Source organism: Prionailurus bengalensis, chromosome B2 (genome assembly GCF_016509475.1).
Source record: "Prionailurus bengalensis isolate Pbe53 chromosome B2, Fcat_Pben_1.1_paternal_pri, whole genome shotgun sequence".
Classification (NCBI taxonomy): domain Eukaryota; kingdom Metazoa; phylum Chordata; class Mammalia; order Carnivora; family Felidae; genus Prionailurus; species Prionailurus bengalensis.
In genome coordinates this window covers 104,265,728-104,524,425 of record NC_057349.1, presented here as the reverse complement: position 1 = coordinate 104,524,425, position 258,698 = coordinate 104,265,728, and the positions used below count along the sequence as shown (strand labels likewise).

At 38.7% G+C, this 258,698-nt stretch overlaps 1 protein-coding gene across 1 annotated transcript; it reads left to right on the top strand.

Moving 5' to 3' along the window:
• Positions 1–15,368: 15,368 nt before the first annotated feature.
• FRK (fyn related Src family tyrosine kinase) lies at positions 15,369–126,974 on the top strand. Its single transcript, XM_043592156.1, has 8 exons — positions 15,369–16,614; positions 67,760–67,881; positions 105,654–105,817; positions 107,500–107,668; positions 112,208–112,366; positions 121,859–122,040; positions 123,148–123,313; positions 123,702–126,974. Exons 1-8 carry the CDS (start codon positions 16,244–16,246, stop codon positions 123,911–123,913), a joined length of 1,545 nt encoding a protein of 514 aa, XP_043448091.1. The 5' UTR covers positions 15,369–16,243; the 3' UTR covers positions 123,914–126,974.
• The last annotated feature ends 131,724 nt before the right edge of the window (positions 126,975–258,698 follow it).

Genomic DNA, 258,698 nt, shown 5'->3' with positions numbered 1-258,698 from the left:
TTATCATTTATTTTTTTAAAGTCTGTATCATGTCTAAGTTTAAACTCAAGATTAGTATTGTAAATGTTTCTTGTTTCTCATAACTTTAGCCTATATAGCTCTTTCCAGTCATGCTTGCTATTTAAGACAATGACAGTGTTGTCTTTCAGCACTAAATGTTGTGTCACATAAGGCTGACAGCCATTTTAGACTGAGTGTTTTGGAGCATCAATGCCTTAGTGGAATCAACACTGATGCAGGGCCTGGTTCTCAATAATGCATATTTAGAAACTTAAAAAAAAACAGGTTATTCCCAAATGGCTAATTTTATTAAAAATATTCTAGTTATATTCACAGGAGAATGATTTATTAAATATATGCCAAATTGTTAATTCCTAATAACAGGTATATTTGGCAGAGATAATAAGATATATTCAGGAATCCCAAACAGAGAAAGTTGCTTAGTGAATACAGAATCTGGACAAGGAAAGTGAGTGCTCCCAAGCTGATGATAACTTCATCTAATATGTTCTAGAGTGGGAGCCTTTTTCATGCTAACAAAAATTCTGTGACAATAAGTGGTGATTAGTGGAGAAGGAGGATCTCTTTTGCACTGTTGGTGGGAATGCAAGCTGGTGCAGCCACTCTGGAAAACAGTTTGGAGGTTCCTCAAAAAATTAAAAACAGAGCTACCCTACGACCCAGCAATTGCATTGCTAGGTTTTATCCAAGGGAAACAGGTGTGCTGTTTCAAAGGGGCACGTACACCCCAATGTTTATAGCAGTGCTATAGACAATAGCCAAAGAATGGAAAGAGCCCAAACGTCCATTGACAGAGGAGTGGATAAAGAAGATGTGGTATATATACACGGTGGAGTATTATTTGGCAATCAAAAAGAATAAAATCTTGCCATTTGCAACTACATGGATGGGACTAGAGGGTATTATGCTAAGCAAAATTAGTCAGAGAAAGACAAATATCGTATGACTTCACTCATATGTGGAATTTAAAACACAAAACAGATGAGCATAAGAGAAGGGAACCAAAAGTAATATAAAAACAAGGAGGGGGACAAAATATAAGAGACTTAAATACAGAGAACAAACTGAAGGTTGCTGGTGGGGTTGTGGGTGGGTGGATGGGCTGAATGGGTAAGGGGCATTAAGGAAGACACTTGTTGGGATGAGCACTGGGTGTAATACATAGGGGATGAATCACTGGAATCTACTCCTGAAATCATTATTGCATTATATGCTAACAAACTTGGATGTAAATTTAAAAATAAATAAGTACATTAAAAAAAGTGATTAAAATCAGAGTATGGTAGAGATACATTCTTTTTATCCACTCTTCTCTTTCAATACTTATCAGTCATATACACACAAATCCTTCTATATTACATAATAAACTTTCTCATGATAAACATATTTTCTAGGATCCATCTGAAAGGAATACTTCCTTTTTCAAGGAGCCCTGTAAGTGTTTTGCTGAGATTTGGGAAACAATCTAATCTTACCAGCGGTTTATTTTGTATTCTTCTAGATGTGTCTCCTCCCTCCTCTCCCTCCCATTACACTTTCCATAGATGTCTAACTTTATCTAGGTTATCAGTCACTTAGGGTTAAGTGCTGTGATCCTTAACAGTCCTTAAAATCTCTGAGGTCTAAAACAACAAAGGTTATTTCTCAATTAGCTTATATGTACCTGTCTTGTTCATTAGGCTCTGCTCCCAGTTTTGTTCAGCCAGAGAAGTAGGCTAATAGATCACCCCTCATCTGGAACACTATTGTCATGGTAAGGGAAGGAAATGCATTTAATTGCACACTTCCTCTTAAAGGCTTTCATTTGAAAGTGATATGCATCAATTCTAATAACATTTCATTGGTTAAAGCAAGTCATATGGTCATGCTTATCCTCAAAGGAATAGGAAAGCACAATTCTACCATGTGCTTGAAAGAGGAGAACTGGAAATATCCTTGAACAACAATAATAAATACCACATCTAGTCATTTTGATTAATATTTTAACTTCTCAAGAGTGATATTTTCTGACCTAGTTCTCAAATTCAGGGCTCAATCACTCAACAAATATTCATTTAAGTGTCAAGTTTTTCAATATGCTTTTCTAAGCTCTGTGGGTGATACAAAGATGAAACAAGTATAGATCTAAAGACTCTTTTCTATAATAGAGTATAATAGCCCTCTTATAGCACTTGGTATTTTTTTTTAAGTTTTTATTTATTTATTTACTTTGAAAGAGAGAGGGAGAGAGAGAGTCCCAGGCAGGCTCCATGCTGTCAGTGCAGAGCCCGATGAGGGGCTCATACTCACGAACTGTGAGATCATGATCTGAGCCAAAACCAAGAGTTGGGACACTTAACCAACTGAGCTACCAGGCGCCCTTAGCACTTGATATTTCTGCTTCATAGCTCTTAGGAAGTGGTTATTAATTATTTCTGTAAGTATTTATCTAATACTGTTTCCTCTGCTAGTTTATAAATTCTATATAGGATACAAGCTGTATCTATTTTCATGTCAACATTCTCAACAGCAACCACCACGCCTGTAGGCAATGTTCGATGATCATGTGTTGAATAAATTATAGAAGAAGAAAACTATAGTGGAAGTCAAAGATGGAGACACTCCTTCCAAACAAATTTATATCTTATTTAGATCTGTAACTCCCTCAGCACTGACAGTATTTATGTGGTCACAGTTTCGATTTGCAATAATGTCCTTACACAGGAGAGACTATGCTTATTTTATTTAATTTTACATCCCCAAGCACTAGCCCAGTGCCTGACACACGGTAGGAGCTCGGTAAATACTTGACTCAGTGAAGCAAAAGAGGTAAGCTCCAAGGACCACTAAAATAAATAACTGCTAAAAGACCACTGTTTTGTAAGTCACTAAAGTGTGCTTCCATCAACAGGTACATTAATAACATATGGTTTAATCTTCTAAAACGTGAGTGTTCTACACAGTTGTTTTTGATAGACTAGCGGATGAGTGATTTTATAATTGGACAAAATTCTGATTGCATCTGACACGAACTGGGCAATAGAGTTTTAGCTGATGACCTACAGTAGCTGGAAACAGACCTTATGCCGGGAGCCCAAGCAGAGAATAAAAAGAGGGAAGTTTGTCTCACATTCTGTACATTTGGGGCTAGGCTTGTAGAATGGATTTGTAAGTCCATTCATATACACTCTTTATATATGAGCATATAATATTCTGACATTTCCATTAACCAAGGAGATGTAAAAATATGTACAGTTAACCATATTGTAATGAATGCTCTTTTCTGAAGATGAGTATAGCACACAGATTATAGGCTTTTGGTGTTACAGTAAACCAAATACCTATATATCATTCTGTATGTGAGGGACAGGGTGTCACTTGGTTTAACCTCAACTGAGGAAGTGAAAACCACCTTCTAATGGGCTTTTATTATATTCTAAACATATTTACTTTGATGGTTCTCCAAGGAACATCAAGCCCCTGAGACTTGCTTACATTTCTGAAATTATATTTCAAGGCCCCAGACACCAATGACACCAATTACACGTCTGTAAATTGCCGTGCCATATACAGCTATACATATAAATGATTTAACAGGGGATTTTCAATATAAACATTGCTAAAACATAATTATTATGAGCTTAGTTGTTAAAATGCCAAGTATTTGGAAAAAAATAGCTAACTTTCCTAAAGAGTCTTTCATTATTTTTGAAAATTTGTTGGAGGGTTTTGTTTGAAGTTAACCAAAATATTTCTTTAACCTTGACTTTAAACAGTAGGAATTTATGGGGATAGTAGATTTTTTTAAATTAAGAAACAAGTGAAAAGAAATGCTTAAAAACATGAGGACAATTAAACAATAACCATTAATGTGAATAGTAGAAACCTGATTGTGGTTATTTAGGGATAGTCCCATATATATATATAAAAAAAGCAAAGTATACCACTTATGTATCAAGAGACAAAAAAAAAAAAAAAAGAAAGAAAAGAAAAAAAGAAAAAAAAAAGCCCAGATGAACAGGAAATTCTTGAAGTTCTGCCCAATTACTTGGCATGAACATTGGAAAATTCTAAATCTGGGAAGTTTATTATAAGAATCTTTTTGTTTCTATATAAAATCATGTACATATAAGTCAGAAGTCAGAGCCAGTACATTTGTTGTTTTTGGTAATGATTAAAATTTTTACAGCCTTGGGGGCGCCTGGGTGGCTCTCAGTTGAGCATCCAACTTTTGATTTCAGCTCAAGTCATGATCCTAGGGTCGTGGGATCAAGCCCTATGTCGGGCTTTGTGCTGAGCATGAAGCCTGCTTAGGATTCTCAGATTCTCTCTCTCTCTCTCTCTCTCTCTCTCTCTCTCTCTCTCTCTCTCTCTCTCTTTCTCTCTCCCCTCCCTTCCCCTGCTGCTGTTCCTCTACCCTGCTCAAGCTGTCTGTCTCTCTAAAGTAAAATTAAAAACAAAAATTACAACCTTGAGTAACAGAAATAAACCTCTTGCATATCTTTTTTATTTGGAAAATGCTGATTGGACATATGACAATATTCTCCCCCCCACCCCGGGTTAGGATTTTATTAATGCTATTGGAATTTTGCAGATACAGGCATTTTATTATGCTTCGCTTTATTGTGCTTTGCAGATATAGCACCTTTTTTAAAAATAGAAGGTCTGTGACACCTTTGCATGAACCGAGTCTAACAGCATTTGCTCATTTTGTGTCTCTGTATCACATCTTGGTAACTCTCACACTATTTTTCTAACAGCATTTGCTCATTTTGTGTCTCTGTATCACATCTTGGTAACTCTCACACTATTTCAAACTTTTCATTATTATTATATTTGTTATGGTGATCTGTGATCAGTGATTATGATTTGCTGAAAGCTAAGATAATGGTTAGCATTTTTTAGCAATAAAGTTTTCAAATTAAGTTTTTTGTTTTAGAGATAATGTTCTTGCACACTTAATAGAGTTCAGTATAGTGTAAATGCAACTTTTATATACATTGAGAAATCAAAAAAAATAATTTGACTTGCTTTATTGTAATATTTGCTTTATTGTGGTGCAGTATCTTGAAGCTGTGCCTGTGCTACAATAATTTTGCTGCTGGATAGATGAGAACTTTGATAATGAAGTATCAGGCAAGGACAAACCGCCTGGGTGAACCATGGATACCTATCTCCATTTTAGAAAAGGCTTATCAGCTGTTCCTAGGAGATTGTGTATATAAGAATATTCAGTTCTTTTGGAAAGCAAGTTCTTTATCTAATCCCCTTTGCAGATCTCTTTAGAATATTTTTTCCATATCTTATGAAATCTGGATGTACTATGCCCATTTCATGTCTTTTATAGTGCCAAAGAATGAAACAAAGAGCTTTAAAGAGTTTTTTTTTTTCTTTTCCAAAGCTGAGTTAATTTTCTTGCAAGCAAGGGAACTCATATCAGTAAAGAAATTCACGCGAGTAGTTCACTGAAGGAAAAAGGCATGGTTTCTGAACTGTGAGAAATAGGGTTTCCTGGTTATGCTCTTTAAAATTGAAAACACACTTTCTAGAAAGAACAGAATGAGTCCAGTGTTCAGTGCTGGCTGATGCCTAAAGTAGTCCATTGTCATTGGTCAGGAAAGATGCTTCAGTTATGGCATGCTGGGCTGCTCACAGTTCATGTCCTTTAATAGTTTTAGCGGGTTACCACCACTTGCAATAAAATAAGATACAGCGTTTGCTTTGATATCTCCTAAATGCTGCTGCATGTGAAAGATTTCCCCTTATAATAGCAGTTCTATATGAAGAAAGAAATTGAAGTTTTGGCATCCATTCTTTTTTTTTTTTTTTAGTCCATTTTAGCTTCTAATGATAATCATAGCTTTCTCTTAGATTTCAAGGCAAATATGTCTGATCCTCTTTTTCTAATCTGAACATTTCTACTCTTTGGCTGAGAAAACTGGGATAAATTTACAATTAAGTTGTCACCATGTGCTTCAAATATTAATGTTGTCCCTTCTCCTCATCATCATTTTCTTCATATATAAACTGAGCTCTCCATAATCTATTTCATATTCTTTAGTTCATTCTAACAGATTCTTGTTGTTTTGCCCTGTGTCGGGCCAGTGTCTGGTCCCACTGAAGATAACTAAATGAGAGACTGATGGAGACTAAGATCAAACATATCAAGGATCCCAGGGCACCAGGCTATATTTGAGCCAAAGGAAGAACCTGAGTTTTGCCAAGAAGATCCTATTTCCAAATGAGGTCATACTCTGACATATTGGGAGGTAGGACTTCAATATACCTCTCTGGAGAGACACAATTCAACCAATAGCACACTCAAAAAGAGAAGCTGGGTTCAGTGGTTAGGGGTACCTAAGAGGGGTACCTAAGAGGGTGAGAGGGGTTACCCTTCTTTGAGGCTGTATTATCTAGGCTAAGAACTAAAAGGTAGATTTGCATGAAGGGTCTGAACAAGAGTGTTCTTGGCTGGGAGAATGGCGCATAAAAAAGGTCACTGGTCAGAAAAAGGCCTTGGCTGTTTCCTCAGAGAACAAAAATATGGCCACTGTGGATGGACCACAAAGAGCCAAGGAAGGAGAAAGGAGAGATGACATTGGAAGGTATAGGCAGGAGATAGGCCGGCAGGGCATTTTCCTAAAGTTATGGAGTTAAGAATTTATTTCCAGTGAATAGGAAGCTATTGAAAAACACAGATCTGACATATATATATATATATATATATATATATATATATATATATATATATATATTTAAGTTTATTTATTTATGTAAGTAATCTCTACACCCAACATGGGGCTCAAACTCACAACCCCGAGATCAAGGGTTGCATGCTCTTCTGGCTGAACTAGCCAGGCACCCCTGAGTTATACTTTAAAGATTATTTTGGCTGCCATTTGGAGAGTAGATTGTGGCAGAGCAAGAGTGGAAGTCGGGAGGTCCTCTGTATAGCATGGCTTTCTAGATTGAGATGCAAAGAAATGCGAGACACACACTTATCTTCAAGGTCAGAGCAATGTGCTTGGGGGAAACAACACAATTACACATAAACAGATATCAAATGACTTAAGATATTATAGTCTGTGTTTTAGATGAATGATGCTCACTCTCAGCATGCGTTATTGAGTACCTATTAGATGTTAGGCACTGTGTTGGTTATTGGAAACTAATGAAGGCTACAATAAGTGTGTTAGAATCTATTGGGTGAGACAAGTATGAGCTAAATGTAGAAATGGTTATCGCATCTGGTGGGGAACATGAACGAGGAAGTGGTCAATTCTGTTTAATAAACAGGTCAGAAAAGAATGAAGGAGGGAGACACTTTCTCTGACTCTTATACAAGTACCTATATTTATCTGGCCAATAAGTTGGAAGACACTAGGGTACAAAAAGAGAGAGGAAGGGGGGAAGCCATACCAGGCAAAAAGGGAGGATTGGACAAAGGTTAATGTGTGTGATGAAGCAAGGCACATTTGGGGACTATGAGCCCACAGCAAGAGTTTGGAAGAAAACTATATGGGTTGAAGATTTTGATTTTAATTTTGTATGGCTTTCTAGGATGTCTCTTTTCTATGTGTGGAGAGTCTTCCACTCTATGAGTTGAGAAGGCAAAGTCCCATCTTCCATTTTGAAAGGTCTCTCTGAACCCTAACAATTGGAGTTGGGGTGAGATGCTTTGGAGGGGACAGTGCCATCTAATATCCAGTGGTAGTGGAGCTGACAGTGTGGAGCCAGTGGCAGTGCCCAGTATCCTTAATGGCAGTAGTCCCTCACTGACCTGATGTCCTTGTAGCCAGAGGCTGGGCATGGCCACACAGCTTTATTTCTGCTGGCTTCCAGAAGCCTTGTCCTTCAAATTTACTGTTGACTCAGATCCACTTGAATTATTTCAGTAGGTTCTTTTTCAGCAAAACTTAGCTAGAGTTGGTTTGCTAAGAACTCTGAGTGATATAGAGTGGAATAGAATGAGTTGGGCAGGAATGAGGTGATGTTGGGCTTTGCATGCCTTATAAAATATAGCCTTTATCCTCAAGGTAATGAGAGGCCTTTTAAAAATTAAGTACTTTTTAAATTAAGCTTTTATTTATTTTTATTTTTTTAAGTTTATTTATTTATTTTGAGAGGGACAGAAACAGCATGAATGGGGGAGGGACAGAGAGAGAGGATGAGAGAGAGAATCCCAAGCAGGCTCCACACAGAGCCTGATGCAGGGCTGGAACCCATGAAACCATGAGATCATGACCTGAGCCGAAACCAAGAGTTGGATATTTAACAGACCAAGCCACCCAGGTGCCCCTAAATTAAGCTTTTAATTTTGACATAATTGTGGATTTGTATTTGATAGAAATAATAGAGATCTTGTGGATCCTTTGCCTTGCTTCCCTCAATAATGACATCTTACAAAACCACGGTACTGTATCTCAACTCTGATATTGCATAGATACTACCAAGATACAGAATATTTCCATCATGATGAAAATCCTCCTGTTGTCCTTTTATAGTCCTATCCACTCCCTTCTCACCTCCACCTGCTCCTTCACCCCTGGCAACTACTAATGGAATCTCCATTTTTATAATTTTGCCATTTCAAGGTGTCTTATGTTGTTACATAAATGGAATCATACAATAAGTAACCTGTTGAGATCAGCTTTTTTTCACTTAACATAATTTCCTGCAGATGATCCAGGTTGCTGTGTATATCAGTAGTTGGCCCATTTAATTGTTGTACAGTATTCCACAGTATGTACATAGCCCTGTTTGTTTAACCTTTCACCCACTGAAAGACGGTTGGGTTGTTTTCAGTTTGGAGCTGTTATGTAAAGCTGCTAGAAACATTTGTGTACAAGGTTTTGTATGAACATGAATTTTCATTTCTCAGGGATAAATGTCTAATTGTATAACAGCTATTTCATACAGTGGTTACATGTTTAGTTTTCTAAGAAACTGACAAACTGTTATCCAGAGTGACTGTACCATTTTACATTTCCACCAGTAGTATGTGAGTGATCTAGTTTCTCCATATCCTTACCATCCTCATTTCGTTGTCTTTTTTTTTTATTTCAGCCATTCTGATAGGTGTGTAGTGATAATCTCATCATGGTTTTAATTTGCCTTTCCTGAGGGCTGATGATGCTGAACATCTTTTAATATGCTTATTTTCCATCTGTATATTTTCTTTGGTTAAATGTCTGTTCATATCTTGTATCCATTTTCAAATTGGAGTGTTTGTTTTATTACTGTTGAATTTGAGGAGCTCTTTGTAGACTAGATATTAGTCTTCTGTCAGATACATGATTTGCAAATATTTTATATATCTTCTCTCAGTCTGTAGCTTATATTTTCCTCCCCTTAACAGGGTCCTTTGAGAACAAAAATTTTACTTTTGGTAAATACAATTTATGAATTTTCCTTTTATGGATAGTACTTCAGGTGTTAAGTCTAAGAACGTTTTGTGTAACCCTAGATCCTGAAGATTTTCTTTTAAATGTTTTTTCTAAAAGTTTTATCATTGTACAATTTATATTCAAGTTCATTATATATTTTGAGTTAATTTTTATGTAAGATATAAGACTTAGGTTGAAGTTCATTTGTTTTTGTCTGTGCATGCCCAATTGGTGAAGCGCCATCTTGAAAAAATTACCTTTTCTCAATTGAATTACTTTTCCACCTTGGTCCAAAATCAGTTGGGCATATTTGTGTGGGTCTCTTTCTGGGTTCTCTATTCTATTTCACTGGTCTATTTGGCTGTTCGTCTGACGATTCTGATTGCCATCCTGATTGCCGTAGCTATGTAATATCTTGGATACCAGGTAGACTGATTACTCCTACTTTATTCTTCTCTTCATCAAAGCATTTTTAAAAGGGTGCAACACTCTGCCTACAGAGTGAAGGATGGTTGGAGAAGCACAGGATTGGAAAGAGGAAGATTATTAGAGAGTCAGAAAGAACCAAACATGTGTTAAGTTCAGGTAGTATCAGCAGGGAAGAGAGGAAGTAGATAATGAGAGCAGATGCTAAACAGTTTTAATTCTTAGGATTTGTTCATTGATCAGTTAAGGGGGTAAGGAAAAAAGAGGAGTTTAGGGTGCTTCTTAAGATTCTAATTTGACATGATTTTGACTGAGGCAGAGAAAATATAAAAATGGAAGGTTTTGAGAGAATCATAATGAATATTATTTTGTATCTGTTTAATTTGGAATCGAAATGCCTTTGCACTCTGTATCGACCATAATTATACAGTTTAGTATCTCAACAGATCAAATTGGGGTGGAGGTGGAGGTTTGAGAGTTATCAGCAATTAGAACCATAATGCAGAGGGCAAGGCCACACAGTGGTATGCATACCCAGTGAAGGTTTCTAGCCAAGGCTCCCACTTAACATTCATTCTGAGGGATAGGTGGAGGAAGACCAACCAGCAAGGTACTGAAAAGAATTGTCAAATAAAGGAGAAAATCAATAAAACAGTGTTGTAAGAGGCTTAAAACAACAATCTTTGTTAGTGAAGAGTGGTCAAATGGAATGAGGATGGAAAAGGAGTTATTTGATTTGGCAAACGCAAGATGTTGGTGACATCAAGTGGACCAAGTTCATTGATGTGGCATGAGGTGAAGCCAGATTGCAGCCCAAGGGGGAAAGGAAGAGAAAAGTGGGAAAGAGGGAACATTCACTATTCTCTGAGAAATGTGGCTGAAGAAAGAAGGAGAGAGGCAGGGTGGTACCTACAGTGGGAGAAAGGATTTAACAATTGTTTTCTTTTTTCTCCTTTTCCCCCCTTTCTTTTGTTTTCTTTTTCTTTTATTCTTTTCTTTTTAATGCTTGAGAGGCTTAAGCTTGATTATAGGCTTTGAGGAAGGCACCAACTAAGAAAGGCAAGAAGAGAGCTAATTGATGGATCAGATACTACAAAGAAATAATACCAAGAGCACAGGACAGGAGATTTAACTATCTTTTCTGTCACTGAAAGCATATTGATTAGAATCAGTCTTAGGTACATATAATAAAGAGTCAAAAGAATTATCTCCTACGTAGATAACAGATAATTTGTCTACCATATTGCAAACAAGTCTGAAGGTAAGTACTCCAAAGATACACTTTTTATCTTTTTGCTCTTTACATTTTTAAGGTCACCTTATGGTCCAAGATGTCTGCTGGAGGCCCAGCCATCTCATCTGAGTTCCAGGCAAGCAGAAAGAGAAAAGAGGAAAGGCGAAAAGAATTGACCTCCCAGCTAAGTCCAGCTCCTTTAAGGCACTTTCCTGAAACCCCACTTGAGGACTTCTGCTTACTTTTTTACTGGCCACTCCTAGCTGTGAGGAGGGCTGAGAAATGTAGTCTCTAGCTTTTGCTTCTGTAAAAGTAAGGTTCTATTAGTAAGGAAAAATAAACTGGAATTGGGTAGGGCTGTAGAAGCTTTTGTCTGAGGAGGAAAGAAAGTGCAAGGATTTACAGATGTAGATACATTTTTTTGATGCAAGAAAAGGAAATTGAATTGGTTAATGCTGAATATATTGGGGATTTCTGTGAATGTCTGAAGCAAGGTCATCATCAGAGAAAGAGGGTATCCACAGAGACCCTGAGAAGAATGGTGGACAATTTACAGTAGTTTTAGAGGAAAATGAAGGGAACAGCAGCTGACCAGACTAGCATATAAAAGAATGTTGAGCAGCGTTAAGGGCTTAGCAGGAGTTGGAGATCATTAATTTCTCCTGGCATAAAATTGAATAGCTGTGGGATTTTCTGTTGCAGTGTTCAGCAAATAGGATACAGGAGCATGGTGAAATTCATTTCATGTTGTATGGGTGCTGGGTATGGGGGTTGCATAAGCTAGAAAAACTTGAGGGAAGGGAAAATTCTGTTGGCAGAAGTGGACGCAGAAGGGCTAGAGGAGGTGTGGGACTTTTATTAAGATCTCAAAATGCAGGCAGGAGTCTATTGGGAGGGAAAGGAATATTAAGCAGAAGAATGACACAGGAGGTAGGAAGAGGTGGGAATGGACAAGACATGTTAGGAGACACAGTAAAGCAATGTGGTTGAGTGGGAGGGCTACAGGAAGGCCGTCATGGAAGGAGGGTATGGAAAGGGCACATCTGATAAAAATCAGGTAAAATACAAATTCTTTAGCCTCAAATTCCAAGCCATATCCTCCAGGCAGTGGAGATCTGATGAAGGTTATTGTGCAGGAGAGTAATTTAAGAAGATAATCGTGGTAGCAGTTTGTTCCAAGGATGGGAGGGAGATTGGCTGAAGGAAAGAAAACTGGTCTAGGAGGCTAGCAAAGGAAATTGACATTCAGGAAACTATAAGAGAGGAAAGAGGGATAGAGTCAAAGGACAGAAAGTCACACTCTCCTCTGGGCTCCCAGCCCTTCTCACACTAAGGAATTTTTGCTCTTAGTTGTGAATACTTGCATAATGTCGCTCTCACCCCAGTGGGACTCCAATGGGGTGTCTCGTTTTTCTTTTCTTTCTTTCTCTTTCTTCTTTCCTCCCACCCTCCCTTCTTTTCTTCCTTCCTTTTGTTTTCTTCTTTCTTTCCCTCCCTTCTTCCTTCCCTTTCTCCCTTCTGTGTTCCTTTGTCCTTCCTCTTTCTTCTTTCTTTCTTTCTTTCTTTCTTTCTTTCTTTCTTTCTTTCTTTCTCAAATACTTGCATAGTATTTACTGCTTACATACTGGATGCTGTACAAGGCACTGAAGATTCAGAGAAGGAAACATGATTCTCATGGGGGAAAAGCACACAAGTAAGAGAACCAAGTGGAATTCAACAGTTCAACCAAGTAGAAGTGTGTGTCAGGTTTTGGGGGTACACAGAGTAGGAGACTCTATTCTATTGTGGGAGAGAGGTATCAATGGAATCCAGCCTGGGAAAATCACAAGGAAATCATGATGGGGGGAGGGAGTAGGGAAAGGGGGAAATAAAAGTGCAGGAAAGAGGGTTTCAGGAGCTAGCTGCTTGGGGAACCTGCATCACAGGGTTTGAGTGCAACAGTGAAGGGCCATGAAGTTGGAGAAGTAAACAAGAATTGTCCCATTTGTGTGTGTCCTGCTAAAGAATTTAGGCTTTATTCCAAACACATTGGAGGGTCCAGAAGGATTTTACACAGAAGAATGACATTAGCTTCTTTTTGGAGTCATCAAAAGTGAGAAGTTACAATCTCAGGGTTTGGAAACAGATGGAGACCAGGATGTTATTAATGGTGCAGTCACTTGGTGGCTATGTGAGCTTGGGAAAGTTACCTAATCTCCCTAAGCCTCAGTTTCTTCTTTGAAATTGAAAAACAACCATCACCACTCCCACAGCAACAACAAAACTACCTTTCTCATAGGTATTATTGTTTTATTTTCTGAGAATTAAATGAATACCATTTGTCACATTCTTAGCACAGTGCGTGGTACATAGAAAGCCCTCTAAACCTGATAGCTGCTTTTTACTAGCACACATATCACCTCCAGCATTATTACTATTGTAAAAATGGCTCTGGGAGTTCTTTGCAGGTGAGTCAGAGGTAGGGGACAAGCTGGAGTAAGGGACACTGCTTAGGATACCTTTGGAATAATCTAAGGAAGAATATTCTATTTTTATTATTTGTTTTTGGTCCAGTACCCAGCTGTCATTCAGAAGGAATAAAAAAACGTTTATGGAATAAATGAAAAGGAAGACTGAGCAGAATTTAGTGATTGATTAGCTTAGAGAAACCAGGGGGACAGTAAAAGATGACTTCAAGGCTTCATGCTTGGGGGGCTGCAGAGTTCTGGTTCTGTTGACACAAGGAAAACACCCCTGGCTCTGCTTTCTCAGACCATTGCTCACCTGACATCTTTGGATGATCAGCCGCTCTTCCAATTTCATTCATTAGCTCAGTGACTGTGTGTGCACATCTGCCACTTTGTCTTTTTCCAGAATGCCTTGTCATAACCATAATGGAGGCATATTCAAATTTAAAAACTTCAAATTTTTGAAGTCTCAAATGCCACTTACAAATTGGTTCTAAATACCTCTCTCTGGTTGTTTCCAAATCTCATTTTATTTGTGGGTCATGTAGATGTCTCTGGAAAGACTATAGCATCCTATGCCTCTGTTTAGGGGCATTGATAGAATCCTTCACTTTTACCATTAATGTTGTGTTTGAAACCAAACATTCTTATGGCTTCTCAATATTATGTAATTGCCACTTTCTCTTCTTTTTATATACAGAATAATATTTTGGGTCTCATATCACAAACAGACAACCAAAACTGGCTCAGCTTTTGGCTCTTCTTTTCCTGCTAAAGTGGTACTTCTACTTTAACTCTGAAGACAGAGAAACCTGGGAATGTGACCTGAGATCTTGTTCTTAACCAAGTGATCTGTCCACCATGAATGCCTGATTTTAGTACAAGCCTAGAGCAGATGGAGCTGAAACCATGGTTCGCTGTTGTTGTTTTCCTTTTTTCTTGAGTTTGATTATTCTGATTACTAAAAATGCCTTGCTGTTTGACAAAGAACAGGAATTTTGAGATTGCTCTGGGGCTAGGTTAGCCAGGCTCAAGGCTCTGCCAACATTTAGAGAGATTGTTTTTTAGAATGGAACTTTTAAAAAAAATGTTTATTTATTTTTGAGAGAGAGAGAGAGAGAGAGAGAGAACAAGCAGAGGAGGGGCAGAGAGAGAGAGGGAGACACAGAATCTGAAGCAGGCTCCAGGCTCTGAGCTGTCAGGTCAGAGCCTGATGCAGAACTCAAACCCACAAATTGTGAGATCATGACCTGAGCCCAAGTCGGACGCTTATCCCACTGAGCCACCCAGGCACCCCTAGAGTGTACCTTTTTAATAAGGTACCTTATATGAAAACAAGTGACACATCATAAATGAGTTGAGAGTGCTCTCTACTAGTGAAAATGGCGGAGGGTTGATCCATTCAAACTCTTTGCCCAGTTGTACTTGGGATCCACGGCACACATCTGTGAGACGGCTCTCCCAGATAAGGGGAAGTAGAGCAAACCCCACTGCCTGTCAGGATGGCTGTCCTGATCTCAGCTTCACTAGCTCCTGAGGTCCTGCCAAAGAATTTAGTAAGAACTCATGTAGACCTGGAGGCCAAAGTTGAACAGAAAGAGCCCCTGCAGTAGCACACATGTGGCCCTTCTTCTCCTTCTCTCTTCTTGTCCCCTAGTCTGTGTGTGTGTGCGTGTGTGTGCGTGTGTGTGTGTTTCAGAAATAGTACATAAGAGATGGGAAATTAAATGTCTCTGTGGGAAAAAGCAGTGCTTCAGGTTCTCAGCATTTTAGTCAGCTGCTGTCATATTTTTCCAGACTGTAAATGTATTTTGAAGCTATTAAAATCTATTCATAGTGATGAAAAAAGGTAGGAACTCAATGGTTCTTTCCCAATTGCTATTTGTCCAATAACAAATACCTAAACACTTTAATTAGCCTTTTTATTTCCCCTATGGTGACAAAATAATCCTCCTCATCTATGTGGGGGAAACAAATCTGTGCTGGGAACATAGCAAGACAAAAACCTCCCTGGGCTAGTCTGTTTGTCCAAGAGTATGGATTTTGGCAGCTGCTTTAAGAGTTGGGCTCCCTGATGAGGGCGCTGGTCTCTTTTGGGTGTGGGAAAGGAGAGGTAGAGAGGCCGGGAAGCTCTTTTAAATCACAGACGAAAGGAAACCAGGAAGTAAGGAGAGATTATTTCAGTCTGCTCATAGCTCAGGATGTTAAAGGCAGTAACCTCAGCTGGTTGGTTAATCATTAGCAAAAAGGAAAGAGCAGCGGAGGTCAGGACTGGCCAAACCACAGAGACGGACTTGAAGCAGGGAGAGAGCTCCTGGAAGAGGCAAGATGTGATCTTACCTGGTGTTAACCTCTTTCTCATATTAACTTTTCCTTGGGACGTAAAGCAAGATGACTCTTTTCTGTTCCCAGACATTTGTCTAAATAAAGCCCTCTTAATTTTGTTTTTGCTGTGGGATTCCTAAGCAGACCAGAAGAAAAGGCATCTTCCCTGAGCGGCTGCCCAGCTCCTGCTCAGTTTTGCTGTAGGGCAGCCGCTCTGGCCACAAAAAGCAAGCAGGTGAGTGTCCCCAACCGGGGCTCGCCGCAGGCAGATCTGCCCCATTGTTGTGAAACAGGGCTTTGCACGCTCTCCGAAGCCAGGGGAATTGGTGCTGACTTCCAAGTTGCCCGGTGGAAGAAGAGAGTGGATCTGCAGAGACTGAAAGGAGAGGGAGAAGCCCCTCTCCTCTCCTCCCTCCCAGGGCACCATGGGCAACATTTGTGTGAGGTTCTTGACGTACTTGAAGCCCTGTCTCCCATGCCTGTTCCAGGAGGCCGACAAGCCGGTGGTAATTGAGAACCCAGTGGCCCGCTGCTCCCCTGATGCTTGCAGGTCACAGAGTCAGGAGCTCAGGAGAAGCCGTGGTCACCACTTTGTGGCTCTGTTTGATTACCAGGCTCGGACTGCAGAGGACCTGAGCTTCCTCGCGGGCGACAAGCTCCAAGTCCTGGACACTTCCCAGGAGGGCTGGTGGTTCGCCAGGCACTTGGAGAAAAGGGTAGATAGCTCTGGGCAGCTGCTGCAGGGCTATATTCCTTCTAACTATGTGGCTGAGGACAGGAGCCTGCAGGCAGAGCTGTGAGTAGTACAAACCCATACTTTATTTCTCAACTCTCTGAGGGCGGGTAATGAGTTTTCCTTCTTATCTGCAACCCCCTAATTTCCAAAGAGCTACCCAGAAAGTATGAGGAAGTACTGGCAAGAACCTTTTAATTGAAACACACCTCTACTGTTAAGAGTGAAACTGGCAGGTAATTGTTGTTGAAATGACTTCTATTACCATATGTATACCCGTGGGCCCTGGGTGTTCATCAACATTAACAAATGGTGCATCTAATACTCTACCTTTTCTTTGGCTGTAAAATATGTCTCACTTTAAAAAGAGAACTGCATTTCATTTGCAGGTATATCATATATATAAATCACACCTTCAAATCTAAAGTTCAGCTCTCTCTCTTTTAAAACTTTTGAAACATCAACGCCCAACCCTAACTCTAATTTTAATCCCTTTTCATCCTGTCAGACACACACAGAGCCAATTAACATCAGGGTAGCATTTAGAAGATGCTAATTTTTCACTGCATTTTCCCAGTGAAATAATGACTAGACATTTTTCTTTGAGTTCCAGATATGGACTTAGGCTACACAAATTGTGATAGTTTGGGGTTTTATTATGATTAGAAACTGACCAGCTATAGATATTTAGTAAGTTTTAACAACAACAACAAAAATATAATGGCTGTATTTCCCCAGAGGAGGAGATAATGACTTATCTGATATTTGGAAAAAAAATTCTATGATTATGGTGGACCCACAGAGGAAAATTTTATATACACCCATCCATCCATCCATCCATGCAAGTGCCAGGCACAGCAGAGGCATGGTACGTGGAGGAGGGGTAGGTTATGCTAGTGGTGGTTGAACATAAAGTAGATAAAGCACAGTCTTGACAATGGATACTTGAGGTTTGGTGGGTTGAGAAGCAACTGGGGACTATTACTGGCCCTAACTTTGTTACTGCCTGGTTCCAGTGAAACCCAAGACTGGGAATGTCTTCCAGGACTTATTTTATGGAATGTATCTTGGTAGAGGAACCACTGAGGATTCACTTATTTTCTCATATGTTTCTCTTTTTTATGAGAATTGCAGCATCCTTTACTGGCCTAAGGAATAAAATGGCAAGGAAGTGCCAATCAGGCAGTATTGCTGCATTCCAAACTCAAATACAAATACAAAAGGAAGGTTGGTAATTTTTGAGATTCTTTCCAACAGTAGGAACCTATATGTGTTAAAAAAAAAAAAAGGGGGGGGGTCTTATTTTATGCCTAAATAGAAATGAACTGAAATCTAGACTTTTGATGAATGGAATTGATCAATTCTCAAATGAGAAAATCATCTGTTTGAACATGTATTTTCTGTGATAATCTATAGGAAATATCTTTATTCATTCACCAAATGCTTGCTTATGTGCATTTATGTTTTCACTACTATATGATTTATGGATATGGTATGATAATGTATGGTATTATGTATGTTTTAAATTCAGCAAAACATATGCATGCTAGACAAATAAATACTAGAATATTAATACTAGAGCCTTGAATTCATAATCTAATATTTTTATCATTCTATTTATTTATTTTTTTCATCATGATAGGCGGACTCTTTAATTCCCATCTCCTATTTCCCCCATCTTCCCATCCACCTCCCCTCTGGTAACAACCAGTTTGTTCTCTATAGTTAAGAGTCTGTTTCTTGGTTTGTCTCTCTCTTTTTTTCTTTGCTTTTCTCTTCTGTTTCATAAATTTCATATGAATGAGATCATATGGTACCTGTCTTCCTCTGACTGATTGCACTTACATTATACTCTCTAGCTCTATCCATGCCATGTTGCAAATGGCAAGATTTCATTCTTTTCATGGGTGAATAATATTCCATTATATAAATGTATGAGATATATGTATATATATACATATGTACATGTATATACATGTATATGTATATATATGCATATTCATGTATATGTATATATATGTGTATATATACATATATCTCAGATACATATATCGTATCTTTATCCATTCATTTATTGATGGATACTTGGGCTGCTTCCATAGTTTGGCTATTATAAATAATGCTGCATAAATAAAGGAGTGCATGTATCCCTTTGAATTAGTGTTTTTGTATTTTTTGGGTAAGTACACAGTAGTATGATTACTACATTTTAGGATAGTTTTATTTTTAGTTATTTGAGGAAGCTCCATACTGTTTTCCACAGTGGCTTCACCAGTTTGCATTCCCACCAGCTCTGCAAGAGGGTTCCTTTTTCTCTACAACTAGGCCAACATTTGTTGTTTCTTGAGTTTTTGGTTTTATCCATTCTGACAGGTATGAGGTAATATCTCATTGTAGTTTTGATTTGCATTTTCCTGATGATGAGTGATGTTGAGCATCTTTTCATGTGTCTGTGGGCCATCTGTGTGTCTTTTTTGGAGAAATGTCGTTCATGTTTTCTACCCATTTTTAACTGAATGATTTTTTTTTGGGGGGGGGGGTACTGAGTTGTATCAATTCTTTGTATATTTTGGATACTAACCTTTTATCAGATATGTCATTTGCAAATATCTTCTCCCATTCACTAAGTTGCCTTTTAGTTTTGTTGATTTTTTCCTTTGCTGTGCAGAAACTTTTATTTGATGTAGTCCTAATAGGTTATTTTTGCTTTTATTTCCCTTGCTTCAGGACACATATCTAGAAAAATGTTGCTAGGGCCAGTGTCAGAGAGATAACTACCTGTGGTCTTTTCTAGGATTTTTATGGTTTCAGGTCTCACATTTTGGTCTTTAATCCATTTTGAATTTATTTTTGTGTATGGTGAAAGAAAGTGGTCCAGTTTCATTCTTTTGCATGTGGCTGTCTAGTTTTTCCAACAATATTTGTTGAAGAGACTGTCTTTTTCCCATTGTATCTTCATTTCTCCTTTGTCAAAGATTAATTGACCATATAAATGTGGGTTTATTTTTGGGTTTTCTATTTGATTCCAATGATTTATGTATCTGCTTTTTGCCAGTACCATATTGTTTTAATTTTTGTTTTTCTTTTTCAAGACTGCTTTGGCTATTCGAGGTCTTTTTGGTTCCATACAAATTTGAGGGTTGCTTGTTCTAGTTCTGTGAAAAATGCTGTTGGTATTTTGATAGGGGTTGCATTGAATGTGTAGACTGCTTTGGGTAGTAGAGATATTTTAACAACATTTGTTCTTCCAACCCATGAGCTTGGAATGCCTTTTCATTTCTTCATGTCATCTTGAATTTCTTTTATCAGTGTTTTATAGTTTTATATTTGCAAATGACATGATACTATATATAAAAAGCTCTAAAGACTCCACCAAAAAAAACCCCACTAGAACTGATAAATGAATTCAGTAAAGTCGCAGGATACAAAATCAATGCATAGAAATCTGTTGCATTCCTATACACTAATAATGAAGCAGCAGAAAGTGAAATTAAGAAGACAATCCCATTTACAATTGCACCAAAAACAATAATATATCTAGGAATAAACTTAACCAAAGAGGTGAGAGACCCGTTCTCTGAAAACCATAATGTACTAATTTTACATACATTCAATTCATATTACTGCTTAGGATCTCTGTTTGCTCCTCTGTAAGGTCCCTGATTTCACACAGATCTCTGGATTCTCTGATTGTCTGGAAACATGAGCTTTTTTTTTTTTTTTTTTTTTTTTTGTGGAACATGAGCTCTTAATGTTCCATATGTAGTGGTTTAGCTACATACTTGACAGACAATGCTGAGGAAAGCAAGTAAACTGAAATAAAATAAGCAATTCAAAAGTGATAACTTTCTGGGTAACAGGCTCAAGCACAGTGTCCTTGCTTATTTGGATTCTATTTGTCTAACAAACACAAAATAAGACAACTAAAATTTTGTGACTATTTTTTATTCTTATGGGCTATCTGTAACCAAGAATACTTTTCTTTGATGCACATAATTCCTGACCTCATTCCTCTTGGAATTTGTTCTCAGCAGTGTTCCAGTGTCACTACCAACCTATATCTTGGGATCTTCATCCACTGGAATAAAAACTTGTTGCCCAGATGTTGCCACTGGGCATCCTGGTTAGTTCAGGCCATTTCTTTTCTTTCAAGTGTACACCATGGCCTTCATCTATGATCCTAGGTTGTTAATGAGGGTGCTTGCCACCAAAAGGCTAAATTCCTTCAATACTTAGCGCAGGGAGCTGTCACCTCTAGAATTCTAGTCCATTTCAGGTAGTGGTGATTTTAACTTAACAATTAAGCAGTTAACAGTCTTATGGGTGAAAGTGTCCGAGTGGCCCACACAGTGCCTTAATACTTGGGGAGTTACACAAAGATGTCTTTTAATGTCTTTTTTCATTGAGTTTTTCAAAGTTATACTTCATTTTTTACTTTCAAATACTGTGGAAGTTAATGTAGGTTTTTTTGTTTTTTGTTTTTTGTTTTTACGATGAGCTCAGAATATAGTATTAAGATTATTATTTACATTTACATATGTGAGATTAGAGGCAATGGGAAACCAGTGAGAATTAAGTCATCTAATTTCTAATTAGATTAGTTAAACACAATGCCTATTAGTATTCATTTGTTTGTGTCTTTATTCTTGAGTTGTCATAATAAGAAAACAATGCAAATACTTTTGGAGTTATTAGTGTCAGGGCAAACCAGTTGAAAGTTTTAGCATTTGGCTTTTTTTTTTTTTTAATACTAAGAAGTAGAGATGTTAAAAAAAAGAACTATAGTATTGTTAAAAGATAAACCAATTTAATACTTGGTTGTTATTCAACTTTGAAGTGCTTTACCTTTTCTGAATATCTTACGTTAAGTGATATAATAAACCCTTTCTTAATGACTTATTTTGTCTCTAGGAAGAATCATTGTATTACCTCATCTTCAATTTGAATTCCTAGATTCTTTCATAGATGAGTGTTTTTCTTCAACATTTCAACATGGAATTTCTCAAAACCCTTACTCTTAGTGTCTGATTACTCAGAACTCCCTTTATATTTTTTATTCGCAGCGTTTTTAGAGATATAAAGTTCATCCAGAAAATAATGGTATGGAAATTACACATAAATCTTCAAGCCAAGAACAATGGCTTTAAGTTCTATGAGTTTATTGTAAAAAAGTTTAACTAATGCAATATAGTGATGAAAAGCAAAATAATCAGCAATTGTGTAATTTACACGTAGCATCATTTATCTACAGGGGGTTTAAAAAGTTGTTTGCCTGATTGTTAAGTGTGTATAAAAATGTGGGAAAGCATTTAGTGAAAAGTTTCTTCTTCTATTATTGCCATGTAAAGGCAGATTATTTCCAGTTCCTCTCCTATTCATCATGTTATGAACTGCTTTGAAAAAAAATATTTGTAATTTATAATTTTGTTGGTAGTTTATGCTATGAAATAAAAGTGTTAGAATTTTATGAAGTATAAAGGTAAGAGAACTTCTTTCTATCCATTTAGGACATATTTTCCTAATTGTGCTCCTTTTTAATGTGTCAACTAGAGTTATGTCAAAATTTCATCTAACTTACGGTCATTGTCATTGTTTGGCTTGAAGAAAATACTAAGAAATAAAATGGTATGTTCTTAGGAAGAGAATTCTTTTACCCCACCATTTAAAAATAGAATTGGAGCCTCATTATTTGGTTATTTGAATACTGCTAAATTTAATAACTATCCAATACAAGTTGTACATAGTGTTCCTAGTTATTTTCAAACTAGGTATCCGTTGACTTCTTTCTCAGCTGAGAAATGAAGCCACCTTTTGATCTTGTTAGTTAAAGGTAGAGTAACAATGTGGTTTAAAAATTAAAATTATTATAAATACATACATACATACATACATACATACAGGCATCAGAATATATAGATTTTGAGTATAATTTGGCATACAATGTAACATTAGTTGCAGGTGTACAAGATAGTGATTGGACAAGTTTATATATTACGTTCTGTTGACTACAAGTGTAGCTACCATCTGTCCCCATATGTCCCCATTTTAATACCATTTACTATATTTTTATGCTGTGTCTTTTATCCTCATTATTTATTCATTTCATAACCAGAAACCTGTATCTCCCACTCCCCTGCACCCATTTTGCCCAACCCCTATCTTCCTCCCCTCTGGCAGCCATCAGTGTGTTTTCTGTACTTATAGGTCTGATTCTGTTTTTTTATTTTTTCATTTGTTTTTCATTTTGTTTTGTTTAGATTTCACTTATGAGTGAAATCATGTGGTATTTGTCTGCTTAGTCTGACTTATTTCACTTAGCATAATACCTTCTGGGTCCATCCATGTTGTCTCAGATGGCAGGATCTCATCTTTTTATGACTGCATAATATTTCATTATACACACACACACACACACACACACACACACACCATCATTCTTCTCTGTTCATCTATTGATGGACACTTAGATTGCTTCCATATCTTGGTTATTATAAATAATACTGCAATAAACATAGGCGTGCATATCTTTTCAAATTAGTGTTTTCATTTTCTTTGGGTAAATACCCATTAGTGGAATTTTTTGATAATACAATATTTATATTTTAATTTTTTGAGGAACTTCCATACTATTTTCCACAGTGACTATACCAAAGGCATCGTAATATTCACAAACCAATCTGACATATCTACTTTGAGTAGTTTAAATCACTAGAAAATCACCGACAGGCAATTCATCCTATAATTGTTCTTTTTTCCAGATCATTTATTTCTTTCCCTTTGTGATAGTTTTCAGGGAAGACTAAATGGATATATGTGGAAAATGAAAATTATTCATTTTCAGTTTCTCCCCACTAAGACAAAATATATTTAAATACCATCCTTTTAGAAGCTAAGTGAAAAAGAGGTTTCCATATAAAAGTAAAATGTATTATAAGAATACACATAGCTGTTTATCAAAGTAAATGTTTCAGATAAATCCAAAATAAGAATTTTAGGACAAATAATTTAAGTTAATTAGAAAAATGTATTACTAAGTGACTGTATTACCAATAGAATTATGATGTTTTCTCTCCTAATCCTTTATTGTGAAATAACAATATGGTGCCAAAATAATTAATTTATAAAACATTACATCTCAGATATAATATGGTTTTTCATGTTAGTATAACTATTATGTTTATGTTAACATAACTGTGTTTCTCATAATTTGTTATATAACGAATTTTTATGTACATTGTCACCGTTTTGGGGACAAATGATAGGTAACTGCTAAATTAAAATAAATTTTATAAGAATAATGGCAAAGTTATAGAAGTGAGGAAAAGAGGATCCAACTAAACTGCATTAAAATCACAAAATTTAAGTGTAATTAATAGTTTAAAGTAATTGATAGATAGTAATATTTGATTACAGTATTTCAAGTTATCTTTGAGAAGTAATCAAGTGACATGGTATGGAATCATTAAAGTTAATAGGAATAATTCTTAATCTTTTAGTTTCTTTTAATTTATTTTATTTATTATTATTATTATTTTTTTTTCAAGTAGGCTTTTTGCCCAGCCTGGAGCCCAGTGTGGGGCTTAGACTCATGACCCTGAGATCAAGACCTGAACTAAGATTGAGTTGGAGGCTTAACTAACTGAGCCACCTAGGCACCCAATTCTTAATCTTTTCTTTTATATAATATATATATTAAAATTTTTTTAAATGTTTATTCATTTTTGAGAGACAGAGAGACAGAGTGCAAGCAGGGGAGGGGCAGAGAGAGAGGGAGACACAGAGTCCAAAGCAGGCTCCAGGCTCTGAGCTGTTAGCACAGAGCCCCATGTGAGGCTTGAACCCACAAACCATGAGATCTTTACCAGAACTGAAGTCGGACCCTTAACCTACTGAGCCACCCAGGCACTTCTTAATCTTTTCTAAGAAAATTGATAATACTTTGAAAGTTTCAATTGCAATATGCCATTCAAACTCTTTTCTAGTAACAGTATAGATTTTTCTTTTCAGGTTTTCAACAAGTTAATAATGATGGAAAAAATTTTATGTGAGTGAAATAACGCATAAGCTGCTATGCTTCAATCCTAAAGATTAGAACCTAGATTTCAACTTAATCAAATTCATTTTTTGAAAGAAAAATATTCTGTTGGTTTTTCAAATTGGTTTTTGTTCAAGAGAATTTCTTCAAATGTATAGTTTGTCTCTGTAGATACATCCTGATGTTGTTTTTATTTTATTTATTTATTTATTTAATTTTTTTTTCAACGTTTATTTATTTTTGGGACAGAGAGAGACAGAGCATGAACGGGGGAGGGGCAGAGAGAGAGGGAGACACAGAATTGGAAACAGGCTTCAGGCTCTGAGCCATCAGCCCAGAGCCCGACGCGGGGCTCGAACTCACGGACCGCGAGATCGTGACCTGGCTGAAGTTGGACGCTTAACCGACTGCGCCACCCAGGCGCCCTATTTTATTTTATTTTTAATGTTTATTTACTTTTGAGAGAGGGAGAGAGAGAGAGAGGCAGAGAGAGAAGGAGACACAGAATCCAAAGCAGGCTCTGAGTTGTCATCACAGAGCCTGATGTGGGGCTCAAACCCACGAACCAGGAGATCATGACCTGAGCTGAAGTAGGGTGTTTAACCAACTGAGCCACTTAGGCGCCCTTCCTGGTATTATTTTTTTGATAAGTGAAGGTCAAGCTTCTCACCAAATTGACATTGTCAAGGTAGATACAAACTTCTATATAGTAAAGTAGGGCTAACTTTTGTTAAGCTGCTATTATGTCTTGTCCTCTAGGTCTTGAAGCTCCCAAGAGAAAACAAACAAACAAACAAATAAACAAACAACGTTTTACTTCAACTAACTGCCTGATTATCAGCTCAGAAAATTCCCTTTGGGTTTTCCAACTCTCAGTACCACAATGAGATACCACTATGTCACAAATAAAAATCAGAGCAATCTTTGGACTTTTCTGCTGGATATTTTAACTAGGTCCAAATGTTAGTGGCACAGAGTTTCAACTGAAATATAATGTTAATTGCCCTTTTTATGTGCTTAAGAACACAGGCTGTGCAACCAGTTGATCTAGATTGGAGTTTGGCTCTGTCATGACTTGAGCAAATTATTTGACCCCTCTGCCTCAGATTTGTAAAATAGGAATGAAAATGACATTTATCTTGTAAGGTCATTATGTAACATAAATGAGATTATTTGTGCAAAAAGCATACACCACAGAGAACCTGACATATAATAAGGGCTTCATAAATGTTACCTATTATCGAATTGCATGGCTCCCCATTTACTTCTGTCTAAATAGATCATACTTTGTGCATCTCCACTCTAGCCTCAGCTCACAATATTCTTTCTCTAGAACAGGTTTCATACGCTGAACATCTTTTAGTCTTTTTTCCATACTTTCTGTCACCTGCAGTCTTGGGCTTCATCCACATGGTCAGACTTGTCCTGCCTGCAAACCTCTCCCTCCTCTTGTCCTGAGCAACTTTCACGCATCTTCAGTCTCACTCTGTTTGTTCTCTCCTTGAAGCCTTTCTTGACGTGTTGAACTAGGTTTGGTGTTCCTGCTTAGAGCCTTTAACATTTATCATCATTGCTTATCCATTTTCTGCGAGACTATGCACTTTGGGTGTGGGAGGTGGAGGAAGGAGCCATTGCCCTGGGTCCCAGAGCTTAGTGTGGTACCTGTGCACAATAAGCACTCATGAACATTGGCTGGGTAAATGAATAATTAAATGAATGTTTGCTTATCTATAAATCTCAGATCTTTTAAAGAGCAGCTGACAAAGCCAACTTTTTTTCTTGACAGTTGCTCTCTGAGTTGTTTTTTTACCTACCAGAAATATCTAATGAGTTTCCTCACTCATGCATTGGGCATTTTGCATTCTTCTCAATGAATTGTTCATGTCTCAATTTTTGGTTAGACTCATAGTCATAAGAGTAAAATTTCCAGGTCCCAGAAATTAATGACTCTAATCTACTTCTGGGGGAAAAATACTTAGGGGTCACAAATTGATTTGAATATTGTCCATAGTGTAGAATGACCATCAAACCAGAAACAGATTATGAATCTCATTGAAATGGTATTTCAAAATCACAGACATGCATATTAAACTATACTGTGGTTATATTTAGAGTAAAGGAATTATTGGCCTGAGCTCTTAAATGGATAGAAAACCAAAACCCAATTTACAAAATTAATGTTGTAGGGCCAGACTTATAATTTCAGTTTTTATGCTTAACATACATAATTTCAAATTATTATGTATATGAAATATTTTTCAGTTTGTGCATGCTGAAAGTTTGATGCTTTTACTGAATATTAATAGATTTTCTCTGTCACATTCTAAAACATTATCAAACGCAATAATTATATGTTCTTTTTACTGGTTTTCTTACTAATTAACTGCTGATTTCTCTGCAGCATTTTCTGATTCCGTTTTTAATGGGAGTTCTTAACACTTGTTAGTACTGGAAAGATTGGACCAATTTTTCTGGGGGAAGATAGTTATGCAGATTGACAGTAGCTTGAATGCTATTTTAGACCTCCTTATGGAGCTATTTTCCTGAAGCCCATAACTTTAGTATTAGTTTATGTGGACTTTTTTTGAAGATCAACCTAACAAGAATTTTGCTAAACTTATAGATATAAATGTAGATCATGTGATCTGTATTATGCCCCTCCTTGCTTTTTTGACTAATTTCAGATTCCATATGGACTGTCTCTTGTGTGTGATCTTGTTGTCATGATTTCATTTTTTTCTCCAAAGGTTCTCAATTAGATTTATTTGCTATTTAAAAATTGAATTAATTTTAGTGTTAGATTATTTAGTGTTTTTAAAAAATATTTATTTATTTTAAGACACAGAGAGAGTCAAACGAGGGAGGGGCAGAGAGAAAGGGGGAGAGAAAATCCCAAGCAGGCTCCATGTTGTCAGCACAGAGCCCCTTGTGGGGCTTGATCTCACAAACCGTGAGATTATGACCTGAGCGGAAGTCAAGAGTTTGACACTTAACTGACTGAGCCACCCAGATGCCCCAAATTCTTTAATGTTTTTACTTATGTCTCCTTTTTTATTTATATGGAATATTTTGTAGTACCTTTAAATTCAAACTAAATTTCTCAGTTGGAGATTTTTTAATGAATTATTTGCTTTTTGAAGGGTAAAATGAGAATGCAATTCAAGAAGTGCTATAACTAAAAACTTTTGTAATTCAAGAAATGCTAATACTAAGAGCTTTTAAACTTTATGTTAGGTATCTATTTGGAAAGGCATTTAAAATCTTATATCAAAATAAATATGTCCATTAACACAAATGTTGCATACCACATTGGCAGCATGATTTGGGCGATTCAGAAGAATCCCATATGGTTCCTATGGAAAGCCAGTATTGTTGGTAGATTTAAAGTCACTTTAATGCTCTTCTAATCTCACATATATCTTTTTTCTATTTATGAATATTAATCAATTATGACATACCATGATTCTCATTGCAAGAGGGACATCATCTTGCAAGCTCCAGAATTGTCCTGCTTGCAAAGTCGCTTCCAGGAAGTCATCTCTGGGGGATGCCTGTGTCATTTCTGTGAAGTAGGACTCAGAACATTTTCTCCAAAATCTTCTCAGCATTTCTAGTGATTGAGAAAGATGGAGTCTATGGGAGTCATGTATCCATTCACAAAATATAAACATTTTGTGTATATTTATTTTATTAAAGGCATTCTTTTTATACAGTGGGAGATACCAAAATGGATAAGACAGTGCTCATTCTCCACAGAATTTTAACAGTCTCTGGAGGTAAGACAAATAAATCAAGAATGTATAGTGCCCGTCGGCCAAAGACCACCAGGAATACACCTATACTGGTTTATTACTCATTGCAGGGAAGGAGAACACAGCATGGACACCAGTGGAGCATCTCAGTAAGAGCATGTTAGGAAGGATACATTATAGAGTTTGGGGGGTAATTTTGGAGAGAGTTTAAAGAAGCAGGGCTTTGCTGTGGATTGACTGCTGTCAGGAGGTAAGGATAACTATATGATTGGGTATTTTAATAAATTTTGTTGAGAAGGAGGGAGACTAGTTCAAGATTAAGGCTACAATTGGTAAAGAAACAATAGTCATTTGTATTAGCCAAGATAGGTAGATATTTGGTCATTTTTGTGGTTGGACAATGTCCATGCTTTTGTGGGTATTCAGATGTGATTAACAGTGATCTGATCTTGTTTTTGACTTGATCCATCATGGTCACAGGGTGGCCTCGTCTGATGTTGATGTTCTGTGAGACTGTTTATGTTCAACAGAAGAACACCAAGGCCTAGTTATAAGTGCCAGGCCGGCTCTTGGATGTCAGGGGGCTTTTATTTCTCTTTCTCAGCTAGTATAAGACAGATGCTGATACATGCCATAAGGGCAGCACAGACTGTCATGTAGCTTGCACTTCAAAAAATAATTGTTTAATGGAATGAAGAAGCAAATATGTGGATCAGTACTGCTTTGGGAAAAAAAATCACACCATTCTTTTAGGGTTTAGCTGATAAGACCCTTTCCTAATATTTCCTACCTTCATAGGAAGAATTCATAATTTGTTCTTCCTATAATTTTGTATTTCTTGTTAGTAGAATAATGGATGTAAAGATGGAATTTTGCAGGCATTATAAGAGGTGTTATAGATGTGACAGGAATAAGAATCGCAGAGTATTATAGACTTCACAAGGGTTATAAGAACCATACAGTGAGAATCTAACTAACAGGAGAAGGGGCTGAAGATCAATTCTTTAGAAATGGTCATGGTTTTGGTAAGAGCAGTGAGTGTATAGATTACAGTAATGGTTCCATTTGTTCACACCCTCTTGCATCCACATTCTTGGGAAGTCTCCTCCCACACAAACTCTCAATTTGGCCAATTAACTTGTTTTGGTCAATAGAACAATAGGAAATGTGACAAAAACAGAGTTTGAAAAGTGCTTGCATGTTGGGACTTGCTTTCTTATTGCCCTTGGAGTTCTGCAGCTACCTTGAGAAAATCCCAGGCAAAAACCCTGGAGGGTGAGAGACCAGGTGAAGAGAGGCCTTATTTGTCCCACCTGACTTTCTAGCTGACTGGAGACTCATGGTCAAGCCTAGCTAAGATCAGCCGAGCCTGTTCCAAATCACTCCCAAATTAGATTTGTGAGTTAACTATATAGTTGTTTTGAAGCAAAACCTAACTAATCTAAGGAAGAAGAGCCCCTGAAAGAAGCAGTCAAGAATTCTTGAAAGTAGAAAAAAAACAAAGGGCATATTTTTCAAAACAGGGAGATAGAATGTCAAGAAAGAGATTTGCGGCCAAATGCTAAAGAAAGATCAGAGTAACAAGAAAGGGGTAAAAACTATTAGAATTGCTTGGAGATTACAGATAACACTAACACAAAGTTTTATAAAGTAATTATGGATGATGTCAGGAGATAAAGAGAGTTTAATGAGGAACTTCATGTTCTGTCTAGGACTCTGCTCTGGGAGGGTTAAGCTGGGTTGAGCCATAGGAAAGAGTATTATATTATATGGCTCTACACACGTGACTTGGGTACATCCTGAAATTCAGCGAAGGGAAAGCAAAATCAAGAGAGGCAGTGGAACCCAGCTGCCTACATCTCTGAACAGAGCATGTATGGTCCTAAGGACTGTGTCTGTTTGGCTGGGACTTACCAAAAGTTTCACCCTCCATAGGGCATCAAAGTTAGTGGTAGCTTTTCAACATCCTCTGGTGGGTTTGGATATTTGGCATTTGGAGGGTGGGGTAGAGTGGGCATAGGCTGAGGGTTCATCTTTAGTGTGGTCGGTTTGGCCTTCTCAAAATTGTTGGAAAAATTAATGAATTTTTCTCTTTGGTGCCACACACCTAAAATTTTGGGTCATGTGGGAAGATTGAACTAATTCTAGGTCTTAAAGTAGAGGCAGCAGGGCGCCTGGGTGGCTCAGTCGGTTAAGCAGCCGACTTCAGCTCAGGTCACGATCTCGCGGTTTATGAATTCGAGCCCCGCGTCAGGCTCTGGGCTGATGGCTCAGAGCCTGGAGCCTGCTTCCGATTCTGTGTCTCCCTCTCTCTCTGCCCCTCCCCCGTTCATGCTCTGTCTCTCTCTGTCTCAAAAATAAATAAAACCTTAAAAAAAAAATTAAAAAAAAATAAAGTAGAGGCAGCAAATATATGTAACTTTTAAAGAAGTTTGTGAAGGAAAGGAGAGATACAGAATAGTGTGTTAAGGAGGCCTAATGAGAAGAACCTACTTGGAAATACTGAGTCGATTTAACAGCTCCTTAAAAATGCTTCAGTACTTAATTATATACCTTACATCTACATTTTTATTTAATTTTTGCATCTACATTTTTAATACTTTCTATGGCATAGTAGTAGTACTATTTTACAAAATAAAAAGAATGCACTCAGATCCATTTATTCCAGTAATGTTTTATATACAAAAAGCAATACGTGGTCCTCTTTGCATTTTTCTAGAAGACAGATGGGGACTGTGTTAGGTAAGCCCTGACTGTCTTCTATTGTATATTACAGTTGTAGGATAGTCCTCTGTTTAGCTTCAGGCTATTATAGTACAGTGAATACAGTGATGTTTCAGATAAAAGCAATACAAAAGTGACTCAATGTCTTTTATCTGTATTATGCAATGGTTTATAGGAAAACAGGTAGATACTGGGTTTGCTGCTGAATCACTTTGAACTCTGTGCTCTCTCTCATCACAATCCTAACTTAAAGGGTGCCTGGGTGGTCAGTTGGTTGAGCGGCCGACTTGGGCTCAGATCATGATCTCATAGTCCGTGAGTTTGAGCCCCGCGTTGGGTTCTGTGCTGGCAGCTCAGAGCCTGGAGGCTGCTTTGGATTCTGTGTCTTCTTCTCTCTCTGACCCTCCCCCATTTGTGCTCTGTCTCTATTTTGAGAGAGACAGAGAGACAGAGCACAACTAGAGGGGCAAATAGAGAGGGAAACACAGAATCCAAAGCAGGTTCCAGGCTCTGAGCTGTCAGCACAGAGCCTGATGCAGGGCTTGAACCCACCAACCTTGAGATCATGACCTGAGCTGAAGTTGGACGCTTTACCTACTGACTGAGCCACCAATGTGCCCCTAAATGCCTATTAATAAGAGGGGATAATTTGTGGTTTATTTATTCAGTAGAGTATTAGACAATAGTGAAAATAATGAATTAAGTGGCATCTAACAGCATGGATGAATTTTGGAAGCATAATGTTGAGTGAAAAGAAAATTTCAAGAGATTGCATATAATAAGATTCTATTTTATAAAGTCTACAAATAAGGAAAAACAAATAATATATTGTTTGGGTAGGCATGCAGGTTAGTAAAGTATAAAATAAAGTAAGGGAATGATAAACAGTAGCTATCGGATTTTCTCATCTGAGTATTATAAATTCCATACTTCTGCAAAACACTTAAATGCTTAGAAGTCACTTAGGTCATGAGACATAAAGGGTAGCAAATATGCTGGCCAAAAGGCCACATACAAATATTATGATTGAACATATATAGTTCATGATTTACCTTCCTCATAAAACTACTTTCACTGAATTATCCTTTAATATTACCCACCTAACATAAATAAGAAAGATATAAAAACATATAGCTTTTGCAATTTCTGTTGTCATTATACACTATGATTTTGAAGATACTCTTCCCTCAAATTTCAATGACAAGAATCCTTAACTTGTAGACCATAGACTCTTAGAGATAGGCTTAAGACAATCATGAATCCTCTGAAATGCTGTGTAATATTTGTGTGATGTAGGAGCACCTGGATGGCTCAGTTGGTTAAGCATCCAACTCTTGATTTTGGCTTAGGTCATGATCTCAGTGTCATGAGATCAATCCTTCATTGGGCTCCACATTGGTCATGGAGACTCCTTAAGATTCTTTCTCTCCCTCTCCCTTTGGCCCTCCCCCTGTTCACGATCTCTCTCTGTCTTAAAAAGAAAAGAAATTTATGTGATGTATATTTGTACATTTTTTAGGATAAGGGGTTATAGGTTTTATAATGTTCTAATGGGGACCATGTTAAAAAAGCATACAAATCTGTATTATAAAGTTAGCAAAGGCACAGTTTTTTTGTTTCTCTTGAAAAATTGATTTACTTCCTTATAGCAGATAAGAATTTTATTACATATCACATTTTTTTAAATTAAGTACCATGAAGCTCAGAGTCCAGTTAAATGCTTGTTCACAATAACTGTATTTGACCTTAAGTCTGGTTTATTTTCTTCCTTCTTTTTCTCTCTCTCCTTTTTTTTAGAATCCTTTTGGTTCTTAAACTATAGAACAAGTACTGAGTTTTGTAGGGGTCTGTTATTATAACCTACTTTATTACATAAATAATAATTATTCTAGACATGTTTTATATTTTAAAACCTTAACTTATAAAGAAAAAGTAATTTTGTATCTTTATATACTAATTAAGAATACATTTTTAGGGGCGCCTGGGTGGCGCAGTCGGTTAAGCGTCCGACTTCAGCCAGGTCACGATCTCGCAGTCCGTGAGTTCGAGCCCCGCGTCAGGCTCTGGGATGATGGCTCGGAGCCTGGAGCCTGTTTCCGATTCTGTGTCTCCCTCTCTCTCTGCCCCTCCCCCATTCATGCTCTGTCTCTCTCTGTCCCAAAAATAAATAAAAACGTTGAAAAAAAAAATTAAAAAAAAAAAAGAATACATTTTTAAATGGTCTTTCTGAGTTTAGTTGAGAGACTAATTCTAAAGCAGCATGACAGGTTGTTGGGTAGATTACAATGAACAACTATTGGGCGAAACTCTACCTAACCACTCCTTTATCTTGCTCCCAATTTTTTCCCCCTCATTCTAACACTAGTTGGTGGTGTCTCTCCTGCCTCTTACCTTGTTTGTTTCCTTCTCTGTTTCAACCAGGCATACATCTTTGTTTGCTGGAGAATTTCACACAATTTCCCCGCCCTTTCTACTTGTTTCCAGAATTGTAGTCAGTGTGTGTTTGTGCACGTGTAATTCAATCTGGTTATCTCTTGATCTGCAGAGTGAGGCAGGAAATTGCCCTCAGTAGGGGCTTCAAACCTGTGTGAGACCCACATGCATTTGAGGAGAAACACACAAAGAACAAAGAGAAGAATTGAAACAAAGGGAAGGAGGGGACTCAGTGGTTTAAAATGTGGGTAAAAAGAACAGATGAATTTTTAATAAACATCGCAAAAGAAGATGTAAGGAACAAACAGAAGATCCCATGAGCAAAAATGAGCAAAGATAAACACCAGTATAAAGCTGGTGTTTAAGGAAATTAAATGAAGTGAGACTGTGAGAAAGTAGGAGAAAGGAAATTGGTGAGCAGGTCGATGATAGCATGGCCTGGTTTGTAGTTGAAGGAAGACTAGATACAGATACCTTGCTGAGAATGGAAATAAGTTGGGCAAATGTGGGCACGTAGGAAAGTTCATGATTCTAGGCTTATGTTATTTTATTTTATTTTTTTTTTCAATGTTTATTTTATTTTTGGGACAGAGAGAGACAGAGCATGAACAGGGGAGGGGCAGAGAGAGAGGGAGACACAGAATCGGAAACAGGCTCCAGGCTCTGAGCCATCAGCCCAGAGCCCGACGCGGGGCTCGAACTCACGGACTGCGAGATCGTGACCTGGCTGAAGTCGGACGCTTAACCGACTGCGCCACCCAGGCGCCCCGGCTTATGTTATTTTAACTGTGTTTAAAAAATTATCCCTGTGCTTTTACATTTGCGTTACATAAACATTTATACTGAGGAGGCTATATAACAAGATGAGGTTTTTCAACTCAGGCTTTACTTTTGGGTCCACAGTGAGAAAAATAAAATGCCAATTACTGTCAACCAAAGTGACTTAAACCCTTTTCTTCATTCTACCCTCTTTTTGCCATCCAGTGATATAGTACACTTCAGTGTTGATTATCTTTCACGGGGCAAAAAGAAAACAACTGACAAAAATGCGTACATTTATTGTACAAAAAATAAAACCAAGTGCATGACTACTGGGACCTAAAAATGAATTGACCTCCTGTACTGTGGACAAATTGGGTTAAAGCAACTTCACAGTGATACAAGAAGGCTTTAACATTCAGTAATGGAAAATTGACTGTATAGGCAAGGTGGTAAAACAAGGCTTTTGTAGGGAGTTAAAAGAAGTTAATAGCCTTCCTTGGCCCCCAGTGATTTAGAAAGTCTCACAAAGAAAAGTACTGACACATTTGGGTGTGTCTGACATTCCCCCTTAGGGAAACCTGAAGGCTTGCTTTGTTATTTGCTGATTTAGTAGTTTTTAAAAAATGCTGTGTTCACAATAATAAAAACAACTTTTTTTTTTCTGATGACGTGTTCACAGGCAGAATATGAAATTGCTTTTGAGGAGCTAAAAAAAATAAATAGGTGAACACATACTGAGAAGGCTTACATAAACTCCTGCAGAGTTCCCGTGATGACTTTTCCTAGGACAGAGCTCACTTTATTTTGTTCACCTTATCTATACATTTACATTTACAGTTAAGTAGACTGGTATTTATCTAGTGAAACTATTTCATTTATTTAATGGACAAAGTACCATTTAAAAAAATCTTTTTCAAAGGAATATTTTCAGTTTGTTTGATTTTTGAAAGTAATTTGACAAAAATTAATCTTCAAATGCAAAGAAGGAGTATCTCCCAGGAATCTTTGCTCAATGGTTCTGGGAATATAAAATATGTCAATAAGCATTTTGGTTTAACATTTTAAACACATTGTCATACCTGACAGAGATCAGTCAGCACACTTCACGATTCAGTTTAGTGCAGTGGGTATTATGAGAAAAATGATCTCAACCTGTTTTTGAAACCTATGTTTTTATCCATTTGACATTAATTTTAGCAACTTTTGGTTGCTATAATTTTGTGCCATTGTAGAGAAGTACGAGTGTAAGTAATGAATGGTTTAGTTTGATCCAGCAGAAAGTAAGTATATTTGCAGAGGGCAACCCAAGGAATTGGCAAGGTTCACTGCATTCCTGGAGCTTACCTTATCTAATGGGATCTCAGCCACTGCTGAAAGAGGGAAGAAAACGATCCCTCTTCCTCGAGGATTTGTCATGGAAAGAGGCTTTGTCCCAGCAAAAAAGGAAACTTTGTTATTTCTTCTTAAATTGCTGATCTATTTTCAGAAACTCAGTATTTGTTCAGACAAACTTATTAAAAAAGAGCAGATAGATCTCCTGCATGTTCCTTTTCTATCCAGACACTTCCTGGAATGGAAAACTGAAATGGAATCATGTGTAATGAAACTTAGAGGTAATGATCCTTGAGAAAGAAAGCCAGAAAAAAGGAAAGAGAATAGTTCAATTGAGGACAAGATGGAGAAAACTAAGGATATGAATAAGGGAGGAGAAGACAATATTTAAATTTCTATTACAAAGCAAAGTAACAAGTGTCAAAGATCAATGTGAATGTTCTCTACTGTAAACAGAAACCATAGAAACAGATATTCACCTGCTCACTATTTATTCACTAGTTGTTGCAACACAAAAACTCAGTACCTGTTAGCTTAACCACCAATATTGGAAAAAAAATAATCAGTAGAGTGGAGAATTAAGGAAAACATTTAACAATAATTCTATTTAAAGGTCGGTGAGTCAGAAAATTTGGTTTTAAGGAGTAGCTACATGAATTATATGACAGTTTTCCTTGTTTCTTCCTTTTTTTTGATTTAGACATTTGTTACATTTAATTCAAGTTTATTCACTATTATGCACAATAGTTTGCTAATAAAATGTTATCAGATTATAACTTTGAAGCAGAATTTTCAATCAATATTATTAGGTAGAAGTTTTTTGTAAGTTCTTTTGATGGGTGTGTAGGACTGAGTAATGACTGTGGTCATATTAGAAAAGAATGAAAACATTAGCAAGTGTAGAACATGCCTGATTCTCCTTTTTTGTTTTGTTTTTGTTTTTTATTTTTATTTATTTTTATTTCAAAAGACTCATTTTTGTTAAAGTTGTAACTTTTTTTTGTTAATTTAATTTTTTAAAATTTACATCTGAATTAGCATATAATGCAACAATGATTTCAGGAATAGATTCCTTAATGCCCCTTACCCATTTAGCCCATCCCCCCTCCCACACCCCCTCCAGTAGCCCTCTGTTTGTTTTCCATATTTATGAGTCTCTTATGCTTTGTCCCCCTCCCCCTTTTTATATTCTTATTGTTTCCCTTCCCTTATGTTCATCTGTTTTGTCTCTTAAAGTCCTCATATGAGTGAAGTCATACGATTTTTGTCTTTCTCTGACTAATTTCACTTAGCAGAATACCCTCCAGTTCCACCCACGTAGTTGCAAATGGCAAAATTTCATTCCTTTTGATTGCCGAGGAATACCCCATTGTATATATATATACCACATCTTCTTTATCCATTCATCCATCGATGGACATTTGGGCTCTTTCCTTACTTTGGCTATTGTCGATAGTGTTGCTATAAACGTGGGGGTGCATGTGTCCCTTTGAAACAGCACACCTGTATCTCTTGGATAAATACCTAGTAGTGCAATTGCTGGGTCATAGGGTAGTTCTATTTTATTTTTTTGAGGACCCTCCATACTGTTTTCCAGAGTGGCTGCACCAGCTTGCATTCCCAAGAACGTGCCTGATTCTTTTTTTTTTCCTAGGTTTTTTTTTATTTTTTTATTTTTATTTTTTATTTTTTTTTCAATATATGAAATTTATTGTCAAATTGGTTTCCATACAACACCCAGTGCTCATCCCAAAAGGTGCCTTCCTCAATACCCATCATCCACCCTCCCCTCCCTCCCACCCCCCATCAACCCTCAGTTTGTTCTCAGTTTTTAAGAGTCTCTTATGCTTTGGCTCTCTCCCACTCTAACCTCTTTTTTTTTTTTTCCTTCCCCTCCCACATGGGTTTCTGTTAAGTTTCTCAGGATCCACATAAGAGTGAAACCATATGGTATCTGTCTTTCTCTGTATGGCTTATTTCACTTAGCATCACACTCTCCAGTTCTATCCGCGTTGCTACAAAGGGCCATATTTCATTCATTCTCATTGCCATGTAGTACTCCATTGTGTATATAAACCACAATTTCTTTATCCATTCATCAGTTGATGGACATTTAGACTCTTTCCATAATTTGGCTATTGTTGAGAGTGCTGCTATAAACATTGGGGTACAAGTGCCCCTGTGCATCAGTACTCCTGTATCCCTTGGGTAAATTCCTAGCAGTGCTACTGCTGGGTCATAGGGTAGGTCTATTTTTAATTTTTTGAGGAACCTCCACACTGTTTCCAGAGTGGCTGCACCAGTTTTCATTCCCACCAACAGTGCAAGAGGGTTCCTGTTTCTCCACATCCTCTCCAGCATCTATAGTCTCCTGATTTGTTCATTTTGGCCACTCTGACTGGCGTGAGGTCATATCTGAGTGTGGTTTTGATTTGCATTTCCCTGATGAGGAGCGATGTTGAGCATCTTTTCATGTGCCTGTTGGCCATCCAGATGTCTTCTTTAGAGAAGTGTCTATTCATGTTTTCTGCCCATTTCTTCACTGGGTTATTTGTTTTTCGGGTGTGGAGTTTGGTGAGGTCTTTATAGATTTTGGATACTAGCCCTTTGTCCGATATGTCATTTGCGAATATCTTTTCCCATTCCGTTGGTTGCCTTTTAGTTTTGTTGGTTGTTTCCTTTGCTGTGCAGAAGCTTTTTATCTTCATAAGGTCCCAGTAAGAACGTGCCTGATTCTTAAGCATGCTGTGGGTTCAACTGAAATTGAATAATGGGTATTGATTTCTTATAAAAATTATTGACCTCTCTTAAATTCACCAATATAATTTAAATTCTAGTTAGTAAAGAATTAAATGATTTTTTCTTGGAAAGCTATGTAGCAGCAAACAAAATTAACATTCTTAACTCCTGAAAACAACTTAAAATTTTTTTTTTAACTTTTTAAAAACTTTTTAATGTTATTTTTGAGAGAGAGAGAGAGAGAGAGAGAGGCGGAGAGAGAGGGAGACACAGAATCCAAAGCAGGCTCCAGGCTCTGAGCTGTTAGCACAGAGGCCTACACAGGGCTTGAACCCACAAATTGCGAGATCATGACCTGAGCCAAAGTCAGACGCTTAACTGACTGAGCCATCCAGGTGCCCCAAAACAATGCTTAACTCCTCTTCCACTCTGGCTGTTGTACTTTAATCTCTTCTGTACACCTGACCTTTGAAAAAGTTGCCTGTACTTAGGTCTCTTTTTTTCTTTTCTCTATCTCCCATTTTTAATTTTTTTTAAATTAAAAAATAATTTTAATGTTTATTCATTTTTGAGAGATGGAGAGAGACAGAGTGGTGGAGGGGCAGAGAGAGAGGGAGACACAGAATCAGAAGCAGGCTCCAGGCTCTGAGCTATCAACACAGAGCCCAAATCGGGGCTGGAACTCATGAACCATGAGATCATGACCTGAGCCGAAGTCAGACACCTAAGCAACTGAACCACCCAGGTGCCCCTTTAATGTTTTTACTATGAAAATTTTCAAACATTTACAGAAGTATAAAAAAACAGTATCCCCTTTCCCTCTTCCCACCCATGTCTCATCACTCAGCTTCAGCAATTACCAACACATGGCAGTTTTATCTCATCCTTATATTCCTTTTTCCTACCCCTACTCCCACCCCACCACTGGGTCGTTTTGAAGCAAATCCTAAACATCATATAGTTCTTTCTATAAATTCTTCTTGTAGATACCTGTAAATGACATGAAAAACTCTTAACAAATGAACTTAATTACAATATAATGATCACTCCTAAAAAAAAATCCTAATATCATCAAATATTCAGTCACTGTGAAATTTCCCTTACTCTTATAAACCTTTTTTGATCCTTTGTTTGAATCTAAATTTTTGTGGATTTATTTTATGGTTTGTTTATGAATCCAAACAACATCCATCCATTACAGTTGGTTAATTTGTCTTACTTAATCTCTTTTAAGATGGATCCCTCCTCTGTGTTTATTTCCTTGAAATTTATTTCCTCTACAGAGTTCCCCACAATCTGAATTTTGCTGATCATCTCTTGAACTGACTGCAATTAGACTTTTACTCTTTCCAGTCTGGGAAGCTGCTCTTATCAAAGAGCTCGACTGAAACATTTCTGCTGGTTCCTTCTCTTCTCCCTGAACACTAAGAGTGCCAAGTCCTCTAACCTTTACTCCTCTTCCCTGTCTGTCCTGACTTTCTTGGTCATCTCATTCAATTTGAGAGACATGCATTCAATGGTCTCGTTGATATCACTGTATCTAAATGTAACTCTCCAAATTCTAGCCATTTCTAACACCTCCAAGACTGAGCTCCTGCATTCCATTGATGAACCTGCCCCATAAAGCCTTCCTCTGCTCTGTCAATTGCCTCCATTTGCTCAGGCCAAATATCTTGGATTTACCCTGACTCCCATTTTCCCTTCATACTTCACTTCTAGTCAATCAGCACATCATTTTGTCTCTACTTTTAATATATATCCATGAGTCAACCATCTGTCACCAACTCTTGCCACCACCTAGTCCAACCCACCTTAATCTTTCAATCTGGGTTAGTGTGAGAGTCTTCTAACTGGCCTTTCTGATTTGACTATTGCTCTAAATATAGTCTGTGCTCAACCCAGCAGGCAAATGCTGCATTTTGTTTAAATGCCAAAATATTAAAATTACTTGTCTGCTCAAAATTCTCCAGCAGCTTCCTATCTCATTGAGAGGGATCCCCTATTTCCATTATTACTTTAATGACTTCATTCCTCAATTGTCTCTCCTTGGCTTCTACTTCGGCCACAGAACTTTTTTAAAATATTTTTTCACTTAGACTTTGGAATCGAAAAGTAGCCTTTTAATTGGCTTGTGTTGATGTTTCATCTGTGTTTGGCATTTCAAATGCATTGTCATTAGTAAGTGGTAGCCTGTGTTCCATTGCATGGTCTTGAGAACATAGTCTTTCTTGCTCAAGGATGTTGAGTGCAAGAAGGGAAAATCTGGGAGTTGAACAAAATAGCCTCTGGTACTTCTAATAACATCAACAAAAGTCTGTATTATTAATAGACAGGTATCTAGATTTCAGTTCTAGACATTTCAAAATCCTTGACATTGCATTTATGTTTCTTTTATTTATATTTTTAAAGAATATTTTTCTTAACGAATTCAATGAAGTATATGCACATCTAAAAATAGCTCTAAACACACACACACGCACAAATGAGTTAACTCTGTATTGTCATCGTGTAAAATTACCCTCTGCACCTCAAATGTTTCCCCCTCCCCTAAGAAATTAAACACAGGCGTGAAATATAAATGAATATGTGTTCGCTGTAAGGCTACTTGACATTTTAGTTGTGATTAACAGGATTTCTAATATTAACCAACATTAATTAACAATGTAAAGTGCTTAAACATGGGATGTAATAACAATGCTGAGTAGGTTCGGCATATTCATCAATACACCTCATGCCTATTAAAGATTTCTTTTTGAATGCCGCTTGTACTTTCTACTGTACTTGTTCTGTAGATACTAGTTCTTCCTTAAAATGTGGTGGTATTGAGAATTGGCTCCATGGTCTGAGTCAGCAGGATTGAGACAGTACCACCCTAGGGAGAGAGGTTGATTGGAGATGTAGTTCTGGGAGAAGCAAAACTGCCTTCTGGTTTTGGGGATTTTGTTTTGTTTTGTTTTTGTTTTGTTTTTTGCCTTCTGGTTTTTGTTTGGTTATGTTAGTATTGTTTTTTTTTTTCAAAATGGACATAGGTTTACTTTTTTTCTGATTGTGGGATTTTTTTCTCCTATGGAAACTAATAAATGCTCACTGCAAAATATTTCAGACAATAATGAAAAATGTGAAGAAAAATTTCCTCTCATCTAAACATCCAGAGATAGTAACTCTCCCCATTTTTGATGTGGATCTTCTTTTAGAAATTTTTCCTTTGTTCCATATCAGTCTTTTAGGAATTCTCTCTCTTCTTTCTCTCTCTCTCTAGCTATATTCTATGTCTGTATATATCTATACAAATCCACTTGCTACATTACATCTCCTCTTAACCAGTACAGCTAGATGTGATTTTTCTCTTCTTGGAAATTCTCCTAAGGATTTTTGGCACTTAATCATATTTTGTCTTATGCTGGTAATCTTGAATATTATTAAAAACATTTGCCAAGTGATATACATATATAAAAAATATCAAAATATCTTTTAAGTTTTCATATGCACAGGTCTTTTGTTTTTAAAAGTAATCAGTGTATATATTCTGCTTTTTTAGTACTATGCATTTTAAGGTGCTATTTAGTCTTCATATTAATTTTTCAAATTTCTGTAATATTCTTGTCAATGAATGTACCATAATTTATTTAACTCTTCTCTTTTTAAAAAGATTTTATTTAATGTTTATTTATTTTTTTAGAGAGAGGCAGAGTGTGAAGCAGGGGAGGGGCAGAGAGAGAAGTGAGACACAGAATCTGAAGCAGGCTCTGAGCTCTGAGCTGTCAGCAGGGAGCCGGATGCAGGGCTCAAACTCACAAAACATGGGCTCATGACCTGAGCCAAAGTCAGATGCCCAACTGACTGAGCCACCCAGGCACCCCAATTTAACTCTTCTCTTAATAGCACTTAGGTTTTGTTCCATTTTAAATTTTTATAGTGTTTTGAATAGCATAGCAATAAGTATTTTTCTATATAAAGGTTTTTCCAGATTTTGTGTCATTTCTTTTGGATAGATTCCCAGAATCAAATCATGGAGCCAAAGGTAATGAACAGTTTTAAGACTGTTCATGTTTACTACCAAATTTCTTTCAAAAGGGTTCAAAGGATTCCACGGACACAACACAGAATGCTTATACTCTCTTAAAACCATAGTCACTACTTAGTATCATCTTTTCTAGTAACCAGAAATCACAATTTAAAAAAATTGTTTTCTACAGTAACAAATTTTTATTTTATTTTTATGAATTATATTTTCCTCATGCATTTTCAGTCCTTTGACCATTTAAAAATTGGATCTCTTTTGTTTTCCTTGACATAGTGTACGGGCTCTGTCAGAAAAAAACGTTAATTCAGTGTATTCGCTTGCTAGGGCTGCTGTGACCAAGTACCTCCAAGTGGTTGGTTTAACCAGCAGAAATGTAGTATTGTCTCACAGTTCTCAAGACTGAGATGGATATCTTGGCAGGTTGGTTCCTTCTGACAGTTATCAGGGAGAGTATGTTTTATGCCCCTCTCCTAGCTTTTGGGGGCTTGCTGGCGATCTTTGGTTTGACTTGTAAAATCATCACCCCCATCTCTATCTTCATATTCACATGGTATTCTCCCTGTGTGTGTGTCTGAGTCTCCACATTTTCATTTTTTATAAAAACAATAGTCTTATCAGATTGGGGTTAACAGGATTTCTAATATTAACCAACATCATCCTGCTCCATATGACATTTTAATTATATCAGAAATGACCCTGTTTGCAAATAAAGTCACATTCTGAGGTACAGGCAATTAGGACTTCAACATATGAAAGTTAGGGGGATAGAATTCAACTCATAACATTCAGTAATTCACTTATCAATATATTTATTGATAGTATTTATTGATAATTTAGGCAAGTGCGTTTATGTAGTGATTCCTGCTATGTTAAGCCTTAGGCTAATCATTGCAAGTAGAGATGAAAGATATAGTTCCTGCCCTCATGGAGCTGAAAGTTTAGATGTGGACCCTACTACTCTCTGTTTCACCGACTTTGCCATGGTCTCCTGCATGTTTTGGGGCACACTGGGCATGTTCCTTCCTTAGGGACTTTGCATTTTCTTTTTCCTCTGCCTGGAATATTCTTTGACTGGATGTCTGTTGAGCTTGCTCCTTCCCTTCCTTCAATTCTCTGCTCAAATGTCACCAGCTCTGTGGGGTCTTCTCTGACTATCCTATTTAAAGTGGTGACACCATGCATTTCACATGACTTATTGTCATGAGACTTATTGCCTCTCATCTTCTCTTTCTTTTTTTACTTTGCCAATATATGTTATTTTTGCTTGCTATTCAGATTATGTTCCTTGAGATTAGGAGGAGCTCAGTTACAACTAATAATTTGATTACTTTTAATTTCTTGTTTTTAAATGTTTATTTATTAAAAAAATTTTTTTAATGTTTATTTTTGAGAGAGAGAGAGAGGCAGAATGTGAGCAGGGGAGGGGCAGAGAGAGAGGGAGACACAGAATCGGAAACAGGCTCCAGGCTCTGAGCTGTCAGCACAGAGCCTGACACAGGTCTCAAACTCATGGACGGTGAGATCATGACCTGAGCTGAAGTCAGAAGCTCAACCCACTGAGTCACACAGGTGTCCCTGATTACTTTTAAATAAGCCACAATTGACATTTTGGCATCTGGTGCCATACTAATTTGTAATCGCTACAACCATTAATGCTTGCAGCATAGATAAAATAAACCTAATTTCTTCTTTCTTCCTCTTTTATTTCTCAAACAAAAAAGCACATTGAAATATAATCAAGTGGGATAACTGATTCCACTCTGAGTTTTAAGAGAGTGAGCAATTTGTAAACATTAGTGCCTTTTTAAAAATTAAACTTTTAATTATGAGATAATGGTAGATTCACATGCAGTTGATAGAAATAATACAGAAAGTTTTGGTATACCCTTTACCCTTTTGCCTTATGCTAACATATTTTAAAACTATCCTGCAATATCAGAACCAGTATGTTATTCTTTTTTTTTTTAATTTTTTTTTAACGTTTATTTATTTTTGAGACAGAGAGAGACAGAGAATGAACAGGGGAGGGTCGGAGAGAGAGGAAGACACAGAATCCAAAGCAGGCTCCAGGCTCTGAGCTGTCAGCACAGAGCCCGATGCGGGGCTCGAACTCACGGACTGTGAGATCATGACCTGAGTTGAAGTCGGATGCTTAACTGACCGAGCCACCCAGGTGCCCCCAAGTATGTTATTCTTAATAGTAAAGATACTGTAGGCAGTCTATTACCACAAGGATCTCTCTTTTTACTTTTTTTCCCTTTTACTCTTTCATAGTTAACCACCACCCTGCTTCTCACCACCCCATTACCCCAACCCCTCCAGTCCTGGCCCTGACCCCTGACAATTACTAATTGCTACTTTAATTTTTTTTTTTAATTTTTTTTTTCAACGTTTATTTATTTTTGGGACAGAGAGAGACAGAGCATGAACGGGGGAGGGGCAGAGAGAGAGGGAGACACAGAATCGGAAACAGGCTCCAGGCTCTGAGCCATCAGCCCAGAGCCTGACGCGGGGCTCGAACTCACGGACCGCGAGATCGTGACCTGGCTGAAGTCGGACGCTTAACCAACTGCGCCACCGAGGCGCCCCTAATTTTTTTTTTTTTACAAGAACCTTATATAGAACGTTCTATACAGAAACGTTCTAAATAGAATCAGACATTTTGGGATTGTTTTTTCCCCCCCACTCAGTATAATTAATTTCCTGGCAATTCATTAAAATTGTGCATGTATCAATATGTTCCTTTTTATTGTTATTGCTGTTTATTTATTGCATGGAGTAGTATTCCATGATATGGATTACACAATTTTTTGACCATTTTCCCCTTGAAGAGCCTCTGAGTCATTTCCATATTTTTGGCTATTACAAATAAAGCTTCAGTGAACATTCTTATACAGGTTTTTGTGTCAATCTAAGTTTTCATTTCTCTGAGATGAATGCCCAAGAGTGCAACTGCTGAGCATATGGTAGCTGCACGTTTAGTTTTATAAATCTGCCAAACTGTTCTCCAGAGTGGCTACACCATTTTATATTCCTACCAGCAATGTATGAGCAATCCAGCTTCTCTGCATCCTCACCAACATTTGGTTTTGACCTTCTTCTTTATTTTAGCCATTCTGATAAGTGGTAATAATATCTCATGATTTTCATTTGCATTTCCCTAAATGGCTCATGATGTTGAACATCTTTTCATGTGTTTCTTTATCCTTTGCATATCCTCTGCCCTGAAATTTCTTTATGTATTTTGCCCATTTTATTTCTTTTTTAAGTTGATTTATTTTGAGAGAGAGCATGAGCAGGAGAAGGGCTGAGAGAGAGGGAGAGAGAGAATCTCACGCAGTTTCCACACTGTCAGCACAGAGCCCAATGCAGGGCTCGATCTCGCGATTCATGAGATCATGACCTGGGCAGAAATCAAGAATCAAAAGCTTAATCGGGTTCTTTGCTGCTAGCCTGGAGCCTGCTTTAGATTTTGTTTCTCCCTCTCTCTCTACCCCTCCCCCACTCACACTTTGTCTCTCTCAAAAATAATTAAAAACATTAAAAAAAAAAAAAAAGAATCAGATGCTTAACCAACTGAGCCACCCAGGCACCCTTGCCCATTTCCTTAATGGATTTGTTTTTCTACTGTTGGCTTTTGAAAATTCTTTATTTATTTAGACAACAGCCCTACATATGTGGTTTCCAGATAGTTGATGTATTTTTCTCTGTCTGTAGATTCCTTTTGTGTCCTCTTATTGTGTCCTCTTAATAGGATTTTTCACAGAGCACAAGTTTTGAATTTTGCTGATGTTCAGTTTATCATGTTTTCCTATTATGAATCGTACTTTTGGTAAAAAGTTTAGATTTCTTTGCCTAGCTCTAGATCCTGAAGATTTTCTCCTTGTTTTTTTTTTTTTTTTACAATAGTGCATTTTACTTAGGAATTGCTTGCTGCACACTTCTCAACTGAAATCAGTTGTCTTCATTCCAAAGTTAAAAACTATGTAAATGAATACATGGATGAATTAGCCATAGTCTCAATAGCTGGGATCTTTAAAAAGTATTTTTGATGGCTCTAGCATTATAGAAAAGCACAAAGTGCCTCTTCTGTAGGTACTTTCACGAAGGAAGGAAGAGCATGGAAAGATAGGACTCCTGTTCTCCATGCCTTGGAGAGTTATTGGTAGATTACTAGAATGAGGGGCATCCAACAGAAATGTCAAGGAGGAAATGGAGGCCAGAGGCCATGTGAAACATACTCATGTACAGTGAATAATTGGCATACTTTGGAGTCAAGTATAAACAGAACTGTAGCTTATCTCATAAAGAGTGTTTACCATCCTGGATGGAACCAATGGTAGATGACTCATATTAACAAAGGATTATAACACATGAAAGGTTAGTAATAAGTGAGGACACTTTTGAGAAATAGACAATAATAAGGAAAGATGTAACCACATACCTTGGATATTGGGGTCTTCTAATTGGGGTCTTCTAAGTCTGGTCTTTTTAAAGGTCAAACTTATAAGTTAAAGTTAATTATAAGTTAAATTTACGTAATGTATTGCAGATTAGATGTTTACATTCTCTACTCCAGGCTTTGAGCTTTAGCTAGTCATCTGAAAATTATGTCAGTCTATATCTTTTTAAAAAAAATGAAGCAAGGGGCGCCTGGGTGGCGCAGTCGGTTAAGCGTCCGACTTCAGCCAGGTCACGATCTCGCGGTCCGTGAGTTCGAGCCCCGCGTCGGGCTCTGGGCTGATGGCTCGGAGCCTGGAGCCTGTTTCCGATTCTGTGTCTCCCTCTCTCTCTGCCCCTCCCCCGTTCATGCTCTGTCTCTCTCTGTCCCAAAAATAAATAAACGTTGAAAAAAAATTAAAAAAAAAAATGAAGCAAAAAATAAATAAATAAAAATAAAAAAATAAAAAAATAAAAAAAATGAAGCAGTGGCAGTCTGTGTGGTATCATTTGACAGATGTTCCGGGGCCTCACTAACTTCAATTTCTCCTGTAAAATTTTTGCTGTCCTTCGAGTGAAAGTCTTCTCTTCAGAAGATGTTTCTAAAGAGGTAAATATCTTACTGGGAAGCAAATATTCATATCCTCAGGTGACTCACATTTCCACACCCACTCCTTAAGTGAGAATAGGACCTAAAGGAAGCAGTTATGTTCAAATGCAGCAGTCTAATAACGGGGGAATGGACTGGAGGACATTTTCAGGTGCCCCCTGACAGCACAGACACAAACTTTATGAAAGGAAGATTTCTGAGGTTAGATCTTCCAATTGAATGTTTTTTGCAAATGCCAACCTAGTTATTTTCAAGTCTAACTAAGGAGATAGTGGGGCTATAAAAGCCACATAGTATAGTTTTTTAAAAATTAATTTTATGAAGTACAGTTTACATACTGTAAAATACACAGATCTTAAGCTTACGTTTTGATGAAATTTGATAAATATTTATGCCCATATATTGAACACAGCAATTAAGATGTAGAACGTTCCATCACCTCAGAAAGTTCCCTCATAGTCCCTTTCCAGACACTCCCCCTTTTCCTGCCCCTGGCCTGTAGCTTTGCCTATCCTGACACTTAATATAAATGCAGTCTTACAACATTTACTTTTCTGTCTTGCTGCTTTTGCTCAATGTAATGGTTTTGAGATTTAGCTTTGTTGTTGAGTGTTATCATTAGTTTGCCCTTTAGCGCTGAGTACCAGTTTATTTTATGACCATACCAAAATTTGTTTTTGCATCTTCTTGATAGGCATTTGGGCTGTTTGATGTTTTTGCCCATTATGAGTAAAGCTGCTATCAACATTTTTGTGCGAGTCTATTTGTGGACATATGTTTTCATTTTTCTTAAGTAAATACCCGAGAGTGGAATTATTTTGTCATAGGGTTGATGTGTGTTTAACTGTGTAAAATATTGCCACATAGTTCTCCAAAGGGTTTGTACTATCTTGCACTCTTACAACAACATACGAGAGAAGCTTTACAACTTGTCAATGCCTAATGTTCTCAGTCTTTTATTTTAGTTATTCTCTTAGGAATGATATATCTCACTGTAATTTTAATTTGTACTTCCTTAATGACTGATGATGTTCAGCCCCTTTTCCTGTGCATATTGGCCAATCCTAGGTCTCTTTTTGTGAACTGTTTGCTCAAGTCTTCTGCCCATTTTAAAAATCCAACATCTGGGCCTATTTGGAGTTACTTTCTATTGACTGTATTTTTTCTTGGGTTTGGGCCATACCTCCCTGTTTCTTTGCAATACTGCTAATTTTTGGTTGTGTGCAGGGCATTGTTGTAGCTATCCTCAATTCTATTACATTCTTCTGAGAATTACTGGCTTTCTGTTTTTGTAGATAGTTTAGTAGATAGCAGTCTAAAAGCAAACTTTGTCTCCTTTAGGATATATAACTGCTAGTTATCTTTGTTCTATTTTTATTTTGCCTCTGAGTGTGACTTTAGGTGAAGGTTTTTCATTGCTGCGCTTTTTCAGATTGAGGAAGTTTTTCTTCTACTGCAAACTTGCTAAGTGTTTTTGTTTTTTTTTTAATTTTTTTTTTCAACATTTATTTATTTTTGGGACAGAGAGAGACAGAGCATGAACGGGGGAGGGGCAGAGAGAGAGGGAGACACAGAATCGGAAACAGGCTCCAGGCTCTGAGCCATCAGCCCAGAGCCCGACGTGGGGCTCGAACTCACGGACCTCGAGATCGTGACCTGGCTGAAGTCGGACGCTTAACCGACTGCGCCACCCAGGCGCCCCGTGTTTTTGTTTTTAATAGCAAATAGATGTTGATTTTTTCAAGAGCATTTTTTGCATCTATTGATTTGATTATGTAGTTTTTATTTTTTATCTATTAACATGGTTAATTACATTCATTTTAAAATATAAATCAACTTTCTTCCTAGGATAAACATCATTTGGTTAGGATATATTTTTTTATTTTATGGATCCTTAGATTTGATTTACAATACATTTTAAGGATTTGTATCAGTGTTCATGAGAGATATTCATCTGTAGTTTTCTTGAAATGTCTTTGCTTTTGATACCAGAGTAACTCTGGCCTAATATAAATTAGAACATATTCTTTTTCTTGAATTTTCTGGGAAAGCTTGGGTATAAGATTGATTTTTTTTTTCCTTAAAAGTTGGTAGAATTCATCTATGAAGCACAGAGATGTGAGGTTTTCTTTCTGGGAAGGTTTTAAATAGTGGATACAATTTCTTCAACAACCTTCTTTAAGGTTATTAAGATTTCCTATTTCTCCTTGTGTTAGTTTGTGTAAGACGTATTTATCAAGGGACATGTCTATTTCATCCAAGTTGTCAAAATTATTGGCATATAGTTTTTAACAACATTCCTTTATTGTTACTTTAATGTCTATGAGAATCTGTGATGGTCCCCTCTTTAATTGAAGATATTGATCACTTTTTTTTTCCTTAAATAATGTTGCTAGAGGCTTATACCTTTTATTAATCTTTTCAAAAAATCAATTTTTTGTCCTTGTGGAATTTTTCTATTTTTTGTTTTTTATTTGAGCGATTTCCACTGTTGTTTTTATTGTTTGTTTTCTTCATGTCTTTTAGGTTTAATTTGTTCTTTTTTTTTTTTTTTTCTATCCTCTTAAAGGGAATTGCTTTGGAAAGCAATAGGAAGATTTGCATTATTGTATACAGATTCTGCAATCTTAGTTTTATTATGAAGGGAGTTTTTTTAAAAAAAAGTTAAATGACAATTGTTGTAAATTTATCTCAATTAATTACACATAAGGGGCATGAAGATTGAGTCAGCATAGAGAAATCATGAGGCAGAAAATCCTTTAGCACTTTAATGTGGAGCATAGTTAAATATTTCAGGTAATTACACTGCATAGGCCTTTTTTTCATAGTTTCTGCCTTATCAGACATATGTGAAAGTTTGCACCATTGACATATTGATCATAATGTCAATTATAAAACATTTCCTCACGTTTCTTTTAAAATATGTTTCTTCAGTTGTCTGACATCAAAATGATGTATGGTAGGGATAGGTAGCTTATATTTTTTGACTTTTGGCTTTTTTTCTTTTTGTATTAGCCTATATGTGTGTTTTTCCAATTTTAATATAAACTTTAATCAAATAGTCTTTTTTTGTTATTATTCCTAAAGCTTATTGTAGACTTCAATAAATGTTTATTTTAATGTTTTCCCTTTTAGGTGTGATGTTTGTCAACATTTGAAACATTTTAAAATCCATCCTTTTAATTTCTAAAGAATGAGGATCTGAGGTTAAAAATTAATTGAACAAAAAAACTGAGCGTAAAGTATTTTAAAAAGCGAACATGAAACTATTTAGTCGTTATTTTTTTTTTCACTCCACCTTTCCAACTAAATTTTGGAAATCATTTGAATTCTGACCAGTTAAATATATACTAAGAAATAAGATCAGAAAAATGTGGATAATTACTGAAGTTGAGTGTGTGTTGCACACAAGTTGGTCATTATGCTATTCTCTCCACTTTGGAATATGAATGGAAAGTTTCAACATGTCTATTGCGAGTGCACATATTGAAACTCAAGGAGATGGAAAAATTGTGTCTGATTGAGATTTTCTAAGAAAATATTTCTAAACATGGATGGATCTAGGTTTCATGAGTCTACAGCTAATGTGGTTTGGAGGAGAAGGTTCTCTTTAAGAAAATAAGTACAAAACTATATGGACAGAATTGGTAAGAAAGGGGATACTTAGAAAAGAAGAAGAAATCAGTAACAATTATTTAAGCAAGGTGACAAAAAATAGACACAATTGTGAAATATTGAAGAACTACCTTTTATAATTTGTCCCCTATATTTCTGACTCATTTTCTTTGATTGGCTCCCCATGTGACACTGATTTAGTAACACCATTGTCTGTAGAAAGAATAAATGATAATTTGATCTACTTTTTTTTTTTTTTTAAATTTTTTTTTCAACGTTTATTTATTTTTGGGACAGAGAGAGACAGAGCATGAACGGGGGAGGGGCAGAGAGAGAGGGAGACACAGAATCGGAAACAGGCTCCAGGCTCTGAGCCATCAGCCCAGAGCCCGACGCGGGGCTCGAACTCACGGACCGCGAGATCGTGACCTGGCTGAAGTCGGACGCTTAACCGACTGCGCCACCCAGGCGCCCCTTGATCTACTTTTGAAATGTCTGATCACATTTTTTTGTTGCAGTTTAGAAAAACTACTTTAAGCTTCATAATTCATTATTTGTAATATCATCTACAACTCTAGGATTGTTTTACTTATTTAAATATTTATTTGAATCTTATTTTGCTTTTAATTTTCAAATTTTGATCCTTATGCAACTAAGCCTATATCTAAATAACAAACAGTAACTAGTGTTTAACTTCATAAAAGTATATTTTGTTTTTCTATGGGAACAGCTTTAGAAACAAATTAGGCTCTTACTATGTATTGAAAGCGATCCATCCTTTGTGTTTTACATAAAATCTTTGCAGACAAAATGCTAAAAAGAATAAAGGCAAATCTTCTGTGTGATTTTCTTTTTTTTTTCATGAAAATCAATGAAGTTGAAGAGAAATTTAAAAATGAGAAATGAAAATATATGACTTGTTACACTAGTGCAAACCAATGGTTTACTCTGTTTAGCATTCTCTCTGAGAGATATTATAAAAGAGAGCTTATCTACTCACAGTGAAAGGGGTATGCCCCCCAAATCCTATTTTTTTTATTATGGTCACATTGTGGGGTGGTTTCTATGAAGTTAGGTGAAACTATTTTTGATACCTGTTTATAATGTTTTCACCCTGGTGTTCCTTTTTCTGCAATGGTTTCTTTATATTTCTGACCCACTCTGTGGAGTGGAATTACAATGTGAGGACAAGTCCATACTTCCCACTGCATATTCTGCACAATTTTAGAGATGTCACACGTAACTGCTTTGCACATTTGCACACTGGCACTGCTTATTCTGTTCTCTCAGCTCTAGTTTCTAACTCCACAGAATGGAGATATTGAAGCACCTGCTCTGATTGCCTTAAGATTTGCCATGAGAATGAGTGCCGTAATGTAGATGATGACCCTGTGAATTATCAAGTGGAATCCAAATGTTATTCTCACTGTGATTGTTATTGTCACTTTCCTTATAGGACTGTGATCGTTTGATTGGCTATGAGTATATTCATGACTGATAAAATCTGACTTATTCTTTTGCTCTGTTTCAAACCTTCAGATGATTCTCTTTACATTCTTGTCCTATTTTTTGAAGTTATTTGGTCAGCCTTAATGTTTAAGACTCACATCCCCAAGCAATCATTTGTTCATTTATTCATGCATTCATTCAAGGGTATTTGTTGAGAGCATATTAATACCAGGTACCGTACTAGACTCTGAGAATTACGGTAATGAGCAAAAAGATAGGGTTTTGCTCTCTTGGAGCTTGCAAATATAGTGGGAAAGTAGGAATTAATCAAATAATACCAAAAATAAGAAACCAAGGAAAGAGATGTGAAGGAAACGAATGGGGTGTTCATCTCACCTGTTATGCAGACCAGGATTTCCTGGCACAAGACTTTTTATTTAATGTTTATTTTTATTTTTGAGAGAAAGAGAGAGAGAGAGAGACAGACAGAAAGCTAGTGGGGGAGGGGCCGAGAGAGGGAGACACAGAATTGGAAGCAGGCTCCAGGCCCTGCGCTGACAGCACAGAACCCAACGATGGGCTCGAACCCACAAACCGTGAGATCATGATGTGAGCTGAAGTCGGACACTCAAAAGACTGAGCCACCCAGGTGACACTAAGGGAAGGGAAAGGGAGCTCTGTTATGTAATGAATCTATCATCACTCATCTTAGGAAAACCTGCTTCTCAGGCCTGCTTGGGGGTCCCAATTCCAAGGCTCTAGGGTGTTCCTGTCCTGGGCTTTCATTCCAAAAGCAGTCTTTTCAAATCTATAAGATTTAAAAAAATCTCTGAGTCACAACTTGACAAGTCAGAATTTACTATACTCTATGTATTTCATTGAGTTCTTTCTTCAGAAAATCCCAGGCTTTTGTGCTTTCGTAACTGGATAATTTTTTGTATCACCAAAATTATGGAACAAAACCTTACTTAATTGCAATTTGCTAATTAGTAAGGTGGCCATCTGGGCAGGACTTACTTCAGTTTCTTTGAACACAAATTTGCATACAAATAGTTTATGTGCTATTTACAAATGATATTTACCTTGTATATCATTAGAGTTTATCCTCTTACGAAGACACTTTGAGAGAGCAAATATTTCAACCTAGTTCAAGAAATTCATAATTTTAATAAAACTTCATTCTTTTTTTAATTTTTTTTAAATGTTTCTTATTTATTTTTGAGAGAGAGAGAGAGACAGAGCATGAGCAGGGGAGGGGAAGAGAGAGAGGGGGACACAGAATCCGAAGCAGGCTCCAGGCTCTACACTGTCAGCACATAGCCCGACGCGGGGCTCCAACTCATGGACCGTGAGATCATGACCTGAGCCAAAGTCGGACGCTTAACCGACTGAGCCAGCCAGGTGCCCCAAAACTGCATTCTTTAAAACATAAATATAACTGAAAAAAAGAAAAAAAACTCTGCCCCTTCACCCTTATCCTCAGATGTGTACTTGTTCTTGACAGCAAGAATATGCGTAATTTCTTTTGCTACCCTCTGCTGTGGGGAGTGGTTTGAGAGGTGCTCTGCCTAAGGATTTAATTTGCTAGAGAAAATTTTATTTTCAAAGCTCTGGTTGTTTGTGCTGTTGAGAATCAGGACTTGGACTGGATGGGCCTTTATGGAGCAGAACAATTTAATGTCTGTTAGAGTATATACACAGAAGGATGCTGAGAATGCTAGTTTGGAGTCTGAGTGGGATAAGGAACTCAATTGCTTTGCATATAAAACCAGGGATGTTTTGTTGTAAAAGCCTGGTCCAGAGGAGAGAGGAACGGAAAGTAGACTTGGCAACAACACAGGGAGCTCTGGACCTGAGGGAAAAGAAGATTTGGGGAAATTCCCTCTTCAGGGTAAGTGATACTAAATTTCTAGGAAGAGAGATTTTTGATGTTTTTGAACTTGTTTTCCACTCTAAACTGTACTGAGAGCTTTACACTTCACAAATTTTACACAAAGCGTGGACTGAATTTATAATATTTTGGTCAGGTTGAAAATTAGAGAGTGGGGTCCAGTGTGGGGCAGAAGGGACCAGAGAGAACAAAGGTTTTGGGTGGGAGACATGGCAGACATGAGAGAATGTCTTTCCTTTCAAAGAAGAGCTGTGCTTTTCAAACGCAGTACCAGGTTCCCAGAGAATTGTGAGGCACTTGAAAAGCTACAGCACCCAGAGCTCCACCTCAGACCTGAGAGCATTGCTTGTACGCACTCTTCCTGTGCTTTCTTAACAAAGTTTGAGAAACAGGCCCCAGAGGAGGTTGAGAAGTGATGGGATGTGTGTGACAGGGTGGGTGGGGAGGGACTGTTTCCTTTCTCTTGGGCAGCCTTTCCCCATTGTACTTCTGAGGAGTGGGGGATGTACTTGGGCAATTGCTTTCCTCTAATTTTAAGTAAGAACAAGTCGGAAACTAATTTTTAGGTTTCAGAAAAATCCACCAGTACTGGCAGAGCCTTCTGTTTGTTTCCTGACAAATAGCTTGTTGACACTGAAAACAAAAGGTGTATTTTTCTGGCACCATTTCTGGCTCTCCTTTTGTTAAGAACAAGCCGCTTTGTGGATATGTTCAGCTTCTACCATTTCTAAGCCCACTGGGTGGCATTTATGTGGCTTATAAACAACCTTCAGTTATTAATACTAGGGTTATTATTGGTAATTATTAATGATAGCAAAGTTTAGTTGGTAGCTGGGTGCACAGGATTAAATTATTAAAAAGAAAAGGAAAGAAAAAGAAAATGTTTGTGCCCATTCTGATCTTTGTGGACCCTGTCCCACCTCTTGTCTGTCTTGGGACACCTGCTTCATTTAAACCCTTAAAAAGTCAGTGGGACTAGTGCACATCAGTGATTGTAGCTGTGGACACACACACACACACACACACACACACACACACACACACACCCATACATCCTCATCCACATATATGTGTATGTCTCTGTGCCATGTATGGGTTAAGACAATAGAGACTTTGTTTTTCACTGTACGTTTGCCAAACGTGGAAGACAATTTCATTTAAGCATGTTGATTTTTGTATGGACTTAAGAGATATCTAGAAAGAAATCCTACCTCAACTATTCCTTTATAATCAGAAATATTATTTCTATTCTACGTATAGTTATTTTTTAGAAAAGAATGCTCTTCCCGTTAAACAGATTGCTCACTTTTCTTTGGCTAAAGAGCCATCACGCCCAAGGAGAGCCTTGGAGGATACTTGTAGCTTCTGGTGTTTTGCATTTCCATGAACATCAGTGATAATTAGTGAAATTGATGGATATTATTTATTTCTTAACTAGAAAAAAATGCTAATAGATATTGGCCAAGCTGCAGTTGGGAAATCTGAATATTGTCTCAATCCTAGAGTGGATTACCATCCTCACTTGTCTACTCCTTTCAAAGATTCTATCCAATTTTTCTCCACAGCTGAATCTATTCTGGTTACTTTGACTTTAGGAACACACAGAAAAACCCTCTGGAATTCCCCCTGCCACATATTGCTGCTGACTAAGAGTGAGCTTTAAAATATAGTCTCTTTTCTTCTTACTTTGCTTCATTTTTTTTCTCTTTTGCACTTATCACCTTCAAACACACTGTATAATTATGCATGTTTTTAATTCGTTGTCTGTGTTTCCCCATTAGTATCTGAGCTCCATAAAAACAGGACTTTTTGTTTGTTCCATTCACTGCTATATTTCTACTAACTGGAACCATGCCTGGCACATAGTAAGTGCTCAGTAAATAATTGTTGAATGAAAAATGAATGAGTGGAGGGATTTTACGGTGGTAGGCTGTGGTTATAGCTTTGTTACCAGCTCTTTCGTGAACCAGCAAAAAAAACCACTTAGCCTTATTGAAGGAGATGGGTAGTTTCTGTCACAGGCGTCACTGAGAATTTAATGAAACACGATTCTTCCCAGAGAATGCACATGCTCAGTAAAACACATTTACAATAAGTTTCAGAGGCTTACCCAGGGACCCTCATAAAAATTTATTTCTAGCTCTAAAATTCTGATCACCTCTCTTGTGTTCCTCCCATAGAATAATTCTTTCTTGCTCTCCCTTCCTCACCTTCCACATTTTCACCTCTTAAATTTGTTCACTAAACAATTTTTTAAAGAAGAGGTCAGATTTTCCTGTCATTTTTGCAGGTGTGCCCAGAACTCAAAATTCTTTACTGTTAAATCTTCGATGGAATATCTTATCTTGCTGAAGATCTAATTCCCACATAGAGTTGGTTGTTTCTACATGGAATTGCCCATAAACATTAAAGAACTGGTTTTGTTTCTTCTTCATTTAATTGACGCTCCTCCCCCTCATTGCCCTTGAAGCCAATCTACTCATGAACATGTTGCTGGTTCTTCATCTGTGACATACCCTTGCCCTTCATTTCTTTGGATTTCTCATCTTTTCTGAATCCTTATTTTCTTTAAGATGTCTTCCATTGTTGACACACTGTTGGTTGTTTATTTCTTGGATTGTAGTTCCCTTAGCACTTAAATGCTTTTGTTTCTGTCACTTTCTTTTTTATTTATTACTCAGTTGAAATGATCTTTTATCCCTCCCTTGATACTCTAAAATTTTCAAAGGAAAAGAAATATACCCTTCTTTTGTTCTTATGATTCTTCATCTGTTCTCCATACAGTTAGTATGAAATGAATGTTAATGACATATTTTAGCATATGAAACATTTAGAATACTATATTAATATCACTTTGTAGGGTAATAAGAAGGTTAAGATACCTTCAAGATGTTTACTATCTTATTTAGAGTAAAGGGTTTAATGGGAGTACATGATGATATAGAGTATATAATTTTTTTTAATTTTAATTTTTAAATTAAAAATTTTTTTTTAATGTTATTCATTTTTTTGAAAGACAGAGAGAGACAGAGCACAAGCAGGGGTGGGGCAGAGAGGGGGACACAGAATCCGAAGCAGGCTCCAGGCTCTGAGCTGTCAGCACAGAGCCCGATGCGGGGCTCGAACTCAGGAACCACGAGGTCATGACCTGAGCTGAAGCTGGACGCTCAGCAGACTGAGCCACCCAGGCGCCCCTAATTTTTAAATTTACATCCAAATTAGTTACCATATAGTGCAAAAATGATTTCAGGATCATTTATTCCTGAATGCCCCTTAATGTCCCTTACCCATTTAGCCTATCCCCCCTCCCACAACCCCTCCAGTAACCCTCTGTTCTCCATATTTAAGAGTCTCTTATGTTTTGTCCCCATCCATGTTTTTATATTATTTTTGCTTCTCTTCCCTTGTGTTCATCTGTTCTGTGTCTTAAAGTCCTATGAGTGAAGTCATAAGATATTTGTCTTTCTCTGACTAATTTCACTTAGCATAATACCCTCTAGTTCCTAGAGAATATCATTATTAACCAATCATGAACAAGGTAGGCTCATGAACAAGGTAGGCACATGAACTATTGGCTTACTAGACTCAACATTTGATCTTGTTTATTCTATGAAAAATCCCAAAGAGCAAGTTATTTTATAGATCTTTATTTTTTATTTTTTAAAATAAGTGCTATGCCCAACATGGGCTTGAAAACACTACCCCGAGATCAAGAGTCACATACGGTACTGGCATGTGAACCAGCCAGGTGCCCCATATTTTGTAGATCTGTCAAGAATACTCAGTGGTTTAAATGAAGTGGGATGAGAGAATATCCTTCATGACACTGGGAAATAAATTCTTTAAAATTAAGTGAATTAAAAAGTTCGTTTCATTTTTTTTTTTATCTTGGAAGTGAGAAAGGAAGTGTTTCATGAGAGGAGATAACTAGTGGGGTTTTTTTGGTAGGAAACTAAGTGGAGCAGTCACCTCTGAAATCAGTCCTCCCTGTAACTATTCAAAAGTCATACTACTACCCAAAAGCTTATCCAAATAAAGAATTGCAGTGAACATTTGTGGTGTTTTGTGAAGTAAGGCATTTTCCTAAGCATTATACAATCAATTGCATTTACTTTCTTTGGATGTGACAAAGATGGAAACTTCTTAATGATTAATGCTTTTTTTTTTTTTTGAAGTTTATTTATTTATTTTGAGAGAGACAGAGAAAGAGAGAGAGAAAAAGAGAAAAAATCCCAAGCAGGCTCTGTGCTGTCAGCACGGAGCCTGACACGGGGCTTGAACTCACCAACCAGGAGATCATGACCTGAACTGAATTCAGGAGTCAGACACTTAACCAAGTGAGGCACCCAGGTGCCCCATGACTAATGTTTTTTTTTTTTTTTTTTTTTAATTTTTTTTTTCAACGTTTATTTATTTTTGGGACAGAGAGAGACAGAGCATGAACGGGGGAGGGGCAGAGAGAGAGGGAGACACAGAATCGGAAACAGGCTCCAGGCTCTGAGCCATCAGCCCAGAGCCTGACGCGGGGCTCGAACTCCCGGACCGCGAGATCGTGACCTGGCTGAAGTCGGACGCTTAACCGACTGCGCCACCCAGGCGCCCCTTGACTAATTTTTTTTTTTGACTCTAATCCATATTTCTCTAGTTTCTAGGACAAACTATCACAAATGTTGTACAAAAACAAAGCAGACGGGTTAAAATTTACACTTACATTTCAGGCTTGATGATTGGAAATATCATTATATATGCCCACACTTTATTTTTTATTTTAAAAGAGAAATCAATGTCAGCTTCCATTTCCTTTCACACAAATAGAAGACGGTTGTGAAACCAAAGCAGTACCTTGAGATTGACTCCCTATTTGAACTTTGTTATGTTCTTTATAAAAATTCAAGTGAGTCATTAAAAGTTTTTGATTACTAGTACTGGGAAGTGGGTTCAGGTTATAATCATATCCTTACAAACACATAGCACTACACTTTCCCCACTGGTGAAAGTACCAATTAGTTCATCTTACTTCCTCTCTAAAGAGTTCCTTCAAAATTCCCCTTTTATGATGACTACACAGGTGAACAATAGCAACAACAACAACAAAGCTTTATCATATGATCCACGCAAGGAGCTTCCTGGTTTCCATGTGACCGCAAGTCCTACCTCAGATATTGGAGGCGGCATTATCACTTTGTCACGCATTCTTTACATGTGTGCAGCCCTGATAGGCTTGTGTTCTGGAGGACAGAAAAATAAGCTTCATTTTCGATCTTTAGGTTCATAGGCAAATGTTTTCTTTTGGAGAAGACTGTGATCAGATTGGAATTTGTGGTGTGTGGCCAATTAACATTTGAATCTGGCCCAGAGCAGATAAGGCTTCTCCCCTAAGCACTTAACACACCAGAACTATGTGGCAAGCACAAATAAAAGATTACATGAACACACAGGCTTTATCTAGTTCAACATTCAGTATAAACCGAAAGACATATAAAGTCCACACATCGAGGTACAATGTATTAATTGTTTCATCAACAGGCATTTATTTGACTATTCTAAAAGGCGTATGTGATGTTCTCAGTTAGGCTTTGTGCCCAGGAGGTCGTCAGCCTCAAGTGAACACAGAATAATCTTTAAAAAAAAAAAAAAAAAAGGAGCTATAGCGTTTGTATGCTACATGCAAAACCACCAGAAGGGTAGTCAGTGAATACTGTGGGGATTCTGGGCAGGCAAATTTAAGTGATGCCAGTACAAATAACCGTAAGAGTAGAAGTTTAGCTAGATCTAAAGAATTGATGGTGGGGAAGATACTATGCAGGAAATGGCTGGTGTCCTGATGACAGACTGAAATTCCAAATCAGTAAGGATTTTATTCCAGAAACAAAGGGAACCCTTAAAACTTATTATTTTTTTTTAATTTTTAAAATTTATTTATTCTGAGAGAAAGAGAGAGAGAGCACACCTGCATGTGCAAGTTGGGGAGGGACAGAGAGAGAGGAGGGAGAGGGAATCCCAAGCAGGCTCTGCGCTGTGAGTGTGGAGCCCAATACAGGGCTCGAACCCACAAACCATGAGATCATGACCTGAGCCAAAGTCAGACACTCAACCAACTGAGCCACCCAGGCATGCCCCCCCCCACCGCCCCAACAACTTATTAATGTGTATGCATTGGTGAAGTGTACCAGGTCATATTATCAAATGATTAATCTAGTGGTGGGGGCGTGAGCAAGGGGGAAGAGTCTGAGATAATGCATGCAACACTGTAGCAGCAGTTCCTGGCTCCCTGTACCTGATCAATAAGCAAAAGCTGTTAATATTAAAGAGAACAAATAGTAAAATATTGCTGTAATCTAAGTGGTGATGACAAATTGGACAAAGGTTGTGATGAGGGAAATGAAAAGGAAGGAATGAATAACAAAATACATATGAGCATTATTTATGTTTTTCTTTGCCCTTCTCATGCTTGTGAGTGGGAAGAGAGTGTCAGGGCTCACTTGCTGTGAGCCGAGCGGGATGCTGAGCCTAAGGAAGGGGAGGGATGTGACTACCTGGAGAGGAAGGAACCGCACAGAGGCTTTCCTGGCAGTGTTGCTGAAACCCAGAGAGATGCAGGTGAGTCCTATGGAACTGCCATAACTCAAGGGACCATGGATCCAAGCCTTACGTTTAGACACAATAAATGAATAAATGTGATTATGATTATACCCTGAAAACTGTAGGTGTTTTGCAAAAATGTTAGTGTCACTGATGTCCCCCAAGCCACACTGGTGAAGGTGATTGGTGGTTTTCTCCATTGTCACATGTGTAACTGTGAGGACAACAAAAAGACAGACCTAACCACGAGTTCCCACCTGGGCAGTCCTTCCAGGTGACTTTCCTCATGGGTGGATAGGCCAAGCTGATCTACCCATTTCCCTTTCTGCAGTTTCTGGGAGGATGCCAGTAGTAGTCTGGGGCTGGTTTTACAAACTTGTTTTTTTCAGGGTCTGTTTACTGTGGTGTAAGGCCAGCTGTCTTGGCTGTAAGGGAGGCATTGGGAAAAGAAATTATATGTTAAATTTTGTAAATGTTAGCCAACAGTTATTGGGAATAAGTTTTCTCTTTTTCAAAATACAGGAAGAGTGGTGCCTGACTGGCTGAGTCTGTAGAGTATGTGACTGTGGATCTTGGGGTCATGATTTCAAGCCCCACACTGGGCATAGAGCTTACTTAAAAAATGTAGGAGGAAACTATCACCATTTGATTGCAATTATGAGTGTGCTAGATACCTACTTTGTGCTAGTCACTAAGGCAGCAGAGTGGACAGAATAAGACTATTAGAGGAAATGAAGAAATATTGACGGAGGCACCACATCTGTTTACATGTTGATTTTCTTAAATTTTAATTGACATCTACATTATATAATATGTTGATATTAGGTAACAATGCATAAATTCTGTTTTTTTAAGCCTAATTTTGTCTTTTTTTTTTTTGTAAAATAAAGAACCTCCAGTTATCACACTATAGCTTTAGCCTTTTTGACTTAGTAAAATGGCCTACTGCCACCTGGTGGCAGCGTGTCCTAGTCCAGAGAGGACAGGCAGGACAGAAAAATCACTCGGGAGGAAACTTCCGATACAAACACATCTAGAGAAGTGAGGTCACGTTCCCATATTTACTCATGTTTCATCATGACCTCAAACCTAACATGTCTAAAGCCAAATAAATAATTTGTCCCTTAAATTAGTTTTCTTAAAATAGGTGCTGTTTATCAGGCAAGAATGCGTCCAGGCATCAAACACTCTACATACATCGTTTTTCTTACTTTCAAAACAAACCTACAGGGCAGTTACTATTATTCTCACTAACAAATGACGAAATCTAGGCACAGGGAAGTTAACGTTCCCAGTGAGATGCTGTAGCTCTTAATCATTATCGTCTTGTGCCTTTAATGTGTTGCTGGGCGCATTGTTCTTCAGCCATCCATATTTGGAACCCTGGGGTCATGTTTGCTCCTCCGTTGGTCTCACTGTTCATCCGTAAGCACTTGTCTCATACTGATTTGAGATTTTTCTGCTATCAGTTCTAACTGCCAAAGTTTCTGCTTCATATCTTTAATAGTATGTAGTTTTTATAGCATGTTCCTGAATGACTTTCTTAAATTTTTAAGTGAATTACAAAATAATATAAAACAATATATTATTGTAAATATCCAAATTATGGAGAAGAATGCAGAGTAAAAAGTGAAAGTTTTTTTCTTTTTTTTTTTTTTTGCCATCACTTTTGTTATTGTTCACTCATCTCCAGAGCAGTAAGCACATGTAATTTTTGGTTTTTAAGATATAAATAAAACTAATATTTTGATTACTCTGCAGCTTACCCTTTTTCACCCAGTAGTATGCTTTGCAGATCTTTCTGTGTCTGTGCTACAGAATTTACACACCATAGACACTGGGTAAATGTTTACAAAATAAACCTTAGACTTCAATCACATACTCCTTTCATCCAAAATAGACATCATGCTTTTCGCTCCATTTTCATCTCGTTGAAGCATTTTCTTCCCCTTTTTGGTTATTCTTAATCAAGATCTCTTTCATGGCAAGTATGGCATAGCAATACAGGTTAGTTGCATTAAAGATCAATGAAATGCGTGTGCCTGACTGTGTGTGGTGTCATTTTATTGGGTAATTTTTCCCATGTAAACCAAACTCTAACTTATTATTTTCAGCTGTCTCATATAAATTTTTAATTTTTTTTTACTATTCCTATAACTCAGTAGTTCTCAAATTTTACTGTGCATCAGCTGCACCTGGGGATCTATTAAAACCCAGATTGCAGGGCAACATCCCACAGTCTCTGAATCAGTAGATATGGGACGTGCTTGCAAATTTCCTTTTCTAACAAGTTTGCATGCTGATGCTCCCGATCCAGGGACCACACTTGGAGGATCGCTGATTTGTAAGACTCTCCCTGATCCGCCCTAGGGTATCCTGATCCCTTCTCTGCACTCACTGTTTACTGCACACAAGAACTACAGCTGAAAGCGCTGACAGTGGCTGTGGCGGACACGCAGGGCTGGGGTGTGCGTGACCTTCCAGGATGGGGCCAACAGGGACTCTAATGTGCAGAACGGAGAATGACAGTTCTGCCATGGGCTCAAACCACAAATTAAGGAACAATTCTCCCATGTGTAGATGGTGGAAAGACCTATCGTTTTCCCATTAGTCTGTGCTGCAGCACATGCTCTTACGATTCAGTTTATAGTGGTTGCGTCACCACTGAGTATGAAAGATGGCATTGTAATGCAACTACATGCAGAAAACAATTGTTTTATTTATAGTCACTTCCCGATGGTAGCCGGCCAAATAAAATTCCAGGTATTAACTGAGTCGATGGATCCAATCAAATATTTACATGCATTTCATTGTTATTGTGGATTCAGTGCTGGTGTGATTTGCCTTGTAAAATGAGTGTACCAAACTATTATTCAAGAATCTAAAATTGGTGACATATAAAAGGATTTTTTAAAAAAAATTACTGCAGAGTTCCTTTCTATAAATGGTGTAAAATTACTATATCTTTAACCATTTGATTTACAAAAACTGCTTATTTGTACATATATTTTTTATTTTTATTTTTTATTTTTTAAAATTTACATCCAAATTAGTTAGCATATAGTGAAACAATGGTTTCAGGAGTAGATTCCTTATGTTTATACATATATTGGGCAGCGAAAATACATCATTTACAGAATTAATTATCCAAAATACAAATGTAATGTATGTATCTAAAACATATAATGGAATATTTATTCTTGAAAATAATGAGATATATGAGACATAATCATACTTCTAAGAATTTAATCTGCTAGATAAATTATAATTCTTGTAAAGGTTTAAATATTTACATTTAGAGCAAACATTTTAATGTTGATGCCATAATTAATGCACTCAGAATCAGGAAAATGCATTGGGGTTGATCAGTATATTTGACCCATGTTGCTAATGTGCTTAAGATATTTGTGCGAAGAAACGTCACCATTTCTGGAAATGGACTAAAAAAAATACGATTACTTATTAACTATTAGCTTTCATTAAGCATTCAACTGTCCATAAAAATATCTAGTGTTTTTTATGTGTTGACTTAAACTTTATGTAAATGGCATTGTAAGAGTATGTATCATTCTTCAACTCCCTTTTGTCCCTGAACAATTTACTTGTTTTAATTACTGTGTGGTATTCTGTCTTAGATCTATAACCAAGTTTGTTTATCTATTCCCTTACAGTGGACATTTAGATTGTTTCCAATTTTTCAATGCTAGAATTCTTCAGTGAATGCTGTCACGATTTATTTCCTTGAGCACATATGGTGTGTAATCTAGAAGTGAAACTGAATAGTATAGGAATATGTAGCGTTATTAGATATTGTCAAATTGCTCTCTGGAGTATTTGTACCAGATGATATTGCATCTAGAACTGTATGAAGGTTCTTGCTTCACATTTTTTTCCAATACCTGAATGTAAAAGTTTTAAATTTTGTCCAGCTCGAAGTGTGACATTTCATTGTTTTAATATTTAATATTCCTAATATTCCTAATTATTGGCACCGATAGAGACTGTGCTTCTTTTCTTATTTTTATTAGTAATTGGGTTTTCCTTTTCTGTGAACTGTACAATTATGCTATGCCAATTTTTCTACTGTTTTGTCTCTTTTTTTAAAAATATTGATTATAAGTCTCTATGTAATCTGACCACTATCCCTGTTCTTGGTTATATACTTTGCAAATATTTTCTCCAGGTCTGTGGCTTGTATTTTAATTTTGTTTCACAGTAATCTTGCAGTTGTTGAAGTTTTTGTAGTGTAAGAAGTATTATCAATTTTTTTCCCTTAAGGTTTTTATGTCTTTTTGTTTTTCTCTTATCTAAGAAAACTTCCTTAGTCTGGTGTCCTCAGAAAGTTTTAAAGATTGCTTTTTACACTAGGTCTTTATGTAGGACTATGTTGTATGTTGTAGATAGTATCAATTAATTTTTTCCATATGGATTATTTGTAGTACTGGCATTTGTTATTGAATAATCCATTCTTAAAAAAATTTTTTTTAATGTTTATTTTAATTTTTGAGAGACAGACACTGCAAGCCAGGAAGGGTGAGAGAGAGAGGGAGACACAGAATCCAAAACAGGCTCCAGGCTCTGAGCTGTCAGCACATAGCTTGACGTGGGGCTTGAACTCATGAGTGGTGAGATCATGACCTGAGCCGAAGTCAGATGCTTAGCCGACTGAGCCACCCAGGTGCCCCTGAATTATCCATTCTTTTACCTCTAATTTGTGTGTTTGGGTCTGTTCAAATTTTTTTAAATTAATTAATTAATTAATTTTGTTGTTGTTGTTCCATTATTCTATTGACTTATTTCTGCAGTTGTAGAAAAGCATGCATTTTTTAATTTTTCTATGAATTCGTTACATAGCCCCTTGGAATGTTTCCATGCCTTCTATAATTTCAGTCAGGTAAACTATAGTCTGTGGACATCAATTTGGTCCTTGCTGTTGAATCAGTGTGGCAGTCATTAGTGTAGTCTACCAAATGATTCCAGCTCTCTTGCCTTCTGGGAAACAGTGGGATTGCATTTCCTACTCTCTTTGCATTTAGGCACAAACATATGACTTATTTGCAATGGCTTCATTCTTATGTAGAAGCTTTAAATAGAAGCTCCAGGAACCAGCCTGTGATTTGCCACATGTTTTATCTCCTGCCTCAGCAATCGTGGAAGCATGGAGATGGAAATGCCCTGGTAGACATAGAGATAGACACAGAGTAGAGCCCCAAGTGACCTTTGGTAGACATGCAGCTGAATGAAAAACAGATCTTTGTCATCTTAAGCCATGGAGATTTTTTGGCATTGTTCATTACTCCTATGAAACCCGGTATATCCTGACTGGTATAATTAATACTGTGTAATTAGAAACTTGATTGGCAAAATGGTAAACAAATACCTTGGCTTTGTCAGGTAATGATTATAGTTTAAGGTCTCTCTTTTCACTTCCTTTCCCCTCTTCCTTCCAATTGTATCACCCTCAGTGCACTCATACTCCCCAATATCCATGACATGTCAAACCAATTGGAGCCAATTTCTGATGGCCTGTATATCCTCTAACAGCCTACAGTTCCTCACACAGCCTGTATTTCTTCCTTCAAGCCTATATTTTCTCTCTTTGAGTGTCTACATTTTAGCAACCACACACGAAGTAACCGCTTGAGCTAAAGCCGACCCTGAGTGTCTACATTTTAGAAGATGGTACCTGAAGGGGTGCCCGGGTGGTTTAGTCGGTTGGGTGTCCGGTTTTGGCTCAGGTCATGATCTCACAGTTTGTGGGTTTGAGCCCTGCCTCGAGGTCTGTGCTGACAGCTCAGAGCCTGGAGCCTGCTTCGGATTCTGTGTCTCTCTTTCTGCTCCTCCCCCACTTGCACTCTGTCTCTCTCTCTCAAAAATAGACATTAACAAAAATAAGAAGATGATACCTGAACAGATAAATGTTTTATCTAAAATCTTAGATGATAAAGTTCAACTTTTTGACCCTAGAGTGGGAGGTCATTAGTGAAAAGCGTATTTTCTCAGCTTCCTCTTAGTATCACCTTGGTGTGTACCGACTTGATATGCATCTTAGACTGGCTCTCATGTTAAAATCCATAATTCTTTGCCAGGGTTTCTCACATTCACACATTTGTGTGTTCAGTATCTGACTCATATTTCTGGAATGTTCAGGATAGGAGGGTAAAGATAAGAAGTGGGGGTGGCACTAAGAAGACACTTCCCACATGGAAGTATCTTTTTCACATAATCTCTCCACCAATGAAAATTTCCTTTATATTTGATAAATTCCTCCTAAACATGCAAAATCATTGCATCTTATGGTAGGTTTAGGTAGTAATGGATGGGGGGAGGGAATTAACGTCCAGAAAACTACGTTTTTAATTGTCTACACTTTAATGTGAAATGTATGAATCCTTTGATTGGAATGTTTGCCTCCTAACACCTAGAACGTGTTGGGTGAGGCAGCGAACAGTTTGATGGTGATGATGAGTAATTGTAGAGCGTGGAACCCAGTGGGCTCAGATGGCAGGCCCACCCTGGAGGCTTTGGATTTGACAGAAGGAGGACACATGACCTCTCAGACAGAATGCAGATGTGAGTAGGGACGTGGTAGCAGGCATCAGCCAAATTCCTATTTTATAATTTTTAAAAGAGTCCTGGTGAGGGTTACAGACATCCAGAAAAATCATCTCAAGTATCAAAAGCTACCATTTACACCTGTGATAGTTTCACTAAAGAATACTAAACACTTCTGATGTTAGAATACTTCTTGCCGAACTTCCTGTTCTTTAAAAAAAAATGGTTGATTGGTTAACTAAAGTTTACATCTGTTTCTTTTTAGGTGGTTCTTTGGAGCAATCAAGAGAACAGATGCAGAAAAACAACTATTATATTCAGAAAACCAGACTGGTGCCTTTCTAATCAGAGAGAGTGAAAGCCAGAAAGGAGATTTCGCCCTTTCAGGTATGGGCATTGTTTGTGTGATCTAAATATGGGTTTGAGAGTCTGTAGTCATGAACCTGCTGTGTGAACATGGACAGGTTAATTTGAAATTTGCCTTATTTCTTATTTTCGTAGTAAGTACCAAAATTAAATATGAACTACCCAAGAGTAATATAGAAATTAACAAACAGTTTCTAACTATGGATAGAAGTTTCCATATGAAATGAAGATTAAATAGGTCTGGCTGCATTTTCTCACTTTTGTATTATCTAGGGGTTTCTCCTTCTAGGGAAATGATAAGCAAAAAGTAGAAACTACATTGTTGTCAAATTTGATCTTTCCACAATACCGTTTCAATTTTTGCATTTCATTTGTCTTTGCCTGGTCGATAGAAAATGAATTGAAATGTTGGATACAAATGCATTTGGTTAATCCCATGACTTGTAAAATTTGGTCAAATGTAGTTTTTCAGCTAAAGAGTCAAATACATGTTGACTTTACATTGTCTTAGGAAGGAGGAAAGGCCTGAGAATTATCTTTAATAGTTACAGGTGCTAATATGCATGTTTCTGCTTTCATGAATCTGTCTCTCAGTGTAGGTTGCAAAGCTATTGAATGTCCTTTCTTAAAGACCATTTAGACTCATCTGTCACATGAGACTTTTTCTTTCCTTGCTGTGCTCTGACCTCTGTATTGTCCGGGCCCATTGTATGTTATTATGCCCTTTAAAGTGTGTACTCTGTTTCTCCAACTAGACATAAACCTTTTGGGGGAAGAGATTTTGCCTTCCTTTATCCCTGTTGGCCCTGTGGTAAATGTTTATCATATCTTATTGTGTCTGCCTGGCTCCCTGAGCTGGAAGTCAGCATGGCCTTCATGGTGCAGTAGTGAAGCAGGCCCTGAGCCCTTGTGTCCTAGGAACTGTGATTGGACCTGAACTCAGGCCAGACTATATGTGTTTGGTCCCCAGTTTTCTTCCTCACACCAGGAAGTCCCAAATATTAGGGCAGATGGATTGGAGCTGGAAAGGATTAAGGACAGTGGTGTTGAGGCAGGTTTTTTTTCAGAGGCTCCATCCTTCAGCCCCTGCCTATTCCAGCATCAAGTTAATATGGTGTTCTCAAAATGTTTGGTTCCAGCTCCACCCCTACTTAGTTAGAGGATGCTCTTCTGGTTACTATTTTTGAAATGTACCCAAGTAGGATGAGACTCTGACCTTTCCAATCTTGCTTATATCTAAGGCAATAATCAAAGAATTTAATGACTGATATAGGTTGGGCATTAGCCACTCAGAATTGATGCCCTATCAGCCTGTGACTTCATACCAGTGCACACCTATATATACCCAGGTGACATAAGTGAATATTTTATTAGGTATAATAACTTTTTTCTGATTATGAAAGCAGTATAAACACTTTTATATGAACTATCTAAAATAATCTAAGATATCATAATCTAAAATATCACCTTCTGAAGATATATTTTTAATATTTGAATAGCTTTTCTGGCAAGCTTTTTTTCTGTGCTTAACCTTTAAACATATTTATTTAAACAAACACACACACTCATATTCAGAAAATAAATTGAGATCACCTTGTACAGAAAAATATGTATAAATATAAATATGTGTGTGTATATACACACCTATTTGTATGTGTACAAATGCACACAATGGTTCTAGGCTCCATTTTTCTTATTCTTTCAGTATCCTTGAATATTTTTTGCATGTCCTTTAATATTTGTCTATATCATTATTTTTAGAAACCCTGCAATCTTCCATCAAATGGGTATCTATTGAATGGGTATTAATCTATTTCATATTTTGTATATTTTCATTATTTTTAGTTATTTTGCTGTTATGAAATACGATATAGTGGACATCCTTATATATAAATATTTGAAAATTTCCATGAGAATATTTACTCAGAGGAAGAAAAACATGTCTTTTGGAAATCTCTATGCTTAGTGATAAGAAGAGATATAAGAGGATTTCTCATTTAAATGTATCCATGTTTGTTTATTTGGCTTTCCCAATACTTATATGTAAAATTAGGTAATCATTATTTGGCTAAAAGCGAGATTAAATGTTTTAGATTAGCATTAAACACAGAGAAGAATATTTCTATGAGGAAAACAAACTAAAAGTAGAATTGCTTGAGTCATATCTTTGAATAATGCCCAGACTACAGTGACTATTCTGAACACTTTCTAAGTAGAATATTATGGAACAAAACAGCTTTACGGGCTTAGAACAAAATTACAAGGATATTGGCTGTTATGTGCTGAGAATACTCTAGCGCTTGCTTATGGATCTAGGAAGCTTTGTAGGCCTTGCTCGGAAACCAGCATATCATTATGGATTCTTTTTGAATGAAGTCAAACAATTTAGAGTCTTTCAAATGAATTATCTGATTGCTGTGTATTCACTGGGGGACAAAGTAAATGCAGGCCATTATATTCTACTGAAAGGAAAATTTTCTTATTAGCCGGAAGGAGGGCTATCCAAGAGAAAAATGGAAAGAAAAGGTCTTCAATATGTCTACATTAAAAAAAACAAACAACCCAACTACTGACTGTTGATTACCACTAAGGACCTTCAGATATACCCGTCATAGATTTATTTTCTAGTGCAGTTGTCCCCTTAATCAGCCTGAATTGATGGTCTTCAATTTTGCTGACTGCTATGCTGCCAAAGGAGGGCCAATAATACCCCTTTTCTATCTCTGTCTTTCCTACGTGGGTTTTCCTTAGAAGTATTGTCTTTATTCCTTGGGCGGCAATGGCTTGCAGCTGTCAGAGAAGAGCTTCATGAAGAAGCATGATTTATTGATGCTTGGGCGGGCTCGAAGCAGCGGCCCAAGGTTGGGGTGGGTGCTAATTGGTTTGTTGTGATCCTTGCATGGCTGTCGGCTCTGATGAGGTCTGAGTAGATCTGGAAAGAGAGTTAGGGCCATGACACTTCTCCTAACAGCAAGGCACTAATTAGCTGTGAATTACAGCTGCACTTTTGGATATTACATATTATATGTGGTAGCCAGAGAATCTGTCTTCATTAGATGCATGACAGGTAGTTTTAGTAGCCCTACTGTTATTTGTCATTGGTAGTGAATTGTTTTTCTGATGAAAAATATAAAATTTCGATTGCATGTCAACTTGTTGGGCTATCTTTTGACTTCAATCAAGTACTTCAGAGGAATTATTATTGTTATTACCATTAATATTAATTTGCTGTTTGGAGTTCTGTAAGCATTTATATTACTGTTTAAAGTACACTTTAAGGAAAATACACTTTGAAGGCTAAAATTGAGCTGCAGGTGGGTTTTTCAGAAGAGATTCTGCATTGCACATTGTAATTTTACCTTAGGCAACTCTGCATATAAAAACCTCTAAAGTTGTAGAGAGAATTCCAGATTCATTGTCAATGAAACCCTTTTAAGAGCAAACGATAACAGATTGGAGATAGTTGAAAAATGACTACGTTGAGGACATGAGGTAAAAAAAGCTCATCAGCAATATTAAGGGAGATGCATTTAGAAGTTGGTATCATTTATGTATACATTTGCTTATTTCTTCAACAACATTCAAGTGCCTACCATGTGCCAGGCCTCTGCTAGGTGAAGGGCAGCAAAGGCAGCAAGGCACAGTCCCTGGACCCAGTCTTCAGGAAGGTACAGCTGTCTAGTGAGAGGAGTGGAGGCAGGGGCCCAGTCTCTGAGGGGGAACAAGAAGGTTTCACAGAGGAGGAAGCATTTGTGTTCTGGACCAACGATTGTTACCAGGTAGCAGTGTGGGAATGATTATTCCTGGCAAGGCAAGTGAATGGAGTTGTATGCCTGGTGTGTGTGTGTGTGTGTGTGTGTGTGTGTGTGTGTAGCAGGGATGGAGAAGAGGAGAGAAGGAATGGCAGAAAATGAACCTGGAAAGGAAGGTTGGAGCTAGACTGTTCAGGGTCTTGTAGACCACGTGAAGAATTTGGATCTTGTTCTACAGAGGGAAATTTTAGACAGAAAGTGACCTGGTCTGACCTTTCAGAGTATATGGAGAAGGGATGAGTTTTGCAGGTGATAGTCTGAGGAGTGTTAGGGCAAATACGGTGGCATCCCTTGCAGCTGTTTGCAATCACAGGTGCAAGGCAGCAGAGTTCATCAGCATTCTGCACAGAGGACCGATGGGACCCAAACTCAGCTGGTCACACCAAGGTTCTGCCCTGGCACAGGGTATCCCCAGAAACCACAGGGCCCGTCTGTTGCTCTCCTTTTCTTATGAGGCAAGTGTGGGAATCACTGAGGACTCACAACAGCAGTCTTTGCTTTGGTGCTAAGCAGTCTGAGTGTGGGTATCAACTACTTGCAGGGCTATTTGGAAATCCCAGCACGTATGGGCTTTGGGCACTGTGGGAAACTGCAGTTCATTTTTTGTCTGAGGAAACCATGGGGCCTGTTGCAAGTTGTGGTCGGGTGCAGTCCCTCTTGCTGGCCATAGGGGGTGATAGTGAAACCGGCTCAGTGGGCCCTCACCACACAATCAAGAAACAGCTCCTAGGGTTCTTTACTAGAGAGTCCTGCTTATCTCCAATGATGAGAGCCTGAAGCGGGGCAGAGGTATGGCGAATGGAGAGTAGGAAACGGAAGTGAGAAATATTTAGAAGATGGAACCGACGGGAGTCGGTAGTTGATCAGAAGTAGGGTACGATCAGGATGCAGAAAAATTAGGATGACTCTTGTACCTCTGACTTGAGTGATGGGGGAACAATGTGACTTTAGTCAGAATGAGGTATATAGGAGGAGATGGCTTACAGGGAGAGAGGGGAGAAGACCAAGGGAAGAAAGCTTAGAGATGTTTGAAGCAATGGACATATGGTGGACATACAAGTAGCCACCATCTCTTTTTTGACTTGTTTTTGAATTTGAGCAGAGTGCTTCTAGGATAAATTTCCATTACAGTGAACATGTAGGTCCCACGGAATATGCATGACTTTTATGATACTTTGTGATTACTATGAAGTCCCTTCTTCAGAATATAAAATAGGCCTCTGTAAGGACATATTTTTAATTTTATTTATTTATTTAAAGTTTTATTTATTTGTTTTGAGAGAGAGAGAGAGAGAAAATATCCCAAGCAGGCTCTGCACTGTCAGTGTGGAGCCCGACGCAGGGTTTGAACTCACGAACTGGGAGATCGTGACCTGAGCTGAAATCAAGAGTCTGACTCTCAACTGACTGAGTCACCCAGACACCCTGGGATATATTTTAATTTTAAAGTAAATATGCTGAAATACTTAGACCAAATACATGTTTTGCCTTTCAAAGTAATACATTTTTTAGAATTTATTTATTTTTTGAGAGAGAGAGAGAGCGAGCAAGATAGGGGCAGAGAGAGAAAGAATCTTCAGCAGGCTCTGCATTGTCAGTGCAGAGCCCGATGGGAGTCTTGAACTCATGAACGGTCAGATTCTGACCTGAGTGGAGATCAACAGTCAGAGGCTTAACCAGCTAAGCCACCCAGGTGCCCCACTCTTCAAAGTAATAGAATGCCATTGCTTAAAGTATTGCACAGATGGTAAAAGTGTCTTACAGAAAGGATATCACTTTTGTTAAAGGCCCTTAGCTGGGGCAACTCTGTGTTCATTCACTGAGGGCAACTTTGATACTTGAAAGTGGCCAGAATTATCTCAAGCAACTTTCTGAATAATATGGATGAGTAACTTGAGTGATACCATGGATACAAAGTGCTGTAACTTTTTCAATATTTCTGCATGTCTTATAAATTAATTCTGATGGTAATTCAAAAGGCAATGAGAACAACAGTGGCATCATTAGGGAAGATGTGTACCCTTTCATGTTGACCTTGTGTGTATCCTTCACATTGAACTTACGTATTCAAAGATTCATCTGTATTTATGAGTAACTCTTTCACTGTAGGTAAATATGTGCTTTTCACACTAGATTATAAACTCGTTGGGCAGAAGACAGACACTTTTTTCTGGTACATTCTTCTCCTCTATCTCCATAGTTGCCATATACTTTGTAAAGCCAGTAGAGGCTCAAATACTTACCTCTTTACCCTATAGTCTACCAGGAACAAAGACAAGCAAGACCATTGTCACTTTCTTAAACTTCTAAAATCTGGACCACGCAAGATCACAAATAATCCTCTTATTTGCTGTGCTTCAGGCTTATTTTAGACAGACTATTTCTAACCTTGACAGGTTAGTTGTTTCCAGGTAATAAGGCTTTTGTAGAACAGACAAAAATTGGAAAAAGACATCACTTCTATTGTGGCCTCTGTCTCTCTGCTGGCATAGGGGTCAGACCCAAACTCACTTCCATTGACCACTGAGATGCCATTATTGCACCCAAACTTTTTGAGATCTGCTGACTCGTTCTAATGTGTTGCTGGCCCAATGGCAAAAGGCTGTGTGTTTTGTTACCAGTTCCCTGAGCTATCCATTCATTCTTCATTTAAAATTAATGTGGACATAGTGGCCACAAGAGTGTGTCAACAGTTCTATTACTATTAACCATGAATGTAAATACAATTGTATCTCCCAAGTAGGAGCCCATACTAAATGGTTAGAAAAGATTGCTCCTTGAATTTATTATGCAATGAAACTTCTATGGATTCTGGGAGCATTTTGATATTGGTTAAAGATGTTTTGCTTTTTAAAAAGTGCACATGCTGCAGAAAGAAATTTTTATGTTAATAACTCCAGTATCTCATATAAAATATATTAAATTTTAAACATGTTGGTGCCATCTTAGAAAATGCCTTTTAATTAAAGTCATAATTTAGTTGTATCCAGCTTAATTGCAAATATCATTGCCTGTAGTAGCAAGTGGCTTTTTTTGTGAGTTATGATATTTCTTAACATTTCCTTTTCTTAACACTACTGATAAATTATATTTCAAATGTTTTAAATACTCTATAAAGTTAAATTAACATTTTATTATCTAGTGCATATATCTGTGTTTATGTCTGTACATATACAGACACAAAGAGATGCATAGACAAAGAATCTTTTCTCTAGAGCACTGGCTCATGGAAAAGTCTTCTCTATTGAAAATCTATGACCAACATTTCTAGAAGCCACAGTTCTTTAGCATTCTTCTTTCACTTGTCTGTGAATACTACATACTAACTTATCTACATTTTCTTTTCTGGTTTTGCTTACCTTGTTTTATTTATTAAAAAAAACCCTCTCTGTATGAATATTTTGAGCTATTTGGAGGAAAACACAATAAAAGAAATGATGCATATTATTGCTTTTTGAATATAACCTTATAATAATACATTTCAGATATTAAATAAATAAGTAGGAAGTTGATAAGTCATGTGGAGGTCGGTGAAATTGTTTCCTTTTTGTAATTCATGAAGTCTTCCATTCCATTATTTTTTTTTTCATTTTATTAGTTGCCACATTAAGTGTATTCTTATTTATATTTTGTCCCATTTTTATACTTCTAGATGGAGGTAGTGGCTAGGTAAGAATTATTTGAGTTAGCATCCTCCTGTTTTCTATCAAGGAACATACATAAGCCAGAATCAGAGCGGCTCTGGAAACTGAGTCTATCAATCGATAATTTGTCAGACTCTGGGTGGATATTCTCCCGACTTCAGTGTGACTGTAGATGATCTGACATAAGTGGCAGGAGCAGATTTTGACTTTCACATCAGATCAGGGCTAGCGACGAAGGAGGAGGGGGGATGATTTGACCTGTGCTCAGTGTGTGTTTCTGTCTTAGAGAGGCAGGACATGCAGCTACCAGGAAACCAGGCAGCCATTGCCCTCCTGAGTAGAATGACAGGGGATTCGGGCTGTCCCTTGGCAACCATGTGTAGTCCCCTCCTTTTCTGCATCCAAATGGGACAGCTGCTTGCAGCACAGCAAATGTTGTACAGATGGAAGATGACAAGCAATGATAGTGTGTTGCAAACTGGGTGAATTTAACCTCATAGAAAGAAAGGAACGAGAACTTTGCTCTCTTGTGATTGTGTTTTTCACCCATTCTTCTGGTTAAACAAACAACTCAGCATTACTGTCTTAGTCGGTTTTGTGTGCTATCACAAATTACCATAGACTGGGTGGTTTAAAACAGCAAGCATTGATTTCTCACAGTTGTGGAGGCTGGACGTCCAAGATCAGGCTGCCAGCAGATTCGATGTCTGATGAGTGTTCCTGGTTTGTAGCCGGCTGCTTTCTTGCTATATTCTCACATGGTGGGGAGAGAGAAAGAGAGAGAGGCTTTGCACATGAGCTCTCATCTCTTCCTCTCCTTTATAAGGGCGCTATCCCTTCATGAGGATTCTACCTTCATGGCCTCACCTATATATACCTAATCACCTCTCAAAGGCCCATTTCCTAATACCACCACAATTGGGGATTAGGGCTCCAATGTACGAATTTGAGGAGGAGACAAGCATCAGTCCGTAATGATCACAAAGGACTGAATTCTGTTCTTTGTCAGCAGGAATGCCAAGGGGGCAAGAGAAGATCCACCTTTCTTCCAGCAAAGCCACGGGGGCTGAACAATTGCTAAACACTGGCAATATGTTCAGAGGCTTGGTGCTTTAGCAGCCTTCCTGTGTGTGCTCTAAGAGAAAGAAATGTACACTCATTGAATTGGATGGAGAGGAAGACCAGTGCATATGTTTTCTTCTGAAATGCCAAGCTTTTTTTTTCTTTCAATGATGAGTATAATGGGAAAAATAAATAGAAGTAATGAGATTCTGTGTATGCAATAACAACCTTTCCCAACTTATGTTCCAGAATGTGAAGTCTTTGATAGGCCAGAAGTGGTCCATAGAACAGAAGATTTAGGAGTTAAATGCATTTGAAAAACATTCCCTCAGCCCTGACTCGACAAAGCACATAAAAGTCTTAGAAGCCCTACAGCAAAGAAATTTAACTTTTCAACCCGGAGTTTCCAAAAATCACTTGATTAGAGAACCATTTCTTTTTCTATAAAACATGGTTTAGGAAAAAATGATAGTATAAGAGATGATAAACAATAATCAGAAGATGTAGAGAAAACTCATACTCATGAGATATTCACTAAAAGGAACAGAAAAATTTTTTGAAAGCATTTGATTTGCAGTTATAAAATTCAAGCAAATAAAAATTCCATGAAATTAGCCATAAAAAGCAGCATGAAAAGGTAATAGATCGGAGATAGCAAACAACAGAATTGCCACTTTAGGAATGTAAGGAGAAAGTTGAGGCGCTCTTGGACAGAGAAGAAAAACAGATGAAAATTTGTGAGGGACGATAATGCACAAACTGGAGACATTTCTTGAAATTTATAAGGATAATGAAATGCAAGCAACAGTTAATATGAGGTAGAAGAAAATTTTCCTGAGGTGAAAAAAAAAATCTGTGCTTGTAAATTAAGAAGACTCACATTGTTGCCTACCTAGTGTATCCTTTCAAAATAATTTAGTATCAAAGATAAACAAAGAATTCTGCCAGCATCCAGGAAAAAAATAATTTCAAAAGAATGAAAATTGAGTTAAGAATTTTCTCTACACTAAAAATCAACATAAAAATTAAAAAGAAAAAAAGAAACAAAATTTAACCACTGATAAAAGACCAAAAAAAAAAAAGAAAGAAATACAGAAAGAAAAAGAAAACCTCCACCATATAAAGTATTCCTTCTTTCCCCCGCCAACTTTACTAATAAAGTTGAAAAGATAACTGTGTACATTTACCTAAATTCACCAGTTTTAATATTTTGTGACATTTATTTTCTCTCCCATCATTCATATCCCTCTTTTTCTTTTTATTTTTTTTATTATTTTTTTTTTAATTTTTTTTTTAAATTTTTTTTTTTATGAAATTTATTGACAAATTGGTTTCCATACAACACCCAGTGCTCATCCCAAAAGGTGCCCTCCTCAATACCCATCACCCACCCTCTCCTCCCTCCCACCCCCCATCAACCCTCAGTTTATTCTCAGTTTTTAACAGTCTCTTATGCTTTGGCTCTCTCCCATTCTAACCTCTTTTTTTTTTTTTTCCTTCCCCTCCCCCATGGGTTCCTGTTAAGTTTCTCAGGATCCACATAAGAGTGAAACCATATGGTATCTGTCTTTCTCTGTATTGCTTATTTCACTTAGCATCACACTCTCCAGTTCCATCCACGTTGCTACAAAAGGCCATATTTCATTTTTTCTCATTGCCACGTAATATTCCATTGTGTATATAAACCACAATTTCTTTATCCATTCATCAGTTGATGGACATTTAGGCTCTTTCCATAATTTGGCTATTGTTGAGAGTGCTGCTATGAACATTGGAGTACAAGTGGCCCTATGCATCAGTACTCCTGTATCCCTTGGATAAATTCCTAGCAGTGCTATTGCTGGGTCATAGGGTAGGTCTATTTTTAATTTTCTGAGGAACCTCCACACTGCTTTCCAGAGTGGCTGCACCAATTTGCATTCCCACCAACAGTGCAAGAGGGTTCCCGTTTCTCCACATCCTCTCCAGCATCTATAGTCTCCTGATTTGTTCATTTTGGCCACTCTGACTGGCGGGAGGTGATACCTGAGTGTGGTTTTGATTTGTATTTCCCTGATAAGGAGCGACGCTGAACATCTTTTCATGTGCCTGTTGGCCATCCGGATGTCTTCTTTAGAGAAGTGTCTATTCATGTTTTCCGCCCATTTCTTCACTGGGTTATTTGTTTTTCGGGTGTGGAGTTTGGTGAGCTCTTTATAGATTTTGGATACTAGCCCTTTGTCCGATATGTCATTTGCGAATATCTTTTCCCATTCCGTTGGTTGCCTTTTAGTTTTGTTGTTTGTTTCCTTTGCTGTGCAGAAGCTTTTTATCTTCATAAGGTCCCAGTAATTCACTTTTGCTTTTAATTCCCTTGCCTTTGGGGATGTGTCGAGTAAGAGACTGCTACGGCTGAGGTCAGAGAGGTCTTTTCCTGCTTTCTCCTCTAAGGTTTTGATGGTTTCCTGTCTCACATTTAGGTCCTTTATCCATTTTGAGTTTATTTTTGTGAATGGTGTGAGAAAGTGGTCTAGTTTCAACCTTCTGCATGTTGCTGTCCAGTTCTCCCAGCACCATTTGTTAAAGAGGCTGTCTTTTTTCCATTGGATGTTCTTTCCTGCTTTGTCAAAGATGAGTTGGCCATACGTTTGTGGGTCTAGTTCTGGGGTTTCTATTCTATTCCATTGGTCTATGTGTCTGTTTTTGTGCCACCTCTTTTTCTTTTTAAATGTTTATTTATTTTTGAGAGAGAAAAGAGAGAGAGAGAGAGAGGGAGAGAGAGAGAGAGGATCTAAAGCGGGTTCTGCATGGATAGCAGAGAGCCCAATGTGGGGCTCGAACTCATGAACCGTGAGGTCATGACCTGAGCTGAAGTTGGACACTTAACCAACTGAGCCACCCAGGCGCCCATTCATATGTCTCTTTATATAGACATATATATAGAAATTACAGAGATCATATCCCTTCCCTTTAAAAACTTTCGTATCGGGGCGCCTGGGTGGCTCAGTCGGTTGAGCATCCGACTTCAGCTTGGGTCATGATCTCAGAGTCTGTGAGTTCGAGCCCCGCGTCGGGCTCTGTGCTGACAGCTCAGAGCCCGGGGCCTGTTTCCGATTCTGTGTCTCCCTCTCTCTCTGCCCCTCCCCCGTTCATGCTCTGTCTCTCTCTGTCTCAAAAATAAATAAATGTTAAAAAAAAAAAAATTAAAAAAAAAAAAACTTTAGTATCAATATGTATGTCTTAGGAATAAGGACACTCTTTTACATTACTATAATACCATTAAACTTGAGAAATTTCACAGTGATAGAACAATATCATCTATTATAGTGTATATACTCAAATCTCTCCAAATGTCCTTGCTACGTCTTTATTTATTTGCGTTTTGATGCAATAAAGGATTATGCATTGCATTTGGTTATTGTATCTCATTAGTTTCTTTTATCTAGCAGAGTCAAAGCCTTTGATAACTCTCCTTTGCATACCCCATAAATTCTTATCTACCTTGACATTTCAGCCCTTCATAGTACTGCTCAAGGCTGTCTTTCAGCCTAATCTTTCATACTCTTCTTAGTCAAACTGTGCTTCCTGCAAGATGAACACCAGCTATTACATGACCATGCCTTGCACTTCCTCTCTTCCTAACCCTTTTTTTTTTTAAACTTTCTGTAAGCAGGGTACTTGGACTTAGCATAGTGTCTTGCATGTAGAAATTTTTTTTAAATAAATGTTTACTAAAGGTTGAATTGTTTTAATAGTTTGCTACTAATTTTTTTCTCACCTCACCTTTTCCTTATGTAGAAAAGCAAATTTAAAAAATATTAGGAGGAATATTTTGAATTTTAAAAAATCATTTATTCATTGATTCATTCATCATAAAACTTTGTGTATGCTATGTGGCATAATTGTACAGACAGCTAGCTCACACTATCACAAGCATTTGATTATTATGCATAGAAAGCGGTTATATGAAAATACTTTTAGAACCGAGAGAAGAGAACAGTTATTTCCTGGATTAATAAAGGAGGGGCAGGGACGCTTGGGTGGCTCAGTTGGTTGAGTGTCCAACTCTTGATTTCGGCTCAGGTCATGATCCTGTGGTTGAGGGATCAAACCCTGAGTCAGGGCTCCATGCAGAATGTGGAGCCTGCTTGAGATTCTCTCCCTCTCTCCCTCCTCCACTCCTGTTTGTACATGCACGCATGCTCTCTCTCATAAATAAATAAATAAATAAATAAATAAATAAATAAAGGAGGGCATTACAGGGAAATGAGACAACAGTCAACACTACCCAATAGTGAGTAGAAGTAAATGGAAAATACTATGCACAAAATTAATTTTTTTGTTCAGATAATGCACATTAAGAACCTTCCTACTCTGAAAAAAATCAGATTATGCTCATTAGATTGAGATAGGAATTATTTTGAACCCTTTGACAAAAAAGGTAGAGATCTGTAAATTATTCATCCATTACTACCCATATGCTTGAATAACTATCAAGGTAGTAGACTGTATATATTATAAATTTGATCATGATAAATTCAATATGAGTTCTATTTTTGAATAACATGATAGTGCCAGAACTGAGATTTGAACCTAGGTCTCTCTGGATCTTGGGCCCAGATAACATATAAACGTAATGATCTCAAAGTGGGAAAAAGAGGAAAGATTAAAAGAAAAGTTGAGCAGTGGAAAACAGCAGGAAGCAAAGAGAAGAACATTTGAGAAGAGATGGTGTTCTGGATTGAGTAGGAAATGAATCTTGACTTCGGAAATGAGTCTGTGACCCACAGGCCTTCTAATTCTTTCTCTTTTCCACTTGTCTTGAGCATTTGCTTCCAGTTTATACTTCAGGGAAATAATAACTAAATAAATGTTTGCATCTCAAGGCTGCCTGATTCTTAAATCAAATTAAGCATGTAATCAATTTCTTCTAGTTACTCTTAAGTGACAAAAAAGTATTTGAAAAAATCCTGTAGAATTAAGCCCAACCAATGTATTTCATATGGTGTTTATACAAACAAAGACTTTTGTCTACAGTGCTGAATGCTATACCTCTGCCTTTATTTTAAAACCAAAACACGATGCCGGCTTCTTTTGTCTGCTTATACTCTTTACAACATTGGGCCATTGGAGGGCTTTCGGTCAAAGCCCCTTGCTTTGGGGCTTTGCTCCCTCTTGTGGCACATCAGGAAATAACATGTCATTATGGAAACAATACAAGAGATTTTTGTTTTGTTTTTAGTTTTCAAGACTCATTAATTTATAGGATGGGAAAGAATACCTGATTTTAGTTGAAAACAAGTTTACAATTTTAAAATATCTTTAGGAATCTATGCTATAAATGAAAACACCCCCGACTGGCAATAATTTTACTTTATTAATTTCAAAAAATTGACCAAGGTTTAAATTTTCTTAATGATTCAGGTATCTAGTTACTGTGTGGTGATAGTTACACAAAATGTGTTCATGATGTAATAAGTGAATGAAATAAATACAATCCAATTTAATAAGTTAGTAGCTTTAATTTTAAACTACATATTTAAAATGATATATGTATTTTAGCTACTTTATAACTATTTATCAGCATCACATCAATCATGAAGTCATTTCTAATGCATTTTAGAAACGTGCTTTGCATTAAGTTGTTAGAAATTTTGGCATAGGAGCTACAATCTGAGAAAGTATTCTGTTGTCTTAAAAGCCTATGCATGGCAGGTACTAAATTTATTTTCCTATTTGTGTTAGTGGGGCAGAGACTTTCTTAAATTCCTTCTCTCTGCAGAGTTAGCTCCTTATCACCTGCAGATGCTGTTAAAAATATTTTTCTGGAAGTTAAATATGGAAGAGGCAAAAATGTAAAGGGAGAAAAACAAAAATTATATTCCTATTATTATATAATTTTAGTAAGCATCATTTTCTGTATATCTCTTCTGTGTATAATCCTGAACAAAATGATGACCCAGGGCTTCAGGAACTTTTCATTCATTCATTCATTCATTCACTCATTCATTCAATACTTACTTAATGCCCACTGTGTGCATTTAGTATTCAGAAGGCTGAGCTACAATGGCAAACAAAATTGTCTCTGCCCTCATGAAGCATACATTCTAGTTGGCAGTGGAAGGGAGATGCGGAAAGATATCTATATATTTGTTGTGTTACTCTGGTTTCTATAAGAGGAAGCAAACAGTTGAAATCAAGGAAAACACTTTGTTTTCCTATACAGAATAATGATGGATTGGAGTAGAAATGAAAATTGCCTTCTAACACTGACAATTTGAAAGAAATATGGAAGCATAATTTTACACTAAGAATATCTAGGCTGGGAAGATGAGGTCATCAGAGTTTCACTTGGATTCTCCCACTAAAGGTGTTATGGTTTATGATTATGAGCTCTGTAGCCTGGTTGTTTGGTTTGGGTTCTTCCTCTTATACCGGGTGGCTTTTGGCAAATCACTCAGCCTCTCTGTGCCTCTGTTCCTTGTTCAGCAAAATGGAAATTAAAAATAGCATCTACCTCTTGGTGGTGTCCTTTGGATTAGATGAGTTACTACAATACATGTAAGGTACTTAGGACACTGCCTGGTACCAGGCAAGCAATATATATATCTGCCATTGTTGTTAGCATTCAAACCTAAGCAATAATGAGCCTTCAGACTATTTAGCATGTTGTGATATAACAACAGGACCATGAAAGTATGCTAATTGCTAGGTGGGATGGACCTAAGAAGACACTGGTTTTGTTCTCATCTCTTTGAAATTTGCGGTGTAGTTTCAGCATTTTGTTTTGTTAGCTTTGGTAATTTAGGTTGTAAAAAGCAAGGATTAGGTGTGATAATGGAGCTGCTATCAGGGTGGGAGGGATGCCCAGTGAACAGGGCAGAGCCTCAAAAGTCAAGCACATTTATCATCACATATGACCGCGTATAACCCACCATGTTGCCCTGAATGGGCCTTTGTCACAATGATCAACCTCCAGAATTCTTAGGTTCCATCTGTTTGAATTTGGGTTTTAGTTTTTCTCTTTCAGAAGGTAGAAATCATCATTTTTCTCCACCACATTCCAATGTTGTAATGACTATATGTATTTCTGTAAAGTCCCTTGCTAGAATAGTAGAGTTAGAATTTGGACAGGAAAGGATTTTCAGATCATCCAGTCAAAATACGCATTGTACAATTGAAGGGATTAGAGGACAGATAGGGTAAGTTACTTGTCCAAGGTAACACAAGTTGGTGTGAGGGTGGCTAGCTGCAAAATTGGATCTTTTGACATCTTTTAAATATTGTTCAGAAATCATGCTGCTTTCTTTAAAATGTCTTCTGTTAGTCAGTTTTTGTCCCTAAACTCAGTGGTTTACTCATTTGCGGGAGGGTTTTTGGTTGGTGAGGCTCTGTCAGAGGTACCAGACCTGGGTTCAACTCCATGTATCTTTCATTCTGGGACTCAGGCCGAGGGAGCAGGGGCAGTCTGGGTATGGCACTCTCAGGGTGGAGAGCAGAAGATGGGGTGGAGCAAAGAAGAGGAGGGCAAACTATTCAGACTGTTTAAAGCTTCTGCTAGGAAGTGCCATACGTTGTGTTTGCCCCCACTCCAAAGGAATCACATAGCTGCATCCTAAGCCAGTGTGATGGGGAAGTATGTTGCACCTATTGGAAGCCATTGCAAGGGCCAAGAGAGAATGATTCATTGACATGCCTCGTATCAATAAATGCAGCCTAAAGGCTCAAGATCTAGTAGAAGAGGTACAGTGTAAATATTGAAGGCATTCAGGACAGCTTCCCTCCCCCTCACTGAGTGTGCCACGTTGGCATACGGATTATTTGAGCTGAAGGCACTTTAGACCCTGTGGGCTCAAGAGAAACTTTTGTCCCTCCTTCAAGCATACAGAAGAATCTAAATTAGGGCCTTTCCAGAATAAGGGTTATTAACAAAGATACATTTTATCTGAGTGACCCATCTGTATGGCAGGGCAAACATCTAATTACCAAACATCTGCTCTTCTTATCACCCTGTCAAATGCATTTCTTTCCTCTGCAATCCCAGACCCCAATCCCCTTCTCTTCAGTTCAGAATGACGTATGTACTTGATTTTGCTTGACTGTCTTTGGAATTTCCCTGTCTGTGTGGATTCCCCTCCCCATATGCACGCTTATTTTAAATTTGATTTTCTCCTGTTAATCTGTCATGTCAACTTGATTCTTAGTCCAGCTAGAAGGACATTTGAAGGGACAGGAATTCTTGCTCCCCAACAATATATAGGAACAATAGTGTGGAATGAATTCAATAACAGAAGTGAGATACAAAGGACCAAGGGAGCTGCTCTGCTTGCTTAGGCCAGAGGCTTAACAGAGTAGGAGATGCCTGGGCAGGGCCTTGAAACATGAATTTACCTCTAATATATAAATAGAATAGCATTCTAGTTGGAGTTAACAGTTTGTGCAAATGCACAGACAGGAGCCAGCATGGTTGGAGGGGGACAGGGAGGAAACAAAAAGCAAAAACAAAGGAACCAGCATGGTTGGGGAGGGTGGGGAGGAAAAAAAAGGAAACAGTATGGTGCATTCAGGAAACTATAGATAGGTATTTAAACCTTGAAGGTAGAGTGCAGCAGAAAGCTCTCCTCAGGCATTTGAACTTAGCAATAGGAAACACTTGAAGAGCTTTAAAAAGGAGAATGGCAAGTTCAGATTCAGGTTTTAGAAGGCTACTCGGGTGACTGTGGCAGATGGACAGTGAGGCTGGAGACAGGGAAAGCAGTGTTGGAGCTTGCTCCAGTAGTCCAGGAGAGAGAAATGGAGGGGCAGTCCACGAGGTGGTGGTGGTGGGTGCAATGCTCAGTCAGAGATGAGAAGTCAGGAAGAGAGGGGGCACACGGGTAACCCCCACATCTCTAGTTTAACCATCTGGGTTTCAGGATGGCAGTACCATTCACTGAGAGTATTCAAGCTGGGGTGGAAACTTGGGAAGCAAGATAATGGGAGTTAAAATTTTGACTTGGTACATTTGAGGTGCCTGAGGGATCTAGAAGGCAAGAGTGAAGGCAGCATTGCAGAGAGAGACTGGGAGTCACCGCATATTCATTATAGTCATTGGAAGCTGAATGTCTGCAGTAACATCAAGAACAAGTTGTGACAGATTATGCAATGTCCTGGGTCAGAGCAAAGCCGAAGGAGCAGATGGAGGGGCAGAAGCCTGAGAAGCAGTAAAAATGAGAAATAATCATGGTATTAGATGGAGTGCAATGTTTCAAGGAGGGAATGTTCAAGCTATGTTTCCCTTTAAACGATGTCAATTGCAGAAATAGGCCTTATCTGCAGCATTATCATCATCTCGTGATTAAGAAGTAGCAACAAATTCACTTGCTTCCAGAGCCAGTAAAGTGAGCGTTGCCTTTCGAGAGCTGCCTGGCCATCAAGGGAGACAGTTGGTGTAAGGATCAGTTGGTGTAAGAGTGTGGCGTTCAGGGTTTTATCACCTGCTCATGGCACTAATATTTACCTGCTTTGTATCCAGGGGCAAATTACTTAATCTCTTCGTACACTTTAGTTTCTCCTCAGTAATGTGATGAAAATAATACCTATATCCCACAGGGTTGTTAGGAGGATTAAATAAGATATTACATAAAAAAAGCACTGAGCACACTGCTTGCTTAAGGCAGATGCTCAATAAAAATCCAATTGCTCTTTTTATTATGCACAAAAAGTGCTGCATTTTGCACGGAAAGATGGAGGGGTTGGCGCACCTGGCCCTGGATCATGCGCTTTGAACTTTTTCTGGGAGTAGCGATGGATCATGCTGAGTGTTCACAGTTGTTCACCTGCTTCACCCCTGAGCTGGTGAGTCATTAGGAAGATGATTGACCAGCCTTCCAAGTGCAGCCTGTGACCAGGGGATGGTGTGTCTGTATTGTGGAGTGTTTACCTGAACGTGACCTGAAGTATGTATGCACCAAAGGATGACAAATGCAATGTAACCAGACAGATCCTTGTGTAACTATCATCAAATACTTATCTGAAGTGCACAGCAGGCACATATCCTATATCCTGGGTCCTCATTCAACATGAAGAAATTTCCAAGAATGAGAGCTATTGTCTCTTGGAAATGTGAAGGAATAATGAGCAAATTACCAGTAGTTGTCATGCATATGTAAGCACCATGAAAAAAGTGGAAGGAGATCATATTCTGCTATGAGAATAAATAAATCAGCTAATACACAAGAAGTCCTTCCCATTTTCACAAGAAGATACAAATTGATTTCAGGGTATTTTAATTATCATTCACTACATTCCACAGTGACTTAGATGTTCACTCAGATTAATATGTCTGCTACTTACTGAAAGCAGGGAGAAGAGGAGTTCTCCAGCATGGGGAAAGCTTCCTGAGGGTTTTGAGAGAATTTTTACAAGGAAGGGAAAGAAAGATACCATTCAGAAACCTTTGAGATCTAAAACATTCTCCTGAGAAATTAGTAAATTACTACTCTGTTAAACAAACAAGCCAGGAAACAGGAAATAAGTGGTTGAAAGCTTTGCTGTTCTACTGTCATTTGCCGACACCCCAGATGACTAGACTTGGCTTCCAGCCCTGCAAACAAGTAGCGATTTTATTTTGGAAACTTGGACTTTGCCCAATCAGTACAAGAGGGATTTAGACGAGATCAATTTTAAAATGTCTTGTCTTTCTCATATCACATTCTCTTTTTGTTGACAGACTACTAGAATTTGCAAAGACTAGTCTAATATTGTTCTTTCTGAGGAGTCTTTTATTATTTATTTATTTAAATTTAGTCTTGAGGGAGAGAGAAAGAGACAGAGTGCGTGCGGGGGAGGGGCAGAGAGAGGGGGAGAGGCAGAATCCAAAGCAGGCTCCAGGCTCCGAGCTGTCAGCGCAGAGCCCCACGTGGGGCTTGAACCCATGAGCTGTGAGATCATGACCTGAGCTGAAGTCGGATGCTTAACCACTTAACCGACTGAGGTGCCCCTGAGGAGTTTTTTATAATTTGTAAAGGAGCTTCCAATTTCCCGTGATCAGAAAGCTAGAGAATTAGCCTATTCCATTGTTGGACAGTTTTTTTTCCATTAGAAGTTCCTTCTTATGTTTAGTAGATGCACCATTTCATTTGATTATCATTTCATTTGTGCATGTTTGCTTCCTTCTACAAAAGGTTTTAAGTTGGCTTACACTACCAAAACACAGTGTCAAACACAGCAAAACATAAAAAAGACAAAACCAATGAAAAAGAACAGAGAAATAGAATTTGCTGAGCCTCTAATGGGAGATAATTATCACAGTTTAGAAGTCAGTTTAGCCACGGGTTTTCTGGCAGATAAGGCAAAAAGGGGAACACATTGTGTCTCTCACTGGCTTAATGTAGGAAGAGATGCATTATGATTTTAAGCATTAAGTCCAAAGAGAAATGAATTCACGGGGGTCTGTATATAAAGACTATCAAGTATCAGAATAGACAGTCTTGAGCTAAATGTGTGAACATTGTCTTACATGGTTAATTCTTATATTGCCTCTCTAAAAAAGCTGGAAACATCATGTCTGCATTTTTATTTTAAAGTCACTGTACCTTTATTTCCGTTGGTTTGGAAAACAGAGGGTGTAAAATACTCACAAATCTGGCAATCTTTTCATGTTGGCAAATTTAATCATCTTTTCCCATATGCAATTATGGTTTTCACAGGGACCTCAGTAGGGTTCCTTTAGTGCTAAAGGCCCCAGGATATGTAAGCTGCCAGATGTATCCTCATGTTTGCAATTGTACTATTCTCTTAATTTTGTACCCCACTTGTTTCCTTCGCACATTATGTTTCTTCTTGTTCCTTCATAATTTTTGTGATTATATTTTTAACTCTCAATTTTCAGAGCTATTACAATTTAGTAGTCATTTAGTGCTATAGACATGCTGCAGTGAGCATCATATAGCTTTTCCTATTTTGGATGATTAACTGCATTTAGTTTCCCATATAAATGCTTTCATTGAATTTCAGGTTGAAAATGGACCCACATTAATGGACACTGTCAGAGCCACCCCTTTGCAATGTGTTGGTGTATTTATATTAAGAATGCTGCTGCTGTTGTTACTCATGACAGTTTCTGTGTTTTGTTTGTTTATTTGTTTCTTTTGTTTTGTTTTGTTTGTTTTTTTTTTTCATTTTCTGTGTTTTCTTTGTGAGGACCAAATGAGAAATTTCTCATTTAGATTCCAGGAATGGTTGTGGTTTTTTTGGCTTTGCTTTTCTGTTTTTGTTTTTGAGTAACAGTTACTATTTTCTTCAGGGAATCAGGTAACTGAATTGTTTCCCTCATGGCTGTGAGCTGCCAGAAATGCTGAGTTGAATCTTTGGTGCGTATCTAGCAAACATGGATTGGAATGTAAAAAGCACCTCTTACATAAAGCATACCAACCTTGTTCCTAGAGTATCGTCCTTTCCTTCACCTTTTGTCCTATTTCCTTCATCCACTTATTCTAAATTTATTTTATTTTGATAATTTATGCAAGCCTTTGAGTCTTTCTGGAACAAAGCAGGGATACAGTTAAATACATGCATGTCAATATTTGGATTATTTCCTTAGGGTAAGTTTTGAAAAGTGGAAGCACTGGCTCACATGTCATATTAAATCTTAACCCAGTGAAAGATTTTCTGTAGGAAACTGAGATAATATAATCCGAGCATGTAAATTCCTGGTGATTTATTGCAGATATAATATTGAGTGAGACATTAGAGTCCCGAGAGGAATAAAGAGTCAAGTTGTTTCCTGGAGACTTTCTCTGCAATATCAGATGCTGCAAAAAGCCATTTTCACGTGAAACTGTGGGAGATACTTCCCAGTCATCTGGCAACATATCCAATGTTACAATTATGTACTACTAATTTTTTTTTAATTTTTTTTTTAACGTTTATTTATTTTTGAGACAGAGAGAGACAGAGCATGAACGGGGGAGGGGCAGAGAGAGAGGGAGACACAGACTCAGAAGCAGGCTCCAGGCTCTGAGCCATCAGCCCAGAGCCCGACGCAGGGCTCGAACTCACGGACCGCGAGATCGTGACCCGGGCTGAAGTCGTACACTTAACCGACTGAGCCACCCAGGCGCCCCTATGTACTACTAATTTAAAGAGATACTCATCTTTTTTTAATTTTTATTTTAGTTAGTTAGTTAGGTTTTTAAAGTAGGCTCCACACACAATGTGGGGCTTGAACACACAACCCTGAGCTCAAGAGCCATATGCTCTACCAACTGAGCCAGCCAGGTGCTCCTAGATATTCATCTTCTTAAGATGTGTAAACAATAAAATTAGTGTTCTGTTCTGAAAATTTAAGAGCCAGCTTTGAAAGGGAGTTTGGCTTACTTTTAGAAGGATCATAAGGGTCTTGTGGATAAGACCAACATTTTCCTCAAAAATGTCATAAGTATTTGGACAGACATACGGTTTAGGGTAACGGATTATGTAGTCTTTGACTTACAAAGGTACCTAGTATTGGGGTGTATCTTCAAATAGCACTTGTAGTAAATTTTTCTGAGTCGGCTAATGAAGACATTTTCTTCACGGGTCTTCACTTAGCTCAACCTACCAGTTTAATAGACTTACTGACCAATGTCCACAGCACTCTGAAATATGCCTGGCTGGAAGGCAAAAGTCCTTGGGGACGCACTAGTTGAGTCATATGCGTAAAAAGTAGTTCCTTTTATTCCCTTTGGTTGTATTGTGTGTGTTTTATTTTCCGAGAAAAGAAGATAACAACTCTTCTGCATGATACTTTTTAAAATCTTTTAAGATAGATGTACTTTCTCCTTTCAAAACTGTTCATACTGGGATCCTACTGTATCTGCTGTAGAACAAAATAGAGTGCACAACGAGTGTGTGTCTTGAATTCTGTTTTAATAGGGATACAATATAATAAGTCAATTGAATGTTATTTACTTATTGGTAGACCAACGTCAGCATGATTTCTGAGGCAATGGTATAGGAGGAGTTACTGTGATTATCTTCATAATAGTTTTGAAAAGTACTAACAAGCAGGAGTTTGCAAGTACGGGAGCTCTCTCACACAGATTTAATAACAATTTCTTCACTTAATATGTTTGGTGGTCACTGTGTAACATAATCATTATTGTGCAAGGAGTGGAAAATTTTACTTTCTAAGTGGCTCTCTTTTGTTGACAAAGCTATTTGATAGTACTGATATTCTAATATAGTGCTCACACATTGCACATTTAGATGGATCTATCATCCCTTGTGAATAATGACACTCAAACGGTCCCTGTGGGGGTCTATAGATAAGATCATTATTCTCATTTTCTAGATAAGGAAACTGAAATGAAATTCCTTGCCTAAGGTCAAAGAACAAATCACTGGTGGAATAAGATTAGGGCAGTGAGTTCTTGATTTTCAATCCTTTGTTCAATCAACTAAGTCATATTGTTTTACTCAGTATGGGAACAGATCATTATCAGTCAAGAGGAATAAGGCTGTGCCCAGATGATGCCAGAAGATCAGCTGAAAAATGAAAATCTGCTCAATCAACCATTTGTTTGCCTATAAGATGCCAGACTACTCATTTTACTGGTATTTTTCACTGGGCTTCTAGGTTGTCTTCGTGTGTTGCAGACAGTCTCTAACTTCACATTCATATTGCATTCTGAAGTTCATTTCTGGAGGTTGCATCTTGTAAAAAACCTAATTTTGGAATATCTTGGATTTCATAATGATGTAATATGTACTGAATCATGTGTTAGTGGTGTGGTAGAACGGGGACAGAACTCCTTGAAAGTGCTTTTAGATGAAAGCTTGCAACACTGCTTTGTGTAGCAGCAAACACTTTTCTACCATCAGAGACCATATCAACTAGGATCTCGCCATTAGGAGAAAGCTGGACTTCTGTATCTGCCATCCACCACTTAGAAAAGCATTTTAGGGCGCTTGGGTGACTCAGCTGGTTAAGCATCGCTCTTGATTTCAGCTCAGGCCATGATCTCACAGTTTGTGAGTTCGAGCCCCACATCCAGCTCTGCACTGACAGCACAGAACCTGCTTGCGATTCTTTCTCCTCTCTCTCTGCCCCTCCCCCGGTGGTTTTCTCTTTTCTCTCTCTCTCTCAAAGTAAATAATCTTAAAAAAAAAAAAAAAAGAAAAGCATTTGAGTCTGGCAAATAGGACTGAAATCATAAGATTCCATCTATATCACACATATTCCTCCACAATTAGTTACTCTGGATGTGAAGGTAGCCAAATAATCACGTGACCTATGCCACAGTCCTTACAGAAGTTGGTGGGAAGAAAGAGTTGAACTCTTTCAACAGTCAACAATCCTTTAGTCTGCTCCTTCTACATGCTTACCTACATCTCTGCAATATATCCTAATTCTTGGACATGTTCTGGTAGATTAATCTGTTGACAGGTGAAACATTTTCCCCTAGGTCAAACAGCGTACATGAGAGTCAAGATGTAAACTCAGGATGCCTGGCCTTTTAGCTAAATTCATTCAGTCATGATGCTCCTGAGTTTGTTGATTGATGGCTTCATTATATTTTATAGTTAGCCTTATGGTTTTTGCAGATGAACTACTTAGAATGCTTAACTAGTCTGAACTCCGTCATTCACAGTAAGAATGGCACAAACATTATCATTCACTTATAGTCTCTGGAATTTGAAATAGGTTTGGCTCAATAATGAAGATCACAGCAAACCAGAAAAAGAATAGAAAATTCATTTCTCCCTAGTTCTGAGACCCTGTGAATTCAATCTTTATTAGAAATGATGACTTGGGGCTCACCTAACACATTAAAACCAGTTTTAAAAAACAATCATATAATTTGGATTTGATTTTACTCAAAAATACAATATGAAAAGTGCCTTCATCCAGACGAAAATATATTGAATTTTTCTGATGTAGCTTCTGTGGTCTAATTTGTAAATCATGTATATTATATATATATATATATATATATATATATTCATAACTATAATATATATATTCACAACTATTATATATATATATATATATATATATATATATGGTCTCTTAGTCTTATTTAGGTTGAAAACTTGAATGAACCTTATATAAATATCCATTCTGGATATGGGGGATGGAGTAGTTATTTCTGTGTTATGTACAAAAAAAATGGATATAAATATGAATGTCTGTCCTCTAACAGTATGTATATTCTGGGGCCAAGTGTGTTTTCCTCCTTTTAAAAAGAAAATTCCAGGGAAGTCTTATTTTGAAATATTTGTATAAGTACCTATTTAATTTTGCAGCAGACATTTCAGAAGCTTATATTTCACTTCAAATTCAAGAGTTAGTGAATCATTGTTCGTTCATTTAGCAGATGTTTGTTAGTTGTTACTCTGTGCCAAGCTCTGGTTAGGTTTTGGATCAAAATGGCAGAGTCCCTGCCATCATGGATCTATTCTAAATAAATACTATCACGATTAAACAAGGTGATAAGAGGGATCTGGGAGAGGTACATTCAATAGGGTCGGGGGACAAAGGTGGTTCTGAGGATTTAAACTGAGATCTGAAGGAAGAGGCTGGCTACAAGAAGATTAGTAGGAAAAGCATCCAAGGTGGTGTTAAGGGCTCTGAGGTGAGAATTACTTGTTTTATCAAAGGGCTACAAAAAGTAATGGGAATTCAAGGAGAGAAATCAACAGTCAGACATGTTTGATCACTAAGGTGGAAACAATTGGAAATTTGGAGATTTCTTAAAGCCAGCTTTTTTATTTTAATATGGAAAAACCGAGGCCAGGTAAGATTGAGGTGTTTTTGGTCATTTTCAAGTTCAATTGTGACCTGGGTCTCCCATCTCCCAATTTATTGCTTTTTCTTTTTTCTTTTTAAAAATATTTTTATTTTATTATTTTTTTAATTAATTTATTTTTTGCATTTATTTATTTTTGAGAAACAGAGTGAGACAAAGCGTGAGCAGGGGAGGGGCAGAGAGAGAAGGAGACACAGAATCAGAAGCAGCCTCCACGCTCTGAGCAAGCCGTCAGCACAGAGCCTGATGAGGGGCTCAAACCCACAAACTGTGAGATCATGACCTGAGCCGAAGTCGGATGCTCAACCGACTGAGTCACCCAGGTGCCCCAAAATACTTTTTAAAGTTTATTTATTTTTGAGAGAGAGAGAGAGAGAGAGAAAATAGGGGAGGGGCAGAGAGAGAGGGAGACAGAGGATCTGAAGCAGGCTCTGTGCTGATAGCAGAGAGCCCGACATGGTTCTTGAACTCCTGAACCATGAGATCATGACCTGAGTTGAAGTCGGATGCTTAACTAACTAAGCCACCCATGCGCCCCTCTATTGCTTTTTCTATTAAACAAAATTACTTTTGTTGTGTTGGATCTCTCAAGTATTGGCTTTTACAGCTTTGAGTTGAAACCTTTACAGAGTTGGCAAACATTTATTTAGGCTTTCTTTATAATCAATAACAATTGCCAAACACATATCAATCGTTGTGATTTGCATCCTTATTAAGAAAATCACAAGGAGTACTTTAACTCTTCAGTCATTTATTGACTTTAGCCTCTAGCTTGGAGATCTTTTAGATTTTTTGTTGTGCATTAAGAAAAAATTCCTGTTTATGTTTAATTTCCACATAGTCCACTTCAGTTTGAAACTAGATATTGTCTGTCTTGTTCAGAAGAGGGGAATTTTTTTATTGCTTCCAATCATTTCCTGTTATAGACCTATTGGCTTGCTAGAGATCTCAGCTATAATTTGTGTACTTTTCTTTTTGATAAATGGCAAAGCTTGAATTTTTGAGGCCAATCATTTATATAAATTTCAGGTATGCTTTATATTTAGCTACCCTTCTACTTCTAATATTTTTATTACTTTGTGGAGAAATGAATTGGACTAATATTGTTGACAGCTCTCTTTGAGTTTTTTTGTTAACCTTTTAATCCATTAATAAGAATTGTTATGAGCCTTGCTCTATATCCTAATAAAACCCTTCTACTTGGTGATGATTATACAGGGCAACTAACATTTTCCCAAGAGTCATGTTCAGTGGGAATGGTAACTTGACAGAGCAGAGGGTACAAGAATGTGTCGCAGAAACTTCAAAAATTGAAATGGAAGAAAACTTACGTGGCTTTGGGAGGACCTAAATGTACTCTGTATTATATAAAAAAAACCTAAAACTACAAGATTTTTGTATATGCAGATGACAGGATTCTTTTTTCAGTTTTATTGAAGAAAAATTGACAAAACTGTAAGATATTTATTAAAGTGAACAATATGATGATTTGATATACATATACTTTGTGAAAGGATTACTCCCACTGAGTTAATTAATACATTCATCACCTCACATATTTACTTTTTCTGTTTTTGTAAGAGAACGTTGAAGTTCTACTGTTTCAGCAAATTTCAATCACACAATGCAGTATTATCAATTATACTGACCACATTATACTTTGGATCCTCACACTTTATTTATCTTATAACTAAAAGTCTGTACCCTTTACCAACCTCTTCCCTATTTCTCCCTGTCCCCCAGTTCCTGGCAACCATTTTTCTCCTCTTTGTTTCTATGAGTTCAACTTTTAAAAAAAATTTCCACATGTTAAGTGTGACCATTCAGTATTTGTCTTTCTCTGTTTGGCTTATTTCACTTAGCACATGCCCTCCAGGTTCATCCATGTTGTTGCAAATGACAGGATTTCCTTCTTTTTTAATGCTGTATACATTTTCTTTATCCATTCATTTGTCAATGCATTTAGGTTGTTTCCATACCTTGTCTATTGTGAATAATGCTGCAGTGAACATTGAGATAATGATTGTGTTTCTTTTGGATATATACCCAGAAGTGGGATTGATGGATCATAGGGTAGTTCTATTTTTAATTTCTTGAGGAAACTCCATAGTGGCTGCACCATTTAACATTCCCACCAACAGTGCACAACACAAGAGTTCTCTTTCTCCACAGCCCCGGTGTTTATTATCTCTTATCTTTTTGATAGTAGCATTCTAACAGGTGTCTCATTGTCATTTTGATCTGTATTTTCCTGATGATTCATGATGCTGAACACCTTTTCTGGTACCTGTTGGCCATTTGTTTGCCTTTTTTTTAAATAGTTTTTTTTTAAATGTTTGTTTATTTTTGAGAGAGACAGAGAGACAGAATGCAAGCAAGGGAGGTGCAGAGAGAGAGGGAGGCACAGAATCTGAAGCAGGCTCCATGCTCTGAGCTGCCAGCGCAGAGCCTGATGCAGGGCTCGAACTCGTGGACCACGAGATCATGACCTGAGCTGAAGTCAGAGGCTTAACCAACTGAGCCACCCAGGGACCCCTGTTTGTCTTTTTTTTGATAAATGTCTGTGCAGGTCCTTTGCCCATTTTTAAACTGGCTTTGTTTTGTTTTGATGTGGCTTCATAAGAATTCATTATGCATTCTGAATATGTAGTTTGCAAATATTTTTCCTGTTTTATAGGCTACCTGTTAATTTTGTTGTTAATTTCCTTTTCTCTACAGCTTTTTAGTTTGATATAGTCCCACTTGTTTATTTATGCTTTTGTTGCCTTGCTTTTGGTGACAAATCCAAAAAATCATCACCAAGACTGATGCCAACAAGGCTACCCTGTATGTTTTCGTCTAGTTTTATGGTGTCTGGTCTTACATTCAAGTCTTTCAGCCATTTTTGAATTAATTTTTGCTATGGTGTAAGATAGGGGTCCAGTTTCATTCTTTGCATGTGCCTGTTCATTTTCCTAGCATCATTTATTAAAGAGAACTTTCCTCATTGTATATTTTTGGCTTCTTTGTCTGTCATAAGCTAGTTGACCATTTCTGCATGGGTTTACTTCTGGGCTCTCTTTTCTGTTTCATGGATCCTTGTGTCTATTTTTATGCAAATGCCATACTGTTTTGATTGCCATAGCCTTGTAGTATAGTTAGAAATCAGGACGTGTGCTCCAGTGTCCATGGAATGTTCTCCAGAATAGACCATATACTGGACACAAATCAGCCCTAAGTAAGTACAAAAAGATTGAGATCCTACCGTGCATATTTTCAGACCACAACGCTATGAAACTCAAAATCAGCCACAAGAAAAAATTTGGAAAGGTAACAAATACTTGGAGACTGAAGAACATCCTACTAAAGGATGAATGGGCTAACCAAGCAGTTAAAGAGGAAATTAAAAAGTATATAGAAGTCAATGAAAATGGTAACATCAAAACCCAAAACCTCGGGGATACAGCAAAGGTGGTCATAAGAGGAAAGTATATAGCAATCCAGACCTTCCTAAAGAAGGAAGAAAGATCTCAGATATACAACCTAACCTTACGCCTTAAGGAGCTGGAAAAAGAACAGCAAATAAAATCCAAAACCTGCAGAAGACAGAAAATAATAAAGATTAGAACAGAAATTAATGCTATTGAAACCAAAACCAAAACAAAACAAAACAAAAAAACAATAGAACAGATCAATGAAACCAGAAGCTGGTTCTTTGAAAGAATTAACAAAATTGATAAATCCCTAGTCCGTTTGATCAAAAAGAAAAAGGAAAGGACCCAAATAAATAAAATCAAGAATGAAAGAGGAGAGATCACAACCAACACAGCAGAAATACAAACAATAATAAGGGAATATTATGAGCAATTATATGCCCATAAAATGGGCAATCTGGAAGAAATGGACAAATTCCTAGAAACATATACACTACCAAAACTGAAACAGAAATAAATAGAAAATTTGAACAGACCCATAACCAGTAAGGACATCAAATTAGGAATCAACAATCTGCCAAAAAACAAGAGTCCAGGGCCAGATGGCTTTCCAGGGGAATTCTACCAAACATTTAAGGAAGCGTTCACACCTGTTCTCTTGAAGGTGTTCCAAAAAACAGAAATGGAAGGAAAACTTCCAAACTCTTTTTATGAAGCCAGCATTACCTTGATTCCAAAACCAGACAGAGACCCACTAAAAAGGAGAACTATAGGGGCGCCTGGGTGGCTCAGTCAGTTAAGTGTCTGACTTCGGCTCAGGTCATGATCTCACGGTTTGTGAGTTCGAGCCCCGCATCAGGCTCTGTGCTGACAGCTCAGAGCCTGGAGCCTGCTTCGGATTCTGTATCTCCCTCTCTCTCTGCTCCTCCCCTGTTCATGCTCTGGCTCTCTCTCTCTCTCAAAAACAAATAAACATTTAAAAAAAAAAAAGGAGAACTGTAGACCAATTTCCCTGATGAGCATGGATGCAAAAATCCTCAACAAGATATTAGCCAACCAGCTCCAACAATATATTAAAAAAATTATTCACCACGACCAAGTGGGATTTATACCTGGGATGCAGGGCTGGTTCAATATCTGCAAAACAATTAACGTGATTCATCACATCAATAAAAGAAAGGACAAGAACCAAATGATCCTCTCAATAGATTCAGAGAAAGCATTTGACAAAATACAGCATCCTTTCTTGATAAAAACCCTCAAGAAAGTAGGGATAGAAGGATCATACCTCGAGATCATAAAAGCCATATATGAACGACCCAATGCTAATATCATCCTCAATGGGGAAAAACTGAGAGCTTTCCCCCTAAGGTCAGGAGCAAGACAGGGATGTGCACTCTTGCCACTGTTATTCAACAGAGTATTGGAAGTCTTAGCCTCTGCAATCAGACAACACAAAGAAATAAAAGGCATCCAAATCGGCCAGGAGGAGGTCAAACTTTCACTCTTCAAAGATGACATGATACTCTATATGGAAAACCCAAAAGATTCCACCAAAAAACTGCTAGAACTGATTCATGAATTCAGCAAAGTTGCAGGATATAAAATCAATGCACAGAAATCGGTTGCATTCCTATACACCAACAATGAAGCGACAGAAAGAAATCAAGGAATCGATCCCATTTACAGTTGCACCAAAACCCATCAAATACCTAGGAATAAATCTAACCAAAGAGGTGAAAAATCTATATGCTGAAAACTATAGAAAGCTTATGAAAGAAATTGAAGAAGACACACAAAAAAATGGAAAAAGGTTCCATGCTCCTGGATAGGAAGAACAAATATTGTTAAAATGTCGATACTACCCAGGGCGCCTGGGTGGCTCACTCAGTTGGTTGGGTGTCCAGCTTTGGCTCAGGTCATGATCTCATGGTTCGTGGGTTCCAGCCCCATATAGGGCTCAGTGCTGGCAGCTCAGAGCCTGGAGCCTGCTTCAGATTCTGTGTCTCCCTCTCTCTCTGTCCCTCCCCTGCTCATGCTCTGTTTCTCTCTGTCTCAAAAATAAATAAAAGATTTTTTTAAAAATGTCGATACTACCCAAAGCAATCTATATATATTCAATGCAATCCCTATCAAAATAACACCAGCATTCTTCACAGAGCTAGAACAAATAATCCTAAAAGTTGTATGGAAACAGAAAAGACCCCGAAAAGCCAAAGCAATCTTGAAAAAGAAAACCAAAGCAGGAGGCATCATAATCCCAGACTTCAAGCTATACTACAAAGCTGTAATCATTAGGACAGTATGGTGCTGGCACAAGAACAGACACTCAGATCAATGGAACAGAATAGAGAACCCAGAAGTGGACCCACAAACGTATGGCCAAGTAATCTTTGACAAAGCAGGAAAGAATATCCAATCGAATAAAGACAGTCTCTTCAGCAAGTGGTGCTGGCAAAACTGGACAGTGACATGCAGAAGAATGAACCTGGGCCACTTTCTTACACCAGACACAAAAATAAACTCAAAATGGATGAAAGAAGCCATCGAAATCCTTGAGGAGAAAGCAGGCAAAAACCTCTTTGATCTTGGCCACAGCAAGTTCTTACTCAACACGTCTCCAAAGGCAAGGGAAACAAAAGCAAAAATGAACTACTATTTTACTCATCAAAATAAAAAGCTTTTGCACAGCTAGGGAAACAATCAGCAAAACTAAAAGGCGACTGACAGAATGGGAGAAGATATGCAAATGACATATCAGATTAAGGGTTAGTATTCAAAATCCATAAAGAATTTATCAAACTCAACACCCAAAAAACAAATAATCCAGTGAAGAAATGGGCAAAAGACACGAATAGACACTTCTCCAAAAAAAGACATCCAGGTGGCCAACTGACACATGAAAAAAATGCTTAACTTCACTCATCATCAGGGAAATACAAATCAAAACCATAATGAGAGGGGCGCCTGGGTGGCGCAGTCGGTTAAGTGTCCGACTTCAGCCAGGTCACGATCTCGCGGTCCGTGAGTTCGAGCCCCGCATCAGGCTCTGGGCTGATGGCTCAGAGCCTGGAGCTTGTTTCCGATTCTGTGTCTCCCTCTCTCTCTGCCCCTCCCCCGTTCATGCTCTGTCTCTCTCTGTCCCAAAAATAAATAAATGTTGAAAAAACCATAATGAGATACCACCTTACACCTGTCAGAATGGCTAACATTAACAACTCAGGCAACAACAGATGTTGGCGAGGATGTGGATAAAGAGGATCTCTTTTGCATTGTTGGTGGGAATGCAAACTGGTGCAGCCACTCTGGAAAACAGTATGGAGGTTCTTCAAAAAATTAGAAATAGAGCTACCCTACAGCCCAGCAATTGTACTACTAGGCATTTATCCAAGGAATACAGGTGTGCTGTTTCGAAGGGACACATGCACCCCCATGTTTATAGCAGCACTGTCAACAAAAGCCAAAGTATGCAAAGAGCCCAAATGTCCATCGATAGATGAATGGATAAAGAAGAAGTGGTGTGGGGCACCTGGGTGGCTCAGTCGGTTAAGCGTCCGACTTCAGCTCAGGTCACGATCTCACGTTCCGTGAGTTCGAGCCCCGCGTCAGGCTCTGGGCTGATGGCTCAGAGCCTGGAACCTGCTTCCAATTCTTTGTCTCCCCCTCTCTCTGCCCCTCCCCCGTTCATGCTCTGTCTCCCTCTGTCCCAAAAATAAATAAACGTTAAAAAAAAAAAAGAAGAAGTGGTGTATATATACAATGGAGTATTAGTCGGCAATCAAAAAGAATGAAATCTTGCCATTTGCAACTATGTGGATGGAACTGGAGGGTATTATGCTAAGTGAAATTAGTCAGTCAGAGAAAGACAAAAATCATTTGACTTCACTCATATGAGGACTTTAAGAGACAAAACAGATTAACATAAGGGAAGGGAAACAAAAATAATATAAAAACAGGGAGGGGAACAAAACTGAAGAGACTCATAAATAGGGAGAACAAACTGAGGTTTACTGGAGGGGTCGTGGGAGGGCTAAATGGGCTAAATGTGTAAGGGGCACTAAGGAATCTACTCCTGAAATCATTGTTGCACTATATGCTAACTAACTTGGATGTAAATTTTAAAAAATAAAAAATAAAATAAAAAAGAATGTTATATTAAAAAAAAAAGAAATCAGGAAGTGTGATGAGTCCAGCTTTGTTCTTTCTCAATTGCTTCGGCTATTCAGGGTCTTTTATGGTTCCCTACAAATTTTAGGATTGTGTGTTCTATTTCTGAAAAATGCAGCTGGAATTTTGATAGGGATTGCATTGAATCTGTGGAAGACTTTGGGTGGTATGGACATTTTAATAGTATTAATTCTTCCAATCCATGAGCATGGAATATCCTTCCACTTATGTGTATGTTCACATTTCATCATCAATATTTTATAGTTTTTGGAGTACAGATCTTTCACCTTCTTGGTTAAATTTATTTCTAAGTAGTTTATTCTTGCTGATGCCATTGTAAGTGGGATTTTTATTTTATGTTATTTATTTACTTATTAACATTTATTTATTGTTGAGAGACAGAGAGAGACAGAGTGCAAGCGGGGAAGGGGCAGAGAGAGAGGGACACAGAATCCAAAGCATGCTCCAGGCTCTGAGCTGTCAGCACAGAGTCCGAAGCGGGGCTCGAACCCATGAACTGTGAGATCATGGACCTGAGCTGAAGTTGGACACTTAACCAAGTGAACTACTGAGGTGCCCCAAGGGATTTTTATTTTAATTTCTCTTTTTGATAGTTTATTATCAGTGTATCGAGAAACAACAGGTTTTTTTTTATATTGACTTGTATTTTGCAACTGTACTATAGTTGTTCATTAGTTCTAACAATTTTTTGGTGGAGTCTTTAGATTTGTTATACGTAATACTAACATAACAGATGACATGATTTTATGGTCATGAACTGGATGTGTCTTATTTGACAACTAGATCTACTATCTGAAACTCTCCAGTTATAAGGAATCTTAGAATCACAAGTCCCCATGTTTGAATCCTGGCAATATCACTACTTGCTTTTACGAGTTACAAAACAGGCCTATTAATGTCTACCTTGTATGGCTATTATGAGGATAAAAAGAGATAGTGTACTATAGTGCTGAGCATAGCATTTGGTTCAATGAATGTGAGTATTACAGAATGTTAGATGGAATTTTTGACTATAGCTGTGAAGATACAATGGAAGTAAAATCCAATGCCAAATCACCGTACCCAGAGTTTACCAAGAAATTGGTCAAAGACAGGTATTGCAGCTATTGGATCCTTCAGCTTGTTAGTGATATTAAAGGGGTGCTAATAGTAAGAGGGAGGAATGCTTTGATCAAGGCATTTTGCTTTTGGAAAAAGCTATGAGTCCCTCTGATCTTCCCAGGGAGATGAGTGGAACCCCAAACCTAGTGAGAAGTCCACTGTGAGAGTTTATTCTCTGCTCTCTCCAGTTGGTCAGATACAACACTCGAGCCTGACTCCAATGGCTGAGTAGGCTAAAGCAGCCTGTAGCAGTAGGTTGGAGGTGCCACATGGCATCAGTCAGTCCCCAGCAACTGTCGGGGTAAAGGATGTGTGAGTGTTATCTTAGACCATAAGTGGACCTTGTACATGAGCAAAAGTGCCAGGGAGATGTAGATAAATGGTCTGGAGGAGTTTTGGGTTCTGCTCAAGAGGACTTCTGCCAGAAAATGAGGGGGGACCTGTAAGCGTTGGAGTGGAGGGTAAACTGCTAAAGAAACAGAAGCTGAAAAGCAATTAGGGCAGAGGTGGCTTAGCAGACACCTGCATCTTAGGAAGGAGGGGGCTACATAAGTGTTCTTGACAGAAAAATCAGCTTGAACGTCTGCCAGGCTGAGAGTTGAAGCTGATTTAGACTCTGCCAGTCCAATAAGAACTTCCTCATTCTTTATCTCCTCCTCTCTATGCTCTTACCCTAGATACTCAAATCCTGGCTGGCAAGGCCATGAGGAAAGAACACCTCTAGGCAGAGAAAGAAAGACAGCCACCCACACCTACCTTTCCCACTGCTGCCTTTCAGCCTGATGTACACCTGAACAGACAGATTAGCTATTAAACTGAATAGCAGAGTGTTTTGATTAATATCTTGGACTGGGCAATCTAAGCTGGAGTTGAGACTGCATTTGTGATTTTAAGTGAAAGCTGAACCTATAATTAAGTGTGATTAGAAAAGCTCTGTTGGAGCTTTCATCTAGGTGCAGGGAACTGTCTTTCTTATTCAATATTATTCAAAAAGCATTGAACAAAAGATGTTATTACATTATTAGTTGTGCTTGTGTGGTGTGTTGGTTACATTATTAGTATTGTTGATGTAATAGAAAGGCTACCTTCAAATTCAGCATCACGCACTCAAAAAAATTTTCATTTATGTTTGATATTCCTCTGTATTTTTCTGGCTTATAACCTATATTCTTATATCAAAAATTAACTCAGTTATTTAGGAGGACATTTTGTAACCAGGTTTTTCACAATGCTTATCAGAAAGTTATTTTCCTTAAAATTAGTGTTCTTTGAATACTTTACTGAGAAAATTTGATATCCAAAATGAGAATTAGGTAGCATTTACCTTAAAAACTTTCTAGACTGAAATAATTCAGCATGTGCCATGATGTAGCACTTTGGGGACTTGATGTTCTATTTGTCCATGAACTAGAGCAAATAACCATTAAAAAATTCTTAAAAAATTTTTTTTTGTGTTTATTCATTTTTGAGAGAGAGAGAGAGAGAGAGAGAGAGAGAGAGAGAGAGAGAGCAAGAGAGAGCATGAGTGGGGGAGGAGCAGAAAGAGAGGGAGACAATCTGAAGCAAGCTCCAGGCTCTGGGCTGTCGGCACAGAGCCCGATGTGGGGCTTGAACTCACGAACTGTGAGATCATGACCTGAGCCGAGGTCAGACACTTAACCGACTGAGCCACCCAGGTGCCCCTAAAAAATTCTTTTAAATTGATGTATGACATGTGTAATAAAAATACACAATTTACAAAAGTTTGGTTTGATGAGCATTTATGAGGTGAACACATGCATGTAAACCAGCATCCAGTCAAGAAAGAGAATCTTACCAACATTCCAGTCTGACTCCTAATATCAGTAGTTTTGCTAGTTTTTAAATAAGGGAACTATATTTTTGTGTTTGTGAGATTCATTCATGTAGATGCGTGTATTTATGGTTTGTTTATTTACAAATCTGCATAGGATTCCCTAGACAAACATAAAATAATTTATTAGTCTATTCTATGGTTGATGGACATTTGGATTGTTTCCAGGTTTAGACTCTTACAAATAATACTGCTAAAAGCATTCTTATACATGTGTTTTGGTGTATATATTGTACATTTTGTTGGTTATATGTTGGAGTGGAATTACTAAACTATAGGTATGACTGTGTTCAGTTTTAGTAGAGCATGACGGTTTTCTAAAGTGATTGTAAAAATTACACTTCTATCATCTGTGTGTGAGAGTTCCATTTACTCTACTTCCTTGGCAACGTGTGATATTGTCTGTTTTTTATTTGAGCTATTGTGATGTGCGCCAATTCTCTTGTGAGGAAAACTTTGCCCTAGTCATTGGCATGCCCTCAGTAAACTTCCAAACTAGGATTGAGCTGTTTTCTTAGTTCTTTCAAGAGAGCATTGCTCTAGCATGACCCATTATTAAAGTATAATTTTTATATTTAGCAAGGAATTAAGAATATCTGTATCCTGGTAAATGCTGCTCAATACTTACCAATAACTTGGCTAAGTGAAAGAATAGCTTATGAAATGTATTAGTCAATATTTTTGAATGCAAGTGCAAAAACTAGTTTAAGTTAAAAAGTTTTAAGTAAAGTTTAAGTAAAAAAGTTACTAGTTTATGTAAAAAAGGTGACTGATTCTTCAAGCTGAAAAGCCAGTGTGATTGGCTCCAGGGTCGAAGCTTCACTTTCCAAATCAAGGAAAGAACTTCCCAGGCAAAGCTTTCTCCCTGCCTGGGGCAAGATTTTGCCTGTAGGTCCAATCTCCTAGCAGTTAAACAGAAACAAAACCAAAACAATCATAACAACTGCTTCCTGTTTTCCTGCGGCTCTGTAGCACAAGTCCTGGAATTGAGTCTTCTTGGCTCTGATTGTACATTCCTTGGCTCAAGGTTGGCAATGATAATCTCTGGACCACATGCTCTCAGAGGAGCAACGATTCTCTGAAAAAAATTGGGGTGCTATTACAAGAACAAGGGAGAATTGTTGGTGGCAGGCAAAAGCAAGAAATCTGCTATAGTCAGATGATTTGAAAAAGGGTATGCAATCCGTTCATTCCACTGGCTGTTACGAGACTTGCCCTTGGATCAAGCAATAGTGCTGGGATGTTGGATACATGGATTGCATTATTTTGGGCCCTGTAGAATAGCTTTTATTGAACTGTGCTTGGACATTCTGTTATCACCCTGCATTAAGAGACAGAACAATAAGCGGCCCTGCAGAATTCCTGATGTTATTGTCGGATAGTCCTGAGGACACCGTTTTATTCTATTTCAGTGTCCCCTTCATAGGATCTCATGGGAGAAAATTCTCCCTGGTCTCTGTGCCAGGAAGAGTTGAACTATTTTTAAACAACTTTTGTGATTTTATCTTATGAACGCTGTGATTTCTGAAACTGATAATATTTCCCTCTTTGCATTGCCAGAATGATAGAGTCAAATTTTTTTTTATAAGTGGGACTTGAACTCACGACCCCAAGATCAGGAAACACATGCTCTACTGACCGAGTCAGGCAGGAACACTTAGAATGATAGAGTCAATTTTATGGCTTGTTTTAATCAAGTTCAATAAGCCTCAAAGCCTAGATTTTTAGTGGTGACCTCACTCCGTTATTTTTATCTTCTATTTCCTTTAATGTGGTTTCCCATTTCTTTTCCCTTTTTATTTTGCTCTATATCCTTTACAAACTTTCTGAAGTCTTTTCTGAAACAAAGTTGAGAAATGAACAGAATTTATGAAAATTTGATTCCATGCATTGAAACTATCACCACAAAATAAGTAGATTTGCTTGGTTTTGGCAAGAAGTATATTAATAGGACTTATTTTGGGTTCCAGTTTTAGATGAAGGGATTGTGAAACACTACAGGATCAGAAGACTGGATGAAGGGGGGTTTTTCCTTACCCAGAGAAGAATCTTTTCAACACTGAATGAATTTGTGAGCCATTACACCAAGACAAGGGATGGCCTGTGTGTCCAGCTGGGAAAACCATGCTTAAAGGTAAAATGCTTTCAAGCTGTGTTGATTTTGAGGTTAACTCTTCCCCTTCAGATACTGGAGTATTAGTCATGTGATATGTCCGTTCAGGAAAAAAAAAGTCATTTGATTACCTACGGCATGGATAGAGAAACCATGGCCTATGAGCCAATACTGTCCCACACTTACATTTTAAATATTAAGTTTTATTGGGACATAAGCATGCTTATTTATTTAAAAATTGCCTTTGATTTTTCTCTGTATGAACAGCATTTAATAGTTGCAACAGAAACCTTATGGCCCACAAAGACCTAAATATTTACTATCTCATTCTTTTCAGAAAAAGTTTGCCAACTCCTGACCTTAGGCACTCATTGAAGCCAGAAAATATTCATCCTTTGCTCCAAGAAATTAATCTGGTATCTTGACACTGGAGCACTTACTCATATGGCTGGAGGGAAAAAAAAAGTGCTGGAATATAATTCTTATTTAGCTCTGTATTCAAGGATATCAATATGAAATTGCTAGGCTCATTATCTGGCTGAAATACCTATATAGAAATATCATTTAAGTAACTGTTATAATAGTTTGGCCAGGCCAAACAACATTTATAGAGTTTATTAAATCTATCAGTATTCAATTATTGCATGTTTTACCTAGGTTGATTTAAAGTTATGTAGTGGACTTACATGGTAGTGGGGCAAAACCTCAGCTCCTCGTCTGAGTTCAGGTCTCATGTACTGTCCATGGGACAGCCAGCCCTATGGTTTATGCCTGGATGACCACTGAAAGCTTCCTGGTGATGCCTGACCAAAATATTAGGGACAATTAGAAGCTGAAGACTTTTGTCCAGTATGTAGGGAATTCATTGACTTAAATCCTGCCCAGTGAATATGCAACTTTCGTGTAAGTATTGCATGTTGGATGGAATAGGTATGAATGACCCCACAAGAATGGTTAAACTCATGCTAAGAATAGCTTACCTGATACAAAAGTATGGCTTAGAAAATACTCTGTTTAACCAATATTGTTGAAAAGTGTTCACAAAGAAGCATAAATGACCTTCTGTGTACTCAAAATGCTAATGACTTGGCGGAGGGGCTAAGAATTTCCTCTGGTAGATAGTAAAGTAGATTATGAACTCTCGGAGGGCAGGGGTCTTGCCTACTTTGTTTACAGAATGGCACTTTGATGGTGCTTGAAAAATTATTATTTATTAAATGAACAAGTACATAAATGAACGAACAAATAAATAAATGAATTCAAAATAAGATGAAAAATTTAATTATGCAAAAGTATATGATACATATAGTAAACGCTATAGGCCAAAGAATTTGGGAAGTAATTGTGGATGAGGTGGAACTTCAAATGGGTCTTAACATTGGGAGGATTTAGCTTGGCAGAGGAAGGCAAAGAGGCAGAGGAAGACCATGCCAGACCCAGGCAGGGATGGCATTGGGTGTGGGGTGGGGCAGATGGACAGCAAGGTGCCTCATGTAGCAAGATTTAGGGAGGAGATCAGCTCAAAGAGGTAATGATACAGATTCTGCCATAATTGCTTTCCATTTTAAAGTAATTAGGATAAAATTTACAATATTTTGGTTTTAAAAATGGTTTCTCTTTTTAAAAGTGCCTAGGCTATTATTTTCAACCAAAAAATTGTTAAATCTTTTTCTTATAGTTTTTCTAATTATTCTGTGAAACAGGTACAAGTACCAGCGCCTTTTGATTTGTCTTACAAAACCGTGGACCAGTGGGAGATAGACCGCAACTCCATACAGCTTCTGAAGCGATTAGGATCTGGTCAGTTTGGTGAAGTATGGGAAGGCCTATGGAACAACACGACTCCAGTAGCAGTAAAAACATTAAAACCAGGTATGAGAATGAGAATGTCACAGGTTAAATGGCATATGTTAATTAAAAAAATTATTTTGAAGTTTATTCATTTTGAGAGAGACAGAGACAGTGTGAGTGGGGGAGAGAGAATCCCAAGCAGGCTCTGTGCTAACAGCACAGAGCCTGATGTGAGGTTCGAACTCACAAACTGTGAGATCGTGACCTGAGCTGAAACCAAGAGTCAGATGCTTAACCGACTAAGCTACCCAGATGCCCCAGCATTTGTTAATTTTTATAAGCTCAACTTGCCACTGTAAATGTCTGCAAGGTCACAGGACAGCCAATGCAGGCACCAAGCAAGTACTGTAATCATGTTTTCTGGCCCAGGTGACCATAAAGCATAACATGCTTCAGATTCTAAAGGCAAGAGCATGTGCCTGGAATCAGCTAAGTCTTAAAATATCCCCAATGCAAGATTTCAACCAGGCATCTCTTCTCTGGAGTTAGGAATGTCCCTCTCCACATTTTTTCCTAGCCTTCGTTAAAAATGCTAACTTTAGGGGTGCCTGAGTGCCTCAGTTGCTTAAGTGTCCAACTCTTGATTTTAGCTCAGGTCATGATCTCACGGTTCTCGAGCCCCGCATCGGGCTTCATGCTGACAGTGCAGAACCTGCTTAAAATTCTCTCTCCCTCTCTCTCTGCCCCTCCCCCACGCATACACGTGTTTCTCTCTCTCTCTTAAAATAAATAAAATAAACTCTTAAAAAGGTGACTTTACTGGAAGTACTTAAAACAATACTTAAATCAATAGAACCTTGGAGACCTTCAGGGGGAAACAATTTTATTAAATACTAATTGTTTATGGTTAAAAGGTAAAATGGTCCATCTAAAAGACCTCATATTTGGAAATGTAGGAACTATTTTTTCTTCCATCTTCCTTTTTCCTATCATGGAAATTAAAAGTGAGTGTACTAAAATAATATTTATTCAGGCAGACATTATCTCTTCCATTTTAAAAGTGAGATAAGAAAATTTAAAAAGATTAAGTAACTTTCCTGAAATGTACTAGTCATATGATCTTGAGTAAATTTTAAACTACTCTGTGCCTCAGTTCTATCATTTGCATAAAAGAGATACTAATAAGGCCAACCCAGCAGGATTATTACGAAGATTAAACTGGGTCATTAGTGGAAATGCTTTGAATAATGTCTGGTTCATAGTAAGTGACCAAGAAAAACTTTTTATTTTAATTATTATTATTACTGTTATTATTATTATAAGGTCAGTAAATGGAAGAGCTAGGATTTGAACTCACATCTATCACTATTGCATCACACCCCAGGGGAGACAGTCTATGAAAGTACAGTGTTACTGTAGTCACCTCATATCTACATCTAATAACATAGGTAAGGATAATAACTAGAGGTTAGAAATTAGTTCTCTAGGGGACCTTCATTCTTTACTTAACCAGAATTCTTAAGGGTTTTGAAAGCCTCCTGATGGCAGAACTTGAGCACCTGGGTGCTGCTGGATAGCACCATTCCTTTGGTGACATCATATCTTTGTGAAACTGGGTTTTTGGTGGTGACTGGGATCACATTCAAGAGCCACACAAAAATTTCTCTGTATTACCTTTTTAAATGGGTATTAAGTTGTTAGAACACAAATACTTTTAAAGTTGCTTTGATTTAACCAAATAATCAATAGAACTCTTAGGTATTCATTTTGGCTTAAGGGCATATCATGAAAAGTGTTACTGAGACAATGAGGATGCCATGAACCAAGAAAGTCTGGGCCCCTCTGGTGTTATAGTAAGAGCATAAAGTTTAGTATAAAATAGAACTGAGTTCAACCTTGCCTCTGCCCTCTGGGACACTGGACAATGTATTAATCTTTTGAATCTCCTCATCTGGAAGTGGGGATTATAATAGTTCCTACTTCATAGAGTTTTATGAGGACAAATTGAGTCAACGTACATAAAATATATGCAGTGAGTTCTTAATAAATGTTAGCTTCAATGGGGATGCTGACACATGTCCACGGAAGTGCAGATTCGCTAGTGCAGGACGTCTGTCAGGCATTTACACCTGCCTCATGAAGTGATGGAGAAGCACTTTTAAGTGGCTGATGCCGTGTGAGCACTCCAGGTGAGAATGATCTATTCCAGCACCCGAGATTTTCACAATCACTGCATATATATTATTTTGAATCGTAATCTCGTTGACACTTGAGCCTAAACTTTATTGTTCAATCTAATCATTCTTTTCTCAAAACGAAGTGGCTAGCTATTCATCCTAACACTGCTCTCCAAGGAAGGCCTTCTGGAGGTCAAAAAAGAACAAAAAAAAAATCACTTTTCTTATATTAAAAAAAAGCGCCACGATAGTTTTCTCTCCAACAGGAATAATTATTATTGATTTACAGTGTAATAGCAGCAAACAGCTTTGGTGATTGGTTAAATGTCTTCACTTCACTGGGGCCATTAATCAATCTTAGCAGCTATTTATTGCTTAGCAGACTACCACGCAATAAAGACGAGCCTGAAATCAACTCCCATAGTAGCTTTGACAGGCAAAAATTAATATTTAATGCTGCATTACTAGCTGACTTGAAATTGGGTCTCTGCTGTGTAGCTGGTCAGCTGCAACCAGTGTAGCCATGGAGTGCTCTAAGCAGCCTTCACCTGCAGAGGCTCCTGATGTACCGTGGTTTTTCAGGTCTTGTGGGTAGTCTGATTTGGCAATGATTCGAGTGTCCTGCATTTCACAAATCTGATGGCTACCAAAGCATTAGAGTAGAAACATATTGTGTATATACATTGCCTGAATGGTGACTATTATCACTGGAAACTTAATGAATCAGATTATGTTGAGGGTGTGGTGGGAAGAATCCCACTATATCCATATTTGACCATAGGCCAAACTAAATTTAACAAGAAGAAAGTCCTTCATTATGGTTTGGGTGCCTCTTTTATTCTCAGCTCCATTTTGCCACTATGACTCGAAATTTTAATCCTCTTTGATTATGTAGATAATTCCAATTCCAATGATAGGGATGGAATTGAGGAAGTACAGAAGATCATGATGGAAATGAGAATAGGTCATTTTTCTCTATTTTTCCTCAGTAAGTCCTTGCCCCTTCCTCTCCTCAGTCTGTGAAAAAAATACAGTTGATCTGTTTGGTTTTTCCTAGAATATGCTTATTAATAATAATACAAATAATGGCCTATGGTCATTGAACATATATGTTCCTGTTATTGCAATTTCCTGATAATGATATTATGGTATCAGTAGGGTTATTAGCTATGTTATACAGATGAAGAAGTGAAGTTTGGAGATGTTTGGTAACTCGCTGAAGATTACCCAGTGAGCTAGGATTTGACCAGAATCTGGAGTTTAATCAAGCCTGTGTTCTGAACTTCTAGACTCTCAAGGGAATACCAAAGGCTAGACTGCCTAAATGGTTTATGTGAAATGATCTGCAAGTCACATGGAACTCGTCTTGACTTCATATTAATAAATAAGTCAGACTGCTATTTTAGAATGTCAAAGCTTATCCATGCCTGGGTTCAAATATCAGTTGTGAAGTCTTCATCATGAGATACTGATGAATGGGACAGTCTCTTTGAGCATCAGTGGAAATGATATTTGCACTATCCATAGTGAATACTGAGATATGAAATGACAGTATTCCTTCAATTACAGCAATGCCTCTGATACATCATATCTTTAAAAATAATGAAAGATTTTTGAAAATTACCGGTAAAGTGTAAACTCCAGGTATCCTTCCTCTTCTTAGATTTTGTTATTAACTACGTGGCACTTTGCAAGGTAAGAGTTGAACCATTAAAATACAATTTAATTGTAGGTGAGTCTTCAAAATAGGTCCCAATACTTCTCCCTTAACATTTGGTTAATCTGTTAAGAGTCTGACTTATGGAAGTATTAACATAGGAGAAAATGTTGAAGATCAATTTCAAGTTAGACATAAAAGACTAGTGCAAAAAGACACTCAGTTTTGGGTGTAGCCCTTGAATATTTTCTGTTTGGCCTATACCATATGTCCCTACAGAATTAAGGATATAAATATGGCAGAATGTCATGGCTTCAGGATTGTTCTCCAGCTGTCCCCACAGTGGGTACCAAGGACAGGGCAGCTCTCAGTCTTCCCTGGATCCTGGACCAAAAAGCTCTGGCTGCAGTAATTAAACATTCAGTGTCCTCCAGCATTCATGTTAATAGAATGCCTTCTTTTCGTGCTCTTAATTTGCTTGCCTTGTTTTATCAGTTAGACTGCCAGTCTCTCCTTTTTCCTTCATTTCTCATATGGACCTGAATCAACCTCTCCTCACCTACAGGTCATAACACATAAATTACACACCCTTGATGCACCAACACATCAGTTATTAGGTTGCCCTGGGTGGACTGATTCTCTTCTTTGATAAATCTGAAGATTTGTGACACCAATGCTCTTATTTTACTGAGAAGCAGGAAGCAATCTTGGTGATTCCCACCAGACTGCTGTGAGGATAGGAATGCCTCAATAACAGAAAGTGATTTCCTCCTCTTCTTGTTTCAGGTTCAATGGATCCAAATGACTTCCTGAGGGAGGCACAGATAATGAAGAACCTAAGACATCCAAAGCTTATCCAGCTTTATGCTGTTTGCACTTTAGAAGATCCAATTTATATTATTACAGAGTTGATGAGACATGGAAGTCTGCAAGAATATCTCCAAAGTAAGCTAAAGACTTAATAAAAGGAAGAAAGGAGGGATTTAGTTTAACTAGTCCTATAAATGTCAATTTAGCAAGCCTTCTATAACCCAAAGGATATTTACTATGTGTATATCTGTGAGAATGAATGGCTCAACTAGTTTTTAATAGGATATATACCGTGTGCTCAAAGGGAGGGAAAATATTTATGTAGTGAAGAACAAATTGTTCGCAACAGACATATCAGAGTACGTAAATGTAATGTAGAAAATTGAAGAATAGGTGTTTTGCGTGATGCTTTGTTTCCTGCAGTAACTAATGGAACATTATCAGTCACGGGCCAATTTGTTCTATGGCTCAGAATTAGGGAACATGGGATACTTTGGGGGAAAGAGAGGGAGAGGTACCCTCATTCTTTTTCCTTTGCCAGTGTGAACATCATACTTGTTGGTGTTTAATATACTTCCACTGCTGGGCAGCATTAGAATTTTCAGACTAAAAAGCAGAAATATACAATTGCTTTATTTCTACATCTGCTTCCTGTAGTCAGAGAAGACTTAAGGGCATTGTGAAATTTTGATGTTTATTGCAAATGAATAATTTAATAAGCAACAATATAATGAGTATTAAAATGAGATGTTCAAAGTAGTGGAGATCAAGTACTGAGAGAATAATTCATGCTTAAAAAAGAGACTTTTTCTATTGCTTTCCTGAAATGTCAGAGTGGGATTGATAGAACGTGCAGAGGTAAAGGGAGGTGAGAATAATGGAACAAAGATATTAGAAAGATAAGAGTATTCTCTGATTTCAGGGTGACTTGTGAAGCTGGCGGTATTAAATTGCAAAACTGGGGAAGAACAAAGGACCTGGGCCTGTTAAATGCTGTTAAAAATTACGCCTAGCTCCTTTGCATGAGGATTTCAAATTTAACAGTATCAGAATATGTTAGCCACCGTGGAAAAACTAACTTCAGCCATTGCCCCCTTTGCCTTATTCCCTGGGACAAAAGTACAGTCATTATCTTGGGTCCATCTTTAACAAAAATGATTTGTCAAGGGCACAGTTTCAAGTCTAATACTCAATTCTCAGTCTTCAGACCTGTTAGCATTTATTTCAATGGACACTCTTTCCCTTTGGAAATACCTCTTCATTTGGCCTCCAGGACACTTCACTCAATGGCTTTTCCTCCTATCTTTTTTGTTGGTTCTTCTCCCATCTGTGTGATTTCTCTTATCTCTCAGACCTCTTGGAATTTTGTAACATCACCAGTTACTTGCTAAGCACAGTCAGTTTCAATGTTAAATAATATGTATGTATCAAAGACTCCTGAAACTACATCCCTCCATTACTTCAGAATCATAAATCTCCAACTGCTTTCTTGACTACTCTACTTGAACCATTCTCTGGATAACATAGGTATGATGCAGCAACACTCCCCTCTCCCAAATCCCAGAGGCACTTATTTCTTGCTCGTGCTATGTGTGCAAAATAGATTGGTTGGTCGCTCAGGTGTTTTGATCACCTTGGCAGGGAAAGGGATGGGACTAATCTCATTCTGGCTCTTCGAGTTCCAACCAGGAGATGCAGAGATAACTTCTGTGCCCTTTTTCATTTGGTCAAATCAAGACAAAAGGAATAGGGAAGTATAATTCTTTAAAGTGGTTGCAAGGAGGAAAAAAAATGTTTGTGAACAGCTGGAATTTTCTACTCCAGGTGTCTATTAAAAAGTCTCAAAACAGCCATGTCCAAAACTGATCTTATGTATCCCCAGTAATCTGCTACTCTTGTGGTCTTCCCGTCTTTGACAATGTCAACACTCAGGCCTAATCTCTTGATCATCTCTACTTCTCACAGTTTCTATCTAACTAATCTGAAAACCCCATTGGCTTCTTTCCAAATATATCCTGGATTTTGTTACCTCTCAGCACTCCTACCCTGGTCTAAGCTGACATCATCTCCTTCCTGGATTAGGCAACAGTCTCTTAAATGGTCTCTCTTGTTTAGTTCTTGCTCCCTTCAGTCTCCACTCAACACAGGAGGTGGAGAGAGCCTGTTAAAAGGTAAATCAGATTGTGTTCCCCCCTCAGCTCAAAGCCTTCTGTGACTCACTGGTTTTCTCTATATAACCCATAAGGTCCTACATGGCCCAGCTTTCCATTACCTCACTGACCACATCTCTCCCAGTGTCTCCCTTGTTCAGTCTGTGTCAGCTGCACTGTCCTTTGCTGCTCTTCATATCTTCCAGGTGCGCTTTGCTTCAGGCCCTTTGTGCTTTTTCATCCTCTATCTGAATTCCACCCCCATCCCATTACTTACCCATGTTCTCATTTCCTCACTTCTGAAAAGTCTTTCCTCAGACATTCCCATTACAGTGAGTCTTTCAATGGTCAACCTCTGAATTCTAAAATTTAATCTCCCTCTCCTGTCTCTTTGTATTCCTCTTTTCTGCTTTTTTGTTTTCCTTTTTCTTAGCTGTTAATCATCATATAGTGCATTACTTTTTTAAAGATGTTTATTTATTTATTTTGAGAGAGAGAGAAACAGTGCACGAGTTGGGGAGGGGCAGAGAGAGAGAGAGAGAGAGAAAGAGAATCCCAAGTAGGCTCTTCACTGCAGCGTAGAGCATAATGTGGGGTTTGAACTCACAAACTGTGAGATCATGACCTAAGCCGAAGTCAAGAGCCAGATGATTGGGGCACCTGGGTGGCTCAGTTGATTAAGCATCCAACTTGAGCTCAGGTCATGATCTCACAATTCATGGGTTTGAGCCTCACATCGGGCTCTGCACTGCAGAGTGTGCTTGGGATTTTCTTTCTCCTCCTCTCTCTCAAAATAAATAAACTTAAAAAAAAAAAAAGAGCCAGATGCTGAACTGAGTCACCCAAGCATCCCAATGCATGACTTTTAATATGGCTTATTGTTAGCATCTTCTCAAATACAACTCCCTGAGGACAGAGATTGTTCTTTATTTTAATGATAGAAGAGTGTCAGGCACATAGAAAGTGTGCTCTAATTATGTGTTGAATGAATAAATGAAAAAAAATTAATGGATAGATTAACTGGGGCTATTCTAAACCTAATATGATCAGGACTTGGGGTTGAGCTTGTCTTGAGACTCTTGGTGTCAGCTTGACAAGATCCACTTATTAATTACGAACTCCTCTGGCACTGAGAATTTTTGTGGTTTGTTAATGTGTTTTACTCAGGGGTGAGCACAAACCCTGTCATATTGTGGATTGGGCTATCAGGGTCAAGTTTACCAAGGCCTTCATTTGCTAAGATACTTAGTAGCCATGAGAAATAATGAAGAGATGCTCATTACAGACAATCCCTTCCCAATCAAGAGGGCTTAAATTCAACAAAGTGATCTTAAAATGAATCTGCCACGTTTAAACAGCCCATCATGATACATATTATAAGCTGAAAGACTCAAGTGATGGAACATAGTTGAAAATATTTTCTTGTTGCGGATGTAAATTGTCACAGAATTGTGAACCTTTATATCAGTTTTGACAACTGACTGTTGCATTAGAAGTGTGTTCTGAGGTTCCCCTGGGCAGTTCCTAGGCCATTCTACTCTTTCAGGGTAGAAAATATGTTAGTACTCGATGTCCTTCACTATTGTGCCGGTCAGTGAAAACTTTATATCCACTGTAATAGAATTAGATGTTGAATTTGATAGTTGAAATGACATACATAGTTTTCTATGGAACCACCTTTGTAGACCCTAAGCTTGGCTGAATATTTTTTTTGTAATAAATTTCTCCAAAATAGAAGAGGCTTACCAAAAGACTTTAGCATTGAGGGTAATTGATGTCCAGTATTTCCTGCTGAAATTTAAAGAGAATAAATATATGCATTTTTTTTGCATATATGCATACTGTTTAAAGTAAATCAAGCTCCAGCATGTTGTTCATCATTCTCATGGACCATTCACTAAAGTGGACTGAGGTAGACAGGAGCGTTTTTACTAAGATACCCTTCAGCTGGCTACAACTGTAGCCCCAACATTCAGGTCCTCAGGAATCATGTGTAACGTAGGTTTTAGGGAGGAGTATAGAATAGTTTTTAAGAGCATGAGATTTCAACCTCAAACATGCCTGAACTTGAATCGCCACTCTACAACTTATTACCTGTTCTTCTAAGTAGCAGAAACACCTATGAAAGGGGGCAAATAGTAATAACACTTCATGTAGCTGTGAGTATAAAATGAGGTGATGTACTAAAAAACCAAATGAGATAGTGGTAGGAGAGGTGCATATATTTACAATTTATTTTTCTAAAAAAAACCCACACTGTATAGTACTTACTATATGCCAGGCATTTTTGTAAATGTTGTACAAATATTAACTTAGTTCTTTCCTCTAACGACCTGATGAAATGAGTATTATTATTATTATCATTTCTATTTGATAGTGGAAGAAACTGAAGGATGGACAAGTTTATAACTTATCCAAGGTAGTTGAACCAGAATTCAAACCCAGGAAATCTGGCTCCGTAGTCCATGCTTTTAACCGTGTGCATAGCACTGACATTATTTTCTTAACATGAACCTGTATTTGTTATCTATCGTGCACAAAAAATTACCCAAAACTTAGTGGCTTAAGTCAGCAAGCATTTATTATCTTACATTTTCTGTGGTCAGGAATCCAGGTGCAGCTGAGCTGGGTCTTCTACCTCAGGGTTTCTCACAAGGCTGCAGTCAAGGTCTTGGCAGGTGCTTCAGTTATCTGAAGGCTCTAGGGGAAGTTGATCTATTTCCAAGCTCACTCAGGTGATTATTGGCAGGAGTTGGCTTCTCCAGGGCTGTTGGATTGAGGAAGTCAGTTCCTTGCTGGTTGTTGGCAGGAAGCTGCCCTATGTTCCTTGGTGCATGGACCTCTCCATAGGGCAACTTTCGCCATGACAGTTGGCTTCATCAGACTGAGCAAGTGAGAGAGCAAGAGAGAGGAGAGTTCTTGCAAGATGAAGCCATAGTCTTTTATAACTTATCTTGGAAGCGATACCCCATCATTTTGGTCATATTTTATTTGTTAAAAGTGAGTCAGTAGTCCAGACCACATTAAATGGAAGGGAATGTCGCAGAAGCCCAAATACCAGGAGGCAGAGAATATTAGGGGCCATTTTAGAAACTGTCTACTGCTTGGCTTAGGACTAGTCACCAGTTTATCTTGGCTTTTTCACATTTCTTTTCGTATCGAGTTAATTTGATATCAAAAGGCATAGCTATTTTGACTGCCATGGCAGCAATGCTTTGGCATTATGCTGCACACTAAGTTATGTTTTGTCGTTTTGCTTACATCTCATTTTACACTGAAGAATCAATGTTAGCAGCTATAACATACAATTCAAAAAATTTAGTGATGTGGCAAAGATATGCATTTAAAAAAATTTAAATCCAAGTTGGTAAACATATAGTATAATAATGGTTTCAGGAATAGAATTCAGGGATGCATCATTTACATATAACACCCAGCGTTCATATCAACAAGTGGCCTCTTTAATGCCCATTACCCATTTAGCCCATCCCCCTACCCAACACCCCACCAGCAACCCTGTTTGTTCTCTTATGGTTTGTCTCCCTCTCTGTTTGTATCTTGTTTTTGCTTCCCTTCCCCTGTGTTCATCTGTTTTGTTTCTTAAATTCCACATGAGTGAAATCCTATATTTGTCTTTCTCTGACTTGCTTAGCATAATACCCTCTAGTTCCATCCATGTCATTGCAAATGGCAAGATTTCATTCTTTTTGATCACCAACTAATATTTCATTGTGTGTATATATATATATATATATATATATATATATATGCCACATCTTCTTTATCCATTCATCAGTCAATGGACATTTGGGCTCTCCCTGTAATTTGGCTATTGTTGATAGTGCTGCTATACACATGGGGTTGCATGTGTCCCTTCGAAACAGCACACCTGTATCCCTTGGATAAATGCCTAGTAGTGCAATTGCTGGGTCATAGGGTAGTTCTATTTTTAATTTTTTGAGGAATGTCCATACTGTTTTCCAGAGTGGCTGCACCAGTTTACATTCTCACCAGCAGTGCAAAGGGTTCCTCTTTCTCTGCATCCTCACCAGCATCTGTTGTTTCTTGAGTTGTTAATTTTAGCCATCCTGACAGGTGTGAGGTGGTATCTCATTGTGGTTTAGATTTGTATTTCCCTGATGATGAGTGATGTTGAGCATTTTTTCATATGTCAGTTGGCCATCTGAATGTCTTCTTTGGAAAAGTGTCTATTCATCTCTTTTGTCCATTTTTACACTGCACTATTTGTTTTTTGGGTGTTGAGCTTGGTAAGTTCTTTATAGATTTCGGATACTAGCCCTTAATCTGATACGTCATTTGCAAATATCTTCTCCCATTCCGTTGGTTGCCTTTTAGTTTTGCTGATTGTTTCCTTTGCTGTGTAGAATTTTTTTATCTTGATGAGGTCCCAATAGTTCATTTTTTTGTTTCCCTTGCCTCTGGAGACGCGTCAAGTAAGAAGTTGCTGTGGCCGAGATCAAGGAGGTTGTTGCCTGTTTTGTCCTCTAGGATTTAAAAAATAAAATTTTTTTTTCTTTTTTTGAGAGAGACAGAAAGTGACAGAGCATACATGGGGGGAGGGACAGAGAGAGAGGGAGACACAGAATCTGAAGCAGGCTCCAGGCTCTGAGCTGTCAGCACAGAACCTGACGCAGGGCTTGAACCCATGAACCATGAGATCATGACCTGAACTAAAGCCGGACACTAAACTGATGGAGCCACCCAGGTGCCCGCCTCCTCTAGGATTTTGATGGCTTCCTGTCTTATGGTTAGGTCTTTCATCCATTTTGAGTTTATTTTTGTGTGCGGTGTAAGAAAGTGGTCCAGGTTCATTCTGCACATTGCTGTAAAAATATGCATTTTTGATATGCATCGCACTGCTCTTCTGAGTGGCACTCCTTAGATGGTGATGTAGGGATTTAGACTCCTTCATCGTGTGGCTCTGCCATTCCAAAATTTATTTCTTCTAGCTACAAAACTGCGGGAGATTTTAAGGATTAGGCCTGTAAGTGACGGACATCCTCTCTTGCACGCATTGCAGTGCACGGAACTAGTGGCATGATCCAATTTAACTGCTAGGGAAGATGGGGAATATAGTCCTCTGTGTTTGCCCAGGAAGAAGAGGACAAATGGATCAGTGAGAAGTTAGTTTCACCGCATATCCTATTTAAATATACTGCTTGCAGGGGTGTCTGGGTGACTCATTTATTTAAGCATCTGACTCTTGATTTCAGCCCAGGTCGTGATCTCATGGTTGTGGAATTGAGCCTCACGTTGGGCTCCATGCTGAGTGTGGAGCCTGCTTAAGATTCTCTCTCTGTCTTCCTCTGCCCCTCTCTCTCATTTGCATGTGCGCTCTCTCTCTCTCTCTCTCTCTAAAAAATAAAATAAAATAAAAATAAATAAATAAATAAATATGCTGCTTGCATTAAAAAATAAATATGTATTTACCGACACATACGCATACACACACTGTGCTTAGGTCTTCACCGTTAAAAAAAAATCTCAACTCTGTTTATTTAATTTTTTATTGAAAAGATAGCATACATTATAGAAAGAGCACACATCATAGAGCATAATTTATCATTACTTAAGAGTGAGCAAGTAAATAATGGTATAGCCACTGCACAAATCAAGAGTGAGAACATGGCTAGCACACCAGAAACTCCCTAAGTCCCATATCATTGACAGCCCCTCACAGTCATGAATTTCTTGATAATCACTTTCCCATGGTTCACACTTTCCTCTGCCAACTGCCAACTCTTTTGTTGCTTCCTTTCTTGACTAGGGTTTGGAAATTGACATCTCCTCCTGCTGTCTCCATGTCCTCAGCTTCTGTTCTGCCCTCAACCCCTTGTCCCCCATCTCCAGTGAAGTTGTTCATCGTGCCACTAAGGCATTCAGTTCTTACCTTGCTGGACTTACTTGTGGAGTTTGGCAATGGTGGTGACCTTCTCAAAACCTTTGACTGTTAGGGTGTTGTCTTCTGGTTCTTCTTTCATTCTTTTAACTGATTCCTCTCAGTTTTCGTGCAGATTTATCTTCCTCTGCCCACCCTAAATGTTGATGTTTCTCATGATTCTGTCACTTCCCAGCAGTCTCGCCCACTTTTAATGTTTAACTCCTACTCATCAACTGTGATTGTTAAGTTGGCATCTTTAGCTGCGTGCTCTCTCCTGAGCTCCAGACCCTTGTGCATGTCTTCATTTAGACATTTCCGTTTGAGTAATGTGTATGTATCTCTATCATGACAAAGCTTAAACTGTTTAATTCCATTTAGGCAGCAGCAATGAGAATAAAAACAGGTAGGGTTTACCTGGTTCTTTCTAGGTGCCAGGCTCTGCTTTAAGTGCCTTACATGTATTAACTCATTTTAACAACCAATACCATAAGGTAATTACAATTACCACAATATAGATGGAAACACTGAGGCACGGGAGTGTTAAGCGGCTTGCCTAAGGTTAGGAAGAAATGTGAGCCTGTGAAAGCCCTGATCCAGATTCTGGTACTCTAACTTCAAGCCAGTTTTCCAACACCTGAGCTATAGTTGTCTCTCAAGTCAGAAGTTGTGCCTAAGACTCTTGACCATGAATCCAACACAGTTTTGGTAATATTTGGCTTATTCGGTCAGGGATGATGATAGTTTGGATTTATATGAGACCTTTTAATTCTCCAGAAATCTGAAGACATCCACTAACCAGTATAGCAGCTAAACAGGATCCAGGATGGCTGACCGCATTGCACAAAGTCCCCACATAGTAAAACTAACCTCTCTACTAATGGCCAAACTGACTCTCCTGCATAATTTTCTGATTATGAGTAGTGGGAGAAACTGTGTCTATCAAAGGCATGTCCATGCCTGGAGAGATGAGCAAACCATCTCTAGGATTAACAGGCTTAAAAAGGGAAATGAAAAAAGTGCATCAAGCTTAATGAAGTACAAATGTAACACACACATTTTATAACTACTGATAGTCTTCATTTTTGTTACTGAACTAATTTCTAAGAACAATATGATGGAAGAATGAGAAATTTTCATTGGCTCAGCCATGCAAATTAGTATTATTTTATAGCGTCAAGGACTAAAACAAACTGTGCAATGTTTGAAAGAAATCTAGAGGCAACCAAGTAAATAATTTCCATGAAGAGATGAGTCAGTGGTGCGTGCTACGGAAAATGACAATACCTGGACTCTTTCAGGTATTTATAGCTGTGTTTGAATCATGTGATACTGCTGTTTCTTTCTCAGTGTAATGTTCCTTTAGGGGAGGAAGGGCCACAGCCTTGGAATGTGTTTGGACTCTGAAAATTGTTGCCCTTCACAGGAAATGAATAGTTTGTATTATGTTTCTTGCTCAACAGATCGGTGCTATGGCACTTAAGCCCACTAGTAGCTCATTCATCGTAATTCTCAGAATTCACTTTAATAATTCAAATGTTCTCCAAAGTAAACCTTTGACTTTCTCTCATTGCTCAGATGATGCTGGAACAAAAATCCACCTGACCCAGCAGGTAGACATGGCAGCACAGGTTGCCTCTGGAATGGCTTATTTGGAGTCTCAGAACTACATCCATAGAGATCTGGCTGCCAGAAATGTCCTTGTTGGTGAACATAATATCTACAAAGTTGCAGATTTTGGACTTGCAAGGGTTTTTAAGGTGAATTTTGTTTTGTTCTATTTAGGTTTTGTCATGGGTTAAAAGACTAACATACTAGTAGTCTAATAGATTTGCTGTTATTCTTCAAAATAATCTTTGTCCAAGTTGTGTGGTCCACAATCTTTGTCCACAGTTGTGTGGTAGCCTAAAGCCTTACAGATAAACTACCTCCTGTTTCTATTTCTTCACCAAGGAGAAAAAAAAAAAAACAGGGAAAATGATGCCCACCCAGATGGGAAAGTATGTGATTAAGTTTGTGGTTGAATTAATGATCCATTTTTCAGTACCAGGAAGCCTCTGGTTGTCTGTCTCTGTTTTCCTTACAAAAGGCATCACACTTTCTATAGTTACCCCATCCCCCTTTGCTTACTTTATGCCAACTAAAATTTCATGCTGCCAGAATTCTTCAGTAATCATTGGCTTTTTAATTCTGCCCCTCCCCTCATTTCATGACATCAGGCCAAAAGAAACTTATATAAGAGGTATAGTATTAGGTGTTTTTCTCCTCATTTTCAATTTCTACATTGTGCCCTAAAAATATGGATGTGGAACATGAAACACAACATATAAGTGATTCTTTTTTGATCTTCATGAATTCATCATCTCTTTTCTTGATAAATTAATTAGAACCCCAGTGAGTTGATATGTTAATTTAAATCATTTGGATCCTACTTTTCAGTATTAAAAAGTGGTAATGTGGTAATTATTAAACTCGGTGGCTCTTCAATACCAGCAGTAAGTTTGAAAACAGACAAGCTTTGCTTTCATTATTTATTTGTTGTTCTTTTTTATTTGCTAAAGACCAGTTGCTAAATACCATCGCACATGAATTCTCTCATATGTAGTAGAGTGCTCCTGCCAATGCTGTTTTTAGCACATAGTAGGCCCTTATATGACATTGCATTAATGACTTCTCATAGATTCCTCAGTCTTAAAGGCCAGATTTGGAATTTGCTACTGTAATCATCAATTGACCTAAGCTCATTTTGAATCTTTTCCCTCTAAATTTTAATGTGAAGCAGGTTACAGATGAATGAGGGTAGAAAAAAAAAAAATATATATATATATATCACTGGAACGTGGCTTGATTCCTTAATGCATTAACAGGTAGATAATGAAGACATCTATGAATCCAAACACGAAGTAAAGCTGCCAGTGAAGTGGACTGCACCTGAAGCCATTCGTGCTAATAAATTCAGCATTAAGTCCGATGTGTGGTCATTTGGAATCCTTCTTTATGAAATCATTACTTATGGCAAAATACCTTATAGTGGTGAGTAATTAATCCTGAAATGGGCCTTTCTGCTGCAGGTCACTTACTTAGGTGTGACTTTAACTGCTTTGCCCAGGCTTAGAGGGCAGAGTTATGAGGCTGACCACACCATGTGCCTGTGGGAGCATAATAGATAAAATTTGATGACGATGATTTGCATTAATGAGGTGGTTTATTGCCTCTGTATCCTTTGCTCTTAAATTGCAGTCTTATAGACATTATTTGCTGCAAGATTTAGTTTAATCTCTGCAGTCTGGGAAGGGGATGGTAGACCTCATAGTCTCACCAAGGAAATCAGTTTGCTTTGTAATCTGGAGTATAATTATCTATGAATTTAAGACCCTGATCTTTAACTTGTTTTTTGTTGGTCCCATTCTGTATTATTTAGGCATGACAGGTGCTCAGGTAATCCAGTTGTTGGGTCAAAACTACAGACTCCCTCAACCACCTAACTGTCCACAAGAATTCTACAACATCATGTTGGAATGCTGGAATGGAGAGCCTAAAGAACGGCCAACCTTTGAGACACTGCACTGGAAACTTGAAGACTATTATGAAACAGAATTTTCATATTCAGAGGCAAATAACTTCATCAGATGAACATGGAAAGGAACATTAAATAATGAAGTAGCAAAAAAGTTCAATAATCAGTCCAGAAATAAAGCTTATTAATCAACTGTGAAAAGAGCTTACCTTGACACATTCAAGTGATAGGGTCAACTTGGCCATGTATTATGAAAAAGATTATATGTTCATTTTATCGACTGGCCCACACTGCTGGATAGTCTATGATGATATTTTATCACTCTCTGGCAAAATCAAGCACACTAAATCCAGTTATTTTTCTTTTTTAAAAATACTTACATTTGTATTTATTGTTTGAATCACCTATCAAGAGGATCAACAGATGATAGTCAATTTTTACTCAGTGACTGTTGTAGCATTTTCCTGTTTACTGATTAAAGTGGTTATTCATTATTCCTCGGTTTGCTGAATCCCATCAGGATGTTATTATGAAGGAATCTGATTGCTTTGCTGCACAGCAGGACCTGTGCTTTGAGATTTTTTTTTCTCTTTTAAAATATCCTGTAACTACAATGATGGTAAAGCCATGTTAAATGACTTGATTGTACTTGGAGTAATTGCACATATTTTTTTTTCCTATGCATAAAATAATGAAGCAGCTGTTGAGAAAAAGAATTAAAATTTCTCTCATTTTGTAGAAGGAAATCATGGGATTTTTCTTTACCTCAGTATGTGTCATCTGAGAATCATCTACGTTAGTTTTAATCTCCTAATGTTAAGAATCAGATTGCAAGGCAGATGAGTTATTATCTCTGGAAATAGGTGAGAAACATCTAATAGCCTGCAAAATCGAGAAATAAGTATAAAATAGTTTAGGAAAATGAGAAGAGAATAGTAGGATTGCTATAGCTTGGGTTTCTGAATAATTTTTTAAAAATGGGCCTTTGACATATAGGCTGGAGTTTTAAATTGACTACAATATAGGCCAAGCTTGGTTTTAGATCTAGAGGCTAGAAATAATGTCTGACCTTGGTTATGAAACTGTATTTTTGTCTGGTAAGACAAAAGGATTTTTACTCATCTTAAATGGCATTAACCTTTGTAAGAATGTTACTGTCTTCTTAAGCAATGGGTGTATCAAATTTTGTGCTTCATTAGATGATGAGGGAGGGTTCTCAAAGGTAGTTTCAAAATCAAGGAGATATACAAAGATCTTCTGCCATAAAGTAATATGAATGAAACAAGCCATGAGGAAACAGAAGATTTTGAGTATATTTTCTCATCTTTAAAGCAGAAGAGGAGCATATTTAAACCATCACAGAAACCCACATTCAAAGTGGATGAAGCACTATGTGTGAGCTCCAACTGGAAGGCTGGAGGTAGAGAGGGCTCTAGGTACCTGACCGCTAGCACTTTAGCGATGTTGACAGGACTCATGTTATTCCCATCTTCTCCTGTGTCACCAGCGTTGTCCTCATTCTCATAGTCACAGATGGCTTGGTAGCAGCTGGGGCTCCCCGTTCTTTTCTCCTCATCCAGAAAATGGGAAATATCTCTCTATGCATTTTTAGCGTGCATAAAAACCATTCTTTTTATGTTCAGGCAAATCGGGGTCATATGCCCTTCCCTGGATGAATGATAGACTTAATGTAAATGTTATGTGCTGATTGGCTTGGCAGAAGTTGTGCCACTCAAACTGGGAATGTGACCATTTTTTCTGGAGACAAGTTGGGAGGTTGACTTATCTGAATAAAATTAGATGCTGGGTAGGTATCCATTAAGGAGAAAATCCCCTGAGACTTAAGTAGGTGTGTATATACAGACATTCAAACTTCTCTGTAACTAAAATGTGTCATGTAGAGCTAACAATAATAGAGACTTTTGACTTTTTTATAAATAGAAAATAGTTGTAAGCTAAGGTCAGCACTAATTATTTAAATCAATTGACTATGTATAAGACAACTTTATTTAAAGTCAGAGTCTAATTGTGAAAATTCAACTACTATATAATTTGTCTTACATAAATTTCTAAGTAAGATCTGATTTTGAAACATATAAAGGAGGTTATCCTCTCTTGTTTTAATAACACCTGAAACCCATTTTACTTACTACATTTGATTCTTAGAGACATTTATGTTCAAGGTTCTGTCAAAGCAATCTATTATTCTTGTTTTTGCCTGATGGATCATAGAGAAAAATAATGGATTCAGTTATGAGAAGCAGTAATAGATTTTTTTTAAGCTGACATAAATTTCTTTTCCTGTATAGAATAAAAAGATCAGGAAAAGATAAGTTGAATTTTCCTACAACGAGCCAGTTCTTGTTAAATTTACCTCCCATAAATTGTAGCAAAGCACTTTCTATGTAATGTTTTATTTATGTAATTCAGTTATTTGGAGGTGGTGGTGAGGGATGTGAGTACATCATTTCATGTGGTATTTCAAATCTCCTTTGACAAAAGCCTAAGAATTTTTGCAATAGGAAAAATTCAAAATTCCATTAAACGTCTTTTAAGAAGGTTAGAAAGGAAATAGGTTTACATTACGTAAGGTCAAAAGAGGCACAGAATGTATTCCTAATAGTTGTGGAACCTGAATATTGTATCATCAAAAAAAAGTAAAATCAAAGTGACCAGCAATCTACAAACTGGGCTGTGGGGGAGTCTTAAAGGACACTGAAGAACAAGTGTGGGGAAGTTATCAGGCTAGGCCAACTCACAACATGTACTCACAGCACATGTCTGCATGGGACTACATGGGTCAACTCAACCACAAGGGGCCTACACTCTTTTGATTCTCTGATGGCCCGGAGGGAACCCTTGCCCTTGGAAGGATGCCATAATGTCACACAGCTGGAGCTTCCTTGAGGAAGCAGGGCCCAGCTGGTGATCCATGGCTTTGTCAAGCATATGCCCTATCTGCAATAAGGCTTCTCATAGTCTGGTTGAGCATATGGTTTCTGGACCAAAAGCCTGTCTAATAGTGTGTTTCTGATGACTTTTTAGGACTCTTTGCAAAGACACATTATGTGAACTGGAATGGTGATAATGTAGGTACTTACTCAAATTGTGTTATTGTGTTCTCCCATTGGAAAAGTCCACTCTTAAAAAAAATAATAAATGAGGTTTATACCTGGATATTGGAATTGCCTGTGGGCTCATCTGGAGATGTTTTTGTATTTCCTTGGCATCATTATGGAGAAGTTTCGGTCTAGAGTCTCCAACATGATCCAAAATTTTAGTGTTGTAGGATTAAAAAAAAAAAGCTGCTGGGAAGCTTGGTGAAGAGAGAATACTTATAAATCTTTTAAATCCATGGCTCCAGCAATATTTTAATTTTCATAGTGTCATCTTTTTACTGCCTACACTGCCCCATTAAACTCCTTAAGATTCTTCCTTTTTATATTAAGGAAGTGGTGGTAAATCTCTTAAATTATTTATTATATTTAGACATAAATTGAAGAATAAAAATAGCACACAAATTCTGAATATCAGAGCCTGTTACAAGTTTAACTTCAGTCTGCACTCAGATGGTACTGTCTACATAGGAGTTATAAGATTAAGTTATAAGGAAAGAAACACCCAATTATTTCCATTTTCTCTTCTTGCCTGGGTAGTTTATCTGTTAGTCATCTGAAGTAACAGACTTCAATGTAACATCTTTTTCATCCTCATGGAAAATAATTGGCTCTTCCAGAAAAGGGTAACAAATCTCAAACATACGTTAAGGATCTAGTTATGTATATTTCTGTGCAGGGGATTCAAGTCATATAACATAATAGCCCTGAAATCATATGTTAGGGAAAAATGGTTAAAAGCAACTAAAATTGCTTGGCTTGGAAGAAGCTAAATGTTGTCTTGTAATAATTCTCTGAGATTTTAGAATAGAGCTTATGTTGTACTATATGTGAAAGGTAAAGTTGTTTGATATTAACCAAATCTCATTTAACTTTTATGGTCCACACAATTCCAGAGCAAAGGATATTATGGCTTTTAATTGTTTTTCAAAATCTGCATTTAATAATAGATTGAGAAAGTGGGAAACAAAGCCGATTAGCCCGATTCTATACTTTGAAGGTGCCACTGTGAGGTATTTGTCTCTAAAGAAATGAATATTTCTATATTATACCCTTTAATAATACTTACATTGCACAATTACATGTGAGTGTGTTTATACATGATTCATTTATGTATGCAACAAAGAAGGATAAAAAAGACTTCTTTTAGCAGTGCCTGACTGGTTGAGTCAGTAGAGCATGCAACTCTTGACCTCAGGGTCATGAGTTCAAGCCCCACATTGGGCATGGAACCTATTTAAAAAGAAAAGAAAAATTAAAAAAAAACACCTTCTTTTAAGTATGCCACTTGTTACAATGCCGTTACTTATCTTGATTCAAATGCAACCAATTTTTTTAAAATTTCTATTTCTGTGCTCTTTAAAATATTAAGGCAAAGGCTTTTCTTGAAAATATATTTTAATCTAAGTGTTCTATCTTTATTTACACTGGAAATGACTATTATTTTTTTTAAATGTTTATTTCTTTTGAGAGAGAGAGAGTGTGAGCGGGAAAGGACAGAGAGAGAGGGTGAGAGAGAATCCCAAGCAGGCTGTAGGCTGTCAGTGCAGAGCCTCACGTGGAGCTTGAACTCACCAACTGTGAGATCAAGACCTGAGCCAAAATGGAGAGTGGGAAGCTTACCCACTGAACCACCCACGCACCCCTGTAACTGATTATTTTTAACTTGACTTTTAAAAATTGACTTCACTGTTTCAGAGGTCAAGCTGGTTGTGGACCCATGACATTAATGTGTTTTATAGTATTTAAAATGTTTCCTCAGTCGGCTGCATTAAAAGAGCTTACGTTTATATGATGGGGAAAGTAAGTCTATGAATCTAGGAAATAGACCTTGCTTATGCCACATACTCACTGCAGGTCAGCTGCTTCATGTGACCTTTGTCAGAAACTCAGGCTGACGGAGAGGCCCCCATCTCTGACGTTGTCAGCTGTACTGGCAGTGGAAATGAGAGCCCTGGTGGGTCTCATGTTGGCAATCGAATCCTTGTACCCAGAAGATACACTTGTCACTTCTGTTCCCAACTAACTCATTGACCATAATCGCATGGCTTCACCGAGACACAGGGCATATTGGATGTGTCATCCTACCATGTATCCAGAGACAGAACACCAGAAATACTCAGTAAGTAGCACTAATCACTGTCATACCACAAAAGAACATCAAGCAAATTTTACACGGTACTGAGTGGTAAAAGGCCATGTATTCTTATTTACCCATTCCCTTAATTATTTTATTCATTCAATAAGCAAATATAGATTGCCAATGAGTAACAGACATTGGGCTACATAACTGAAAAGCACTGTGAACAAGAGAGAAATAGACCCTGCTTTCTCTAAGGTTACAATCTATCAGGGGAGACAGATTGGAGTATGTGACTCTCAGCTCACAAATCTATGTGCACAGTTTACCTTTCTATTTTCTCCCTGAGAATTAACTTATTGTCTGAAAGCTCCTATCCCATATCCATTCTCTCGCTGCTCCTTAATAGAAGAACCTGTTTTCTTGGAGGCCAGCTAAAAGATTACATTTCTTAGACTTTTCTGTAGCTAAGGGTTACCAAGGAGATGTAAGAGAAAATTGCTCAGAAGGACTTCTAGGAAGAGTCCATAAGAAGTGGAGAGACAACTGGCATGAGCTCTTTCTTGTCTTTCCCTCTTTTGACCACTTTTGGCCTAAAATTCAGTAACCATCTTAGATCATGAAGAAACCTTATAGTTGGGTCTGAGTAGGGTCTGGGTTCTTGATAAGAGTGCAGCTGCCATACCTGCCTTGGATGGCTGACCTCAGAAATTCTACTAGAGGAGAGAAAAATAAGCCAACATTATGTTGTTTAAGCAATTCTTATTTCCAATTTCTCTTTCTAGATATTGAGACAGCCAATTTCTGAATGGCACATTGTCTACTGAAAACCTCCATTCTACCAGGTATTCTACCAGGAAAATAACTTAAAAAAAAAATTACTGTTTTATTTATTTTTGACAGAGAGAGAGAGAGAGAGTGAGCATGAGTGGGGGAGGGGCAGAGAGAGAGGGAGACACAGAATCTAAAAAAGGCTCCAGGCTCTGAGCTGTCAGCACAGAGCCCGATGTGGGACTCAAACTCACAGACCATGAGATCATGACCTTAGCTGAAGTCGGATGCTCAACTGACTGAGCCACCCTGGCGTCCCAAGGAAAATAACTTCTTAGTCCGTTCTTTCTTTCTTTCTTAAGTTTATTTATTTTGGGGGGTGGGGGAGAGAGAGAGAGTGCAAGTAGGGAAGGGGCAGAGAAAGAGGGAAAGAGAGAATCCCAAGCAGGCTCTGCACTGTCAGTGCAGAGCCCGAGGAGGGGCTCGATCCCAAACTGTGAGATCATGACCTAATCAAAATCAAGAGTCAGATGCTTAACCAACTGAGCCATCCATGTGCCCATCCTGCTATTTCTAGGAGTTTTCCTAAGTACTGGGTGCTTATGATATGTTAAGGTTTTGGAGGAGTTGGAATTGTCTAGTGCTGGTATCAGGTTATCTCTTGTCTACATGGCCATCCCCTGTAATGTCTTTCCTCTCATCTGAAGTGATGTCTTGGTCTTAGCTCTTTCTCATCTATTTTCATGTTCTTCCTGGGTCCAAAAGAAGCATTTGGCCCATCTTTCCATTTGCTTCCACCTCCGGGAGCTGTTCTCTCCTGTGCCAAGACATGTGTCAGGAAGTACTCCAACGCTTTCCTCCTTTCTGGGCTCTACTTGGGAATACTTCTGCTGGATTCCCCCTCCTCACATATCAGAATAGGGTCCTACACACCTCACGTATATCGTTCATCCCTTTGGCTCCATTCTTCCCCTGTCCTTGGAATCTTTTGTCTTTTAAGGTAGTAGAGTTGGATGGGGTGGATCAGAAGGCCGATTGCTTTCAAAAGCCTTGGATTTTAAAAGAAAAGAACTTGACCTTGTTTTCTACTGTAATAATCTTTTTCTTAGATAATAAGCGCCTCATGGTCTAGTTGCCTGATATGCGAGGACCAAAATATAATAGAAAGGGGTGCCTGGGTGACTCAGTAAGTTGAGCGTCCGACTTTGGCTCAGGTCATGATCTCGTGGTTCGTGGGTTCAGGCCCCGCCTCGGGCTCTGCTGACAGCTCAGAGCCTGGAGACTGCTTCAGATTTTGTGTCTTCCTCTCTCTCTCTGCCCCTTCTTCCCTCATACTCTGTCTGTCTCTCTCTCAAAAATAAATAAATATTAAAAAAAGTATATAAATAAAAGAAAATACCTGGGAAAAACATCAATTAATATCTTAAAGTAGTATCCTGCCACACATGGAAATTCAACAAAAATTACGCAAGTAATTACTTAACTGTGGTTGTGCTGAGTATCATTAAGGAGAAATGTGGGGTGCTGTGGCAGTGAATAAAACACATCCCCATCACTAGGTCTGGGGGGGAATGCAGAACATGATGTTTTACTGCGTTCTCAAAGACGAGAAGGTGTTTGCTAGCTCCAGGGGAAAGGTAGGCACAGCAAAGACAAAGAGCACAGGACAACTGAAGAACTAAAAGAAATCAAGTTTGCCTGGAGTATGTGGAATGAGGGGGAAAGATGCAATTTACGGCTGGCCTGGAAAGTTCAGTTCCAATAATGGGGGCTGTGTAGTCCAAGTTAATAATATTATTATTAATCCTAATGGGCAGACGTTGAAACTTTTAAATTGACAGCATGACCTAATTTTGACTTTTAAAATATTCTTTTCACCAGCGTATGGAGAATGGATACGAGGGGACAATTTAGGAGGTCCGATTGTACAGGAGAGAGACGATAGTGAGTCAGATGAGCGGATGGCAGGAGATCTAGAAAACTGAACACATGGGAGACGTTTGGAGGTTGAACCAACAGTTCCTTATAACTGGTTATGCGGGTGAAGAATAATTGGGTCTCAAGGATGACCTCATGTGTCCTCTAGGAGCAACTATATATGGAACAGTGGAAAAGAAGCAGTTTAGGGGAACAATGATCATAGAAGCTGGTGAGCTGATGAGTTGTCATGAAACACCCAACTTGAGATATTAATTGAAGAGTTGAATATTTGTACCTGGAGCTCAGAAGTGACGTATGAAGCCAAACGTAAGTTGAAGACGACTTGTTACAAGGAATCCATGCAAAGGTAGGGAACCACTTAGGAAGAGAGCAGAGCATGAGAACAAAAGAGGACTAGTTCTGAGGAGATGGGGCATTTAAATTTGGGTGGAGGGCACCTGGGTGGCTCAGGCGGTTGGGCGACCGACTCTTGATTTCTGCTTAGGTCATGATCTCGAGATTCATGGGATCGAGTGCTGTGTGGGGCTCTGCACTGACAGCAAGAGGCCTGCTTGGGATTCTCTCCCTCTCTCTCTCTCTGCACCTCCCCTCTCTAAAAATAAATAAATAAACATAAAAAAATTTTTTTGGCAAAGAAAAAGGAACCAGAGAAGTGGATGGGAAATCAGGAGTGTTTTATCACAGAAAGTCAAGAATTAAGGAGTGCCAATCTACTGAATGTTTATGAGAGCTCGGAGAAGAGAGAAAGTGAAAGTTTCCATTAGGTTTTAGAAACACAGTTGTCCTTAGAAAGTGTAGTTTCACCGGAGAAGTGGTATCAAAAGTGAGACTGTAGTGGGCTGAGGCACAAGCATGAGATGGGTGAGGACATTTAGGGCCTGGATGGTTTTTCTCCATAGGGGAGTGTGCATACAGGAGGAGAAGTGAATGTGGGATTCAGAGGCGGGTGTGTGCAATTCAAAAGTCAGCTCTAGAGACTAGATCTTATTTGAATGCTTTTAGGATGGTTTTTGGAGGTTATTTTAGGAGTAGGAGCATGTAGGAGCAGGAGTAGGGTAGTACGTAGTGTGGGAACATGTTGCAACTCAAATAATTCTGAAAGAATAACTCTGGCCTTGCTCACTGAATTTGTGTGCATTATATAATATGGATATTTAGTTGTTAAGCTAAATATCTTTACCTTAAGGGAATTAAGTTCTGGAATGTAGTAAAAATATTTTTGAATGGATACATCTCTTATGCCAGAACCACTTAACTTTGTTTTCATGAAGATTTCATGATGAAATTTTCTTACTTGTTTCCCCAAGATTGATTTAGTTTCCTAATATTCTGTGAGTAGATAGAAGGCTTTTCTTTGGAAACATAAGTTTTAACTGGATTAGAGAAACAAACAAACAAAAAAGATAAAGAAAGAAAAATTCAAGTAATCCCAAGTAAAATATCTATTCATTTTCCTTGAATATGAATGTTTGGTCTAATTGTTCAAAATGAAACATGGCAAATGAATTATGAAATCCATTTCAGAGCACGGTACAATAATGTCAAGGAGGTGATAAGAAGCTGGAGTTTTAATATTTCAGGGGGAGGACATTTGAACCACCCCAAAGAATATAATCATAAGAAAGAATAAAAGGGAAAAGTGAAAGAAAAATAAAATAAAGGAAGCCAAGGCTGTTTTAAGAAAACATGCCAGGGGCGCCTGGGTGGCGCAGTCGGTTAAGCATCCGACTTCAGCCAGGTCATGATCTCGCGGTCTGTGAGTTCGAGCCCCGCGTCAGGCTCTGGGCTGATGGCTCAGAGCCTGGAGCCTGTTTCCGATTCTGTGTCTCCCTCTCTCTCTGCCCCTCCCCCGTTTATGCTCTGTCTCTCTCTGTCCCAAAATAAATAAATAAACGTTGAAAAAAAAATTAAAAAAAAGAAAACATGCCATCAAAATCTTAAGAGAAATGTTTCTTCATTTATCTTGCTAATCAGCTTATGAATAATGCAGAAATGTACTTATTTGGCTTTAAAATATCCTTAGTTCAAACCTTAAGTTTTGGGACTTGAGTCAGACAGACGTGATTTTGCAATAAAATCTTTTTTAGGCATTATCTTCATCAACCTATTTTCATAAAACTGCAGAATTTTAGAGCTGGTAGGCACCTTGGAGAGCATATAGCTGGTCTCGCAGGAGTTCTTTCCTTCTTTTGAAATGAAAACTCAGAAGCAAAAATAACAAAAAGCAAGGGGTATTTAATCATTTGAGAGATAGTTTTCTTCAAATGAAACTGCTTCTTAGACTCTTTAAATCCTTGCAGAATTATTTGCAAATCTTCAAGAAAAGACTTGGCATAAATAAAATTGCCTCAAGTTAATTGCCTTTCCCCTGTATTTTAGAGAAACTTATAGCTCTTAATTTAGAGAAAAACCAAAGATAAAATTCAAGATCTGATTTTGTGGCTGCATATTAAAAATATTTTAAAGCTTGCAAGATGTGCAATGTTGCACAAATGGGAATGGGTGCCAACATCAAGTAATAGCAGAAATCAAAGCAACAGGATAAATGAAGTACACAAGTTCCCAAGCTGACCAGCAGATGGGGGCCCAGCTTGCTGCCGAAGAGCTATGACTGGGGAGGAAGGGGAAGAAAAGAAAAGAACCTTAAAAATAATCTAAATTCTCATCTAATATTTAATTTGTATGAAAAAAATAGCAGAGGTAGCTCACTTGATCATAGGTACCTAGGCTCAGACCTGCAATGAAGACATTGACTATGGATTATAACACAGTTTCCCCACAGTTTCCGAGAACTGCACAATTATGCAGTTCACTCCTCCCCAAACTGCTAATTATCAAAATAACTTTGCTCACCAAAGTAGACTTAATAGCAAAGTAAAGAGCCGTCATGAAAGCTCCTTTTTTGATATACAGATTTTGATATTTCAGTTCTTGTTTTTATATGTATTTTTATGGTATACCATCTTCCAACATGCCCAATTATATTCCAAAAGCATTGACATACTCTTTACATGTCATTGCTTGCTTTCTTTGCTTATTCACTCTTGTGACAAAGAAGTATGAATAGACTTCTGTGAAATTAATTTTAAAAAATTATAGGCATATTGTTACTAATACGAAAAGTAAAACATTTTCAACACTACCTTGCAAAACTGACAACGAATCATAGTTCATTTTTTGTTCAATCATAACAGAGTTAAGTGATTATTATGCAAGTGAAAAATTGCACATTTTCCCCCCACTGTATTTAGAACTTTTAGTTTAGGAAACAGTGAAAATGATATGTTGTTTGTGGCATTAACTCCACTTAATTTGGAAACTTAGAATAATTTTATTTCTTCCATTAAATCTTTAATGCACTTTCAGCATAACATTTAAATATATTACTATGTCAAATATTGATTTTGTGTTAACATTTTAAGGCTACGTAAATCACATTGACACTTTTTGGTGGATCTGAAAGCCAGTTGATGTGTACTTTATTACCTGCTCAATATTATGATTTTAAGTTAATTTGTTGACTAAAGAAGAATTATATCTTTCAGTTTCATTCTATTATGATAATCAGATTTCTCATACTGTGAGGAAGACTTAGAAAGAATCATGTACTTTTTCTGCATAAATGATACAATTATATTTTCTTTTTCATTTTTTTAAACAAGATTCTTTTTTTTTTTAATGTTTATTTTTGAGAGGGGAGCAGGGGCAGAGAAAAAGGGAGACACAAAATCTGAAGCAGGCTCCAGGCTCTGAGCTGTCAGCACGGAGCCCGATGCGGGACTCGGAACTCATGAACTGAATGGTGACATCATGACCTGAGCTGAAGTCGGATGCTCCACTGACTGAGCCACTCAGGAGCCCCTTCTTTTTCATTTTGACATTACTTAGTTAAACTCTGGCGGTCTCTTATGTGGTGAGAAGGTTTTAGGAAAGGAAAGCATTACTCTATTAATGCTGCAAAAACTCCAGTGGAAGGTTGACTTCATATCTTGTTGGTCTTATTGTTTCTGGGGTAAGATGTATGAAAAAAATATAGAATGCTAGAATCCCAGTACGGTTCTGACAGACTGCTGTGCTAAGAGAAAATCTGCCTCTGGGACCATTTAAGAGAACACTTGATTTACCCACAGAGCAAGTTCAGTAACACCTTTATAAATACTAACTAGTTTCAGGAAAAGACAAGGGTAGCAGAAAGGAAAAGGGTGGATGTTCTCAAAGAAATTTAGGAATTTTCTTCTCTATGCATCCCACAGGGGTTGTCCTATCTTTCCCTACTTCATACTCTGTGTTTGGCAGAGGGTGGGAATGAGATAAGAGGGAAAGGAAAAAAAAGGGCATTAGAAAGAAGAAATAATGTAGTGAAGCATTGAGATGGTGAGCTAGTGGGAGAAAACTAACTCTTCCCTCTTGAGACTATATAGGCAGATTTATAGTACCCATTTCAGCCTTAGCCAGAGATTTACGGACAGATCTTTGCCAAATCAAATCACTTAATTTTATAAGCCCCCCCACCCTTTTTGCTCATTTAAAGGTATTATTGTTAGTATTAATGAATTGCAAAGAGGGTTTCATAAACATAAAACCATGAATATTTCATGAAGATCTTGAGATTTTTAGATCGGAGTATGGTTACCAAATACAGCCAACTCTCAGAAACCACTTAGTGGGTTATGTGTGGAGAACTTAGTTCTGGACTGATATCTTCTTTCCACATAACATATTTCTGAGCTTGTCTCTTTTTACAAGTTAGTCACTATGTAGTTAAGGAGAGCCATCTAATTTAATTTCCGTACTGGCAGTAAATCTTGTGCTATGAAAGTTTGCGCTATGAAAGGTGGGGGAGTAGTGGAGGAGGAACTGCTTTGGGCTTTCATTCAATCATTATTTCAACACTTAATGGGCATCTGCTCCAGCTAGGGACCACATTAGGGTTTGGGAATAAAAATATGAGTGATAGAGGAAACCTTGTGTTGTTACGTGATAAGTCTTTGGAGCTAGACTTACTGGGTTTAAATTCTAAATTTGGGTTAAGAGTTGCTAGCCTTGAGCATGTTATTTAACCTCTCTTATCTCCTTTCTTATCTGCAAAATGGCAATATTACCCAGGTCACAAACTTGTTTTGAAAATTAAGTGAAGAGAGCAATTTGAACAGTATCTGGCACATGGTTATGTACTCGCTACATGTAATCTATGAAGATTCAGTCTCTGTCCTCTAAAACAGTCATCTGAGGGGGAATATGGATAAGTAATGAATCACTAGAACACAGTGTGGTAACCCAGACTTGCATAGGCCTTTATGAGGCCTCAGGAGATGCAGAAAAATCAGACTGAATGGTTGGTCTAAGTTGGGAAAGGATGTTAACACCAGGTTTTGAAGGGAATTGCATGCCAAGGACCTATACTGTAGTCGGAAAAAATATTGGTATGTGAAAGGGCGGGCCTATGCCGGCCGACTCCATCTTGTTCTGTGTCCTTCACCTTGACCACACCTCCTCCCCTTGAGTAACCCCCCCACCCTCACCTGCCTAACAGGACTCAGACCCTTCCCCAGCCAATCAGCTGAGGCCACAGCCATTACCTCACCAACTGCCCCTAGGCCCCAATAAAACCTTTGTCCTTTTGAAACTCCTCTCTCTCCCTGGTATCTCACCTCTGCATAGGTGCAGATAGGGGACTGAGCTCGAGCTAGCTCGAATAAAGGCTCTTTTGCTTTTGCATCGACTCGGCTCCCTGGCGGTTTTAGGAGATCACGAATTCTGGGCATAACAGTATACAGCATATAGACTTCTAGTCTGAGCTTCAAGCTCAGGAGATCTTTGTCCAAGAAACTCTAATTAGGGTTTTCATCCTCTAACCCCTCTCTTAAGACATGAAAGAACTTAGTTTTACATCTTTAGCGTTTGACCCTTTTCATCCATCAGAGATTTGGCTTAGTTCTTATGGGGCCCTTTATCTCATGAAAAATTTAAAAATTAGTTTTATGTTTAAACTATTTTTATCTACCTTCATTAGCCATATTTCTCAAATTACTACTAATTCTTTGCATTTCATCCCTATCTTACAATTTAGTCTCTTTCTTTGGACAATTTTGGAATTTCTTGGCCCTTACAAAATGTGTTTATTTGCCCCAGATTTTTCTTCAAGTCTGGCATATATTATAGAAGAGAAAGCACTGGTTTAGGAGAGCTGGTTCTAGGGTAGTAACTGCAGCGCATAATCAGGTTTGGTACAGAGAACTCTGTATGCGGAGGAGGAGGCCTGTTCCTTAACTCTGTGACCTTGAACTGACTAATTAATGACTCTAACTCATTTTAAACATTTTCTAAAATATGGGTATCACATGGAATAATGAGTATGGAAATGGCCAGCACACAGAATATTCTGAACCATCTAAGCTGCATCTAGTTCATGCTCATGAACAGAGCCCATCCCCCATCCTGCAGTTGACAAGGATTTCCTTGTCCCAAGGGAGCTGGCTTCTACATTGCAAATGCCTAATGTTAGCATAGTGCTGATGCTTAGTAGGTAATCAGTATATATTGTGTGCACGAATAAATAAAAGAATGGGATAACCCAAACCTCCACAACTACAATCACAGCTTCTGTCTTCTCAGCAGGTAGCAAGTTAATCATGTCTGTAAGAGCACACCAAAGATCGCATGGTTTACTGACACCCAGATCAGCTAGTGGCTGGTGGTCAAGAGGGGTAACCTCCAGGAGGAGCTGGAGCCATTTGGTAAATGTGAAGAATGTAGCCTGAAGCTGAGTCCAAAGGTTCTCCCCTGGTCATCTCCTCACAACTCTGTTTCTACAAAATGTCACATGGTGCTGAATCTTCCATGGAAAGCTTTCTGCAGAGAAGAACAGGATAGGGTTCCTGATTGATTCATTAGGATACCTGCTTCCAGAAGGTATCTTCCAGATATCTTCAGATAGATACTTCTATCTCAGGGCAGAATCACGAAGTTACCTGTGATTGGCATCAATAGAGACGAAATTTAATATTGTTACACCCAGAATTCATGATCCCCAAAGACCACCAGGGAGCTGAGTCCGATGCAAAAGCAAAGAGCCTTTATTTGAGCTGGCTCGAGCTCAATCCCCTACCTGCATTGACGCAGCAGTGAGATGCTGGAGAGAGAGAGCGAGTTTCAAAAGCACAAAGGTTTTATAGGGATCTAGGGGCAGTTGGTGGGGTAGTGGTCGTGGCCTTACCCGATTGGCTGGGGAAGGGTCAGAGTCCAGTTGCGCAGGTTGCCAGGCGTGGTTTGAACAGGAAGTTTGAACAGGTGAGCGGGAAGTTACTCAAGGGAAGGAGGCGTGGTCTGAGGGTTGAGCGGGAATTTCTTTCTGCGATTTTTCCGGAAAGGGGACCATGTTGGGGACATAGTCACTCAAGATGGAGGACACAGAACAAAATGGAGTCGGCCGGCCTAGGTCCGCTCTTTCAATATGAAGATGGATCATCTCATCTGCATAAGCCAGGTAAAAAAAAATTTTTATTGTCTCAATTTTCATCTGTGCTGAGACAAAAATTAAGTACACATACATGAAGCCTGCTATGGCTGATATCAGTTTGTCAGGCTTGTGACAAAGGCTTAATAATTTGAGGAAACTGGAATGTCACAATAGGAAATGCTTTGTCAAATCTTGGACTGAGGAGTTTCCACACTATGGGCTGGTCCTATAAGAAGAGCTTCCTGAACCATAAAGGAAACTTTGGGTCAAACAAATGTTATCATTATAATATAATTCAGCTACCCTCAGGCTGTCTTCTTTCCAGGTCCCAGGATGAGTCACTTTTAGCGCTTTTCTCCATTCTGGGGATAGATATTTTAGGTCAGCTTAAAGTGACTATTCATTTATTCATTTTCATTCAGCAACTATTTATTGAGTGCTTATTATGTGCTGGGTGTTTTCTAGGCCCTGGGGATAATGGAACAAACAAAAATGGAACAAGTCTCTGTCCCATATTCAAAGTATGATTTCACCCTTGCCCTTATTCTGACCCAGTATTTTTGCCTGAATCCTGCAGTTTCCATAACCAGAAGGACAATATTATGGGCATATAAGGGTGAAATGGAGCTAAAGTGCTTCTAATTATAGTTAATCTTCAAAGTTCTAAAATTGTCTACTTACACTGCCATATAGTTGAGCTTTTTTTTTTGAACTAAATTCCAAAGGTTTGATGATTATTTGAAACCAGTCTTGACTGCCGTATGCCTGGAAAACAGAGAACTAATAATCCTATCTCTTAGTTCAATAATAATTCCTAGATTTTTTTTTTATTCTAGAAATTTTCTAGAGATATTTTAGGTAGAATTTATATGAAATTATCTAAGTGCCTACATTTTTGTAAAAAATGTAATGTTTCAAGCTTAGATTATCATGCTTTACATTAGGGTACCTACAACAGGGTACTGTTGACAATGGTAAATCTTTCTGAAGAGAAACTGAAAATATAAGTCCCATTGATGTCTGGACAAACATTTCACTCAGTTCTGCTGTGAAGATATATCTGAGTTTTGTCAATTGCAGTGTTTCTGTAGCTGTAACAGCAACAACAGCAACAAAATCCCTATGTTCTTTTAAACATCTGATCAGTAGACCAAAGCTTGGAAGAGCCTTATGAGACTTCTTGTTGCCAAGAAACTTAAATCCTACCATGGACTGTGGATTTTCAGACCTTTACAAATGTCCTAATTAACTCTGTGTTGGTATTGTACTCTAGGTAACAACTGTACTCCATAGGTATGATTCCCTTCGAATGACTCAGTCTAAAGCTTACTCCTTTGTGTAGAGAAGCATTTCCTTTGTGAAAATTAATAAAAAGAAACCTCATTTAGAATCGAGTTGGGAGGCCAGCAGGGGGAGGTCTTACCCCCTACCACCATTGCAAATCCAATGGGAAGAGAGGGAAATTGCTCTGGATACTACTTGATTACCTCAGCAGGAAGAAGGAAGTTTTCTGGGCAATAGCCCAGCCAGTGAGAGACAGTGGCAGCTAAGCCAATGAAAAACCACTATACTTCCAGCTCCTAGTTTACTCTTAATGGACTTTTAGTTTGTAACAGCCCTTCCTGAATCCCTGCTTTTCTCTAGAAAAGAGTGGTTCTCTCTTTGGGTCTCTGGACTTGCCTATGGTTTTCCCTGTAGCTGGCTTGTCCTGGATTACAATTCTCTGCTATTCCTAAATAAACCCATTTTTTGCTGGTAAAACAACTGGCAGGTTTTTTTTTTAATGTTAAAATTTTCAGGTTTAAAATTGATATCCATCCTTAAAGAAGATGTGGTATATATATATATATATATATATACACATACACACACACACACATATATGTATATATATATATGTGTATGTGTGTGTGTATGTGTGTATATATATACATTATATATATGTATACATATAATGTACATGTATATACATTATACATATACATGTATATACATATACATATACATATACATATAATGTATATGTATATACATTATACATATATATATGTGTATAATGGAGTATTACTCGGCAATCAAAAAGGATGAAATCTTGCCATTTGCAACTACATGGATGGAACTAGAGGGTATTATGCTAAGCAAAATTAGAGAAAGACAAATCATATGACTCCACTCATATGAGGACTTTAAGACACAGAACAGATGAACATGAGGGAAGGCAAGAAAAAATAATATAAAAACAGGGAGGGGGACAAATCATAAGAGACTTTTAGTTGTGGAGAACAAACAGAGGGTTACTGGAGGGGTTGTGGGAGAGGGATGGGCTAAATGGGTAAGGGGCATTAAGGAATCTACTGAAATCATTGTTGCACTATATGCTAACTAATTTGGATGTAAATTAAAAAAAATAAAATTAAAGGTTCGCCTGGGTGGCTCAGTCGGTAAAGTGTCGACTTGGGCTCAGGTCATGATCTCGTGGTTTGTGAGTTTGAGCCCTGTGTCAGGCTCTGTGCTGACAGAGCCTGGATCCTGCTTTGGATTCTGTGTCTCCTCCCTTCTCTGCCCCTCCCATGCTCATGCTCTGTCTCTTAATAATAAATAAAAGTTTAAAAAAATTAAAAAAATAAATAAAATTAAAAAAATACATATATAAAAAATAAAATTGATATCCATCTTTTGTCTGTTATGTTTTTCATTTTTCCACTCCCCTGTCTGACTTCTTCCAGACAGCAGGATATGTGCATATCTACTTACCTCACCTTGTCCAAGTTTGCCTTTAAAGTTAGTGAGAGTAATTTGTTTAGCATTGTGGTGATTGCAGTCAGTTGACTTTTCCCCTCTTTTTGTTCTATCGGTCATTTGTTTTCCTACCAGTGGTGTCAAAAGCAGAACTCTACATTCTAATACAATCAAATGAACACCATAAGCCTCAAAATGGATGAGAAACCAGTCTCAGCTGAAATGTGGGATAGGAAAGATGGCTATTCAAAGTATTCACAAGTAACATTATAGAATCAGCACATGAGAAATATCAGTGAAAGAATGGGGTGGCCCTCAGCAAAAGTCATACTTCTTTTTTTAAACTTCCTTTTTCTTTCCTCATTCCCTAAATGAGAAATCGGTATCCCATTTGCGCCCAGGTTTTCTGTTTATCTCGAAATGCACTTCTGCTAGAGTCCTGATCTACTCTTTTGCTTTAACTACCATCTATATGTAGAGTGAACAACCGTGAGTGTTCACTGAGCACTGTGCTGGTTATTCTCTGCCTGCCCTCAGGTTTTTCTCCAGCTGCATCTGTGCCATGGGAGGCTGATCTCCATAGACTACATCGCTGCCTCCTTGCCCTGGCCTCTCGTTGGATTTAGACAATAGATGGATGGAAGGAAAGTGAATTTGGGTAATTATTTTTCTTCCCTTCTCACTGCTGAACAGTTATTCTGTTTCAGCTCTTGCTGGCTGGCCCCCTTCTCTTCCATGGCAGCTCCCACTGGGCTCAGGTAACATCACATCCTCCTCTTGCTCCTGGGTATCTGGAATTAAAGCAGCTTCCTTCTGTTGCTAGTTTTGTGACTCTTTCTTTCTTTCTTTCTTTCTTTCTTTCTCTCTCTCTCTCTCCCTCCCCTTCGTCTCTCTCTCTCTCTCTCTGTCTCGCTCTCTCGCTCTCTCTCTCGTCCCTTCATCCTGCCCACACTTCGGATCCCAATAGAGACAGCTTCTCATTGGTTGCCAGAAATCATGTTAAATGTTAGAGATTCCATGGTGAACAAAGGAGGTAATGTGTTTGTCTTTGTGGAGCTTATACCCTGGTGTCTGGGCACAGTCAGTATCCTAGCGAACTAGTGAAAAAAAAGATTACTGTTTGTGGTAAAATTTATGATAGCACCAGGTTGGCATAAAGGACAGACAGATGTGGGGATTTGGAGAGCGAGCTAATTTAGATATGCAAATATATTCCTGTGGAGGTAGCCTATGAGGTAAGACATCAATGATGACAAGTAAAATAGCCATTTGAAGGACAGGAGAAAAATATCAGCAAATACAAAGGGCCCGAGGCAGGAAAAGAGGTTGGTGATACTTAAATCTATATCTAAGTAGAAGGCCTCATATTTAAATTCTCCTCTGACATCTGAAACTGCTTATAGGTATATATTTTAATGCATTGAACTAAGACTTGGATTGTACTTGCCCTGTGCCAGGCACTGTCATAAGTGCTTTATATCATCTCATTTAAATCTTAAAAACAGGTGCTCTTTTCTCCACAGAAAAGATACATCTTATGGTCACCTTAGACTTGGCAGATTGAGGATCTACTTTACTACTTCTAATTCTATCAGTCTTATTTATATCAATGGAATTCTCATTATCTCAATCCCATGGGGTAATAACTTTGGTATTGCACTATTTTTTTTTTATGTTTATTCATTTTTGAAAGACAGAGAGAGACAGAGCACAACCAGGGGTGGGGTGGAGAGAGAGGGGGACATAGAATCTGAAGCAGGCTCCAGGCTCTGAGCTGTCAGCACAGAGCCCGATGCGGGGCTTAGAACTCACCAACCATGAAATCATGACCTGAGCCAAAGCTGGAAGCTCAACCGATTAAGCCACCCAGATGCCCTAGATACTGCACTGATTTTTTCCCCCTTGTCTCTCATTGCCTATATCAGGCATGGATCCTTGTCAATTATCCCTTCAACACATCTCTAAATGTTTTTATTTTTGAGAGAGAGAGAGAGAGAGAGAGAGCGTGCACACATGAATGGGGAGGGCATAGAGAGAGAGGGAGACACAGAATCTGAAGCAGGCTCCAGGCTCTAAGCTGTCAGCACAGAGACCAATGTGGGGCTCGAATTCGTGAACTGCAAGATCATGACCTGAGCTGAAGTGGGACGCTTAACTGACTGAGTCACCCAGGCGCCTCTCCCTTCAACACATCTCTTACATGTGTCACTGTCTTTCCATTCTCAGCAATGCACTAATGCGAGCCATTTCCTCCCACCTGGATCAGGACATTCCTGTAGCATCATCCAACTATCCCCCCTGCCTTAGAAGGGGAGAGTCTGAAGAAGTCCCAGATTAGTTCTTCCTAAAAAAACAGTTCATGTTTTTTCCCTTTAAAAAAAAACCACTAAAGTCCTTGCAAATCATTAGAGTGTTTGCAATCTAGCTCTGTGCTCTTTATCCTTAATCTTCTGTTGTGTTTAACATGGGTGTTCTGCACCTGATCTGATTTCTTTACTATTTTCAGCACATGAAAGAATCAGAAATTCCATGTGTACCATTGCCCTCAAGTATAAATTAGGTGAACAGGTTGGTTGTGGGAGAAAAATGTGTTAATTTAGGAATCTATATTTGGAAGATTCAATCACTATATATTACAAAAGGATTATGCACATGTACCTAACACATTTATAAATGTGAGAACTGACTCCCTCTTCCCGCATCCAACACGCTGATTAAAAAAACAAGGTAGAGTGTCTTTAACTGGTTGTGTGTGTGTGTGTGTCCGTGTGTGTGTGTGTATGTATGTATGTGTGATTATCTATTGCAATTTCATTTTCTTTACAGCAGCCCTTTTGCTCAGTTGAACGTTGTATTCAGCTATGAAGAATCTATTTAAGGAAATTAAATCCATTCATTTAATACATATTTATTGAGCCATTATTATGTGAAAATCCTGTTTTCAGAGTCATGGGGAATATAAAAATATGATATGCTTTTCCCTCTAAAGGAACTTACAGCCCACCAGAGTTCAAAATTAAGCTTATAACAGGCTACTTGGAGGGTTCCTGGTGAACAGTGGAAGGAGGTGTTAGAGGAACCCAGGAACCTAGGCAGGTAGATACCATTTATTAGTTGATTCACTGCTTGGATTCACCACTTTGTAATGGAGTTTAATTTTCTTTCTTTGTAGTCCAAAGCTGCTCTCTGGCTCAGTGCTTAATCTTCACTTATGCCTCTTAGCATTAAGAAGCAGCCAATATTTGTCTGAAATTAAGGATTGAGAAATCGATGTTTTAAAAAAGTGCCTAGTAACCAATCTCCTAGGGCATTTACTCACTTTCAGTATCACTTCTATTTCAATCAATGCAGAGGCTCTAGGACTTATTGTCTTGCCTCAAGATCTAGTCCCTTTCTCCCAACATGACATGTTCTTGCGTCTGCATAATTCAGTCTAGAATAATGCCCCGGGAATTCTAGTAAGACAGTCTGGGGTGCCTTTTGTCACTGTCTGCACCTTAGGGAAGTCAGGGGAAGGAGAAGGGATCTTGGCATTTCAAATCTTTTAGAAGTCATTGGTATGGTCACTGGCACCTCAGTTTTGTTCTCTTTTGAGGTCTCTCCATTAATATAAATTGTGTATATGCTTCTTAGTTTCTCTCATTGTCTGAAATGATGTCTCTAGAATTGTGGGAGCAGCCAATTCCTCTTTATCCCTCTCAATCTCTCTCTCTCTCTCTCTCTCTCTCTCTCTCTCCTGTTTTAAAACAAAGTAAAACAAAACAATGGTATGAAGTTCTTTGTGACATGCCTGAAGGCTGGTGCCATCATTTCATATGTTGTACTAAATTCACGAGTCCCCATTAGGGATGTTTTTAGGAAAGCTGGGGATGGTAATTTCATTATTCCAGTTAGGTAAGTAAGGAGACTTTATTTGAAACAAACCAAACCATATACATTAGAAGTGTTGATCTTCAAAGTAGTCTCCTTAAAAAACTATGCTCATTTTAATAAGGATGATGCCATTTTTCAAAGAACATTTTTCCTTCCTCTTTCAGAATTGCCTTTTAAAACAATTTCATGAGAAAACTTTCTACAATATTAATTACTTACTCTTTGTTTTTGACTAAAAGCATGATTAGCCAAATTAAAATTTTTGCCTTTTCAAATAAATTTTGGATAAAGATGAATTTAAATATTCCCCTCAAGGAAAAGAAAAGACTTATTGTGCTAAGAATGTACCATAGACAAAAAAAAAAAAAATGCACCATAGACAGCTTGTTAAAATATTTTAAGCAGTGGCCATATTATTGGAATAAATGTGTATTATGCAAAGATGACTGTTCTGAAGGGGTCACAGGGAGTGATTTTGGTGTATTTGTTTAGAGCTCAGTCTGTTACCTCAAAGCAGGGGTCATAAGCTCACTGAGTGACTTGAGTCGGGGATAAGACAACAGAAAGTGTGGTGGGTTTAACAACGAGGCCATTAAGAGCAGGTAGCTGCTACTCAGCCACAGCCAGATGTTGTCAGGGACACTTCTGGGCCCCGTGTTGCCAAATCACTGATATTTCCAAATCTGTGGAGACTGCAAGGAAGTCTGGTGACTTGGAGGTGACTGGTACCATTGGTGGTCATGTTTCAGTCATGTGGTGACTGAACAGCAAGGGAGGAATTAGAGACCCTGAGTGCAGATTGTGCACTTGAGAGGTTTACCTGTGAAAGGAGGAAAATAGGATGTTTGCAAGGTCTGGTGGATTTTCTTTAAGATGGCTATAAAGGGGGAGGGAAGGATTGGAGGGTAAGATATGAATAGTGTGAGTGGAGAGGAAACAGTCAAGTATTGTGGAGAACAGGACTAACCAAAGAACATGGAACCGGGAAACCTGGAAAGAATGAAGCCAAGGGTCTAGGGAGAAGGGAAAGTCGTAGGAATGAGGAAGGAGACCTCATCCTCTGGGGAAGAGATTTATTGTAGTAGAGTGAGAAGATAAATTATTTGGATAAAAATAGAAAACACACTTATCAAATCAGTTCATGCTACTAATCTGTGAGGAGTCACTAATATGATTGATAATAGAGTTAAGATTCGAGAAGCCATACTGGAATGTGGGAGTGATAAATTGAAACAAACAAAATGAAGTTTAATGGTGATAAATGTAAAAATTTCCCCTTATACTAAAGTAAATCATTTAAAGTGAGAATGGAGGAGAAATGGCTTAATATTACTTCATGTGGAAAAGATTAGCATTTTACTTGATGAAAAGCTTACATACTAACGATGCTACGAGGGTAACATGATTGCCTTAAAGCTAATATAAAACTAGTTTAATGCATTGGGAGAATATTGGGTCCAGCTCAGGAGAATCTGTAATTTGATATGTGAAATGTCTAAAATTGAGGCAGAGGAAACAGCTCATCACTGGGGGGCACTGATTAAATAAACTATGATGCATTCTCATAATGGAATACTTTGCAGTTATGAAAAAGAATAAAGAAGCTATCTATATGTTAATTGGGAAAGATTTTTAGGATGCATTGTTAAGCAAAAAAAGAAGGTGTATAATAGTATATACTGCCTGCTACCTTTTATCTATGAAATAGAGGAAATAAGAATATATAATCATATTTGTTTTTATTTGCAAAACAAAATTCCAAAAAAATACAAAAGAAATTTTAAAAATATGGTTACCCATAGTAGGCAGAGTGGGAATGGAGTAGGCAGGGACAGGATAGGAATCAGGTTGCTCAATGTAACCTTTTATATTTTATTTTATTTTGACCATTTGAATAAGTTGCCCAATTAAAAATTATTTAAAAACATGAGACTGGTGGTTGGTTGAAATTAACAATGGAGAAGTTCAGGAACACTATCCAAAATTATCCTCTTCCTAATGATAGGGTTTACATTTCATTTATCTGTTCTTTTCCACAGTATCTTCAATAATACTTGCCATGTACAAGGTATCGATTAAATATTTGCTGCTCAAATGAACAAATGATTGAACATGTGAATGATGCAACATGAGATGATATCTCTGCTCAAATGTATGAATGACTCTTGTTTCAAGGAGGAATTAGCCCTGTTTTCAGTTCTACGTGATCAAAGCAGAAGGAAAGAAGGAATGAGTGACGGTTATAGGAAGGCAGAAAAACCAGTTTGTTCTTTCAACAAGCATTTTGGAGAGACTATTCTGTAGCAGAGACTGGTGTTATCAGGTGGAATAAGAAATGGCTTCAGCTTTCACAGGGTTCACAGTTTAGAATCAGGGCGTCAGGTGCAAAGACAATCACAATATAGGCAAATGGGCCCAATGCTGGAGACAGACAGCAATTTGGAGAGAGCTGAGCAAAGCTACATAAAGGTGTATGTGTGGGTTTGGGGTGGTCATGGTTAGCTTCCTGGAGAATGGCAGGCCTGAGCTCAATCTTCAGATGAAGGGGGAAGGGGAAAGGGAGAAGGGAGGGGTAATCCAGAGAGAGGACTGGCAAGAACAGAGACTCAGGGCAGAGAAGAGTAGAGTGTGTTGTGAGGAACCTCGAGCAGTTCATGTTGGTGGGAACACAGATGTCAGGCAGGGATGGCAGGATATGTGACAAGAAAGGTACATCAACAACCTTGAACTCAGTAGAAGAAAGATGTTTCTAATAGGCTGCCTTGTCTAAAGAGGGAATGGGCCTTAATGAAGGTTTCCCTGTTCAAGCCCAGGCAGGTGACCTGACCACTTATTAGTGCTACAGAAAAGAACAGAACATGGGCTCAAAATAAAACAGAAGCTTGTCTTTAAAAGAACTGCACTGCAGAAAAAAAGGAGGGTGGGACCATTACACCCCAGTTCCCTGACACATCAAAATTGCATATTTTCTTTTATACAAGTGCTACTTCAGATCATCTCCCCCCCTTGCCTGCTGGTTAACAGGGGAGGAGAGGTGCCATGACACTCAGGTAACAGAGGGGAGACCTCATGCTCATGATACTCAGCAGTGGGGAGAAGGTGGAGCTTGAAGTGAGTAAACTTGAAAAGGGCTGTTTGCAAAGGGTGATGATAACACACATTTGCAAGGGGCCTTGTAGCCAACAAAGCATTAAATGCTATTATTTCGTTGAAGCTTGAATTTTCCCCAGGGACTGTCATATAGATCTGTCTTATTACAAAGGAGCTGGCTTTTTGTTCTTCAGTAAGGGCAGTAAAGGGAAGAAATCTAAGCGTTCTGTAAGGGATTGGACCAGAGGGTCATTTACGACACTTTACAGTCCTGAAGTTCAGTAATTAAAGGATTGCTGTTAAAATCTGCCTTAGGACCATATACCCTCTTATCACTCTTATAGAAAGAATCTCTTTGAGGGGAAGGAAGGTTTTTTGTTTGCCTTTGCTCCCCAGGACTTAACATAGGGTCTTGCCACCTAGCAGGGACATTAAATAAGTTCTTTTAATAAATAAATGTGGCAGAGGAACGCCAGTGGTCTTCTGATGTCTTTTATGTTTACACTAATGCCTAACAGCTCTAGGAATCTTTTTGAACACACACCCACATGTGCGCACACTCACACTTTTTATAGATGCAAAAGCTGAGGAGCAGCAAGGTTAGATAACTTGGCTGAGTTCACACAACTAGTCAATGATGGAACACAGAAGCCTTTCTAACTCCCAAGCTCATGGCCACGGACTACAGTAATGAGAGATTTATTTGGCTTGTTCTGTTATTTATTCTCTTATGTTTTTTAGATTTTAATTGTTTTCAAAAGTGACACAAAGGAAACAAGATGGGGCACTTTCCCCTTAAATTAAACTGCAAGGCCCTCACGCTTGTTAAGAAGGACTCTAAGGGTAGCAGCCTGCATTCCTCATGGGAAGCCCATGTCTGCTTCAGAGATTTGTCCGGTAATTTGGAGAACCGGTAGAAGCTGACAGTGTGGTGAAAAGGGTACAATCAGCTTCCTGACATGGGAAGAAAGCCTGTGAAGAGGTCAACTCCCTGGAGGCCCTGGGCGCCAACTGTGGGACAGAGCTAACAACTTCCAGAGGGAGTTGGGGCCAGTCTTTCCTCTCCAGATGGCTCATTGCAAGATGGAGGGCCCCACAGTGGGGGGCCATGGAAGGAGCTGTCCTGGAGGCAGGAACAAGTGATAACAATGGGGAACCCTACTGATACCAACTGGGGCACGCTGTCCCTGAAAAGGAAGGATCCAAACTACTGTCGCCTCACAGCAGGATGCTGTCTCTCACACAGCTCAGCTGATGCACCGCACTTCCTTTGATGTGAGTAGTTATAAATACACTAGAAACAATCTTGCATGTGTTTCATTCTTGGGCAAAAGTGATTATACTAATTACTAGCATTTTTAATGTGTGTCATTATAGTCAAACACTTGAGGTGAATGTTTGGTTTTTTTTTTTGTTTGTTTTTTTTTTTAATTTTTACCTCATAAGAGAAGCTGCAATACCCTGTACATACGGTACTATAACAATGAGTTTCCAAGAATATACTTTAAGCAATTTTGGGTGTTTTTCCTCTTATGTATGATAGTTCCTCTCTACTCACCTGAGTGATTGTGCTCGCAAATTCTGCAGCAACGCAACCCCGTAGCTATCATTTCGTGAAGCAAACAAGAAGAAAAAGCAAACATAAAACCCACCAAGTTGGTTTCAGTTCACATAGCTATAATTTTCTATCCATCTTCTTTCTACACATAAAGCCTGAAAATACGACTTTTCAAGAACTTTTATTCTAGCTTTTCTGAGATTGTAATTATGATAACATTCAGTTTTATCTCTTCTTATGTTCCTAACCTCAAAGACCTTATACGACTGCTGAAGGGATTGAATTTAACACACTTGGAAACCATTACTTGGCTCATCATTTCATTGTTTTTCAAATTATCAATTTGCCATAACATTATATACTTTTAAAAGAGCTTTAACACCTAATTCGTTTGCTCATTGAAATAATGAGTCTCATTTTACAGCTATCGTCTTTGCTCAGGGAAGTTGAGGGCCTTGCAGGTTGGCAGGCGGTAGATGGAAGATGGCCTTAGATTTTTTGTTTGGAGCTTCAATCATGGCGTTATCTTGCTTTTCGGAAGGGGGACATTTATCTCAGTTACTAGGAACAGTGGCACAGGCCACTGTCTTCTCTATTTACGGCTGCTTTGTGTACAGCTATTTAAAACAAGGGGGAGAAGAGGAATAAAAGACGCTAGTGGAAGATGGGAGTAGATGAGTATCTGGAGGGGGTGGGCTCGACTGTTTTCTTCTGCCTTCCAGGAATATTTTCTGTTCGCTGCTGTTCTGTTGGAAGCACCGTTTCTCTGAGAGTTGGCTTTTTTGGTTACTCTAGAAGACATGATAAAAATCAGGAGAAAGATCAAACAACTTACTTCCTAAATGGAGAGGGGATGTGACAAGAACACTTTACTGAATCCCCCAGAATTCCTTGCATCTCTCCTCCCATCTTCTCACCCATACACTCTCGTCCCCACTCCTTCTCTTTTCCTTTTCCCTCAGCATCGATCTTTCTCCTCTTCACCAGTTCTGTGAATCTCTTACTCTTTCCATTTTCTTATCAGTCTCTCTGAGGCACTGGGAGGTAGGTCCCTGAGGTAGAACAAAAGATTTTGGTCTTTGTTTGACAAATAGTTGAGAAGTCAAGAGTGAGCTTAGTGGCCAGAATGTCTTGTCGTGCTTGACTGTGGGACCAGTAGTATCTCTTCCTTTTGCCAACAGCTTGTTTAGTTAGCGTGGCCAATGTGGTCGGGATATCTACTCCATCTTCATCTCCGTTTGCACCTGCGTCTCCTTCTTCATCCCCACTTTTATTTCTATATCCCCATTTATGTATTTATGTATCCATGTCTCTCTCTCTTTCTCGCTCTGGCTTACTTGTTGGCTTCCTCTCTCCTTCCTCCAAAATGGGAAAAAGAAAACTATTGGTTTTATTTTGGTCTTACATATCTAGGTAGCAATTTTTTTTTCCCCCAACGACTTGTAAAACAAGAATCACGTCATGACACTTAAAAATAATAGGTTGGCATAAAAAATTTAACATTTAATAAGAAAATTAGGAAGTGTTACAGGTGGGCTGGGGATGCTGAGAAAAGGCTGATTCCCAGTAGACAAAATTCATCTAAGGAGATCTTTAATTATAAAAGTCTCACTATCTGGTAGTCACTAAACTTGACACTTCGCCTCCTGTTAATAATTGTTATGCTAAAATCATTAAAATGTCCACAATATGTGGTGATATTTGTTGTTACAAATCAGTTATAAATTCAATAGGCAGTAACGTGACAGGTCCTCCCATGTTTTTTGCTAAAGGAAGATATAAAAAAATTTGTGATAGTTAAGCAATTAGGTAAAACCAGGAACAAAATGCCAAACGAGTAGAACAAACTTCGACAAGAAGCCAACCGGCCATGTGAGCAAGAAAATGACTCTTTAGGTTCTTTGTGTGAATGTTTAAGGCAATAATTAGAGAGAAAAAAAGACCTAAGTACTTGATACTAAAATTTATACTGTTAGTTTAAGATTCTCTTAGGGGAGGCTATTACAACATTATATTAAAACTATCGTGTCAGGGGGCGCCTGGGTGGCACAGTCGGTTAAGCGTCCGACTTCAGCCAGGTCACGATCTCGCGGTCCCTGAGTTAGAGCCCCGCGTCGGGCTCTGGGCTGATGGCTCGGAGCCTGGAGCCTGTTTCCCATTCTGTGTCTCCCTCCCTCTCTGCTCCTCCCCCGTTCATGCTCTGTCTCTCTCTGTCCCAAAAATAAATAAATGTTGAAAAAAAATTAAAAAAAAAACCAAACTATCGTGTCAGAAATTGTTAGTTGCCTACCCAATATCCACTTGTCTTCCCTTTTTTTTCACTAAAAGAATGTCAATATCAATGAGTCACTATCAACCCAGCTAAAAAATATTTCCCAATCTCCCTTTAGATACAGGTGTTAGTGAGATATAAACACAGACCTTTACCCCGGGGGCTTACTCGGCTGCAGGTGCCTTTTTTATGCCTCTTTCTTTTTACTTTTTTCCCTGGAATGGAGGTGTGATGGATGGAGAACAGTGGTTATCTGCGATCACAAGGTGGCTCTGAGAATTGGTGCCATGAAAATGGCAAGCAGAAAGCCAGCCTTGGCTATTGATTAGACTGTACAGCTTCCACAGCAGCCCTATGCTGATGCCCTCATCTGTATGACATCAGAAAAGTGATCCCATATATACATCTGTGTGCATATATAATGTGTGGATTCCATATATCATTATATGTGCATCATAATCAGTCTAGTTGATTCCCTCAATTTTTCTTCCCCACCCTTCAGCAATCTCAGTTATATTACACTGCTCTCTCTTTCCTTTTTTTCTGTATGCTTATCACTTTTTCACTACTCTATAATTTCCCTTGTGTTATGTTTATTGTCTGTCTCTTTTTGCTAAAATATCAGCTCTGCTACGGCAGGGATCCCTGTCTATTGTGCTCATGGAAGCATCCTAAATGCTTAGAACAAGGTATGGCACATAGTAGTTGCTTGGGAAATATTCATTGGCTGAATGGATATGCTGCTACATACAAAAATGTCAGGAAAAGCTTTGCAACATCTATTAATAAATTGCAAGTAATAGAGAACATAATCTTCCAGGTATATGTGGGATATAGGTCTCTGGATTTTATGTGTAATGCTGGCTATTAAAACTCAAGAAAACATAAGGGGATGGGATAAGGACTACAAAAGGGCAGGAAAAGAGGGCTGGAGGTAAAGGTGGGCTTAGAAAGAATTGGGATCGTCTAGTTTGGTCAGCCAACCTGAAAGGACAATTAACTAAAGTGTAAAAAAAAACTTAAAGGATGTGAGGAGGAAGCGTTCATCAAATTCCAGTCCCAAGTATAAGGAGTTGTCCATTTTAACCCGATAGAGGGAAATTTCATGAAATGTGAGGACACAATGTAAAGCTGTCAGTGATGTGCACACAGAACTTATTGCCCTAACCAGCATATGTGTGTTAGCACCAAATCGGAGAAGGCTGGAACTCGGGCACCAAAGGGATCCCGTCAGGTAGCACAGAGGTGAGGGTAAGGTCCAACAAGATGTGCAAAGCGAAATTGCAGCTGGGTGAGCTTAACACACCTCCATGGGGCTAGTGGTAGAGAGATGCAGAGAGCGTTGTAAGAACTGGGGTTGTGAAACAAGGCTCCAGTGCCAGGACAGAACTGGGAAGGGGTGAAGGGAGGGAACAGAGAGCCAGGTAGGGGCCGAGGAAAGCACACAGGGAGACCCAACCCTGGAGCTGGGGTGCACCACTACTGGAATGTGTGGTCCACAGGAAACACAGGATGGGTCCACCTAGGATCTGAATACTGGCACCCAGAAGATGGTTCATCCCTGCCTTGGGGTTTAACTATTCTCACAGCTGAACATATAAGTATGCTATATATGGCTCTGACTCCAGGGTCTGGAGTGTGATATTGTGGCAGGAAACCAAATGCATGAAATGGCATAGAAAACATAATCCTGAAAAACATGGCCTACATCTGCATCTGTAATTCGTGAGCATTTCTGGTTGCTTTTGGCTTCGAAGAGAAGAGAAAACATGAAATACAAAGAACTCCACATAAAGCCTAAATAAGTGGAATAACTTTGGATTACTAATAAGTAATTTAAGAGAGCTAAGGCTACCTGGAATGTATCAATGACATTTTTGGAGCTACTTTCTACGGAACAATTGCAGCTCCCGTGAATCTATTTTGGTGCTGATGAAGTTTGGGGTGATGCGGGGTTCATGGGGTCTGGAGCAGACGACAAAGAAAGAATTCTTGAAGATGTCTTTGGTGCAAAAACGTAATTTCATTAAAGCAGGGGACAGGACCCATGGGCAGGAAGAGCTGTACTGGGTGGTGACGGAGAACTCATTATATACCCTCAGATTGGGAGGGGATCAGGGATAGAGTAAGTCTCTAAGGAACTTTGGAAGCAAGGTTTCCAGGACGTTGAGGGGCTGGCTGTTGCTAGGGAAATGCCACTCATTACCATTTAATAAAACCTCAGTCATGAGACCTTTCAGATGTATATTAGGGGTCCAAAAGCTTGGAATATGATTGCCAGCGTATATCTTTGGGGCAGTTGGGATAAAGGAAGTAGACTTACAGGGTCCTCAAGGTTGGGATAATGTTAAGTTAAGGTTCTCTTTTGCCCCTCGCAAAGTGTCATCATCGAGGCAGCTAAGCTCCTAGAGGGAGGTCACTCTGCCAGTCTTGAGGACTTGTCAGTGGGCTGTAGGCAGTAAGGGAATTTAATTTTTCATTTGCCTTAGTTTCCCGCACCGTGGCAAGCACTTAATCCCCTTTCCTTTGTTCTTGAGTAGCCAGGAGTGTCAGAGGAATGCCACACATATTCCACCTGGGCAGGTGGGGGGGGGTGGGGGTGGGGGGTGGGGGGGTGTCAGTCTGTATTTTGCCCTCAGCTCGCCCCATGCTCCCTCATCAGTGTCACTCTCAGGAAAGGAGGCTAAAATGGAGAAACCATGAATCAAATTGAGTGTATCAGTTTATGTTTTTAATTGAGCTTGCAAAAAATTACACACCAGAAAATAAAAATTTTCCCTATAGAATGTTAGTAGTTAGTATTATAGCCACTACTAAGCCACTTATTTATAATTTGACTTCTCCTTTGGCTTACTTTTTAAATGTGTATGAGAAGAATTTGAAGCCTCACGTTGCCTTATTGCCCATTTTAATGCCAATGTGGCAAAACATTTATCTGCAAAATGATTTCACCACATGTCCTCAAGTTTGTTTCTATAAATGCCCTGATTTTGCCTTTTTTATAGGCTGCATCCTAAAGGAAGATATTTTGGCATTAAATAAAACTTTCCTTTGAGAAACCACAACATGATTGGCTTGTCTGTTTGTGCATAGATTACTTATACAGAAATGGGCCCAGGGACCAATGAATTCATACTCAGAGCATCATGGTGTGTTTTCTGCAATAAATATGCTCTCATTAAAGATGGGAATTTTGGGGGAACCTGGGTGCCTGCATTGGAAGAAGTGATTCTGGTTTCTAGGGGTGATTATTCGGTGGAGGACAGACACTTTCTCTGGCAGGCGGTCCTTTGCCAATATCCTTCCTGGTGGCCTTCATACAAGAGAGGTTGGCCTTACCTGTAAGCTAGTACTGTGAAAAATCATTATAAGAAAAAGGAACAATCCTTTTGCGAGCTGAGGAAACGAATACTTTTTATCCTTTATCTCCCTGTGGTCCTGATGGATAAACACATTAATGTGCTGTGTACAAAAGACATGCAGCTCAATTATTTACCAGAGGCATAAATTAAATGCTGAGCATAGTTCAGGCGGCAGGGCATCTTTCTTTCTGGAAAAAAAGTAAAGGGGGGAAAGAAAAGCTTTAAATGCTCCTAATCCTGCCTGTTCATATTACAGTGAACCAATCAGGTTTAATCCATTTCAGTGTTGGGCTTTACATTTTCATCTTTTCTTCCTGTTTTTCAGTGGAAGCTGGTTTGCAGACCAGCCGCAGTGCTTGTTTGTTTTTATCTGAACAAATGTCTCCATTCTCACCAAAGGAATTGTGGATTCTTTACCCTTTCTCTTCCAAACGACCTGTCAAAGCTCAGAAGTGTCATGTTAATGTTTTATGGACAGACTATCCCAGCTGCTTCAGAAATACCACTTCAATAATTTACATGGCGTTTCTGCTCTACTTTTCCTGGTGTCTGTAAAGTTTCAGCAGTGAAAACCCAGACAGCAATAGGGCTTCTAGGCAGCATGTCTGTCTCTAGAGCTTTGTCCACTTCTAATCCTATTTTTCCCCCCTTAAATGAAAAAGTCAAGCAATTTCCATTTTCCAGTGCTAGTGGGAACCATCAATCTATTCTTACACAGGGGGCTATGCCTCAAGTTTATTCTGTGGTTCAACTTTCACACTTGTTTTTACCTATTGGATTTCTTCACCGTACTTCATAATAAGCAACGTATTTCATATTAACTTGTTCGTTGAGGATTCCATTCATAAATATGTTGGTTTCTTACCTTAATGAAAATGTCTTGGCCGAGAGGAGAATACATACTTCTTCTGTACCAGTTTGATACATTCATGTAAAATCTGGCCCGTTAACGACTCCGGTATTTTTTAAGATTTAAAAATATTATCACGAACAAATCTGCCTTTGGTTTAAATATGATGCGGTGGAAAGAAAAGCTTGGCAGTCAGGAGGCCTCAGCTCGTGTTCTAGTTTTGTCCCTGACCTTTTCCAGAGTCGGAGTCAAGATCTCTGCTTCCTCATCTGTGAGGCAGGAACTCTGATACTTGCCTGACATCTCACAGGAACTGTGTGAGGATAAAATGAGACGCTGTATGTAAATGTTTCATAAATAGAAGATCCTCTCAGTCTATACATGACTCTTGCATTCTCACACACTGGGGTGTCTATCAACCTTTTCAGGCCTTTGTGGTCTGAATCAGCAGAAGTCCAAGTGGCAGGGCCTATTAGAAGTCATACAACTTCACGGCTTTTGGAAGTGTGAAAATACCTCCCGAACAAGGGCAAACACAGTGTGTTGCAATCTTTTGTCGGGAGAGTGTGAAAGGGATTATGTAAGAGAAAACGATTTCTGCTGGTTTCATTCCTATAAAAGGATGCCCTACACCAAGACCTGGTCATCTTTTTCTAAACTCTCATTCTGAGGTATTCAAAGGCACATCATTTTTTTTTTTTTTTTGAAGAATCTTAAACTTACAGGTCTTTTGGTAAAGATTTTAAAAATAAGAGCATGCTGTTTTCTGTAGGGATCAATTTTCAGGGCAGTTTCACTTCTGTGCAGAATCTAAAGCCTTGGAGTTTATAAAACAAAAGCCTTAGCATCCGCTAAGAGGGGCACATTTTCCATTTTGAGAAGGTATTTTTGGAATTTTACTTTGCACATAGATTATTTTTATATATGGCGTTAAGTATCTATAATGGAAACAGTATATAAACTTGAATACATAAACTTGAATCTTGTGGTGTGTTTAATTGACCTGAACCTCAACGGTTTGCATATAGAAAGGGTCTCAGGTTTCCCAACTTTCTTTCTTGTCAAACTATCATCTCCCTTACCAAATGGGTTATTGCCTTGATGTGGGGACAGTAAGTACTAAGGTTAGCTTGCATACATCTTGCATTTATAGTCTGCCTTATGTTATAGTTCTTTCTGGGCTTATCTCTCCTTTGATGCAAGAGACTCAATCATGTTTTCATGAGCCACATGATTACTTGAACATATGAGTTGTTCAGTAGATACTTGTACGGGAAGGAAACCTGTACCATGTACTGTCCTGACAGAATGATTTTTTTCCTAAATGATTTTCATAATGTTTTCCTTTCAGCTGATACTATGGCATGACCTAAAGCAATCCAAACTCTTGAGCCTGTTCAGTGTGAATTCATGAGGCACGGGATTTCATGTCTGCAGGCATCCATTTCCTCACCTGTAAAGTGAAGATGCTGACATGGACTGTTCCCAAGTTACCATAAATAGACCCCTTTGTCTTCCTCATAACTCAACTAAATGCCAGCTCACTGATTTATACGCCATTGCTCTTACCTGGAATCTCTCATGTGCGCAAGCGCGCACACACACACACACACACACAATCATAGGGAATTTATTCCATTCCCTTTCTATTGTGTCTAATTTCCCTAGAATTTCCTTACACCTTTGAAGTAGAAATTAGCCAGAAGTAGGAGTGTGTGTGTGTGTGTGTGTGTGCGCGCGCGTGTGCGCACTTGTGTGTGTACAGAACTGGAAAGATGTTTGTAAAAATAGACATTATGTGTAAGTGGACTGGTTTTTCCTATCTATCTGGAGAAAAGGAAATCAGTTTATTGAACCAGCAAAGGATGATTCTCAGAGCTCTGGAGAACTCCCCTACTCTCTGTAAATGAGGAAGTTGAGACGTGAGAGACCCACCGAATCTTGAAGAGAAGAGTTACAGAGAATAGAGAAACTACATACAGTTGTGGAGGGGGGAGGATATCCTTCTTAAAAACAAGTGATGCAAATAACATTCTTTATTCCAAGGAAATGACTTTTACCAGCTTAACATAAATAATGCTACTAGGTAGATGCGAGTGCCATAACTTAAGTCTAACATTTTTCTAATGGAATATGTGATTATAAATGAAGTGTATCCTATTTCACTGATGATTATTTTTCACTCATACAGTCCGTGGTGGTGTCTTACCACACCACCCTCCTGCTCACATTATGGTGGAGAGGGAACGTCCCTGGCAGTCGTCACAAGGATGTTTATCTTGCAGGATGTGGACGCCAAGAGTCTTGTGTTGCAGAGTTCCAACTGTTCGCTCTCAATTTTGATCTTGGCTTAAGAAGGACCACCCCCCGTCTGCTACTTGCAGAAAAAAACGAACCACTTACCACTGCTGCATGTCACAAGCCTGCAGATGTTACTACCGTCTCTAACTGGGCATGAACCATGGAAGTAATTTCATATTTCAACTAACGTAAAATAACCTATTGTTTAATTTTCTATATTGTGATTTATTAAAGACAGCAGCAAACAAGAGACTTTGCCTTCCCAGAGGGAAGTAGAAGGGGATACAGTTACCAATTTGGATATCTGTTATAATTAAAAAAAATTAAACTTAGATGAAGAATGTTAACGGTCACAGGCACCAAAAGTGGGGCATAAATATTAGGTACTGAGGGCTTCTTGAAGGCTAAAATACGCAGTCGTGACATCTCCCTCTTGAAGGAAGCTGGGCACTAAGAAATGTGCTATGCTGTTGGCAGGAAGTCGCTGGCTCAGTCACTGAGCGGTTTGGTCCCAGCTGCGAGTTGATTGATGGCACCGCATTGGAGAGCACTCTTCGGGGAGCTGTTTACCCCCATCTTCCATCTGGAGCTGCTGGGACATAGTTCACTGTGATGATGGCTACTGAATGAGCTGCACTGGCAGGACCTCAGTGACAAGGAAGGATGGTGGCTGGGGAACCAGCCCAGAATCAAAGGATGTCAGGGAAATGAATGGAGCTAAGCACAGAACAGCCAACTCTTCTCAAATATGATGGGGGTGGCAATTCAGAAAGAAAGACGGTGCACAGCTTTTCAAACTACAAAGTGGGGAAATATTACATTCCTTTGTTCTTTCACTTAGAGGGGTTACTTTCTAGAGATTTATTTCACATCAAGGAAAATGCTACTTATGACTGAAATGTAATGACTTTGTTGACAGCTGCCTATTGTTTATAACATATTTGGCCACATTCGATTATAAACTTCTTTTGGGTCAGGCATCCAGTATTTATCCGGGCACATTAACGACCAGTGTAAGAGGTGCATTCTCCATCTGCGGGTCCCCTAGGAATCTGCAATTCTTATGTGTCAGAGCAATGGCAGGCAGAAGAGATATCTCTATCTGTATAATTTCAAACCATTTTTTCCTATGTAATGGGGGATCGTACAGAAACGTCCATAAGAAAAGCATAGAGGACATGGCACAGAAACACGTGCAAGAGCCGTCCCCCGACCACAGATGTAGCCAGAGTGAGCGCTAAGCATAGCAGGAGTGAGAGGCTGCTGTAGAGAGGGGGGCATGTCTGGGAATGAAGCCAGCAGGAGGGTGTCTAGAAAACCTCTGCACAAGAGGGGTGTAAGCAGAGCTCGAAGGGAGGAAGAGATGTGCTTTTCTATTTTGTTTTGTTGTTTGGGGGAGGGGCTTACTCTGTTGCTTATGAGTATGTATTATCACTCTGGCACTTACACTTTTTTTAAAAAAGTTTTTTTTTCACATTTTAATTTATTTTTTGGGAGGCAGGGGCAGAGCATGAGCGGGAGAGGGGCAGAGAGAGAGGAGACACAGAATCCATAGCAGGCTCCGAGCTATCAGCACAGAGCCCAACGCGGGGCTTGAACCCACGAACTGTGAGATCATGACCTGAGCAGAAGTTGGACGCTCAACGGACTGAGGCACCCAGGCGACCCTTTAAACTTGTTTTAAATGTTTATTTAATTTTGGGAGAGAGAGAGAGAGAGAGAGAGCAAGTGAGGGAGGTGCAGAGAGAGAGAGAGGGAGACACAGAATCCATGAAGCAGCTCCAGGCTCCAAGCTGTCAGCACAGAGCCCGATGCAAGGCTTGAACCCACAAACCGTGAGATCATGACCTGAGCTGAAGTCAGATGCTTAACCAACAGAGCCATCCAGGTACCCCTGGCACTTCCACTTTTTAAAAATGGAATCCATCTCCTTAACTCTGCTGACATTTACAGAGTATGGCATGTAAATACCCCAGAGTCGAAACATGTATGACTTTCAAGAAGAGTGACCCCTTAGGGTAGATCTTGAGTTGGGTTTGAATTGGGGCTGTTCAGCTGATAGAATAAACCTTTTGAGCATTACTTGTAATTTCATTGAGGCAATAAGTCCAGCAATGGATCAAAATGATGGGTGAGGAAGGTGGAGTTAGCCGCACTGAGTTGCTTAGGATAGTTTCTGGGAAGAGGGGTGAAGGAGGGAAAGGCAAAGTTGTGAGAACACAGATAAAATATTTGCACAACTTGGCCCTAATGCAAAGAAGGAAGGAACCAATCTGAGAGGACACACCTGTGTGTCGGCACCTTCTTTTATGAAAGTCTTGTTCATTTGCTGTATGGAGTTCGACGACTGAGTCTGTGATTCTTGTTATCCTGATTATGCCATGTATTATCACTTCGGCGCTGTTGGGAAGCAAAATTGTATCATAGGCAATATTTGCTTTATAGGCAATTTAAAAAATTTAGGTTTAAGTTTATTTATTTTGAGAGAGAGACAGAGAATGAGTGTGGGGGAGGGGCAGAGAGAGAGAGGGAGAGAGAGAATGCCAAACAGGCTCCGTGCTGTCAGTGAGGAGCCCAATGCAGGGCTCGAACTCACAACTGTGAGATCAGGGCCCTGAGCTGAAATCAAGGGCCAGATGTTCAACTGACTGAGGCACCCAGGTGTCCCTAGAGGCAATTTTTTTTAAAGACCTTCACTGATAGACATGAATTCATTAACTGAGGCAAGTACAAACAGGCTTGAAATATTAACACTTGAAAATCAGTTTTTTAGCACCAACCACACACTTAATTTGTATCCACTGTTTTGTATTTGCTTGCTCTTTAATCTGTCCACAATCTTCCAGGGTTGTAGGGATTAAAATGAATTGAATCGCTCGCCTGAGGTTATGTAGTTAATGAAAGGATGCACAGGGATTTGCACTCAGCTCTGAGTGGAAGCCCCTCCCTCTTCCCATTACTCAGTTTTGCTTGGATTTTTACTATGCTTGAGTTTCTCATAATTTTGACATCCTCCCAGCTTCTTGCTAGTTATTTGCTTCAGGGAAAATGAAAGAAGGCAAATATAAAATTTATCAATCTTTTTCCATAGTACAACTCTTGTAAAAAGATTTGCTAGTGAGGAAATTGAAACAGATGCCTAAAATTAGAAGTGTGGTTAATAACTATAATGTTAATATTTAAAATTCTCTCTCTGATCTAGAGAATTGTGACTCAAAAACAAGAGTCACTGCTTGAAGTCAACATTTTAAGGAAATGGAGGTTTTCCATTTCTCCTCATGTGCTCATGAAGGGTGACCAACACTATTTATTAGCTACAAATATTATTAGATATATTAAACATTATTCTAAAGCATTTAGCTCAAGTTACAATGCTTTTTTTTTTTAATTTTTTTTTTCAACGTTTATTTATTTTTTGGGACAGAGAGAGACAGAGCATGAACGGGGGAGGGGCAGAGAGAGAGGGAGACACAGAATTGGAAACAGGCTCCAGGCTCTGAGCCATCAGCCCAGAGCCCGACGTGGGGCTCGAACTCACGGACCGCGAGATCGTGACCTGGCTGAAGTCGGACGCTTAACCGACTGCGCCACCCAGGCGCCCCCAAGTTACAATGCTTTTAAACTTTTTTATTATAATAATTTTACTTGAAATTTGGTATTTATTAAAATTTGCATATTGCTCTTTATTTTTAGTTGAAGCGTAATTGACATATTATATTAGTTTCAGGTGTATAACATAGTGATTCTGTAAGTATATACATTGTGAAATGCTCACTACAATAAGTGTAGTTACTCTTCATCACTTTACAAACTTATTAAATATTATTGACTAGATTCCCTGTGCTGTACTTTTCATTCCCATGACTTATTTATTTTATAACTGGAAGTTTGTATCTCTTAATCTCCTTCACCCATCCCTGCTCCTCCCTCCCTTCTGGCAACCACTAATCTGTTCTCTCTCTTTTTGAGTCTGTTTTTTGTTTTGTTTTTTAGATTCCACATGGAAGTGAAATAATATGGTATTTGTTTTTTTTTTTTTTCTGTCTGCCTTATTTCACTTAGTATAATATTCTCTAGGTATAGCCATGTTGTTGTGAATGGCAAGATTTTATTCTTTTTTATGACCAAGTAATATTTCATCACACACACACACACACACACACACACATTGCAGTTTTATACCTTTATTTGACAATCAGCAGTTAGTTCTCATCCACATCAACTGTCTGTAGATTTTTTAAAAAAATATTTATTTAAATTCAAGTTAGTTAACATACAGTATAGTGTTGGTTTCAGTAGAACCCAGTGTTTCATCACTTTCATATAACACCCACTGCTCATCCCAACAGGTGCCCTCCTTAATGCTCATCCCCTATTTGGCTCATCCCCCCCACCCACCTCCTTCCAGCAACCCTCAGTTAGTTCTTTCTATTTAAGGTTCTCTTATGGTTTGCCTCCCTCTCTGTTTTTATCTTATTTTTCCTTCCATTCCCTTATGTTCATCTGTTGTGTTTCTTAAATTTCACAAATGAGTGACATATGACTGACTTATTTTGCTTAGCATAGTACACTCTAGTTCCATCCATGTTGTTGCAAATGGCAAGATTTCATTCTCTTTCATCTCCAAGTAATATTCCATTACATATATAAAACACATCTTCTTTACTCATCAATGGACATTTGGGCTCTCCCTGTAATTTGGCTATTGTTGATAGTGCAGCTATAAACGTGCATGTGCCCCTTCAAATCAGTATTTTTGTATCCTTTCGATAAATACCTAGTAGTGCAATTGCTGGGTCATAGGGTAGTTCTGTTTTTAATTTTTTGAGGAACCTCCATACTGTTTTCCAGAGTGACTGCACCAGTTTGCATTCCTACCAGCAGTGCAAAAGAGTTCCCCTTTCTCTGCATCCTCACCAACATCTGTTGTTTCTTGAGTTGTTCATTTTAACCATTCTGACAGGTGTGAGGTAGTATCTCATCATGGTTTTGATTTGTATTTCCCTGATGATGAGCAATGTTGAGAATCTTTTCATGTGTCTGTTAGCCATCTGGATGTCTTCTTTGGAAAAGTGTCTATTCATGTCTTCTACCCATTTCTTCACTGGATTATTTGTTTTTTGGGTGTTGAGTTTGATAAGTTCTTTATAGATTTTGGATACTAACCCTTTATCTGATATGTCATTTGCATATACTTCCATTCTGTCAGTTGCTTTTTAGTTTTGCTGATTGTTTCCATTGCTTTGCAGAAGCTTTTTATCTTCATGAGGTCCAAAAAGTTCATTTTTGCTTTTGTCTCCCTTGCTCTAGAGATGTGTCTAGTAAGAAGTTGCTGTGGCTGAGGTTAAAGAGGTTGTTGTCTGTTTTCTGCTTTAGGATTTTGATGGTTTCCATCTCACATTTAAGTCTGTCATCCATTTTGAATTTATTTTTGTGTGTGGTGTAAGAAAGTGGTCCAGGTTCATTCTGCATGTCACTGTCCAGTTTTCCCGCCACCATTTGCTGAAAAGACTGTCTTTTTTCCATTAGATACTCTTTCCTGCTTTGTTGAAGATTAGTTCACTATCCACGTGTGGGTCATTTCTGGGTTCTGTATTCTGTTCCATTGATCTTTGTGTCTGTTTTTGTGCCAGTCCTATACTGTCTTGATAATTACAGCTCTGTAATACAACTTAAAGTTTGGAATGTGATGCCTCCAGCTTTGATTTTTCTTTTTCAATATTACTTTGGCTATTTGGAGTCTTTTGTGATTCTTCTCAAATTTTAAGATGGTTTGTTCTAAAGCTCTGTAAAGAATGCTGGTATTATTTTGCTAGAGATTGCATTGAATGTTTAGATTGCTTTGGGTAGTAAAGACATTTTAACAGTATTTGTTCTTTCAATCAATGATCATGGAATGTTTTTCCATTTATTTGTGTGTTCCTAAATTTCTTTTATAAGCTTTCTATAGTTTTCAGCATACAGATCTTCTACCTTTTTGGTTAGGTTTATCCCTAGGTGTCTTATGATTTCTGGTTCAGTTGTAAATGGGATCAATTCCTTGATTTCTATTTCTGCTGCTTCCTTATTGATGTGTAGGAATGCAACTGATTTCTGTACATTCACTGTCTATAGATTGTTGGAAGTGGTGACAGGTACATAGGTCAATGTTTAGAGTTTGGTGAATCTTCAGCCTCATTACATTTCCTGGACAACCATTCATGGATAGGTATGGGACATTCCTATTCCTTTGGCCTAGACAGCTTTGTGGAGCCTGATGTCAATGAAAACATCTGGAGTTTTCACGTTCTTTCATGGCAATTTTCTGGATCTCTTTGAGTGCTTGAGGGGCACACTTCTTGAAAACCACTCTGTGGATATGCTTGTGAGTATTGATGATGTATTCCCTGGTCATTACCTTGTCAATGGCAGAACAGCCCTTCTTTCTCTGTCACCCTTCTTTGTGGAAGCCATTCTGTTGGGCCTTAGTGAGAAAGGAAGCATGGTAGACATATATTCTTAAAAAACTTTTTTTGAAGTCAAAATGTTTCCAAGTATGGAAGCATGTCCAATTTCATAGTTCTGAGTGCCTTTAAATACATTTTTATATAGTTACAAAGATATTTTTCTTGTGATGAGAACTTTCAAGATTTACTCTTTCAGCAAATTTCAAATATGCAATGCAGTATCATTAGCTATAGTCACCATACTGTTACATTATAGTTTTATTTTTTTTATTTTTATTTTTTTAACGTTTATTTATTTTGAGACAGAGAGAGACAAAGCATGAATGGGGGAGGGTCAGAGAGAGGGAGACACAGAATCTGAAACAGGCTCCAGGCTCTGGGCTGTCAACACAGAGCCCGACGCGGGGCTCGAACTCACAGACCGCGAGATCATGATCTGAGCTGACGTCGGCCGCTCAACCGACTGAGCCACCCAGGCGCCCCTATAGTTTTAATTAGGATTGGCAAAGGAAGATTTTTCTGTTTCAGGATAAAAGGAATCAAACCATTTATATTGATTCTTGGGCATCAATTAACATCTACATAGTAAGATGGAATAGATGTGTTGCTGTTGCAAACCGATGTGGGGTCCTTCCTCTGGGGACACAGGAATTTGTTGGGAAAAGGGATGGTGGGCACATACCAGCAAGGAGATACACTTATTTTGAAAATTTTGAGTTCCTGCACTTAACCAGCCTTGCTCACCTTTTTCCATTTATAACTGAAAAAGGCCCTTTATTTTAATATCTGTTTGGTGAATAAAAAACAACTACAAATAAAACTCAAGATAACTGTTAAAAAGGAAAAAGTCATTGGGGCACCGGGGTGGCTCAGTCAGTTAAGTGTCCGACTCTTGATTTTGGTTCAGTCATGATCTCATGGTGGGTCGTGGGATAGAGCCAAGCATTGGGCTCAACATGGAGCACAGAGCTGCTTGGGATTCTGTCTCTCTTACTCTCTCTCTGCTCCTCCCCTGCTTGTGCTCTCTCACTCTCCAAATAAATTTAAAAACTTAAAAAAAAGAGAAAAAGTTATGAGAATCAGTTAGAAAACCAAATGTTAATACAGTATTATATATACTTGGTGCTTTTGCATATATGATCTTGTTAATCCTTCAGTAAGCCTCATTAGATATGAAGGTCATGGACAATTTCCCCAATGTTTGCAGCCAAGGAAATAGCATTAAGGATGTTTGATGACTTGGTTGAGGCTGCACAGCTTGTTATTTGCAGAGTCAGAATCCAAAATTCTAATCCAAATGTTCTGACTCAAGTGGTGACCAGTTTCCTCTCTTATGCTACACGGCATTGAGATGACCGTCTGCCCACTAATCTAGAATATAAAATGTGTTACAGAACACATCCAGACTGAGTTAAAATTCAGCAAAAAAAGAGTAGAAATGGTTTCATACCTGAGACCAGAAGCTTGAGTCTGAAGAATCGGATCAGGTCTATGTCACTGAGACATTTCTATGTGTTAACTTGAGCATTTTACAAAAGGATCTTTTTTTGAGTGCCTAAACCTACATTCACTCAGGAGGAGTAGAAATACTCAGACATATAAAATGAAAAAACATGCAGTAGGTTCTGATATAAATCTTCAGTTTTCACTCACAAAAGGGTGGTTGATAATTTGTCACTTGTAGCTGAGAGTTGCCTGCAGCTGGTCTTGTGGACCCTCCACAGTGTATTCCAAAGAATTCCACTCCTGATAGTGTGTCCTGTACTGTTCCAGGGCATTTGACTAACTTTCAATATTGACTTTTGCAATGGACCCAACTACAGAGAATTGATTACCAGGTCTTGATCAATGGACTCCTACAATGGTGACATACACAATGGCAATATGTGTTTATTCCCTTATCATGCTCTAAATTGTGTATGTTCACAAATGTCCTTCAACCCTTTACCCAAGACAGAATGACTTACAGACTCTCTTTTCTTCTCGGCTTGCCTGTGTATTCTCTTATATCCAAACCAAAGAAAGCTCACCTGGGATTTTTGCCCTAGCAAAGATGTATTGACATACAAAAATACCTTCCTTTCTTCTCTTCTTTCTTTTTTTCACATAGGCTTTTTGGCTTAGTTGTGCTTATAATAGGCTTTTCCTTGCTTTTAGTTTGAATATGTCTCTGCAGGAAGGATGTTTCTGGTCATTGCAGTCAGGCTGTACTGAGAAAATTATCGCTGGGGCTTTAAGTGGGTCATTACAGCTGAGGAAGAGGTTCCTTTTGCCTTTCTGAAGTCAGTTTGCTTTTTAATATATTTTATAGGATTCCAAGACTGTCTTAGACACTCAATTTCTGTTTTTTATTCAGTCTTCCAATAAGAATATATTCACCATTAAAGACTTTTTTTCTTACACAATGTCTAATTTCTAAAATGCCATGCATTACAATTAAAGATGAAGTAGAGACGAAGACATTTTTCCCCCTCCTCAAAATTATAGCTAGAGAGTTCCCACTAGAGGGTGTCATTGAGCTGTTATGGTGTGATAGCCTTGCTTCCACAGAGGGTTTATTGCCTGGCAGTCTTGCCTCTCTGGAATGGATAATGTGGATAGTCCGGCATGCAAGGGAGGAGGCAGTGAGGCTTCGTAGGTATTTCTACGCTTCTAAAGATCCAAATGGAAAAAAAGAAAAGATTTTGCATATATTTCAAATTTGATGAACAAACTCAGAAGATAACTCATTCTTCACAAACAGGCACACACCCACACACAGACACCGACTCACATATACACACTCTAAAACAAAACTTCACAGAAACTTACATATACTTGGCTTTAGTAGAGGCAATGTTTTCTCTGGAGCTTAATGAATTTAAGACCTGAAGTATTGCTTTCTGTCACACAGAGTGATGCATTTTTTTTTTTTTCTGGCCAGGAATATTCATGAAATGAAATATTTCCCTAAACTTTACTATGTGTTGCTTGCCATTACCCTAAAGTACTAGGTTTGACTGTAAAAATTCTGATCTAGCTGAATGACAGTGTCACATCAGACCAACACTCACTGGACACCAATATATCCTGTAAATATTACCACAGACTCTTGAAAGGTTCATACTTAAGATGCCAGTTTACTATTTTTCTTTTGATCTTTGAGGGATGCTAAACTTTCTAATGCTCCAGTGTCAATACAGTTGTGTAGGTGCTAGCCTGAGCCCTTTTGTGCATTTCAGCCCACTTCCTTCCATTAAATTTTCCAATAAAATGAAGTTGGCAGTTGTTCTTAACTAAGGTGTTACTTTCGCCCACTACTGCTTTTGCATCATCAGTGCAAATACCAATCCAGTGAAAAAGGCAAATAGGTTAATGTCTTCGTGATATTATTTAAATAGACTTCATGAGTTTCTTCAAAGTGTCTCAGAGAACACTGTGGATCAGTGGACGACACTTTGAGGGGTCCTGCACTGATTCAAAACCATTTCCTGAGACCTAGACCCATATATTCAGTGGTCTGTTAGATATACCACTGGCTCTATGAACTCAAGAATCTTAATTGGATACTGGCCACATTTCCTTCCCTTTCTCTAAGCTTCTTCTCTTCCATTTTCCATCTCAGATGATTTCATTCTCCAAGTCACTTACATCAGAAACCTGGGAACCATCCTTGCTTTTTATTTCCCTTTAACCTCTTTGTCTAATTAATCACTAAGTTCAGTCTCTCAAATATACTTCCTGTCCAACCATATCAAGATTGTGTTAGTGCAACCCTTCAGTAACTCAGACAACTGCCTGTAACTAGTATTCCCCTAATCCTTAGTCTTGGTTTTCTTTCTATCCTCCACATGCCTTCTAGAGTTAGCTTTAAAAAAAGCAAAACTAGATAATGCAAACGTGACCTTGGCTCTCTGGGTTAGAATAAGATATTGTAACACAATTTTAAAATAAAGATACTATAAAAATAACTAAATTTTATTCTTTATTTTTATTATTATTATTCTTTTAAAATAACTAAATATTTAAATAAGAATACTTGGCTGTAAAGATAGATGGATCACATAGCCTGAAAGATAGCAAGTTCTTAATAAATTTTTTAAAAAAATCAGCTCTCCTTCCAAAGCCCTCACCATTTTATTGTAAGCCTTAGATGATATAGTCTTTAACTTATTCTTTGTTCTATTCCCAGGGCATAGAGCAATGTCTGAAGCATAGTCAATGATTAATAATTATTGGTTTAATGAAGAAAGTTTTAATGTGAATTATCTACAAATGTAGGCTTTCCTACTTTTATTACCTTTCACATTTTCAGTGTCTTAATTCTTGAAGATGCCACTAATTACCAGATGAAAATATACTGTAATAGTTTAAAATATATTACCTAAACTGTAAAACAGGATTAACCTGTGAACATATTGCCCTCAAGTTGGCAAAATCCCTAGTTCATTTTTAAAAACATATTTTTTCTAAAGTCCTAAAGGAGCAGAAGTCTTAACTTGTCTATGGGTGGGCAAAATCCCTGAAAACTCCAGAAATTATTCACCATATTAAGTACATGCATTTTTTTTTTCCTTTGGAGGCAGAGGAAAGGAGGAGAGGATGCATTTTTTTTTTCTTTCAGATTCTCAAAAGAGATCTTATGACCCAAGACGAGTAATAACCACTGTTACAGAAGATGGCAGGCAACAGAGTACCAGGGGTCAGCAGGTTCCATCAAAAACTACAGGGATGTATCTTTCAGCAGGGAAAATTTTTGGAACATGTCAAGGCACACAATGAAGGCAATTGTCCTACACTTAGGACTGAACTTTGAAATACACGATCTGAAGTCCATAACCTTGAACTCAAGTACCTGACCCCTGAACAAGAGCCAATAAATAAAATCATTAAGTCACGGTCCTGATTTTATTCATGCTTCTTCAGAGCGTCCCTTGGGTTTGCTGCCCACACTGCCAACAGAGCCTGTTATGCTCATGACCTTGGGTTTCAATTCTTTGGTGTAAGTCTCCTGACTTTTTCTTTCATTCTTGACATGTTCTCAATGTGATGCCTTTTATTTTTTATTTTTAGAATAGAAATCAGAATAGATCTAAAAACAGAACATTGTGGCTTCCCCTTTTTAAAAAGGCTGAGCAGAAAAAAGAAGAGCTATTCTTTGACCTTATGACATCTTTTGAAAACATGTTTGTTACTAGAATTTTTTGTGATCTTCCTTTTGAACTTTGAATCGACTATGCGGACAGTTTAACTAAAACGTAGTAAAATATTGCAATATTCACCTGTATGTATGTCTGAAAGTAAGATCACAGCCAGATAGGACAGGAATGTGTAAAAAGCCTAGAAACGGTGAGGAGAATTCCCAAACTACCCAGAGTGGAAATTTTACCTAGTGCCTTTGATCTGAAGTTTCATATGCATTGTTTGAAAGCACCAGGCTGGGTTAGGCTCTGGGATCCAGTCCCTTCTCCACAGGATGATCATATGTCTCCACTTGCCCCAGACAATTCCAGTTGGTACCCATTGCTCTGCAATCTTGTTGATTCCTTTTACACTCTCAAAAGTATCTCAGTTTGCACGGCAAATTATATGGACCTGCTTTCTACCACCATCAATCCTGAGCCTTTAGAATTAGGTTCTGATTAAAACCAAAAGTGAGATATCGAGATGGCATCATGCTCTTTTTTTGTAGACGCATAGACTCATAGCCTAGGGCAAAGGCCATAGATTGTGTTGCCTTAAGATGCAGTATTATTTTGGAGACAGCAAGCATGGTGGAGCAGAATAACCTAACCTCATAATTCAGTGTGTTTTTGGTGGACAGCTCAGTGGTCTGTGCAACGTGGTTATGAGCAAGATCTTGTCCACAGAAAAGGGAGAAATGCCTCAATGGATACTACAGTTGGCCTTTTGTGATGTATTTCATTACCACATGTGTGCAAGTTTGCTGGATGAATCCCCATGACCTGAATCTGTGATAAGGATGTGAGGCCACAGGTGACCTCTGGTGCTCTGGGACGTGTAATTGATGAGGAACATGTTTTAATCTGGTTATCCATTTTTTTTTTCTTACTTGCAGCTTGTGCAAATAAAAAGTAGAATCTCTTATTAAAATGTATCAAAATGCTGGGGCGCCTGGGTGGCTCAGTCAGTTAAGCGTCGGACTCTTGCTCTCAGCTCAGGTCACGATCTCAAGGTTTGTGAGTTCAAGCCCATGTTGGACTCTTGCTGCAAACTCATTCTAAGCCCTGCTTCATGTTATTTCCTCGGCCGAGGGAAACTAGATTTGATATTTCATATCAGTAGAACTCCATGTCAGTTTCAGAATTTTCACTGCAAGTGGTCCTCCCGTCTTTTTTTTCTTCTTCTTCTTTGAAGAAAGAAATATCTCTGGAATCTGTGTGTGTGTGTGTTACCATCTGTAACTGGAGTTCATGTACACTGAAATGTAGGTTCTTTGCAATAAATCTTAGTCACAGAGTTTTCAGAAACAAACTAGGTTTTGATACAGAGCGTCTGGTTATAGGACGGGGTTCTAAAAATAAATACCTTTTAAAATGGTTTGATTTATTTAATTTAATTTAAAGTTTATTTATTTTCAGAGAGAGGAAAGCATAAGTCAGGGAAGGGCAGAGAGAGAGAGAGAGAGAGAGAGAGAGAGAGAGAGAGAGAGAGAGGTGGGGGGGGAATCGCAAGTAAGTTCTGAGCTGTCAGTATAGAGCCTATTGCAGCACTGGGACCCATGAACCATAAGATGATGACCTGAGCCAAAGTCAGGTGCTTAACCAACTGGGCCATACAGGTACCCCTAACATTGTTTGGTTTAAATAGGGTTTTGAACAGATTTAATGCTGTTTTATAATAAATGCCTTCTTTCTTTCTTCTTTCTCTCTTTCTCTCTCTCTCTCTCTCTTTTTTTTTTAACCTATTCTGTGTATCCTTCACATCCTATCAACAGCCAGGAATATATTTCTTTCTTTTCTTTTGCTTTTTCCCCACTTATTCATTCTATTGAATACATAATGAATAATAAACCTGTGACTTAGCATTGTCCTCATTGTTTCAGGAATAGAAGAAGCTTCGGGAAAAGAACAGTTAAATGGGGGGAAATATTGAATGATACTTATTTACATGTGATCTTTTAATGAAAGACTGGTCAACGCACACTGAGAAACTCTAAGAGGTGGAAGGACACTGCACAGGATTCCCTGGTATATTTGCCTATGGGAGTCTTATCCATAAGATATTTCTTTGGCTGTGAATATTTCATGAGAGCAATGGCCCATGGTAGAGATTTTGGGAAATGCTGTGTTTGTCCTATTGATTGAAAACAGCTGTGGTTGCGTATGTGTGACTACCTCCACATGTATCAGTATGTGACCGTGAGTGTCCATGCATGCATATACATATCTATAATAAATATCTGGCTGTGGGAGGCACTATTCTATCGGCACCCTATCTGTATGTGTAGATTGATGCCTGTGTGGGGGATGTGTCTGTCACTCCATGGGGTGGGTGTGCAGGTGGGTGTAGATGAATATACTTTATGTCAGTAGTTCCTGTGCAAGACAAGGTGAGAATCAGTTTTCAGCATGACTGGTTTCAGGCCAGCATAAGATGCTGGCTGGCGTTTGGCCAAGATTACTATTTCCTTACCAAATTACGTATACAGATTTGCTGGCATGAAGGACTTACATTTAAAAAATCGCAAGAAAGTTAACTGCGAGCTGAGAGTGGAAATTGGAGCTGTGTTGAAGGGAACATATGTAATTGAGGTGCCAGGGGCTCCAGTACCATGGGTAATTGTAGCTTCATTGCTTAAAGTATGTGAGCTTTGTATAGGCTAGCACAGAATTATTCCTATTTATGTATTCTCTTTTGCTTATATCGGGCAATGACACACCAATTATCACTGTTCAAATCACTTAGTGTTCCAATTACCATTCACTCCAAAGTGTGTGCTTTTGATTTCAGCTCCTAGATCAGAGGGTAAGTTGGAAAATGATGTTTGGCTAATGGCTAAGAGCTCTCCCCTACTCCCCCTTTGATAACAATGCTGCCCTCATTGAATGCTTTTGTACATGAATAAAAAAACCCACAATTTCTTCTAAGGGGAAGCAAGTAAGTTATTTGACACAAGAGCTCTCCAGTGCCTTATCCCTGGTGAAATCTCCGTGTCCGCTTGTATTTAGAACTCCTTCGGGTCTATGACAGATTATATAATCACAACTGAATCCCAAGAGGAAAGCTTCCGAGATTATCACCATTTTAAAAGCAGATCCATGTCACAAAGGAGGCAGAGTTAAAGTGACCTGAGTGGAAGCTGACAGGTCGTGAAGGTGAATTAGCTGCTATGGTGTCAGTGGGTGCAAATCACTGCGGGGGGGCGGGGGGGGGGGCGGTGACCACTGAAGGAAAGGTCTCTTCTGGGTTAGCTGCTGGGCCAATTAGGTGCTAATGGCAGCAGAGAACTACTCTTTTGGTGGCATAAGAGGCCCACGGAGATCAGTGTCAGTAGGATTGCAAAGATGAGCGTTTTGTCAGGATGTGGAAACAATAGATACTTTTTTACCTTCTCCTTTTACAACATGCTACAAAGGCGCACAAGAGTGAGCTTGTCAATGAAAGTTTTACTTGCCCAAGGACCTCTGCCTTCATTAAAAACAAAATGTATCACCTCTTCATTGTTTTATCTTTGGGTGTTTTCCTCCTTTTACCATACCCTATGCAGCAACATGCAATTCAGATATGCTCTGGAAAGGCTGGTTTTATAGTGAGTCCGGTTTTGAGTTATACTTTCCCATAGATCCACCCGTAAAGAATTGGGTATAGTTCTTCTAGGAAATAGTTTGTGCTGTAATCGTAAAGAAGTAACATACATGTGCTTAAAATTTGGCAACTCTATTTTAAAAACACACGTTTTAACAGGCAGGTTATTTTATCACATTAAATTAATGTCTTATACATTATTCAAATAAACTAATAATTATGGTGTTAGAAACAAATTCCACCACAAAACGTGGTATTTGAAGTAAAATGTGCGTGGTGTTTTCCATATGCCAAGATTTAATCACATCAGCACAGAGTCCTGGGTCGTTCGCTTTTAAGGACAGTCCTGGCCAAGACAGTAAACCCATTCCCCTTGGATTTTTTTTTGTGTATTGAAAGTCTTTTGCTTTCGTATCATCTTGGCACTAAGTGTCGCCAAAAGGAATCTGACAGGGGCATTTATCTGGCAAGGAGGAATAGAAAGTATGAGACTGAGATTATTTTGATTGTTAAAGAGGAGCAAGAAGAAGACAATATTTAGATAAGAGAGTGAATCAGCACACACACATGCACACACGTGCACCTGCACTCAGGTCCTTTTTTTTTTTTTTTTTTTGGTGGGGAGGAAGTGGCCCCTTCTGCCACCTTTTGTCGACTCAGTGAGTATACAACCTCGTCCGTCTTCATTCGGAGCACATTTTTGTAGTATTTGAAAAAACAATACTTCTTTCCTCTTTGTAGTTCATAAAATATTGGGGAATTATGTGAAATCCTTTTTTTGGTAAACTGGGCAGAGGTTGTTTTCCAAATTTTAATTCTTTGCAAATGTCTGTCAAACCATATATGCAAACACTGTTGAAGTGTGGAAACTGAAGGGAGTCCATTTTAGAAACTCTCCTTCTCTGCTGTCTTACTGGTTGGCCCCATTTATTTATGTTCCGTATGTTGCCCCTGAATAAGCCAGATAAACTATGGTCCCGCTTCAGGGGGCAAGCGAGAAAGTTACTCATTCTCCGAGTTTTGTCCCAGGCCCCTAACACCTGATAACACATAAGAAGGACCAGATCCTGAACATGTTCCAGGAGCTTGAGCTTCAAACAAACTTTAGCTGACGTTGGCATCAACACCCTTCCTTGCCTTCAGTGATTTACAAAGTCACACCTGTTCACCTGGCACTTGCCTTTGATTGGATCCTCATCTAAAGTCCCAAAGAAGAACACATACCCTAGACCCATTTCCATTATAAATCCCTAATCCTGAGTAGTGATGAGACTCCTTCTTTCCTTTCTGAGTATCCCAGACACTCCTTCTGCTATTGTCTGTCCCTCGCCCTCTTCAGTAAACTCTGTTTCCACCTTCCTCTGGCTCCTGTGTGAAGCCAAGGACTCTCTCGGCAGGTCCTGGGGGACTCAACCCTGGGTTCTCTGACCCTGCCTGCCTGCATCACTGTCTTCTCCTAGAATTCCATTGTAGTATTCCCAGGAGAACACAAATTATTGCAAATTTCATTCTAAAAAATAATAATTTGAATGAAAAAAAAGAGGGGAAAAAAGGCTAAGTTCTTTAGACCTGCAATAATGAAGTTATTGTTTTCTTCCAAAAATTCCAGCGACAAGGGGCTTCTAAATAGCTCCAAGGGTAAAGCTCTGAAACGTAAGCATCAGGGGGTAAATCCAGCATTCCGGCACATCCACTTTTGCTCGAGAGTAATGGAGAACTTCAATTCACTTTTAAAATGTATTTATTTATTTTTAATCGAGGTATAGTTGACATGTAGTGTTACATCATTTCAGGTGTACAACATAGGGGTTTGACAAGTGTCTCCATTATGCTGTGCTCACAAGTGCAGCCACCATCTGTCACTATACACTATTACAGTTCTAGTCACTTTTAATACATATATCACTCATTGTCGTGAAGATCAAAATACAAATCACCTAAAATTTAACAGCCCCATGGCAGCGAAACTTTTTTCCTAGCCCTAACTGCATTGCAATCTATTGTGGTTAACATAACACCCCTAATTAATCTCTTCTGTTTCTCTAGTACTTGTTCTGAAAATGTGAGCCAATACAAAGACATCTGGTTTCTTCTTCTTCTTTTTTTGAACGGAGAAACAAGTTTTCATGACAGACAACGTGTGGTAAGTTGGGTCATTCCAGGAGATAGAGACAATCAGGGCTTGGCAAAGATCATCAAAGGGATTGCCAAACAACTCCAGAAACTGCTAGTTTGTGTGCTCTCGAAGAGGGAGACTTTCTCGCCTTCATTTCTGTTCTGCTTTCACGTTTGCTGTTGAGAGGAGGGTGTGTGGACTTCTCTGAATCTTGGTAAGGAGCATTCAGAGAGCGCAAGCAGGAAACCAAGAGAAAATATGGGAGAATGAAACATTGGGAAGAGAAATAGGGATGAACAGAGGTATGGGAAAAAGAAAAAAAAAAACCCAGACCAAAAGTGTCATTTCCTTTATACACTGTGGTGAAGAATTTGGGAGCTCTTGGACTCAACACATGGCTTTCTGTCATTGGATGCTCACTCCTCTTATGTGCTTTTGACAATTTCATCTTGATCTTCCTGTCTTGTGTGTTGCTGGAGGCTGCCTGGCCCCCTCTGTGCTGGTCAACACACAGTCTGTTGCTGTTGTCACTTGCTCGTCATCTTTAAGTGCAGTGCCATGGGCATTCACATCTTGTCAGCCACGTCACTACTCTGTACCTATCAACATTACACTTGTCACCTCCTTGATAGACACTTTTGGAAATTGGTTAACATTTCACTTTTGCTTTAAACCATGTAAGAGTGTCACCTTATGGACCAGGTAGGAAAGAAAACGAATTAAGAGATTAGGAAACAGGGAAAATGAAGATCACTGGGAATAAAATTTTGCTATTAAAATGTTAAGCTTGAAGATTATTTACAAAAAATTTTTTTTAATGTTTATTTATTTTTGAGACAGAGAGAGACAACGCATGAACGGGGGAGGGGCAGAGAGAGAGGGAGACACAGAATCGGAAGCAGGCTCCAGGCTCTGAGCCATCAGCCCAGAGGCTGATGCGGGGCTCGAACTCATGGACTGCGAGATCGTGACCTGAGCCGAAGTCTGACGCTTAACCGACTGAGCCACCCACGCGCCTCAAGCTTGAAGATTATTAAAACCAGACTGGGTAGATGAAATGTGACCCCAACTTATCTTTTCACAAAAATTACCATCCTGTGTATCTATATTCCACTTCACACAATCAAGTCCTATATTTTGGTCGAAAGACGAAAAGTTAAGTATTAGCAGTGATTGATTGCCTCTGAGTGGTAAAATTATGGATAGTTTTCTTGTTGCTTTTAGAAATATTTCTTTAAGTCCCAATTTTTTCACTCTATGAGCATTGAAAAATGCTACTCTATAATTATAAGAGAAATACTTTTATAATCCTAAGAAATTTAAGGAGCAAAATTGATGAAGAGATATATCTGTAGCACTGTATCTATGGTACAGTGTTTGTCACCTGCTGTCCTCATATTTTGTCAACCTTATCATAACTCAGTGCTTTTGGTAAGTTGGATGAGGGGTAACACACCAATAAACTATTTTGTGAATGTTCTGAATGCATCTTTTTGCCAAAGATGTTGCAACCATATTTATCAAGGACTATCTGTTTTCCTTCTTATACAACTTGCTATTGACCACACTGTTATCCCCTTCAGGCCAATAATTATCTTATTTATTTTTACTTTCAAGACTCTTAGGCATTGTCTAAGATATATAGAAAAATTGTTATTAAATAACTGAGTGGATGATTTAAAGCATTTGAATTACTTTTTAGGATTTTGGCAATCTATTGTACTTTTACAAAAAAGAATCTGTGTACTTGAGCTAATGTGATCCACACATTTTTAAATATCTCTATAGATTTATCCCCACCTGGATATTATATATTCATCTCATTATTTGTTGTTTGCTTTTTCTTTTCCCACCCAAGTCAAGTAGAAATAAAGTGAAAAGTGACGTCCAAGATGGCAGGGACGTCTTTTTTTTTTTTTTTTTTTTTTTTTTTTTCTTGGAGCATAACTGTTTATTTCTTTCTTTTTTTTTTTTTTTTTCTGAAATTTATTGACAAATTGGTTTCCATACAACACCCAGTGCTCATCCCAAAAGGTGCCCTCCTCAATACCCATCACCCACCCTCTCCTCCCTCCCACCCCCCATCAACCCTCAGTTTGTTCTCAGTTTTTAACAGTCTCTTATGCTTTGGCTCTCTCCCATTCTAACCTCTTTTTTTTTTTTTTTTCCTTCCCCTCCCCCATGGGTTCCTGTTAAGTTTCTCAGGATCCACATAAGAGTGAGACCATATGGTATCTGTCTTTCTCTGTATGGCTTATTTCACTTAGCATCACACTCTCCAGTTCCATCCACGTTGCTACAAAAGGCCATATTTCATTTTTTCTCATTGCCATGTAATATTCCATTGTGTATATAAACCACAATTTCTTTATCCATTCCTCAGTTGATGGACATTTAGGCTCTTTCCATAATTTGGCTATTGTTGAGAGTGCTGCTATGAACATTGGGGTACAAGTGGCCCTATGCATCAGTGCTCCTGTATCCCTTGGATAAATTCCTAGCAGTGCTATTGCTGGGTCATAGGGTAGGTCTATTTTTAATTTTCTGAGGAACCTCCACACTGCTTTCCAGAGCGGCTGCACCAATTTGCATTCCCACCAACAGTGCGAGAGGGTTCCCGTTTCTCCACATCCTCTCCAGCATCTATAGTCTCCTGATTTGTTCATTTTGGCCACTCTGACTGGCGTGAGGTGATACCTGAGTGTGGTTTTGATTTGTATTTCCCTGATAAGGAGCGACGCTGAACATCTTTTCATGTGCCTGTTGGCCATCCGGATGTCTTCTTTAGAGAAGTGTCTATTCATGTTTTCTGCCCATTTCTTCACTGGGTTATTTGTTTTTTGGGTGTGGAGTTTGGTGAGCTCTTTATAGATTTTGGATACTAGCCCTTTGTCCGATATGTCATTTGCGAATATCTTTTCCCATTCCGTTGGTTGCCTTTTAGTTTTGTTGGTTGTTTCCTTTGCTGTGCAGAAGCTTTTTATCTTCATAAGGTCCCAGTAATTCACTTTTGCTTTTAATTCCCTTGCCTTTGGGGATGTGTCGAGTAAGATATTGCTACGGCTGAGGTCAGAGAGGTCTTTTCCTGCTTTCTCCTCTAAGGTTTTGATGGTTTCCTGTCTCACATTTAGGTCCTTTATCCATTTTGAGTTTATTTTTGTGAATGGTGTGAGAAGGTGGTCTAGTTTCAACCTTCTGCATGTTGCTGTCCAGTTCTCCCAGCACCATTTGTTAAAGAGGCTGTCTTTTTTCCATTGGATGTTCTTTCCTGCTTTGTCAAAGATGAGTTGGCCATACGTTTGTGGGTCTAGTTCTGGGGTTTCTATTCTATTCCATTGGTCTATGTGTCTGTTTTGGTGCCAATACCATGCTGTCTTGATGATGACAGCTTTGTAGTAGAGGCTAAAGTCTGGGATTGTGATGCCTCCTGCTTTGGTCTTCTTCTTCAAAATTCCTTTGGCTATTCGGGGCCTTTTGTGGTTCCATATGAATTTTAGGATTGCTTGTTCTAGTTTCGAGAAGAATGCTGGTGCAATTTTGATTGGGATTGCATTGAATGTATAGATAGCTTTGGGTAGTGTTGACATTTTGACAATATTTATTTTTCCAATCCATGAGCAGGGAATGTCTTTCCATTTCTTTAAATCTTCTTCAATTTCCTTCAGAAGCTTTCTATAGTTTTCAGCATACAGATCCTTTACATCTTTGGTTAGATTTATTCCTAGGTATTTTATGCTTCTTGGTGCAATTGTGAATGGGATCAGTTTCTTTATTTGTCTTTCTGTTGCTTCATTGTTAGTGTATAAGAATGCAACTGATTTCTGTACATTGATTTTGTATCCTGCAACTTTGCTGAATTCCTGTATCAGTTCTAGCAGACTTTTGGTGGAGTCTATCGGATTTTCCATGTATAATATCATGTCATCTGCAAAAAGCGAAAGCTTGACTTCATCTTTGCCAATTTTGATGCCTTTGATTTCCTTTTGTTGTCTGATTGCTGATGCTAGAACTTCCAGCACTATGTTAAACAGCAGCGGTGAGAGTGGGCATCCTTGTCGTGTTCCTGATCTCAGGGAAAAAGCTCTCAGTTTTTCCCCGTTGAGGATGATGTTAGCTGTGGGCTTTTCATAAATGGCTTTTATGATCTTTAAGTATGTTCCTTCTATCCCGACTTTCTCAAGGGTTTTTATTAAGAAAGGGTGCTGGATTTTGTCGAAGGCCTTTTCTGCATCGATTGACAGGATCATATGGTTCTTCTCTCTTTTTTTGTTAATGTGATGTATCACGTTGATTGATTTGCGAATGTTGAACCAGCCCTGCATCCCAGGAATGAATCCCACTTGATCATGGTGAATAATTCTTTTTATATGCCGTTGAATTCGATTTGCTAGTATCTTATTGAGAATTTTTGCATCCATATTCATCAGGGATATTGGCCTGTAGTTCTCTTTTTTTACTGGGTCTCTGTCTGGTTTAGGAATCAAAGTAATACTGGCTTCATAGAATGAGTCTGGGAGTTTTCCTTCCCTTTCTATTTCTTGGAATAGCTTGAGAAGGATAGGTATTATCTCTGCTTTAAACGTCTGGTAGAACTCCCCTGGGAAGCCATCTGGTCCTGGACTCTTATTTGTTGGGAGATTTTTGATAACCAATTCAATTTCTTCGCTGGTTATGGGTCTGTTCAAGCTTTCTATTGCCTCCTGATTGAGTTTTGGAAGAGTGTGGGTGTTCAGGAATTTGTCCATTTCTTCCAGGTTGTCCAATTTGTTGGCATATAAGTTTTCATAGTATTCCCTGATAATTGTTTGTATCTCTGAGGGATTGGTTGTAATAATTCCATTTTCATTCATGATTTTATCTATTTGGGTCATCTCCCTTTTCTTTTTGAGAAGCCTGGCTAGAGGTTTGTCAACCTAGAGGTTTGTTTTGTTTATTTTTTCAAAAAACCAACTCTTGGTTTCGTTGATCTGCTCTACAGTTTTTTTAGTTTCTATATTGTTTATTTCTGCTCTGATCTTTATTATTTCTCTTCTTCTGCTGGGCTTAGGCTGCCTTTGCTGTTCTGCTTCTAGTTCCTTTAGGTGTGCTGTTAGATTTTGTATTTGGGATTTTTCTTGTTTCTTGAGATAGGCCTGGATTGCAATGTATTTTCCTCTCAGGACTGCCTTTGCTGAGGGACGTCTTTTTTTAATGTGCTAGTTCCGTAGCCTTTATGCCTCAAGTGGTACTTACTAGGTATTCAATAAATATTTGTTGGATGAATGAGTACAGTATCTTTCTTTACAATTGTTAACTATAAGGAATATTTATAGCAAAAATAATTGGCATATATAAATTGTACAGTAAAGACAATAAAAAATCACTCACAATTCAATTACCCAGGGAGAAACACTGTTAAACATTTAATGTATTTCTTTCCAAGGTTTTTCTATGCATGTAATATTAAAAAGTGATTGTAATTATAAAAAATGAATTATTATATATACATACATATAGTTATGTAACCTATTTTTCCCATTAAAAAATTTATTTCTTTTGAGTGAGAGAGAGAGAGAGAGAGCATGAGGAGGGGAGGGGCAGAGAGAGAGGGAGACAGAAGATCTGGAAGCAGGTTCTGCACTACCAGAAGAGTGGAGGATGCCGGTCTCAGTGAAATCATGATCTGAGCTGAAGTCTGAGTCTTAACCGACTGAGCCACCTAGGCACCCCTGCCATTTTAATATGAGACTGCCTTCATCAATTGTAATGGTTGTACAATATTTCACTACAATTTTTTCAAAGTTTCCACCATAGGTTTGCATTTTGTGGAAAGAGCAGAGGCTTTGGAATCAGTCTAGTTTTGAATTCTGGCTCTTCTATTTACCACCTGTGCAATCTTGGGTATGCGAGCAACGTTTCTGTGGTTTTGGGGTGGAGGAGAAGAGTGAAGAAGAAAGGAAGGCCGGACAAACAAGGAAGAAGGGAAAGCAGACGGGAGAGGTAGGCTGACTGGACACTGGACTCAGCTGGATTCCAGCAGCACACCCAGCGCTTTCAATGCAGGGTGGGCCTTTCTCCCCTGCATTCTGCTGCCACAAGCACCAAGCCACTACTGGGAGGGCGGAGGTAACACTGGGGATGCTTTCTGCTCAGTTGCAAAACCTTCTCTGCTTGTAGCTCTCGGAACCAATAATAAACAAATCACAGATACAGTGTTAAACACTATCATCTTTCTTGAAAGAGCTGCGTGTTTGGAGGGTTCCGGTGTTGATATCACTACACTGGGCTTGTGCTGAGATTGGGAGGTGTCATTCTCAGCAAAGAGTGACTTACGGCTCCCCCAAATGAACGCCTTTTTTCTGCACCGGTTTTGCACCAGTTGCTTTTCTGCCTGAGTTATTCATATTCTTTAAGGAACTCATTACAAGTTCTTTCATTTGTCAGGGGCTTAATCACTTCCTCCTTGTCTTCTCTCTTCTCTCAAAACCTTTATCATTTAGGACCATATTCAATTTTAGAATGTGCTTTTCTGAGGCATAAACTAACAGGCTATTTCCTTGGAGACATACACACTTCCTAGAGGTATATAGTTAACAGCAGTGACCTTCGTGGTGTATTTTTTTTTTTTTTAAGATGCCCAATCTTTCCCTCTCCTCCACCTCAGTCCAGTCTCCAAAATATCCCCCTTGCACCTTGGTCATTGTAATTTAGGATCTTTTCTGAATCTTCTTTCCTTGAGATAAATGTTACCTTACTCAAATAAATATCTACCTTTACTTACTTGCTGCCAGGATACATTTTAGAGCCATTACTGTTTGAATGATTCATCAAGAAGCAAGTTAGTAAAGTAGACCTTTTATGTTAGGGTCTATTTTATGTCCAGAGGTCTCACTGATGTTCTTTTCTGATTGAGGTATTAGGTGGTAACAATCTCTCAAAATTGGTTGTACAGAGAATCTTAGGGTGGCATTCTACTTGTGTAAATACTTCAGAGATTCAAAGTTTTTTTTTCCCCCCAAGAAAACCCTGACTCTTCCAGTGGAAGCCAAGTGCCAAAGCCCTAAAAGGTTAATGATTTATTTGGTAGAAAACATGGATCCAACTCCCAGACGTTCACAACAGATTTCTTTCTCTCGACTCCTTCGTTCTGTCTTCATTTTTAAGAAAGGGGTGTCACACCCAAGAGGTGACAAAGTGGCAAAATGGCCACTAGTGGCTCCAGGTTTATATCCTACAAGCTTAGTGATTCCAGCAGAAAGAGAAGATCTCTTTCTCACAATCTCCTGTGATAGTTCAGGACTTACATCTCATTGGTCTATCCCCAGTCACAAATCTAAGGCCTGTGTGTGATAAACACACACACACACACACACACACACACCCTCCAAATCACCAGATTGCCCTCTGGTCAAAGAGATGGCTCCTGACTCCAGCTGAGTCAACCAGTTTCTTTCCTAGGAATCTAAATAATTTTGTGGAGACACATAGCACCAAAGGTAGGAAATGATTTGGGATGATTCATCCTGGTAATGGCACCCGGAGATAATTGCCTTTTGATTCCTATTCTTCTAATATGTGAAGGGCTGCTTGGTGGCAGCCTTCTGGTGTTCCTAGGACAGTTATGTTAAGTGAAAACAGAGCATTTTCAAACTCAGACAGGCAGTAGCCTTCCACCACGATACAAATTTTGAAAAAAAAAATCTTACCACAGCATTTAAAGTAAGAGACAGAAAGAGATCACTAAATTGCATTAGATGTGCCGGCAGAATCTTTTCAGGACTAATTGTTTTTAGGACTTTGGACACAAGACTGAGTGGCTATTATCATTTTTCATGGCTGGATTTAGAACACTTATATCAAATGCAAACCAGTATTTACTTGATTAAGAATTAAATAATTATTACAACGTGTGCGAGAAAGCCTCAAATGAATAAATTTTAAACTTTTGCTCCAAAGCATAGTTAAACCGATTTTGTTAAAATGGGATGGTAATGGGATAAAGTATAATTCATTACAATGTATTTATATTTCTGGACCCCTGATTTTAAAGTGATAAAGATGAAAGCTAAATGTCTACCCAGTTTGCTATCGCAAACATACAACCAAATCCATTTGGAGGGTCATTACAAAAAAAAGATGGTACACAGGAGAAAAAAAGCCCTAAACAGAGGTTGTTAGAATAATGGTATGACACAAAATACAAAGTAGAAGTCAGGATCACCAGTTGTCTTGCAAAGGAAGTACCAGATTGTGCTATGCCATTTCTAAATTTATTCTTCAGTCTGATTGCTTCTTTCTGGGATGTTCATGCACCATCAAACGTTGCACACAGAATTGCTACACTAAGCCAGATACATTATATTCTGTTGTCAGCTGAGCAAGAGGGTTTGATATGTTTCCCCCAATGGCACTGGTAAAGGTGAGGCCAATCCCATCATCTTTCTGTAGTCTGTTATGTCTTACATTCATAGATCAATTCAAACCCTTTTAGAAATTACTTCAAAAACTTCCTGTACAAAGTCATGTATATTTATTATTCTCAATGTGAAGTAGGACTCTGTGTTTTATTTTTAGTTTAGCTTAATCTTAGTCGAGCTAAAATTAAGGCTTGGTATGGGCTAGGTATTATAGTAGAAGCTGGAGATGGCCACACGTAGAAGATACTTCTGCACTTTGGTTCACAGTCTGTCAAGGACGACAGATACGAGACAAATCTGGCACAGTGGGATGAGGGCAGTCATAATAGTGACTAAGTTTGTGAATGCCCAGTCTCAAAGCTGGTAAGTGACAGAGCCAGGAGTCAAACCCAGGGTGCCTGGCACTGAGGTCCATTCTCCTGGCCACTGTGGGGATCAAGGAGAGCAGGTGTTAAGACACTTAAAGGGGAGTGTGTGGGAGCACAGGGGAGTGGGCATCGATGCCACGTACGGAGTCAGGAATCAGGGAAGGCTTTCCTGTGTTGTGCCCTAAATTTACGTCTTAAAATAATTAGGAATTAGCCTTAGCGAAGGTGGGAGAAGGGCCTTCTATGCAGATGAAAGAATCCAATGAAAGGTATTGAAATGGAAACATATGGTGTGTCTGGAGTAGAGCACCAGGAATGATTTAGTAAATTAGGAACCTAACTTTCAATGGCTTTGATTTCTGCCAAAAAAAAAAAAATTAGAAACACAGTCATCAGTTAAGGGGAGTCAGTGATGGTTTAAAAGCAGGGAAGTAATACTTTTAGATGCCCATTTTAGAAACTGCAGTAAAGAACATGGGTTTGAAGTAAAATTTGAGGCAAGGAAACAAGTTAGCAGATCCCCGGTCTGGATGGTACATGTTTAACTAAGAAGTAACAGTGTTGATGAGGGCATGGAGGAAGGAACTGAAAGATATTTAAGGGGTAGAATTGATGAGTTTTATAAAGGGGTAGTTTGATATGGGAATGTCAGATGGGTTGGGCTCAAAAATTGGTTCTTTTACATATCAGTTCCCGACCTGAGTAGCTACTTAACTTGGAGATTCAGCTGCCTCATCTGTCACACGGGGGGTAATAGCAGAATCTACCTCATTGGGTTGCTGAGAGGATTAAATGTGTATGTGTGTGTGTGTGTGTGTGTCTACAATGGAATAATATTTGGCCATGAAAAAGCAGGAAATCTTGCCATTTGAGACTATAAAGATGAGCCTTGATGGCATTATGCTAGGTGAAATAAACCAGAAAGACAACTACCGTGTGGTCTCACTTATACTGAGAATCTAAACAATCACAACAGCAACAAACAGAAAAACCGGGCTCATGGATATAGAGAACAGATTGATGGTTGCCAGAGGCCAGGGTGGGAAGAGTGGAGGGTGGGTGAAATACTCCCAGCTAGAAAATAAATAAGTCATGGGGATATAAAGTACAACATGAGCACTATAGTTAATACTGTATTCTACATTTAAAAGTTGCTAAGAGAGTAGATCTTATAGGTTTTCAGCACAAGAAAAAATTTTATAGGTGTATATGGTGATAGATGTTAACTAGACTTATTGTAGTGATCATTTCACCATATACACAAATCTTTAATTATTATGTTGTGCTCCTGAAACTAATGCAATGTTTATGTCACTTATATCTTAAAAAATGTTTCCATGTGAAACGTATTTAAAACAGTGTCTGCAAGGTATTATTGTTTCTGATTGGATGTTAGTGATAGAGAGGCACTCCCTGGTGATTTGGGGGATGTGGTACCACTATTTGAGACCGAAAACAGAAGAAGCAGCTGGCGTGGGAGGAAAATGTATGATTTTAGTTGTGCATTTATGGGGCTTCTTTGGTTTGAGTTGCCTTCTCAAGTAAAGATATTTAGTAGGCAATTGCATTGGTCTGGGACTCAGAAGAGACTTTTCTCTGAGAGTTTTCAGCATTTCCATGTGGGTGGAAGCCGTTGGAGGCCATAGACATATATATTTTAAGTTTATTTATTTATTTTGAGAGAGAGAGAGAGAGAGCACACAAGCAGGAGAGGGGCAGAGAGGGAGAGAGAGAGAATCCCTAGCAGGATCTGCACTGTCAGCACAGAGCCGGATGTGGGGTTTGAACTCACGTACTGTGAGATCATGACCTGAGTCAAGATCAAGAGTCAGACACTCAACTGATTCAGCCACCCAGGTACTCCATAGAGAAGGGAAGCCATAGACATTAATGAGATTGTGCATAGATAACTTTCAGTTACGAAGGAAGGAGGATGAACAGGGTGTAGGCAAATCGACAATGGGGCTGGAGGAGTAAGAGCTGATGGAAGGACTGAGGTAGCGTTGAGAGAGATTGCTGTCTGCCTGTGTGCAACCAGAGACTTTTGACTACTGCTGGATCACTTAGATCATATTTCCCTCTGCAGGGGATGAAAAATAAGGGTGCACAACAGACATTCTTGTGAATGTCTCAGCAGAAGCGGCTGATCAGACAGGAAGTTTCCATTTCTGGGGAAGTTCTACTGAGGCACAAATGCGCAAAATCCCCACTTTTTCTTCTGGTTGACTTGGCATTTTCCGTGCTCTGCCTCACTGGCAGGCCGCCTCTACTTTGACCACGCCCTTTGTGAGAATGTCAATCACATCTAATCCAACTGTTTAGATATGGATGAACCACAGCTTTGTGTAACTAGAGATACTATTTTGTGATAGTTTCCAACGCTAAAGAATTTGTTGAGCTCGTTTACTGCAAAGACACATTGTTCTGATTCTGTAAGAATCTAGCTTTCCTCAATGACTCATGCTTCCTTTACTGGGTTCTACAAAAGCTCTCATCTCTTTCTATGCCCTTTGCAGCCATGGATGGAAAACAAATATAACAAATTTTTTCCTCCACTGCCTCTGAGGACAAGTTCTTCCATATTCTAAACTTTTCTCTCCAGAGCATTCCTCCATGGTTTAGGATGTAAACTTTCCTACCAGCTGGGAAGTCAGAGCAATGCCCAGTTTATCTCATCTTTTTGTTCCATGACATATAGCTAACTTTGAACCGTAAACACTTGGCATACATAAACGAACAAACGAAAGTGGTTTGATCATGTACTCAATGGTGAAGATTACACATATGACATTTTATGAAACAGAACATGCTCCCATTAGCACACGCTTTCTCTAGAAATTCTGTAGAATTAGAGCTTAATGTTTTAATGGTATCACTAAACCAAATCTTGATTCAACATCAAAAATGTTTGAATTCATTTCCATATTGACTCTAGTGCTGTGAAAGCCATCTGTAATCTTAGTGAAAAGAACACTTTAATATAAGGTAAATGTCATCGATGAGCATAAACTGTATTTTCTCTTCCTTGGGTTTTATTTTTGGTGCAAGAGTAAACCACCAAACAAGACAATACCTGGAGAAAACCGTAGCATCTGTTCTAGAAGAAGGATTCCTTTCACAATATAAAAACATTTTTCTTTTGTGAGGACTATTGAATCTGTGTAGCTCTCTGCAGATTATGTATGCTCTTAACCCGTGATGTTCAACCTTGAAACCTAGGGTTGGTGTATGCTCTTTCTCGCTTACCGTCACTGAGCAGATGAACACAAATACCGCTTGGTGTCTTTGAAAGTCTAGCATGCATATTTACACTCTAATTATTAAGGATTTGTTTTCTGTGGTTTTTCTACAACTATGGGTTTATGCGTCTCCACATAAAAAAATTAGCCTGAAGCAAAAGAAGAAGGACAGAACAATATTTAACATAGCTTTACCTTGCAAAATGCTGAAGCTGTCTATAACTTCAGATTCCTGGATGTTATGAAAAATCCAGTATCTCAGATATTTATTTTTTTTTACTTTATCTTTTGTTTCTTTTTTCACTTCATTTCTACTTAAATATGCTGATTATTGCTTAGTGACCGTATTGGTACCGCTGTGTTTCTCCCATAACTGAATCAAGAGGCCATGCTATAAATAAATTTCTCATAGGCCGTTTGGCAGGGGTGGGGATGGCGTGATCAGTATGCTAAAATGCTGTGAAAGCCAGGCAGGCAGAAGACTCTGGCTGCATCAGTAACATTCAAAGGTACCATCAATTTAAAAAGTGAGTTCAAATATATCTGCAAGTGTCATTAACAGCGGTGCTCTGCTATCTCATCTAGATTTCATCTCCAAGTACTCTCCTATTAAGTATTTCATTTCAGTGTTACCATCGCTTACCCTGACTGTAGATGAAAAGTTATTCTTACTTGAACATTTCTTTTAATATTATGATTCACCAGTCAGTTTTACTATCCAAAATCCATTTTTAAATGATTATTTCACAAATATTTCAGTTGATTTAAGACCACTTTACCTGTGGGTGTGCACCATACTTCATAAATGGATAGAATCTGTGTTAGAAGTTCCCTCAACTTATTAGCCTTTCAAATTTATTGGCTAAATGTAATGATGATGTTTTAGGCTATAAAGTGATTTCTAATTCAATGTTCCACTGTCTTTGTATACTGCTTCTGTGGCCAGGTATTATAAAGAGTTGATTAGGAAAGAAGGAAAGTTCAGATGACGTAAAAAGTACATATACTAAATTCCCTCATTCAGATAGCTTAGCATTAAGAAGGATGTTCCAGGGCCTCATTCACTGGTGGGTGCTCGGTAAGCATCATTAATGAATTGGGTAGTAAATCTGCTCCAGGGTCCAGTCCCATTAGCTGTCACAGGTTAAAGAGAATGGAACCAGCCACTCAATAAGGCAGCAAACACCCTCAAGGTCCTAACTACAATGCTGTTATTGATTCAGTAGGTGGCTCATCTTTCTACAGCTCAATGTCTTTAACTAGCTAGCATTCCAGTCCAGTATTTTTACGTAACACATCTTTGCTTTTTTCTCCCCCCTCAGGGTAAGAAGACAACCTGTTTCCATTATAATTTAATATGTCTGCATCGGCTCAATCCTGAAACAATTAGATGTAAAAGGAAATATTCTAACACTTTAGGTGTGTGCTGATATGTTTGCTTGTTTGATCGCTTTCCTTCCTTCTATTCCCCAGTGGTATGACTAACTGGTATGATTGTTTTCTTTTTGTTCATTTGACCATTTGATGGAATTCTCTTTCTCTTTTGAACTTTGGCTGTGCTTGTAATCTGTAACATACACAGAATCCTAAAGAGGAATGAAAATTTAGAGTTCACTTAGTTTGAAACTTCACTTCCTTTTTTTAAAAAATGCTTATTCATTTATTTTGAGAGAGAGAGAGAGAGAGAGTGCAAGTAAGGGAGCAGCAGAGACCGAGGGAGAGAGAGAATCCCAAGCGGGCTCCACGCCATCAGTGCAGAGCCCCACACAGGGTCCGATCTCAAAAACTGTGAGATCATGACCTGAGCTGCAATCGACACGTGGATCCGTAACTGACTGAGCCCCCCCCCACCCCAGGTACCCCTGAGACCTCATTTCCTAAGCAAGAATTACCTCTACATTTTTGAAAATGTTCTCTAGACTCTATTGAACACTTCCAGTGTGGTGGCTCTCAGATCTTCTGGGGGCAGCGAATTTCATATTTGTATGTTCCTTCTGATTATGAGCCAAAGTCCCTCTCCTATTATCTTTCCCCTGCTCCTGCCCCATTGCTCTCAGTTTGATACTCTAACACATGCAGAACATGCTTATTGCATCTTCCATGTGACAGCAATTTCAGAGATTTGAAATTAGCTCTATTTAGACTCTTTTTCTTTTTTTTAAAAGCTTATGAGATTTTTTTTTAAATGTTTATTTATTTCCGAGATGGAGAGAGACAGCATGAGTGGGGGAGAGGCGGAGAGAGAGGGAGACACAGAATCTGAAGCAGGCTCCAGGCTCTGAGCTGTCAGCACAGAGCCTGATGTGGGGCTCAAACTCACAAACTGTGAGATCATGACCTGAGCTGAAGTCGGTCGCTCAACCGACTGAGCCACCCAGGCGCCCTGACTCTTTTTCAGTTAAGATATCAATAATTCCTTCAACCATTCTTCTCACTTCATAGTTTTCAATATGTAAAAATCCAGGTTATTTTCTAATGTTCATAGGGTAGCTGTCATATTCATGAATCCCTTAGTTTATAGTTTTAGGACACTTATCTACTCTAATTCTTAGTATAGTCTCTGGACAGTGTCCACATCTGTGTTTCTCGAAAGTCATTTGAGGGTCTGGCATACATTGTCTTTTGCACATAAGTAAATTCAAAATAAATACTTTTTTTTTAAAGAAAGGATTAAAAGAATATTCCTAAAACAGAATTGTTAACTTTCCAAATCAATGAGTAGTCTGAAGCAATTAGTTGCTTGTACGTCTATTTGGAGATGTATCTTCACAGTACATCCATGGGATTGGAGAAGGAACTTGGAAATTTATCCAGTCTAGTCCCGCAGGGCCTGGCATTTGCTGGAAGCCTTGCTTTCATGGAAGGTAGTTGAATCCCTATGGGTTTAATGTGATTCTTTCTCTTTATTCTGATTTCAGTGGGTATGTAATTTCAGAGTAAAAAGGATCAAATTACATTGAAGTTTTTGGGATGCTGTGTCTCCTTATTAGACTACTATACTTTTCTAGCTTGCCATGATTTATTGACATTATCGTACTTAACTATCTTATTCTTTTTTAATGTGGAAACTGAAGCACATACATGGTGAGATTAAGTGCCCAAGGTCAAATAGCTATAAAGGGATAAAGATGGGGGGCCCCAGGACTTGTTATCTTTGCATTTCCAGCATCATCCGGTGCTTGTCTCTCCATACATGTTTGTTGTCTCATGTACTAGTGTCTCAACAAATGTTTGTTGGAGGAATAAATATCTTTGCTTGCATTTAAAATTAATTTAAATTAAATTTGTGTTGACATTCTAGTTATTTATGTAGTGAGCCTAAAAGTCAAATAGTTTTATAGGACATATAGTGAGAATGTAGTTGTTCTCTCACCCACACTTCCCTATCACCAATAATGAATTTCAGGGACCATTTTCAATATTTTTGTCTGCTGCTTCTGGAATATATCCCCATTTTACTAAAACATATGCTTATTTTGTGTATTTTGATGTTTGATTTGACTTCTTACTGTGGAAGGTAAGGACTTAACTTTCTTACTTCCCTCCCCCTACATACATATATTCACTCCCTCTCTAGTCCTCCCAGTGTAGATATAGCACAACTTTCATTGATTCATTTTCAGTGGTTACTTTATCATGATGATGTCATGTGTCTGCAACTGAGCCACCTATTAAGCTAGGGTTACCTTTCCTATCTTGCACAATATTTTTGGTTTTCTAGGAGTTAAGAGTTTTCTTCCACTTAAAAAATGCTCAGTTTTGGCTTACACTGTGTATCACCAATTCATCCCCAAACTCTATGACAGAATTTCAGGTCCCTGCAAATACTGTCAGGCATCTGAAATTATCTATTTCTTTTTAAAGAAATATTCTTTCAGGCAGTATTAACTTCTTGCGCCTATTTGGATTGTTTCTATCTAGACTTGCTAGTGAGTTGTCATTTAAGAATCTCTACTGGGGCACTTGGGTGGCTCAGTTGGTTAAGCATCTGACTTTGGCTCATGATCTCATGGTTCATGAATTCAAACCCCGCCTTGGGTTCTGCACTGTCAGTGCAGAGCCTGCTTCAGATTCTCTGTCTCCTCTTTTTCTGCCATTCCCCGGTGCTCTCTGTCTCTCTTTCTCTCAAATATAAATAAACATTAAAAAAAAAAAAAGAATCTTCTTCTACTGTCATTCAGGGGATTCTCAGGTATTCTCTCTTGTGTTGAATACCCTGCTTCCAGGATCTATGTCTTACTTTTCTCTCTCAGTTTACACTTTCCTTTTCCTGGAGCAGTTCCTCCAGGAGATTCATCAGAAACAGTGTGGAAGTAAAAATTTCAAATTGATTATTTGAAAAAACTTTTATTTTATCCTTCCTATTGGAAAATAGCTAGGTTATATATTACATTTTAAATTGAAAATGATTTTAGAAATTAGAACTTTAAAGACATTGCTCTTTTGCTTTGTATCTTCTAGAGTCTTGTTGAGAAACTGTTCTTTTTATATAAAAAGATTTTTTTTCTTGAAGTATTTAGAAGCTTCTCTTTGTCCCCACGGCTCTGAAATTTCATGATGATGATGTCCTTTACTGTTGTCTCATTCCATCTTTCATGCTGGGAACTTGATAGATCCATTTAATGTCTAATTCTCTCTCTATTCAGTAAAGTTTTCTTAGAAATTTTCTTTGATAATTTTCTTTATTATGTTTCCTCTTATCTTTGTTTCTGGAACTCCTATTAAATGCATGTTAGATTTCTTAGCTTAATCTTCTGTTTTCTTTTCTTTTTTTTAAATTTATTTTTATTTTTTTATTTTTTAAAAAATGTTTAATTATTTTTGAGACAGAGAGAGACAGAGTGCAAGTGGGGGAGGGTAGGAGAGAGGGAGACACAGAATCTGAAACGGGTTCCAGGCTTTGAGCTGTCAGCACAGAGCCCGATGCGGGGTTCGAACCCACGAACCGTGAGATCATGATCTGAGCCGAAGTCGGACACTTGACCGACTGAGCCACCCAGGAGCCCCTTGTGTTTTCTTTTCTTATATTTTATCCTTTCTCTTCTTCTTTCTAGGAAATTTCCTTAATTCTATATTCAAACTGTTATTAATGATTTAAAAAAAAACTGTTTAATTTTAATTTTCAAAAGTTCTTTTGTGTTTTCTGATTGGCTCTTTTTAATATCCTTCTGTTCTTGTTTTATGAATGAAATATCTTCTATTATTTCTCTGTGGATCTTCTTGTAATTTTAAAAGTCTTTTTTTCTTCTCTTTCCTACAATGTCTCTTATTCTTCAGGGTTTTTTCCTTTAGAACTTTTTATTTTTTAAACTGAACCATTTTTAAAAGTTTCCCTAAGTTGGGGCGCCTGGGTGGCGCAGTTGGTTAAGCGTCCAACTTCAGCCAGGTCACGATCTCGCGGTCCGGGAGTTCGAGCCCCGCGTCAGGCTCTGGGCTGATGGCTCAGAGCCTGGAACCTGTTTCTGATTCTGTGTCTCCCTCTCTCTTTGCCCCTCCCCCATTCATGCTCTGTCTCTCTCTGTTCCAAAAAAAATAAATAAACGTTGGAAAAAAAAAATTTAAAAAAAAAATAAAAAAATAAAAAAAGTTTCCCTAAGTTGATGACAATCTTGGCTGCTTTTTCATTTTCAAGATTATAGTCCAAAAAAAGCTGATTTTTGCATTTATGTAGGTAGGGTTTACCAATTGGTAGCCTTCATTATAAGGTGGGTGATCCAAATGGGGCATTTTGTTGTGCTTCCTTAACTGGTCAGTATTTGTGGGGTGGTTTCTTGGTTGTTCTTTCCCTTAGACAGAAATCCTCCAATCATCTGCTAGGGTGAATGAAGCCCTTTCCTGTTTGATATCTCTTTTTCTTTATCCCCTTCTTTTCAGGACAGTGTCCTCAAGCAGCTGAATCTGGCAAGTCTAGTAATCCTTAGCAAAAAATCTCTCTCCATAGAGAAACCCTAAGTCATTAGCTGGGGTAGAAAGAGAGATAGTCATGTAAATATGAAAGATGGTGGGTTCTAAAGGTCTAAATACTGCTAATTGTAGACTTTTAACCAAGTTAGTTTGGAGCCCATTCTGTAGCCACCATCAGAGGTAACGACTGCTTTTCACTGTGTCCCTTCTGAGATTCTGTGATGTGAAATCAACTGGCCGGCTCAGGAATTTGTTGGGTGAGGGACAAGGGTTGAGGGGGGAGTTTGAAGACCATTCTTGGCCCAAATAATAGCTTGTACAGCATGTCATCAAATATTCTTATATGTATATTTTTATTGGCCCCATGATATTTCATTATTATAACCAATGCTGTAATAAACATCATTTTACAGGTCACTGTGTATTTTTTTTCTTTAAGGATAAATTTCTAGAAGTGGAAAATCTAGATCAAATCCTGTGTCATATTTTGATGCCTGTGAAATGCAATGAATGCATTAGAGTTTTCCTTCCTGGTAGATGGCCCTGCTGCTTCTCGTCTTGAACAGTGGTTTGCATTCCTCAGAGAGAAGAGAGAAAGTGAAGAGAAATACAAACAGCTCAATTAATAAATACTTTAAAGGAGTCTTTGGCAAATGTGTTCTTGCTGCCTCTTTCCTTGTGTTCTTTCAGAGAAGCTTTTTAGGACAGATAGAAGCCAATTCTACCAAGAAGTTTCATTAGAACTAATGGTAGCCTATTTTTTTTTTAATTAAAAAGTCTTTATTTGTCACTGTAGGTTCTTTGAAACTAACTTCTTTGGGGGAAGTCAGATGAACCAGCACAGAAATTTTCTCTTTAAAAAGACATCTGCCAATCTCAACCAAAGCAGATAATAATAGTTGTTTATTACCCCAGCTGGTATACTTAATCAAATAGACTTCTATTAAGTGAAATGTTCTTTGGACAAGTTAACTTGAAAACTATACGAAAAAATTGTCCCTAATTTAAAAATATCTTGTAGGTGTAGAGGTAGATGTCGAGGGCAATACTTTACTGGGCTAGGTGCTCTTGGCACTCTGTCTGTAAAGGTCTGTATCTACTGCTCAAGTCTGAGATAGACAGCCTCATTGGAGCTTCAGCCCAGATTAAGAAATCACTTAGTTTAGTGAGGGTGAATTCTACAGGGTAAAAGGATTTAGATTTAACTTGTAAAAAAAGAAAAAAGGGTGGTGGCTGGGTGGTAGAGACGAAGATGTCTCGTGTGCATGAAAACACAATAATTGATTTCCTTGGTAGAGTGGAATTCTCAGAGACCCTGGAAATTTACACCTGAGAAGATAATATGTGACAGAAGCAATACAGTGTAATAAAACAACAAGTGTGGGTTAATGTATATTGTATCTTATCAAGCTCTAATGCTGGAGCGAAAGCAAAGCAATTGTAATGGCATTCCTTGCTTAGAGTGAACCTATTTAAAAGAATGTGTAAAGGATGTGCCTAAATAGAGCAGTCCCTACAACACAATGCTCACATGTAGACAAAGTTCCTTTTCAGATGACCTTCACTATTACAGAGTCTTCCTGTATTTCCTCCCCCCCCACCCCGCCCCACCATTTCATTTTCAATTGGTTTTGACATTTGGACTCTCAGGGACAGCTCTGGGTAGCTAGCTGTCAAGCAGATAAACACCTTCAATGATAACAAAATCTAAGTAGAGACAAAAACAAACCCTTCGATATCCTGATGGATTAATGCTTCTTGGAGATAGTTTCTTTCAATAATTGATTATTTGCTGTGGTTTGACCACATGTGTCGGGGACAGCATGTCTGTCGCCGTAACGAACTAATTGAGCAATTCAATTGATATGGCTTCTGGTTCCTGCAGTGTGGCCAAGTTCAGACATGACTGCTGAGTATAAGTGTGCTCTTAAAACAATGCATCTGGGAGACTTGAGTCTTTTCTAATTCCCTTCACCTGTGACCCACTTTATGGGTTTTAAACTTGTGTGGATCTGATCCCAGAAGGGACAGCTCACTTCAGTACCCTGTCCCGTAGGCAAAGGGAGTGGACCATCCATTACCATCTCTCTTTCATTCTTAGGTTAATGACTACATTAAATATTAAACGAGTTTCCGTCCCCAGAGTGCTCATGTAAGTGATTTTACATTAGCTCATCCACTTTTGGCACTGTCCTTTCTTTGATTTCTGATAAAGCATGTTGCTCTGTGTAACATAACTCAGAGGCAATCATGATTGATTTGACAACTGTTAATGTGATGCTTAATATTAACCTTCATCTTTAAATATGGAGGAGGATGGTGAAGGAGGAGGAGAGGGAAAAGAAAGAGGAGTCAGAGAGAGAAATGTATCTTAGGCTTTTTTAAGGTGACAGGAACTGATGATCTCATTAACATACCACAAAAAATTCACACTTTTCCCCCACTTTGTTCTTCCTTGAGGTGTCTTTGAATCTCTGACTGCTCAGATCTGGATTCTAACTCCTCCCTTACCACAGCTTCGTGGAGGTGTGCCAAGAGGGTAGAGATCATTTGGGGACACGACTATTTTGGGAATGAAATCTGAGGGATTTGCTGCAGCTTTTCAAAGAGTTAGGGTTTCACCTTCAGCTATCTTCTGATTTAACACTTAATGAAAAGAGGGGGTGTGGTGGAGGCTGCAAGGAGAGAAGAATTGAGACATAATCTCCCCTCACTGAGATTGTTATCAGAGCAGACAGACAGGCAAGACCTGGAGAAAGTGGAGGGTAGATAGGTAGGACACCAAGGAATGGGGTTGCCTGTGGATTCAGGCTGAAAGAATCTGATGCATCTGTCAGCAGCTGTTTTCCGAAGCTTCCGCCAATAAAGACAAGGCTTCCCTGAGGCTTTTCCTTCTAAGGCTAAGCTCATTCTTTAGGAAAAAAAAAAAAAAAAAAAAAAAAAAATCAACTTTTTTTTTTTTTTTTTTTTTACATGCAAGTGAATATAGTGGCCCCATGCCTCTTTTTGCTGTTGTCTTAGGAAGGGAACTCGATTTATATATTTTTTCATTTCCCCTCAGTAGGCAGAGAAGAAGAAATCGCTGGGTAATTGCAGAAGTCGGAGTCTTTTGGAGCTCAGTGTCTGCAACATGGGGTACATTCTCACCCCAGATTGTCAGAATGAGAGCAGCAGACATGGGGTTCTGTTTATGACAGATTTGTCCTTTGTCACCTCTCAGAGACACTCATACATATTTTAACAGGATTTGGAGGACAGAACATGGGTCTAGCAACATTCTATGCTTTGCTTTTATTTATTAGGGCTTGTGTATTGAATGAACAAGGCCCGGATGGAAATTTTTATTACATTTGTACAAATTTTCTCCCAAAAGAGCCGGTATACAAACATGTGACTTGAGTGTTGAAGATGCGTAATTAAATACAGTTTTACAACAGGAAAGGAGCTTTTAACTAGCTCACCTTCCTCATTCGACCCATGAGGAGCCTGAGATCTTAGCCAAGGAAGTGGTCACCTATGGCCACACAGCTTGCGGTGCTCAGTTTAGGGGGACCCAGCCACAGACCCCCCACTCTGTGTGACACCACACTGGAGATGAAAACAGATGAGTTAATACACAACAGGGAAGAGAAATGTGCTTGAGAGCCACCTAGCCAGCTTCCCTCTCGTGAAGGAAAATGTTACAAATATTCCAGTAGAACACATGGATTCCAGTAGAATCCTAATTTTGTTTCTAAGTATTTGGTGAAAAATCTGTTATTTGCTACACAGGTTGGCTGGGAAAATCAAGCGGTAGAATTAAAAAAAAAAATTATTTAACACAAAGCTCCCTAGCTGAAAATTCATTGTCTTTTTATGCATGTTGCTCCTTTGTCTGCTCAGTATGCACATAAACAAAGCAATCTGTAGTGAAGTTCAAGTTTATGCAAATCAATTAAATATGAATTGTATACTGCAACTGACAACTGGGCACGATCTCTATTACGTGATCACCATCAACAGCTTTGGATCCTGAATAGTCTCTCTGTGACCTGTAGTGGAAACTACAACAAGCATCCAGCAGTAGGACAGTGTGGAGTTTTGTGTCATTAGATCAGAGTCTCTCAATTAACTATTGACGCTTGGGACCTGAGAGTTCTTTTCTGGCTGGGGGGGCGGGGAGGAGGGGGAGGTTCGTCTTGTGCATTGTAGGATATTTAGCAGCACTCCTGGCCTCTACCCACAAAATTCCAGTATCACTGCACCCCCCTCTCTGCCAACAGGAACAACCAAATAGTTCTCCAGACATCGGTCCCTGTAGCTGGGGGAGGGGCAAAATATTCACCAGTTGAGAGCCACTGCATTAGATGATAAAGTCACTTCAGAATCAACTCACATGACCAGTTTGTTCCAGAGCACAGAAGACCTGCCTTTGTTTCTTTAACACAGGTGACAGCACTCATAGTGTGTGGGCGTCCATGTATGTATGCGTGAAGGGGACCACTTTCTAAAGCAATCAAATGAAAGGAGAGGGAAATAATGCAGAAGATCACTGGATCAATCAGGGCTGAACTGTGAAAATAGAAACCACAAGGGAACTAATGCAAAGCATTGGTTTCACTGGTGATGTGTTGAGCTGAGAGTTATATACAAACAGCAAGGGAAGAGGAGGGGCACCTGGGGTCTTTCGGTGGGTTAAGTGTCAGACTTTGGGTCAGGTCATGATCTCATGGTTTGTGGGTTTGAGCCCCGTGTCGGGCTCTGTGTTGACAGCTCAGAGCCTGGAGTCTGCTTCAGCTTCTGTGTCTCCCTCTCCCTCTGGCGCTCCCCTGTTCACACTCTGTCTGTCTCTCAAAAAGAAATAAACATTAAAAATAAAAGGAGGCCGAGATGAACAACAACAACCATTACCCCAAGTTGGAGACAAAGAGAGGGGTGCTATTACCTGTTGCTCAGGGATCAGGGTCACTGCAAAAAAGTTGGGACCAGGATGGGCCTCTCTGGTTGGAACTGGACAGAGGGAGGAGGAGAAATACATTGGCTTCTCTCTTCCTCTTTTTCTCACTATCCGATCTTTTCCCAGTGCCTCTCCATTGCAAGACCTAGTTTTCCCCTCACCATACATATGTTATATCGAGTCAATAGGAAAGATTGGAAACAGATCTAAGGGCAAACAGGGCTGGGACTGGCACAAATAACTGTGTTCTAACCTGTTCAGAAGCAGCAAGTGGTATATCCTATTTCCTGGAGAACTAGAGCCAGGGATATTAACTTGTCTTGTTTTTGCCCAAAATATGACACACTCTGTACTTCTTCAGTGACTTTATCCTGCCCTCCCAAAGTGAATGAGGCACAAATAAAAGTGCCAGGTAGGTGAGGGTGCCTGTCCTGGGGCACTACCCAAGGGATTTTATACTGATACTGATTTAAGGTAAAAAACAAAACTCCACAGTAGTGAGTGGTTTATTTTTCTGGAGCAATCCACCATGTGCCAGACTGTATGTTAATTATGTGCTCCATTTCATTATAATTCTCCAACAAGTTTTATGATATAGGCAGTATTATTATCCCTTTTCTAAAGATAAGAAAACCAAAGTAGAGGGAACTCAAGCAAGTTGCCCAAGGCCACATGACTAGAAGGTGGCAGAGCATAATTTGAATTCGGGGCTGCTGTATCGTGTACCTCAAAATCCTGGCCAGTATGTCATAGTGCCATGTCGTGGGAACACAATGATAAAGCCGGTTAACATTTGTCAAGAAGCTACACTGCGTCTGGCTATGTCTTAAGTGCTTTTCCATTTATTGCTGTTAGTTCATTGAAATCACACAGTAGCTTATTTTACAGATGAGGAAACTCAGGCACAGAGAGGTGAGGTGACCATTTGACCATCACAAAGTTACTAGGGGGTAGAGCTCGGTTCTGAACTTCAGCAACTTTGGCTTCAGTGCTGTGCTTTCAACCACTAGGGTGATATCTCTACAGGATCTGTGTGATTTATTTATTCACCGTTTCATTTCAGCCAGTTCCATTCATGGTTAGGTGCTCTTTTAGGTCTTGGAGTTATGAAAATGAATAGGACGTGAGTGAGGAAATGATCATTTAGTGGAACTTACTGTCCAGTGAACTGCTTAGCATCCTGTGAACAAATGATGGTGATTTCATGAGACGGGTAACAGAAGTTGATCCCAGGAGATATGGAGGAATGGAGGAAGACTGGGCATTTTCTCCGTGTGGAATGGATAATGGTAGCTCCATAAACGAGAGTCACGTAAGAGTGCTAGCTCCTAAGAAATATTTGCACTGCGCAAGTTGTGCAAACTGTGTAAAGGAAGGGACAGGAAAGGGCACGAAACTAAAAGAATATGCATTTGGCTAGAGCATGGGGTCAAGGAGGATTGGGTGAGGAAGTCAGAGAAGCAGACCAGATCCAGGTAAACAGAGGTCTTACATGATCCAGTGAACAGCTGAGAGGTTTTCCGTTTGTAGTGCTTTTAAAATTCTTCAGGGCACATGCCATTTATATTTTCGTTTTCTACCAGTTATAAAATTACATTTTCTGGTACCTTGAGTGCACTGCATATTGTTGGCAAGTACTAATAAAATCTTCTGACTGTACTTTGCCGTAGCTGCTTTGTGAGTGACACACGCGAAAACTCAGACTCAGTCCAGCTGGCACTTAGGAGGCTCTGGTGACCTGAATTTGGAACAGGCCTTCACCTAAGGCAGTAAAATCCCTTACGGAGAGATTGAGACAAGGGAGCTGCTAAAATGTCCCTCCAGCCTCACTCTGCACTTCATTGCTGTCCAGCTATTCCCCAAATGGCTTTCTTTGGTGGTTAGCTTCACACTGAGTGTTCAGACCCGACGGACAAAGCGGAAACCTGCAATTTGTGATTGAAATGCCTCGTTGGAGCTCTGGCCTAAAGATGTCACAGCTTTTATTCTTAGAATATATATAACCCAGAGAGGTAACTGAATTCCCCCATCACGGATGCCATGCTTGGCTCCTACTTGAGAAGGAGCTGCCCTGGGCAACTTGGCCTCCACGTTGTCCACTGGGCATTTGTGTGACTTTTCCAGTTTCCAAAGCCCTGTTGGGGATGTGGATCAATGGGAGAGTGGGGGAGGGACATCTTGAACGTGATTTCCATGGATGCCATTAGCTCACTTTTGACAAGTGGAGCGATCTAATGACCACCGCTGCTTCATTGCCAAAGTGTAATTCTTTTGTTCCTTGGTTACTGACAATAATACAATGAATGAAAGAGAAATATTAATATTAAAACTTAATAGAGTGAAAACACCGACCCAAGTCAGAAGATCGTGGAATTGAGTATCACGTCTCCTGCTTTTCTGCTGTATAGCCAGTGAGACACCACTTAATCTGTTAAGTTTGAGTTTTCTTCCCTGTAAATTAATCCTGTCTCATGTAGTTGGTGTGAAGAGTAAATGAATTGATGCATATTGTGAACAGTGAAAAACTATATAAATTTTTAACATATTCCTGTTAATTAATTGACAAGATCAATAGCCTGTTAGCCCCCAAATAGGTTTATAACTTTGGGTATAAATGTAGGATAATATAAAGAATGAGTAGTATAAATATTGGTGTCTGTTAGCAGAGGGTTCTTTTCCTTAAGAAAACTTTTTTTCTGAGAGCCCACGTTCCTCCATTTGTTGTTTTCAACGTTTATTTTTTAAAAGAGAGCGAGAATGTGTGTGCACACCCTAGTGGAGGAGGGGCAGAGAGAGAGAGAGAGAGAGGGAGACAAAGGATCTAAAGCTGGCTCTGCACTGACAACAGACAGCCGGATGCAGGGACTTGAACCCAGGAGCCCTGAGATCGTGACCTTAGCCAAAGTTGGAGGCTTAACCTACTGAGCCACCCGAGGTGCCCCATGTTCCTCCATTTGTAACCATGGTCCAGGGTTCAAAATCATGGAGAAAATAAAAAATTGTTATTGAGCCATGCTAATCTCATCCTGGCTGGCAAATGACCTGGAGGCACCTTGATCACTCTGGCTTTAGTCTGCATCTGGAAAAGGGGAACAATAATGCCCACCACAGAGGGCAGTTTTCAAGACTAAATGAGTTCATGCTTGCAAAGTACTTAGCATAACCTGTGAAACAGAGTGCTCAATGAATGTTAGCACCTGTTTTTATTATCATTATTATAATACCCACAATCTACGGGCCCTTGGGAGGACTGTTCAATTTCATTCTGGGCACAGTGGAGAACCACTGTGGGATTTTAAGCCACTTTTGAGCCCACAGTTCCTATCTTGAAAATCACCCTCATTTTGCATAACGCAAGGTAATGTCTGAGCACCATGTCTCAACCAGCCCTATACCTTGTTTTCTGTAGAAAATAATATTGCCTTGTGAATCTAGTATAAAAAGCAACTTTAACCAAGTTTAATATACTAAATAACCATGATTAATATACTAAATAGTAAATGGAAGCTGACAATTTATAAGAGTCCTAGTTTTAGAAGATGTTCATAGATTTTTTGATGGATAACTGTCTGCTAACTTATTTGAGCATGTTTAACTTTTCATTGCACAATTGATTCATTTTAATACAGGAAAATTAGAAAGGAAAAGTAACAAAGAAAAAGAAATATACAATTGCTTATTACTTTACTACCCAGAGACAATCACTGTTAATATTTTGTCATATAATTATTTTTTGGTTCAAATTTTCAAAATTGCTCTCACTTGAATTGGGAATATGTCTTTAGCATTGAACTCTGAGAAGATAAAAAGCCTGCCATGAGAACTTCACTTCATATTCAAAGAAATATCATTGAAAATTTAAAATCCTAATCCAATGCAGAATTCCGTTTGTAGCCCCATTTAAACATGTAAATCAGATGAGAGGTATAGGAAATCGTTTGTGGATTTCTTCCCCAAACTGAAATAACCAACTTTCCTTTATATTTTACCTTATAGGCATCACAGGCAATAAATCACAAATTGTCACCTTTGTATGTCGTGCTTTGTAGCTAAATTATCCTGAAATGTCCAAAGGGAGAACCATTCAAAGAATGATTTAAAAGAGGAGAGTATATCTGAACGAAATACATTTCATAAAGTGATTCACGGAACATGTCTTTTGTGAATTCTTGAACGTCGCTCTGAATATATTTTGTTTCCATTTTCTTTGTTGGTTTTATCCTTGTGCTCCTACAAATCGCTAGTAATTAGTATTGACACGCCTATTCTCACAACTTACTGTTCGCTCTTTGATACAGGAGACAGAAGAAAGTGGGTTGGAATATTCAAATGTAATGTCTGAAAAAATACATTTGAGAAGCACGGATATGCTATTGGTTCAAGGGCAGCTGCCCATGGTTTTTGTAGCCTTGTGACCTATGCTGTCACAAACCTATGCTGTCTAGATATATTAACGGTGTCATTCTCTTCCCTAAACCGTAAAAACCAGTCAAGAGTAAATCAAACTTAGTTTAATCAAAGCATCTGGATGTGAACCATTATTACAGTATCATCATAAGAAGTGGATGGTTCTAGTAACAGCTGGACTCTACTGTGAAAAGTTAGAGGGGAGGAGAGGAACACCACTAATTCTTTTAGAAAAACAATTCCATTTATTTGTTTAAGACTATTTTTTCAATTGAATTTAATCCCCTGAAGCAGTAAGTAGGATGCCTTTTCTCCCATTTACCCTTTGCATATGACCATGGGATCATGAAGGTGGGGAACATTAACAACCTGTCATCCCAGCTTAACTCTTATCAAAAGATGATCGAGGATGACACGTTGAAACTTGCCTCACTTAAATGGTCAGCAGCAATGCACTAGCTTGCTCAGCTTGTCATGTCAAAGAAAAATTGCACCGGACAAGTTAAACAGGCAAGGAAGACTTTATTTAAGACTATTGCAATAGGGGTCAAGACTACTGAAATAGGGGAGAAAGCGTGAACTCAACTTCACTGAAACAAAAGGCAGACAGTTTTTAAGCACTGGGGAGAGCTAATGGAAAAGTACTGGAGGATGTTAGGGGGAGGTTGTCAGGGTGATTAGGCCATCTGTGTTTGCTAATTGGCACTTATCTAAGTTAGGCTCCTATCCTCCCACAGAGACTGGGAGATAGGGGTGCTATCTTTCTTAATGATTACATTTCAAAGGGATGGCTCCGGGGCCTCGAGAAAGATATTCCTGGGTTGTAAAAGTGGCAAGAGGCTGAGAAGATTTTATCTCAAAGAGGCAGAGAAAGAATTTACAATTGCAAGCTTTCCAAAGTAAACGATCTAAGGAAAGTGAGGTCAGGGGTCTATAGTCAGGAAGAAGTCTGTCTAAAATTTAGTCAAGCCGAGGGGAATGGTAAGGTTGTCTTAGTCACCAGAGTGAGATATTTAGGAAGGCTGCCTTGCAGTCAAGAATCTGTCTTTCTATCTTCCCAGCTCTTGACTGATTCCATTAATAGACATGCGATGAGGTGGGTGGAGATTTTTCCACAGGGTATGAATTATATGCCTGGGATCTGAATATGTATGTAGTATATATACATAAAGCATACACATAGATGTGTAATAGTGTGTATGTATATCTATTTTTTTTTTTATCTTTGTCTGTCTTCAAAGGGAATGCCTGGATTTAGGAACTTCTCTTAGGAAGAAGGCTCTCTGCCCTGTTGGAACAGCAACTCCATGGAAATTAAATGCTGATTCTTAACGTTACTTTAGTGTTGAAATACTTTCTTTAATCTCTTCTGTTTATTGTAATCATCAAAAAATCTAATTTTTAAACTTTTAGGATAATTAAATCTCTTGTGATTATCACAACCATTTTGACACCCAAACTTTAAAAAAAATTTTTTTTTAACATTTATTTATTTTTTGAGAGACAGAGATGGAGCATGAGCAGGGGAGGTACAGAGAGAGGGGGAGACACAGAATTGGAAGCAGGCTTCAGGCTCTGAGCTGTCAGCACAGAACCCGACATGGGGCTCGAACTCACAAAGTGTGAGGTCATGACCTGAGGTGAAGCCGGTCGTTTGACTGAGCCACCCAGGCGCCCCACACCCAATCTTTTTTTAAACACGACATTTACTTGGAAAGAGGTAGGTGGTGCGGTATATAGACCTATTCATTTTAATTATCAAGCAACACGCTCCAAGGTTTGGAAAGTGTATTTGAGAGGGGAAGTGATAAAGAACTGTGAGCACGGAAGAAGGAATGGTTAGTTTGGACTATGGATGAAGAGGAGGGCTTTATGGGCGGGTCTTGAAAAGCATCAAGATCTGGCTGGGTGAGAGAAAGAGCAGGACAGCCCAGATGCAAGAGGCTCTAAGCAAGAATGAAAGTAAGGACTTGTGCAGGTGTTTAGGGAGCAGTGAGGAGATGAATTAGGCTGGGTTTGAAAGGTATAAAATTCAGGACAAGAGCATCAACAGCCTTCTATGCTAGGCTGGGAAATTTTGATTTTTTTTTTTTTTTCTTTAGAGAAGCCTTTTTGAAAATTGAAATGACAGCAGCTCTACTTTAAAAGCGATGAGTGGACTTGTGGGTTCCTGGGGAGTGAGCGGGGCTGGGGGTGGGTTAAGAGCAGCACGGATGGAAAGGGAGCTGTTCACACACTCCCTGGGAGGGCTGTGCACTGACTGGGCAGAGGACACACAAGTCTCAACATCTAGGCATTTAGGGCCAGTTTGTTTTGGCTGAATGCAGGACTGCATGAAAAAATTGAGTATAGGAGACAAATGAAAGGGAGAAATGGGAGAAAATAAATGAGGAGATTTTAGCTGGAATTATTATTATTCTTACTTTTTATAATTTACTGTCAAGTTGGCTAACGTACAGTGTATACAGTGTAGGTTTGGCTTCGGGAGTAGATTCCTGTGATTCATCCCTTACATACAACACCCAGTGCTCATCCCAACAAGTGCCCTCCTCAATGCCTATCACCCATTTTCCCGTCCTTTCCAACCACCACCCCCCGGCCCCGCCATCAAACTTCAGTTTGTTTTCTGTATTTAAGAGTCTCTTATGGTTTGCCTCTATCTCTGTTTGTAACTTTTTTTTCCTTCCCTTCCCCCATGGTCTTCGGTCAAGTTTCTCAAATTCCACATATGAGTGCAAACATATGATATCTGTCTTTCTCTGACTTGCTGCACTTCAGCTGGAATTATTGAGAATAATGATGCAAGCATCACACGTAGTTACACTAGAGTTTACAATAGATTATGCTAAGGGAGCTTGGGGGAGTAGCAACTCCCTCTGCCTGGGTGTCAAGGAAGATGTAATAGGGAGGTAATTGGTCCTGAGGGTGTTGGGCAATAAGAAGGCACACATGGCCAGGGTAAGTGAGCAAGGGGGTGCCGAGTCCATAAAACAGATTGGGAGTCAGGTGACAGGAGCACAGCTCCTGGTCAGGTGTAGTCAGAGATGGACAGGGAGTTTAATCCAGACGGAGCTGGGTTTCCAGGCAAAGGAGTTTTGTTCAAATCCTTTAACAAGTTGCTGCTCTTATTATTACCATTATTATTTACTCTTTCCTCAGCTGAGTCAATCCTTTTAATTTCTTACATACCCTTCATAAAATGGCATAGTGGATGAGAGAAATTTCCTAAACAGCTGTGTTAGCACATAATAATCTATACTGCTACTGACTCCACTAACCTATAACTCTAGTTGACAATAAAGTAATTGCCTTTCTCTCTTTTTAGGCATCACCGTACATAGTTTTCATTGCAGAATTATATGGTTATCTCTCAATCATTTACAAACCTTAAAAAGCTCTCTCATTTGACATGTGAATAATGACGCCTTTTGCTACTTTGGTTTCCCAAAACTGTTTTCTTCTACCCTCATCCTAGAAATAAACGCACTGACTTGAGAGACATCTTCGCAAAATTACTGTAATGGTGCTATTGCTATATCACTAGTATTATGTGTGCAAGAAGTTAGACCAAAATGCCTGATCTTCATAGATCCTCTTGCAAATGGCCAGACATATAGCATTATGAACCTGGAAGAAAACAGGCGAAAAGTTTTACCCAAAAGGTCTCTTATAGGTTGAGTTTTGTGGATGTTCACATGAATACGTATTGCTTCAGGTAAAACTCCTTGAAAGGCAGAAGACTAGGGAATCCATACCAAGCTGTTAAAATTCTTCCATATGAGCCTGGTTCTAAGCTAAAACTGATCAACAGCGTTTATGTATTCTCAGTTCAGAGCTTGAAATGCATCCTTTTTAGGATGTTCTCCCCATCTTCATTCTATTTTCAAGAAAAATAGAGAAATTATCTAAATTTGGGTTTATACTTAGCATATTATTTTGGACTGAGGTATGCATAAAGTACACCAACCACATAAATCACATGGCTGCTTGGATCCCATCAGGGCCATACCTTGGCTCTCCATAGGAATCTTATGAGTTACATGGACCCCAGGGAGTAAGGTCTCCTATAGCTTTCACATACTGGTTTGCATCTGCAAATTAATTTTGACATGAATTTTATTTGAAAGCATTTTAACTAACAAATATTATTAATAATCTGTTCCTAAATTTAATTTTCAATCCAGAATTTACCCAGTTGAGAACATGGAGATATTTGTGCCTCTTCAATTGCTTGATGATTACGTATACTGTCTAGCTTGTTGGTGTGATTGCTTCCTCCCCTCCCCTCCCATTACGTAGCTTTCCTCTTTGGTGTCCCAGATCTTCAAGATGATCTTGATGATCTTTATTCACCCGATCCAATCATACTCATTACAGCCATTGGTTTTTTATAATTCATTGTCATGGACTGATTCCTTACCAAATTCGTCCTTTCATCAGATGGCCTGGTATATAAAACTCATAAATTCTGTCCTTATGTAGAACTTGTCTAGATAAATCAATTCTGTTCAGCACCAGTAACATTAGAAAATTAGTAGTTATGGAATCATTTGACTCTCTGTGCACAAAGGCAAATAATGGGATTTAATTGGACACTGAGAACATTCTGGAACATAATAACTAAGATATTTCCTTGGAAAAGTAGATTTAAAATCATTGGTTTACTAGAGTTCTGGCTTTTAGAGAATAATTTCTGTTGTATCCCAGGCTTCTAGTTGATTTCATCCCATATGAAAATCCAACCTCGCAGGAAACAAACACGAGCATGTTCTTCTGGTTTTAGATAATAACAGAGGGATAAATGCTGAACTCTGTACCGTGGTGATGTCTTTTTCAAGATCTTAATCTGGCTTCACAGTAAGGTACACACACTCATACACACAGAGATAGGTATCTATATTCATGGTACCTACCTGGGCATTTTAAAGCAGTTTGGTTTAACTTTTTTCCTTTAATTTTTATAAGAAATGTGTTGTGGACTTTCTGAACACTTAGACTTTATAAACTTCCATTGAAGTAAAAATATTTAAATTAAGCCACTTTTTATTTGGCAACAATTTCTTGATAACTTGTTTCTTCTATTGCTATTGGTTCAGGCATTGAAACTCTCCAGTCATTTACACGAATTTACATAGATTTGGTTTTGGGGTAGGTAGGATCTGTGCGTCTCTTTGAGAATGTGTGCAGATGATCTACACGATGTATGAATAAGTGGCATTATTATGTACAGAGTCAGCACTATGACGTTGAGAATTTTGTAACAATTTTTAAAACATGGTCACTATCCCATGCTTGTTCTTTTCTCCCTGTTCTCTCAGTTCCTCAAAGCAGTTAGCAATAAAATCACAGAAAAACAGAGAAGACGTGTTCTTGGAATTCAGCCAGGAAAAGCAGGCTTGGATGACAGTTTCCCAATTAGTCTGTGAATGGGACAAGGAAGAACTCTGATGGTATTTGGTACGAGTACCTTTATTTTTATTTTTTTAATTTTTAATGTCTATTTTTACTTATTTTGAGAGAGAGATAGAAAGCAAGTGGGGTAGGGGCAGAGAGAGATTGGGAGACAAATTCCGAAGCAGGCTCCGCGAGGCCAGCACAGAGCCCAATGCAGGGACTGAACTCACGAATTGCAAGATCATGACCTGGGCCGAAATGGAGTCTGACTTTTAACCGACTGAACCACCCAGGTGCCCTGGTGTGAGTATCTTTCAAAGGTAAAAGAAAGCAGGTTGCGTTAAAGAACCTGCTGAATGGATAGAGAGGAGAGCCCTGGGAGTGAGTGTGGGCATGAGTGACATAGGCTCTGAGATGGTCTCAACAGCACCTCAACAGAGGGTCCAGATGTTCTCTGGATGTGCCAAGACGTCAGATGGTGCCAAGACCAAATATTTTTGTGCTTCAGAGCGACCCACAAGCATCAGAGCATAAATGGAACTTCATCCACAAATGGAACAAAGCAAATGGGACCGAAACATCCACCCAGGTGGCTAGAGATGTCCATTTACAGTGGCAAAGTATGAGCTTGCTTTGGGCTGGACAGCAGGGCCAGGGACAGAATTTGGATAGAAATTGCTGAGTCAAGGCACCGTCATTACAAGCAAGTCAAAGTCCTTTTAAGGTACAAGGAAAATCACTATTACAGGTTCAGAGACATGAAGAATATAATGGGGTTTAAGTTCCTACACTTGGCTTATGAGGATTCAGTTCTCAGAGACAGGGCAAAGGTACACTTATAAGAACTGGCTTGTGAAAGTTACCAGAGAACAACTAAACTAGTTCTAGAATTGACACTGAATGCCAGATGTTTTCATATTCTCATACAAAGTGATTTCTTAGTTTTAAAAGCTTAACAGTATACCCAGGGGCCAATAAGGAATGTAAACTAGGAATTATGGAAATGTAATTTGTCTTGATGGCTGTATGAGCTATTGCCTCAGATTTAATAGATATGGGTTTTTCTCATCCTGGAATTCTGTCTGGACGTTTTCCCCCTGTGGAGCGTCTTGTCCAGCCCCCACCCCACTCTGCTTCCATCCCCACCCGGCTGGGTTAGAGGCCCCTCCTTTGTTTTTTCCCTCTCTGCTTTTAAGTTCCCCTGCTTATAGAACTTTTGAATGCTATTTGCCTACTTTCCAAAGCGTACTCTGTGAAGCTGCTGTATTAATAAGTATTATGCAAAGAAAAGTTTTCACCACATTAGCTTTGGGAATTTTGGACTTAAACACCCTTCCCTGCTGTATGTTTCAGAGTATAATTGCCTATTGTCGTGAACCTCTCAGAGTATTGACCATTTTCCACTCACGCTCAGGGCACGTGGCATTTTTTTTGGGGGGGGGCAGCATCTCAGAGGCTAGTGTTCTCTAGAACGCATTGGAAACTGTTCCACGTTTCAGGCATTGATCTTCTTTCCTTTCCCTTACTAGTTTGTATGAGTTTTTTAAAGATGGAAATTACGTCCTGTTCATGTTTGTTTTGCCAAGGCTGAGTACAAGTACTTAAATGTAGAAGGGTTCGGTATTTTTTTTCCAGTTTCTTTTGTTGTGGAAAAATGCAAAACCATTAAATTTACCATCTTAGCCATTTTTAAGTGTACGGTCCAGTGATACTAAATACACTTGTAATGTGCAACCATCACCGTCATCCTTCTCCAGAATTCTTCATCTTGTAAAACCAGAGCTCTGTACCATTAAACAATAATTACCCAGACCCCCCTCCCCAGCCCTTACCAATCAGCATTCCACTTTTTGTTGCTATGGTTTTGACTATTCTAGTTACTTCATGTAGGTGGAATCATACCGTACTTATTTTTTGGAACTGATTTATTTCACCTAACATAATGTGGACTCAATATCTGTTGAATGAATTATTGAAAAATAAGTTAAAGTGAAAAAAGCTACCAGAAAGTATCTTTGGGGACCCAAAATATTGATACTCTCGTTTGAAGGATACATATTTATTTACATATACAATGTAATCACTTCTCCTTCTTTATCTTTTGTTTATGGACTTGATAAACATTCACTAAGCCCTTCTTCTGTTCCACGTATCTTGATCAGCTCTGATCTCTAAAGATGAGTAAGTCAAAGCATCTATCTGTGAAGGATGGAGTTGAAGGAGATTTTATCACATTTTCAAAAAGAATAAACTTTTGATCAAAATCAGTAACCCCTTATTTGCTTAGACATCTTAAAATTTTACCCGTTTATGAGACTTGGTCTTTTAATCTCTTATCTTTTATGTGGAAGAAGAACATTTTAAATATATTAGTTCTCCAGTTGAACACTCTTATATCATTTTATCTTTTTGAGAGGTCAATTAAAAACAAGGTAAGAATTTTTCTGCATTTATTGATCTGGTAGGTACTGCTGATTCCACAGAAAGGAATCATCTATGTTTCAAAGTCTATGATCTTGTTCTAGAATAAATTATACATTTATTTCAACTCCTATCCTCAATTATTGATAGAATTTGTGTGGGTGGGAGTGGTCTTCAATTTTAAGCCGTGTAAGAGTTGACTTTGTCCCAGGTTGTCATATCTTAAACATATGACTAAATAACTTGGTTCCATTTTTGATTAATTGGATCTATGCCCTTCTGCCAGAACAACCTGGAAAGAAATTAGTTTACTTTATAACAATGATATTATTTATGTGGTTAGTCGGCAAGTATTTATTTAAGGGATAGTATTATCAGATATTGCATTAGGCAGAAAGATTCAAAGTTAGAAAAGACATAACCTTCAAGGACCTCACCTTCTACTGAGACAAAGCAACCAGGAAAATACAATGACAATATTCACCATACAAAGAGGTATGGGGAGAGTATGGTGGCAGTACAAGGGACGAACAACTAAAACTTTGCAAGGAAAAGGACAGTGTTGATAGAGTAGTTAATATTCGAGTTCTTAAATGAAAAGTAGAGATTTTCCTGGGAAAGAAAGAAAAGGAGGGCATTTCAACCAGAGCCTGGTTTGCATGGTGGGGAACACTGTAGTGTGAGATTGAAGTGCACTACATGTACTGGAAGCTGATTGTGAAAGACCCTTTTGTAGCATGATAAAAGTTTTGAAGTGGGTAACAGGAAGTCAAAGAAGGACAATTTGCAGGTAATTGACAAGATCATATTCATATTAGAAAGACCATGTGAAGGTTGAATGGGTAAGTAACGATACTATTGCCAAAGTCTAGGCAAGAGATGGCAGAGATCTATGTCAAGGCAATGCAAATGAAAAGAAGGGACCAGGGAATTTTGAAACAGAACTTGATGGCTGTGTATGATGGTTGTGGAAGAGATACATATAAAAACATTTCTATTTCAGGCAAACACGATAACATTAATTCATATTGTGAATGCAGATATGAGAAGGAGGAGCAGAGATTTTTTTTTCCTTTGTGGTTTTATTATTAATTGGTATCAGAGGTGGTGGAGTGGATGAGGTTGGTGTTGGTCAAGTAAAGTGTGTGAGCTGACCCAAAGGGCTCATGTGCATGAAAAAGTTCAAAGTGACTAATGGTGGAAACCAGGTAGATGGCATATAAATTGTGTGAAAAGGAGGGGGAATTAATGAAAAAGATCAAACATGAATATTTGGAGAAGAAAAAGAGGATAAGCTAGTGTTCTAGAAACCCTCCCCCCACCCCTCAAAGAAAGGAGAAAGTTTCACAGATGACAAGAAAGTAATAGTAGCAGAGGTTGAATAGAATGAAGTCTGAAAATTGGCCACTGGAATTTTTAGTCAAGGGGCCACTGGGGATACTTGTGAGACAGTTTCAATGAACTGGAGAGAATGACACACAAAATGGGCTGGGGAGTGAAAGGGATTGAGAATGTAGCACAGTAAAATAACCTACTCCTTCAAGAAAGGTCTTAGAAAATAAAAAAAAAGAGAGGATAAGAAAGTGAATTGAGGGAGAAATTGGGGCCTGGGGAGAGTTTTCCTTGTTTTCTCTCATATAAAGAAAATCAGAGGAAAAGGATCAGGAATTTGGAAACAGTTCAATCTTTTGGCTTGTCATAATCAGAAAGAAAATCTCAACATCGTCGAAAAGTTGCTTGGGAAAGCTTTCTTCTAGTGTTCAAATGGAAAATAATGCATAAACCTATCAAGAAGTTTCATATTTTCAGCAGTGTGGAAAAATATTCTGCTGTGCTCAGCATTGGAATCCTAAGCAAAGTTCTTCAGGAAGAAACAGAAGCCCATTCATTGGTCTGGACTGCAAGGCAAGTGTGATGGGAGCCAGGAAACTGAGGGGTGACTTAGCTTACATAAGAGGACAAATGACTTCACTACAGGATGAGGAAGGAAGCGAAGACTAGAACACAAGCAGAAACTGACAAGAACAAATTACTTTTCATAACAGAATGTCAACTCTTTCATCTGATTATCTGGGATCTAAACTATATGAATCTTTTAATCAATTACATAGAATATCTGCCCTCTAAGTAGATACCTGAATCTTCAATTATGTGCAACTCAGCTCTTGTTGAAAGTGGGTTTGATATAAGAGATATTTGGAAGAGATAGCATTGGAACAGGGTTCACAGCTGGTAGTGATTTTGCCCCTCATCCAAGCCAAATTTGGCAATGTCTAGAGACATTTCTGGTTGTCACAATTGGGTTGGGGACCTGTTATTGGCATCAAGTTGGTAGAGGCCATGGATATTGCTAAACATCCTTCAATACTCAAGACAGCTCCCCTCCTTTGCCCCGAACAAAGAATTATTAGCTAAAAATTGTCAATGATCCTGAGGTTGAGAAAGTCTTCTTTGGAAATATCATAACCACTACTCTTCTAGGTTGTCTAAGTTTTATTCTGTATCAAGTTAGATCATGATTTAAAAAAGTACTTATTCTAAGTTAGCTGCTAATGACTTTTTAAAAATTTGTAGGCTTTCTTTTTTTGAAATAGTTTTAGATTTACAGAAAAATTGAGCAGAAATCACAGAGAGTTCCATTATACCTTCTCATACTCCCTCCCACCACCCATCCATTTCCTCTATTATTAACATCTTGCATTAGTGTAGTGCATTTGTTACAACTGATGGGCCAATATCAGTACACTAGTGTTACCTGATGTCCATAGTTCACATTAAGGTTCAGTCTGTGTTGTATATCCTATGGGTTCTGAAAAATGTATAATCATATGTATCTACCTATATAGTGTCATACCGAATAGTTTCACTGCCCTAAAAATTCCACCTATTCATGCACATTCATGAATGTGCTCCAACTATTCATCTCTTCTTTTATCCTTCTGAACCTTTGGTCTTTTTACTATCTCCATAATTTTGCCTTTTATATGGTGTTATATAGTTGGAAACATATACTATGTAGCCTTAAAATTTTTTTTAAATGTTTATTTATTTTTGAGAGAGAGAAAGAGCAAGTGAGCATGAATGGGGAGGGGCAGAGAGAGAGGAAGAATCCAAATCAGGCTCCAGGCTCTGAGCTGTCAGCACAGAGCCCTATGCGGGGCTCTAACCCACAATCAGCGAGATCATGACCTGAGCTGAAGTTGGACGCTTAACTGACTGAGCCACCCAGGCGCCCCTCTGTAGCCTTTCCAAATGGGCATCTTTTACTTTGCACTATGCAACTGAGATTCTTCCTAGTCTTTTTTGTGGCCTGATAGCTCATTTCTTTTTATAGTGAATAATATTCCATTATGTGGATGTACCACAGTCTTTCATCCATTTATCTATTGAAAGCCATCTTGGTTGCTTCCAAGTCTTAGAAATTATGAATAAAGCTACTATAAACATTGGTGTGCAGATTTTTTTTTCTTCCCTGTGTGGAAGTTCTCAACTCATTCTGATAAATACCAAGGAGTATTAAAAAAATTTTTTTTTAATCTTTATTTTTGAGACAGAGGCAGAGTATGACCAGGGGAGGTGCAGAGAGAGAGGGAGACACAGAATTTAAAGCAGACTCCAGGCTCTGAGCTGTCAGCACAGGGGTCGAACTCATGAACCATGAGATCATGACCTGAGCAGAAGTTGGACGCTCAACCGACTGAGCCACCCAAGTGCCCCTAAATACCAAGGAGTATTATTGTTGAATTGCATGGTAAAAGTATGTTTAGTTTTATAAGAAACTGCCAAACATTGTTCCAAAGTGGCTGTACCATTTTGCATTCCCACCAGCGATGAATGAGTATTCTTTTGCTCCATAGCCTCGTCAGCATTTGGTATTGTCAGTGTTTTGGATTTTAGCTATCCTAATAGATGTGTAGTGGTATTTCATTGTTGTTTTAATATGCATTTTCCCAAATGACATATGATATAAAGCATCTTTTCAAATACTTATGTGTTATCTGTGTATCAACTCACTTTGTAATTGAGTTGTTTACTTTCTTATTGTTGAGTTTTAAGGATTATTTATTTATTTATAAGTTTATTTATTTATTTTGAGGAAGGGGGACAGGCAGAGAGAGGAAGAGGCAGAATCCCAAGCAGGCTCTGTGCTGTCAGTGCAGAGCCGGGTGTGGGGCTCAAACCCATGAACCATGAGATCATGAGCTGAAATCAAGAGTTGGACACTTAACCAAATGAGCTGCCCAGGTGCCCCTAAGAATTCTGTGTATATTTTAGATACTAGTCTTATCAGATATGTGTTTTGCAAATACTTTCCAGGACTTGCCCTTTAATTTCCTTAACACTGTCTTTGGCAGAGCAGACATTTTTAGTTTTAATGAAGTCCAATTTTTCTTTCATGGATTATGCTTTTGGTGTTGTATCTAAGAGGTCATTGTCAAACCCAACATTTTTAGTATAATGGAATTTGTTGTCTTCTATTGAGAGTCTATATATGAAATGGCCACTGGAAGCATATTTTTACAACTTCTGCACACCAGTTGTTGAAAACATTGTCTAAATACTCAATTTTTAAGAATGAGATATTACCTTATAGATTCCTTTTCCAATTTCATTCTGGGGAAATATTTACTTCTAAGATGTACTTTTAAGCTTTCCTTCATTAATTAATGTGATTTGGGTTATCTATTACTGACAAATTCTAAACCTATGACTTTTTGTTTTGACTTTCCCAAGAGCTAATTGATTCCTCATGGTAGTTTACCTCATTCTTATTTCTTTTTATTTCTTTTTTTTTTTTTTAGTAGGCTCCACACCCAGTTTGGAGCCCAATGCGGGGCTTGAACTCATGACCCTGAGATCAAGACCTGAGCTGAGATCAAGAGTCGGATGCTTAACCGACTGAGCCACCCAGGCGCCCCTCATTCTTATTTCTATATATGTCCCTGTCTTTATATGTTTCTGAATTCTTTTTTCCTATTAAGTTTTCAAGTAGCCATCCTGGAAGAAATGTCTGCAAGTTATTTCCATCATTTTTGGAACGGCATGGCATCCTAAAAGAAGCACCACTGAATATAAACTTTGTCATTTTTCTCCAGCTTGGAGACTTAACTGCATAAATCAGATTGGGTGCTTTAGCCACAATGCCCACTTTTAAGTCAGAAAAGAATGGTCAAAAGTAGATTTTAAAACAGTTGACTTCCATTTTACTCAATCGCCTATAGCAACTGCCTGAGTGGAGGCTCGGGTCATATTCGCCGTCAGAGTATGTGATAGATGAGTGGGTTGTGATAGATCTGAAGCTGTACAAGCCCTGCCCTGTGACAGCATTTGGGATTCCTTTTGAGGGTTCACTAAAGGAAACAATTTTCGGTGTTTATCTGTTGCATAGCCTAGAAGTTGAAAGTCTTTTCTAAGAGCTTGACAAATATATATGGGCTTGGTTAATATTTGGGTCTACATTCCCATTTCTGTCCTTGTTCTGACAGCTCCTAATGGGGAAGACAGTGTCTGAAGACTAAAGAGGGAATTGCAACCACTATCCTGAGTTCCATAAGGTACCAGGTAAGGTGCTAGTACATAGCTAATACATATAGTAGTTTTAGGATCTTGTTAGAAATGTGAAGTGCTGGGGCGCCTGGGTGGCGCAGTCGGTTAAGCGTCCGACTTCAGCCAGGTCACGATCTCGCGGTCTGTGAGTTTGAGCCCCGCGTCGGGCTCTGGGCTGATGGCTCAGAGCCTGGAGCCTGTTTCTGATTCTGTGTCTCCCTCTCTCTCTGCCCCTCCCCCGTTCATGCTCTGTCTCTCTCTGTCCCAAAAATAAATAAACGTTGAAAAAAAGTTTAAAAAAAAAAAAAAAAGAAATGTGAAGTGCATGTATAAAGGGATCCAATCCCTGAACTCCAGTGTAAGCAATCCACCAGGAGATTGATAATTATAAGAAAATTACTATTGTGGAAGGTGATGAGAGGAAAAGGAATACTGAAAACCATAAAATCAAAGTACATGTAATTTCATTACCTCGTGCTGAAAAGGCAGCATAAGGCCTTTAGGTTAACGGAAAAAAAAAAAAAAAAATTCCTGACAGTGAGAGTTGTTAACATTTCATGGGCATGGAGAGAATTTGTTAAATCATCTTCGCCGAAAGGGCTACAATCACGGTGATTTTCATGTGATGTGGAGAGTGGCGTGGGCTTGCCGGGAGGCCAGGGGATGAATCGGATGACCTCTTAAGAGCCTTGCAGCGCCAGGAATCTCTGATTCTATTAGTGACTTTAAGAGTGGAAGATTCATCTTGTGTATTAGACGTTACATTAAAAATGTTAAATCTGTCACAAAGTGATAATCAGTGAAATATTTCATGCTCTGTGAGGCAAGAGCAACCTTGAAGCTCTTTGTGAGCCTGAAGCAGCAGAATGATGGCTTACTCGAGAGTCTGATGTGCGCTCTGGGGTCCTTCAGACTAGTTAGAGAGATAATAGTTTCTGCCTTGGAACCTGAAATTTTGACATTCGAATGGCAGTTCACCATTTGTGTGGTGTGGGGTCATTCATCAACATCAGTGGCATTGATATTCCTGCATAATATTCCTGCAATGCTGTATCATCCATGATAAATTTTTGTCTGGATCATAGTTCGTGGGTTCCACATTGTATTTTTAATCCAGAGGTTAATTTCTTAGTCACGTACTGTATAACATAGTCTGCACTTATTTAGGTGTTTCTGCCAGTAGGTAGCATGATTATTCAAATAGCAAAAAATTTGAAACCACTTTTACACAACGTTACCCCATTGTAGGATATAGGCAGCAATGGATAGACAGTTCTCTTCATCAGGCGATCAAGCAAGCAGGTGGTCAATCAGGAAAGGTCTGCCTTTCATTCAAAGAGCCAGAGGGTATATCTTGGGGAGCCAACAGAACTGGCTTGTGGTGGCCTTCACAGGCCCGTCTGGGGAGGTTCATTCTGGGGGGGGGCGGTAAACCAGGTAAGGCAGGAGCGGTACTAGGCAAATAAGTGGGTCTGGGGGTGTTCAGACACAGGAACGGCTCTGCCAGGAAGCAAGTCACAGAGTGGCAAACCCTGTCAGGAGCAGGAGTCACCTTCTGTCTCCCAGACCTTGCAGCCGAGTTTAAACTGTTAGTAATAGGCAGACAGAGGCTGGAACCTACAGGGGGCTGAAGAAGAGCAGTATGTGTTCTCGCGGACAAGGTGGAGGAGAGTGGGTACATGACCACTGGAATCAGCAAACCTGGACAAAAACCCAGGTCTGTTGCCTGCTGGCTGTGTGGCAGTCAAGTAAGTTAACCTCTGAGATGTTCAGTTTCCACATATGCAAAGTGGGGAGAACGCAAGCCGCTTCATTTGGTTGCTCTGCTGTAACATCAGCACATTGTAAGTGCTCAGTGAATGTTTCAACCAACCATACACACACACACACACACACACACACAAGAATAGTATACAGCATAAAAGAAACAAATTTAGAAAAGTCGTCTGAACAGAATGCTGTTTGTTGGATGGCCCCCGACTGCCCGGCTGTGTGAGCGAATCTCCCTGGACCACTTGCAACCATAGACAGCATAATACATCACAGTGTCACAACAGGATGACTATGGCACATTCAAATCCTAAAAATGCAGGGGATTCATCCCAGCACAGGTTTTCATCATTGTTGTCCAGCTGGAACAGACTGCATGTGTGACCCTGCCCGTTGAGACACAGCCAACACAGAAGTTGTGCTTAGGCACAGACCCTTCCCTGATTCACTTAACGGTTGCCTTGAGCCAGAGTTAGGAGTTTCCCCTGTAACAACTGGATCCCCCAAACCCCAATTTTGTAGAACTCTTCTCCGTTAGTTTCCTATCGTTGCTCTCCTAGAATCCCATACACAGCACCTTAAAACAACCCAAATTTATTATCTTCACAGTTCTGCAGGTCAGAAGACCAGAGTCGGTCTCACTGGGCTGTTTCCTTCTGGACGCTCTAGGGGAGCAGCTGTGTGTGGCCTTCCCGTCGTCAAAGCCAGCAACACAGCATCATGATAACTCCTTCACTGGCTCTGCTTCTACTGGCACTGCTCCTTTCTCACTCACACACTCCTCCTTCTTGCAATGACCTTTGTAATTACACTGGGCCCACCAGGTACTCCACGATCATCACAAGATCCGTAATATAACCATACGTGCTCAGTCCCTTCTGCCGGGTCATGTAAGGTATGCACAGTTTGCATACCCCGGGGGTTTGCAAACCTGGGGTTTGCAGGGAGCTGTCTCTGAGGGGCCAGTGTTCCGCCTACCACACCTTCCCTCCTTGGGACCCATTCTATGAACCTGTGCTTAGATGGGCATTTATATTTTTCCTTCGAGGTAAGGACATCTTGGAGTAAAGGCCAAGTAGAAATTGCGTAGTAATAGCGTGGTTGAGACTGAGAATTATTTCACCCTCTACTTCGCAGAGAAAACAGAACATGTTCTCCTGGCTCTCCTGTCCACTTAGGAAGCCAGCTTCTTCTGAGTGTACCCTTTGACTATGGGCCAAAGTGATTCTTTTTGCGTCCAAATGAACCCCTACTCAGTAGCTTGTTTATAATCTGAACACAGCAATCTCTGGGTGTGGTCTCCTGGGCAATCACCTCCTACCTTTGTGGGCACTCAGATGTCAACGCCTTCCCAGCTCTAAGCTGCTGCTACTTTTAAAACTCTCAACACTTTGTGGCTCACTGACTCTATTAATTAACCGGTTTCTTCTTGTTTTGCAATCTGAAACTGTCTCTAAAATCTGCTAGTATCCCAAAATGATCATTGCATCTATATTGCTGAGGAGTTTGCCAGTCTGAGGCTTCCTTGCGGACTGACAGTTTTTGGTGAGAGGGTTTCCATGCCATCTCCTGGAATGTTTAGGGCTGGGGTCCGCAGAGCCCCTGCTCCATGCCAGGCAGTTTATGTGGCTGTTCAAGTGGGAGAATTCTGATAACCTCACTACAAAGTGCTGTCATTAGACTCATTTTACAGGTGAGCAAACTGAGGCTCAGAGATGAAAATAAGCTTGTGAAAGGTCCAGCACAGTGGCAGAGGTGGGTTTGCTGTGATTCCAAATCCCGTGCTCTTTCACTAAAGCACAAGGCTTCAGTTCCACAGTCTCTATACCGAGGGTTGCTTCCTCCAAACTCCCGTTTACTTCCAGGCTGCTCTGCAGTTTGGCCTTTGACCTTGGCTCTGCATATTATCTTGCAGTTCACTTTTCCTTCTGTGTTAGATTGTGGGCTTGTGATGGTCAGGAAACTGTCTGATGCTCTTCTACACAGAATGTACTGGACACGGTGCCAGAATGTGCTCTGTAAACAGTAATTATTAAAACGATGACTTCTGCTAAAACCCCAGTCCTCTATAATAAATAAGCATCTTCCTGTTCCGGGATACACGATAGACATATTCCCAGACAAGTTTATGGCAGCCTACTCTTCCCTTGACGCGTTGGCTCCATGGCCAAACCACACAGAGGAAAACACATATTCAGCCTTCAGCGGACTGTCGTGGGAGGGCAGGTGCAGAAAGGCCTTGCAGGGTGTCAGGCACTCTGTAAACGCTAGTGCTGAGGATAATAACGATTAATTGCGACGAAGGAAGGTCCTTAAAAGAACAACGAGGCAGAAGTGCAAAAGGACTGGGTTCAAGAGAAGAGTGTTTCGGATCAGTCTGTCCCACTTCCTATGCGATTTGAGGCAGGGCATTTAATCCTTCTGAATTCAGTGTTCATTTCTAAAATGAGGTGTTCCCTCTTTATTGGTTTCAGAGGAGATGACAATAAGTAAGAAGACCCCTCAGGAGATGAATTTCAGGCTAATAGTGTTATTTCTAACGTGAAACCCAAACTGATAGAATATCAGGAAAATGTTAAACTCGATATTATTTCTGGGAATACTGTTATTAAATCTTCCCTGAATTCACAGTGAGCAGCTTGGGAAAACTGAGGATGATAAGATGTAAAAGAACCGAACTGGACCCTGAGCCCCAGACCTCCATCAACTCTTGTGAGAGCGTCTGTGTCACAAATAGAGCCATCACTAGCAGGGTCCCTCCATTAAATCTTTACAACCTACAAATTTATAGTTCTGTCAGTGAGGCCCAGGCTTATCCACCCACCCTGATTGAATACGGAAGGAAAATAATTGGTGCTGTTGTCAGTAGCTGGCAGAAAATTTGAACTTGGAGAACAACTCTTTCTTAGGGTGACTGGTGAAGGATTGCAGGCTTGCTCCTATCTGCTGGTTGACTGCCAAATTGGAAACCCTAGCATAAACTCTCTTACATAGATGTGAAATTGGTCATTGGTGAGCCTGACTCCAGTCGCTTTTAAAAGCTATCTGATTCTAACAACAGATTTTTATAGTTCTTTTTTCTATTCAGAGCTTAGTATTTGAGAAAGCTAGTAAAGTAATACAAACGTGTGTTCTCTCCTTACTAGTCTCTTACATGACTTACATTGTTGCTATGCTCACGCACATCGTAACATGTGCCAATTTACAGTCTTAGTAAAAACAAACAAACAAGCAGCTAAGCAAATATTCCTGGCTTGTCAACTTGTCCAAAAACGTTAAAAAGTCCTTTGGATTCCGGTTACAAAGGAGTTTTTCCTGTACACTTGAATTTTGGACTCTTATCTTTCACTGCTTCTATTCTAGGATTCGGCAAAAACCTCTGAGGGCCTCAGAAAATGAGTAATTGATAAAGAGAGATTTTTTGAGACTTTTTTTTTTCTCTCTGTAGTTTCCAATTTGCTTAAGTTTATTGGTGATAGCAGGCTAGACGAACTGGGTTATCTGTGATTTGTTTTTGTTAAGGGGAAGTATCAGCTGAGGTTTAATCAAAGAAGCAGAAATTCTGAGCGATATGGCAGAAGGAATTTATTGTAGGGTTTAGACATTATGCAATTGTCTGAGGTGCTGAAGAATTCTTTGGCAAGCTGTTGTCTCTGCATCTGCTATGGCCTGAAATAACTGCAGGGGTGCAGGGCTGGTGGTCAGGTGGAAAAGCGAAATATGAAATGTGGGAGGGCAAGGACTTGCTGGAAGCCATGGAGAGAGTCAGGACAAACTTCCCCCCATATCTACTTTTCTCAACGCCTCGAACCTCAGTGATGTAGGTAAGCAGCAGGAAAAGCTAATGCTCCTTGTCAGACATTCAGGGCTCAAAGTTACTGACGAGCCAGCAGGAGCTGAAGGAGCCACCACCGTATCAAGGGGATCCATGAAATCATGACAACGTGAGTGAGCTTGTGCTGGTGCCTTGCACTCCCCACAGATTTCAGAGCATCATGGTCACTGTCTCTCACTTCCGCCTTTGAAATCTCACATTTCCCCAGTGGTCAGCCGGCACTCTGAACCACACAGGGAATGGGATCCCAGGATATGTAATCCCAGCTGAGGTGAGTCGACCCAGTGAAAGCCACCACAGGAGACTTCCAAGACACTGTAGACTGACGGTTGAGATCAACAAATAGAGTGGGCATGCCAGACCCCATATTAAGCTGTTCAGAAACAGTGGAGAACAAAACAGACAAGAGCCTTGCCCTTAAATGAACCACAAACAAAAAGCACAAAAAATTGTTACCATTTTGAAATGCACAAAAAGAATTAAAGCGTGCTGTGATAGAGAATAATAGAGTGATTATTCTAGAGAATGCATTTGGTAGGGCAAGAGTCAAAATTTGGTGGACAGAAGGAGGCTATTGCTGGGGGACCATGTCAGAAAGGATGACGACTTGGATTAAATTAGTGGGAGTGAAGATAGGAAGAAGTGGAAAGCTCTTTGCTGTATTTTAGAGCAAGAAACAACAGCATTTGCTGTTAGACTGGGGGTGGAGAATAGAAGGAAAGAAAATTTAAACATGATCTTTAGGTCTTCAGCCTGTGAGGTTAATACATGGGAAGATCAGAGGAAGGCTGGTTTGGGAAGATGGAATCAAGCATTAAATTTTGAACATGATAATTGGGAGACGTTCATTTGGAAATACCATGTGTGATTGTCTGTAAAATCTGGAGCTGCGAGAAGTTGGAGAATAATACAGTGAAGATGTAAATTTGTAAGTTACTCTTTAGAGATGGAATTTAAGGCCATGATAACAAATAAGACCTTGTAGGAAGGAAAACAGAGAAAGAGAAGATGGAGGGTCTATCACAAAGCTCAAAGTAAGTCTGCAATTTAGAGAATGGGTAAACAAGGAGGATCTCATAAAAAAAGAGAAAATCAGTGAAGTATACAGACAATTAGTAGTTGTGATGTTATAAAAGCAAAGAGGATAATGTGTCAGCTGTATTGCTGAGGGTGAGTTAAACCAAAGGCAAATTTTCAAACATTTTGGTTTCACCAACGTTTTGGAATGCTTTCCACTCCTAAAAATTTTGGACACCCCCCCAGAGGCTTCTGTTTTTGTGAATTATATCTATCAATGTGTACCATGTCAGAAATTAAAACTGAGAAAAATTTAAGGTGTGTATTTACTCATTTAAAAATAGCAAAATGAAAAAAATAACAAAATGCATCCATTTCATATTAGCATAAATAACTTACTTTCATGAAAAATAACTATACTTATCAACACAAAAAGTACTGAGAACAATGACATTGTTTTACACTTTTGCAAATCTCTCTAAAGTCTGGCTTAATGGAAGACTGCTGAATTCTCATATCTGTTTCTGAATTTAATCTATTGTGCTCTGTTTTGTTTGAAGCATATGTAATATGCTTTTGTTTCCACAAAGCAGAAAATTGCGACAGTAACTGAGGAGGATGCATGGCTACAGGAACTTTTTGCTTTGTTTTGTGTTTAACACACAACCGCATATTTGCATGTTCATGGAAATGTTTGAGGAGACTAGAAGAGACGGCTAGTGTAGGAGAAAGAGGAGATAATTGCAGGAATGCAATCCTCATGAAGTTGTGCGGAGATTATATTTGATAACATGTATTTTCTTTTAAAAAGAACCAAAGAGTAAGAGGGTGGGTTCAGCTGTGGGTAGATTTGTGATTGTGGATTTAGATGGCTTTTATTTTCTATGTGAAGTTTGAAGTGAATTTACCAGCTGAAACTGGGACTAAGAGGAAGGGGTTTTTGAGATTTAAAAAAAGCTATAAAGTATGAAATGTTTCAGAGAAGGAGAATATGAGCTGGTCAGAGACACATAATAAGAGTGCACAGTTGCATGGACAGGGAAGGCTTATGTCCACACATTTAAGGTGAAATCAATTACTTGCTTGTGTCACTTTTGTTCAGTAGTGTTCAGCTCTTTGGGTGCAAGTGTGGAGAATGCAGATGATCGGGTTCATACAGGATTAGGGTTTTTGAGGCTGATGGAAAGATGGGAAGAGGCAAGTAACTTGAGGATATTTGCAAAGACTTAATTATGATGCTGTGTCATATGATCTAAACTGACCAATGAAGGAATTGAAGTTTGATGGAAAGTGATGAAAATTCTGAGCTCAATGGATTAGCAATTACTGTTAAAGGAGGGCATTGCAGGGGAAAAAAGACAAGGAGATGGAGCAGTGGTCAAAGACCTTATTTCTTCTTAATTTAAAGTTAATTGGTATTATAATTTCTGATGATGATGAATTCTATGGTGGGGCCATGAGAATACTTAAGCGGAAAGGAGGAAGAAGGTTCATGAAGTAAGACAGTAAAGACACTGAAAGTCCAGTGTATTTTATGTTTTCATTGTAGGTCAGTGATGATGATGGTGTTGGATGGAAGAGAAGACTGAGGCATGTACTGAAACCAGATGAAAGGTGGATCAAGATTGTAGTGGGACACTAAAGAGAGAATAAGAGATTCAGAACGAAACAGAAAGCAAAGACACTGAGCAGGTCAGGAACCAGGGACGCTGACAGAAGAGAGAAATGGTGGATTCCCTGAGGTGTGGGGGAAAATGAAACTGTTGGGAACAGCTGGGCAAAGGTGACTTGGACAATAGCATTAGAGTTGAGTGGAGCCAGGAAAAATAGCTTGTTTCATTGTGATAGTTGCTACCCTGGCATGACCAGGAGCTTCTAGACAAAAGGTAGCCTCATAAAAGAATCCACTGGCTTATCCCATCAGCTAGAACTTACGAACTAGAAATGCTTTCATTCCTCTCTCACTATTTGAAGCTTAATGGTCTTAAAAATAAAGACAAACAGGCCAAATCCAACAAGTCACTTCATACTTCTAGCATGAAATTTCCAAATCTTTGAATAAAAGGGTCAGAACAGATGATTTGGGAGGTTTCACTCAATTATACACTTCTTGGAACTTAAGGAACAGTGTAGAATAGAAGTTCAAATAAAAAAAATAGCTCATTAAGCATTTGCTCTGCTTATGCATCATATTTCAAAGATGTTTAGAATTCAGTAACACCCATATGTAGCATCTCTTGAATATGCCACTGAGAATGGTTCAGTGCCTATGGAAATGTGTTAAAATAGATCTTCCTTGACTTATGACAGGTCACATCTGGATAAATCCAGTGTAAGTTGAAAATATTGTAAGTTGAAACTGCATTTAACACACCTAACCTGCCACAAACATTATAGCTTCACGTAGCCTACCTTCACTGAGCTTCGAACACTTACATTAGCTTATAGTTGGGCAAAATCCTCTAACACAAAGTCTATTTTATAATAAAGTGTCGAAAACCTCATGTAATTTATTGGATACTGTATTGAAAGTGAAAAACAGAATGGCTATATGAGTCCAGAATGGTTGTAAGCGTATCAGTTGTTTACCCTAGAGACCGAGTAGCTAGCTGTCTGGGAGCTGTGGCTCATTGGTGTTGCCCAGCATCCCAAGAGAGAATCATACCCCATATTGCTAGCCTGGGAAAAGACCAAAATGCAAAATGCAAAGTGGTTTGTAGCATATGTATATGGCTTTCTCACTATTGTAAAGTCAAAAGATTGTAAGTGAAGCCATTGTTAAGGCAGGGACCATCTGTGGTTATTAAGAACCTTAAAATGATCTTTTACTCTCTTTTGAAAATTGATACTAAGGAAATAATTTTAACTATGGAAAAATGTGTTATTCAGAAGTGTGGTGGGATATATAGTTTATATAGTGAAAAATTGGAAACAAACCCAATTTTTGTTTCTGCTGGAAACTATGGTCTACCTAGTACATAAAAAGCAATGTTTATGAAAAATAATATTTATTATAGTATTGCTCATGAAAGGTAGAAAATTAAAGAAAATATTTAAGAGATAGTAAATGTAGAAGGCAAGATGAAAATTATACAATATGATTGTACAGTTATTGTATACAATTAATTATATAACTTATGCACAGAAAATAAATGCAGAAAGAAATAACTCAGAATATTGAAAGTGATTATATTTGATAAAGTTGCAGATTACCCTCCCTACATTTCTATCTTTCCAGATTTTCTTTAATAAGCTGATCCTTGTGAGAGCAAACATTAAATAATATTTAAAACCAAAGAAAATTGAAGCTCATTTGAAAACTGAATGTCAGAGACAGAGGCTTGGGATGCGAAAAGGGCTTCATTCTTTTCCAGGGATTGAAGGTGATTTGCCCTACCTGAAGGTAGCAATACATTGTTTTCTTCTAGAACCCAGGTAAGTACTCCACCCTCCACCACCAAACACAGGTCATTGCAAATTCAATACCTCCTGTATAAGTGAGCAGGTATAATTAATAAAGTACAGAGGAGTTTTAGAGATTGAAATGTGTGCTCTAAAGACCTTCAAATAGATTTTTTTTCCCCAGAACACCGAGCTGTTCATATAAAACATGTGACAGTCAAGTGGCTTTTGACTCTCCAGTTTGCAGTCACAGATCTAGAATCTCTCATTTCTATTTCTATCTGGATAAATGCTTCCAGGATCTCACACAAAAAGTGAAATCCTCATATGCCCACATAGCAAGCCTTGCAGATATCAGAAGGGCACCAAATGTTGCTCTTCTTTTCCTGAATTGGAAGGAGAAAAGTTAAGCTCATACTTTATTGAGTTCCATATTATGTCTCTCCAGTGGAATTCAGATGTGATCAGCCAGTGGGTCAAATAAAGAGGGCTAGTAACTGGATTCTCATCCAAAATTGTGCTTTTATTCAAAAGCAGCAACAGCTTTTATGCTTGGGGAGTTAAATTTGCTTTATTATTTGGAATCAAACCTCTGCTCTGTGCCCCTGGGCTAGATAATTATTCTTTTAGAGAGAATTAGTCTTCTGATGACTCATTAAGAGGTTCTTTTAGAAAACAATACATTTTTAACATTGGACTCAGTCCCGGGATATTTGAAATTAGTGTAAGTAATGGTTGGAAAGCCCCCAAATGATGGCTGTAAATGACATCCATAGTGGAGGCAGGGACTTAATGGGCACAGAGATAGACACCCTATAGGAACAGAATGCCATGCTGAAGGATTAAATGACCAGTGTCTAAGAGGCTGTATGCTACAATTTGAGATTTATTGTGGCTGTTCTAGAATGATTTCTTCAACACCAATGCTGGCATTTCAAACAGTGCTTCCAGAGCTATTGGCTTATAGTGCAATATGATTTGGGTTGAACAAAACATTTTAGATATGCTGATTAGAGATACACTCACCTTTTATTATTCTCTCTCTCCCTGGGTGTGTGTGTGCGTGTGTGTGTGTGTGTGTGTACACTTTCTTCCCTGAGGGGTAGATGCTGTGATGCTACGCAAGTAGTGTTGCTGGATCTGTGAACACGATTCCCATATAAATGGTGTCTCATATGGGTTGCAAGAATGCATGTGAAGGGTGTAGATGAGAAAAGTCACAATATGCTTTTATGTAGAAGAGGTGTTTTACAAACATTGAGAAATATTATAATGTTATATACAAAGTAATTTTTCTTTTCTTTTTCTTAGCATTTTATATCAAGTACCATGTATTATATTCACTTGTGAGATAGCAATTGATGACTGGATAAAACTGTTACAGATATAGTCTGTCAAAAATAAGAAATCAAAATTGGTCTCCAAAGGAAGCAAATAATATGCCAAACCACTGGTTATTACCATTTCATTATTAGGTTAAAAAATGATCCTTCTCTGTTCTTCTGAATGGCTCTTTTTCTTCTTCCTATTTGCTGTTTGTGAATATTCATTCCCCAGGGCTTTAGCCATCATTCAGTTCTATTTCCTTCTCTGTGTATCCTTTCAGCCCATGCTGCTAACTTTCCATTATAAATGAGTAAATGGTCCTAATCTAATGCTCTAAGACCTTTGTGCCATGGCTTAGGGGCAAATGGAGAGGTGATGAATTTTCTGTCAGTCATAACCTTTGTCCATTTGCTTGTTTTTCTTTGGAAGAATCTCTTTGATCTACTATGCCTACAGTTCAAACCAATGCCTAAATATATTTTCAAGCTATAAAGGGATCTGATGATACATATCAGGATAGAAAGAAGGGACAGAAGAGATTGTTGATTCTAGATTCCAGATTCTTGCTGAACCTCCCATGCTAGTTTTATTCATCTTTTGTGATGGTTCTCTATTCGTATTTGTCTCATAGGATGGTTTGGTTCTGTGATAGAAGTTCAATAAATATCTTTTATGCCCAGGAACATTTTAAATGATTTTCGAGGAAGTGTCATATTTTCTACTTCTTCATGCCCTTGGTGCTATATTTAGTATACTGTGGGTTTTAAGAGAGGAGGGAAAATCAGTGAATTAATGCTCCCTGAATACTCTACTAGGTGCTAACAGGAAGGGATGGTAGGAAGAAGACAGGATGAAAATGACACCTGCAACCTAGTTTGAGTGATTCAGTCACACACTTATAGGTACAAAGTTACCTCTATCAATGCAGATGGGATGCAAAATTGAAGAGTCAGTGAGATCTTTTTAAGATGGAAATCTGATAGTATTATTTCCTTTGCATAAACCACAGTTTTCTATGTTCGTTAATATCAGAAACACCCAAATTCTTAACAACATTTTTTAAATGTTTATTTTTGAGAGAGAGAGAAAGAGCATGAGTGGGGGAGGAGCAAAGACAGAGGATACAAAGCAGGCTCTGTGCTGATAGCAGAGATCCTGACACGGGGCTCAAACCCACCAACCGTGAGATTATGACCTGAGCTGAAGTCACACCCTCAACCGACCGAGCCACCCAGGCACCCCAGAAATATAGAAATTCTTCACATGACTTATGAGGTCCCTTATAAACAGCTATTTCTTCGCCTATCTGACCTAATTTTGTCTTTCTCTTCTTTGAAACTACTTTTAATTGCTCCAAAGTGAGTGGACTAAAAGCTATAAAAGAAATGAAAATTATTGGCTCAACAGGCCACAGACTTTCTCCTAGGAATTATCTATTTACTTAAAGAAAAAGGAGAAACATATGTACAATACATTTACCTAATGAAGGTATGACGTCAGGATTCAGTTGCTAGAAGTAGATTAAATCGCATTTGGCAGTGAAACACCCGTGCGGTTTTAGCTATAAAAACAACCATCCCAGCTATCCAGGATCATAGAATAACATCATCCTACCCCATTGTAAGGCTAATGGGGTCACTAAAGTCGAATTGAAATAGGGGATAATCTTCTAACCAGTTCCAATGAGGAGCTTTGTCTGTGATTGATGTTGTGTAAAATTTCCAAGGTGATTAGAATCAGTGGAGGCGTGGGGAGGGGGTTGGCACTGGGGAAGACAAGTTTGGAAAAGAAGTTCGAGAATGGACTGTGACTGAGGCCTGACCTGAATAGACCTGAGCAATGGCTGGAGAGGACGCGGAGACCACGTGGAATGGGTTAGGTTAATTTGTCTGCGGTAGACAGGGTCCGCCCAGTCAGAAACTGAATCGCATACTCAGAATATTAAACCTTTTTCCACCCTGAGCAGTAACTAAAATTTTATAACCACATAAAGACTTACTGCTACATAATACATAACTTCTTTTTACTTAATACTCTCTAATAGAGGTCATAATAATAGCTAATGTTACCGAGTGCTTACTATGTGCCAGGCACCACTATTCTTCGTACTTTGTATGTGTTAACACAGTGCTCACCATGACTGATGTCACTGTTATTCCAGTGTCACAATTGGAGAAACAGAATCTTAGCGAGGGCATGCAACTTTTCCAAGCACGCAAGCAAGGGTGTGGTGTCGCTGGGCGCCCCTCCCACGCAGTCTGCTCAAAGACTCCCATCTCTAGCCTGCACCTAAACCACACCTCACGTGCCAACTGTTGTCATTCATTATCAACATCACTGTCCCTTCATTTCTGCATATTAATTCACTGCGAACCCACGTATTTAGAATGGAAATAAATTCACACAAAATCTAATCCAGTGTTTTATTTTACCAGTGAGGAAGCTGAAGCCTTGAGAATGCAGGCGTGTTGATGGGACGGGACCGTGAGTCAGCAGAAGGGAATCAGAACACCACCTTAAGCCCTGCTTTTCCATCATATCCAAGAACTGTATACTGAACATTGTTTGTCGGGGATGGAAAAAAAAATCTCAAAGTCCCGATTCTGGTGGTTCTTCGTTTTGTTTTGTGTATGTATGCATGTATATGTATGTGCGCACATGTGTGTATGGAAATACATGTATACACATGCACATAAAATATATACAAATGCATTTAAAATGTGCGCATATACACATATGCAATAAAAGTAGAGATTTTTTTTCTTAGGGCATCTTTTTCAAAGGCAGAAGAATGCCTTTGCACTTCCTCATTCCTCTACTCAGCCCTCCCGTTGCAAGCAGGTTCAGAGCGTCCTGGTGTCAGGGTCTGAGTGTTCTTACGGAAGGAAGTAACTGGGACTCTGTATCTTCAGCAGCCTCCGGCCCAGCCCCTCGTCTTTGTTTCTTTGGAGTTGGATGGAGTCACAAAAATGAAAGACCCGCATTCCTTTTCTTTTATTGAAGTTGTTTGTACCCTGCTTTGCTGCTTAGCACATTTCTGTTCAAACACAAACGATCAATAAGTGTATATGGGGTTATCTGGTTTCACATCTTTCCCAGGTTAGAAGGTAAGGTGAATTTGCTCATTTTTTATTCTGAAACAAGAAAATCTATACTAATACGTGTTTTGTTGGGCAGACTTTTATCATTTCTTTGTCTATCTGACCACAAGCATCTATATTTGTTCTATGATATCCTTATGTGGTATGGGATCCTCACCTTCCACTGTATCCAGGGCAGATTCTTACTTTCTTATATCTCCTTCCAAATATCAGACTAGTTTTTTTTTTAATATCAGACTACTTTTAGTCAAACTAGAACCCTAGTTAAGTCCAATTATCTGTCTAATCCATGCCCGGGAGAAAGAACTACAAGTTCTGCTGATTGCTCTCCATCAAAATCATGAACATAGACCTAAAAGGGCACTCTGCATTCTCCTGCATTTGTAGATTGCTTGCCTAACACGCTTCGATCCTTCTAGACCTCATGAAGACTACATTATACTTCCTTGAAAAGCTTCTAAACCCTTGCCATGACTCACTCATAGTTTGTGACCTTGCCTCACACATCTACAGACTTGAACTTCCTCATCTCCCCACCGTTAGATCTACTCTTTATCTAACCCCACAAATTCTGTCTTTTCTCCTATTGCAATACTCCCGTTAAAGGTCAATCCCTCCACATATGTTCTGTATCTCATTCTATGGTATCTTCTCAAGGACTTTGTTCCTATAATTATCGTGTAGTTCTTTAGCATCATAAATTACTAGATCATTCTTCTTAGCTTATGTGTCAGTTAGCCTCTCTATAGGAAGAAGATGGTACATTTCAATTGGGTAATTCAAGAAAGTATTAATAAAGAGAATATTTACACAGGTATAGATAAGGTGTAGTAGGGACACCATGATAGGTAGTGTGGTACCAGTGAAGTAAGACTCTCTCTACTCCCACATCTACTTCTTTTAGTCCCTAGGCCTGAAGGGTGGGGGGAGTGAGCCATTACTTGGAGTCAGAGAGAGAGAGCTATGTGGAAAATGTTGCCTAAAAGGGTTGGGGCGCCTGGGTGGCGCAGTCGGTTAAGCGTCCGACTTCAGCCAGGTCACGATCTCGCGGTCCGGGAGTTCGAGCCCTGCGTCGGGCTCTGGGCTGATGGCTCAGAGCCTGGAGCCTGTTTCCGATTCTGTGTCTCCCTCTCTCTCTGCCCCTCCCCTGTTCATGCTCTGTCTCTCTCTGTCCCAAAAATAAATAAACGTTGAAAAAAAAAAAATAAAAGGGCAATGGTTTCCTGTAAGGGGTGGGGCACAGCCAACCCCTATGACCTCATGGCGAGGGATTGGGTGCGGTGATAAAAACTTTTCTTCCTCTCTCTCCTCCTTCCCTCTGGAATCTCCTGCCCATGTTCCCCACTGGCAGACAGAGGGCAAGAGAGAACATGCAGTAGTTGAGGAAGTGGATAGTGAATTAGAGGGTGAATCAGTATCAAAGCAAAAATTACACTGGATAAAATTCAACAAATAAAGAAGAATTTATTCAAGGCCATTTCAATAGGAGAGTGAGGCTAGAACTCAACTTCACCCAAACAAAGAAAAGTAGCGTTTTGTTTTTTAATGTTTTTAAAAGTAAACTCCACCCCCAATGTGGGGCTCAAACTGGTGACCCTGAGGTCAAGAGTAGCACGCTCTAACAATTGAGCCAGCAAGGTGCCCTGGAATAGTGGAATTTTTAAAGGCTAGGGTGAACAACTGGAAAAGTGTTGGAGGATGTTAGGAAGAGGTCGTAGGTCACCTCTGTTTGCTAATAAACTTCATATATCTTTATGACAAGAGGTAGTTTTGCAACTTGGAGCAAGGCCCCCATCAAAGTTAGGCTATGACTTCTTCTCAGAAACTAAGGGGAGTATATTTCTTGATTACATTTTAAAGGGATGGTTGCTAGATTCTTGAGAAAGACATTTTATCCTATGAAACTGACAAGAAGCTTTTAAAAAGATTTACATCTCAAAGTATCAGAGAATGAAGTTATAATTACAAGTTTTTGTTTGTTTTTGTATTTGTTTTTTTAAGTAGATGCTCTCAGAAAAGGGAGGTCAGGAGCCTATCAGGAAAAAGATTGTCTGAAATTTAGTCGAGTTGAGGAGAACTTGAGCATCTTGGTCACCAGGTAACCTCAGCATGGCATACAGTAAAACAAAACAAAGTAAAAAAATTTTTTCCTGATGCTACTGCCCTATTTCTATACCTGTCTTCAAGGCACAACTTCTTGAAAGAGTTGCTTTTTATAGTCATTTTTTCTGATAAATCACCTCTAGTTCACTCTCCAGTACATTCTTTATTATTTTTTTTTAATGTTTATTTTTGAAAAAGAGAGCGTGGGTGGGATAGGGGCAGAGAAACAGGGGGACAGAAGATCTGAAGCGGGCTCTGGGATGACAGCGGTGAGCCTGACGCAGGGTTCGAGCTCACAGACCGTGAGATCATGACATGAGCTGAAGTTGGAGGCCCAACTGACTGAACCACTCAGGCGCCCCCATATTGCTAAATCCAGTGGCCAGTTTCTCCTTCTGTATCTTAATCAGCCTCACTGCAGCATGCAATAGAATTAACTCCTTCTTCTTGAAACTTCCTTTCCTCAGCGCCGCTTCCCGCCCCTCACTTAGTTGGATGTTCCTTATCTGATTCCTTTGCTGGATTCTCTTCTCTGTCTCCTCTCTGATGTCTAAAAGATGGAGTACCTCAAGGTCTGAGCTGGACTTTTTTTTTTCTTTCCTTTTGGACAATACATTGTCTGTAGGTAGTATCTTCCTGCTCCATTTTGTTAAATATCATTCTTTTGCAGATGACTCTTATGTGACTGCCGTAGTCTTGACATTTTTCTCCCTCTCTAGAATCAGATATCCAGCCAATTTTGCTTTCCATAAGATATTTACAAAGCACTGCATGTTGAACTTGTTCCAAAACAGATTGCTTTCCCTTAACCCAAACTTGTTTCTCTCCCATTTTTCTGCCTCGGCAAATAGCAGTATCACCCACCTCATGGCTCCGGCCAAAATCTATGAAGAGTCTCGACTTCCTCTTTTTCACTCACTTTCTACCTTCAAATTGTTAGCAAGTAAAATTGATCCCATCTGCGAAGACATATCTCCTGCACTTCTACCACTGCTTGGTCCAACCCATCCTTATCCCTCCCTGGAATCCTTGTCTGTATTTGCACTCCTGCCTCTGTATAATTCATTCTCCACAGACTCAGCAGGGAGATCTTGATAAGCAGACATTGGATTATCTAACCTCCCACCTTCACTTGGAGCAAACTCCAAATCCCTCCCACGTCCTACAAAGTCCTACAGGAACCCATCTCTGTCGCTGTTTTGGATTCCACATCTCAACACCCTCCCGCTTGCACCTGGTGCCCAGTGACTTTGGTCTTCTCTCTGTTCCTAAAATTGCCTTTCTTCTGATCTTTTTATGGTGAGTATTTTTTTTTGGTAATTCAGGTCTCAGCTTAGATATCCTAAGAGCTTAGATATCCTATTACCTGACTACTCAATCTAAGGTGACCCCTGTCACTGTATCACATTACTCTAATTGTTTACAGAACCTTATTTTATGACATTTTCATGTTTAGTATTTATTGTCTGTCTCTTTGCCAGAATCATGAGATCAGGTCCTTCGCTTTATCTGCTGCACTTGGGACATGGGTTAGCTCATAATAGTTGCTATACGTAAATGTGTTGAATGAGTGCTAATTGAGGAGTGGAGGCTACATATTCAAGCAGACTCAATTTCCTGACTGTGTCTGGATCTTGGAGCTAAAGCAATATCTATAAACTGATACCTTTTTTTTTTTTTTGGATTGGCAGTATATCAGTATATTTTAATTAAATCAGAGAAAGACTAAGAAGAAATGAATCACCAACAAAAGAAATTGCCAGATCGATGGACTGTTTCATGTGACATAAAAGTTCCTATTTATAAGGTTTTATGATGATAGTCTTTCCCTTGATGGTGTGTGCATTACATAGATATATGCATGTTTTAGGGTTAGGCCTTGAGGCTTACATGCATACCATGTTAATTCATTATCTGTAGCATTTCAAACTTCAACACAAATAAGAATGAAATCACTTAATGGTAAGCATCTATTTTAAATTACTAGGATAAAAGAAGCTAATACTCATAAGATTCAATTAGGTTGAACAAATTCTTTTTAAAAATTCTGAAGGGAAGTGCCCATGTGTTACTGCTTTGGGGATCATTGAGGAGGATTCTCACAGAGATCTATTTATCCTTTCTGATTAATGAAATTAATCTTGATTCTCCATAAATAACAGTAGTTCACATACTGGCAAATATCAAAGTATTCTATAAATATAAATTGACCATATGGTAATCAATCTTTACAGAGTAGTTGATAAGATTTATGAAATCTTAATTGGCAAGTAATTGGCATGGCCACAAACTTTAGTGGTCAGAAATACAGTATATTTGATTGGAGCATTGAGTCCGTTGACGTTTAGAGTGAGTATTGAAAGATATGAATTTATTGCCATTATGATGCTTGTAGAGTTGGAGTCTGGTGGTGTTCTCTGGTCCTTTCTAATCTTTGTTGCTTTTGGTGTGTGTATATATATATATATATATATATATATAATATATATATATTCATCTTTTCTCCCATCTTTTCTTCCCTCAGAGAGTCCCCTTAAAATTTCTTGCAGGGCTGGTTTAGTGGTCACAAACTCCTTTAATTTTTGTTTGGGGAACTTTTTATCTCTCCTTCTATTTTGAATGACAGCCTTGATGGATAAAGAATTCTTGGCTGTATATTTTTCTGATTCAGCACATTGAATATATCCTGCCACTCCTTTCTGGCCTGCCAAGTTTCTGTGGATAGGTCTGCTGCAAACCTGATCTGTCTTCCCTTGTAGGTTAGGGACTTTTTTTCCCTTGCTGCTTTCATGATTCTGTCCTTGCCTGAGTATTTTGTGAATTTGACTATGATATGCCTTGTTTGATGGTCAGTTTTTGTTGAATCTAATGGGAGTGTTCTGTGCTTCCTGGGTTAGGAAAGTTTTCTGCTATGATTTGCTCACATAACCCTTCTACCCCTATTTCTCTCTCTTCCTCTTCTGGGACCCCTATGATTCTGATGTTGTTCCTTTTTAATGAGTCACTGATTTCTCTAATTCTTAAATCGTGCTCTTTTGCCTTAATCTCCCTCTTTTTTTCTGCTTCATTATTCTCTATAAGTTTGTCCTCTGTATCTCTGATTTTCTGTTCTGCCTCGTCCATCCTTGCCACCGCAGCATCCATCCGTGATTGCAGCTCAGTTATAGCATTTTTTATTTCATTCTGGCTAGTTTTTACATCTTTTATCTCTGCAGAAAGGGATTCTAATCTATTTTTGACTCCAGCTAGTATTCTTGTTATTGTGATTCTAAATTCTGGTTCAGACATCTTGCTTGTATCTGTGTTGGTTAAATCCTTGGCTCTTGTTTCTTTGTGCTCTTTCTTTTGGGGTGAATTCCTTCATTTTGTCATTTTGAAGGGAGAAAAGGAATTAATGAGGTAGAAAAATTAAAATTAAATTAAAAATGTATTAAAATTAAAAATACACAAACACAAATCAAATAAATGATGCTAGATCCAAGGTATGTTTTGGGCTGGGTGTTGAAAGTGGTTTGACAGATTAGAGGAAAAAAAGGGGGGAAAAGAAAAAAAAAAGGAAATCGTTTGAGAATTTGAAAAGATGAATACACTGAAGTAGACTAAAATGAGATGATGGGAGTAAAATAGAATTTGAAGAAATTTACACAAAAGTAAAGGCTATAAGTAGAAAAAAATTATAGAAAGATATCTTTAATAAAAATTAAAAATAAAAATGAATTTCTTCTCTTTCTGTATTCAAGAAAAAGAAAAAAATGAAAAAGAGAAAAAAGAGATAGAGAAAAAAGAAGGAAATCATTTGAAAATTTGAAAAAGTGAATACACTGTAGTAGACTAAAATAAAATGATGGATGTAAAATAGAATTTGAAAAAATTTACATAAAAGCAAAAAATATAGTAAAAGAAATTAAAGAAAAATATTTTTAATAAAAATTGAAAATAAAAATGAATTTTTCTCTTTCTGTATTAAGAAAAAGAAAAGAAATGAAAAAGAGAGGAGAAAAAAAGGAAGAAAATTGAATAGATGGACCTGCTAATAGATTGAAATAGGACTGAAATTACTTTGGTCTCCCCTAGAAGTCAGACTTTGAAGCGCTTTATAGTCCATAAACTAAGTAGGCGGTGAGACTTGTGTTCTTGAAGAGCGAGGCTGGCCCAGTTGGGGGGGGGGGCATCAGTGTAACGGCTCTGTTTTCCACTAGATGGCGCTGCTAGCCTACTGGGGTGGAGCGTTGTGGCGCTCATAGGTGCATATGCTCATGCACCGGAGCAGTGAAAATAGCATCACCCAGTTACCCAGTCTCTAGTATGGGAACTCTGTTCTCTCTGATCAGCACTCACCCATCCTCTGTCTTCAGCTTTCATCCACTGCCCGCTTCTTCACTGTCTGTGACCAAGCCCCAGGCAGTACCTCTCTCTGGAGGTTTGTCTCAGATGCAGCTGTTTTCCCGGCCCCTTACTTCTGAAGGACTGTGGCTTTGACCCATTCTGCCCCTCTGCGGGAGGGTCTCAGCAAGTAATGGCTGAATGACCAATGGTCGAATATCAGCTGCACCCTGGAATGCTTGCTGGACCCTGCTGCTGCCGGTGCCCCAAGACTGCGGCCAGATGCCAGCCCGCCCTAGAAAATGTTCACCAGATAGTGTAGCAGCAGCTTTTCAGGGATTATGGAAAATCACAACACACATCTGGCACCAGGCTTCACCCTCAACGACCTTGCCCCAGTACCAGTGAATGTGGCCACCTTCCGGGGTCTGCTGGGGCCAGGTGGCTTCAACAGTCTCTTCCAAATGTCCTTCCAGCAGTGGAACTGCTTTTCCCCATGTGGCCCAAGAACCTCCCTGACCCCCCTCTGTTCCTGGGGATTCGCCCTTCCCACCAGAGCACCGCCAGGTATCGAGCTGCAGAGTTTCAGCCTTTGTGCTCCCCTTGTTTACAGTCTTAATGGAATTTAAACCCTCTCCTTTCTCCTTTCTCCCTTTTAGTTTAATCGTGTGGCTGTTTCCAATTTTCCACTTTCTCTCCAGCTGCTTTTGGGGAGGGCTGCTTTTCCCGTATTCTCCCCCTGCCCCCAGTCGCTGTCCTCTCTCCACCTGCAAAAGCACCTCCCTTCTTGTGGCTTCTCGTTCCCCAAGTTCACCTCTCCATGCCACGTACCTGCTGAATTCTGTGGTTCAGGTTGTGCAGATTGTTGTGTTAATCCTCCAATCAGTTTTCTAGGTGTGTAGGATGGTTTAGTGTTGGTCTGGCTGTATTTCATGGATGCAAGACACACAAAAAGCTTCCATGCTCTTCCGCCATCTTGGCTGCTCCAAGCGGAAATACAGTATATTTGAAATACTCTAGCCTAGCACTGATTAGATCAGGTTTGCAATATGTTATATTAGGTTAGCACTATTGTTTTGCTTGACTTGTACAGTGTTTTAAAAATTGGTAGATTGCAACTGAAAATCCAGATTTTTGTCTTCTCACAAAGAGCTGGAATATCCATCCTTCAGTGAGCCTTCATTTCCGCATGGCAACAATCAGTTGAGCAGAGTAGTTTCTGATCTCTTCATCACGGCATATTGCTCAATACATAGCCAGCTTTACTCATTTATTTTTCTTGCCTGTGCCCTGTACACCTTATATTGCCAAATCTGTCAACTGTTCTGGATGACAGTCAATTAAGTAATAATACCTAATTCCTACTAGAGAAATATCAAATTGTTTCAGCTGTCTCAATATCACAGAAAAATTATATATATATTTTTGTATAAAATGCTGCACAGTTAGGTTAACTAAAAATTTGAGATACTGAACTATACAATAATACAAGATAATATTGTTAATTTTGTATTTTTTTTAGAAAATTGGTGTGTTTTTATGTTAAATGGTATTAACTCGACACATTCTTTTACCTAAGAATGCCTAGCAAAAGTGATCAATGCAAGAGTAGTATCAGAATACATTAGCCCACCTCTTCCATATTGGTGAATGAAAAGTTATATTTATTTTGTAACATTTTATGATTATAAATACCATACATATTTTTAGTAGAAAAAATTTATATGCAGAAAAATTCAGAGAAAGAGGAAATTACCCATAATCCAATCATATTATGATATGGGTATATTTGTGTGTGAAGTGTTTGTGTGTGTTGTGTGTGAATATACATAACCAAGCATGCATAAAAAATATATATTTATATTGCATAGTTTTAAAAGCAAAGTTTAGGGGTGCCCAGCGGCTCAGTCAGTTATTACCTAGTGAGTAACACAACAATGTCTGACTTGAAAATGATATTTCCTTTACTGATGACAAGAACATTTTCTTGGCTCTCTGCTACCCATGGAAATAAATACAGGCTATAATCTCGATGGTCATACTAATTATTTGTCATCAGCGTCACCCCATCAATGCTTTAAACACTGTTTTACTGTCATCACCTATTGCCATCATTGTCATGGGGTTTTCCTTTCTTCCATCTAATCCTCCTCTTCCAATTCACAAAGGTCTGGCCAACAAAATTTGGCAAAGAACTACTTTTTAAAAAAATTTTTTTTTTCAACATTTATTTATTTTTGGGACAGAGAGAGACAGAGCATGAACGGGGCAGGGGCAGAGAGAGAGGGAGACACAGAATCGGAAACAGGCTCCAGGCTCTGAGCCATCAGCCCAGAGCCTGACGCGGGGCTCGAACTCACCAACCGCGAGATCGTGACCTGGCCAAAGTCGGACGCTTAACCGACTGCGCCACCCAGGCGCCCCAACAAAGAACTACTTTAAAATCCACTTTAAGAAACAGTTAATAATAGAAAACTTTATCTTCTTAACTGATGTATTCTGCTGAAAGTTTTCAAAAAGCATGTTCCCTTAAACAGGCTAAGTAAGCATAAATTCTCTGCATTAATTTTGTGTTGCTGCATAACAGGTACCACAGATGTTGAGCCTTAAACCCACACAAATGTCTTTCTTTCCATTTCTGTGAGTTAGGAGCCCAGGCCTGGTTTAACTTCATCCTCTGTCTGGAGTCTCCCAAGGCAGTGGTCACGGTGCTGACGGGGCTGCGATATCCTACGAGGCTCAGGGTCGCCCTCCAAGCTTATTCAGGCTGGTGGCAGAATTCCGTTTCTTGCAACTGTAGACAGAGGCCTTTTTTCCTTGTGGCTGCTGGCTGGGGGTTACTTTCAGCTCTTAGAGGTTACCGGCCCTTCTTTGCCCCATGGCCCTCCCTGTAACATGAAAGTATGCCTCTTCCACCTCTCTCATGCTCAAATTTCTTTCTACAAGGGACATGTGGGTGGCTCAGTCAGTTAAGCATCCAACTTCAGCTCAGGTCATGATCTCACAGTTCGTGAGTTCAAACCCCGCGTTGGGCTCTGTGCTGACAGCTCAGGGCCTGGAGCCTGCTTGAGATTCTCTCTCTCCCTCTCTCTCTCTGCCCCTCTCCCACTCCTTCTCTGTCTCTCAAGAAAATAAATAAATGTTTAAAAAAAGTTTAAAAAAAAGCAAAGTTTAATATTAATATTTTGACTAGTATTTCTTCATTTTCTAACATTGTCAATAATTTCCTACATCACTAAATTTAGTAGATCTACCTGAAAAGTGTAGGTTTTTCTTTTTATTTATCACAAATAACAAGTAAGAATATTTCATTTAATTTTAAAAGTAATCTAGTTAAGATCAGTCTTGCTCAGTTCATTTGAAAGGGGAAAGATCTATAAAGAGAAGGAAAAATTCATAATAAATAAATAAATACATACATATTTGCCTACAAAGAAAGATTTATTTCCTTTGTTGTATATTCTTTACTAAGTGTCTGATTTGATTTGGCCTCATAATCAAGACTTAGAGATATTTAAAAATTTTTTTTAAACGTTTATTTTTTGAAGGAGAGAGAGACAGAGTGTGAGTGGGGGAGGGGCAGAAAGAGAGGGAGACACAGAATCTGAAGCCGGCTCCAGGCTCTGAGCTGTCAGCACAGAGCCCGATGCAGGGCTCGAACTCACAAACTGTGAGATCATGACCTGAGCTGAAGTTGGCTGCTTAACCGACTGAGCCACCCAGGTGCCCAAGACTTAGAGATATTGTTACCATATGAAAGAAAGGCAAGAGATGTTATTTTAAGCAAACTGCTACCAACATCTGAAATTTTCCCAATTTTTCAGTATTCTACTTTGATAAAAACAGAACAGTAATTGAAAATGAATTATTCAAACAAATAATGTTATCCTTTGTTAAACAGGGACCCCTTTCTTCCTTCATTTGTTTAATCAGAAGAACCAGGCAGTTGGATTTGGGGGAACTGTGTATGTGTTTGGAGCTGAGTATAAGCCCCTTCACATTTCAAAGCCCTTAAATTCACAGCTCCACTTTATTGCTGATAATTGTGTCAGCTATGAAATTAATGTGCTCTGTTGAGTACACCCAAGGAAACCCACGTAAAAGTCAATTTCTAAACAGAGTTGGTAAGGTTTTAATTTTTATAATTTTACTTTAAAGGTAAGGAAACAAGACTCAGAGAAACAAAACAAATATTTTGACCAAGTGACGTGAGAATTTAGAAGGGGGATGAGGCAGAGCTCACAGCCCCATATACTGTGTGGCCATTAATTCACCATGTTCCCTGAAACTCACATTCCCTGCTTTACTAAATTTCAGAGACTGTGCAGACCATGTGTTTTCCAAAATGACAGTCTGTTAAGCTTTCTATTCTACTAAACACTGTTTCAACTAGCCATTCATTTCCTTTTTTTCTGACTCTAGTGTTGTGGTTTTTGACTTGACTTCATGTACCAGCGAAGCATAATATTATCAAAATCCAGTTTGTGCTCTTCTTGATTAATTGTACTGAGATTGAGTTATTAAAAATGAAAATAAAGATAATTTTATATTGCTTTTAAAAATTTGTTTTTAATGTTTATTTATTTTTGAAAGAGAGAGAGAGAGAGAGAGAGAGAGAGAGAGAATGAGTGGGGGAGGGGCAGATAGAGAGTGAGACACGGAATCTGAAGCAGGCTCCATGCTGTCAGCACAGAGCCCAAAGCTGGGCTCGAACCCACAAACCACGAGATCATGACCTGAGCCAAAGTTGGACACCTAACCGACTGAGCCACCCAGGCGTCCCTTATGTTACTTTTTATATCAAGAAACATATTCGTATTTTAAAAGTAGGAAATTAACTTGGGGCAAATGACTTTCTGTCCTTGCTGTTTTTTAATTTTCTCTTTCTAATACAAATAATAAAAACTGCTCAATATTATCACCAACAATGCCTAATTACTATCTGACTAAAGCAGAGAGCATGCAAAGGTGACTTCTTTTTGTAAATCAGCGACTGTAGAGACATTATACTTAACAAGCGTTGTACTGTCACAATCGCAGCCTCACCATCTCACATAGGTAATGATTTTTTTTCTTTCTCTTAAAAAAATTTTTTTTTATTATTTTTATTATTTTTGTTACAGGAGCTTCTTTTTAAAATTTCTTAAATTTTATATTTTTAATTTACCACCAAATTAGTTAGCATATAGTGCAACAATGATTTCAGGAGTAGATTCCTTAGTGCCCCTTACCCATTTAGCCCATCCCCCCTCCCGCAACCCCTCCAGCAACCCTCTGTTCTCCATGTTTCAGAGTCTCTTCTGTTTTGTCCCCCTCCCTGCTTTTATATTATTTTTGCTTCCTTTCCCTTATGGTCATCTGGTCTGTGTCTTAAAGTTCACATAGGTAATGATTTCAGGGTATGTTTCAGTTTGTCAATACTCAAAACAATATTGCAGGCAATATAGACATTTCTCTATTTCAAAATGGTCGTTTATGATGATCTTATCATTTATAATCTCAAATCTTAGTAAAAAAAATTTAATTGGATAGATTTCATCAGTGGTTTTCCAGAAGTCACTCTTTACTATTCTCTTTGCCCCTCCCACCACCCCTCCTCCTGCTCATGTTTGCATTTTCAACAGCTGTGTTATTTACTTGGTTATTATGTTTATATCAAGAGTCCAGTGATCTTGATTGGGCGTTCCAAAGTAAATCACAGCCGAGATCCAGGAGGGCTACCTATAAAGGGCAAGGTACCATTTTGACTTTCCCACATAATAGGTTATTTTGTCATTGGCATTACCATGCTCCCCAGGCCTTACACAGCTAAGCTAAAATAACTGCATTTGCTTTAGCCACCCTCTGACTGTTGAATTGTAGAGCAATTTTGCTTTTGTTTCTCTCTAACCCTTTAGAAAATAAAGTTATTTAAGTATAGTTCTGGGATTCTTATTGTCTCTAAAGGTCATCTGCTCTGGCCAGAAAGGTTTCTAGGCGATGAGAAATTGATTTACCCAGAAAATAAGGAGCCTTGTTTTTAACTCTTCCTAATGGCCTTCACGAGGGAATTAGAACATCCTCCGCAGAAAGGTTGACATGCTCTGGCATAGATGGGGGCCGAGCTGCACTATAAACATGTTAGTGTCTTGACTGTGAATTGCTTGCCACCTAGATGAATGCTCATCACACTCTCCGGGAGACACTTGTCACAGCCTCACAGAGACCTGCTTATCATTCATGTGGTCACTTCCATTACCTCTGCTCAGACTGTGCTGACCTGCTATTAGTGACTCTAATTTAATTTCCCTCACTAGTGTCATGGGTTATTTCTTCCATTACTTGAGAGATTTAATTTACAGGGTAAACTCCATCACATGAGAGAAGGAATTTTTCATGATGGTAGAAACAAGTACCTTTGAAGATTAAGATGACGCTGGCTATTTATCTTGGTCATCTCGGTAGCTGGCAGTTGAAACTTCATTGAATGGTAATATATTCCTGTATTGATGGTGCCTCTGACAGGAATTAAGCAGCGTATGTTTTACTGATTTTATGGAGTCACTGTTTGGTGCTATGCATTCAGAGAATCTTAAGTAACAGGTACAACATCACTTCTGGAAGGTAGAGAAAGAATTAAAGGACATTATTTTCACTCTTGTTCCCCCCACAGACTTCAGACTATGACTTCCCTTGATTTTATTCTATTATAATATTTCAAAAGAACAAAAGCGGAGAAAAGTCGCGATTGTTTGTGATCAGATTAAAGCCTTAAAAGACATTATTTTTCCTGTTTTTAGATTTGACTTCAAAAAATGCCTCATAAGGGGCTCCCTTTAGAATACAAATAATGGAGGCAGGTCTGACGGCACACTCTTGGAGTGCATGCATTATTTTGCCTTTCTATTTTTATCACTAATTGCCGGAAAGTTTAAATATTTTCACTCACTTTTTTTCTTATTCTTCAATCTCAGGACCTTGTCAACATGGCTTACTCTTTTCTGTAAGTTCTTTGCTTACAAAACCTCAGGAGTCTTGGCAGAAAATCACCGTTTTCCTCGTCTGAGTTTTGCCCCCAAGTAACTGGTGTCTTGTGAACTTTAATAAAGAAAAAAATCAAACAGAGAGCTTCATGTTTCCGTGGGTCTAGATGATGAGAGAGAAAGGGAAAGAGAGAAAGAGAGAGAGAGAGAGAGAGAGAGAGAGAGAGAGAGAGAAAGAGAGAGAGAGAGAGGGGAAGAGAGAGGAATGTCTATTCCTCTTATTTCCCCATCTTCATTTTTTGGCTTCATTGTTGGCCCCCAAATTGGGTTCATCCTCAATTCTTTTCCGTCTTTCACACCTTAGATCTAAGCCTTTAGTAAATACTCTGCTGCCAAAAGTGACCCAGAGTGTGAGCACTTCTCCCAAACATGAACTTCTCTGAGGGCTAGAGCAGGCCTCCGTCCTGCATTTCTAGAGGGCAGTGCTGGCCACCATTACACAGCAAGAGTGGGGTGGGGAAAGGAGACAGAAGGAAGATTCAGAAAGCTCAGTCTATTTCAAAACTTCAGTCCTAAGAATAAGGGAGAGAATTTTCTTCACATCCTCTCCTCTTTTCAATTTTTAAAAAATGTTTGTTTGTTTATTTATTTATTTATTTATTTATTTTCAAGAAAGAGCACAAGCAGGGGAGGGGCAGAGAGAGAGAGAGAGAGAGAGAGAATCTGAAGCAGGCTCCAGGCTCTGAGCTGTCAGCACAGAGCCTGACACAGGGCTTGAACCCATGAACCATGAGATCATGACCTGAGCTGAAGTCGGACCCTCACCCGGCTGAGCCAACCAGGCACCCCTCCTTTATTCAGTTTTTATCTCAACTCTTCTACTGTCCTCTTTGTCTAGTGGATGAATGATACTTGATTTAAATCAGTTAATAATTTCATTCTCCTTTGCCAGTAATTGGTCTGCGGTGGTCTTGTGACCTCATTCTGACCGATGAGTCACACAAACTGTTGAGGTGATTTTATTCCAAACTAACAGCAAGAAAAAAAAGCCTTCCCTTAAGTCTTCCTTCTTGCCTGGAAGACTAAAATGGTAACTTGAAGTCGGGGAAGCCATGTTGTGGCAGAATGGGAAAATACAGGGATGACAGACCAATATGACCGACAAAAACAGCTTGGATCCACAATGACTTTGCTAAGTGATTGAACCAATACTTTGCCTACTTCTGGAATTCTAGTTAAGTAAATGATAAAAGCTGCAAGTAGTTGAGTTGGATGGGGTTTGCTCTCTGCAGCAAAAAACATTTCAAGCTGATGTACTTACGTGTAATTTTGCCCTGCACGTCCTATTATTACACTCCACTCAGTGTTGAGAGATCTCATTCCTTTTGCTTGGAATCTTGGTGCACTCAATTTGCCTAAACCAGGATTGGCAAGTGCATCTCTGGTTACTATGTCTTTCCCCCTAGATGAACTTGGACTAGATTTTCTACACTTAGTGTTTTTCACTTTCCCTGGGTCACAGATTAAGGTGTTGTTGAGCAGGTTACCACCTCAGGTTTTCAGCTGTGTTCTCTCTCCCATTAAGCAACATGTACTGTTTGGAGGTATCTGGGTACCCTAAGCAGTCCTTAGATTTACGGCTATAGTTTATTCCTCCTAAATGAGATAATATATGCAAACACTTTTTTTTGGTCAATTATTAAGAACTAAGCATATATGTGGGTACAATTACTGTTGTTATCACCACCATCATCATCATTACCTCTCCTGTTATTGTCCTCTTTCATCTTCACATACATGATGAGGTTTTACTCCCAGAACTAGAATTCTCACGAGTATTGCCATGGTCAGCCTATGTGGGTTTCAATGACATTCTTCTAAGATGTTAGGGTTAAGAAACCCTAGAAACCCAAGAAAACCATGATTGTCTTCTGCACTTTTAGTTGGAAAATCAATGCAGGATAACCGGAACGTGTAAGCATAAAGAATCCTCAAGGCTACGAAACTTGATTTTGTCACCTGAATGAATATTTGAACACACATAAAGTGAAATGGCATCAACGAAAGGAGGGGCTTGGTCTTCCAAGAAAGAATAAATAAAAGAGAGTTACAAAGTCAAACACTGGCAGTGCTCTTCAACACCATCCCAGGAAAAGAAACTTAACCCTAGATCTTGAATAGGCTGGCTCTTTTTTTTTTTTCAACGTTTTTTATTTATTTTTGGGACAGAGAGAGACAGAGCATGAACGGGGGAGGGGCAGAGAGAGAGAGGGAGACACAGAATTGGAAACAGGCTCCAGGCTCTGAGCCATCAGCCCAGAGCCTGACGCGGGGCTCGAACTCCCGGACCGCGAGATCGTGACCTGGCTGAAGTCGGACGCTTAACCGACTGCGCCACCCAGGCGCCCCTAGGCTGGCTCTTGAAGCTTGTTTGAATCTTGTCATTTCCACTCCTTAAAGGACTCCCCAACCCTTAAAGTAGGATTTTCAAATTTGAGGAAGCCAGTTTCTTCTTTAGGAGGCCTTCTGAATGAGTTTTATGATTATGCAGATTTACTTCTTTTTGGTGGTTGAACTGATTTTATGGAGTGTGATTTCTTACCAATAAAATACTTTTTATTCTTTCTGCTTGGAAAGAGAGAGTTGATCTTTGGATGATGGAATGGATTGTACCTTGTTAGAACTTCATTCAATTCTGACAATTGGACACATAGAGTCATGGACCTTGAGACTATTGTGACAATTGAAAAATTGTTGAGCCTCCGAATATCAGTAATTTTAGACAATTTTAATAAATCTATCACTTACTTATAGACTTAATTTAGGGTTTCTAGAGACAAGATGTTTCGTATTGTTGAAACATATAATATTTGCCAATTCTTTTCTATTAATGTGTATATATTATTTAAAATGAATAATTCATTGTGGGTTTGTTTGATTAATTCTTCTGTGCACTCCTTTGTCCTTGGAAACCCAGAGGAGTAAAATATTACATCTGCTCTTGTGCCTGTCCATGAATGAGTGGATCCAAACACCTAGTTGGGCAGTGATTAATCAGATCTGGCCCTGGCACAGCTGTGTCCAGGATATCTCCCTCTGGAGTTGGTCAGAAGCATAATTTACCTCTGGGGATGGCATATGTCTCAATTTATTTTACAATTCTGTCTAGTGATTTTTTCAGCTCTCAAATGCAGGTAACATTTTGGTAAAGTATTAAGAGAACCAGACTTGTGGTCAAAGATCAAGGTTCTAGGTCTGTCTCACCCCACTGATTAACAGATTGCCCTTTGGGAAATCACTTGTTAGCCCTACATGATACTCTAGGGCACAATTTAATACCCTTTTCTTTAATTACCTTGCCATATTTTCAGGAGCAACAAATAAAGCCATATATATGGATGGAGAGAGAGAGAGAGTTCAATAGTTAAAAAGTTTTGTGTTTCTAAAACATAATATTTATTCTTATTGCCATATAAGTGCTGGGCTACAATTTTCACAGCATAGGCTCATGAGCAAAATTACTAAGTTTTCTGTTTTCAAACCTATGCTTGAACTTAATATTCCTGGGACTTTTCATTCCCTTTGACGGAAAAACATTTGACCTATGATCTCCTGAGGAAATTCTAATGTTTCAAAACTTGTCTTAATAATTTCAAATTTAACTTAGATGATTAAAATTTCTCCTTCCTTTTCCTCTGCAAAAGCACTGCTGAATGCCAGACTTTCTGCCAGGCAAGGGTGTGTTGGTGGATGAGGAGGGGCTTCCGGTCCATGGGTACCCTGTGCCCACCATGGTCATGCATTGGGATGTTCAATCCTCTCATGTTGTTCTTTTCTTTCTAGTGGTTTGTGCAGGTGTCTTGCACCCCAATCTGGTGCTTACGCGGACAGTTTATATCAAGTTCTGTAGCAGTGTCCCTCTGTCCCAACTGTGAGACTTTTGCTTTAGCCAGCCCTGTGTCACTGCTCTGCCATTCTTGGCCGTGTGTGTGTGGGGGGTGTCGGATGTGTGTGTGGGGGTGTCGGATGGCTTCCCAGCAACCCTCTGTTACTTTCAGTGGGGAATCTGAGAAGACTGCTGTCGGGTCAGAGATCAAGATGAAAAGGAAGAATTTGGTTTCCCTTTTTATTTGGTTTTCTGTGCTCTGAATTCCTCAAACACATCTGAAGTTTCAACTTCCTTTCTCTTTGTCCTGGGGTACCTGGCAGAGTACAAGGTTGTCCCTTTTTCCTTGTTCTTATTCCATCTTTTCTTCTCTCATTTATATAGACATTAGAGAGGGGAGTGCCAATTGATTCTGCTAGATAATATTCCATTCAAATCCTGCCTATCTAAAGCCAGGATGGAGGCATTTTGAACTTAATAATCAAAAATTCATAATTTTCCGTTGTGATTTCTCTACCAGTGCTGGGTGAGTAAGCTCTTGGTGTAAGTGAAGAAACTCAACGAACAAGGTGAAGAGGGAGGCAAAACGCGTGGATTATATTCTGTCACATAAATTCCTTTTTGCTCAATTTCTTTTTGACAAGAAACTTCATAGCATTGATCAAAATGGCGATTTCTGAGACGGATGAAAACTTGAAATGTGACCATTGAACATTTGGATCTCCAAAAGGCTTTAGAAATATTCCTGGAAGTATAAATTATAAATATGATATGTACTATAGTAATTTCATTCTGTTTGAATGAACTTTACTTTTCTTGTGTTCTTACAAAACTGTTGGATGACTGTTGCATTTTTAAAATTTTTAATTTAATTTTATTTATTTAATTTTTTTAATGTTTATTTATTTTTGAGGGAGACAGAGACAGAATGCAAGTGGGTTAGGGGCAGAGAGAGAGGGAGACACAGAATCTGAAGCAGGCTCCAGGCTCTGAGCGGTCAGCACAGCGCCCGACAGGAGGCTCGAACTCATGAGCTGTGACATCATGCCCCGAGCTGAAGTCAGAGGCTCAACTGACTGAGCCACCCAGGCGCCCCTGACTGTTGCCTTTTGAGCAAATATATGTCCTTATAAAATAATTAAGTGGTGCATGATTAGAGGTAGATAAAAGATCTCTGTGAAGTGCTTATGGATTTCATAGAGATGCCTGTGTGTTTTAATTAATTCTGATCACTTCCATGCACACTAGGAGGGTGTAATAAACAATAAATAATTAATTACCTTTCAACATTTGGAGGAATATGAAATGAGGTCAGGATACAAATCAAATTTAATTTAAAAAATTATTGGAACTAATAGATTATATTTTCACTTGGTACCATATTTGTAGAAAGAAGAGGGCTTGAGGAACAAGAAATAAAAAGAAGAAATAGGTCAGAGAGTCCATGAAATATTAAATACCAAATAATGTTGACTTAGAACGCATATTTTTCTGATTTTGTCCTAACAACAGATACATTTTGATTATCAATTTTGTGAATGAAGGAGCTGCCCTACTCTTTGAAGTTAATAGTCCATTCAGAGCAGGAGGCAAACAAAACAAAAAGAAAGCAAACCAAAAAAATCCTCTATGAAATAAAATGCCATAAATGCTATAATCAAATTATGACCAAATAGTATCAGAAGTCTACAGGAGAATTGCTGAAATATCAGTCTCTTCATAAAATTGCCTTGTGCCCTTGTGCATCTTTAGACTCCATTAACAGTACGAAAATATATCACTATGTCATAATTAACTTCAACCACACTTCTTCCAGCTAAAGGTGTCAAAGTTGCATGTTATGCTGTCACCAATGTAACTGTAGCTGTGAGACATGACTGTGATATGATTCTTTAAAAATATTACAGTTTATGTGTACACCATTTCTTTTTTTTTTTTAATTTTTTTTTCAACGTTTATTTATTTATTTTTGGGACAGAGAGAGACAGAGCGTGAATGGGGGAGCGGCAGAGAGAGAGGGAGACACAGAATCAGAAACAGGCTCCAGGCTCTGAGCCATCAGCCCAGAGCCCGACGCGGGGCTCGAACTCACGGACCGCGAGATCGTGACCTGGCTGAAGTCGGACGCTTAACCGACTGCACCACCCAGGCGCCCCATGTATACACCATTTCTTAGAGGAGAAACTTGGAAAGGAAAGATACGCTGTTACTTAAAAACAAACAAGAAACAAAATTTCTGTGAACTAAATGCAGCCCATCTCTTTTAGCTTTTTCAAGTGATCAGTGAGTTACTGAGTCAGGAGCTGAGAGGCAGTCCAGCCCAGCCCAGCCCCGGGCAGACCAGCCCAATCAAGCCTTGCCCAGACTAGCAGGCACTTTATGCAAATACTTCTTAGTTTATTTGTCTCTAGGCATAGTCATCAGTTGCATGTTCTGCTTTCCTTAAGCTTCCTCGTAGCATACCTACAGCTAGCATCTAGCAACATAATCTGACATCCTTCCAGTTTCTCTGGGTCAGTCTTCATTGAGCTTCCTAGAGCTTACGATTCCTAAGGCGAAAGTCACCAGTATTCCTTTGGTATCAGCGTGGGCAGCAGTTGTGGTGTGGGTCCCTTGGATGCCTGTCCTTAAGGCAGGGTGAAAGGTGGAGGCGGTGAATGGATAATAAAATGCTGCTTTGCCAATACTCCATCCCTATATTTAACAAACCAAAAATTTATGTAGGATCTTTCTAGGATGATGTTTATCTTTTCATGCTTACTTCAAACAAGACCTCAAGGACTCTACACGTAAAGCCTTCCTATGCTGAGCAACAGTTTCTCTCCAGAGCTCCTGCTTTGTAACACAGGCATTCAAATGTCTGCCATAGGGAGAACAACTCATGTCCTATTATTCTGTGGCTGCCATGAAACAAGTGCATTCTTTAAACAATAAGAAAGTCAGGTCCAGAATAGTACCAAGTTATTACTATTTTTATTTTATCTTATTTTAGAGAGAGAGAGAGTGCACACAAACAGAGGAGGGGGGGGGGGAGAGAGAGAGAGAGAGAGAGAGAGAGAGAGAGAGAGAATCCCAAGCAGGCTCCATGATGACTTGAGGCTCAATCCCATGACCTGAGCCAAAATCAAGAGTCAGACGCTGAACCCACTGAGCCACTCAGGTGCCCGACTTACTACTATTTTATAATAAATTTTTAATTTTAGAATGGTCTCAGAATTACAGAAAAATTTTGAGTTTGTAGAAATATTTCCATAAACCCCACACTCATGTCTCCCATTATTAACATATTATGTTACTATGGTACATTTGTCACAATTAACGAACCAATCACAGTATTGAATCAATCAATATTGGTTGATAGATTATTATTAAAGTCCATCTTTACTGACATTTTCTTATTTTTTCACCAAAAATCTTTTTTCTGTTCCTCAAATTTAATGTAGTATCCAGAATACCACATTAAATTTAGTTGCCATATCTCCATAAGTTCTTCTTGGCTTTGACAGTGACAAAGATGGCCTTAACATTCTCCTTAACTAAACTTTAGACAAGGTTCTCTGTGATGGGAGGCCTCTGATATCCCTTTTTTAAGAGAGTTTTCTTTAGGAGACATGCAATTGTAAATTATGTCTCCATTCCTTTGAGATGTATGGAAATATCTTACCACTTTCACAGTCCATAGACTCCTTCTCAAGGACCCGGGAACCATCTCTGAAATATAAACATACGTTAAAATATAAATATAAACTGAGTATCAATATAATATAAATAGAAACTGAAGACAAGCTGAAATATAAACATAAGCTGGGAGATGGCATCCCTATCTCCTAGCCTCTCTAGGAGGGTAGGAACCTAACTTCCTGGGGCCAATTAGCAAACACAGATGGCCTAATCCCAGAGAAAAACATTTGCAAACTCAGGAATAACTCAATGTGCTTGACACATCCCATTGATCAATCTCTCCCCTAGTGTCTTCTGGTATTTTTCCACTAGTTCATTCCAGCACTTACACACCCTCTTGCCATTTGTTTCAATGAACTTGAGTTCTCCCCTGTTGAAGCCTTCCTTGCCTATTTGACTTTGGTGAAGTTTGTGCTTTGTAATAGTTTCTGAGGTTTTCTTTTCTTTTCTTTTTTTCTTTTCTTTACTTTTCCTTTCTTTTCTTTTCTTTCCTTTTTCTTTTTCTTTTCATTTCTTTTCTTTTTCTTTTTCTTTTTCTTTTTCCTTTTCCTTTTCCTTTTCCTTTTCCTTTTCCTTTTCCTTTTCCTTTTCCTTTTCCTTCCCTTTCTTTTCTTTTTTCTTCTTTAGATGATCTTCATACTTTTGAGCAATCCTGGTCAGGTATTTTGTACAGTGCTCCTTAATAAGAATTTATCTGATGTTTTTCTCATTTTTAGACTGGGGCTGTGGGTTTTTGGGAGGCAGAGCATAAAGTGCCATTTTCATCACATCACATCACATCACATCATGGATACATAATAGTAACATGACTTATTATTGTTGATGTTGACTTTCATTACTCGGCTGAGGTCACTTTTATCAGGCTCCCCTTTCCTCCCTTTCTCTACTATATATACTATGTACAGCATAAAATTAAAAGGAGTTATGATCCCCTTCTTGAGGGTGGAATATATATATATATGTATATATATATATGTATATATATGTATATATATATTATATATATACTATAGTATACATATATATATATATGTTATGTGGAATTATTTTGTATGTGATATATTGTCTCATCACCATTTAGTAATTTGTTCAATCATTTATATCAGTAAGGATGTATGGAGTTTTCTTTTATACTTGGGCTTATAACTCAATGCTACTTTATCTATTTTGTTGTTCAACTATTGAGAGTCTTTTCAGTGGAGCCTGTGTCACTTTAGTATACCTCTACTATCATCTATCTACTATCTATCTATCTATCATCTATCTATCTATCTATCTATCAGCTATCATCTACCTGAAGTACTTTCTTACTTTCTGGAATTACAAGATGTTTCAGGCTCATCCTGTATATTTTCTACCTGAATTCCAGATTCAACCATTTTCCCAAGAAGCCCTGGGTCCTCTTATTTGAGAATGGTAAACTCTTAAATGAGTTTTTAAAATTTGAATACATCAAGGTCCACTTCATGATTTTTGATTTTAGATCTTTTTTCTTTGCTGATACAGTTGACCCTTGAATAATGTGGGGGTCAGGGGTGCCAACACTGTGCACAGTTTTAAATCCATGTGTAACTTTTGACTCCCCCCAAATTTAACTACTTATAGCCTAATGTTGATCAGAAGATTTACCAGTAACATAAACAGTCAATTAACACATATTTTGTATGTTGTGCATAATATATACTATAAATAAGCTAGAGAAATAAATAAGCTAGAGAAAAGAAAATATCACTAAGAAAATCATAAGGAAGAGAAAATACATAATTTCCAGTTTAATTCCATTTGGTCTGAGAACATGCCTTTTATGATTTCCATTCTTTTAAATTTGTGACGACCAGAATGTAGTCTAGCTTGGTGAAGGTTCCATGTGAGTTTTAGAAGATGTATATTCTGTACTTGTCCATAGAGTAGTTTATAAATTCTAGTTAGATAAATTGATTGATAGTGCTGCTGTTCATGTCAGCTATATCCTTACTGCTTCTTGTTGGATATATCAATTCCGAAAAGGGAGGTGTTGAATTCTCCAACTATTTGTCTATTTCTCCTTTCAGTTCTATCATTTTTTGGCTCACATTATATGCTCTATGGTTAAGTGCATATACTCTGTGGGTTGTTAGGTTTTCTTGGAGACTTCACTCCTAACATCATGCAATGCCCTTCTTTATCTTTGATCATTTGTTCTGTTTTGATGCCTGCTCCTTGTCTGAAATTAAAATAGCTACTCCAGCTTTCTTTTGATTTGCACTGGCATGGCATATCTTTCTCCATCTTTTTACTTTTTAACCTTAGTCTTTCTGGATAACGTGGTTTTCATGTAGACAACATATATTTGGGTGTTGGGTTTTTTTTTAATTCATTCTGACAATCTTTGCCTTTTAATTGGTTTATTTAGATCATTTACATTTAAAGTGATTTATTGATATAGTCAATACCTTTAGTGCTCTTGTTTTGTCTCTTCTCAATTGTGGGTTGCCATGTTTGTAACTGTTTTCTATTTGTTGCATTTGTTCTTTTCTTTTTCTTCTTTTTCCCCTCTCATTTTAATTAAGCATTTTATATGATTTCCTTCCTCTACTCTCTTAGCCTATGTATTAATTATACTTCTTTATTTTTTTAGTGGTTGCCCTAGAGTTTACAATTTGCATTTTTAAGTAATCTAAGTCTACCTTTAAATAACACTGCACCACTTAAACAGTAGTGTGGGTATTCCCAATTCCTCTCTCCTGCCCCTTATGACATTGCTGTCATTCATTTCACTTATCCATATGCTATGATCACTCAATACATTGTTACTATTATTACTTTGAAAATACATTTTTCTTTTAAATCAATTAATAAGACAAATGAAGGGTTTTTTTTTACCTTGATGTATTTCTTCTCCAATCCTTTTCTTTATGTGGATACACATTTCTGACATTTAATTTTATATCTGACCTATGTCATATCATTTTTCTTCTGCCTGAAGATATTGTTTAAGCATTTCTTGCAGGGCATTCTGATGGCAATGAATTTACTCAGTTTTTGTTTGTCTGAATATGTGTCTTTGTTTCTCCTTAACTTCTAAATGATATCTTTGGATATACAGTTCTAGGTTGCTGGGGTTTTTTTCTTCTTAATTTAATACTTAAATAATTGACTACACTCTCTTATTATGTACATGATTTCTGCAGATAAGTCCTTTGTAATTCCTATCCTCCTCCTCTATAGGTAAAGAATTTTTCTCTTCTGGCCTCTTTAAAGATTTTTTCTTTGTCTTTAGTTTTTTGGATTCTGAATATGATATTCCTAGGTGTGTTACTTTTTGGTATCTATTCTGAATGTTTTACTTTGAGTTTCTTGAATCTGTGGCTTGTTTTCTTTCATTAATTTTGGACTGATTTTAGCAATTATTGTGTCAAATGTTTTTCTTGGTCTCTTCTCTCTTCTCATCTGACATTCTAATTCTGTGCATATTACACTTTTTGAGATTATCCTTGAGTTCTCAGATTATTAGATATATTGTTCTATCTATTATTATTATTATTATCATTATTTTGCATCTCACTGAAGGAAGTTTCTATTGTGTTGAGTCTACCAATGATCCTCTTGAAGGCATTTTCCATTTCTGTTAGGGTTGTGGATGTTTAGCTTTTATTTATTTATTTATTTATTTATTTATTTAAAACATTTTTTTGTGTGTTTATTTATTTCTGAGATAGAGAGAGACAGAGCATGAGTAGGGGAGGGGTAGAAATAGAGGGAGACAGAATCCGGAGTAGGCTCCAGGCTCTGAGCTGTCAGCACAGAGCCTGATGCGGAGCTCGAACTCACAAACCATGAGATCAGGACCTGAACTGAAGTCGGTCGCTCAACCAACTGAGCCACACAGGCGCCCCATTTTTTTTTTAACATTTTTTAAGTGTTTATTTATTTTATTTATTTTTTTTGAGAGTTTACATCTCTGCTTATATTACCACCTGTTTTTATGTGTTTTCTACTTTTTTCCATTACAGTCCTTACTGTAATCACAGTTATTTCAAATTCCCTGTCTAATAATCCCAACACGTGTATCATATTTGAGTTGGGGTCTGATGATTTCTTTATCTCTTCAGACTGCATTTTCTGACTTTGTGGAATGCCTTGTAATTTTGTTTTTGTTGTTGCTGTTGTTGAAAGCTAGATATGTTGTACTGGAAATGGGAATTTCTGTAAATAGTTCTTTAGTGTGAGCATTTATGTTAATTTGTCAGGAGTTGGGCTCTTTGTAATGTTTGCTGTAGCCATAGGTGACAGAGCCTTCGAATTCTTTTGGTGCCCTTGTTTTTGTCTCTCTCTGTCTTCTCGACCTTGGTCTGCCCTGAGTGCTCCTGCTCTTGGAGAGTCTGGATCTTGCAGCCCTCTCAGCTGTAGGCTGCGATACTTGTGCCCTGTTGGTCGGGGCGGGTAAGTTGTGGCCAGTGTGGAAAGGAGACATTCTATAGTCTTCTGATTAAATCTCAATCAGTTAGTCATCCTGTGTCCCAGGACTATGACCTTCACGAGCATGTCTCTGGTGGTCTCTTTCCCCCATCCCTGTCCTTGTCCCCCATTCTCTTCACTGGCTGCAGCATTTTCCATTTATTTCCTTGAGCAACTGACCCCTGGTGAATATGTGTTTCTTCCTTCAGGTGAGGCAGGAAAGCTACAGCAGGATGGAGTAGGAAGAATGCCTTCTCCCAGATGGAATAAATCTCTAGTAAATTCTTTTCCCTTGGAGAATAGGCTTTTGTTATGGAGAACACCCTGGGTATGTTTCATAATGATCACTTTTCCCTTCCTCCTGCTAGAGTTATGAGGTTTCTTTTGTGGACCTTCAATATGAACCCAGAGGGGCTCTTGGAGGTAAAACCCATGATGGTATAGGGAGCTCCATTAAGACTGTGGTACCTAGGAGTTCAGCCTCCAGCAATCCTTTAAAATTACCAGCGGAGTGTTCCCACCAGCTTCTGGCTCCTACAGCTTTGGCACTTTGTAAGTAGGTCTCAGATGGGGCTCCAGATGCATGGTTTCTCCAGATTTTCATGTGGCGTATACTCTGTAGCCTCAGTTCTCCAATGGGTCTAAGAAGACTCATTGATTTTCAGTTACCCAGCTTTTTCTTCTTTTCTTATTTTTTTAAAAATGTTTTATTTATTCTTGAGAGAGAGAGACAACGAGCATGAGTGGGGTAGGGGCAGAGAGAGAGGGACACAGAATCAGAAGCAGGCTCCAGGCTCCAAGCTGTCAGCACAGAGCCCGACTGTATTATCACAGTGAGCCATGAGATCATGACCTGAGCTGAAGTCAGATGCTCAGCCTACTGAGCCACCCAGGCACCCCTATCTCAGACTTTTTTTATTGTAATGATGGGATTGACAACTTCTTTAAAATTTTTTTTAAAAAATATTTTTATTTATTTTATTTTATTTTGAGAGAGAGAGAGAGAGAGAGAGAGAGAGAGAGAGAGAGAGACAGGGAGTGAGCAGGGGAGGGACAGACAGAGAGGGAGACACAGAATCTGAAGCAGCTTCCAGCCTCTGAGCTGTCAGCACAGAGCTTGATGCAGGGCTCAAACCCACAAACCGCAAGATCATGACTTGAGCTGAAGTCAGATGCTTAACTGACCGAGCCACCCAGGTACCACCCCCTTTTTAATTATGTTTTAAATCTTCTTTTTTTTAATGTTTATTTATTTTTGAGAGAGACAGCGCCTGAGTGGGGGAGGGGCAGAGAGAGACGGGACACAGAATCCGAAGCAAGCTCCAGGCTCTGAGCTGTCAGCACAGAGCCTGACGTAGGGCTGGAGCTCAAGAACTGTGAGATCATGATGGACGCTTAACCGATTGAGCCACCCAGGTGCCCAGGGAGTGACAAGTTCTAAGCTCTTTCCATGTTGGAGATAAAACCAGAAGACCCACATTATTTTTACATAAATGGCTTGACCAATAAAATTCACAATGAGACAGGTGACTTCTTCTCTCAGAGATCTCATATCAGTAGCTCTAAATGTTCATTAAATGCTATTTTGTTCCTCCTGCAATCTCCCTGAGGAACAGAATTAAAGAAAATCATTCTAACTGTGAGCAGGGAATATCTTGGAAAAGAGAAACCTTACACCACTTGCCAACGGTGATATAAAAACATCATGGCAAAAGCAGGTACAG

Coding starts and splice junctions, on each gene's coding strand:
- FRK (XM_043592156.1), top strand. CDS start 16,244: ATGGGCAACATTTGTGTGAGGTTCTTGACGTACTTGAAGCCCTGTCTC. Junction 16,615..67,759: donor AGGAGCCTGCAGGCAGAGCT/GTGAGTAGTACA, acceptor GTTTCTTTTTAG/GTGGTTCTTTGGAGCAATCA. Junction 105,818..107,499: donor TGGGAAAACCATGCTTAAAG/GTAAAATGCTTT, acceptor TCTGTGAAACAG/GTACAAGTACCAGCGCCTTT.